A 227,624-nucleotide genomic window follows, 5' to 3' on the forward strand; every position below is an offset into this window, starting at 1 on the left:
AGTAACTGAATAGTCATTGATAACCGGGAACAAGATACTGCAAAAAGTCTCTGAAAAAAGAAAGCAAAATCACAACCATTCCAAAAAGCGGGAAAAAATATAACACAGGCTTTATATTTGCTTGAAGGAAGACGAACAGGCAGAAGTGGACTAAAAATTCCATTGAAAATATACTTGTCAATTTCTACAATCTATGCAGAACTTATATAAGAAGTCATAAAGAACATAAACTTAACGTTTATGTGAACTTTCTGTGTTATCAGTCACTGAATAAGGGTTTATTTATTTGTTTATTTATTTATTTTATTTATTTATTGATTTATTTATTTATTTATTTATTTATTACACAAACACCGCACGGCCATGCTTATGCCATATTGGAATTAGCGGAGTTGTTGCAGCACTGCATTGATGTCAAGTTCTGATTTTATTTTTTACATAGCGGATATAAAGCGACCGGATCAGAAGAAAAAAATAGGCTGCCACGCTTGGTGACTAAAATTACTTGACAAAAGAAATTCACAAAATAAACGGGATTAATTTTTCAAAATCCACAAATGAACAAATTCTCTACTTTATTTAAAACGATTTTTTTTTTCTTCTTCATCTTGCATGATTTATAAACCTAACGTCAATGGTTGGGCGCTGCGTATAACCAAAAGAAAAAGAAAAGTTACAAGAAAATTGTACAAACGACGATAACGTTGGGACTTTAATTAGTTCCCTTTCAATTCTTAAAAACCATGTGAGAAAAGCCCAATCTGAGAAAACGTTTGCATTCGTTATCACCATTTCAAACTAGAATTTACATAAGCCCGTTCCTCGAGCATGTAATGAGTGTAAATGAGCGATGATTTCATTAAAGGCCGCAAAGGAAAGGAGAAAAGCAAAAGTTAATGAAAAGTCATTACTCAATGCTTCATAATTGATGATATTAATAATTCACCAGATCATACATATTTTGTTTCAAACGTCGATTAATTTTAAGTGTTAATTATTAGTGTATGTGTGTTTGAATTTAAATTGCTCGCCTTTACGTATAACTGACATCTCACCTCTGTAAGCATACATTCGAGTCTCGTGCTTGGCCAACGTGGGTATGTAAGAAACCTTGCCAGTTAAGTTCGAGTGGATCGCATGTTTTTCCTGGGTTCTCCCGGGTTCATCCTACAGAAGTTATTCTGGCCGTCATGTGTAGTATATAATGTGCTGCAAAATGGCGTTAAACCCACAAAAACAACAACGACAACAACAACGGCAATAACCAGTTCTGTACAATACCAAATATCTATACTATCTATGGAAGAAATATGTTACTCTTGTTGTTGATCCAATTATACTGCACATAGTATGTGCGTGTTTTTAGAGACAGTTACAGCTCTGTATATGTGTCCCATTTGAAACTTGTTGCTAAGTAGTTAGAAGTTGTGTGAGTCTCTCTCTCTCTCTCTCTCTCTCTCTCTCTCTCTCTCTCTATATATATATATATATATATATATATATATATATATATATATATATATATATATTTGTTTATATATAGATATATACATATATGTATATGTATATATTTGTGATATATAGATATATGTATGTGTGTATATATATATATATATATATATATATATATATATATATATATATATATATATATAAGCAAATTAAGAAACGCGTTTATGGTATAAGACGGCAAAAGCCAAGTTATTGCAGACATCAAACGAAAACCCCTAATCGATTCAACATCCCTGAGGCAGATACCATTGCACTGCTCATTGTCACGTTCTTTTCGTGTGCTCCTTCTGGATACTTGCCATATAAATGCTGAAGGTTGGAATTTCTCAGAGTTTGAATTCAACAAACTCAAACCGCTCGTGACGGCTTTCAATGATACAGTAGCTATTCAAATAGAGCAATCCGAAGCTCTTAGAGAAAACACCAGGGCCTTGGAGGGGAAACCATTTAGACTGCATTTTAAATGAAATGTAATAAAACTCGTAGCTGTCGATGTGTACAACTAGTATGTGGTCACTATGCCATTCAAGCCCATTCTAATGTTCTGTTGTGTATTTATTTATTTGTTTATTTTGTATTTCTTTTGCTTTCTTTTTTGTGTAAGAAACAACATATCAACGCCATAGACGTTCAAGAAATTCCTGTTAGTCCTAGCATCGATTGAACGTCCCATGTGGCCGTTTTAAGTGTACTGCACTTTATCACGTGCAGTTCGGACGGCAATAAAACTGTTCTCATTGCCTTCATAGTAATTTATACTAGATTTGACAGATCGACTACGTACAACTGATAAAATAAACTTTACCCCTAGGACATTAACGGGAAGAAAACGTTATTATTATTTCCTGTCGCCAAGTTGGGTCTCGCGCAATGAATCTTTATCCGAGTATAACGTACAACTAACTGCTATGTAGACCAATATCCGCTGTATGATGTGGAACTGGCAGATCAATGTTGGTTTGAAATCAGATGTGTACCGAACAAAATTAGACCCTGATATGTACATTATGCTATGATCTCTGTCTGCACTGATCTAAGTCGAGGGCACGTTACACACGAATACTATGGTTTGTGTGTGTGATTTTAATTTTTAACGTAGCTTTAACAATTTTTCAGTCATATGTCTACGATGTCCGCAGTGTGGCAGTTTATAGTAATGTCTAGCACTGGGGCATCATGCCACAGACATTTAGCATGATGTCCCACCCAGTCACATTATCTTGAGACTAGGCCGATAAGTCCTAACATTAACCTCTTCATGCTGTGCGCCTAGCGAGGCGGCTGTTATTACCATTTTTGTAAGTCTTTAGTATTACTCGTTAGGGGTTCGAACCCGCGACCTCTCGCATCCGAGGCGGACGCTCTAACCTCTAGGCAACCGGAGCGGTCTACTAACCTCCTTATGCTGAGCGCCTAACGAGGCATATGGAACTCCAGAGCTGTCTTAAGATGACAATTGTTATTATATCATATGTAAACTTCTTCATATGATGTGCATTTGTACTTATATGCTGTGCATTTGTACTTATGTGATGTGCAAATTTCTTTATATGGTGTGCATTTATACTTATATGCTGTGCTTTTGTACTTATATGCTGTGCATTTGTACTTATGTGTTGTGCATTTGTACTTATATGATGTGCAAACTTCATTATATGATGTGCATTTGTACTTATATGATGTGCATTTGTACTTATATTATGTGCAAACTTCTTTATATGCTGTGCATTTGTACTTATATCATGTGCAAACTTCTTTATATGATGTGCTTTTGTACTTATATGATGTGCATTTGTACTTATATGATATGTAAACTTCTTTATATGCTGTGCATTTGTACTTATATGATGTGCTTTTGTTAGGACTTATCGGCCTAGTCTCAAGATAATGTGACTGGGTGGGACATCATGCTAAATGTCTGTGGCATGATGCCCCAGTGCTAGACATTACTATAAACTGCCACACTGCGGACATCGTAGACATATGACTGAAAAATTGTTAAAGCTACGTTAAAAATTAAAATCACACACACAAACCATAGTATTCGTGTGTAACGTGCCCTCGACTTAGATCAGTGCAGACAGAGATCATAGCATAATGTACATATCAGGGTCTAATTTTGTTCGGTACACATCTGATTTCAAACCAACATTGATCTGCCAGTTCCACATCATACAGCGGATATTGGTCTACATAGCAGTTAGTTGTACGTTATACGATGGGGGGCCCCGAGTGGCCGAGTGGTCTAAAGCGCTCACCGTTCTGGATCACTGCCATCTCATCTCTGTCTGCGTGGGTTCGAGTCCAAGGCTCGGCTAGCGTGGGTACGTGGAAAAACCTGCCAGTAGCTTCTCGTGGGTCGGTGGTTCTTCCCTGGGTTTTCCAGGGTTCTTCCTCCACCAGTTATACTGGCCGCCATGTATAGCCTATCTTGTGCTGAAAATGGCGTTAAACCCTAGAACGACAACAACAACAACTTGTATGATGTGCAAACCTCTTTATATGCTGTGCATTTGTACTTATATGGTGTGCATTTGTGCTTATATGATATGTAAACTTCTTTATATGCTGTGCATTTGTACTTATGTGATGTGCAAACTTCTTTATATGCTGTGCATTTGTACTTATATGCTGTGCATTTGTACGTATATGATGTGCATTTGTACTTATATGATATGTAAACTTCTTTATATGCTGTGCATTTGTACTTATATGATATGTAAACTTCTTTATATGCTGTGCATTTGTACTTATATGCTGTGCTTTTGTACTTATATGATGTGCAAACTTCTTTATATGCTGTTCATTTGTACTTCTTTGCTGTGTATTTGTATTTATATGATGTGCAAACTTCATTATATGATGTGCTTTTGTACTTATATGATGTGCATTTGTACTTATATGATGTGCGAACTTCTTTATATGCTGTGCTTTTGTACTTATATGATGTGCATTTGTACTTGTATTATGTGCAAACTTCTTTATATGCTGTGCATTTGTACTTATATGACGTGCATTTGTACTTATATGATGTGCATTTGTACTTGTATTATGTGCAAACTTCTTTACATGTTGTGCGTTTGTACTTACATGATGTGCATTTGTACTTATATGATGTGCAAACTTCATTATATGATGTTCGTTTGTACTTACATGATGTGGTTTCGTACTTATACGATGTGCATTCTTTGTCGAACTCGCGACCTGCCGCATCCGAAGCGTGAATAATATCGTTATATACTTAATAGTAACTTAAACAAAATATAACCCTCCTACAGTTTTATTGCTTATTTAGATGTTGCTTTCAGCCGACATAAATAATGTCTTTTTCTGCAGGAAAAATTACCTCTCTTCCAGTAATATATATATATATATATATATATATATATATATATATATATATATATATATATATATATATATATCATCATGCAGCATAATGTCCCACCCAGTCAAGTTATCCTGACTCCAGGCCGACAAGGCCTAACTAACCTCTTAATGTTGAGCGCCTAGCGAAGCAGCTGTTTGTATTATTTTTGTTAAGTCTTTGGTATGACTCGGCCGGGGTTAGAACACTCAACCTTCCGCATCCGAGGCGGACGCTCCAACCATTAGGTCACCGGAGCGGTCCGAGCACAAATGTAGATTAAACTTATCTCATGATGCAAAACTAGTGATTTATTTGACCAAACCCCAGAACAGTACAGTGAGATAACTTTGAAATAGATTCGGAGTTCTATGTCGTTACGCATATCATTTGCATCGTTTTTGCTGTCACGAGGATTTTTTATACGTGTTTTCCGTTTATACAAATTATGGTACGTGTATGTTAACTTTAAAGAAACCACAGTAGTCAAATCATTAATTAAAATTATATTACTACGTATTTACATTGAGCACTAAAATTACTGGATCAGTCCATCTCAGTAATAAAGTCTCAGAAATAAACAAAGATAACTGGGCCAATCAGACTACGGAGACAATTAGCGAACACAAAATAATAAACTAAAACAAATGACACGTTATAAGGGGGAAAGGGCCAGATTTTATGTACGATTTTAATGCCGCAATCAGCGACCTAGTATAAAAAAAAAACCATAAAAAATAAATACACAAGTGAGGTCAAAAAGGTCCATATTTTTGGATACCTATATTAAAACAAAGCATAAGAATATTATCCACTTGACCAAAGAAGTCAATGTCAGTTTATAACATAAGTTTATGCACCCCACACCGAAAATGCTACCTGAAATTTTCACGTCCTAAGGTCATTTTTGACACCATGTGATGCTCACAGGCACTCATAAGCCCTTTTCCTACATTACAATTGTGCAAAACAGTGTGTACTAAACAGGCTGATGCAACTGAAAACAGTTGTTATCCAAGCCGTTTTTGAGATATTCTACAAGCCACAAACTGATGTGTTTACTGCTATGGGAGGCTAGCTCTTCTTCCAAGCCGACTATTGGTATTTCACTATCAATATGCTGCAAAGTAACTATGGAAGATGCACATGCCTGGCATCATTTTCAAGAACAACACAAGCCTGAAACACCTAGTTCACAATTGTATCCATATCTTTAAGTAGTAAACAATAATAGCTGAAAAAGTAACACCATAGCCTTAAGTTAAGTAATTTGACACGGGGCCAATTTACGAAACCAGACCCTGCCACCAAAGCAATACCGTAGTACAGTGATTGAAATGGTAACTAAAGCACACCGCTTGCCATGTAGTCTGGTTCCCGGACCTCGTCTCCACTTGTTACTCTTCGTAACGGATAGAGGACACACGGTACTAATTATACTGAAGAACTGTGAACCAGTCTAGAAATGAAATAATAGAGTATTTACAGGTTTGGTGGTCCATAATTGGTTAATAATGAAAATTAAAATTTTAGGAAAAATATCTTTTGAGAGCTTGTCCTATATGTAATGTAAAAAAAATATTGACAAATTTCTACTGATGCAATTTTAGCATTTTTACAGGCTTGACTCAGGAGTACTCAATACTGAAAGTAGCACCTGATTCATTTGGTGCAGAATCAATAACACGTGTTTCATGCACATGTATGTAAACAAATTGCCGCGGGTCATATGGTGTTCTCCACACATAAGCTTGCACCAAGGTTAGATGTGCACGAAAAATTATAGGTGTCATTATCAGCACCCATAAATTTTAAGTTATTGAATTTTGAATATGACAGTGTTTCCATATGTTTACCATTGGAGTGGAATTAGTACCGTGAGTCCTATGAGAGGCCAGACGACTTGGCATGGTGACTATGCTACATTCGGAATGCCCTCGTCTTTCTCTAAATGTTAGTCGAATAACTTCGACTCGGAAACAATCGTAATGAGCCGAGTAACTTCGACTCGCAGAACAAAGCCCAACAGCAGTCGTAGTGATTTCATTTTTGGGATATGAACATCCGGCTAGGTTAGTAGATTATATCATAAAGAAAGAAAATAAAATGTTAGAACTTATCACAATTAATTAAAAATATAACGCCTTTCCAATAAATGTATAATTAAGTACAACAAACTTTTCTCAATTAGTTTCTTATACAGTTAACATCAAAATATTTACGTCTGATACAAATACTTCTGTCATATAAAAATGTTTTTCTTTTTTATAAAAATACTTCTGTCTCATAAAAAAGAAGAATGAAAGGTATTGATGCGTATATAATTTGTTCAGAAGAAATGCACAATGCGTGAATGAAACGTATTAAAATGAACAATGAAAAATAATAACGATGACATCGCTGTTTAAGGTAATCCTCATATTTAATAAACATTAACCACATCTTTGTTTGTACAGAATATGAATGTTATAAAACATATCGTTATCAAAACTGCATCTAAGCTTTGAGAATACAAAATGCATTAAGATTTACACATAAAATTCAAGACAATTGCAAGAAAGCTTAAATATGAAGACAAGAAAGACATGAATCAATAAGTTAAACTCCAGGAAAGGGCTCTTTTTGTGTGGGATTCATGGACGAAGCAACGATAAAAGTGTTGGCTAACGTCTATGCCAGTGAGAAACTTCCACTGTACATGGACAACACCTCACATCCTGCAGTCCGCTTGACTTCGAGACTTCAGTCTGGTTAGGTTCGTTGCCGGAGAATATGACAACAATTTCGGCATGGAGTGTCGAGTGGTCTTCAACAGATGTTGTAAACCACTCCCTCGTAACTGAGCCATCAGTCTTCCCTCCTGGCTTCAAACTTTAACGTCATCTGTGGACCACGCTAAACGGCTTTCGGAGAGGACAGAGTCGTTGTGCAGTCAAGCTCATTCGATTGGGCCAGGTCACTGACTCTTCCTGTTGCTGTGGAGCTCTATAAACCATGCCACACATTGTGTACACTGTCCATTAACAACGTTCCGCGGTAGACTGCAGGCTCTGCACGTTGCTGATGATGACGCTGTTAAATGGCTGAGTACGCACTGCACACGATAAATAAACAAATGGGTGAGAATCGACTGACACGACGGAAAAGAGATATGCTGAAGAAAGTGAAAAAAATGTTGTCGCGTGAACGTAGAAAGACTCCAGGGATGAACTAATATCATGCATGACTTATGCTCAGGTCCACGTGACACGATAGCAAGAAAACTAAATTTAAGGGTAAAAGATAATTCATAAATGGCCGAACGCAAATTCTGATCATAAAGTGCAGACAAAGTACGATCATAAAAATGTGTGTGTTTGATTTTTTTAACGTAGATTTAACATTTTTCAGTCATATCGCTACGATGTCTGCAGTGTTGGAGTTTACCATCCGACACAATCTTTTGTGTTTTATACATAATTGTTGAAAAGCCACGACTTCTATATACACAGTCTATATTAATATATATAAATACTCTCTCTCTCTCACACACACACACACACACACACACACACTGTCAGACAAGAAAAATATACATGTTTGCCAACGATCATCAACAAAAATATGATGTTAGTCACACTTAACAATGTTATGTAAAAGTATAGAACTCAATAGAAGATGCAATGTTTGAATGTTGTTGAAATTAAAAAAAGTGTATATTTTTTCTCAAACTGTACGCTTTAGTATACAGCTTCATCAAATAAAATGTCCAGTTTTGTTTGGATTTTTGTTGGGGGGGGGGGGTAAGCATAGCTAGACTCATAAACACCGGTCAGTAATGTGTTGGCCGGTCAACGTCCGCCTGCTCCTGTGGGTGCCTGGATCTCAGTATGTTGCTCAGCATGACAAGCAGACGGAAACTCCGCACCAGACAAAAGAAACAAGTAACCAACAAAAAAGATTCCAGCTGTTCGATTCGCAAGCTAGAACGTACGCACCATGCGCACAGGCTTTTCTGATGACCTCACGGAGGTGGACGACACCGAAAAGAGGCCATCATCGACAGAGAGCTCACCAGACTAAATGTCAGCAGAGCTGCCCTCCAGGAAACCAGGCTCGCCTCCAGCATCTCCCTTAGAGAGAAAACTGCAAATTCTTCTGGAAGGGTCGAGAACCCGAGGAGCCCCTCCAGCACAGAATTGGCTTCGCCATCAAAAATACCCTCCTGGCCTCTGCGGAGCCTCACTCAGGGGGGCATAGAGCGTCTCTTATCCATCCGCCTTGCTAATGTTGCAGGTTCTGTCAACATCATCAGTGTCTACGCCCCCATCCTCACATCTTCAGAAGACCAAAATGATCAGTTCCATGGGCAGCTGGACAAACAGATCAAACGATGCCCTAAAGATGAGCCACTATTTTTCCACGGCGACTTTAATGCCAGAGTAGGTGCGGACCAAGTGGCATGGCCTACCTGCCTAGGACATCATGTCACTGGAAATACCAACGAAAACCGTCAAAGACTGCTGGAGTTGTGCACATACCATGACATGTGCGTTACAAACACCTTCTTCAAGTGTAAGCAAGACACAAAGTGTCATGTAAACAACCCACGTCTCATCGCTGACACCAGTTTGACTTGGTCATCACCAGGCGCTCTGTCCTGAATAGAGTCCTCTGCACCAGAAGTTACCACAGTGCAGACTATGATTCCGACCATACCTTCGGGAACAGCACTGTGCGCCTACAGCCACACACACTGCACCTCTCCAAACCAAAAGGTCTTCCTCACATCAAAACTGCGCAGATGTCGGTCCCCTCCAAGGTGGAGAAGTACGCGTCAGGCCTGGACCAGACTCTCCAGGACAGGCAAGACCACGATGACACAGCCAAGTGGAACGCCTTGAAGGGTGCCATCTACAGCACAGTCATGTTCACGTGCCCGGAGTACCACCCAACGCATCGCTAGATAGTGCGCGAACGAGTACTGGCAACAACTGTGTGAAGGAATCCAGCCCAGTGCCGAATCTGGAAACATCCAACACATGACCAGTGGCATCAAGAAGACCAAAAGCCCTAGAGCGAAAGGGGTCGTCCCCCTGAAATCTCTGACGGGAGAGAAGATCACAGACCACGAGTAACATATGGCCAGATGGGTGGAGCACTACTCAGAGCTGTACTCCCGAGAAACGTCAATCACCAATACGGCCCGTAGCAGTATACATAAACTGACCACCATGGAGGAGGTCGACAAATGCCCACCTTAGAGGAGGTCAAGCAAAGCCATCGACTCCCTCACAAACAACAAAGCAACAGGTGGAGACAGCATTGTGACCCTTTGCAAAAACAAGGGCGACCGCAGTGATTGTAACAATTACAGAGGGATCTCGCTCGTGAGTATCGTTGGAAAAGTGTACGCCCTCACCATCCTCAACAGGCCTCAGCTGCTAGCGGACTATGTGTACCTGGAATCACAGTGCGGCTTCAGAGAAGGCAGGTCGACAACAGACATGATCTTCTCCCTTCGTCAACTCCAAGAAAATAGTAGAGAGCAAGGTTCATCGACCTCACCAAGGCCTTCGAACTGGTCAACAGAAAGAGCCTATTTGAACTTCTCAGGAGGATCGGCTGCCCCCAAAACTCCTCAGCATGATAATCTCTTTCCATGCCGACATGAATGGAACTGTCCTGTATGATGGATCCTTCTCAGACACCTTCCACAGCAACAGTGGCGTGAAGCAGGGCTGCGTGCTAGCGTCGACCCTTTTCGGGATTCTCTTCTGCATGCTCCTATCTTACGCCTTTGACTCGTCCATTGATGGCGTATATCTGCACAGCAGGTCCGGCGAGAGGCTGTTCAACCTGGCACGACTGCGCTCGAAGACCAAAGTGAGGTCGGTGGTCATCAGGGAGATGCTCTTTGCTGATGACGCGGCTCTTGTGACCCACACTGAGGATGCCCTCCAGAGACTTTGAGACTATATCGCTGATGCTCTCAAGCAGTTTGGCCTCACCATTAACCTGAAAAGACAAACTTCAACTCAAGATTCCGTCACTGCACCATCCATCAAAATCGACGGTGTCACAGTGGACGCAGTCAACAACTTTCCTTACCTCTTGTCAACCATCATCAACACTCTCTCGCTCGATGTGGAGCTGGACAGAAGGCTTAGAAAGGCAAACACGATCATGGCCTGTTCAACGAAGAAGGTGTGGGAAAACAACGCGCTGACAGGGCACACCAAGTCCCAAGTCTACCAGGCCTGCGTTCTCGGTACCAGCCTATATGGAAGTGAGACCTGGAACACCTGCATGAGGCAAGTGCGCTGGCTCAATTCGTTCCATATGCGGTGTATAAAACGCTTCCAAAAATCAGCTGGCAAAATAGCACTCCACACAGCGAGATCCTGCAGCGTGCAAGTATCGCCAGCATGTACTCTTTGCTAAGCAAACACCGCATTTGATGGCTGGAATACGTCCGCTGCATGGAGGCTGGCCACTGGCACTAGAAGAGTCGGCCGCCCCTCAATCCGTTTATAGGATGAGTGCAAGAGGGACATGAAGGCATGCAACATTCACCCAACGACTGGGAAGTGCAGGCAGAGGACCAAGGCACCTGGAGACTAACGGTCCGCAAGGGCACACCAATCGCTGATGTAAGGAGAGGCCAGCTGCCAGCAGAGAAACGTGACAGAAAGAAGAGTGTGTCAGCAACCTCAGCAACTCAGACTTCCCAATACGTCTGCACCAACTGCAATAGGGACTGTCACTCGCCAGAAAGACCTGCACAATCACAGCAGACGATGCCAAAACCTCAGAGATAGACGAAAGTCCAAGATCGCTACTCGCATGGTTTCACGAGACTTAGCTACCCGTGAATAATGAGACTCATAAATTATAAAATTTTGCAATCAAAATAGAAAAATTATTTATATAGCCAAACTTGTCATTTCCAAAGAAAACATCTCTTTCTGAAATCACACTATCTGGTATACAATTCTTAATTCGTATATTAGCGGCTTTCCAAAACTCTTCAATCACTGAACAAACATAAAATAGGTATTCGGTATTTTCAACTTCCTGTTTACAAAAAGAACATATATCAACATCAGTGAAATATATTTTGCTTTCAAACCTTTATTTCTTACAATAATTCCGTGCATGAATTTAAACTGATAGGCAATTCAGTTTATATATATATATATATATATATATATATATATATATATATATATATATATATATATATATAATCTTAAGTGATTATATGGTAGGCCTAAACGACTGTGGAGAGCCGTTCAATAGCAAAAAGGCATCATCATCATTCTGAGTTAGTTTAAAGACTCTCTGATTATAAGAGATACCAGTAATATTTCTGTCAGTCATGAGATCAATGGGGTGAAGTTATATTCTTATAACAAATAGGTGTGGGGCTAATGGGTCTCTTTGTCACTCTACCTCTACATTAAACGACAGATGACCATAGATAATCACAAATATAATCACCAAAGTTAAAAAAAATTTAAACAGGGAATCATTTTTATCACCCGAAGAATGATATTTTTCAGCAGTATTAGCAATACACTGTTTAACTGCATTCGTGTATTCATTTTGCCTTAGAAGTCTGGTATTTAATTACCAGTAGCTATGACCTATGGGAAGTGTATATGACTACAAAGTTAAATTTATAACAGAGTTCTTGAATCGATTTTGTACACTGGAACACTAAACGAATCTGTGAAATATAAAATATATCAACAGAGATCAGGCAATAATCTAATCTGGTGTTTGCAACTCGCCAACTCCATGAGAAATTTCAGGAACAGAGCTCCAACCTGTAAACGACATTCATCTACATGACAAAAGAGTCTGATACAGTAAGCGGTTGAGGTCTTTGGAAAATCATGGCAAAAAGGCCAGATAAATTCATCGTAATGGTTCAGAAATTACACGATGGCATACTCCATCATGTCGTGGAAGACGGGAAGTAATTTGTACCATTTCCAGCCACCAATGAAATCAGCAGGGCTATGTGATGGCCTACACCCATGTTCACTGCTGTGCTTACTGATGGTCTCCGTGACTATGAAAATGGGATTTAAACCAGATACTGGACTGACAGCAAGCCCTTTAAGTTCTACATGCGAAGATGAAGTTACAGGAACTGACTATTCGTGATATCCTATTTTCTGAAAACTGTTCTTTAAATGACAAATCTAAGTCTAACATATAACATATTACAGATAATTTCTCTTCAGCCTGTGATTATTTCAGTCACCCAATAGGATCTACGTCACCATGATGTCAGGTGAGAGACTACTAAAGATGATGTTCTATGGTAGCAGAATAAGGATATGGATGTCAAGGCGGTCAGAGGACATGCTTCCAAGATCCCATCAAGTCATCCTTGGAACACTTCAAATTTGACTCTCATTATTGGGAAGTTCTCACACAGGATCGCCTCACTTGGCAGAGTCTCGTCAATACTGAGCTACAGACTTTGAACGAAGAAGAACTGAAGAGGCATGCAACAGCGAACATTCTCACGACGTTCTACAATGTTTAAGCAAACACAAATAGCGTCTACTGTCAAGTGTGCCACATATAGGTCAGATCACAAATTGGCTTGATCAAACACTCATATACTCACCTGAACCTAACCAGTTAGTGATATCAATGTCATCTTCAAACTCGAAGAACAATTAACAAGATGTATTATATATGTATTATATATGATGTTATGTATACATATATATATATATATATATATATATATATATATATATATATATATATATATATATATATGTATATGTGTGTGTGTATATATATATATATATATATATATATATATATATATATATATATATATATATATATATATATATATATTGTAATATATATATTGTAACTCCTGGTACATCTTTAGTCAGATTTTGCCTACGTTGACTCAAGTCTATTAAGAGCGTAAATTACATAGGATAAATAGACGCTTACGTAAGTGTTGACAACTACTAAGAATAATATTCATGACGACTGTGGTTTTATTTCTCGCTGACTAATAGGGTTTAGACTGTTCTGTAAGAATTAGGTAATGTCCTACTAGTTGCGCTTGGTCACATGAATAGGCAGGTTCGAGGCAAAATGAGTAGTATGATCCATCACGTAGAATAAATTGTGCACAGAAAAACAAACAGACGTAATAGAAGGCGTATATTAATTGACTTAAATATATATTATTTATTCGTAATAATATGATAATCACCTAGACAGAGCAAACATTTTAAGATTTTATGTATTTGTTTTCTAGCATAGAATCTTTTATCTTTGCCTGCCTTTGTCTTCTAATTCCTTCTCTCAATCCCTATTCCACTTAAAAACATTGGTTAACTTACTATATCTCGCGAGAGAGAGAGAGAGAGAGAGAGAGACTGGAGATTATGCTGGAACTACTGATGCACGGTGAAGAGAGATGTCTTCCCAATTCTTCACCTGTAAAAAATATTAATTGAGAAAAACAGATAAGAAACACTCTGAAAAAAGAAAATATTCCAGATTAAACCTGTTTATTCCAGTTCAGGCAGGTTTATTCCGGATCAAACCAGTCTCTTTCAAATTAGACCGTTTATTCCTGATCACACCGGTTTTTTCCGGATCAGAATTAACCACAGCTTGGTATACTGAATAACATAAAAAGCAATAAAACACTCTTTGACACTACTCGTATTCATTAGTTAGTTACTACACCCATTTTTCGGTTAGATATTCATTCACCAAGACCAAGATTGCGTTGGCTAATGAAGATCCTTTCTTGAACAAAAAAAAAAAAAAAACAGATGTTAAAGCACTTCGTCTACGTAACATATGGATCTCATATAAATAAGGTGGTGCACGATAGAGGACACAACGAATTATATCAGCAAAGAAACAGATGAAACCACAAACATTTAAGACCTATTGGGATGTGTTGGAAGCAAAGCAGCATGGGCGTTGGTAAGTTAATAGATGCTTATCGTTACCTTAAAAACAATATCGAAAAGTTAAGTCAAAAGTGAGATAAAAACTATGATTTGGAGAAAGGTTAAACGATGTTTGCAGGAAATGGTGTGACAATAGCTATAATTGTTACAATATATGCATATACTACTGTTTAAACTCTTGTTCTGTTGAAAGCAAAAACGGGTTAAAAGTTCAATTTGAATTAGGAAAGTAGCAAGCTCTAACAGTAATAATAATGGATAAGGCATATTCGCTAGTCAAGGTTCCAATATGACAATCTTATTTACACCTTGGCGGATCGAACATATATTTTAGTGCTTTGTTCTAGCGACATCTATTGGATTCCATGAGTTGTCTCCCTTAGTATGTAATGCTAACTAACCAATAGCGTGTGGCAGCGGTGCATTGTACACCATTGAAATGCTGGAGGCAATTGACTTTAAAAAAGGAAGACACTTTGTAAGATTAACATCAAAAGTATGACTACGTAACAGAGGGAAACCGTTATAGGTGTATTTGAGTGAAACACGTTTGTACAAACATGGACCGGCAGTGGAAAAGTGATTATTTATCAGTCTATTTACGTTGTGTGCTCCCCTTGTCTCGATCACGTAGGAACAGTGTTAAGATTTGAACAAGTTAAATTCGATTGGATGCGGTGGCTTGCCGCCGCATCCAATGAAATTCACAGACCCGAAGCACAGAAATATCTGCTCAATACGCCAAGGTGTAGATAGGGTTATTATATCGAAACCTTGGCTAACGAAGATGTAGATAAGGCATGATAGCGTAATTCGTGGACATTTTGTCAATCACGGAATGACAAATATTGGCGACTATTTGTTCGAGTTTGTGGAGAGAAAAAAAAACAACAAAACAATAATATAACTATATGGAGCCATTGTCGGTGTTGTAAGATGACTTTTGAAGGCAGCTGGAACGATTGTTCCTTTCATGAGTTATCGAGTCATTGTGCTTGCTCTATCTTTAGTAGGCTTGTTATTTGCAATTTTGATAAGGGATGCAGACACTTCAACAAAAAGAATATAAAATTATCATTTTAACAAAAAGTAGTTGGAGCCAGCTGCTACAATTAATATCATGATTATTAATGCTTCTTTGTTTGCTTCGTGATCTTTGTTTTTTAAATCATGCATATTTCTTGTCTGCACGTTCTCTTCTTCAGTTCTCGTGTTTTTCGTTAAAAGAATTATTGCAGACTGTTTATTGGTTGCTGGAATCATATTTTTGTCATGTCAGTATTTATGGTAGTATTCAGTCCTATAAGAAATCTATCGGATGACAGTTCTCATCTTATGGTTGTAGACATAAATGTAATCCATTTGTATCAGCATATCACTCGATAATAAAAATGTATCATAACAACCAAAAGAGTAGTCAGGTCTAGCTTGTGGCGCGCGCGCGTGTGTGTGTGTCTTAATTTAACAGTGCAATCAGAATGCGCAAAAGATGATCTATTGTGAACTTGAGCACATGAAACACATATCACATAAGACCAGTTGAATTTGTACACGTGAAACACTTATCATATAAGACCTGTTAAACTTGAGCACAGGAGAAAATCACATAAGACCTGTGGAACTGGAGCACATGAAACACATATCACATAAGACCAGTTGAATCTGAGCACATGAAACATGTATCACATAAGGCCAGCTGAATGTGAGCACATGAAACAATTATCATATAAGACAGGGTGAGCTTGAACACCTAAATCACATATATATCACAAAACACCTGCTGCATTTGATCACTAAATTACGTATCCAATAAGACTTGTTGAACTTAAAAACATAAATCACATATCACATAAGACCTGTTGAATTCGAGCACCTAAATCGAATCTCACATAAGACCTGATACTGGGATTTAATATAGCTATTCTTTCTTTTTTCAAACGATCATTGTCCTGTAAAAAGAAGAATTTCCTCAACCGAATAATCATCTTGTTTAAATCATTTGACTTTTTCATCTCACATTGCGAAAGGAACGCAACTCAAACTCTTACCATAAATATGGTGTCTCGTATCACAATCAAATTTGATTTCTCCTTGGGAAATCACGTATAGCTCCTATTTGCGTTGCAAAATACAGCCACGAACGGGTCAAAGGTGCCTTTAAAACCATGAAAAACAAAACAAAACAAAATGAATCCATACTTTGCTGGAACCCAGTTAGATTTGTTTATGGTACAACACTGTTTCGTTTTTACCAATTATGTCATTCATGACTTTTGGAATATTTAACTTAAAGTTATTACCGATTATATTAAACTGATAAAGATTTATGCAACTAGAATTATAATTCTCCACCATGTAAAGTTATTACACATTCAGGCAGTACTTCCTCACCAGGTAAAGTTATTACACATTCAGGCTGTTATGTTTTTATACAGAAATTAGACATCAGATTTATCAACTAATTTCAATAGCTCTGGTATAGTTTATACGTTAAATGCAAATAAGGAATCTTCCATCCATGTCTATTATGTTTATTTTTACCATCTTTTTTACATCACTTTTGGGTTATAACGCTATTCGTAGAGTCATCACTGTCAAATCTTAAATTGTAGATATAAACAATGTTTAATGGCTTATAGGTTTAATGTTTTCAGTGTTGTATATATTTGATCTATTTACATATTTGTGTTATGTCTCGGTTTAACAAAAGTAATCAGCCGAGTTGCAGGGCATGAACATAGTGGATGCTTTCCTACGAAGTATTAAACCCTTCATCTAATTGTCATACATTATCAAAAATCGTATAAGAGATAAACTTTAACAAATTTACTCTCCTTTTTATTGTTGTTGTTGCTGTTGGGGGGTACTTATTATGTTCCTTTCTAATCGTTATCGTAATTTCTCATTGCTTTTATCATCCGATATACAAAAATACAGGACATCGAATATCCTCGATCTCTGTTACGTTTATAAACTTTATCTGTGGTCATCTCGAGGTTCTGTCCCCAGCGTATATAGCTAGTTAGAGATTTTATAGACGTCCCTTCATTTTATCCAATAGCAAAGGCTTGCATGTCTTATATTTCTTACCCATCTCTAAATGTACTTTTTCCCTAAAATAAAATAGAAAAAAGACTGGGGTTAAAAAATCGTTTGTTTGTTTCTGGCGTGATATTAACTTTCATTGCATCTAGTTATTCTAGAAGTTTTCTAGATTCGACCAGACCCCACCCCTCTGGCAAATAATCCTTTAAGGGCGAATTTCCTCATCCGTTTTTGAACCCAGGAGACGGGATTATAAAGATTGATTACTTGTAGTCGTTTTCAGTACCATTTAGAAAGGTTGTCTAACTACATTGTCTTCATGCTCAATGCTTGCGAGCGTATATATATATATATATATATATATATATATATATATATATATATATATATATAACATTATACATCGCAACACCTACCACTAAATCATTACCACTTTCGCAACACCTACCACTAAACCATTACCTCCGTCGCAACACATACCACTAAATGATCAGCACCGTCGCAATACATACCACTAAATAATGACCACCTTCGCAACACCTGGCACTAAATGATTAGGACCTTCGCAACACCTAACACTAAATGATCAGCACCGTCGCAATACATACCATTAAAAAATGGCCACCTTCTCAACACCTGGCACTAAATGATTAGGACCTTCGCAACACTTAACACTAAATGATTTGGACCTTCGCAACACCTGCCACTAAATGATCAGCACCGTCGCAATACATACCACTAAATAATCACCACCTTCGTGACACATGGCACTAAATGATTAGGACCTTCGCAACACCTAAGACTAAAAATCAGCACCGTCGTATCATCTGGCACTAAATGATTAGTACCGTCGCATCATCTGGCACTAATTATCAGCGCCGTCGCAACACCTACCACTAAAACATTACCACCGTCGCAACATCTAACACTAAATGATTCGTACCGTCGCAACACCTGCCATTAAAGCATTGCCATATTCGCAACACCTGCCATTAAAGCATTGCCATATTCGCAACACCTGGCATTAAATGATTAGTACCTTCTCAACATCTAACACTAAATGATCAGCACCGTCGCAACACCTAACACTAAACTATCAACATCGTTGCAACACCTGGCACTGATTGTTTACATTAAAGAGTGATTATCAGTAGCTGCTTCGCAATTTGTATCTTGATTTTTGTTCTTCTAGTCCAAGTTTTAGAGTATTAGCCGTGTTCTTTTGTATACATAGGCTGCATTTCTACACTCCTTAAAGAAAACTGTAAAACAAGTACTACTATCTGACAATCGATATGACCTTGGATTATTTTTTAATATTTCCCTTTCATCCCGTAGAAATGGTTGGAATTCATCGCATATTGACATATAACTCCCTCATTCCCATGTGTTTTAAAAGCAGTTTATTCTTAGATAAAATATATTGTTTCTTGTTGGCTAAAATGCCTCTCAAGTTATTATCTTGCTTGAAGAAAATACAAGTTTGGGTTTTTAGGGAAGATATCCTTTAGACACTCTAACCGATGGAGAGGTTTTAGGAGTTGCTTTGACATTTCACATACTGGTAAGGCATCAAAGGGTATAACGAGATGTGATACACGGTCACTTTTTTCCTGTCGACATGTTATTCAAAAGATGATTTTTATCAAACGTAAAAACATTTCGGTCTAACATATTAACCTTTCTACAGAACGTATCAGTCTTCCTATCTGTTAACGTATCAGTCTTCATATCTGTTAACGTATCAATCTTCCTTACTGTTAATGTTTCATTCTTCCTATATGTTAACGTATAACATTTTGCATGTGTTTTTGTATCAGTTGGAGAGGATGGTCGCTTTTGTAAATTAGATATTTGTGAGGGGGAAACTTTCTGTCGATCTATGAAGAATACATTAGCTTGAGACCAGATAACAATTAGATTTATTGAGACAGGCGCTTGTTAAATCGCTATATTGCAAGAATTTATAAATGTCTGGTCGGGGACGGTAGTGGGGCTAATTACATTTTTGTTTATATAGCAGCCATACGGACTATTTGGGACACGGTTAAACTTCGATTTCATAGTGAAACTATCAAAAATTGAAAATTTCCATAAACCGTTAGTCGCATTGTAGAAGGTCAAACTGACCCCGGATTTGGCGCCTAGTTATAAAAGGCGGTAAATACATTTAATCCTGATTGGTTACGCTAAATAAGGGGCGTGCCTCCCACACTAAATTTCCTAGTTTTAAATATCGCCACATCGAAAAAATAGAATTAGTCTAAGCTTTGCTGCAAGAGTAAACGTTCGAGGAATTTGAAAGATATTCTATCTCGTAAAACACTTGTCCAAGGGACCAGAGGTCGGAAGAATAAACGGACACAATTTGGCGGTAGTAGAGAAAAACGTTGAAAGCATGGGTATGTGCGTCAAAATTTCCTAAAATTCGTTTGTTCGAATTTGTCGTCTTGTTTGTATAGAAATTGGGTATTCTAAGAATTCATGTACAACCGTTATTGATATGAGTTACGGGAATCCGTTTGAATTCACCGATCCTAAATGATTTCATGTATGATAAAGACTTGAATGTGTGTATTTGCTAAAATAGCGTAATTGCGACCTGTAATGAACTTCATTCATTCATTTGTGAACTGAGACGAGAGTGGAACCGTTATAGCCATTAGGATGTACAATAATTTTGTGAAACTAAGATTGTTTTGGTCTGCCATGCTTGGCCCGACTAAATAGCCTTTGGTATCTGTTTGAATGCCGATAGTAAGATCTGATAACGAGAAGGGGAAGAATGATCTATTCCTAGCAGGATAGCCGACGTAAAATTTAGGTCGCTTTTTGTTTATTTTAAAAGGGGAACATAGCACTTCCGACGTATCGTCAGATGTATTTACGCACTGACGCAATCAATTAGCTGTGTATCTACATGCTTACATATCCACTTACTCACACAAAGAAAGAGGACCGCAGGGAGGCAAAGCAGTAGGACAGTTAGAAAAAAGAAAAAGGAAGGAAAGTAAGGGAGAAAAGACAGATAACGGCTACAGTGAAATTAGAGGGAACCAGAGCTAAGCAGGTTATGCAGTTGTACAAGGCAACGACTTAATAGTGTTCACTCTATCGTATGATGACTAATTCTATCAGTAAAACAGATCGGCTATTTTTTATAAATATATTTTTGTTTTGAAATTCGGTGAAAGATTTATTCCAAAAAGTATATCTTCCTAAGGTATTACATTATCTCCAGTTTTTATGTAATTGATTAAATTTTGATTCTTTTCGTACTGGGGCTCGTGTCGTTCTGTTATATGTATCTGCTCAGATCTCTATTTATTCTACCTATTCGTTTACTCGATCCAGGCAATAACACCGAGGGCGATCATCTCCTTGATAAAGAGATCCGAATAAAGCGGACACCTTGTGAAAAGGTGTAATCCGCCAATCAACCCACACCCCTTCCCACTGAGGGGCGTACCTTTACAGTAATGTTACCAATCGATGTTTGCCTACTCCCACAGTGGCTATACATGTCTCATCAAGATACAGTCATGTGATATCACAAACGATTGTTTATATGCGGTACTGTTGTGTGTTCTTTTGCAACACACGCAAAACAAATAGCTTGTTTGAGGCAAAGTACCGTGACCACAAGTCTTATTAAAGTGTGTGTGTGTGTGTGTGTGTGTGTGTGTGTGTAAAATACACACGCTTGGTAACTGGTTTGGTTGGACTGAGACCTCTCTCTCTCTCCTACTTTACCTGTTCTGTTATATATATATATATATATATATATATATATATATATATATATATATATATATATATATATATATATATATGTGTGTGTGTGTGTGTGTGTGTGTGTGTGTGTGCAATTTATTTCAATTACTGGGTTAGAGTTTCAGCAATTTCTTCTTTTTCTCTTTCTAACTGGGTTCTTGTCCTCTTTACTTATGGACTTGTGCTTTCCTCAACAATTTAGTTCTATGTTTTTGTATCCTCGTCTCTTCACTTCCTTCTATCGATTTTTCTTGCTGGTTTTCCGTTCATTTGTTTTGTATTTTTATACTCTTTTCTTCTAATGGTGATGCCGGTTAAAGTTTCGAATCATGTTATTAATTTTCCTTTCTTTTTAATTTTTGGGGGGTGGGGGTGATGGGTTGCTCGCCTGTCGTATTTCTCTTATCTTGCTTGATCACTTCATAATGGCAATTCTTTTCTGTGCGGGTGTGCAGCCGAGCGCGGGTTGTTCTCTTGTTTTACAGATGTATCAGGCTTTCTCTCCATTGTTATTTACTCCTAAACTGAATCCTTCCTCTCTTTTTCTTTAGGTTGGAGATTTTTTGGAATTGTTTTATGCCTTTTTGTTTGTTTCTGTTGTTGTTATTGTTGTTATTGTCGCTGTTGTTGCAGTTTGTTTCTCTCTAAGGTTACAATGTTCAGGGTCATGTCTCTTTATTCGTTGCAGTTTGTTTCGCTTTTAGAGTGCAATGTTTAGGGTCGTGTTTCTTTATTCCACATTCGTGACATATGCGGTCGTATATACATCATTCGTACTATGATTTGACAAGACATTGATGAACACAAAATATTTTTTTAGTTTCCTAGCTTTTTCCTTTTTATATCTGTATAGTCCTGGCTCCTGTCTGTGTTGTTTGATACATCATGTAGGTTACCATCTTGGAGTCTTTTATATTTAGATTGAATCTGTGATGAAATCTCTCCGCTGTGACTTCTATCGGGATTTCTGTGGAGATTCTTTTAAGAACACGTCTGCATATTTGGTTGTTGTCTCTCTGTTGGATACTAGACGGGTCCGTCACTAGGGGTGTTGTCCCCTTGATCTTTATAGCGCCCTTGTCTAGCAGTTATTGTTCTCCCTTCTGTTGTTATATGTAGATTCATTTTTCATTTTGGTTTTGGGCCTGTGTGTCTTCTGTGTATTTCCCTTTGCTACGAGTAATTTCGTATATCTCCACGTGTTGGTTTATTTTATCTTCATGGCCAATAGATATATTCCCCCTGTTCCGGCTCGTCTGCTTGCCACGAAAACTTTATGGGCGGCCGTTTCTAAATATTGTTGTTGTTGGTGTGGGGTTTAACGCCATTTTTCAGCACACGATAGGCTATAAATGGTGGCCAGTATTAATGGTGGAGGAGGAACCCGGAAAAAACCCGGAAAGAACCACCGACCCACGAGAAGCTACTGGCAAGCTTTCTCACATACCCACTTTGGCTGAATTCGAGACTCGAACCGACGCAGATAGAGGTCGTTTCTAAATATATTCATTAGAAGTCTCTGATTCATTTGGATACCTCTGTAAAGAAATAAGGAGGTCTGTGCTAAATTTAATGTAAAAGCGGCCTTTCATAGAACCTCGCTTTGTTTAGCGTCTGTAGTTGTTATGAAATAATGTTGTGCTGGAATTTTCTGGTTACAGCCGGTCAGGAAAACATTCAGGGGTGGTTTGTTATGTAGTTTTAAATTTGAATCTTTTTGTTCATGAATTGCACAAAAGCATCAAAATAAAGTTATATTAAAACATTCAATTGTTCAGATGTTTACTGTTTCTAATAAATAACCGTATTACATAAGATTCTTACACTGATTGTGTTCCTTCTGCTTAGCAATGTTGATATCTGAGAAAGCTTGCCAATAGATTCCCGTGGGACGGTGGTTGTTACCAGGGTTTTCCCGAGTTCTTCCTCCACCAGTTATATTACCGCCATGTATAGCCCATCCTGCGCTGAGAGATGGCGTAAAAAATCAAAATCTAGCAACCTTCTGCCTTACGCACCATCTTAGACATTAGACTTGCCAGCGGGTTGCTTTGTACTTATCATTCTCTGACAACTATGCGATTTCCGCTACTTTGCTTCTCAAGTATGAGTGTAAGCATATACATATATAGAGACTGTTTTTCGTTGACTCATCTGCGAAAAATGTTGTGCTTTTTCGAAATCCTCGACTGGTTGTATACCTTTTGCACCTGTCTGCCAAAAATGATTTGCCGCCAATAATGAAAAAGCTAAAGCATTAAGCTTCTTGATGATACCCATATGTGTTCAGTCAATCGTAAAACATGTATATCAATCGCTCTTAAAAAAAAAAAAAAAAAAAAAAACAAGCAGAAAAATTCAAACGCCTGAAACATTGACTTTATGTCATCCATTATCCCACACCAATCGTGTTATCTCCCTTAGAACGACATACTTACTGACCCGTTTAGTTCCCAAAGCCCCTCTGGATGAATGAAGGAACGAATATATATATATATATATATATATATATATATATATATATATATATATATATATATATATATATATATAATGAGCGTGCCTATTCAACAAAACAGTCAATGAATGGCTAAGCGACTGAACACGTACATTTAAAAAAAATGAAAGGTTGATTTATTATTTGATAACATTTCTTGTGAACATGGGGAAAATAAACATCAAACAATCAACGCACTGACTTAAAGAGTCATGTGCCGTCTAGAAAACCATCTTCCAATGCTTTCCTCCTGAATCGAAGAAACAAATAAATATCATATCTAATGAAATAATTAATTAATCAAACGATGAGGGGAAAGCATCACAACCTGTTCATTATAGGTGCATATTCATATACAGTTTGATAGTGAATTCTAAGAATGAAAGCAGCAAAGATAAGTTTATTCAACGGTTATCTATCCGTGTCACTAGATGAGTATGCTGATTCCCCTAGACAGACTCCATCTGACATCACCCATTCAGTACCAACGGTTCCTGAGTCATGACTAATCATCAATACATTTCTAACAGTCTTCCTAACAAAGCAATATTGATCACATATTTCTTACATCACAAAATAGGATGGGTCAACGCATAACGATAGACACAGAAGCAAATTACCTGGTGTATTTTCATATATTCGGTTTACTCCCACTAACAAGAAAAACAGATATGTTTAGTGTCGAGATGTTGTGATAACCTCTTATGAACTGTTGAACGAAATTAATGTAATTAACCGTGGTGGTTCACTTATTCAAAGACACAGCATGTGCAATTGTATTTTCTTCAGAGGGCGTTGGAAATTCAAATGTAGCAAATTTACAATTACGTTCACATGTCTGCATATTATTTACTTTCATATATTTTCTCATTCTGTTTTATTTATTTATTTATTTATTTATTTATTTACAGTTACGTAGTAGATTTCGGTATAATACCCCTGCAAAGGGTTAGGGCGAGTTTGATAATTAAAGGATCTGAATGGAACTCGGGCAAAATATAAACATAAAAGTCGTGGAGATGGCGATGGCAATGGCGATGGCGGGACAATGAAATTACTCTTGCTTCCTCATTTCTGTACTGGTTGGCCTTCGCGATAATGGACCCAATATCTTTCATCAACACGGAACTCCACTTGCTTGAATTAGAGACTTTAAAGGCAATATATATATATATATATATATATATATATATATATATATATATATATATATATATATATATATACACACACACACACACACATACATACATACATACATACATACATACAGAGAGAGGGGGTACACACACATACACATACATCAAGAATATATACATCTATATTTTTCAACTACTTTTAGGGTATCGACCTCTCCACAAAGACTAACCTGTACATAATGTTGCTTGAACACATGCAAAACGCGTGTATATAAAAGGTGTCCAACTTCAAACCGCAATGACCCAAATCCCTTACTGATTGGAGCCCCTAATAAATGCCCAGGAGTGAAGACCCTCGGAAGCTCCCGCATTTTAAACATATACCTGTACAGAAAACTTAAGCTGCGTATGATTGTTTCGAGCTCTTTTTCCTCGGACTTATTCTGAACAAGTACTTACATCAGGGGTCTCAAAATATGCTGCCTGCGAAGCTGTATCGTCTGTCCCGCAAATGATCGGCGTCACAAGGTGTCATGAAAAATAACAAAGGTGGTGCGGCCCTTGTGCCATCAAAAATGCCCCCATGCGGCCTTCAGGGTAGTTTGGGTCTGAGACCCCTGATTGACATGTACAATAGTTAACCAGAGTACATCATTACGATACATTGCAAAGAATCGATTAAACTTGTATATATTACAGACTGGTCAATCATTCATTTTCCCAAAAAGTATACCCTGCATAACTCCAAAAAGATCGACAATGCCAATGTATAAATGTTATTAATTATATATGCATCTGTATCATCCCAGGGTCAAAAAGGGGACATGCTTTCTGGAGGTAGGGCCGGATCCGGTCTTTGGGGGTGGGGTAGGGGTCGGAGTGGGTTCCAGAATTTCAAAAGGGCCCTGACTTTCCTCTAAAGGGCACCAAAGTAAAAGTCTTTGTGTCTGTTTACTCAAAGGGCACATAATACCCAATAAACGTGCGCAAGAATAAAACAATGGTCAAATTTAAAGTGACAAGTGACTGTTCTTTTGTGTGCGTTGGGTTTGGGGAATATTTTTTTTTTTTGGGGGGGGGGGAGGAAGCTCTTGAAACCCCATACTATCCGGCCCTGGGAGGGTAAATTACACTATGAAAACTTAAGCCTAAAATGTGATTATCCCCGAATACATGTATCTACAAATTAAATAAAAAATTTATATATATTAATTAAGTAGCATAATAGTAACAAGCACTTTCGATGACCCAAGTGACATTTTTAAAAAGCAAACGTAATGAAATATTCTAGCAAAATTCGGTATTCAGATTGCCCAAGCTTTTGAGAAGATGTCCCAGAAATTGGAGAGAAAAAGACAACGCAGGGGAACCAGCTATCGTAGAAGAGCCTTTAGTAGACGAGCCTTTAATAACCTCAACGCGAGCTGCCAACCCCATGACTGATCGAACTTAGAACGCAAAGAGGTAAGTCAAATGTTGACTACCACTCTATTCAGGTACTTATGAAAGCGATTGGTGATGTGAAGTCTATAATCAGAAAACGACAGCAACGGTATATTTTTTATATGATAGATTAGTCTTCTATATTTTTTACTCCCCCCACAAAGAAATAGACAACACCTTATGTAAAGAATATTTACGTTCCCTGTCTGCTAAAAGATATAAATGCATTCTCGAGAAAAAGAAGAGCGATCAAACTGCACGACTAAAGTAAATTCAAGTATGTATGTATGTATGTATATATATATATATATATATATATATATATATATATATATATATATATATATATATATATATATATATAGAGAGAGAGAGAGAGAGAGAGAGAGAGAGAGAGAGAGAGAGTACTTGGTACTCCTCGAATTATTACCTCAAGATTATTAATTGTTGAATCACCAATAAAAACAATAGCAACAAAATTGGGTAATATAACAGATTGTTTCGTATTATTTGGATTTTGAGATTGAAATTATTCATTTCGACGGACACACTTTTGTTGAGTATTATCACGAATTCAAAATAATTAATTCCGTTTTAATGTGTCAGACCTGCTTTTGGAGCGAATTCGGGTCTGTAATGGACATGCTCCATTAATTTTCCTTAATCTATTTAATTCTACAAATTACTATTTTGTAACATTTTACATGTTTTATACATTCCTTTGATTGGTGCAAAAATTTTACATGGTACAATTTCAGTCACCAAGAGTTATAAAACAGGTGGATTTTAGATCCGTTTTTATAGGTTTTGCTTTCATGAAAATAGTTTCCCATGACCGCTTTATGAAAAGAGTACTAAAACATCCCATGTTTACATCCGGGTCTCCGCCACATATACATTTAAATATTACAATATAGTCAATGGTGCTTCTGTCTTGCGCAATATGAGCATGTCGATACAAAATACTGACGATCAGACGATCTTCAGTTTTTAATATTTGTTGTTGTTGTGGGTTTTAACACCATTTTTCAGCACACGATAGGCTATGCATGGGGGCCAGTATAAATGGTGGAGGGAAAACCCGGGAAAAGACCGGGAAGAACCACCGACCCACGAGAAGCTACTGGCAAGTTTTCTCACCGAATCCTAGACTCGAACCCACGCAGACAGAGGTGAGATGGCAGTGATCAATAACGGAGAGCGCTTTAGACCTCTCGGCGAATCGGAGCCCCGTTTTTAATATTAATTGTGCGTGTGTGTGTGTTTGTGTGTGTGTGTGCGCGCGCGCGTGTGTGTGTGTGATTTAGATTTTTAACGTAGCTTTAACAATTTTTCAGTCATATCGCTACGATGTCTGCATTGTGACAGTTTATAGTGATGTCTAGCACTGGGACATCATGCCACAGACAAGTAGAATGATGTCCAACCCAGTCACATTATCCTGACACCAGACCGACCAATCCTAACACTAACCTCTTAATAATGAGCACCTACCATTTTTATAAGTCTTTGGTATATCTCGGCTCGGGTTCGAACCCTCGACCTCCCGCATCCGAGGCGGTCGCTCTAACCACTTGACCGCCTGAGCGGTCCAATATTCATATGAAAATATTGTTTTCTTCCTTAATCTCAACATAACAAAAGTCCATAAAAATTGTTGAATATTTTTTTTTTACAAATCCTAAAGAGAGTTCTTTTTTTTTACAATCTATTTGAGGGTGACATTGTTTTCTGCAAGAAACTGCGCACTCGGAAAATGAAATGGTAGGTCTCTTATATTACTGATTTTTTGCTTCAGTAACACCACTATGATGAGGATAATGATAATGACGATGATATTAATGGTTTATTGAAGCAAGATTAGTAAATGGGGTGAGATTAGCGACAATGGGAATTAGCATTACAGAGACCCCTGGGTCAGATTAGCGACAAGGGAAATTTAACATGGCGAAAAATCGTGGGTCAGATTAGCGACAAGGGAAATTAACATGGAGAAAAACGCTGGGCCACTTTAGGGACAATGGGAATTTTACATAGAGTTTGGGTCTGTCTAGGGACAAGGGAAATTAACATGGGGAATAGAGTTTGGGCTTTTGGGATTTTTTTTTTTAAAAAAGTTTTTTTTAAATTTAAATTTAAATTTAAATTTAAATTTAAAAAAAGGGGTAGGCAATGGAAAGGCTATCTCTTTTCGAGAAATATGGCTGGCCCTGAAAAGGGCCTTTGGGTTTTCTTCTGCTTCTAGTTTCTTCTTTTTCTCCACCAAGTTCTTATTTTATCTCCAACACTCTTTCTCTTCTTTTCTTTCTTTTTTTTCTCCTGCTCTTCTTTCTTCTTCTTCTCTTCCTCCTCTTCTTTCTTCCTCTTCTCATTTTCTTCTTCTTTTTCAATCTTTTCGTTCCATTTGCTTATTCTTATTCTTTCCTCTTCATCCTCCTTCTCCTCCTTTATCTCTTTCATGACACCACTAATCTTGTCCTTTACCTTTTTTAAGTTATTAATTTCCATCTTTACACGATGGGTACTATAGGAATAATGATCTTCAACCAGTCTTATCAACATCTGCTCCATCATTCCTAAGTTGTCTAAAACGTCTTGTAATGTTTGTATTTTGTCCATTTGGTTAGAAGCCATCTTCTTTTTTTATTCTTTGCAGAATGGTTTGAACGACGAATACTGTGGGTTCTTATACTTAAAGCGCGTACGTCAAGGAAAACATCCCCCTAAAACGTAAAATTGATCTTACCTAGATCATGACCAAACAACGCGCGGACGTGAAGGAAAACATCTCCTACTTTTTCATTTCATATAATAAAACCCAAACTATACTCTCCACATATGCTAAGAAACAATAAACAAATCCATAATCTACTATCCACACAATCGTACGTGAGCGGGTACAAACACAAACACACAAACACAAACACACAAACACATACGCTAAGAAACAATAAACAAAATCCATAATCTACTATCCTCACAATCGTACGTGAGCGCTTACAAAACCCAAACTATACTCTTCACATACGCTAAGAAACAATAAACAAATCCATAATCTACTATCCACACAATCGTACGTGAGCGCTTACAAAACCCAAACTATACTCTCCACATACGCTAAGAAACAATAAACAAAATCCATAATCTACTATCCACACAATCGTACGTGAGCGCTTACAAAACCCAAACTATACTCTCCACATACGCTAAGAAACAATAAACAAAATCCATAATCTACTATCCACACAATCGTACGTGAGCGGTTACAAAACCCAAACTATACTCTCCACATACGCTAAGAAACAATAAAGAAACCCATAATCTACTATTCACACAAACATACCTTAGCTCTTACAAGCACCAACACACAAACACATACCCTCACACTATCTTAGAAAAGAGTTAGTGTTTATATTCACACTACTCTACCTACACATTGGCAAATTGATGGTTATTTCTTTTCTAGAGTATTGGGTAGCCCTGAAAAGGGCTGTTTTTTTTGGAACTTCATGGACACCTGGTTAATGGTGGCACCTTCCAGGCCTGGCCCCACATACACATCTTATCCCCCAGTTACTTTTTACTTTTTTGGGGGAGAGAGCAGAGGCAGGATATGTCGCTTCAGAATCCCAATTTTCGCTCTCTGGGATTCTGAAATTTATTCTTCTTCTCTTCTTTTCCTTCTCCTCCTCCTCTTCTTTGTTTCTTCTGTCCTCCTCTTTGTATCTTCTTTCCTCTTCTTCTTCTTCTTTATATCTTCTCTCCTCCTCTTCTTTTTTTTTTCTTTCCTCCTCCTCTCTTATCCTTCCCTCCTCCACAATGGCTTCCGCGGCCAGTTCATTCAACAGGCGCCTGGCATATTCCAGATGCACATGAAGTTCCAACAGTTTAGACAGTCTCGTGTTCATTTTTGGTGTTGATCAATCAACAAAGGTAGCTAGACTGCCCAGCGAGTTTCAATTTATAGTGAAAGCGCGGACGTGAAGGAAAACATCCCCCTAAAAAACATAAAATTGATGTTACCTACATCATGACCAAAAACAACAACGCGCGGACCTAAAAGAAACACTCACTCACTTTTTTATGCTACCCATCACTATTTTAAAATTTTTTATAAATCACTTCATTAGACTATCCACATACGCAAAGCAATCCAATCTAACTCCAAATATACACCTCAAACACCAAAAAAAAACATGATTTTAATCTACTATTCATACCAACTTACTTAAGCACTTACTAACACACAAACACATACCCTCACATTTTTTAAAAAAGAGTTAGTGTTTATTTTCACACTACTCTACCTACACACATTGGCAAATCGATCGTTATTTCTTTTCTAGAGTATTGGGGTAGCCCTGAAAAGGGCTGTCTTTTTTTGTTTGCTATGGCATTCTTTTTTTTAGTTTCTAAGAATGCGATGTCCTCTGAGGATAGACTTTCTGGCGATAGGTCTGCTTCTTCGGAAAGAAAAGAAGAACTCTTTGGTGTCGATACGGCAATCGACAAAGCCTCTGTCAGGTTCAGGTTGCTGCTGCTGTTGCTCTTGTTGTTGTTGTTGCTGCTGTCTCTGAAGTCTGTACTTCTCTGTCCATTCTTCTTTTTCCCTGTTCATTTCTTCTCTGAAGAGCTCTTCTATCAGGTCTTCAGTGATTTTTAACATTCTCACATTCTCTATTTCTTCTGGCTTCGGTATCAGACTGTGTCTGACCCTATGCAAATTCACGTAGGCTTCGTTCAGTTTAGCTAGTTTGGAGCACATCTTCTTAGGAGGATGAGTCGACAATGGATGGTTAGACTGGAAACAACCCGGTTCTTAAAGTTAAAGCGCGGACGTGAAGGAAAACATCCCCCACACGGTTTTTGAGTCGCAACGTTTAGTGAGTGTCATGAGAGGGATAGTAAGAAATGAAAGAGCATCAATCCAACATTCTTATAGCTAAACAAAAGACAAAGGCATTTTTTTTCAAAACACAACATTTTTTATTCAAAAATCACTTAACACTAAACAACAACTCTAACATTTTTAACAATAATCCAACAATATAACATCAAACAATTTTTTTCAAAACACAACATTTTTTATTCAAAAATCACTTAACACTAAACAACAAGAACTCTAACATTTTTTAACAATAATCCAACACTAAAAGTTTCTCCACTAGATAAAGAGGGATAACAGTCTTCCATGGTTTCTAGTAATCTAGGATGACTTCTCTCAAACTGTTGATTTCTATGGTATTATCGAATTCTGCATACAGGATGACGTTCACCGTTTCATCAGGGTCTCGGTCTTTAAACTGAATTTCCACACGAATCTGGCCGGATTTTATAGGGTGGAAATGTCCCTCGTCGCTGCCTTGGTCTGGAGTGAAATCGAAAGCCCACAAAGCGTAGCCTCCTGCATAATCCTCGTACGTAATACCGTGACTGGTATTGGTTCCTAACTGTCCGGTGGCTTCGTACAGGGACAAGTACGATCTCAAGTAATTCTTCTTGGTAAAGTCAGGTTCGAAAGGTCGGGTACACAAGGTCTTGCCATCGCGACTGACTTCGATTTTGGACACGCCAAAGTGTTGAAAGTAGAAAGGATTTTTTTCGGCAGCTCCGTTGAAGGCTGTATTCTCGACGATACCAACGATCAAACGTTTGGGTAACTGTCCTTGGAACAGATGATCTTCGATCATGGATCGCTGTCCCTTGGGAATGGTGAAGGTTTTCACTTCCACGCGTCGTATGGGATACTTGGCGGTCGTTCTACTCAACGTCTGACTGATGTCGTTTCCCACTTTAGGTAACACTTCCACACGGCGTACGTAGAGTCTGGCTTCTAGGATTTTGGTTTTGTAACCGTCACTATCAGCCATCAAATGGAAAGCGGCACTGCTACGATTCAGTCTCAGGCGGACATCCACCCCGTTCAGCAAATACTTTTCTTGCAACCACATGTCCAAATGCAAACGATCCATCAGTTCTAAACTTGTGTCGGCTCCCGTGATTCTCTTTCTTCGTTCTACAAATCCATCATTGTTGTCTTTCTTTTCATCAGTTTCCAATATTTCAAACTTGGTAGGTTCGTCAGCTTCCCATACCACACAGGCATTGAGATGAGTGTTCTTGGCATCTATTCCGTACGTCAAGAGATTTTCCAGGTAGGCACGATAAGGGTAAGTATCCATGCTGCTACTGACCAGTTTGTTATTCAAGTACAAGTCCACTCCACTGAACAAGGAATGCATGAAATTGTTGACGGGAGCTACTGCTTCATCGTCTATAGCATCTCCAGTCTTATCTAGAATTTTGACTTTCAGGTACAAGTAACTGCTATTCAGATCGATGTAATCTTCGGGCTGTCCTTTGATTTCAAACTCTATGGGAGCGGAATCGGTCAGTGAGGAGACGGGGTGAAATTCCACCCACTGGGATTCTTGCATGGTCATCATGGTAGGGGGCATGGCAAACAGATCCAGTTCCGTCTTGGAACAAGCGCAAGATTCTCGGTGCATCATTTTTTTGTCTCTTTTCTCAATAATCGAAAACGTCTAAGTCTCGAACGGTTCTTCTTTTCTTGGCCTTTCTCGCTTGAAGTCTGGTGAAAGGGTGTTTTCTTCGTCGTCTCTTTCTGCCTTGTCCTTGCTGAATGCCTGACTCGGTAGTGTGCACGGCATTTATAGGTGTTTCTCGTTGGCCTAAAATGTCTTTGCCCGTTTGCAGCAAGACATTTTTGCCTGCCCTCATGAAGGCTTCTTTAGGGTTTTGTTTGTCGATGATGACATTTTGGAGAAATTCTTTGCCTTGCCTCAGTGCCGCATCTTTCAAGGCGTGCAATCCGCGTGTCACCATCGGTTTCAACACCGGGGCCACCGAACGAAAGGCCGATTTTAACATATCTCCTAAACCGTGTCCTCGCTGTCGAGCAACCCCTCGGTACACTGGATACATGACTTACTTACGAGTCGTGAGAGAACCGTTTTCGAAAATGGAGTTTCACCGTGACTTTTCCTTTGGTGAATGAAATATTTTGTCCCAGATCTCCTTTTATAGCAATGTTGACCGTGTCCAAATACGACTTACTGACAGGCAAATAGTGAGGATGTACAAATTCGCGGTGAACGTGGTAAGTGTTTCCACCTTCCTCGTCAGCGTTCGTGGCAGAATCTACTTTGAAAGGAATGACACGCAGTAACGGTACGGAGGTGTGTCCCACCACGTTGTACTCCACCACATCGGAATACACGAACATCAAATTCAGTCCTTGGTTCAGTTCTACCGGGGCACGAAATAACTTGCTAAAAGACTCGTTGTCGTAAACGATGGGTAATTCGTTTTTCTTGAGCATGGCCTTTCTCATGTCCATGTCTCCGCCCAACATGTCAAACAATTCAGGACAAAATAAAATGGACACGATTTTACTTCGTTCAAATTTCATCAAGAAGCGACGAGCTGTTTTGTGGTACTCCATGGTGACACTTTTGTTGACATGCTCCAAAGCTTTCAGAAACACGACATTAAACCTGGAGGCTATGGTGCTGACCAAATGTTGACCACTAAAATAATAGCCTGGGGGAATGAACAAGTGATAGGTGGTGTACTTTTGTGTACGGGTTTTCTTGTCATATTTGACATTGCTATCCATCCACTGTTGCATTTGCTCGTCATGAACTTCCACATCAAAAAAATTTTGATTGGGAAGGACATTGAGGACTTGGGTCGGGTGAATCATATCTACTAAAGCCACTTCCCAATGGGCTTCGTGATCTAACTGGATGGCTTGAGGTAATTTGGCCGTGTAACAGCACAACGTGTTCTTGGGAAACACCTCCATGGAACTGTCACTGGGTAAAGTTAAGTAAAATTGGTTTTGGTGACTCATAATTCCAGAGTTCTGTGGCTGTCCGAGGGGATATTAGTGGACGTCAGAGGCGTGTCTCCGTCTAAAATGGGGTTCTGATTGTGGTTGAAGTGGTGACTGGCACTGGCACTGGACACAAGGTTCCCGGGGTTCCCGTTCGAGGAGAATTTCAGGGAGGGATTAGGAAGCAGGTAACCGATGCAACTGCTCAATAAAATGGTCCACAATTGTTTGTCTCCTTGTTGCAAACTCAAATTGGCAATGGCTGCCCAGATGACACAATACACCACGAAGATTTGGCAGAAAAAGACGATTTGCGTTTTAGGCACACGTTCTCCACACCACACCCACAAGGGTTGTTTTTGTAAATCTTGCACAGAAGAACTAGGTGAAGGAGGAGTGGTCGACGTAGCTGCGTCTGCTGTGTGAAAGGGCATGATGGTCACTTCTTTTTATAGTCGATGACTTGCGAAGCGTCGATCCAAGAATCAAAACTGGGTGGATATCCCTTCCAACGTACTTTGACTTCTTTGACACGTCGTTTGCCCACTTTACGGGTTCTGCGTTCGAGAATGCTTTCGATGTCGTACACGTCGTCTTCTTTTTTGGTGACACGTTGTAACTCGGGCAAATAAAACGTTCCTTTGAGCACTTCTCCGTTCATGTCTTCCAATTTATAGACGGCAGGATGACGGCCATGCACTCGTCCAGTGACGCGAAACAATTCGGTCGTCCAGTTAGGTAAGTAACCCTTGTCGAAAGTGCGTTTGGTTTTGCCAATGCGCACCCAATCTCCTACGGCCAACATTCCACTTTTCTCGGGGACAGCCCTCGTCAGGGACGTACCAAACAGACGCTCAAACACCAACACTTCGTTGTCGGGAGTCACGTCTTGCGGGGCACGTCTGATGCTTCGATGGTAAGATTGGTTGTACGCTTGCACCAGGTGCGGTAAGATGTCGATGTACTTCAGAGTGTGGTGATGCGTAAAATATTTCCACATGCGTTCTTTCAAAGTGCGTTGAAAACGTTCCACGATGCTGGCTTTGGTTTCGGGATTCTCGGTGGTAAAAAAATGAATGTCACGTTTCTTTAATTCTTTTTGGAAAGCTTGGTTCAGAAATTCGGTGCCTTTGTCCGTTTGCCATCGAAGAGGGTGACGACCGCTTTGTTTCAACACCCGTTGCAGGGCTCGCACTAACTCGCTGCTCGATTTGGAAGTCAAGGGCACGACCCAGGCAAATTTGGAAAAGACGTCGATGACACAAAACAAATATTTGTAGCCACGATTGTAGCTGGCCAAATGAGAGACATCGGCTAAATCGGCTTGCCATTGATGATCGATGCCTTCCACTCGGGTGCGACTTCTGGCAAACTTGCGTCGAATGGGTTTGTGTAAAGTGTAGGTAGCTTGTTCTTGTAACCATCGTTGCACTTGAGGTAAACGGAGACTTTTCAGTCGCGTTTTGGCAGCACGATACAATTTTTGAACTCCTGCGTAACCTGCAGGATGGGAGGGATCGTAGTAAATGCTGGCTAAGACTTTTTCCATTTTTTTTGTGTTGGTGGGTGTGTTAATAAGACACCCACTCTTGGAGGATGCTACTCTTTTTCTCTTGGGGTATTTTCTTGGATTGCAATGCTTTGCGTGTGCGGCCAGCAATAGGTGTCGAAGAGGAGAAGGATGTCTGAGCGGGGGATATCGGTTCTTGTTTCACTTCTGTCTTCACTTCTGTCTTCACTTTCTTTTTCTCTTGTGAGGAAGAAGGGGTGGCCATCATCTTTTCAATCCATCCAATTCTGGAGGTAGGTGGTGTTGTTAACTTCCGTACTTTTTCTGGTGGAGTTTGAAACCCTTCCTCTTCTTCTCCTTTTTCTGTCTTGGTCACGGGTACTGGTGGTACTGGTACTGGTACTGGTGATGGTGCTGGACTTTTCATCAAGGTCTTAAAATCTTTCAGAGTGGGTAGAGCTGTTTCGTCTAAAGCTTTCTGGTGAAAGAGTTGCAGTCGTTGCAAGAGTTGACCGTACTTTTGCGATTTTTCTGTTTCGGACAAATCTTGGCGATCCATCAAGGACTGCAATTCGTGTTGTAACTGGGACATCTCGCTCAAATGGGGATTGGGAGGTAAATGCGGGGTGTGTTGTTCTTGCCACCGATGGTATTCCATCCATCGTTTGTAAGGCACTAAAGCTAGTTTTCGTCCTTCCATGGGGTTGTCAGGGGTCGATTCTGAGATCTTGGGACTTCCGAAGGCCTTTTTATCTTGCTCCCACCAGTCCTCCCAACATGGTTCCCAAGACTCCTTTCAGTATGGGGCCTAACAAGAGAGGTAAAATACCTCCACGTTGCACTAACATCTTCTTTTTTTGACGAATGGGAATTTTCTTTTGAACCATTTGGCGAAGAACGTGACGATGTTTGCTTAAGCATTCTTTCTGGTGTTTGGACAAAGGGATCGTGCCTTTCAAAACGTTCAAACAACATTCGCACACGGTATCGATGACCTCTTTGGAGGCCGTTTGAATGAGTTTTTTTCGTAGGGGTGGAGAAGCTTTGGACAGGACAGATAACATGTCCCCATGTTTGGCTAAACGTGGTGGCAGTCCTTTCCTTTTCTTTCCTTGGGGTTTTCTGGAGGGTGACATCTTTGAGTCTTCAGGAGCACCGAAAAAACACTGATACCCGACTTGGTCACAGGCCTTTTTTATACTGGAACGCGTCGCCACTGATTGTCTTTACGTCGTATGAGTTAGAGGAAAGGCATGACACGTCGTGCAGGGGTACGCAACGGACTAAATCGAGCCAGTTCTTGCTTGGACAAATCCAGTAAACTTTGTAACATGCCCGATCTTTCTTGAACTTTGATTTTGGGAGAAGGTACTTTGTGAGCAGCAGCCACTGCCACTAAATTGGAAGGTCCTGCCACTGGGGAAGTTCTTTTGGGGGTCATCAACGGAGAAGTTCTTGGTGTGATCAACGTCTCCAAGTACTCTTCAGTTCTGGGTGTCATTAACGGAGAAGTGGACAAACGTGAAGCTGCCGGAGACGCAGTCACCGCTGTGGCAGGTCGTAGTTTGCGAGTGTAAGGTTGCGTCCTGGCCGAGGTGCCTCTCCTGCGACTAGTTTTCTGTGGACTTTTCTTTTTATGGGGGCTTCTTTTCTTTTTCCGGGGTGGTGTCTGGTCAGAGGAGGGTCCTGCCACTGGAGAAGTTCTCCTTGGGGACCTGGTCTTTTTCTTCTTGGGGCTTCGTTGGACTTTTGTCTTGGGTATAACTTTGGGGGCATTAGGATCCCACCTTAAGAGTGAGCGAATGATGACCCCTCCTAGAGTACCGCTCCCTCCAGGTTTCAAAATGATTTGTTTTTTGGTTTGAGTGTCGATGCGGGGATCGGCCAGTTGGACCAAAGCGACTTTGTTTCGATCGAAAAAGCGTTTGGTTTGATGAGGAATCTGAATGATTCCTTGGAGTAATTGACGTGCCGTCACCGTGAACCATCGTAAGACTTCTTTGAGACTAGCTTCTAAGACACGAGCTCGTGTTTGTGGATCTTTTTCTCGACTGATGCCATACAAGGCACGAATCAATTTGACGGGAAGATGCGACTGAAGGGACGTCATGTTCGCACTGAGAGTGAGACAGACGAAAAAGGGTCTGAGGTTTTTATAGATTTTTTTTATGGGGAGTGAAATGAAGTCGAGGACGGAGACGTGTACAGGACAGGCCCTCCGTCTTGGCACCAGTGGTGAAACAAGTGGGTACGAAATCGCAAATCCTCGGGGGTCGTAGGTTTCAAATCGACGAGTAAATAGGTGTGAGGAGTTTGAGTGGCATCGTCGTACGCCTGAGTCAGCCAAGGCGTTCCTAACTGTTTGGCTAAGACTTGCACTTGCGATTTATCTCGAGGGCTTTTAAACAAGACCACGTAATGCGCATTGAGACTGATGGTGCGATGGGCTTTACTTTGTTGAAACAAATTTTGGGTGATGTAAACGACACTGGCATTACGGTGATGCCCTTTGCGCGTGAACCACAGTTTAATTTCTTCTTCGTCTTCTCCTAACATGTCGTCGAAAATGACCAAATGGGTTAGACGGGAGTCAGAGACGATGCCATCGTCTTCTTTAGGAATGCCTTCCACAAACACGATGGAATCGCCTTGACTTTCTCGCAAGAGGTTGTACGCCGATTGCCACTCTTTGTAACACCACACGATTCGTTGAGGGGGCCGATCGATCAAATGATGTTTATGTTCGATCAAACGTTTGACGAATTCGGTTTTGCCTGAACCGCTAGGTCCAGCAATGAGCATGTTAAAGGGATGGCGAAGATACAAAGCCTCCCAACTGGCACGATCTAAGTGTTCGTCGATGACTTTGACAGTAGAGGAAGAGGGAGCAGAGACAGCAGAGGTAGCCATGGTGTGAGAAATGTCACTTGTGACACGAAAAACAAACAAGACAAGAGTTTATATACTTTTTCAGAACACGTTTATTGAATGTTTCAAACATGAATACGAAAGACAAAAATGCATAAAAGCCAAAGACTTAAGTACAAGAATAAAAGGCACATGATAACCATGAACGTGGAATAAACACAAGTGTCTGTACAACATGTTTTGGGTAAAGTTCTAACCAGTTCTATAGTAGGGGTAAGGTCACACAAGTGTCCTCCCGAAAGGGTCTTTCAGGCCTGTCCACGACAGTCCTGTCCTGGGTGACGGGTTATTCTGGCACCGTCACTAACACAGGTTGAAAAGTAACTTTTTTCCTTGAATAACTCTCGTGCATACTGGGCCACCTCTTGTGTCCAAGCCTCAAAACCCTGGTCTCGGTGATGTCCAACATTTGACTCCTAACCAGTTTGGTTTCTTCTTCGTCAACGACATGGTAAGTTACTTCAATGAACAATGAACTATCGATCTTGCCTAGGGTTCCTTTTCATATACAGACCAATACCGACGTGACCGTACGGTAAGGTGAAGTGATTGGGAAGTCGCACTCGCTTCTGGTATACAATTTGATAGACTTTTTCAAAGGGTCGACTGACGATGTGGTGAGTGGGTAAACGTACAATCTTGTTCGGTTGATAGGTGGTCACTTTAAAGTTTCCATCCTCTCCCGATTGCAAGGCTTCTTTCAATACCCCAAAGTTGACCACTCGACTGGTACGATGATTCAGAGTCAGTCCTTTCACTTTGCACGTCGTGTGCACTTCTCCTTGTTTGTCCCGGTATTCGTAGCCGTAATTTTTGGGACCACCACTGACGAAACTTAGAATCTTGTCGTCGGGATGCTCGTCTGTCCAGGCTCCTAAACGGTCTCCTTCGATGTCAGGGTGCTGTTGAATCGGGTGATGGATGTAAATGCAACTGTCCGTGTCAAAGTACAGGACGCGTTCTTCTAACAGTTCTAAAGCTTCGTACAATTTTAAGCGAGCATGAGCTGTCACGTAAGCCGCAATGATGACATTTCCAAAAGGGTCGTCTTGTACAAAGTCCAGATCTTCTTCGTAATTGACCAAGATCAAATCCTCTCGCACGACGTCCACGTGTTTCATGTATTTGGTTTTGTCGTGAGTCATCTGGAAGTAGCGGGAAGGTTCTGTCAAATATTCCGTCTTGGGTAAACACGGTCGTTGTGCCATTTTACCCCACAAGCAATTTAACATCACTTTGGCAAACGATCGCCTGCCTTCGTTTTTTTCGATGTGGTCTAAAGAGATGCCTTCTTGTGCATAGTATTTCTCTTTGAATTGTATTTGGTCTTCGGGAGTGTGACACCAGGAAGGATAGCCGCTGGCTTCTTGTTTCAGTTTCAAAAAGGCATCCACGTAGTCGGCGAAAATGCCTTTCTGAGTAGGGTCACCCTTGTGGTACTGTTGTGTCTTGGGAAAGTGGCAAATTTCGTACACTTCTAACAGTTGGTATCCCATGTCCAGAGCTTTGAACAATTCCACGCTGACCCAGGTTCCCGTCAAGGCACGTTCTTCCTGGCTGTGATGGCAAGGTTGGTCCTGGTTGCACGGTTCGGCACAAGTACGGCACAAGGGAAACATCAGTTTGCCTTGACAATGGTGAGGTAAGACGGGATGGTATAGGTTCGTGGGAGGCAAAACTTTACACTTGATCAAGCCTTCGTATTGTCGAATGTTTTTCAGGTCGATGTGTTCCGTCAGCAATTGTGGGTGCCCTACAGGAAAGCGACAATATTTGCACACGTAGGGATACAGCGAACACACGTCCAAGTATTTGATTTCTTCTCCTTTCTCTTCGTCCGCTTGGTACAGCAAACAGGTGGCATTGGTCCTTCCTCCGTACAAACTATCCCTCGGGTTCAGCGGGTCCATGGACTGGTAACTTTCCACGAGGCGTTTAAGCTCGGGATCGGTTTTCAAACGGTGATCGTACTCGTGTTCCCACATTTCCACCACTTGGTATCCTTGCTGTTCCAACTTTAGGCGTCGCTGACAAGTGTCCTGGTACAAGTCTTCCATGGTTCGTTGCAAAAACTGATTTTTAGTGTCACGGTCAGGGTAGCAGACGGGACATCCGTGAAATAAGCAACCGTTAAACTCGTACACGATCTTGGGGTTTTCTAAGTCCCAGCCATCGACCGAATACGTTCCGATGGTCTTTTCGCCTCCTCCGTTGCGGGCATGCTGAATCCATTTGTCTTCCTTGTCGCACAAGTAATGTAACCAACGTAGGGCTTTGACCGAGTATTGACGCTTGACATAGTGGGTCGTTTGAGGACTGATGACAGCCACGGTGTTTTCAGGCATGAATCGTTGGCGGTACACTAAGGAACACGCTTTGGCAATGGTGCAAGCTTCTTTCAAAGGATCGACCCCTCCGTGTTCCATGAACAGTTCTCGAAATTTTCCACAGCAACGCCGTAAAATGTCCACGTCGGAACGACAATACTTTAACATTTCTTCCTGAAAGTCGAAAGGGTCCGAGGCGTGAGCCTGGTACCAAGCGTAGAAAGCTTCTCGTTGTTCGGTACGCATGTTGTCGGGGTCGTAATAGTGAGCCTCAGGCAAATGGGGTAGAACGGCATGTTGATTGGCTTCCGTATTGAAAAAGTGTGGAAAGTACCCTTTAGCCATTTCTGTCATTCCAAACGTTTTAGGCATTCGGCTCAAAGGCATGGCCAAGTAACTCATCGAATCTTTAAACTGTACTTGTCCCACTTGCATGAAAATGATTTTGGCTCCGTTCAAAGTCACTTTAGGACGTTCGGTGCCATGTTCCGTATAGTATCTGAGAAGAAACTGTCCATCGTATCCGGAGAAATTGTGAGCCATCACCGTGGCATGACGATGACAATCTCCGTAACGTTCGATGTCCTCTTGGCTCCACGTCTTGTCGATGGGGTCTAAGACCCATTGGGCAAAATCGGCTAACGTGTTTGGTCCCCGAAAGATTTTTTCACGTCCTCCAGGAATCTTGCTGCAGTGAGGGCAATGACTGAAGATAGGTTCTTGAATGCACTTCTCGCACGCTCGATGAGCCACGCAGAAATTAGGAATGTGAATGCCAGTCTCTTGCATGCATTCGAAATCGAAAAAGATGAAATTGCCTTTCTTCTTGTGACCGTCCTCTTTCTCTGGTGGGGCTTGGTATTTTTGCACGTAGCATTGGTGTTCCAAGTCCACGATGTGATGACAAATGTGACATTTTTTTTTCCCTGAACATACGTGTGCCTTGGTACTATTGGTACGTATGCCTTGTCTACACGTAGGGCACAATCTCAAGAGTTGACAAGCACATTTCTGCTGTGAACCTTGCGTCTTCAGATGTTGCTGGTAACAGGTAGGACTGACAAACGTGCGCAAACAAGTGGAACAAGGCACTGGTCCTTCGCTCAGACAGGGTGGAGAGGCCAAACATCCTGGGCATTTCATTCCACAATGCTTGTGTTGCTCTCGATTGTTATAACCATAGTCACATTTCTCACAATAATAACTGTATCCCAGGAATCCAGTGATACTGGTAATGGTATCGAAATGGTCATCGTGATGATAGACATGAATGTATTTTCCGTCCTTAAAATCTTGGCCTCGAAACAGCAGAGTTCCACGCATTTCTTGAGGGTGCACTTTCAAGGTGTAGCGTGGAGCTAGGGCATCTTGCAATTTTTGCATCTCAGGAATGCCACAGGGTGTGTCTTTGGACAGTCCGGCTTGTTGCAACAGGAGTTCTGCTTCATTTCGTTGTTTGGCTCGATCGCATCGTTGAATAGTTTTCCAGGTTCTTTTCCATTCTACCGTGTCGTTCTTGTTGGCATAGGTTCGTCCCACCACGATGGCACGGGCTAAACACATCTGGTCTTGAGGGTTGTTAATTCGGACGAGACTCTTTTTGGTGTTGCGAAGGTCGTCCACCAATAACATCTTTTTGCATCCAGTTCCTTGAGGAGGAGAGACGTGGGCCATTTTCAGTGTGGCTTTTCCATCGGTGATGTCAAACTGGTCATTAGATTGTTGCACCTGTTGTATCTTGTCCATGACTTTGGAAGGGGTCAGTTCTGCGGGTCTGCTAAACTCGATCCAAACAGGGGATTTCAAACCGTCGTGATCTATGGATAGTGTCAAGCGATCGTCTTCTTTGGGTTGACATTGTCGCTTGAGTGCGGTGAGCAAAGAATCCCACATCTCGGTGATAAACCCTTCTGCTTTCTCCAAGGGTACGTCGGCCTTGAAATCTTTAAACTTCACCGTGTAGGTGTAAGCCGTGGTTCTAAATTTTCTAGAGGAGCGCTTTTCCGTCTCTCGAATGGAATAGTACTTTTCAGGATTGACTAAGGGTGGTGAACTTGGTTTAGAGGGTTCGGATTCTGGTTCACTCATGTCCTCTTCAAAATCACTGGCATGAATTTGTGCCAAGATTTCGGCCCTGGTACGAGGCGATAGATCACGTTTCTGCCTCTTACTTTCTTCTTCTTCTTCTTTCTTCTCGAATGAATGAGATCGTTTCATCTTGAGTGCAAAACGTCAAAATGACTCAAGTTTAAACACCACAGACTAATTTATAGTCTTGGCAAACCAGCGTATATAAAAAGGGTGTGTCTTGTCCTTTCACTATTCATTTCACTCTCAAACCGAGGAGAATGATGGAAGAGACTACCCAGATGGAACGTTTCGTCAGAGCTTTGCGAGGGGTCATTAGAAAATTCTCTTCAGACCAGCCGACGGATTACTCTCCTTCCTTTCGAGATAAGAGTCAGGATACTTGCTATATCTGTCAGAAGAAAGGGCATTGGTCTTCAGAGTGTCCAGACCGTCAAAAAAGAAAAAAAAAACAGGGGCTAAAAAAGACAAAAGTCAAGATACCTGTTATTATTGTAAAGAAAAAGGACATTGGTCTCCAGATTGCCCAAAAAAGAAACAAGAGGAGTCAGAAGAAAAGAAGGATTCTTCAGAAGAAGAGAGGGATTCTTCGGAAGAAGAGAGGGATTCTTCGGAAGAAGAGAGGGATTCTTCGAAAGAAGAGAGGGATTCTTCAGAGGAAGAAGAGGAAGAAAGAAGACAATTCTATTTAAAAGAAGCAAAGAAACAGGAGACGAAAAGAAAAAGGGAAGAAAATGAGGAAAAAACGGTGAAGAAATTCAAAAAACAGAGAGACTAAACAAGGAGAAAGAAGAAGTCAATGAACTTTTAATTAAAGTGTTCTGTGGTGAATTGTGAATTGGATTGTAAAAAATGGATAAAAGAATACATGAATGATATAAGGTAAGTGTCTTTGAGTTTTGATTTTAAAATAAGAAGCTACACTCACGCACTCATACACAGACACGTACTATAAGGGTAAAATGGGTGGGGTTTATTTTTGAGTTATTGGCAAATTGAAATTGTATTTCTTTTCGAGAAATGTGGGTGGCCCTGAAAAGGGCCTTTTTATTTTGGTGTAGGGGTGAGTTTAACCAATCAACTTTAACTGCCTTAAGCCTTTGCCACGGCCAAGGCCTACTTCTGATGATTGGGTTGAAATCACTAAGGGTGGTACGATAGGCTTAGTCACAGGGTTGGCGTGTTTAGCTCGGGAAGGTCGTATTCTCTTCGGTCGTGATAAAGAGGTCTGATACATTTGTTTCAGACTTCTTAACTCCGCTAAAATGTCCAACAGTACCGTAGCCGCTTGATTTTCACCCTCTTGTTTCTTTGCTGCTACTTCTTCTTGCTGTTGTTGCTGTTGTTTTTTTTCTTACCTCTTCTTGTTGCTGTTGCTGTTGCTGTAGGAGAAAAGCTTGTTCCGCTTCCTTTTGTCGTTGCATAAATTTCTCCAATTCTTCTTTCTGTCTCTGTCTAAAATTCTCCACTTGCGGTAATGAAGAAGGTAACGAAGGTTCCGGAACAAATTCTTGCGAGGTAAGAAAATCCACAAAATCCCAATGTACCTCTTCTGAAAGTAAGTCCGGGTTCCCTTGGGCAGTCTCCCCTGCTGGTGCACCCCAATGGATCGTTTTCTGAGTTTCCGTCATGTTGAATCACTGTCGCATAGATTGACTGCACACAAGCGCTAGCGAATCTATATAGACCAACTGACGTCACAGACTACTTTCTTCGGATTGGATGCGGGCTGACTGAATTTTGTAACGCGTGTTTGGATTGGTGAATGAACTCAATCCGTTTGAATCCTGCCTCTACCTATAAATAAGCGCAGTTCAGTGCATTGATTCACTTGTTCTCGTCGCTTCAAGATGTGGACCGATGTGCAATCTTCTACGCTTGTGTCTTCCATGATGTTCCGGACGGACATACCCATGTATGTCCGATCCAAGTGGACCGTTGTCCACAGGACAAACACCAGCCTGTGGATACGTAGGATCTACGTAGAAAGACAAGGATGCCTGAAAAGAGTGCTGATTTACGGACCAACAGTGAGACGTAGCCTAAGGACAAGAAGAAGACCAATGCGGTACCATTTATGTTAATGAATACATTAACATAAACCCAAAGGCCCTTTTCAGGGCCAGCCATATTTCTCGAAAAGAGATAGCCTTTCCATTGCCTACCCCTTTTTTGTTAAATTTAAATTTAAATTTAAATTTAAAAAAACTTTTTAAAAAAAAAAAAAATCCCAAAAGCCCAAACTCTATTCCCCATGTTAATTTCCCTTGTCCCTAGACAGACCCAAACTCTATGTTAAATTCCCATTGTCCCTAAAGTGGCCCAGCGTTTTTCTCCATGTTAATTTCCCTTGTCGCTAATCTGACCCACGAATTTTCGCCATGTTAAATTTCCCTTGTCGCTAATCTGACCCAGGGGTCTCTGTAATGCTAATTCCCATTGTCGCTAATCTCACCCCATTTACTACTAGCAAGCATTAATGATTTTGCGCTAATTACTCTGTTGACTCGTCCTTCAATACTTTCACAACGTTGTGGTCAAGTTCACTGCCCGCTATATTGATTGTTGACCTGTACCTCTGGAGTGGGGGTGGGGATACCCGTGTGTAATGCGATATGGTCAAATCTTTTCCTAAACCGGCCATTGCTGCAAATGCCTGAAATATGTCAAATAAATGCCACAGTCACAGGGGCTCGTATCGTTGATAATAATGTAACTGTCAGTCATACAGTAATATTTTATACCGTTATATTGGCGAAATGTGCCTGGAAAGCATACATTGACTAGTCTAAGATGGTGGAGTTAATATAATTCACAGTTTTAGTGGATACTCGTATATTTTCTAAGGCGCGAACGGTTGGCGGTACGGAAACATGATGAAGACAAACCATGCAGATGTGCGGTTGGTATATATTTGGCGGGTTGTTTTATTTGTGGTCTTACATTACTTAGAGTAAACTTTAGGTATATAATGGACGCGTCGGGCTTTCTAATTTACAAGTGAAGTTGTATGGAAGTCTTTGGAAAGTTGAGATAAACATGACTTCTAGCGAGAATCGCGCCAGGGTTTGACAACCGCTCGGTCAATTAAGGACCCTTGGCTTGTAACAATACATTCATCTAGGAAAGGTGAAAAGGGTGTCACAACAATTCACTTGTTAATAATCTTGAGCCGTGTGGATTTTACTAACGGAGCAATGCATTGTATAGAATTTTAAACCAAATCAACCTCAAACGTGAAACCTGTTGCCCGTCGCCTATCTCAAATTAGCAATATCACAAAGATCCAGAGGCCAGTCACCGCTAGGTGTATGGTGACAGTGCGGAGTAAACAAAATTTCATCCAAAACAGGTTAGAACAAATATTATTCGTTTCAAGTAGGAATCGCCTAAACATATCTCTATAATAAAAGGTCTTTGCCAGTGAGAATGGTTAGTAAGTGGCCACACATACCTAGACTGGTAAACTCAAACTCACACACCCTCATCTTCCCGTTCGTCTTCGAATGTTTTCAACCAAATTCACCTCTCACATCAGTGAACCGTGGCATCATGGAAACTCACTAACACTTCACTCCGTGACATTTGCTCCTAATAATTGGCCAGTTATTTCGGGCTAGGGATATTTCCATTGCGTCGAATTCCATTAATCACACAAGTAATCACACAAATCTAAGAATTCCTTTAAACGGGGCGCAATAACCAAATGCGCATACTCCATATTTATTACATTTTATATTCCGGATCCTTCGACATAAAAGTTAACTTAACGCTTCAGAATAAAATGTTGCTCCAGACCTGGAATTATTTTTTCAAAAGGAATGGTGCAACCCAAACTATTGCAAAAATATTATCAGGTAATGATTCGAGTTGAGACAAATTTTTGATGGAGTTCAAGTTTTTCGCGGATAAAATAATTTAAATAATTTGATACCTTAGGTACGGCTAAAATATGTATGTATGTATGTATGTATGTATGTATGTATGTATGTATGTATGTATGTATGCATGCATGCATGCATGCATGCATGTATGTATGTCGATTCTACGGTCTGAAATTCAGGAACAAATAAGAGCGGGTGGGTTCATCGTGTACGAATGATGTTTCTCGGTTGTAGAATTTACACTTTCGATGTCGTTATAGATTTAATTTTTTCATATATATGAAAATCTTGAAACAAGTGCCCATATTCAAATAATAGCTGTTTTAGTTCACTCTTATCTCTATTACGTTAGAACGGTGTTCAAGTTTGAAGAAGTTAATTTTGATTGGATGTGTTGGCTTGCCGCCGCATCTAATGAAATTAACATACCCATGATATCTGCTCGATATGCCAAGGTGTACATAGGGTTACCGGAACCTTGGCTAGCGAAGAAACAGTATTTAATACAAACATCACTTTTAATTTTTAGACCCAAAAAATGATTAAAGATGTTGCGATAAATAGTATTGCCCCTAAATAACCAGCCACAGGAACTTCATGGGCTAGAATAAGAATTTCTTGTCTGTATGATTTAGGAACAACAATCTGGTATCTCACTGACCACTCGTAACCAGCGGTCTCCGTTTTCGCATAAGGACCACATTTTAACAAAATAACAAACATGTACTCTGTGGCTAAATTTTCGTTAATAACTCCCTGAAACAAACAGGAGATCTCATGAGTGAGTGTCACCCTGATAAGAATAAAGAGAATTAGTAAAAATGTGACCTCATCAAAGGCATAAGCATTTCTGTTGCTTTATTCAATCTTTAGCAATTATAAATAACGTGCCCTTTCTTCTGAAGAGATAAGGAGTTCTAATCAGTCTTATCTGAAACTTGATTCCTAAAAGTTGTGCCAGAATTGGATGTTCTCGTATGTCAATGAAATGATCTTTTAACAATACACTTCTGAGTGGAAGACTGAATGAAAAAAGTGACTCTGTGAGTCAAGGAATAATCGCAGCTGCATGAGCATCATTTTCTAAAATTTTGAACTTTTGATCTTCAAGATAGGTAGTTATGGCACTGTAGACGCAATTCTTGTACTCTTCAATTAATACGATTTGTCTGAGATTATCGCAGTCTTGACCAATATATTTGCCTTAGCAACACATATTAAATAATTGTTCTTCTTCTCTTGCAAATTTGACGTGGGTCTGACCAGTTTCCATTTTACAATTCCTAAACTCTTTGTCGATATGCCTCAGGTACCAACTCATAACCCTTCAATATAGTTTCCTTAACCATATCATAATCAGCACTTTGTTGTACTGACAGTGAATTTCATGAGTTTTGAAATAATAGAGTACAGTTCTGTATTGGCCATTTCAAATCGTCAGGAATTTTTTCAAAATGAGGAACATGTAAATCTGCTTCTTTTTCGTTAAACAAAAGGGGGGGGGGCGGTTTCGAATCTAATATTGGTACAATAGTTCTAAGCAAGGACTGTTCGTCGATGCAAGATTAAAGAGTAAAGAAAAACGGAGAGAATCTTCAGACTATATCAGGTTGCCATGGATGAAGGAACACTATGTATCACAAGCAGATTATACACTACAACATAAATCATACTGTAAGACGTGCTTTCGAATTAAAATACTATTTTTTCTTAGTTACCAGGTGAATAATGGATTCCACTGTTCATATATAAACATAAATCTTTCGTTCCTTTCAGATTTTACTGCAATATATTTTTCCAAATTATAATGGTCCTTAAGAAAAACTTTCAAGCCCTCTAATCCAGGCACAACCTTTTTCATTTTACATGAATAGATATAATATTTGGCCAGAATAAAGTAACAACAGAAATGTTGCTAATATATTCCATTTATATATATATCACTGTTTCCCTTTACCCTCATTTGCGCTTCAGAGACCCCCAAATTTTTAATGTAGCTTTAACAATTTTTCAGTGTATATATATATATATATATATATATATATATATATATATATATATATATATATATATATATATATAGAGAGAGAGAGAGAGAGAGAGAGAGAGAGAGAGAGAGAGAGATATGCAGTTAGTCACACAGCGCTGTTTACTCTCTTACACACAGAAGATACGACAATCCAACAAAAAACCCGGAGCATCCGATTTCTAAATTAACCGTAACAAAGTAATCAATAGAAAAATTATTCAATCGCACATTGTTCAATGTTCATTTGTGACTCATGGGTCATGACAGGCCGCAGTCAGCGCATGTACAATATTCTAGATCTTCTCATATTTAAGGTGAAAAGAAAGTGAGTCAGTTATTTGCCCAATCCCCTACTGCACACGGAAGATAAAAGGCAACAACAACCTGCGGAAACCGAACTGTGGATGTTGACCTTGGTATTGACCGCAACAAAGTAATCAGTAGAAAAATTATACAATCCAGCAAGGACCAAAGCCCATTTTTGACCCATAGGTCATTACAGGTCGGGGTCAACGAATATCACATTATATCAGTTCTGTTCGTTGTGATTCGTATTAGTCCGTCTTTGCCACAGTATTTAAAGAAATTATTTGAGGGGAAATTATATAGTTGGAGGGTGGACCAGGGTCCTCATCAGTGTCCTGAATAACTGTGTGTTGACGAGCAAAAGGACATTTCAAGAATTTAAGTCCTTCCATGGAATACACACACACACACACACACACACACACACACACACATATATATATATATATATATATATATATATATATATATATATATATATATATATATATATATATATATATATATATATAAGTTACATGAAATATGAAATTAATGGATGGAATAAGAGAGATCTGAGCAGAGATATGGAAGAGAGCAACATAAGCTGATCATTTACATCAGCAACAAGACATTGGAATGATTCACTTCCTCTTAGAAATAGAGTTACAAAATTTATGGGAAATTCAATTTGCCGTTCTGTTAGAGCGATAAATAAATTTCACCATAAAACAGAGTGACTGCTCGAATTCAAATTGCCGACATATTAACATCACCTGGTTAATTCCGGTGTTTTCCATATCACTGTAGGTGATTGTTCGGCGTTGCCGTATTTCTTCTTCCTCTGTATCTCTCTGTCTCTGTCTCTCTGTTTGTCTGTCTGTCTGTCTGTCTCTCTCTCGTCGTGAGGTCATCAACAATCTAGGTTGTAGACTGCGCTCTTCTTGGACTTATGTGTACCCCGACAAACATGTTCCTATGTAAATTTATAAATTGTTATTTGAATATAAAATTTGGACAATCTTTAGTGAATTGTGAACAGAAAACTCGTTATTGGTTAAAATAATAGTTTTCGTTTTCTATTGAGAGTTCCTCTATCGTATTTGTAAACTATAAAGTATTCACTTTTGAAGAAATTATGAGAACGTATGTGTTCACAATGGTGACAAGAATATCTAATAGTAAGAAATAGTAAGAAATGGTCTTGAAATCTCTGTGTACTTGTGACATTCATTTAAATTCTCGTATTATAGATAGATGGAACAAATTACTTTATAAATGTCTTACATGATTTCATTCTTAATAATGATGGACAAAGTCTATCATTGTAAATATGTCTGTATATTTGTGCATAAGATATATATATATATATATATATATATATATATATATATATATATATATATATATATATATATATATATATATATATATATAGCTTGTAGTAGTAAACCTCTCTTGTTTCGAGGCATAAATGAATTTTAATTAGAGTCCGCTTGAAAACGGTTGGACAGAGATGTTAACGTATAGTTTATGGCGGAAATAAAAAATTGCGTGGAATAATATAAGATCGATGGGAGCGTTAACATTTTGGCGGATAGAGAACGCAATCCTTGTTCGCTAAGCTAAACGAGAGGGGTTGTTGTTGTTGTTGTTGTTGTGAGGTTTAACGCCATTTTTCAGCACGAGATAGGCTATACATGGCGACCAGTATTAATGGTGGAGGAAGAACCCGGAAAAACTCCAGAAAGAACCACCGACCCACGAGAAGCTACTGGCAAGCTTTCTCACATACCCACATTGGGAGAGGGGTTGTTTCCCAAACGAAATTACAGGGTTTAAATATCACACATCGAAGTTTAATACAGCCTAAGGTGTTATACCGAAAGGGAAGTCTGAGGGACTAAGAAGAGAATAAGTAATTTCTCTCGTTAAATAAGTTGTCCAATGTGCACCGGGTTTGGAAATTTGAGAGACCGTGAACCAAAGAAGGAAAAGAGGAAATTATATGAGGGTTCGGGGAGGCAGAAAGGTATAGTATCAATCACATACAATATGCACTGATGTAAGTTTGTAATTATTTATTGACCTTTTTCTTGAGCTCCGTGTGTGTGTGTGTGTGTGTGTGTGTGTGTGTGTGTGTGTGTTGGATATTTAACGTAGCTTTAAGAATTTTTTAGTTATATCGCTACAATGTTTGCAGTGTGACAGTATATAGTGATATCTAACAATGAGGCATCACACCCAGTCACATTGTCCTAACACTAGCCTCTTAATGCTGAGCGCCAAGCCAGGCAAATGCTAGTACTGTACCATTTTTGTAAGTCTTTGGTATGACTCGGCCGGGGTTAGAACCCGTGACCTCCCGCATCCGACGCTGTAACCACTTAGGTCACCGGAGATGTCTTGAGTTCAGAAACTAATCATACATTCGTCGTTCTTGGATGTAATAGAAAAGACGCAGTGTAGGAATTTCTCGCATTACATTGATATGCATTGTGATAATTAGTTTATTTGTCTTTAATATTATAGGAATAATGTATCCTAAAGAGTTCATTAGTTTCTTCTGATATGGATTGCGAGAAGTAAATTATATGTCTTAAATGATTTATATCATGTATGCTGAGAATTGATTTTTATATGTCTGGAAGTGTATGTCAACGACATGCTAAATAGCAACGTAAGGTATTTAGGGCAATGTTCATAGGCTTATCGTCTGACCGATTGGATTTTAGAATATGACCCAAATATATATAACTGTTGACATATGTAAGAGCGTGTCCGTTAGTATGTACAATGAGATGAAATGGTTAATTTGAAAGAAGTTGACTGATAGACCAACATACCCGTCTTTGTATAGTATAGACTGTATCATTCTCAAATGGTTATTGTTCATATACGTTTAAAAATTTTCTTCAACATGCGATAGAAGGACTTATCAATGAAAGATCATTAAAACTAAATTTGTTAAGAAATGACACATTTTGTGTCAAATGTAATCTCATGTGACACTGACCAGGTTACTTTTTAACATTTCTATGAATATATTAAAAAACGAAAATAAAAGAACGCCTCCCTGCCTCACACTATTGGTTACATGGAAGGAGATGGATACTACATTTCTCCAATGATATAGTACAACTGTTTGCCATTCCAGTTAACTATAGGATGGGCTATGTAGACAGGTGTTTGAATATCAAGCAACTTTTACAGAGTGTCCAATTTTTGTTCCTTTCAAATGCCTTACAAAAAAAAAAAAAAGCAACAAAAAAAACACAAAAAAAACAAGCAAATATAGGAAAGCCATGTTCTACATAATAGATGACAGTCTCGTTAATGGCATAAAGGAAAACGTCTGTTTAATGCTGTTTTTTTTTAAAACCAAACTGGCTATCAGAGATTGTAACGTTACATCGCTGTTGTATAATATGTTGAAATGTGTTTTTATTTACGAATAATTGTTGTAAGATATATATATATATATATATATATATATATATATATATATATATATATATATATATATATATATATATAATTATCTTTGTCCGTCAGGTAAACAGTGTTACATTTTAGTAGCGGGATAGTTGTAACGTTTAGGAAATCATCTATAACAAAGGTGAGAGTCTCCTTAATGGCATAAATGCACAAGTCTGTTTAATGATGCTTTTTAAAACCAAACTGGCTATCAGAGATTGTGACTTCACATCGTGGTTGTATAACATGTTGAAATATTTTTTTATATAAAAATAATTCTTGTAAGAGCTATAATTATCTTTGTCCGTCAGGTTAACACTATTACCTTTCAGTATCGGGATAGTTTAACGTTTGGGAAATCATCTAGAACAAAGTTATGTCAAAAAATAAAATAATCAAACAGACATGAAATCCACTATATGAAAATTGACAATGTTCTAGATATAACTAATCTGATCTTGAACATTTACCCACATTTTGTTTAGCTTTGTCACGTTGGATCTCATATAATATTACTTCAATACTGCAGAAGTGGGCCTTAGATGCTGAATGATCATACCCCTTATTCGAATCGATATTAACATTAATAAGGAAGACTTAAAACATGATTTTTCCAAGTGTTGCATATGCTATTTTGATCATGGTTCCCATCAGTGCAAATTGATAGCCTACTTGAGTTGTCGTCGTATTTTGTTTAATTTGCTTCCAGAAATCACGTTCGTCTAAATTATCAAATATTGATCAAGCGTGTCTGCATAAGTTAATTCTCCCATCTTACATAATCTAAGAACATAATTAAACTGCGCTCTAATTTAGCGCATTTGGTTAATTATAGGTCCATGACAAGTTTTACCGTTATCACGCCACATAAAGTAAGCATTTCGTGCAAAGTCGTGCAGTTCTTTAACACCTGGTATAACCAGGTGGCCAAGTTTGGATTTACTAGCTACGTATCTACCAGAGTTGGACAAAGCACTTACTATATCTTTGTAGAATCCACTAATCTGTTTTACATGCACCTGATTAATGCAGCCGTGGGATCTGTAATAAGAATGCAGATGTTTCAGTATAATTCAGTTTTTCGTCGGCAGTGAGGACTGACCAATTTATGTTGTATTTCAAATTAAAGAGTTCACTGGGGCAAGAATCAAATCCAAAAAGGAGATCTGGTTTAAAGGTTATTAAAGTGGGACGACTGTCGGACCCTATTAGGTGTGTATTATTCTCATATCACTTATAGCGGAATTAACAAATTGTTTAGAGACACAATGATCCAGTCGTGAGACAGTATTGTGCGAGTCACTGACATATAAAAAGGTTATTGTGTGGTCTAAGTCCGATATGATGTAACCATATTCATCGGGCTAAATTCATCTCCAAAGTGTGTGGGTATTAGCATTCCAATCTCCTAGTACACAAACATTTGGAGTATTAGCGATGTCTACAATAGAATATTGTCTAAATAATCATCTAATTCCCCCAGCTTTTCAAAACGATCACAAAGTATATAGACGTTTACGTAAAGCAAAGATCAATTATCTCTCTTAATACTAATATCTATTAATGTGGGATCATATATGTCTTGTACTATATACATAATACCTATACAACTCCACCAGGTCTACTTGTGTGGATCTCTTTAGAAGATTCAATTGGCATAGCCCTGATTCATTAACCTCCTAATGGTGTGTGTGTGTGAAAGATTTGGATTTTTAATGTAGCTTGAAATTTGTTTCGGTCATATCAATACGATGTCTGCAGTGTGCACAGTTTATTATGATGTCTAGATGTATAGACATGTTGTATTATGGGCCACCCAGTAACATTATCCTGACACCAGAACGACCAGTCCTAACACTAGCCTATTAATGCTGAGTGCCTAGCGAGATAGCTGCTTGTACCATGTATATACGTCTTTGGTATGATTTGGCCGGGGTTCGAACCCGCATACCGGTGAGAGACAGTCTAACTCCATGTATATTTCAAGTCTCAGAACGAAAGTTTTATAAAGAAATGTGCAAAGTATCCATTATATATCCAGTCTTTAACCGATGTATCCCTTGGCCACGCATCCATATTCATGATCGCAATGTGATTAAAATGATCACAGGTGATTTTAAAGCTGGAATAGGTATTATATTTCGTATGTAGTTTCTCAATCTTGGTTAGCTGAACTCCAGAGTAATGCTCACTAAGATAGAAAATGTAATGTCCGATTCTTGCGTTTATGGGGCAAGTCTTGTCACCAATATGCATCTCTCTTGCACTGGACTGTGATATATTTTACTGAGGTGTTTTCCACGCATAATATCTTTACAAAAGCGCGGGGATGGGGCTTCATACCGTATGGCACACCACCTTATCGTCAAGGCCTGACTACACTATTCAGCAAATAATTTGGCCTATCTACTTCTTCTTCGTCGTCTTCTTCTTCCTTTGATGTAAAATAAAATACCGGTCTTTACGTAAACCTGTTCAGATACCTACTTACTGATATACATATTCAACAGCTTGCTTACTTGCAAATAATAGAAAAAATCAATCAGCCGATGAATCACCTCTCTCTCTTTATATATATATATATATATATATATATATATATATATATATATATATATATATATATATATATATATTTGTGTGTGTGTGTTTGTGTGTGTATAAAAGGACGTAAAGCCATCAATATATTTTATATAAATTCTATAAAATTTATTTTCGTTCTCCCTGTTATTTCCTACAATGTTCACACATTCCCTATAATATGGTTCTCTTTTCTTACAAGTTTTTTTTTCTTCTTCTGAGAATAAATGTATTTAAAAAACCCACATCTGCGTGGTCAATCAAAACGTTAACAGAACACGACAATCAACATATTTTGTAAGCCTTATAAAACCACTTTTTTTTAAAAGGAATGACTGAATCAATCAATCAATCAATCAAATTGGATCAATTCTTACAATCCTATATGTCTCATGTTACCGATTTCCTCTAACTCGTACGTGAGCCTCGAAAAACCATCGCTCACATCTCTTCTGGATGTGTGTATTTATTTATTCTTCTATATAGTCCGGAAAGAAAGAACACTCTAAACTATATCATCACATCCTTGGATCAAACAACACAATACATTAGAAGACTGCTCTCAAAATGTTTTGGTAGATTCAAGTAAATAAGGCGCAATTACACCCGTGTACTCCACTTGCATTCGGATGCAAATGCTGTCCAGCACATGTCTGTCCTTATTTAGTGCCAAATTTTCCATTTGGTCCTGAATGGATGATTAAGTTAGAATATTTAGCATATTTATTCCGGCCTACAGAATGTTATCGTGGGAAAATTCTTCATTGGCTGTCCAATTAAAAAACTCGCAATAATTACCTGCGAATACTATAAATAAAATCAGCATCTGTCTTACCCGCCTCCCCCCCCCCAAAAAAAAAAAAAACGGACAACAACTATTTTGGGATTACTATTGTATGATAAATATAAGATGGACAATGCTGCATCTCAATTTCTTATGCACGATATGAACGAGCTTGGAGTTACTACACCAGTAAGATCAATACCCTTGCTATTCTATCGGAGAAATAATAAACAGCCCTGGAGAAGCTGAGCTCGCTTTCTTCGTGATGACGTCATTTAAATCCACTGAATCAATTGGATAATGTGACATGAATATTTAATAACGTGCACATAGATAATGAGTCTGTAATCGATCGTAATATCGAACGTTATGGGAACATAATAGAGAGAGACGATGTACTGTTATAACGGGGTACTTTTACCCCACACTAACCATGAAAAAAACGCACAAAGCAGGATTTATAACTGAATATGCCTTAGCTTTGGAGAATAGTTTATATTTTACTGTGAAGGAATAATTTATTGAAAAGCAAGCTTGAAGTGAATATATGCCGGTTCTGCGCTGAAAGCCTGCATCCAGCTTAGTTAGAAAACAAAAATCAAAATTCTTCGAGAAAAGATGACTTCGCGTAGGCCCTCTCTTCCACCAATGCCGGATTTAAGTCATCTAACAGAAGAAGAGAGGAAAGTTATCGAGGATGTGCTCAGACGACAGAAAGAAGAGGAGGAAAAAGAGCAGGAAGTCATCAGGTATCAGCATTGTGTATTCTAGGAATTTACCAGTCCACTGTCCGCCATATTGGAGACAGTGAGGCATCCGTATGGGGTTTAGTACGATGCATTTTGCTGTCTTCATGAAATATCATAAATATTTTATTTGTTGTTTAACGTATTTGGTTGATTATATTATATCTAATATATTCGATAATTCAGAAGCTTTTAAAAAAAACGTAAAATGAATCATTTGCCGTGTGCTGCAATGCATATTTCCTGATAGAGCCCCTTTTACTTGGCAGCTGAGACGAAATGGGCCACCTGACGTTGGTATTGTTTTACAGGAGTCCCATGGGGTACCAAGTCGTGCATAAAGCTTGATTAAATATGTTAGATGGTAGAGCGATACAATACAGAAACAATTAAACAGGAACCTGTTATTCGAGTTCGTGTCATGTAGTCAAATTAGATAAATTCCGCACACGACAAATTCACATAAATGGTTTAATCTGACAAACAAGTAGAAAATAAATTGGTCCAAAATTGCGGGAGTACTGAGTTCGTGTCATATATGTATCAGACGTGCACATTATTTTTCCAATGAATCAAATTTGTTATTAATATGTATAGAAACCATGCTTTTCATTGTCGCCGAGGAGACAAATTAGATGTTGTTAATAAATGGTAATTGATGCGAAAAATATGGCACAGTGTAGTTTTAGCAAGTACTGGGACCTAGAAAAGTAAGCCTAGCACAGGTAAAATACAAAACAATTTGTTTGCTTGTTTGTTTGTAAGTTTGTTTTCAGTGACACACTTATCACATTTATTGGGTTTAATCTTGTACAGGAAGTGGGAGATAACTTTCTTTCCAAAGGATACAGATGTCCGCCCAGGGCTTTGTTTGGAATATATTTTATACATATGTGCATAGTATGTTTTATATTGTCTGCACTTGTCCTTGTATATTTAACGTCAACATTAACGTAAATGGTATGTTAAGGATATTATTGGCAAGCTGTTATTTTAACCACAATCTATTAAACACTGATTATCATATTTATGTAAATTGACTTCTCTGCATTCAATTTGTAATCAAAGATTATCAATTGAGGGAGGGGAATAGCTTCAGTATATTGGCCAGCAATGATGCATGTGCATTTTAACACTGTCTTAAAATAATACAAACATTTTTGAAGGAAAAAAAATACAAACAAAATAATGATTATAAGTACTATATGAATGATTGATGATGTAATTGATCTATTATTGTTCATAGACTCTAAAATATCTCCAGTGAGCTCATATTTTTTATTCTCTAATGCAAGTCTAACTTTAAATAAAATTGGTATGTCTGTCTACATTTTAGCTAGCCAAGGTTCTGATAACCCTATCTACACCTTGGCAAATCTAGCAGATATATCTGTGCTTTGAATCTGAATTTCATTGGATGCAGCGGCAAGCCACCACATCCAAACAAAATTAAGTTGTTCCCATTTTAACACTGTTCCGATGTGATTGAGACAATTGGAGCACACATCACAAACGGACTGATAAATAAACCCTTTTTCAAGTGCCGGTCCGTGTTTGCACAAATACTTTTCACTCAAATAGACCTGTAATGGCTTCCCACTGGTACACAGTCATACTTTCGATGTTAAACTTACAAGGTATCCTTTTTAGGTCAGTTGCCACCACAGTTTTCAGCCGATGCACAATGCACCATGCTGTTGGTTAGTTGGCATTACATATGAAGGGAGGCAACACATGAAATTCAATAGGTGTCGCTAGGACAAAGCACCGATATAGCTGTTCAGTCCACCAAGGTGTAGATAGGGTTATCAGAACCCTGGGTAGCGAAGATGGTCTGTCCGTATCTAGAACTGTAACCCTTGGTACTGGATTATGAATCTGCCAACTTGCTGCCAACTTGCTGCCAACTGAGTTTCAGCAACTCCTTAAAATTGTTTGCATTTTCACTGTCAAACATTTGTTATCTTCTGCATTATTGTTACCAACATTTGAATTTTGGGGTGGGGTGGGGGTGAGGGGAGAGCTAGTGTTATTGTATGTACAGTCAAGAGTTGAATGTCAAAGACCTGTGGAGGAAAAAAAGAATTAAGGGTGAGGGATTGATGGATGAAAAGGGTGTTTAAATTGAAGTAAACAACTGTCTCCTGTCAGGGGTTACACAGGTGGATAGACTGGGTATGCGGATTGTACAGAGAAAATGTTTGAACATAAAAGAAAAACTGAGTATCTTGGAGTACAAAACTGAGTGCCTGGGTTGTTGTTATTGCTGTCAAAGTTGTTTTGGGCTTAATGCCATCTTTCAGTACAAGATGGGCTATACATGGTGGCCATTATAACTGGTGGAGAAATAACCACCAGCCAAAGGGAATTAAGCTACTGGCAAGCTTTCTCACATACCTATATTGGCAGAGATAGAGAAAATATGGGTGTCAGTTCAGTGCTAAAACCTAAACACAGGTAGATACACTGAAGCATTTTGTGTGCCACAGCTGTCCAGATCTTCGTTTCATCCCAAATAACAATTGGTATGTCCTTCAAATGTATGTAAATATTGAGGTCATCATGGTTGTTAATGCCACAGTTAATTTTGGGTCATAAACAGCATTACACATAGGATCTTAAAGACGGGGAACACTGTGTCCACCATCCTTCAAATCTGGGGGGCACACTCCCCCTCCCACCAAATATGGAGGACCAACCATTGTAGAGGACCAGATGAAAATAATTGCATGTAATGCACTTATAGTGCATTAAAAACATTATAATCTTGTTTGCTTCAACAATTTTACCAACTTAACATTGTGGTCTATATGGTACTATTATATTTTCCTTGGACACGTACATTATTGCAACAAATAAGTATCTCATGAAAACTAGTGCTGTTCCGATTATCAATTATAATCGATCATCAGTTGGTTGAGCGGACCAATAAGATAATCGATTGTGAAACTCCTTAATTGATTACGTGTAAAGGGAGACTACTTTTTAGTTGTATGCAAAGCACAAAGGTTAGTAAAACTCCCAGCCACTAAAGTTGACCTGAAATTTATTAATTCCCTTCACAACTACAAATATAAAACCATATGATATTTCATAGGCGCAGAATTTCATAATTAGGAACATATAGCCATTATTACATGACCACGTTGTTAAATATATGAATGAAAGGATTTTGGGGGATTCTAGCAGAATTTCAGTTGCATGTGACTTATCAGCCATAAAAAGTTGCATTTATTTAACAAAGATGTAGAACAAAAATAACACATAACACAATAAACAAAAATGTAATATTATTATCAGGTTAAGGTATACATGTCTTTAAAAGAGATTACTCCTGTACATTTACTAACATCTTGAACTATTATTGATCAACGATATAACTGAATAACAAACAAAAATTAAAATTTGCTCTTAGTAATTGATTATAATTGATTATCAGTTGGTTAAGTGGAACCGATTATCGATTATGAATTTCTGACCGATTCCCATCACTAATGAAAACATTATCAGTCAGCTGGTAACCTAAAATAGGCCGTACAATGGAATTTCTTGATCTCTCATTTAATTTAGTGTGCATTCTTTATCTCCCAGCATTTATTATAATAAATATCTGTTTTCCAATTATATTTCTTTCCAAAGTAAAAAATTATTAATTAAATTACAGATTGTGTATTCATATGAGTTAAGGCTCTTTGGTTAATTACCTCAAAATAAATTAAATTGTCCTCACTAGGGGTGACCCTGACCTTGAAAATACATCACACTAATGGACAGCAAACACTTTATATTGCAACCTGGCAGACTGTCAAAAACTTGCATGTTTTCATTGCCAGATAGTGAGATATGATGTTTTATTTATTTGTTGTCATCTGACTGCTTTATCACCTTATCACCTTCTGTTGCTATGGATGTCCAGCAATGACATGGGTGGACATCCACTAATGAAGAGTTGTAGACATATTTTATGACTTTTTTTTCCTGAAAAAAAAAGTGCACCAAGGAGAAGGCACAGGGTCAAGATTTTGGGGACATGAGACAAACAAATGCATGGAAATCTGCAAGCTTCCTCCCACCATTTGTGGTGTCTGTGTGCTGATTATGAATATACAGTATCAGATTACATATTTCACACTCATGATCATCTGAACTGTTCTTGTGTCTTACAACAACATGTGATATTTTATAGTCATCAGAAACAAATTCTGAAATTGGACAAAAAAGCAAGAACAACCGGAAATCTTTGTGAAGCTACTCTTTTAATTTATGTATATAGTTCGGAAAAATCTGGAAATGAGGAAGTTCCAAAAGTAGATTTAAAATTTTTGTTTAATCATGGGTCTAATGTGAAAGAATTTTTTTTTTATATGAAATGAACGTATCTAAGCTTCCGCTTGACTTTTTAGAGTCGAAAGAAATGTAACTAGTTTTTTGTTGTGTATGGTTCACCTTCTCGTAATGAAAATGTTTTCCAGAAGTTATGATTTTTAAGAACAGTTGTGATGATCACAGAAAGTCTTTCATACGAGAACTGTCGATGCCCGATTTATGCTTAATAATTTGTGATGACATGGGACAAAGAATTGCAGGAAAACCCTCATGCCTGCGCTCTCCATGCAACATTGTACATTTATTTTCATTAGGTAATAGTGTATTGCTGTGGTGATTCTTTTCAAAATCTGCAATCGAAATAAAATGCTGGGATGATCCCAACAATATGTTTTGGGGACACCATTTCTAGACATGGGAAGTTCATTATCACAATATGAAAACTACTGGGAATATTTAACACAATTCCTCTTGCGCTTCCTACCATTTATCGTTATCACTCCTGCAATATTTGTTAGGTTTTTTTCACATTACAAGTCGATTGAAATTAATAATTTTTATAACAGTTTGTTTATATTGTAAACCAAAGTTCATGTTTTATAGAGAATTTTTTTCTTCAGTTTTAATAAAAGCAGTAGCTGTGTTCCTTTGCATTTAAACTGCTTTCAGAACAAATCTTTTATACAGGATTGAGATGTGCAACAATAAATCTTTCTGTTATTCCTGTAACATAATATAAATGTAGGTTTCATTACAATAATTATTTATGTACATGTGTTTTCGAATAATTATACTGTGTAATTGTATGATATCTTCAATTAATTTCACATTAGAATTAAAGTTATGTTTTCTTTTCAAAGGTAAGAATCGTGTACAGCAAACTAAATGTGGTGTTTGGTAGGGTTGGGGAGGGGTGCTCCCAATATATTATTTAAATTACCATAGAAGTCCCACCCCAGGCTCGATTTTGTAGGGAGTGAAATTAGTGATAGAGAGAGGTAAGGCTACGACCCCCAGTCAGCATTGCCAACAGTTAAATTATTGAGAACACAAAAGGTGAAATTCAAAAGAATAACAATTTAATACAATTCAGTATTCAGATGATAATAATTTCCCAATCACTCTTCTTCCTTGCGACCAAGTGATAGCCTGTTGCATCCTTTGATTTATAGTGTGAGATTGCTTTTCCACCTGTCCTTGTTTTCTACTCCTCTCCTGCCAATTTCTTCTCTCCTTCTGTCTTCCCTCCTAACTCCTTCTCCTAGACTGCTCCTTCTCAATTCCTCCTCCTCAACTCTATTCCTCCTCCTGTATGACTCTGCTCTCCGACTAGCCTTCGATTCACAATCGACTTCTCCACTAGTCTCTATTCCGTCTCTCTCCTAGAGACTCTGGACTAAACCATACCAGAAGTCTGTCCCCATAAAGCTTCCTGTGAAAACACAAGGACGTTAGCATATTTCCTTAGCCATCTTGTCTCACACTAAACCAACAATCAATCATCAGATAAAGGCTATTGCATTTTTTGATCATGCATTTGTGCACATTGAAATACCCATAAGCTCTTGTATGGTAAACAGCATCGTAATAAAAGCACGGTATCAACAACTTATCATACAGACAACAATAAATTGCATAACATCAGTATATATGTATTCTTAATCTCATTATACTGAACTATAGCTCAGCAGTCAGATGCATTTCTGTACATTACACTCCGACAGTTGTACACAAATATTCAGATATCCATATTAACTAATTTTACACCCTGCAACCATTTTTCAAAGTTACAATTCATCAGCTGCAAACTCTAGAATATCACATGAATAAATGCACTAGTTTACTACGAAGTAACCAAATAGCGAGCTAGCAATCAACATAATTCTTTATATAATCATAACTCATTTCTCAAATACGCATTTAAATTAAACACTACAAAGGTAATTCTACCCTACTAACAAATCTAGTAATGAAGTATTCATACTGCACATAATTACAATGCTGTAATATTCTGCAACAATCGAGCAAATAACTCACTGACCTTTACCAAGCTTTGTCTTTCCTTAGAATTTCCTAAGTTTTCCTGCCGATTTATGAGTGGCTTTCTTGGAGTCATTGTATTAACCTTCCAGCGCGATGTTTCACAATTACAGAAGTTTCTAGTCTAAATTACTCAGTTAGAATCGGATTGAAATGGTGACCACACCCTCTTTCAGTTCACATTGGATATTGATTCTACCCTCTTCTATTCAACTTAGCACACAGTGGTCCGGCCATCTATCAGCGTGGTGTTATTTATGACGCCAGTAAGGGTCCTTTGTTCTTGAACAAAGCTTTCAACATCCACATGTGATTTTTGACACCCAACAAAGCTGGCTCTCATAACAATTACGAACAGAATTACCATAGCCACGGGGTCTAACATATATACATGGTTTCTAACCAGTTCCTTTGTTCTTGATCGTGGGCAGGCAGTGTGACACTAAAATATTGAATAGTATTAGAAACTATGACCTCATTTTAATAAAAAGGCATGAAATAAAATTTTTGTTTTTCTGGGTTCAACACTATATTTCAGCATGTGATATGCTATACATGGCAATCAGTATATCTAGTGGAAGAAAAGCCTGCAAAACCCCCAGAAAGAGTTGGTGAAATAAAGAAAACTACTGGCAAGCTTTCTGTCATGCACACGTTGGTTGAACCTGTGACTCGATTCCATGTGGACAAAGGTGATATGTTATTGCAAGTGTGTTAGATCACTTGGCCACCCACATGAAATGAATGTCACAAAATACATGATTCATGTCATTAGAAATAATGTTGTCAAAAAAGTCAGTTAGCATTTCACTCTTGGGTACATGACTCCAAGCATATATTTGCAGGTAGAGAGTTCATTGTAAGCAGATCAAAGCATTATACATGTCACAGAAAATACAGGTATGGATGGAACTGGAGATTTTCAAAATTGTTCAGGATTATTGACCACAGAAGAGGGAGGATTTTTATTGACCTGAATTTTGGAATGAAAATTCACAAAAATTACAAGTATTAAACAAATTTTAATTTTTTACACATTAAATTATGCACATCATCTCTTGAGTCTTTTCACAATAACTTGTGACCATTCATACTCTCCTTATATGTACTACAGTCATTTTTAACATTGTTTTGGAGATCATTGCCTTGGTTATGTTGGTTGCAGTCCTCATCATTGTTGGTCTTAACACTTAGGAGATGATGTACTGTTACTTGATCCTGGTTTTTTCTGGAGTTGGCCTGCGTTTGTCTCGGAATAGAAGTGTCTGCATTGGAATGTGGTAGTGTTATTACAATGCTACTGAATCCTGGCCAAGAAGTTTAAATTGTTTCCTGTGTGTGGGTAGATTTAGATTGCTGAATGAATGCCAGAACTGCACATGATTCATACTGTCTGGGTTGAATATTATTTTAATGTCAGTAAGATTCTCCACATGAAGCGCAAATTCATACATTATATCACCCTTTGTAACTTGATGCCTAATTTGCGGGCGCCTTTGTTGGCACCATCATCATCACTGTCACCACTCATTAATAATAACAGTTCAGATCTGGAAAACTAAAATCACTTGCTAGTATTATGGATGAAGACAATGTCCTCATTCATCCCTGGCATTAATGGATTACGGTGGCAGTTAATGAAGTGTACTTTAGACTGGTTTATATTTATGTTTAAAAAAGAATAAATCAAGATCTGGTTTTTATATAAATTTTCATGATGTGATTGTTCATAGGAGTAGGTCAGACATTTTGCCTACAATTCAAAGTCGCTGGTCACATTCTGCAGGTGGTTGTTCATGAGGGAGATTTTATATAGTAAATTTTTCTTCTTCTTCTTCTTCTTGTTATTATTAATATTATTGTGCAATTAAGATTGTAATTTTGTATGAACAATAAATTCGTAAATTGGAGAGTAGTTTTTGTCTGTTTGAGTGAGAACTTTTGTGCATTTTCTGAGTGTGAACATTAGTCTGACTAGATCTGAAAAAAGATCTCCGACCTGAGACACAGACGATTATGTTTTTTTGTAAAGTTGACAATAAAGAATCATGGCATGAAGGATTTTCAAATTTCTTACCAATGATGCGGACCCACCATCCAATATGGCTGCCATTGCTAAATATAGTAAAACCATTGAACAACAATTTCTCAGGTACTGTTCAGCAGAAGTTGAACCTGTTCTTCCAATCTATTAACACATTAACCCCTGGAGCTTTTTGTCATTTTTGTCTGAAAATTGAGTAGGAAACACATTTTGAAAGCTGTTTCTGAATAGACTCGAAAACACCAAATCCCCGGTCATCTTTCAATAACATACTGCCTAGTTGTGTTAGAAACATCGTTTTTCGTTGGCTATTTGACTTGCGCATGAGGAGAAGGGTAAAAGTTGGCCTTTTTTTCTTTTCTTTTTTTCTAAATGGAGCCATTTTTTTTGTGTGGAGACCACTCTTTATTCCAAATGCCCATCTTATCCTACTTTTTGCAAAGGCTCATCTGTCTGTTTGCGGTTCATACTGGTTTGCCTTAGATATGAGACCAAAAAGTCTAAAATCCGGACACAAAATCGGATTCCGACAACAGGTGAATTTTGTGTTTAAAAAAGTTGGGTCCAAAAACTGAGGTTTTTCTATCTGTATTTTGTAGTGCAGCTACATACATATTCCAGATTTTTGGCATCATTGCAGAGCTACATCTGTCTACCTTTCTATAATACCACCCACTTTAGTGTATCATGCATGACCATGACGCTACAGAGCTCGGCAGTAGGCTACTACCTCCTGCCCCATAAAGTCGTCGCATGGGGTTAATGTGTTAACAAAGATTTTTATTATTTATTTATGTGTTAAATGATTTGGATCCACCATGTTTATTACTTGATCATTTTATGCCAAGAAAATAATCCTATATATTTCACTGTTGCATCTGCAGTCCAGGTCTCCTTAACTATTTATGTCCCCCAAATCGTGACCTTTGTGTGCCCACTGGTCATACATTTTTGTAAGGAGAAAAACTAAATGAACCTTTTATTTTATCTTGTGTATGCTTGTCTATGCAGTGGCCATTTGGCATGGGTGATTAAAACTCTAAAAATCACAGTTAACGTCCATTTTAAAAGAACATATTTGGCAATTAAAAAAAAACGTTAATGATTTGTGGTAGTCTGTCAAGATGTAGTGTAAAGTCTTTGTCCGCTTCTTGTGTAACGTAATTTCAATGTTTAATTCATGTCAACGGCAACAAAGAGTTTTTTGATTTTTGGGTTGAGTATATGACAAAAGGGACTAAAATTACTAAAATTATGTAATATACAATTAGTCATGTAATCAATAAACTTCTAATTTGGAAGCAAAAACAATTAAGGGAAAAAATGGAATTATAACAATAGATGCTGTTAGTAGTGAGTGGACATTAAGGTTAGACGAGATCAATATTTGGAATGGAAAATTATACGATGCAGCCAGCTCAGGTTAACGATATTCAGACATGTTAATATTTTCATAAGATAAAACTTTTGTTAGAATAATGTAAGTGTTGAAGGAAGACTTCTTGCAAAGTTTTGTTGGTCCTAAATGAAAGGGGCGCCAAGCTGACATCCAATATGTCCACCACATTGGTTAATTTGAAATTCTTGCTGTGACTAAAGCATACGTGCCATACACCCAGACAGTGTTGGTGGGTTTTTGGGACCAAAATATTGTGTTGGGCAGTGGGGTGTGTGTGTGTGCAGTGCGTGTGACCGAGAAAAAAGCAATATCGTTCATTTGAAAGTTAGCTAACTTTTCATGTAGGCCTATAGAAAATGATCTGAAATTCAAATCTAAATAAATAAACTGTTTCATTCAAAGCATTTAATACACTAACAGACAAACGAATAAAAAAGTAGCTGGTAGGCTTAGTATTGTCAAATATCATCACCATATACATACACAGTTATGTGCAAACACTCAATAATAATAATACTAATAATAATAATGTGGACTTTGTATAGCACCTAATATTTAGAAGCTCTAAGCACTTTACAACATTGGACAACACCTATAACATCAAAAAACATATGATGATATTATTACAAAAAGCAAACACCATGAAATTAAAAAACATTATTAAAAAAATTTAATAAATAAAAAAATGACATGGACATTAAATAAAAACGTACACCAAATTTCTGTCTTTAAAATCCATTGGATGGCAAATTATAGGCTTCATTAGAGGCAGTCATTGCTGGTCTCCATAGTTCAATAGGGGTTTGAAGATGGTGCAGGTGTCAGTGTTCATCCTTGTACTAACTAAAGACTGGATAATGCTAGTACTCAAAGTTTTCTGCTGGATTCTCAGAGTGAATCCTGGTAAAAACCGAGTTGTTTTGGACGACCATTATGTTAGCATTATCAAAACTGTACCTGATTCAGTCTGATGACAAGATATGCTTGTCTTATTAGAAAAATGAATTTACATAACATTTGGGATTTACCATTTTATCGGGGAAAAGGGGGTGGGGGGTGACATAATATTTTCGAGTTTAATGGGGGCTTTACAGGTATTACAGCAGTAATGAACACCTCTGTCTGGTTTCAGTGGTAATGCTTTATCAACAGAAACTGCAAACACATGCGGGTGTTATTATTGTCTTTTAATCGGTCTGTCTATATCATGGCTAAAATCACACTGAAAAGCATTGGTCAGTTAATAGTATTTAAACAAGATAAATAACAAATAATAATAAAGACGACTAATCTGAATGGCGTGTTGAATATAGTGCATACAGATGGTGCTCTTATTTCAACAGACACCGTACAAATAAAAACGAACTGATGTATGTCATATGTTGTTTGCAGTATGTGCAAAGAATTAAATGCCCCTCCCCCTCTGGTGGCATGTTTCACAAAGTAACACAGTAAAAACTCACTTCCAACAACTGAATCATGCTTTGTGTTTTATATACGATAAATGGAGTAAAATCAGCTTCAAAGAAACATTGCTGCTGTTGCCAATGTTCTTTATACAGTTGTCTTAAACATTCACATTCAAGGCAATTATATGTAATAACTTACCTCTAGCAGCTCTTTCATTTACCTGTATTGTTCAGCTTCATGATCTTTACCTATGCATATTAGCACAATGGGCTCACCCACTGCTGTCGTCTAACACATCACACTAGCTGTTGTCAGGCAGTAAAGTAGTATGTGAAATGGGGATTTATACCTGACTTCTTTGCCTTTTAATTGCCGTTTCATCTGTCCTAAGGATAATTTTACATTAGCACCATAAAAGAACTGTTATACCAAGTTATATATGTAATGGGCATACACTAAAGTGGTGTTTTATTTTTTTGTTTTGAAGATTACTGAAAATCCAGCATTGAAAACATGATCATGCGTTTTAATCGTGTTTTTAGCATTATGGCAAGTATGCGAATGAATATCAAAGATGTTTCAACACTCAGCAGTTAAATGGAAGAAATGGCCTTTTATTGAATTCTAGGAAATTCTTTTCGGCCATTAGCAATCTGTCCCTTTTAGGGATCCTTGTTTTATTAGTACATTATATAATACATTTTTTCAATGTCAATTTGAAGATGAAGCCCAGGCTTCCAGATAAAAAATGAAGCCCTGACTTCCAGGTAAGAAAACGTATAATTGTAGGCTGGAAAATATGGTACCTTTGTCAGACATTATTTTGAATTTTGTTCATTTCATTTGCTGACAGTACAATGGATAATGTAAAATTTTTTTTACTGACGCCTGCCTCGGTGATATTTTCATCAAGTAAAAGTATTCGATTACACTGAAACCAACCAGTTTTTCCAATAATCATACTCCATATAGCAGAGAATATAATGATTCATTCTTTTGTAAGGCATACATTTACAAAGGCAAAATGTCAACTGCACCATATGCAGCATGGGTGAGCAAGCAGCAAAGAAAAATTTCCAATCTTAAAATTATGGTTTCTTTGGTTTGATTGGTGTTTTACAGCACATCAACACAAGTAGGTTATTTAGAGCTACAACAGTGCTGTTGAAGAAAGGTGCCTTGCCCAAAGGCAGAACATAGTAGCTCACATGGGCAGATCAATGGAGGTATTCAGACTGGCATCTTTTCAGTTACATCGGCATGCCAGCTATTGGTCACATCATATAATATGTGCGAGGTTGCATTATATCTTTTCTACACTTCATGTTTGCATTGGGTTAAGACACATTATAATGAAACTAAACTTCATATCATAGAAATTGATTTTCAGTTCAGTTTTCAGCGCATTTAATTCCAAAATCAATATTCTAATGATCAGTGTCTAAAAAGTAGACAGACAGACAGACACAGAGGTAAATGAGCACATTGCGATTTGGCAAATTGCATGGTGCTGTAGATATCAGAATTTTACCATTTAGTTTTTTGTGATTTCATTATGTATTCACTCTGGATTACCCCACATACAAAACCAATTTTTCATCTTGTACTAATTATGGCACTGTCTAAACATTTTTTATATGAAACATTTGTGAACTGGTTACCAGTGATTAGACCAGGATTTTCACACAAGGGAATTCCCCCTCGATTTTTATAATGGGATTTTGTATTTTTAAAGGGGGTGGGGATCATATTTGAACATGTGATAGACACTTGATGGTACCATTTAACATGAAACCATCTCATTGCTCAAATTCAGAAGGTGTGTAGTGTTAATTAAAGTGGTTGATCTTGAAGTCAGATGTTTTTGTTATATGATTGACTTAAAATTAATGAATATTACAAGTTTTGGTACATTCCCAGCAGGAATTGTGGCATGATTTTGGCATGCATAGTTATTTTTCACAGGGGGTGTGAGTAGAGAGGAGTCGTATCATGCAGTTTAGTGGAAATTCATATAATCTGGTGCCCTGGAAGAACAAAGTACATGGCAGCCAGTATATCTGGTGGAAGAAGCACTCTGGGAAGAAACACTGACCCATGGAAAGCTAAAAATTGCCATTTTGTCGTAGGTCACATAGATCTTTTTCAGGTCCAGTCTCGGATTATTTTTTTTGGTACAGAGTAATTACCCCAAAATAATTATGATTATTTTTTTTAACTGAAATTTCCTGCATTTGGTGGTGATGTCTCTCCGTTACATTATATTTTCAGTGTTTGTTGGTAATATCCCCACTGTTACATGGAATTTTAATGCATGCAATGTAATGCCAGTTGTCATAATATGCCATTGTTGCAAAAGTGCTGATAACTAAGATAAACAAGTTTCATCTTTATTCATTACATTATTTGTTACACATATTTGTTCAAACGTGTTATAAGAGTCTGTTAATAGATGCTCTTCTCTTATATAATAGTGGGTCACTTTGGTGCCCCAAGTGGTTAGTGTCTGCCATGGATGTATGAGGTCATGGGTTTGAACCCAGGCCAAGTCATACCACTGAAATGACTTTTATAAATGGTACTAGCCAGCTGCCTTGGTTGGCTCTCAGCATCAAGTGTTTAGTGTTAGGACTGGTTGGAATGGTGTCAGGATAATGTGACCGGGTGGGACATGATGCTGTATGTCTGTGGCATGATGCCCCAGTGATAGACATCATTATAAACTGACATGCTGCAGACATCTTAGTGATAAGACTCAGAAATTGTTAAAGCTACATTAAAAATCTAAATCACACACACATATAAAATATGCTTTTCCTTAAAAACTAAAAATCCACCCATATGAAATTGTGTGAGGGTGGAATTTCCCCTTTTCTGTGAAAATCCTGGAGAAGTCACTGCATGCAAATACATGGTCGCACCATTTTGTTCACTCAAACCTCTAAGCATACCATCGATTATGGGGAATTTTCTTTTTGTTTGTAGACAAATGGAAATGGAGTTTGACACCTATAAAACTACCATCAAGAAGGTCAGCGAGGAGGCAAAGAAAGTCATAATTCCAGATGATGGAGCAGTGTGTGAGATTTGTCACAAAACAAAATTTGCTGATGGCATCGGACACAAATGCATATACTGTAATTTGAAGTCTTGTGCACGTTGTGGTGGAAGGATGTCCCTTAAACAAAACAAGGTTAGTAGCCGGATGAAAAATTAGGGTTGTAAAAATTCTTTGTCCAGTATTCCCCCAAATGTTGAATTTTTGCGTGGTAAGTAAAATTCTATGTAACCTGCCAGCAATATTACATGAAACATAGTTTGTTCAAGCTTGAAAAATAGTTGCCTTGAATTGTAAATGTGCTTGTTTTATCATTGAAAGGTACTTGAATTTGCTGAAAAACTCCTAGATTTTTGCCTGACCTCCTTGAACAAATCCGAGAAAATAGAGAATGTTAAGTCACTTGTTAAATTATAAAATAAAGAAATGAAATAGGATAAAATTGGGTAGGTCAAATGACACAAAACACTTGCAGTTAAGAAATTAATATATGGAAAATTTACATTTTCCTTTGACATGCTAAAGCCTTTAAATCTTTTGGGAGTCTTTGAAAACTCCTTGAATTGTCATTGAAACAATGTTCATGGCAGAATGAACATTGATGAAATACAAGAGGTAAAAGCTTGAATGTATATGATACTGTTGAATGTAGCAAGTAGAAAATAGCAACTTTTTACAATCCTCATAAAGCAAAGTTGATTATTGATTTCATTTGAAACATTGATTCAGAGCTAAAGTTTAAAAATGTAAGTACTTTCAGAGTTTCAAATGCAGAAGCAGTTAGCAAATTTGCAATTCAGAATTTCTTTTTGTCATTGGTACAGATAAAAAAAGATTGCACTTATCTCCTGCCAAAGAATTTGTGCACATTATTTCTGATGAATGGATGTTGGTTTTGGATAGTACGGCAAAATGTTTTGTTCTTATGGACAGGGACAAGAAACATGTGCCAGCTTACTGATATGGGTGATGGGTGGGTTCTGGCCAAGACATGTTTCTTAAGTTTCCTTGCTGGTAGCATAAACGGTTAATTTAAGTACTGTTTTGATTTGTGCTTTGTCATCACTGCAAAATAAACAAATACAAAAAGAACAAAGCAGACATTACTGTATCAAAAATACCCAGGGTGGACACAGCCTGTTTCATCAGCAACATGTCTCAGGTACAGAATTTGATGTCATAAATAAATAGTAAATCTGTAAAAACAAAAGCTAATCATTTCCTGAAATATTCCATAAAACATAAAACATAAGTCATTTCAATCAACAATGAAGAGATAACATTTATATCAGTTTAATTGATTATTAGTAAATTAAATGGAAGGTTTATATGATTAATTGTAGTCATGATGCCCAGCTGTTCATTAGGAGGTTATCGGCATTTATTTTACTGAGAAAACGTAACTATACACATTTGAAATCATCCAGAGATCCTCAAAAAATAAAATAAGTAATAAATTAACATACTGACAACGCCAACTGCTAATTGCACCGACCCATATTCTCTGTTTTATAATGTGCATGATCTCGATGTGTACAACTTGTTTTGGAGTAATCGGTAGAACAAACAACATTCATGTAATCTACAGGTACATCATGCTGTGGCAGATCACAATCCGTGTTGTTTGCAGTTTGACTTGACCTATGAGTACATACGGTAGTTACATGGTTATGATTCAGGGCATTGATTGATTACTCAAACATTCATAATGTTTTATGATGGAAAACTTTGAAAACAGTTTGGCCATGAATAGATACTAATTTGTTAAGTAACAAACAAGCACTTGTCAAACTACAGTATGAATACTCATCAGACAAAATGATAAACCAGTGATAGTTAAGGATAAATTGCTTCAGACAAAAATTACAATCACAGAAAATAAACCAATGATAGTTAAGGATAAAATATGTTGTTGTTGTTATTATTGGGTTTAACGCCATTTTTCAGTATACGATAGGCTATACATGGCAGTCAGTATTAATGGTGGAGGAAGAACCTGGGAAAACCCCAGAAAGAACCACCGACCCACAAGAAGCTACTGGCAAGCTTTCTCACATATCCACATTGGCTGAGCCCAAGACTCGAACCCACGCAGACAGGTGAGATCGCAGTGATCTGTGATGAGGAGCACTTTAGACCAGTCGGCCATTTGGGGCCCAAATAAAATATGTATGACTGGACATAAATGTAGATGCTGTATTTATGCCCATACCTGATCACCACCCCCTACCTCCCCCACCCCCCAGCTTTGGTTGATGATATTAGAGATATCTTTTTCTGATAATAAGCTCACAATCCTGCCTTTTTTATATGGAACATTTTGTATGTGATCCTGTTATTAAGTTTGATGGAAGAAATCCTCTTGTAGCATGTGAAATATATCACATTGTACACCCTGTATTCATTATTATAGTGTACCGCTCTGGTGGCATAATGACTAATAATTAGAGCCTCTTCCTCAGATGCGGGAGGTCATGGGTTCAAACCCTGGCTGAGTCATACCAAAGACTTCTATAAATGGTACTAACAGCTGCCTCACAAGGCACTCAACATTAAGAGGTTTGTGTTAGGATTGGTCAGCCTGGTGTCAGGATAACGTGACTGGGTGGGACATCAAGCTACATGTCTGCAGCATGATCCCCCAGTGCTAGACATTACTAGAAACTGTCACATTGCAGACATTGTAGCAGTATGACCAAAAATTGTTAAAGCTATGTTAAAAATCCAAATCACACACACACATTATTAAACTATAGCTCATGCAGTTTTTTTATTTCTCTGCTAATCATGGTGGAGCAGTTAATCCCATCCATGCATGCTTTGCACTGAAGCACTATGGTGGCAGGGGTAAATGCCTAGCAACTCATCAATTTAAGTCCATGGCGTATATTGATCACCTTCACCATGGATGGGTCCGCTCCGGTGGCCTAGTGGTTAGAGTGTCTGCCCTTAGATGCGGGAGGTCACCGGTTCTATTCCCAGCCAAGGCAGACCAAAGACTCGTAAAAATGGTACTAACAGCTGCCTCGCATGGCACTCAACATTAAGAGGTTAGAGTTAGCACTGGTCGGCCTGGTGTCAGAAATACAGAAAAAAAAGATGTGCGAGGTACACTAGAAATTGTTCTTCTGAAGATTTATCCAAGGACTAAAATAAATGACATTGATTATTTGAGAATTTAAAAAATGTTGATGTACCAGAGTTGCCTGCATGGTATTGAAGACTGGACTCTGTCATTGGCTATTCATGTGCCAGATTTTTTGGTTAGTCACTTTTGTTACAATTCTATCATCAAGCACAAGCCGTGGAGTGACATTCTTACTTTGAAGTTAGCTGCAACACTTGTTAACAAGAGTCCGTCAGAATGTATATATACTTACAGTTCCTAACAGGCAGAAAAAGTAGCTAGCTTCAGTGTTTTATTTAGCACATGTTTCAAAAGAACATTAGCGTCTATTGATCACCATAAACCGTAGCTTTATTTGTTAACTCAGAAAATGATAATGATCATTAGAGAGCACTAATTTTTTAAAATTTTTAGTAATTGTCTACTGACAAAATGTTTAAGTACAATTTGGATACTGTTATTTATTTAAAAGTTAAGTATTTTTCTGCTTAACAGTGCTTTTTGTGTAAAAAAAGAATTGATATAATTGTGTTATTAACTTCTTAAGTTATTGTGCTGTTCTTATTTTGTTATTATTTCTAGCTTGGTTCTGTATTGCAGTTGATAATTAGTCCATATGAACTAAAAGCTTCATACAGTTAACAGATTGAAAGTCAAATGAGCCATTATTCCTGCAATAATCAAAGTGAACAAAGTGTTAATATTTGCAACAACCCTAGAATGCTCACAATAAACAGGAAGTCTTTGAAGCCCAAACCTCTGATGCCTCCATTTTTACTAGGGATACAAGTTTAAAGCCATTCAAATATGAAGCTTAATAGCAATCTGTAGATTTAAGTTAGAGTTAGATTTAATTCTACTTGTCATAGACCATCTGTCATCTGTCTGTCAGCAAAAGTTTACTATCAGTACTCCTCCAAAACTACGTGAGGCTTCTCATGAAACTTTGCGTATCACATTTGTGCCATGGTCGCGTAAATGAAAATGGTGCTGCTTGGAAATCCATTATGGCAAACCATACTGTCTTCAAAACCTTGTTATCAAAACTTGTTAAGTGCTTTGTCATATCAGCATGGGGTTTTCATGGAAAGATTTATTGGAAATCTTATTGCAACTCCTCCAGAACAGAAAGTCATATTGACATATAGTTTGTACCAGAAGACTTTTTAATGAAAACAGTGTTGATCTGATGTCCAATATGGCTGCCCCACAATGGTCTCCAATATGGCTCCCCCACAATGGCCAGCTTAAAATATCTTGTTATGACAACTTCTTCTGAACGGATGGCCATATCAACATGAGGTTTTCACTTAAAGGCTTTTATGACATCCAATTGGTCCTTAACACATTAACCCCTGGATGTTTTTGTCATTTTCATCTGAAATTTGAGTAGGAAACACATTGTGAAAGCTATTTCTGAATACATCCTAAAACACCAACTTTCAGGTGATCTTCCAATAACATACTGCCTAGTTGTAAAAACTTGTAAATTGCAAGTATGAAAAATGGCAGCTACGGTTGGTCACGTGGCCTCACTGACATGATGAATGAGCTCTCTCAAGATTTTAAAGCACATAAAAAATTCTTCCGTGAATAATAATTACACAGCTATAACAATTGGACCTTAACTCATTAGGCCCCAGAGGTTTTTGTCGTTTTTGCCTGAAATGTGCATAGGAAAGACATTTGGGGGGCTATTTCAGAATACATCGTAATACATCGGCTTTCAACAGATTTTCCATGAGACTAATGCCTAGTTGTATTAGAAACATCATTTTCCATTGGTTATTTTGCTTGCGCATGAGCAGAAGGGTAAAAGTTGGAGTTTTTTTTTGTTTTTTTTTGCGTAATGGACCCTTCATTTTTGCATGGAGACCGCAATTTATTCCAAATGCCCACCTTATCGTAGTTTTTGCAAAGGTTCACCTGTCTGTGTGCAGTTAAGACCAGTATGCCTTACTTCTGAGGCCAAAAGGTCTAAAATTCGGACGCAAAATCGCATTTCGATCTTGAGTGAATTTTGGGTGAAAAAACCGGGTCCAAAAAATGAGGTTTTTCTCTCTGTATTTTGTAGTGCAACTAGAACTTCCAGATTATTTTATATCATTTTAGAGCTATATCTGTCTGCTCTTTTTTAATACCACCCACGTTGGTGTATCTTAAATGACCTTGATGCTGCGGAGCTTGGAAGTAGGGTACAGCCTCATCACACCTACAGACGGGATCGGGGCCGAATTGGTTAATCTTAAATTTTTCAAAACATAAAAAATGTGTACCAAAGATGTTAAATGGTTAAAATTGCAGTTAAACATAACAAACACTACATTGCTTAACAGTTAACAGGCAGGCCTATGTGTATGGAGTCAAATAGGTAACAGGTGTTCTATTTATAGCATGCTGCACTTTGTAACTGTGCTGTATGAAGTAAAGGGTTAACGTACCCATTATTTTCGTATGGACACCATTCTTTATTCCAATTGGCCATCTTATGCTACTATTCGCAAAGGTACATCTGTCTGTTTGCAGTTCATACCAGTCTGCCTTAGATCTGAGACCAAAAAGTCTAAAATCCAGACACAAAATCGGATTCCGACAATGAACAAATTTTGGGTTTAAAAAAATTGGGACCAAAAAGTTAGATTTTTCCCCTCTGTATTTTGTAGTGCTACTTGAAATTCCAGATTATTTGGTATCATTGTAGAGCTACATCTGTCTACCTTTCTATAATACCACCCACTTTAGTGTATCTTACATGACCTTGATGCTACATCGCTCGGCAGGAGGCTACTACCTCCTGCCATGTAAACTTGTCACCAGGGGCTAATGTGTTAACAAAAATAATGTCAACCTGTCACCCAGTCTTCAGAATCTTATTGGTACTTCTTCAGAATACAAAGTCATATTGACACGAGGTTTTCACCTAATGATGTCTAACTGGTCCGAAATGTAAATGGTGTGAATCTGAAATCCAAAAATGTTCCAGTATCAGCTATTTTGAAAATCTTGTTATTGCTACTCCTTCTGAACAGATGGTTGAGTCAGCTTGAAGTTTTCACTGAAATACTTCTTATAATGTCTGTTTGATACTGATGCCAAGCTGATGTCCAATATGGCTGCCACAGTGGCCTTCAGGAAAATCTGTTATCACTGTTCCATAAGAATGGAAGGTGTCATTGGACATTGTGTTTTTACCAGAAGACTTTTTATGTCTTGTTAGTCCTAAATAAAAATGGTACTCATCTGATGCTTAATATGGCCATTTGTAACTATTTACCCTAAATGAATGGTCATATCAGCAAGTGGTATTCCCCAATTGATCTTTTTAAATGTATTGTTGAGTCTAAATTAAAATTATGCTGATGTTATGTCCAGTTTGTGGCCATCTGGGCTCAGTTCAGATTGCAATGTCCATAATGTGGAGCTGGGTGTATGATAAGACCCGGCGATGCTAAAGAAACATTAAGCATCACGAGATACAATTGAAAAGCTTGCTTCCTTGCTCGGGATAATTCATGATCATTTGTAATTTCCCATACTTAGAGCATAAATATCTTCAGAAATCGGAAATTTTTGGCAATATCACACTGCCTTTATCAGCAGCTAATGTTGATCACTTGTCCTTATAACCTTTGTCCATCTGCATGGGTTTGAGTCTTGGGCTTAGTTAATGTGGGTACATGAGAAAGCTTGCCAGTAGCTTCTCGTGCATTGGTGGTTCTTTCCGGGTTTTTCTTGGGTTCTTCCTCCATCATTGATAATTAACCACCATGTATAGCCTATCTTGTGCTGAAAAATGGTGTTAAACCCTATAACAAGAATAACAACAACAACAACAAATCTTTAAATATCTCTACCCTGTAAGTGCTCAACAAAATTTGAAGAAAAAAAATTGACAATATTCTGATAAGATGTGTTTTAAAGATTGTCCAAATGAAGCTAATGCATTTCAGGTATGTCCATCAATTCCATAAAACAGAAAAAGCTTGAAATCACAGCTCAGTAGAACTTAATAAGTATTGACCAAAAGCATCCTTCGATGAAGGTATTTTTTGTGCTGTCTGCCATTAGATCTGGTAAATATTCCTAAAAGAAAAACAAATGAATTTCACAAACCACACAAAAGAATTCGAAGGAAAAAAGCAAGGTAGCATGATTTTGTTGTTGTTGTTGTTGTGGGGTTTAATGCCATTTTTCAGCACACGATAGGCTATGCATGGCGGCCAGTATTAATGTTGGAGGAAGAACCCAGGAAAACCCCAGGACGAACCACCGACCCACGAGAAGCTACTGGCAAGCTTTCTCACATATCCACATTGGCCGAATCCTAGACTCGAACCCACGCAGACAGAGGTGAGATGGCAGTGATCCATAATGGAGAGAGCTTTAGACCACTCGGCCACTCGGGGCCCCCCAAGGTAGCATGAAGGGCTTTTATGTTTTATGCATAGTGTGCCAATTTGCCATCAGTTGTGGTCATCAGTATTAAAAATAGAAAATCACAAAATGTTATCGTTAATGACAGAAATCGACCATGGCATAACAGGCTTTCAAAATTTGTACCATTGATGCCAGTGATAAATCTGTTAAATCTTTTAATTTTAGTAATAGCAGCCATATTGGCATATATCTCAAAATACCACATGATAGAATTCGACCAACTTTGACAGGAAGCATCATATAATGGACCACATAGTGACATACCATCAGGTATGGACGAAATGCACAAGATTGGAAATCTTTTAAACATTATTATTTTGTGAACATGTGCAATGAACAGCATTGGAAAGGTATACTAATCCTCCCCAAGAGTTGTTGTGTGATTGGTCTTACAATTTGGCTATTTAGGCAGAGGACTGCGAGGCGAGCAAACTCAGGCTCACTTTGTCCGCTTGTCTTATTATGCATGGATATAACTGTTGCGCCAAATTAATTTTTGGTGGCAATTTGAGCTTGTGAATAGTGTTTTGCTTGTACAGAGGGGCCTTGTTAAACCGGACACCGTCGTTCCCACTGAATATGTCCGGATTAAATAGTTTTCCAGATACTTGAATCATGCACATTTTTATTTTATGATGTCATTATGCCATATACATGTACGTGTGTATGCTAGCTCTATTCATCTGTGCTTGCTTGATGGTACTGCCATAAGACATGTAAAAAGTACAATGAATACAAACTAATATCTTGCACTTAAATGTGTTATGTTAAACTAATAAAATGCTGTCATTTTTATAAGTCGTATTTTACAGCTGTTTTAGCTGCTAATCAGCTGATAATTGACATCTCCATTTTATTCTGAAATGAAGTCCTATACCATCCACAGCTTAAATCAATCAACTGTATTTGTACAGCCATCGGGGCCCAGAGGGGCCGAGTGGTCTAAAGTGCTTACCATTAAGGATCACTGCCCTCTCACCTCTGTCTGCATGAGTTTGAGTCTCAGGCTCAGCTAATGTGGGCATGTGAGAATGCCTGCCAGTAGCTTCTTGTGGGTGGGTGCTTCTTTCTGGGGTTTTCCAGGGTTCTTCCTCCACCAATTATACTGGCTGCCATGTATAGCCTATCTTGTGCTGAAAAATGGTGTTAAACCATACAACAACAACAACAACAACAAAAATGTACAGCCATCAGTAAACTGTGATTGTTACATACAATTGGTAAACAACAAAGAAGCTTAATGACACTTAATTTATTAACCGTATGTTATGTCAAAAAGCATGGATGATTTGATCCCAGTGTGTTTATTCACCCCTGTTGGTGACTAGCTAAAATAGACATTGTTTATACAATCACTGGCTACAATATGGTCATGCTACTTAGTTTTTCCACACACATGATCATGTGATCAATTGATACCTTTAACATACCACTAGAAGTTGATCCTCAGAGAGTGATGCATTGACACACCTCCAAATTTGCGTAGGTGAATCAATGTTATCTGTATTTTAATGTATGATTTTTAGAATTTTCTTATTTTTGTACAGATTATTTCCAGATTATTGAGACAAGTTTTTTTAGTAATTTTACACGTTGGTCCCCGATTTTGATTTCCAGATAGAGAACGTGGATTTTGGATTAATGGAATAAATTAACATTTAGGAATTCGGTTCAGGTTGAATTATGTCTGAATAACGAGGTTTCTGGATAAAGGGAGTCCAGATTAATGAGTCTTCTCTGTATTTGTGATATTGTTGTGCAGACTATGGTGTTTCCAGTAAATTTGGACTATTTATGACAGATTTTCAATGTTTTTTATTACAGTATTATAATGCTTCTGGGTTACTTGCAGAATGGTTGTACAATTTAAGAGCAACTTTTATGTTATTTTCTCATTTTGTTGAACATCACTTTTTTTTTATTTTTGGCATGGATACATTTTTGATGTCTTTTCATCCATGACCAGTAAATGCACTTGTATTGTGGATGAAGCATGATGCATAACATTGAAGTGTGTTGATGGCAGCAGAGGCATCCATCTTGTCAATACTTATGCAAGATGGAGATTGATAGACAAGCTTTGCTTTGCTAGCACACATTACTACGATGCATATGACATTCAGTAACTTCAGTGCAAAATTTCCACTGAAAATCTGGATATTATTCATTCCAACACTTTATTGGAAAAATGATTTACTGTACTTGCGTCCTGCAATCTGCAAATGCAAGCAACACAGAAAAAAATAACCTCAAAAAATGGATGAAAAATGATTTCCTTTTGGATCAGTAACATGTATTAGTTTCATAAGTTACTGCATTACCAATTGTGTACAAGTGAAGGAAGAAATGGCATTCAGCAAGATCAATGAAATCTTGCCAGCAATTTCTGCACAGGGCTATGTGTGCTGTGCATGGTAACTCGGGAGTGGGACACTGTTTCTTCAATTGATTCCATTCAGCCATTGTTGACTGAGCTGGAATCAAATTGCCTGTCCCCACACACACATTTATCATATTGTATTAAGTGGTTTATGTGCTCTTACCAGGGAGACTACTTATCTGCGGATTTTAAGACTTACTGCAGCATTTTTCCTTTTAGGGGCCAGCCTAATTAATTTTTGTATAATATTTAGGGGCCAGCTTAATGAATTTTTCATAAAGTAAGACATGGACTTATTCAGAAAGATATCCTTAATAATATTTGACAAAATGTTGGGGAGAAAAAGGGTTACATACTGACAAGCATGGACTTTTAATTGGACAGATACGGTGGATATCATTGACAGGATAAACTGAAATTGTAATCTACTTTCCTTGTCAGAACATTATAACTTTTAGATTTAAAAGTTTATGCTGTATTGATGTTAGATATTGGATTTGTTTATGAATTTAAATGGATATCAAGGTTTCTTCTTTCAGCAGTTTTGGCTTAGCTGGTTGTAAGTCCAGATGAGCGTATGCAATATTGTCCTTCATTCATATCTGTTGTTCATTGTTCCATGTCTGTCCCAAATCTTTTCAACAATTTCATCTCAAAAATCACCAAACCAGTTTCATCCAAACTTGACATTGAGCATCCCATAAAGGACTTTCAGATTTATACAGATTTGCCATAAAATGTGACTGTTGTTAATTAAAGTAGAAACACTTAAACAACTTAGCAAAAACACCGAGGAGAATTTGAAAGTGTTCATACAGATGATGCCAATATGCCATCAAATATGGCTTCCGTTACTTAAAAAAGAAAAAACCTTACATGATTTTTTCTAAATAACTGTATGACAGAATTTGACCAAATTTGACAGAAAGTGTCCTAGCTTGAACACCTTTCAGATTTATACAAAGATGCCACTCTGCATTCAGATAGAATAACATTTACACAACCGTATACAAAATAAAAAACACTCAATTGAATTTGACTTTTATTCAATATTCTGGCTTAGCATCCTTTTAGTACTGAATGATGAAAAGATTGGATTAAATATGGAGTAAGATACAAAATCAAGGGAATGCATGAAATATTTGTTTTAATAATATATAAAAATTTGAGCAGGAAGCATCTTATTGACAAAGATTTCTTGGCCAATAATTCTTATACAAGGCTGATAGCTTGGTAAGCATTGTAGGGTCAACTTGGGCCTCTTCTTTTCATGGAAATTACTGTAGACCACCAAGTTTGAGTGAACATAAAATGTTTGCAGATTTAGTGGGGAAACCAAGAGTATGGAAAATATTCCTAAATCAATATACAATCTTATTGAAGTACATTCTTTATTTATCAAAATTTATATTGTAAACATTGTCAAATTTACAGTCTGTGAAAAATATTATGTATTACTGATTTTCAGTTACTTTTCTTTTTCTTGAATTAACAGTTTACAGTAACTTTCTGTTGTTTTGTTGGATTATTGTGGGATGTTTCTTTATCTGTCTTGTGCTGATAACTGAAAAAATTCCCCCAAACTCGTTATTTTTTAAGACCCAACTGGATCATGTGATGGCTGTTGAAAAGGAGATTAAACCAGAAAATCTGAAGCATGGGGTAAGTACTAAATAGCAGATTTAGGATTCATGGGAGACTTTATGATCCAGAGGTCTCTACTTCTGTATACTCTAAGCACCATTAGGAAAGGATTAACCTTCATAAATAAAAAAAATAAAACAAGCATCTAGCTAACTTTGGCCCCCACCAGTACTGATGTTGTGTAAGTATTCACCCCCCCCATTGCATTACACTTTTTATCAGCTATTGCCAGTCTTTTTTATGGCTTGCCTTACTATGCCACTCATTAGACTAACAACTCAGTTGACACTGATGAATTAAACTAGTTTTACAGACTCAGCAGTCCTACTTGACCCAAACAGATCCTATGCAAATTTCATATGGATGCATATTTTCACACTATTTACCTTATTGTGATTGTTAAAGGGACAAATGCAATACTGTACATATATTTGCATGTTGAAATTTTCATAAAACAATTTTTCATTTGCATTAGTAGCTATGTAATGATAAACAAATGTTGTTTTAAAAATGTTTTTATATTTTGCTAACCTTACATGAAATAGATCAGTGATTCTCAACTTCTTTTGGCTGCGACCCATGAAAATATTTTTTCTGAGACTCATAAACCTGTTTCAACATTTTGAAAAGTTTTGCCACTTGAAAAAACAGTTGACCCTCCAGAACATTATCACGACCATAATTTGGGTCACAACCCACTAAATTAGATCAAAACAACTCTTTTTTTCATTTGTGCCTAGAAGAGGAAATGGTAAAGTTTATATAAATGGGAAATAACTTTTGCTAAAGTGTTCTTGAGAACTGTAACTCTTGCAGTTGGCAAATTGTCTTGTGTCAGTAATTAACAAGACCACTATTGGACCACTAAAAGGGCAGATAACTAGCATTGATGTTACAAAGGACAGATGGTCTAACAGATGTGTAATCTTCCTTATCTTTCTTTTGCATTTCAGATACGTATACCATGTGGTATCCATTGCAAGATAATAGTCATTTGAGAAGAGTATTTGCAAGAATGCTCAAATTATACATGCCAATTAAGAAGATGTACTGTTACCATATATACTCGCTTATAAATTGAGCCCAACTGCAAACTGCACAGACCCAGCTCTGCCATTGCATAATGCACCAACAGCTCTGAGTCTGTGCAGTTTGTTAGGAGTAATCAGTATAAGAAACAAAATATACCCTGGTCTGCAGGTGCATTTTACTATGGTAGAGTAGGATCTTTATTGGTTGCAATTTGACTCAACGTATAATTGAGTATATATGTTAAATTAAATCCGGTCTGGAGACAGACTGAAATCATGCTGAGTTTTCAACACTCTTGGAGGAAGTAAAAAATTTAATTTTTTGTAAGAAAATGACATCGGAGATAACAATTTTCGTAGCATTGGTTTTATACATGTTTAATGACATTTTTGAAGTTCAGTTAGTCTGCTTTGCAAAATCAATATTTAGTTCAGAATGATGTGGTCATTACATTATTTTGTCATCAATAATATGAGACTTCATACCTAAGAGTATTGTAGTGGTTTGATGTCAGAGATTCAAAATGAATTGGTTCTTTGACTTCTCTCACCTGATGGATTAAATGATGAAAATATCTTGTTTTTTCTTCAGAGTTTTATTAATTGCAATAACAGTGTTTTGAAAGAAAATGATAAAGGCAATGAAACATTTAGAAGATCTTTAAAAAAAAAGGCAATGAGATAATTAGTAAACTTTTGGAAAAGGCAATACAATTTACAAAAAACTTAAGCAAAATTATAATTTTAAATTTTTTAAATTCATCAGCATTTCACAAGCATGTCATTATCATTAAAAATCAGAGCTGTAGTGTTAATTTGTTGCATGACATATGTATGATGGGACAGCGAATCTAATGATTCTTTTTACTATCCCAGTTCTATATGATAATAATAACATTAATAATAATAATAATAATAACAATAAATAATAATGTTTTTACTAAAACACCTTTTGCGATATCTAGCTGGCCTTAAATGAAAATGGTGCTGAGATAAATTTCAATATGGCTGCCACAGTGGCCATCTTGAAAATCTTGTTATCACTACTTCATGGATGGTCATGAGGTATTCACTAATAGACTTATAATGATGTCTGGTTGGTCTCAAATATAAATTGTGCTGATCCAATTCAAATACCATGTCAGCTGTCTTGAAAGTCTTGCTATTGCTAGTTCTTCTCAACAGAAAGTCATATTGACATGGGGTTTTCACCAAGGACATCACATGGTACTGACCTGACACTCATGGTGGCCATTTTGAAAGTTTTGTTATCTCTGGTCCTTCTGAATGGACAGTTATATTAACATGAAGTTTTCACTAAAAGACTTCTTACGATATCTAGTTGATACTAGATAAATATGGTGTCAGTTTTGATGTCTGATTTGGCTGCCGCCAATCTTGAAAATCTTGATATTGTTATAACTACGCCTACATGGATGGACATATCTGCACAAAGTTTTCACTATAAAACCTCCATGTCTTCTTGGCCCTTAATACAAATGGTGCTGCTCAGATGTCCTGTACAGCTGTTATAACTGCCATCATGAAAATCCTGGTTGAATTGAAAATGCTGCCAGTCTGATGTCCAACATGGCTGCCATACCAGCCATCTTGAAAATCGTGTTGCTGTTATCACTACTCGCCCTGAATGAATGGTTGTATCAACACGTGGTTTCACAATCTTCTTACGATGTCTAGGTGGTCATAAATGAAAAGGGTGCTGATCTTTTGCCCAATATGGCATCACACCAGCCATCATGACAATCTTGTAATGGCAATTACTCATGGATGGAAAGTCTTCCTAACACCAAGATGCTTCTTATGATGTCTAGGTGGTCCTGAATGAAATGGTGCTGATCTGAAGTCCAATATGGCTGCTGAATTGGCCGGCTCATAAATATTTTATCACCACTTCTCCTTAATAGAAGGTCATAATGACATGGTGTTTTCAGAAGGCTTTTTACAATGTACAGTAGGTCCAGAATTAAAGAGGTATTGATCTGGTGTCTTATATGGCTGCCTCAGTGGCTATCTTGAACATGGCTGAATGAACGGTCAATCACTGTAGGGTTTTTACCAAATGACTTCTTATAATGTTGAGCTTAATATAAAATGGTGCAGATTGAATGTCCACTATATCTTGAATATTTTGTTGTTAACTTCTCTTAAATTGAAAGTCATTTGGTATGGGAATTTTCATTAGAAGAGTTTTTATGGTGTCTAGTTGGCCCTAAATGAACATGATTAACCCTCAGTAGGGCCACCATTATGGTTATCTTGAAACTGTTATCTTGACTCCTGTTAAATGGATGACTATATCAGTCTGGGACTTTAACCAATAAACTTCATATGATACCTTGTTAGTCCTAAATTAAATGGTGCCAGTTTTAAATGAAAATCCTGTTGTCACCACACCACCTGAATGGATGATCATTATGACATGGGATTTTCACCCAAAAGATCTTGAATGATATCAACTTTGTCCTAAGGAAAATGGTACTGATGTGACATCCAGTATGCCCACCGCATCAGTTAATTTTGAAACTCTTGTTACCACTGTCTTGTATCTTGTCAACACTCAGCAGATACATGGAAGAAATGGCCTTCGCTTGAATTCTGGAAATTCTTTTCAGTCATTAAAGTGTCAACCCTTTGAGGGACTAATTTTTTCACTTTTTACAATAGTCTTCAATAGCATTTTTCTGTTTTGAAGTTAATGCTTGTTAGATACAAATTTTCCGTATAGATCTGTGATATAGTTTATTCTCATTTAGTTAATTTTAAATTTAAATAAATATGGGTGTCTTTCTTAAAATATTAATTCAGACATAAACAGTATCAGTAACTTTTTCTTCTCTTCCGTTTCATTTTGACCAAAAGGAGATCTGGGCAAGAAAGAAGGGAAAGTAGGTGTTTGCTTGGTCACTGATCAAGTGATATCACTCCTGTTATAGCAGAATTGGCACTAATGAGCAAGTAATTATGCACATTAAAGAAATCTTTGATTTGTAGAGGTTTGTAGATCTTGCCAATATTTCAACAATGGTGTACTGTATATCATTCAGTATAGAGAGTATTCACTCACAAGCAATAGAAAGTATCGTTAGACTGGGAGCCTCAATATCATTCTAAATACTATCAGTGGAATATAAATTATTCATCCTCTCAGCTGAGCATTGAGGCTTCTAATTGAGTTGCAGGGTGTAGCATGAGATGTCTCGGAAGATTGGATTGTTATAGTCTGCATCGTATAACAGCAGTATTTGCCTTGATATTGTGACAGTAGTGGGACAGCCTAACCAATTTAGTAGTTCTTGCTTTATATAGGGCAATGAAATTCTGACGTTTTTACACAAATGTTTACAGTTATTTACAGTTATATTTAAAAGAATTAAAGTATATGGAAATTAATGGAAAGCATAGTTAGGAGAACATATAAATTATGTCCTTTTTAACATGGTGTCCTGTATATCGATGGGTCTTCTTATGTCAGTATGTTTTTATGCAAACATTTTTTTTCCCCCACCGTAGGTCTTTTAAATGATTTTCAAATGAAAATATTACTTTTATGTACAAGCATAGTATACAATTTTACAGTTGAATTCCCTTTACACCCTGGAGGGTAAACAAGGAAAGAAAAATGTGATTTGTATGGGAGAGTTAACAATTGCAAACATTTGGACAAAGATGGTCCTGATGGACTTCGATCAGGGCATACATTATTATCCTCAGTTCAACCTCAAATCAAAGTCCACATGGTCAGTTCTGGTAAGGAATGATAATTACTTGTATGTAGCTGGTGCAAGTCGTAAAACGAGTACCCGATGGCCAAGTAGTCTAAGGTGCTCGCCTTTACAGGTCACAGACATGACACCTCTGTCCACCTGGGTTCAAATCTCAGCTCAGCCAATTTGGGTATGTGCGATAACTTGCAATAGTTCTGTCATTCCTCCGGGGGATTCCTTTCTACCATTTATATCGACCCATTATTTATAGTCTATTATGTGCACACAGTGAGTATTAAAACCACAAAACCGAACCATGTCATCAAATGTTAAGTACTATTTATTTCTCTGTCTCTCTCTATATATATTTGCTAAATTTTGTTAAAATGAGAAGTGGTTATGTCATTGGACAAATCGCAGTATTCATATTAGTGGGTATGCATATTTATGGGTGTAACTGTAATTTTTCTTGTTATTTAAATTCATGAATGTTCGTGGTGGGGTAGGAGTCTGTATCATCTTCACAGATGCATAATTGTTTCATTGTGTCATATTAGATTCATAAATGTTGCTGGTGGGGATGGTGTCTATACCATCTTCACATTTGGATCATTGTCATTAAATTCATATGTTTTGGCAGCATCAGAATTAACAAAACTTAGTACCTCCCAAAAAATAGTACAAAATATATTTTGGGAAGTCAGTCAAGAAAATTGTTATTGGGAAGGAAAAAAAACATCTCTCAGTATTGTATAAAAAGATAATTAAAAATTGTTATGTAATTTCTGAAGTGACAACCATAATTGTTCATTTAGGTATAAAGGCATTGAAATTGATTTAGCCTGAAAAGTCAATAAATCAATTTGCCAGTCTAGTGACTGTGAAGTGCATGCAATTCAGTCAAATGTTTATCTGTCGGCATAATCACTATTTCAAGTATTCTGTTATACCACATAAATTCCAGTGCTAATAAAATGGGGTTAAAGGGCTGAATTAATTTTAAGTTATGAATTTTAAATTTAATAGAATTTCAGTCTCTTGGCAAGCATTAGGGAAGAATGGAGAATTACTTTTAATTTGCAGATAACAATTTTCATAACTACGGCAGATATGAAAATGCTCTGCACTTTAGTAAGGTTATTGCCATGCAAAATTAAAGCTGGTTTTTAACTGAGCAATGTTGACATTGTTGTGAGGCAACAGATAGTGTCAAAAATAGGTACATATCATTCACCAAAAATTTCAAAGCTTCCTCAACCACTGTCCTTTGAATATTGTAGAAATTACCCTGATGTACCCTCAGCTATTAAATGAAGATGATTAACTATATGTTTTCAGCCAATGCTGTGGGACAAATACCTCAAATTTCAAATGCTTGATTTTCATATCAAATTTATTATGGATCAATAGTCTAATATCCCATCTTTTGTAAAATAACAATTGGAAAATAATTGTCAGTTTCCCTTTCCAAACGTTGCTCGCGAAAGTATTGCTGTCATTAGCTCGTAAGTCACGTAACAGGATGGAAGAATGAGATACTTGTCTGAAGATTTCTTTTATTATATGGATAATAATTAACATACATCTATTTTAACCACATAATGAATAAAAGCAGCATCAGAATCTGTATTGTTAAGATGTATATAAAGTGTCCATTTATCATGTACTCATAATCCATCAAGTAACAACTTCACAAATTTAATTAGGAACTTTTTAAATATTTTCATGTGAAACATTTTTAAAGTATTTTTTTAAGATGTTAGTGATCATTTGCAATTAGCACAACATAACAAAAGATACATCATTGTTTCATGTTTCATTAAATTGGTATTAAAACTTTATTAGGGTAGAAAATGTGACTCGTTTAACAAAGATGGGGAAAATGAAAATGAAATTCTCGTTTAAAATTCATAAAATATTTGTGAGCTTTGATTGACAAGTTTGATGCTAGAAGTAAGCTGCACCAGATCTGTTGATAAAACTTTGTATTCGTCTTCTTCATTGCCCCTTAGGTTGTCAATTTTCTTAAAAAAGTTTGCCACCAAAGGTAATTTTGATGTAATATAAAAACAATTATTTATGTATAACATATTAACTATTTATTATGTTAGGTCTATAATGTGTTTGTACATGTATGTACTTTCAAATATTGATATAGTCCTAGACTTTATTTTGTTGCATTATTTTCATTTGCAATATGTAATATTGATTCTTTATGCACCTCTTGGCTTTTATGTATGCTCTGTGGCATGCCAACTTGCTAAGGGAGACTTCTGAACTGATGTCAAAGGAAACTCTTTGGTTCTTATTGTTGATCTGAAGTTGTTGTTGCTATAGAGTCTCTTGATATTACTCAATCAATATAAATTCTTTCAAAATCTGATTTGAAGCAAAGCAGTGCTATATTGTGTAACTTTCCTAGACACAAGAATCACGTTACTACGACTGCCAGTTCTGTTCTATAAATGTTATGCAAGATGCACATATGTTAATTAGAAGAAATCAAATTATACACAATCACTAATTGGATTTGCGGTATTTATTTCAGTTTAATTAGGGGCATGTGAGTGCTGCTGTCCTCTTAAATTAACAATGCAAAAGAATCACTAAACAAAAATCAAGTTTTATGACTGCCATCTTTTTGTTCTGTCAGTGTCCCATGATTTTCACACAGGTTGGTCAGAAATAAAAAAAATTTGATTGTGCTGGAAAAAAGACCAAACATCAGCATTAACACTTCTTTCAGTCATGTTGATAGGATAAATTGGCATAGGATTTCAATTCAGTTTATTTGAATTATAGTTCTTAAGCATAACATGGACTATACACTTTTGGTCTGTAAATCTTACATGAGGCTGGTTACAGTGTCACTCATAAACGACCAGCGTGAGAGAGCCAAAGCAATACTGGTGTTTTCTTTCATTTTAATGGTCATCACATATTTGCTATTAAAGATGAACATTTTATTTTAAGCCTATTTGCTACCCATTGAAATAATTCTCCTATTTTGTCACATATCACATAACTAACCGGTTCACATAACAGTCACTTAACAGCCTAAGGACAAATTAGCAAGCATCCTGATAAACTGTAAACAACCTCTGATTGGTCAAACAATGGTCATGACAACTGATAGCAAGTTTGCAGCATGCAGACTGAATGTAATATGCAACTGTTTGGGTTTTTGGTTTTAAAAAAAAGAACCCAAAATTTTACTCGCATGATAGTGAAGGTGGATGGACAAGGACATTTTGTCTGTAAATTCATAAATTTGACAAATGTTGACTGTATAAAGGGAAAGGTATTTAATTTTTCCTTATTCAAACACAATATTAAGTTACTCTGCAATGTAATCTTTGTATTTAATTAACTGAAAGTATTATGACTGGGCAATTCATTGATCATCACATAACCAGTCGGACAGATGCATCACATGAAACAGTGGGGTGATAAAAAGTAAGTTTTTTGACATTATTTTTCCAACAAGCAAGACAACTTTTACAGGTTAGAAATCAGAACACACAAATTTGTACCAAATATCCATAGTTTTATGTACTTGCAATGAATAAAAAGAAAGCTATTTTAATTTTTTTTTATGTAGACGAGCAATGTCCTAATTTTTTCTGTGTGGAATGCAATGTTTTCAGAAATGACACTAAATTAATAATTAATAAGCACATGGTTTATGTAAAAACTGTCTTTATTATCACAGTAACACATGATCCTATATAAAAATTAATGTTTATGTCAAAACTCTTTATTATCACAGTAACACATGATCCTGTATAAAAAGTAATGTTTATGAGCAATTAAAGTCTGAAATTCTTTTCACAGCATATTTTCAGCAAACTAGCATCTGACAGTAGACCGTTCACACAGGAAGATATCAAAGCTTGGAAAACTTGGAAATTGTTTTTGTTTTGAACTCAACAGCAAAGGAACAGATTATTGAAAGGAATCTTCTGGTCCTGATTTCTTGGCCATTTGCTCTGTTTGGCTTTAGGCTAGTATTACCCCGATGAATATTATTCTTTGAGTCTTTTTTGCATTGTCTGTACAGGTGCGAAGTTCTGCATTAAAATGCCTATTATTTGGAAACATTTTGAAGCAAACATTTTATCTGGATGATTGGTTGTTTGGATATTTATACAAATTTATGATTTTTCTAAGCCCACTTTTTGGAGAGCGTATTATGCTTCTACCTTGTGTTTCTTTTTATCGGTTCGTCTGTTTAATTTTTTTCTCCATCATTGACAGCTATCAAACTATTTCATTGGCTTGCACTTGTAAGGAAGCCTATCATTCTGGGATCAGACAGTATAGCTTAAGGTCTTTTTGCCTTGAAGAAGGAGAACTAATTTTGCACAAAAATTGCATTTCTCAGCAATGTACCATTATCAAAAGTTTGTGGATGCTTTTGCACATTGGGTATGAAAGTTGCATATTAATTTTGGGCTTAGAAGGTCAGAAGTCAAGAAGAATAAAGGTTGAAAAAAATTGAAAACTAGCAGATTTTAGCAACTTCAAAGAAATAATCTGTCGACAACAAAACCAGTCCCAGGATTTTTGTTTTCCAAATGTGTTATCATATTGAATTTAATCACTATCTGAAAATGTTAATTGCCATTGGTGATTATGGCAATTGCTAGTGCCAGTATAGTAAAGAATATTGTATTTATGCAGTGCTATGTATGTTTCAGACTGTATGGGCATGCAGTTTGTGTCGCAAGAAACAAGAACTGCTTGCTAAGACAGGACAGTGGTATCATGGCGGCATGGCAAAGCCTGTCGGGCTTGATGTGGATACTGTGCCAGGCAGCAGTAGTCCAGATTCATCAAAACCAAGTACGAGCCCATCTAGTGAAAAGAGACCTAAATATGCAGAGAAGCAACAGGAAAGTAGCCATACCAGCTCAGAAAAAGAAAACATTGAAAAAGTTGAAGGAAAGCCTGGTATTGTACGGACTGGTAGTTTGCAAGGGAGAGAACTCAAAAGGCAATATTCTTTAGATGCTCAAAGGTCAAAAGGTGATGCGAGTAAAGATCATGGAGCGGATCGAGATAGTAAAAGTCAAGGGATAGATAATGTTAGTAAAGATAGGTTACGTGAACGAGGACAGTTACAACTGCAGGAAAGAGAAAGAGGTCGAAATCGGGAAAAATCACCTGCACGGGCACGTCATTATAGTGAAACTCGATTATCTGAGACAGATAGAAGATACATGGCTCAAGAACAGCGTGGAATTGATAAAGATAGGCATGTAAGTCATTCTCGGGAGGCTTTAAGTGAACGAGTATCAGAAAATCGTGATAGAGGTCGTCCTTACACGGAAGATGTTAAAAGAGTTCATGACAAAGATAAGAAAGACTTGTCTTCACAAGAAAGACCTCACCAAGATCATGGAGTTATTAAAAAGGAACTTGGTCGAGATAGAACAAGGTGAGTGTGAAATTTTTGAGTAGATTGTCATACCACAAGCTGTTTCCAGCATTGCCAAAAGAATAGACTTCTTCAGTCACTTTTATGGTTGCTATATGGCGTAAACAAGATTTGAATTGTAATGTAGACGAGTTTTGATGTAAAATCTATTATGCTGTTGTGATTGCTTGAACAAGTCTTTGATCTTTAAGCAGCTGTGACAAACATTTATCATGATATAATTACAATGAATTTACTCAGAATTCTTACACAGCTAGAGTATTTTACTAATATAACACATGTATTTTATTAGGTTCTACTCGTGGGCCATGAAAACAACTCAAGATAGACATGGCCATCTTTGATAGACATAGGTATCTGGCAACAATATTGTATTTCCCCACATGATATATATGTTGTCCCTCCTTAAATTCTGGAATTATATAACCTCCAATTTTATGCTACTATAGAGTTGGTAATATTAGTTAAAATATTTATGGCAACAAAAAAAATGATAGTCCAGGCATTCTGTTTTCTTACAAAATTGACTAACTAAATTCCCATCAAGCCAATCTCATTTCTACACCTTTGTCAAACTGTTATTCACACTTTTTGTGACCAGGTACCGCTTAATAATTTGAGATGCTATGCTTGTCAAGCATGCTCATTCCCATCAGTTTTTATTACGTGATGATTCATTGGGCAAGTACAGACTTTTTGACCAATCAGAATACTCTTTAAATCAATCATCTGTTAAAGAATATATGGAATGAATACTGTTATAGGGATCACAGACCTGCCAACTCTTATGATTTTGCCTAAGTCTTATGAAAATTACCCTTAACATATGGACTTACAGCATACTAGAAAAAACTATTGAAAAATGATAGTTCCTGAAAAACCCGGATAATTGGTTCATCATGATTTATTTGGATCTTGGTTTCATCTTAGGATTAGTGAAATTAGTCAGGGAACCAGACTGACTTCACAGCAGCACCCCAGACACTTTCAACTGCACCTGTTTGTTCATGTGAAGCATCTGCATGTCTTGATCAAACTGTTGATTATAGATGTTTTTAAAATGGCATCCAGAAAGATATACATGTTTAAGACGAAAGGGAAAATAAGCTTCTTGAAAAGTGTTAATGATCAACACAGAAGAATAAAAAGGAGTATTCAGATTCTTGTGAATAAAAGCTGGAAAGGACACAGTTACGTTTATTGGATATCACATGCCAATTTAAGTATGTCTCGTGGCAGGATATATGATTGCCATCGTCACAGGGGTTCATTACAGAAAACATTAGGAATCTAACCTGTAACAATATTAACAGTTTTCAAAACAGCTCAACACACTTCGTTCAGTTTATAACACATTGGAGAAAATGCAACATTTGTTCGCTGATTTTAAAGTCTAGACAAGAATTGGTCTGGCCAGTACCGTTTGCACTCAGATAGTCTTGGATTTCACCATTGATCGAAAGGTAAGATCAGAACTACCTTGAGTCTGTAGTTCAACACTAAATACAAGCAGACAATAGCAAGGAAACAAATGGATAATGTTATTGTGCCATGGTAAAATAAGCATAGTAGCGTATATAGTGCTAATTATCAAAATATTAAAATATGTTCAGTATCCAAATTTACCAATATCACAGTGTACATTAACGATATTTACTGCAGACTCAAGGTTGTTTCGATCTTTCCTTTCTGTCAGTGGTGAAATCCAAGACTGTTTGAATGCAAATGGCACTGCTTGACCGATTCTTGTCCATATGTCAAAATTGGCGAAGAACTGTTGCATTTTCACCAATGCATTACCTGAGTGGCCGAGTGGTCTAAAGCGCTCACCGTTCTGGATCACTGCCATCTCACCTCTGTCTGCATGTGTTCAAGTCCAAGGCTCGGCTAGCGTGGATACGTGGGAAAGCCTGCCAGTAGCTTCTCGTGGGTCAGTGTTTCTTCCCTGGGTTTTCCAGGGTTCTTCCTCCACCAGTTATACTGGCCACCATGTATAGCCTATCTTGTGCTGAAAAATGGCGTTAAACCCTAGAACAACAACAACCAATGCATTACAAACTCAACAAAGTGTGTAGAGCTGAAAGTTGAACTATTCTTGATTACAACTGGCTTAAGTTAGAAATTAGCAGACACAAGTAGGATAAACTAGCAGGGTTGGAACTGCCAAGGGGTGTGGACTCGTGTCTTCCCTTGTGTTATATTGTTACAGGCTAGACTCCTAATTTTCTTTGTAACAAACCCCTGTGGCCATCACCATGTGAAATGGAAAAGAATTTCCAAGAATTATGTAAAGTTGAGAGATAGCAACAAGCCATTGAGCTGCATAAGGTTTGGAACTAGAGTTTGTGCAACTGTACTAGTGGTAAATAAAGTCTGTGCATACTTTACAAACTTCTCTGTTGAATATAATGTTTATTGTTGATGCATTGAACGTTTTCCAGCTTTACAATAGCATTTATTAACATTTTGTTACACCTTACTGAAAACTGGTCAATCTTACGGGGGAAAAAATCAACTGCCTTACTGAGACTGACTTGTCAGGGTTGGCAGGTCTGGGATCATTGTGTAATGGACCAGGCCATTATTTGAAACCTGGATTGGAGACAATAGAATAAATGGAAAATCTGATTCACGTCAGGAGAAAAGTGAAAATTCTACTTTAAAATTGAAAATAATATTGTCTAAGGGTTGTTAAATCCAATTCAGGTTAAATAAAAATATGAAAGAACAAGAAGAATATGGAAGGACTGTATTGTTTCCAAAATGAACAGTAAAATTACAGGTATCATAAAGGGGAAATTAGCTTTTGCTGAAAATTATTCAAAACATGTAAAAAACTTAAAATAAATTATAATGTTAAAATGGAATAACAGTCAGTGAAGTAATGAAGTACTGTTTCTCATGGTTATTTTTTAAAATGAAATTTCAGATAAATTTGGTGAACTACCATAATTTTGGTGAAATAAGGTCATTGATATGAAGTTCAGGTCCTATCTTTTTTCGTTTCTCCACCTGAATGGAAATACATTAACACGGGGTTTTCATCAGAAGACTGATTACATTTATTTGAGGGGCCCTGAGTGGCCGAGTGGTCTAAAGTGCTCACTGTTCCGGATCACTGCCATCTCACCTCTGTCTGCGTGGGTTCGAGTCCAAGGCTTGGCTAGCTTGGGTACATGTGAAAGCCTGCCAGTAGCTTCTTGTGGGTTGGCAGTTCTTCCCTGGGTTTTCCGTGGTTCTTCCTCCACCAGTTATACTGGCTGCCATGTATAGCCTATCTTGTGCTGAAAAATGGCGTTAAACCCTAGAACAACAACATCAACATCTATTTGGTCATGAATGAAATTGTTGCAGATCTGACTTAAAATATGTCCACCACAAGGAATATATTTTAAAAAATTTCACTAATTCTCTTGAATGGATGGTCATATCAAGTTGGGATTTTCACCAAAAGTCTTCTAATGGTATCAGGTCTGTCCTGAATGAAAATCGTGCTGATATGATCTGTAATATGGCCACCAGTCAATGGCTAATTTGAAAATCTTGTCACTTAGGAGTACCAGAGAAGGGACTCTTGTAAGACAAACGTAACCCATCCATTTAAGTGGTAACAAGATATCAGACTTGGACAGATGTAAGTACCAAAAAAAGCGTGATTTTCTAGATGTATTTTACTTGCTTCTTTCCTTACACAAGGCATGGTAACTAAGCACGAGACGTGATTAAAAAATATTTTAATCAGAAAGAGGGGTGTACATTTATTAATGTTTGTAAGTATTACATAAAATCCATTATATTAGTGTCCTCATCTTGTGATACGTCAATAAGTAATGTATATGCTCAGTTACAAGTTGGATCCAATGGCAAACTGCACAGATCCAGATCTGCCATTGCATAATGCACTGACAGTTCTGGATCAATGCTCTTTGTTTGAACTAATTAATAGAAGAAGAAACATACACCTTGATCCACGATCACATACCATATATACCAGGGATGGGTATTGAAGTAAAAATCATATTGCAGTATATTAACAATATTAAGTGAAATATTGCAATATTATTGCAATATATTGATTTAAGAAAGAATTACATATTACTGTTAATATATTGAAATAAAATGAATGCAAACTGCAAAAAGTTACTTAAAATTATGTAATTACATAATTAAAATATATTTGAGAAAATGAATAAAATTCGGTACAGTAGTTGCAATCTAACACAGAAAAAAAGAGTTAAAATTTAAGTCTTTTGTCTGAACGGTTCAGTTTGTGGTTTACGTTTTGATAAACATAAAATGCATAAAACTTCGATATTATTGTGCACCCCTAATATATACTCACTTATAACACGAGTCCAACTGCAAATTGCACAGACCCAGATCTGCCGTCACATAATGTGCTGGTAGATCTGGATCTATGCATTTTCTAAAACTAATTAGTAGAATAACAACAGTATGCCTTGATCTGTGGTCGCATGCCATATATACTCACTTATAAGACAAGCCAGCTGCAAACTGCACAGACCCATATCTTTTTTTTGCATAATGTGCTGACAGATCAGGGTTTATACAGTTTGTTTGAACTAGTCATTATTGTGTCTTTAAAGCCTATGTGTTCAGAAGATAAAGAATATAATTATATAACTAATGCATTGCAGTGGTGTATGAAAATCATGCAGTATGTGATCAATCAATATATCCTTATTAATGACAAATCAATGTATCCTTAATATTGACAATTCTGAATATGGAAGTCTGACTCATAAGGTAGAGACTGCATTTTACAGACTTTAAACTGTTGAATTGGCAAATATGTATCCAGTCTGATTTGAGTGAATTCATGTATTTGATATATAGTACTTACATCCGTGGATTCAGCATGGCTGATTATAGTCGGAGCACCTTCTACACTACCAGATTTGGTGATATCTTTTTATATGCCTACCATTGTGGTAGAGTGTATTGTTATGGCTATAATGGTATGTCCATCTGTTACCAATTTATTTTCTGCATAATAACTCCAGTCTCCACTATCTGCACTTACTAGACTTTGTAGATGGTTTGCATTTGAGGTATTGAAGATTTGTCATCCAAAGGTCAAAGTCATTTGTGGCTTCTACACAGTAAAATTGCTTTTGTGGATGGCTTGCATTTGAAATAAGGAAAAAGCTATGTTTGATGGACAAATGTTGAATGGTTATGGTCACAGTGATGTATTTCAGAGTCAAAAGGTTAAAGGTCAAGGTCATTTGGCAGAAAGAAGGTCTGTGGTACCTTTATTGTCATTCCACATACATTTGTTATGGCTACTCCTAAGCTGTATGGAGGTATAACACGAAACTTAGTTGGTGCAAAATTAAAATGGTACTGCTCAGACATCCAATGTTAGAATGTCCTATTAACATGGGGTTACACCAGATAGTATGTTGGTCCTAAATGAAAATGGTGCTGACATGATGTCCAATATGACTGCCACAGTGGCCATCTTTGCTACTCTTCCTGAAGAGAAAGTCCTATTAACATGGGGTTACACCAGAAGTTTTTTTGTGATAGCCTGTTGGTCCTAAATGAAAATGGTGCTGATCTGATGTCCAGTATGACTTCCACAGCAGCCATTTTTAAGATCTTATTATTGCTGAATCTCCTGATTCTTCCAATCTGACATCCAACCAACCAGACAACCATTTTTCCTTTTTGTCTAAAATCATAAGGATAGGTGTAGTTCTTTTCGGTCTAATGCCATTTTTCAGCACATGATTGGCTAAAAAACCACTGACCAACTGTATCACAATATTACACCAAAAATATTGTATTTCATAATGTGAAAATATATTCTAATTGGCTCTCAGAGGATAAGATCTAAAATCCAGGAAACTTATTTACTGTTGTTGACCCAAATACACCACTCCCTCAGAAACATGTGTACAGATATGTCACAAACCTACATATAATGCAAGGACAGGCATAGACCTTTTTTTTTTTTTCACAAGAAAATGCCAAATAAATTTACCCTTTTTTCTTGAATGTAAAAAAAAATCCAGGTAAAAAATGTGTTAATTAGACCCTAATATTGTACATTTTATTGTTAAAAATGGCAGTTAGTGTCTGGAAATTTTAATCAGCATAAGAAATTCTCAACCTGTATTAAGAAATACATATCTTTATAAAACAAATAGGTAACAGGTGTTCTATTTATAGTGTGCTGCACGTTGTAACTATGCTCTGTGAGGTAAAGGGTTAAGAACTACATTTCTTTATAAAACAAAATTCTCATTACGCTGTAAAATAACGATCTTTAATAAAATTTTAATCAGTGAAAAGCTTACTATTACCTACAGGTGGAAACACTTTAAGAAATAAATAGCAATGAAATAAGTTAGTCCAGAGAAATGTTGTGTTTTAGTTGTATATTTTAATTTGGTTTCAGTGTAATCATCATAAAAATGATGCACCATCTTGCATTAAAATGTGGAAATGGTCAGTCTTCTCTAATAGCTATGTCTGTTGGCTTTTTTTTAAGAAGCTAATTAGCTGCCGACTGTTTAGATGTCCGATTTGCTGACATTTGTTTATTGCTATACTCAATAAAATGCAGTCCTGCTTTGTGTTATCATGCTGACTTGCTGACTATGTCTTTTGTATTAAATCAAATAAGGAGATGGAATGAAAAAAGTTGAAAGTCCTACCTCTTTAAGTACAACTTCTATATGCTCGTCAATAAAGACCACTTGCATGATAATGCTTCAATTTTCTTAGGAATGGCTTTATAATGATAGTTTGGATTAATTTGATGTTACATGGTATAAGAAAACAGGTAGTTTATTTAGTGCCAAGGCATTTGGAGTAAATTGCCCAAAGACGTATTACAGTAGCCAGTCCGATCTAATCATAGGATTCTAACCATTATGCTAACCGGAGATACCATGGCCCCTGTTATAGTGTGGATCCAATTTATCCCAATGATAGATTATCATGGGTTACTCATTGTTATAGTGCAGATCCAATGTATTCCAATGCAGGATTCTCATGGGTCACACATGGTACTGTTATAGTGCATATCCAATGTATCCCAATGCAGGATTATCATGGGTCACACATGGTACTGTTGCATTGTTTGAAGAGTAAAGTGTTACACAAGGTAAGTACTAGAAGTAGGTTTGATTTTCAAATGTAACAAATTAGTATTCTACTTTTGAATTTCAGGTCAGCACGAGAAACTCCAAGCCCAAGAACTACTCTTGATCAACATGATATAATTGTAGGTGATGAGAGAGAACGTCGGAAAGACGTCTCTGATCGCTACAGACAATCACCAATAGAACCTTATAATAAAACTCATGACTATGCAGAAAATAGACGGGAACGAAGAGGCTCCAGAGAAAAGGGCCATGGTGCAACAGAACCACCTAGTGGTGTTCCAGAAAATGCTCAATCTCGGTTAGACAGACAGGATAGGAGTAGACATCGTTCACCAACCCCACAAGACCGTCATGGTCGTGATGCAAGGGATGTTCAGTCGCCTTATAGTGATCTTTATATTAAATCTCTTGAAAGTAATAGGCATTATATTAACATAGAACATGCAAGTGAACCTAGTGCTGCAGAGGAAGCGCAAGAGGCTGATCCACGTCTTGATCGAAAACAGCATTTAGATCCGAATTCTGCAGCCATGAAAAGTTCTCGGAATAATCGTAGAAAATTAGATATGCTAAGAAATGACTCACTTAGTTCTGACCCCTCTGACTGTGCTCGACCACCCCCACCAAAACCACACAAACATAAACGTGGTAAAAAACAGCGCCAGCAGTCCCTCAGTAGTTCAGATGATGAAATCCGATCCACCCCAGAATGCTCAAGTTGTGAAGAACCAGATTTGGAAAGTGAAAGTGTGAGTGAAAAAGGTAAGTGATTAGTCCACTTTTATGTATTGATTATTTGATCGTCAGGGATTGAAACATAAAAATAACTTCAAAACATAAACATAAAAAATAAGCATAAACATTAAAGAAACATAAAAATACAGCCTCCTTTGCATACATTTTTTTGTGCTCTGATATGCAGATCAATCTGTCTGTTGAGTTGGTGTACACCTGTATTTTACATTGACAAGTAATTCACTAGAATTAAACCAGCTTTTACTTGAGAACATTTATGAAAAACCCACTTAGAAAAAACCCTGTTTATATTCACATTCATGATGAGCAATTTAACAAATTCTTGCAAAAGGTAGAATTATATCATGTTTTATGAGATAGAAATGTTAAAAAAACAAAACAATTTTCATCTTATACACAGAGTTCCCACCAACATTCCATATTAGGAGTACCTGATGGTTGATCTAATTGTGTCAAGTTATACAGTACATGATGGTTGATCTAATTGTGTCAAGTTATACAGTACATGATGGTTGATCTAATTGTGTCAAGTCATACAGTACATGATAGTTGATCTAATTGTGTCAAGTCATACAGTACCTAATGGTTGATCTAATTGTGTCAAGTTATACAGTACATGATAGTTGATCTAATTGTGTCAAGTCGTATCTTACTTGATGGTTGATCTGTGTCAAGTCATACAGTACCATGCTCCTAATTTGGTTAAACAAAAATGACTGCCAGCAATCAGATTAAATATAGATGCAGATCTGTTGGTGTACAATGCATTGCCAGTGGTTTATGCGGTTCACATCGAATCAGCAGAATAATAGAAACAGATGGATGCCATTATGTGCACAGCTCGTGATACCATGAGCTGATTTTACCAGGGAAATAAAGTATAAAACCGCGGCTTTCTCCAGTACCATCCAGAGGATTATGGCAGTTGTCTGAGAAGTCATACAGTGGGGTAGATTTGCTGAAAATACCATTGTCACATGGTGTATATTCATTACTTACCAAGGGTGATATTGACAACTGACCCACAGTAACACACAGGAGCATGGTAGTTAAAAATATTGTTAGTGTGTGGTGTTTGTTGAGTACTTGTCTAGAGGGATATTGGCGTTTGAAGACAGGAAGGTACAAATTTTGAAACTCGTTGCAGATATATATACCATGATTTGATTTCTACATCAATAATATGTACAACGAGAGCATATCATGCGTCATCAGTGTCAGCTCTTCATGATTTACATGATGTTTGAATAAATGGGAGCTCACTCTACATGTATGTTCAACAAAAATAGCTTTAGAATTATCGGTACCATATGTACTCGTGTATAAGTGGAATCCATGTCCAAGCAGCATAGACCCTGTGATGCCATTGTTAAATGTGCCAGCAGACCAGGGTGTTGTTTGTTTTACAGGTTACTAACAAACTGCATAGACAAAGATCTGCTGGCCCATTGACATTTGGGTCTGAGCACTTTGCAGTTTTCTTTGACCTGTAAAGTGAATATATATGATAAGACCTTTATAATGTGGACAGAAGTTCAAGTTTCTTTCAGAAATTAAAGTGTAGCACATTATTGTCTCAAATATTTTTGTGCCCTCTGATTTTTCATACACCATAACTCTAACGTATATAACTAATTTTGGCCATTCAGATTTTTGTACTCGATACTTGTTTCTTATTAATATTTTTAAGATTTATTTACATGTGCCTAATAAATTCATAATCAAATTTTCAATCTTAATTGTTTGCTTATCAGAACAAATCTTAAATTAAGCAATTGCTAGACATGTAATTTCCAGACCTGTTAGAGGGTCATAACGTAAAAGCTGGAAATTTGATAAATGGTAGGAAAAAAACTGTAGACAAGATTTGTCAGATTGAGGGAGATGTGCATGAGAGAATGGTGGATGGACAGGTAGGTTGAACCCTATTTGCTTCCAGTTTTGAAAAGAAAATGTGTTGCCTTCATCTATCATGAGCTGAAAACAGTACATTCTGGTATTATGGATTCAGATGCAACTTCACCAGAAACCCATGGTTTTTCTGCTTGGTTAGAACTGGCCAAACAAATATGTAACAAACTTTAAGAATTTGAATCCCAGCAAAAATGCCAGAAACATTAACAACCACAGGTTCTAATATACTTGTATGCTACACATTTAAAAAATGAATGCTGGAAGATTGTTTTGAAAACAATTGCAAAGATGTATGTCCTCTGTCTTATAAAATGAAATATAAAAAAAATGATCTCTTGAATGCCATTGTCTTGGAAAATAGAATCGTATTTATTTAAACCCAAGGTGAAGAAAATGTACAAAGGCATACAATGTACACAATGTGTGTTGACATTTCTACTGATGTGTGCGTAGTATCTACTTACATACACCCAATTACACAGTGAAATCTCCTGGAGTTGTCAATGGATTTGTGCCTAAGCCACTGTGCGATTGGGTAATAGACTACATTAATTCATAACCTAAGCTGTAAGCACTTTACAATATTAGACAACACCTAAAAAAAAACAAAACATATTTAATGATATGATTACAAAAACAAACAACATGAAATTAGAAAACATAAAACGTGCTGAAAATATTTAATGTCAGGAAACATTACTAGGTCTTTAAGTCTGTTCTATAGAAATTCTGTATTGCAACTGTATGGTGATGGCGAGTCAATTGAAATTCTGCTGTATAAAATATTTTTGATGTACTTCATTGTTGAGATCGGAATTGTTAGATGGTGTTTCTTCTATAGGAGAGTATTATCAGACACCAGTGGCTGAAGACCACTGGAAAAAGGATGAAATTCTGGCAGCCAAAATCAAAAAGTTTTTATCGGTGAGTTTATTGGACATTTCCATACACTGGACACATTGAGGATGTTGAATGACTTTGAGATGATCATGGTCATTGTTTGCCCTGGTCTTTGTTGCTTAGGAAGTGCAAATGTGTGGAAATGACCATGCTTTTTGTTGTCAAGGTTGCTCATATATAATCGTGCATGTTTTTTTTTGCAGGCATATATATATATGCATTGACGTCAGTGCCATTTTCTGTATAGTTTTGTTTAGGGTAAATTTTGCACATTGATTGAATAAATCAGCAATTATTGACGCTGAAAGTTGATTCTCTTTAATATAATATCATAATTTGCAATGTATTTTGGAAAGCAGATTGTTACATTCCTACATTGTTACCAATTGAGAATGTGAGACAGCTGAGATCAACTTGTTACAACTTTTTGTCATGAGAAAAATTAAATTGTACTGCCACATGGTACAGTAAACTCCATTTTGCTTTTAAAAAGGGCTAATTATTTTAACCTGAAGTTAAGGAGCATTAAAAATAGATCTATATAGAAAATGGTTCCTAATATATATATATATATATCTAGATTTAAGATGCTTATTTTGTTTTTCCTATAACATTGACACTTGAGAAAGGAGTTGGAAGAAAGTTGAATACTGTTGTCATATGTCTTTTGGTGGGTTGTTTTCTTGGAACATTTTGAAATTTCATTTATTGCTGCCAACCTGTGACATATACAAACACAGATGCAAAATAATTTTGAAAGAATTTATAGCTGGTACGAAGTGAACTCGCCTGCAGAAGTTCAATATATAGGAATAAATGGAATTAACTTGTTCCGATTTATACCCAACATTTTCATAGAAAAACTGAACTATCTACCATGTATTTACATGTATAAGTTGGTTTCAACTGCAAACAATGTAGACACTTATAATTTTGCTGCTGCATATTGCACTGGCCACTGTTGCAAATCGGATCACAATGACAGGGGACTCTGTGTCTCTCACCCTACAACATTGGTGGACACAAAATTTTAGAGGGAAAAATGAAAATAATGATATACACTAATATTGTTTTAAAAATCTGATAATGATAAATTTCATTTTCTTTCACATGTTTGTTACCTTAACATTGTGGTCTGCACTGGATTATTATATTTTCCTTGGACACTAGCATTGTTGCAATAAAAGTATTTTCATCTGGTCAGATAACTCATATAAACATTAGCATGTTTGAACTGCTTCAGTGGCCAAATGGTTAGAGCATCCACCTAGGATGTGGGAGGTTAGAGGTTTGAATCCCGGCTTTGTCATGTCACAAAGAGTACTAGCACTTGCCTCGCTTTGTGCTCAGCATTAAGAGGATATTGTTTGGATTGGTCGGCCTGGTGTCAGGATAATGTGACTGGGTGGGACATCATGCTACATATCTGTGGCATGATGCCCCAGTGCCAGACATCTCTATAAACTGCCACACTGCAGACATTATAGCAGTATGACTGAAAACTTGTTAAAGCTATGTTAAAAATCCAACTCACACACTCACACACACACATTAGCATGTTTAAATATCTGGTTAACCTGAAATGTGCCACCAGGAATTTTCTGCTTTGGATTATGCTGTCATTCAACTTTAGTATACACTTGTTATTTACCAGCATTTGTTATAATAACTATGTTTTCAGAATTAATTTTCATTCCAATCTAACAGATCATTATCTAACTGACTTTGCATAAATTTAGTCTCGTTGGTCATTATTTCATCTGCAAAATAAATGAAGTCTTTCTTGCCATATTGGTGACTTTGGCCTTGAAAATATCTTACACTAAGATTCATCAGACATTTCAATTTGCAAACTTGACCATCTGCTACAAACCTTAAATGTTTTCATTGCCAGATATGCTGTATTAACATAGATATTCATTATCATATTATAGTTTTATTACCTGTTGTGACTTTGGCCATTGTTAGCACCAGAAGAGACATGGATGGACATCCACTAATGAAAAGTTGCAGGTGTATGTTTTTTTTTTTTTGTTACACAAGAAAGCATATGGGTGTTGGGGTGTGGGGTCAAGATTGGGCACATACAGGACAGAAAGTTATGGGGAAAAAGTCTATGCTGATTGTGCAGTACTGGCTGGCAGATGTGGGTCTTTGTTGCTCTGCTAATTAATCCTGACAAAGTGCATTGACCCAGATCTGTGAGCACATTATGCAACAGCAGACATGGGTCTGTGCTGAATGCAGTTGGACCTGACTTATAAAATGAGTATACACTGCAATTGTTTCATCTCCAAAAAAACCGCAATGTAACGCAATGTTTTATTAGAATGTATTCAAAACCTATTCCAGCTCCTTGGATATAAATAATAATTCATTGTAAGGAGGAGTTAACCTTTGTGATCTTGGCAGGTTGATATGAATTTTGTTTATTCTTTGACTGTGTTTAGAGTTTCAGGAGTCCTCATTACCTGAAATGTACATGTACCATGAATTTATTTTCTTTATTGGGTAAAATTTGGTGTGGATTCCATTGTTGTGATATGCAATGAACTGAAGAAGAAAAATCCCATTGAAATCTGAGGACAGTTACCCAGTAGATCCCCGTACAAGATCAGAAGCTCCTCCACAGATTTGAATGCTGAGGACAATGTAGAGTTTCGATAAAACATAAAAATTGATACCCACACAAATAATATACTTGTGGTGTTGAATGTATCATATACTGTGACTATGTTTATTTTCATTGGTATTAGGTTTCATCAGTTGATTGATTTAGTCGCTGGCTCACAAGCGTGTGGCCTATGGATTTTGAGGAGGGTCACTTAGGACGGACAAGTGCAGGTCCACAGGGATGGTTAAAGTTTCAGCGGTTTAAAAACAATAAATTCGATTAAATCATTAAGTTTCATGCGGTTGCATTTTCTGATGCTAAGTCTGTTCAATTGTTTTGTTAAACATGCTTTCAGAATAATGCATTTTGACAGGTCAGTTTTATTTGATTGGGATGGCCAGTTGATTGGGATGGCCAGTTGATCTTCTGCACGGCTAGATGATTTCTATGAGCTGAACCTATTTGCTGATGGAAAATTCTTTGTTAAGTCAACCCATTTTACGAAACCAACCATGTGTATCAAAACTTAAATGTGTGGATTAAGGAAGATGTCCCATTGTTTCTGATACCATTACAGATACATTGTTGATTTGCTCTTTAAATTTGTGGTAGGGGCCCCGAGTGGTCTAAAGCGCTTTCCATTACGGATCACTGCCATCTCACCTCTGTCTGCGTGGGTTCGAGTCTCAGATTCGGTTAATGTGGGTATGTGAGAAAACTTATAAGTAGCTTCTCATGAGTCGGTGGTTTTTTCTGGGGTTTTCTCAGGTTCTTCCTCCACCATTAATACTGGCCGCCATGTATAGCCTATCGTGTGCTGAAAAATGGCATTAAACCCTACAACAACAGCAATAAATTTGTGGTTATTGCAGCCATGATATTCCCAAACATTGGTACCCCACAAAAAATATGAACACAGTGTTTCAGGAGGCATATTTATCGAGCCTGTATTTGGAAGAGGGAAATACATCGCTGTTACTCTCCTGGCAGCAGTGACAGTAGCATCAATGTTTAGATTTTTTCAAAAGCTTTAAATGAAATTTTAAAAAAAAAATTCAGTGATCTCTCACTTTAAGGTACCTCAAAATAACACAATCCCTTTTATAAGGCAGGTAATTGGCAATGGATTCTGTTATATTTTGCAGTATTAATAGTATGTGTAATTTACCCCAGAATAAGGTACCTAATTATAACACATTACAATTGTATAAGGTAGGTATGGCAATGCATTCTGTTAAATTATGCAATAGTAATACTATGAGTAATTTACCCCAGAATAAGGTACCTAATTATAACACATTACAATTGCTTAAGGCAGGTATGGCAATGGATTCTGTTACATTATGCAATAGTAATACTATGAGTAATGTACTTAAGTATGAGGTCCCTCAGTATAAAACTTCACATTTATAGCTCCTTTCATGATTATAGTGAGGGTATATTTATCAATTTGATGATAATGGCATGGTTCACAGATTAGACAGTGGTCAATGAATCTTTTATTGATGTTTTGTTGATTCAGAGTTATAGATAAAAATGGAAGCAGTTTGCTATTTTGCTATCTGGTTTGGGAGTAATTACAGTTTAAAGAATTCAGTAGGGTATTTTGTGAAGACTGCAAAACACAAATTTACAAATCTATACACTGATTCATCATGGCTTTTGGAATGCATCAGACAACTTAGTGACTATAACTAATTTGTGTTTGATTGTAAGGATCTGCTTGAATGAGTGTGCTGAAAGTTATCAAGTACTATCATTAAAAAAACATGAACAACACATATGGACTATCAACTAGTTTTCATTGATCAAATGTACCATTAGCTAGCAGACTGTGCCTACAGCAGAGACAACATAATGTACAACTTTGGATTGAAGTGTTAATGTTAGTTGATTCTGTTTGTGTAAGATATGCAGAGGTTCTTGTGTAATATTTATTTCAGTTACATGATATTGTACATTGTGAGCTGGCAGTTTTCAACAGTTCTATGCAAAGAAAGAAAAACCCTCATAACACTTCAGCTTGAAAACAGCAGAAATTACTATTTAGTTAATGTAGCACTTGAGTTCAATACAATTATTACACAGCAGTATACATGTTCCTACATTGTTATTTAACATTGACCCAGACGTATAATTGTTCCAACCTTGTTACATAACCTTGTGATTTGATTTGAGTTTTTTTACGTAGCTTTAACAATTTTTCAGTCATATCGCTATGATGTCTGCATTGTGGCAGTTTATAGTGATGTCTAGCACTGGGGCATCATGCCACAGACATAACCTTGACTTTGGCCATATCTGCTAGTCTGTAACATAACACCGACCCAGCAGTGTACTTGTTCCTACATTGTTACTTAACATTGACCCATCAGTATACTTGTTCCTACATTGTTACTTAACATTGACCTAGCAGTGTACTTGTTCCTACATTGCTACTTAACACTGACCCAGCAGTGTACTTGTTCCTACATTGTTACTTAACATTGACCCAGCAGTATACTTGTCCTATATTGTTACTTAACATTGACCCAGCAGTATACTTGTTCCTACATTGTTACTTAACATTGACCTAGCAGTATACTTGTTCCTACATTGCTACTTAATACTGACCTAGCAGTATACTTGTTCCTACATTGCTACTTAACATTGACCTAGCAGTATACTTGTTCCTACATTGTTACTTAACATTGACCCAGCAGTATACTTGTTCCTACATTGCTACTTAACATTGACCTAGCAGTATACTTGTTCCTACATTGTTGCTTAACACTGACCTAGCAGTATACTTGTCCTACATTGTTACTTAATACTGACCTAGCAGTATACTTGTCCTACATTGTTGCTTAACATTGACCTAGCAGTATACTTGTCCTACATTGTTACTTAACATTGACCTAGCAGTATACTTGTTCCTGCATTGTTACTTAACATTGACCTAGCAGTATACTTGTTCCTACATTGGTACTTAACATTGACCTAGCAGTATACATGTTCCTACATTGTTACTTAATACTGACCCAGCAGTATACTTGTTCCTACATTGCTACTTAACATTGACCTAGCAGTATACTTGTTCCTACATTGCTACTTAATACTGACCTAGCAGTATACTTGTTCATACATTGCTACTTAATACTGACCTAGCAGTATACTTGTTCCTACATTGCTACTTAACATTGACCTAGCAGTATACATGTTCCTACATTGTTACTTAACATTGACCCAGTAGTATACTTGTTCCTACATTGCTACTTAACATTGACCCAGCAGTATACTTGTTCCTACATTGCTACTTAACATTGACCCAGCAGTATACTTGTTCCTACATTGCTACTTAACATTGACCTAGCAGTATACATGTTCCTACATTGTTACTTAACATTGACCAAGTAGTATACTTGTTCCTACATTGCTACTTAACATTGACCCAGCAGTATACTTGTTCCTACATTGCTACTTAATACTGACCTAGCAGTATACTTGTTCCTACATTGCTACTTAATACTGACCTAGCAGTATACTTGTTCCTACATTGCTACTTAACATTGACCTAGCAGTATACATGTTCCTACATTGCTACTTAACATTGACCCAGTAGTATACTTGTTCCTACATTGCTACTTAACATTGACCCAGCAGTATACTTGTTCCTACATTGCTACTTAACATTGACCCAGCAGTATACTTGTTCCTACATTGTTACTTAACATTGACCTAGCAGTATACTTGTTCCTACATTGTTACTTAACATTGACCCAGCAGTATACTTGTTCCTACATTGTTACTTAACATTGACCCAGTAGTATACTTGTTCCTACATTGGTACTTAACATTGACCTAGCAGTATACTTGTTCCTACATTGTTGCTTAACACTGACCTAGCAGTATACTTGTCCTACATTGTTACTTAACATTGACCTAGCAGTGTACTTGTTCCTACATTGCTACTTAACATTGACCCAGCAGTATACTTGTTCCTACATTGCTACTTAATACTGACCTAGCAGTATACTTGTTCCTACATTGCTACTTAATACTGACCTAGCAGTATACTTGTTCCTACATTGCTACTTAACATTGACCTAGCAGTATACTTGTTCCTACATTGGTACTTAACATTGACCCAGCAGTATACTTGTTCCTACATTGTTACTTAACATTGACCCAGCAGTATACTTGTTCCTACATTGGTACTTAACATTGACCTAGCAGTATACTTGTTCCTACATTGTTGCTTAACACTGACCTAGCAGTATACTTGTCCTACATTGTTACTTAACATTGACCTAGCAGTGTACTTGTTCCTACATTGCTACTTAACATTGACCCAGCAGTATACTTGTTCCTACATTGCTACTTAATACTGACCTAGCAGTATACTTGTTCCTACATTGCTACTTAATACTGACCTAGCAGTATACTTGTTCCTACATTGGTACTTAACATTGACCCAGCAGTATACATGTTCCTACATTGTTACTTAACATTGACCCAGTAGTATACTTGTTCCTACATTGTTACTTAACATTGACCTAGCAGTATACTTGTTCCTACATTGTTACTTAACATTGACCTAGCAGTATTCTTGTTCCTACATTGCTACTTAACATTGACCCAGTAGTATACTTGTTCCTACATTGGTACTTAACATTGACCTAGCAGTATACTTGTTCCTACATTGTTACTTAACATTGACCCAGTAGTATACTTGTTCCTACATTGGTACTTAACATTGACCTAGCAGTATACTTGTTCCTACATTGTTGCTTAACACTGACCTAGCAGTATACTTGTCCTACATTGTTACTTAACATTGACCTAGCAGTGTACTTGTTCCTACATTGCTACTTAATACTGACCCATCAGTATACTTGTTCCTACATTGCTACTTAACATTGACCCAGCAGTATACTTGTTCCTACATTGCTACTTAATACTGACCTAGCAGTATACTTGTTCCTACATTGCTACTTAACATTGACCTAGCAGTATACTTGTTCCTACATTGCTACTTAACATTGACCCAGCAGTATACTTGTTCCTACATTGCTACTTAACATTGACCCAGCAGTATACTTGTTCCTACATTGCTACTTAATACTGACCTAGCAGTATACTTGTTCCTACATTGCTACTTAACATTGACCTAGCAGTATACTTGTTCCTACATTGTTACTTAACATTGACCCAGCAGTATACTTGTTCCTACATTGCTACTTAACATTGACCTAGCAGTATACTTGTTCCTACATTGTTACTTAACAATGACCCAGCAGTATACTTGTTCCTACATTGCTACTTAACATTGACCTAGCAGTATACTTGTTCCTACATTGTTACTTAACATTGACCCAGTAGTATACTTGTTCCTACATTGTTACTTAACATTGACCCAGCAGTATACTTGTTCCTACATTGTTACTTAACATTGACCCAGCAGTATACTTGTTCCTACATTGTTACTTTACATTGGGGGCCCCGAGTGGCTGAGTGGTCTAAAGCGCTCTTCGTTACGGATCACTGCCATCTCATCTCTGTCTGCGGCGGTTCGAGTCTAAGATTCAGCCAATGTGGGCATGTGAGAAAGCTTGCCAGTTGCTTCTCGTGGGTCGGTGGTTCTTTCCGGGGTTTTCTGGGTTCTTCCTCCACCATTAATACTGGCCGCCATGTATAGCCTATCGTGTGCTGAAAAATGGCGTTAAACCCCACAACAATAACAACAACAACAACAACTTTACATTGACCTAGCAGTGTACTTGTTCCTACATTGCTACTTAACACTGACCCAGCAGTATACTTGTTCCTACATTGCTACTTTACATTGACCCAGCAGTATACTTGTTCCTACATTGCTACTTTACATTGACCGAGCAGTATACTTGTTCCTACATTGTTGCTTAACATTGACCTAGCAGTATACTTGTTCCTACATTGTTACTTAACACTGACCCAGCAGTATACTTGTTCCTACATTGTTGCTTAACATTGACCCAGCAGTATACTTGTTCCTACATTGTTGCTTAACATTGACCCAGCAGTATACTTGTTCCTACATTGTTACTTAACATTGACCCAGCAGTATACATGTTCCTACATTGTTACTTAACACTGACCCAGCAGTATACTTGTTCCTACATTGCTACTTTACATTGACCCAGCAGTATACTTGTTCCTACATTGTTGCTTAACATTGACCCAGCAGTATACTTGTTCCTACATTGTTACTTAACATTGACCTAGCAGTATACTTGTTCCTACATTGTTACTTAACATTGACCTAGCAGTATACTTGTTCCTACATTGCTACTTAACATTGACCCAGCAGTATACTTGTTCCTACATTGTTACTTAACATTGACCCAGTAGTATACTTGTTCCTACATTGTTGCTTAACATTGACCTAGCAGTATACTTGTTCCTACATTGTTAGTTAACATTGACCTAGCAGTATACTTGTTCCTACATTGCTACTTAACACTGACCCAGCAGTATACTTGTTCCTACATTGCTACTTTACATTGACCCAGCAGTATACTTGTTCCTACATTGTTGCTTAACATTGACCCAGCAGTATACTTGTTCCTACATTGGTACTTAACATTGACCCAGCAGTATACATGTTCCTACATTGTTACTTAACATTGACCCAGCAGTATACTTGTTCCTACATTGCTACTTAACATTGACCTAGCAGTATACTTGTTCCTACATTGCTACTTAATACTGACCTAGCAGTATACTTGTCCTACATTGTTACTTAACATTGACCCAGCAGTATACTTGTTCCTACATTGCTACTTAACATTGACCCAGTAGTATACTTGTTCCTACATTGTTACTTAACATTGACCTAGCAGTATACTTGTTCCTACATTGCTACTTAACATTGACCCAGCAGTATACTTGTTCCTACATTGTTACTTAACATTGACCCAGTAGTATACTTGTTCCTACATTGGTACTTAACATTGACCTAGCAGTATACTTGTTCCTACATTGTTGCTTAACATTGACCCAGCAGTATACTTGTTCCTACATTGTTACTTTACATTGACCTAGCAGTATACTTGTTCCTACATTGTTACTTAACATTGACCCAGCAGTATACTTGTTCCTACATTGCTACTTAATACTGACCTAGCAGTATACTTGTTCCTACATTGTTGCTTAACACTGACCTAGCAGTATACTTGTCCTACATTGCTACTTAATACTGACCTAGCAGTGTACTTGTTCCTACATTGTTACTTAACATTGACCCAGCAGTATACTTGTCCTACATTGTTACTTAACATTGACCCAGCAGTATACTTGTTCCTACATTGCTACTTAATACTGACCTAGCAGTATACTTGTTCCTACATTGTTGCTTAACATTGACCTAGCAGTATACTTGTCCTACATTGTTACTTAACATTGACCTAGCAGTGTACTTGTTCCTACATTGTTACTTAACATTGACCCAGCAGTATACTTGTTCCTACATTGTTACTTAACATTGACCCAACAGTATACTTGTTCCTACATTGTTACTTAACATTGACCCAGCAGTATACTTGTTCCTACATTGCTACTTAACATTGACCCAGCAGTATACTTGTTCCTACATTGTTACTTAACATTGACCCAGCAGTATACTTGTTCCTACATTGCTACTTAATACTGACCTAGCAGTATACTTGTTCCTACATTGTTGCTTAACGTTGACCTAGCAGTATACTTGTCCTACATTGTTACTTAACATTGACCTAGCAGTGTACTTGTTCCTACATTGTTACTTAACATTGACCCAGCAGTATACTTGTCCTACATTGTTACTTAACATTGACCCAGCAGTATACTTGTTCCTACATTGCTACTTAACACTGACCTAGCCATGCACACATGGTCATGATATGATCACAAAAAATATAACAAATTCATTTATTTGTGTGGGTTTCATCAGTTTTTGCGGTTTTGCAGTTGTTGTTGTGATTTGTAATTTGGTATTATAGCTAATGGATTAGAGGAAAGTTTCTTTTGTTTCCACAACAAATTGTGTTTTTTGCTGGTTTTTAACTTATTGTTTTTGTTGAAACCACAAAATCCACAAACATTTGCACCTAATGACACAAATTAAATTCAAAGAAGAACGAAGACAGTGTACTGTGTACTTATGTGCTATACAACGTTTTTCAGAATAGTGTATAGTTTGTACACTACCATGCTGTCCCAGAGTAGAGTATAATTATGCACTGTGTATTCACTTCTTTTGGTTGTGTTTTCATTGATTTTGTGAGTACTCTGAACCAAATTTATTGCATTTAAATACCAAACAGCAGATATAGACTACATGTAATACTAAAATCCCCTACCAGTCGTCGTCTTTTGATGTATTGATAGTGATGAGAACAGCCCAGCTGTTTGTTAATTGAACTTGATTATTGTTAGAAAATAACACCTTTAGCATGTGTTTGTTTTATTTTAACCTGATTAAAAAACAAACATAATTATTCCCATTTTATATTGTTTCATAAATGTGTGGTTCCACACACTGGTTAGATCAAAGCTTTGTGAGATTAGTAAGGAGTGAGGAGAGAGAAAGCATGAAGTATTTAAATACTAGTATCACTGAGAATGAAGGAGCAAATAAATACATGATCTTTTAAATTTTTTTATAGATTTAATGCTTATTTATGTTGTTTAATTAGCTGCAGCTGCTTTTGAAAATACTTGTGTGAAATAATTGTACTTTATTCTCTTTGATTCTCCTTTGATATAGAATTTAATTACTGAGACAAGATCCATGTGAATTATCTACATAAAGCACAGAAAATTTCAAACATTTATGCAATTCTGCTTGCACGTAGCTAACGTTCTTATTAGAATTTGATTCCACCTGAAAGTATGTCGCAGTTTAATTTTCTCCACATTTGATCCTGAAGCACAAATGCTAATAGATAACTGGCGAACCCAGTTATAATGCGGGGGCAGGCATGGATGCCATTCTTCTCGCCAGAAAATGCCCAAATAATCGATCTTTATTTGACAGATGTGAAGGAAATCTGGGTCAAAATTGGGAAAGAAAAATGTGACGTATTGCTGTGATCAGAAATAGGAGTCGGTGTCTGTCAATAAGAACTCCTGTACATTTTGTTACATTTTCTGTACAGAAAATTCTCAGTTCACTCAAATAATTTTTTTTTATAAATGTTATAAAGTGAAAATGTCTGGTAGTGGCAACATTTGAGGAAATAAATAACAATGAAATAAGTGAATTTGTTTTAGTCATTTTTTGATTTGCTTTCAGTGTAACCATCAAAAATGTGATATGCCCTCTTGTATTAAAATGTGAAAAATGTAAATCCACTGTCACACAGATAACTACAGGCATTTTTTTGAGAACCTAATTCGCTTCGGTGTTTTGATCTCTTTGATTTGCAAATGTATTTGTTCTATGGTTAATCTCAATTAAAGATGGACCTGATTTGTATTTTTGTGTCTTTGGTATCAGATAAAATAAAGGGAGTGGAATAAATAAAAAAGTTCCAGGGTATGCAAATCCTGCTTGTATGAGAGCTAGCACTCAGGATTTTGTGTTGAGTCAACTCATTTCAGTTGACCACTTGTACCCTTGTTTAAAATAATATTGTGTAGGCAGTGCTATACAGTTCAGTAGTTTGGATTGGATTAGATTTTCAAAGAAAAAGAATTTCCTGGTTTTCCTCACTGGTTATCATGACTCTTTTAAAGAGACCTTGCATGTCTTAGTTATTGTTATAAAAAAACTTAATTATCATTAATTTAGTGCATGTTTGATGGGTGTGCATCTGGCTATAGAGTATTCAGCTTGGCTTTACTTCAGATGTACATATATAAAAATACTGCTAGCTCTGCTTGGTCATTTTTACTTCCTGGACTTCAAAGGTGAAAATAAAAGCCAATAACTTTTTTTAAATTCGACAAATTTTGTAATTTGTTTATTGCACGTTCAAAAGCTGGTATTATCTAGTCTGGCATTTTTTTTAATGCTGCTAACTATATTCTACTATAGACTAATTCAGGCTGATTTTTTTTTTGAGTATGTGGGAGCAGCCATTTTAGTTAGCTGTGTGATTAGAACATGTACGATTTCTATAAGTATAATATAGAAAAAGGCAACATACAGGTCTGTGTGTTTGATTAGGATTTTAACATAACTTTAATAATTTTTCAGTCATATCACTACAATGTCTGTAATGTGGCAGATTATAGTGATGTCTAGCACTGTGGCATGATGTCCCACCCAGTCACATTATCCTGACACTAGGCCGACCAGTACTAACACTAACCTCTTAATGCTGAGTGTCAAGCGAGGCAGCTGTTAGTACCATTTTTTAAAAGTCTTTGGTATGACTCGGCCGGTGTTCAAACCCGCGACCTCCCATTTCCGAGGCGCATGCTCTAACCACTAGTCCACTGGAGCAGTCTCAACATTCTCCTGATTGTGCATGTTGCAAATGCAAACAGCTTCACCTTACACCTGTCACTCTCAGAAGTACATGATGTTTTTGTAGAACCCCATTACATAGCAAATAAAGAAACTACCTTTAATTATCCTAGTCATTCACAAATGTGATCAGAGATTACTAGGCGTCCAAGCAAAATGAGTACCTGATGCATTCAAGCTTTGTTTGATAGACCAGGTTCATCATGGAGAAGTGAGTTCCAAAGCTTATAATTGAGCTTCAACATACATGGTGTTTACATGAAACAATTGTCCTTACTTGTGAACAAAGGAATCTTGTTTTGTTTTGCAGAAAGCAGTTTTGTAATACACACTATTTTGCAGGTATACATTAAGGTACATGTGTACATGATGTATCAAAACCTCTTGGAGTTGTTTTTGTCATCATCTTTCAGATGTTGGTTATCTTGAAAATAAATGTAATTTATGCTGAAAAGTGAAAAATTTAATTAGCAAAAGCTATTTATTGACAATGTGATTATAAAACAAGTATGCCTCCCACTCTTTGGTCAACTAGATGTCTAGCCAGGATGACACTCCCTTCTTCATTTTTCAGAGGTCCCATGGTAACTTGTGCCCTTGCTTACAGTGTGGTGAATGCTTTTATATATAAGCTAAGCGCTAAGACTTCACTGATTTTTTTTAAAAAAGTCACTGAATAAACATCTGTTATCAAGTCAGTCATGTCTCATGGTACACACAAATATTTGTCATGCTAACTATCTTGATATTGAAGAACACTCAGTCCAGATTTCCCAAAGCCATGGATTATTTGGTCTGATCTCTTAGGCATGTTCTTATGAGCCATGATTATCCATTTAATGTGAAACAATTTAAGTGTTAATGTTTGACAGCCCATCAAAGATGTCATCCTTTCCCCTCATGGTATCTGACTTGTTCCACATGTTAGTCCTGGAAATGTTATTACAGTTCTTTTTGGTCAGTCTGTTTTAATGGCAAAGTGTAATTTGGAGTTTAAATGTTCAATAAATTCAGCAAAACATTATGGACTTGTGCAGATATGGTGCAGACTAATTAAGATATGGTGCAAACTAATTAAGATATGGTGAAGACAAGTATAGATTCACGTATGTCACTTGCTGCTTGGCTTGGTGTTGTTCACCTTCAATGTTGACCACTTTGATATAAACATTGTGACTGGTGATCATGGCGGGTGTTTGATTTGTTTTCATTGCCACCCATTTGTTGTCAGCATAATTCTTTTTATTTTTATTCTTTAGTTTGGTTGTTGTTGTTGTTGTAGGGTTTAATGTCATTTTTGAGCACAAGTTAGGCTATACATGGCAGCCAGTAAAAATGGTGGCAGAAGTACCTGGGAAAACCCCGGAAAGAACCATTGACCCACAGTAAGCTATTGGCAAACTTTGTCATGTACCCACATTGGCAAAGCCTAAGACTTGAAACCATGCAGACATTCTTTAGTTTGGGAATTGTGGCTAAATATGCCATATTTGACAGATGGTCTTTTTTTGGACAAAACAATGAAAATTGATACCCACAAAAATAAATGATGCCACTAGAATTTCTTCTTTGAGCAATCTGCAGACACAGAATTATAAGCCAATAAGCTCTCATACAATACTTGCCCACATTTTGTAACATGTTAATGAATTAGCGGTATGACTGGATAACAGTTATATTAAACTACCAGTAGTTGTTGATGATAGATTCAGTTTCTGGGACTGGAAGCTGCTTGATAAGTAGTGTGTGGTGGACATCAGGCAATCATCTGGTTGATCAGGCCGAGGATTAAAAATTGCATTTACTGATGCAGTGACTTTTGTAAATTTGTGTGGAAAAAAGCTTATATGTGTACTGACAGATTGATTTGTACTGAATTTACCTGACGTACATTCCCATTGATTTGTTTCTTTACATGCATTTAGCCATTCTACAGAAACATGCACAGTAGCGTTTTTGTACTTGAAAGAGTCTGTAGAGTGAGAATGGGAATGCTGGGTAGGGTTTGATCCCAAGATTGCTGTTTGCAAAGGTTTTAGGTCACCTATCCATGGTTGGCTCAGTCGAGGTTCTGGTTTCTGCCATCTCCAAGAGCACATTAATTATCATATCATTATGGCTGCTCAGAGTGGTTTATATTGGTATTAGATCTTGTACAATTATCTGAAATGATTTATTCTCCATTTTAATTCTTGGAATATTAAAATTAAAAACAAAAACAACCAGTCAATTGGTCCAATGTCACAAAGGAAACTACTCTGTGGATTTTAGTTTTTATTTAAACTGTATGTTCAGCCTTTCACTGTTGATTTCTTATCTTTTGTTTCCAGGAGAGCTAGAAAGCACAGCTAGCGAAGCCTCACATATAATACATCGTCCCTCAAAGCCCTCAGACATTTCTTGGCATGATTCCAAACCTAACACCTCCCCCAGCAAGGGCCATAGCTTAAAAGAAAAGGGCCGTGGAAAGTGGGCTGAACCCCAGATAAAGGACTCTGGGATTGATACATGCCTTTCAAGTAGTAGTCAAACTTTGAGCGAGGATAGTGTCAAATCTAAGGTGCATTTTATTCACTGTCATGGTAGCAGAAGAGTCTTTTGGGGTTATCTGATCCTAGATGTTGAGATTGTTGTCATGGGGATGATTGTGGTTGTAGTTGTCATGCAGTTAATGTTGTAATGGCAGTTATAGTTAGGATAAAGGGGCATCATCTGCTGGAATTATTTAATGCATGTTGCTTTTGGAACAAAAATGACCTAATTGAGACTGTATGAACATTTAATATGATTGTTTGATATTTAATATACAGTTTTCAGGGTTTAAATATTTTTTCTGTGAGCTATCACTATGAAAGGGAAGGTAATGTGTGTCTGATGAAAAGTTAAATAGATCATCATTCAACTAAAATTTAAGAAAATTTAAAAAGACAGCCAAATATTTTATTTGCGTCCAGCACCATTTTGAAATAAATATCATGCACTATAAATAAAAGAAAGTCATTTTTTACCATCTTTTTCCAACTTCATTGATGGCTTTGTTCAGTAATCTATTAAGATTTTTTTAAGCCGTGATGAAAAAGTTTCTCTCTGTTTTGAATTGGAGCTTAGTTTAAAACATTTATTTATAAAAAATTAATATAATATGAAGAATGTAACTGCATTGAGTCATTACAGTAGTCAGTTTTATTTCTGGTAGCTGCTTTAGCAAGTATTCTCTCAGTGTACTCATTGTTTTACTAATTCTGTAGATAATTGGATTTTCTAATGTACACCTGGTTGATGATTCTGAAATCAAGAAATGCTTTTCTGAGCAAAAAAATAGCAAATTTAAATTAATCAGCAGAAATTAACATCAATATAAAAATGGATTGACCATACGAAGACTCTTCTGAACTAATTTTTGAATTTTTTTTATTCTATGCATTGATTTTATGACGAGTGCAAATCAGTCTGAGAAGTTAATGGGCATTGGAAAAGTAATGACAAAGGGGCATAGAAATTTGATTTACTTAAGTATTTTTGTGCATGAAACATCACTTAATTAAATACATGTTGTCATTTTTTTGGGCAGGAAAACAATACTGTAATAGATACTCTGAAGATAATAAAAATAGAATCGACAGACATGGAATATTTGACAATTTGACAATTTCAGTCACTGAAAAGTTTTGAATTAGCATATCTCAGGAATAAAAATGTTGAAGCTGTTATGAAAACTGATTTCTTTGTGTGGCCAGACATTAAGGAAGAATCATGTTGATGGGAATTGTGGCAATGTTTTGGCAGCTGTCAGTCTGTATATTTGTGACTTGGACAAAACAAAAGTGGGTCATCTTTGGTCACATCAGTTTCCATGTAGAGGCATTCATAATAAAAACTCAGACTGGTTTGCAGGTTGTTACACCCATTTACAACTCTTCTAATTGTTCGTCATGTTGATGCACCATTCCTGTTCTCCATAGAGATGACCTTTTGACCTTTTGCTTGCTATCCCCTCCTTCCTTTATGCAAATTACACAGATAAACTACAGCTGATGCTTTCTAGTTCCCAGGGAAATTATATATTGTGGTATGTTTGTCTCTGTATTTTTTGGTTGTGAATATTTATCCCTGAGCTTAATGGGGAGGGCGATATTATGATGCCCTCCATCCGTCCATTACCACATCTATTGTGAAACCATTAGGTGGAATTTCATAATACTTTGTAGTTATTGTGCTCATGTGGCAGCTGTATAAAAAAGGTTGCCATTCTAATCTCCTGCCCCAGGGGTCACAGATGGTGGGTGTGGGTGGGTCAAAAGTCAGAGATACAAAAATTGCAGTTGCTTTGACATTTTCAAGTATTTTCTCACCAATATATACATTATATGCATGCGATTATTACAATACATTTTGTATTATGACCCTTGGGTCACTCAGAGATGGGGGTGAGTATATAATATTATTTTGAGTTTTTGTTTATCACCATGGAAGTTTTGCATGATATTTTGACTATTCATTCTGCACGAGTTTGTAATTGATGTTGTGTGCTACCCAGATATAATACATTTATTTACATTTCCTGAGGTGAATATGAAAGCATATGAACCTATAAACCTTGTATTGACCGCCATGAAGCAGAGGTCAATATAATAGGTTTGCTGGTTCTGTAATGGTTTTTATTGTTCATGAAATATTATAATCATTGAATCAAAGGGCTGTAATCATGTACATTTGTTTTATTGTGTGATTTAGTGCAAAACTTTGAAATCAAATGTGTTTCAGTATAGTGCAAATGTCATGGATGACACCATGGAAAGGGTCTTTGTGTGAAATAAGTCTTTGACATCACAAGTGTGCAGTATCATAAATTGTAAAAAATATTTATCATGTTATACTGTGAAAATAACTTTCACATAAAAATATGTGATTTAGTACAAAGTGGAAATGCAGTTTCATTTGCAAGATGTCAGTGAAAAAGGTTATGATGTCAAAGTCTTTTTTGTCGTAGCAGTATAGTATGATGACATGATGTCCAGTGGAGAAAAAAAAATCCATCTCTCGTAAATCATGTAATAATGTTTAATAAAACTAATGTGAAATATTGTCTAGTGAAAAAAAAAACCAGCTCATAAATCATATATCCATAATACTGCTTGATACAGTAAAACCTGTCTTGAGAGACCACCTGTTTTAAGAGACCAGGATCTCCATGCACAGATTTATTGATTATATTGTGTTATTACCTGTTATGAGAGACCACCTGTCTTGAGAGACCAGTATTTTTGGCAGAAGAGGTAGTCTTTCAAGACAGGTTCTACTTTGCAACAATAATGACATGTTGTTCTTTGAAAAAACATCTTTCGTAATTCATGTTATAAGATGATGTGTCCAATAGAAAAACTTCTCAGAGATCATGTACCATAAATTAGCGAATATAACTCCTGGCTTATACAAGTTTTTACCTACCATGTACACCACACCACCTGCTGGTGTACACGTCCACATGTTATACATTTTGATTTTTACTCATTTTGCCAAGTTGTAGTAATATTTTAAACGACTCATTTCCTAGTTCAAACAATGCACCAAGTTCGAAATGGTAAACAGGTCTAATGTTGACTATATAGTTGTTTCACATTTCAGCCAATGTTGACTGTATAGTTATGTTTCACATTTGAGCTAATGTTGACTATATAGTTGTTTCACATTTCAGCTAATGTTGACTGTATAGTTATGTTTAACATTTCAGCCAATGTTGACTGTATATTTATGTTTCACATTTCAGCTAATGTTGACTATATAGTTGTTTCACATTTCAGCTAATGTTGACTGTATAGTTATGTTTAACATTTCAGCTAATGTTGACTGTATAGTTATGTTTCACATTTCAGCTAATGTTGACTGTATAGTTGTTCCACATTTCAGCTAATGTTGACTATAGTTATGTTTCACTTTCAGTTAATGTTGACCTTATAGTTTCACATTTCAGCTAATGTTGACTATATAGTTATGTTTCACATTTCAGCTAAATTTTCTGAAGTTTAAAGATGATATAATAATGAGAAGGCAACATAACAAAATCAGCATCTTCAATAATCATGTAATAATATGTATATAATACATGTAATAACTTACTAATTTATGAAGAGTTGAAATGTTGTTCTGTTTACTCAAATCTCAATCTGCCATAAATAGGCCTTATTCACTGTCATCAGGTTCAGGGCTACATTACCATAGATGAGTTGACTTCCAGAAGAATTTCACATTTCTGGAATCCTTTGTGAATAGTAGGCAGAGTTATCATTGTTTATTGTAAAATTGGAAGGTGGGTAGTTCATGCCATCTAGTGATTATTTACAGGTAAGTGACTATTTCATTAATTTTGAATTACTGGTAATGGATAGGAGTGGCTTTGGTACTGTATTTAACAAGAGAGCATATGGTGTCATTGTGGAATGTTTGAAATGGCTCAAGGTGAGGAAATTATAAATTGACCCGGTTTGGTTGAAATGGCTCTGTTGCAGTTTAGTGGTAAACAGAAAGAGTGATTCTCCATACCCTGGTATTTTATAGTGTGTTCATAATAAAAATAAGCCATAACAGATTTTGGTAATTTTTTTTATTCCTTACGAAAACCTGTGGGTTATATACATCTGCAGGTAATCTGTTCTATTTTTTTTAACACACAATACAAAATCTGCAGGTAATACATGAGTTATACTTGGAAATGTGTTATATTCGCTAATTTATGGTAATAATGCTTGATGCAACTCAGTTGATATTATGTCCAATGAAACAGTATGTCATGAATTATGTTATAAAATGGTGTCCAGTGAAACAGTATGTCATGAATTATGTTATAAAATGATGTCCAATGAAACAGTATGTCATGAATTATGTTATAAAATGGTGTCCAATGAAACAGTATATCATGAATTATGTTATAAAATGATGTCCAATGAAACAGTATATCATGAATTATGTTATAAAAGGATGTCCAGTGAAACAGTATGTCATGAATTATGTTATAAAATGATGTTCAATGAAACAGTATGTCATGAATTATGTTATAAAATGATGTCCAATGAAACAGTATATCATGAATTGTTATAAAATGATGTCCAGTGAAACAGTATATCATGAATTATGTTATAAAATGATGTCCAGTGAAACAGTATATCATGAATTATGTTATAAAAGGATGTCCAATGAAACAGTATGTCATGAATTATGTTATAAAATGGTGTCCAATGAAACAGTATGTCATGAATTATGTTATAAAATGATGTCCAATGAAACAGTATATCATGAATTATGTTATAAAACGATGTCCAATGAAACAGTATATCATGAATTATGTTATAAAATGATGTCCAGTTAAACAGTATGTCATGAATTATGTTATAAAATGATGTCCAGTTAAAAAACATCATAAATGATGTTATAAATTTTGATACAGCTGAGTTTTTTATGAGTCAAAATTTTCTGTATTATAAATTGTTGTTTACATACTTCAACTGCAGTTGGAGGAGGTAAGGTTGTATTAGAAATAATTTATTCAGATTCGTCTGACATGGCTTAGTTTTAAGAAAAATAATTTACATATGTTATCATAATAAATACCAGATAAATTATTGATAAACGGAAAATTTGATTGAGACTTATTGATAACACAGTTCTTACCACAATTCACATGTGTGGTCATCCAATAACATGACTAGAATATAAAATATCTGTAACCTCTTCCTGGGAAATTTGGCATAGATTATTCTTCAAAGGAATTTCAAGTTTAAACAAATAATGATAGATTTGTTGTTAGATTTTTTTTTACCATCACTACTGATCACAGAAAAATTCCAAAGAATCATTTAGCTTAAGAGTTACAGCCATAATTGGGAAAAAGGAAGTAAAGTAAGATGTACATTATAGTCAAGTCAAATAATTTAGTAAAGCACTATCATTTTTTAAATTATATTTTGATTGCAAAAATGTTGTTGTGTGGTACTTATCTAAAGACAAAAATAACTGTTTAGCTGTAGTTATCATTTTGGAATATTTTGTACCAAAATGTTTGTCATTTGTTCAGTGTAACAATATACATATATCGTGTAATATTTACTTGTTAACTTGTTTCATTTTAGTGCTGTTTCAAAATTACACCACGAGTTTAGTGATTTATGTAATTTCTTGCTTTATGGTTGCTTCTGTATTCCTGTAGCACCCTGTCACATGGCAACGCTCATCAGATGCACTGCGTTGGATTGGCCACATGATCCTGAAGAAGGCGGTGGTGGAGGGGTCTGGCCCGGGAGACTCAAGTGCCATTTTGGGTAAATAAGTCCTTTATGTAAGGGAGTGAATAATGAAGGATTTTTTTTGTTGACATTTCTGAACACAAAATGATGGTTGAAGTCAAATTTGCATATACATTTAATTGTTGTTACTAATGTAACTTTGAAAAAGAACAAAACATTGAATGGCAGTATCCTTCTTGCATAAGGAATTTGAAAAGTAAGGTTTACACTGAACAATTTCATATAAACTTCTAAATAATACTTAATTTCAAACTTTTAAAAAGTGGTGGTAGGACTGTAGTAGTAGGCGTTGTCTTCTAGAGATCAGGTTTGGTATGGGTGAAGGGTAGAACAGTTCTACAATAAATAGGGGTTATTTATGACATGGCTTTTGAAGTAAAGTGCTTTTCCCAGGGACACATACTGTATACATCTTTGGCTGATCCAGTGGTAAAATTTGAATCCATACCTTTTAGTCACATGTCCAGTACACCAATCACATTGAGTCACTGCAGCTCCTTGTGCACAGGATGAGGCTGACACAATTATATATATTTATAATACAGAAATAATCCTCTCTTATTATGGCCTGTGTTATTAAATGTCAATTTTCATGCTGTCCCCCTGACCACTAATCTTACCATCCAATTGTTTGTTCATCATCTGTCCATCATACTTGCTTGAAAACAAGAGAACTAGAAAACCTACTGAAACAAACATGTAATGTTTGATATCTGTGTTGGTGAGTAGGATATGTTAGTAGGTCATAAGACCTGATTAAATTCTATACTTTGGATTTGTGACTGGGTGACAAGACCTGATTAATTGCTATACGTAGGATATGTAAGTGGGTCACAAGACATGTTTAGTTTCTTTTCTTTGGATATGTGAGTGGGTCATAAGATGTATTGAATTTCTGTATTTTGGAAATGTGAGGTGGTCATACGACCTAATTAAGTTCTGTACTTTGCATATGTGAGGTGGTCACACGACCTAATTAAGTTCTTTACTTTGGATATGTGAGTGGTTCACAAGACCTTATGTGCTTTGAATATGATAGTGGGTCACAAGACCTGATTAATTTCTATACTTTGTATATGTGAGTGGGTCACAAGATCTGATTAATCTATACTTTGTATATGTGAGTGGGTCACAAGACCGGATTAATTTATGTACTTTTGGATATGTGAGTGGGTCACAAGACCAGATTAATTTATGTACTTTGGCTATGTGAGTGGGTCACAAGACCGGATTAATTATGTACTTTGGACATGTGAGTGGGTCATGAGATCTGATTAATTTATGTACTTTGGATATGTGAGTGGGTCACAAGACTGGATTAATATATATACTTTGGATATGTGAGTGGGTCACAAGACCGGATTTATGTACTTTGGATATGTGAGTGGGTCACAAGACCGGATTAATTTATGTACTTTGGATATGTGAGTGGGTCACAAGACCGGATTAATTTATGTCCTTTGGATATGTGAGTGGGTCACAAGACCGGATTAATTTATGTCCTTTGGATATGTGGGTGGGTCATGAGATCTGATTAATTCCTGTACTCATGGGTATGTGAGTGGGTCACGAGATCTGATTAATTCCTGTACTTTGGATATGTGAGTGGGTCATGAGATATGTTAAAATTCTATACTTTGGATTTTTGAGTGAGTCATGAGACCTCATTATAAATTGTGATGACTACCCAATAATATTATTTAATTTTTTAAAAACACATTTATGTTCTTTTGTGGGCATGAACTTTCCCTGTATACAAAACCTTGTCAGCAGATTTTGGAAAAATAACTTGAGATAGACAGCTGGTATTTGGGGTTTGTATTAATATATTGATAAACCTGTAGAATTTCAGGTAATTTTATTTCAATTTTTTAAAATTGAGAAACATTTTAGACATAAACTTTTTTTTGCCAAAACATTTTCGCACAAATTAGCAAAAGCCACTTGAAGTGGACAAATGAAATCTTTGTGTATGCTTATGTTGATGACTTCTTTAGATTTTCTTTGTAGTGCATGTAGCAATTTTATTTAATTTTTATGCACTTGTTATTTGTTTTACTTGAACTTTCATTTTGATCTGCAGTGGTTTTCCTTTTTTCCTGCTTTTTAGAGACACAAATCTAGTGGGTTTTTTGCCAGACTGCAGAATCATTCTAGTTTAAGGATTAATTATATCTGTCTGGCCATCTGTCTGTTATCAACATTTACTTTAGACTCTTTAGGCCATTTTCTCAGATACTTGCATGTGGAGTCTTAGAAGTTGATATTTAGATATGCCTACATATTTCAGTGAAAATTCTGTCCATGTGATATATAATTCATAATCCAGTAATGAGTGTTAGCATGTGTGTGTAGTTCATTTGTATTATGGGGGCGGGGCACTATTGACTGAGAGGTAAATTAACATAGTGTGTTTGGTTTGATGTGTTATGGCACACCAACACAAGTTGGTTATTTAGTGCTAAAGCAATTGGAGTGAAGTGCCTTGCCCGAGGACATGTTACAGTAGCCGAGCCAGGTCGGTCTGATAGTGGGATTCAAACCCACACCCTTTCAGTCATGAGTCTGGCATGCTAACCAATGATTCACCATGGCTTTCTTGCCATGTAAATGCATCATGACGAGTACTGCCTTCAATTAAAACTAGGTCATTGTGACATTTGTTTAATATTTAGTTGATTTTGGCTTACCTTTTCACTGAGGTTATTTTTTGCAGGTTGGAGTTGTTTTCTTTCTAAATATGGAAACATTTACTGTATATTTTGTCCTTTTATGATTTATCTGTACCAACTGTTGGTTCCATTTTGTGAATAGCCCATGTTTTGTAATTGGGAGGATGAGACAGATAATTCTTCATTATATATATTTGTGCTTGATATGAAAATTAAATGCCCAGATTCATCAGACCTGAGGCTTGGTTGTGTGTCTGGCCAAAAGCCTGACACTTGGGTTAAATTTTCCTTTTCTCCCCAGATATATAATAAAATGGATATATTAATTCTCAGTTTGTTTTATGATGGATAACATGATCATACACATTTAGGAATATGAGAGCAGATACATGTCTCCTCAGAAACAAGAGCATTTAGAAATACATTTGAAATGGAAAATCAAATTAGAGTGATTGGAGTTTATGGGACTGATGTCAAATAGTATCATACATTACTAGAATCACATCAATATTTTTACTAAGTGTTCTTAATTCATAAATATCATTAAAATCGATGCATTTTTTTTACAGGTCTTAAAATAGTAGGAGGGCGTGTGACAGATAAGGGAACATTTGGGGCTTTCATCACAAAGGTTAAGAAAGGAAGCATTGCTGACACAGTTGGTCACCTTCGGCCAGGTAACCACTCCAGACATGAAACTTGTCTGCAGTAAACTTGAATTCATGATGCACCAATTTAGTTCATATGTAAGATAAAGTGAGTTGGATACTTGATGCTTTAATATCAGCCACATCAGCTGTGTATTTTTGATTAATTGAATAAAGTGCTTTTGTTTTACAGCAGAATCCAAATATACCATATACACTGGCTTATAAATGAAGTCCAACTGTGACAGAGCTGAGTCCCTGATCTACCATCACATTGTGTGACAGCAGATCATGGTCTTTGTTGTTTGATTTATTGATTACTCCTAACTGCATAGATGAAGATCTGTCAGCACATCGTGTGACAGCAGATCATGGTCTGTGTTGTTTGATCTATTGATTACTCTTAACTGCATAGACCCAGATGTGTCAGCACATCGTGTGACAACAGATCATGGTCTGTGTTGTTTGATCTATTGATTACTCCTAACTGCATAGACAAAGATCTGTCAGCAGATCGTGTGACAGCAGATCAGGGTCTGTGTTGTTTGATCTGTTGATTACTCCTAACTGCGTAGACCCAGATTTGTCAGCACATTATGTGACAGCTGATCTGGGTCTGTGCAATTGGCAGTTAGTCTCATTTTAAAAGTAAGTTTATTTGTGGTTACCTTTACTCATATTAAAAGTACAGAGTAAGTCAAAAGAGGATGACTTGTCATAATTCAAAATATAAGACATTCACATTGGATTTATACTATAATTAATAAAGTATTTCCCAATTCCCTTATGAAAGAGAATATGTCATACAACCTTGCCATAAGAAAAGAAACAAAATATATTTTGAAATTATGAGTTAATTCTTTTAAAAACTGTTCCATACAATTGTTTTTGTTCCTAAATAGAATTTTTTGTTAAATCAACTCTGCTATACTTTCCTAATAGGGGATGAGGTTGTTGAGTGGAATGGCCGTTCCCTTCAAGGAGCCACATTTGAAGAAGTATGTGACATCATATTGGAATCCAAACAGGAACCACAAGTGGAACTCATTGTGCATAGAAACTGCAGGTACAAATGTTTGATTATTTTCTATAAATTGTTGATGGGTCTTTTTTATTGTTACAAAAATGGTCATCTATTATTAAAAATTTTTTTAGAAACTGATGGTGTGAATTTTTTATATTTTGCTGAAACTGTTGTCAGAATCATTGTAAAGTTACAGTTGGAATCATTTTATATCCACACTTGAAATGATTTTAAATTCACAGTTGAAATTATTTAAAATTCACATGTAGAATCATTTTTTATGTTCACAGATTTATCAGAAATAAACAGTTATCGTTTTGCTTCACCATTATCAAATCTTAAATTCCTCACATGTACTTTGTCAGTGTAAAGTTCAATCTTTGCAGCACAAACTGCACAATATAGGGACTTATTTAATCTCTTAAGATTCAGTGAAAACACCTGAATATGGGGACTTTTTCATGTCTTAAGATTCAGTGAACACATCCCAATGTGGGGACTTTTTTCATCTCTTAAGATGGTGTGAAAACAGTCCAGAATGGAGACTTTTTCATCTCTTAAGATTCATTGAAAACAGACCAGAAGCTAGTAGGACTTTCTTCAGCTCTTAAGATTGAAAATAGGATACTGTTTATCTAACTAATGGTTTTATCGTATTAAGTCTGTACTATTCTGCACCCATTTAAGTCCATCTTTTGAAGTACCAAAATGATTCAGGCATTTCAAGCAAGTCGGAATTTGGTATTTTTGCTTTGTTCCTGTTCCGACAAATTATCCTACAACCATACTGATAAACTATGAAGTACCTGACTTTTTGTAGACAAAATTTAAAGAAAATGTGACTGTCTACACTTTTTTACTTTTAAATCTGAGTGCATAATTTCTTCGTTAAAACCAGTGGTAATGATACTGAACAAAATATCTGCAGCATACTCAATGAAACAGATTCATTAAATACTCAATAAAACATATTAATTAAATACTCAATAAAACATATTAATTAAATACTCAATATATTAATTAAATACTCAATAAAACATATTAATTAAATACTCAATAGCACTTCCACTTCCACCCTGTGATCCAGAAGTTTTCCGTTATTAATATGAATTCAATTAAGGAATTTGGTGATAATGCAGCTCTAGAAAATGAATGTACTTTTTTGAGGAAATGTGGTTTAAAAAACATGTCAACCCATATTTTAAAGATTTGATATTATTAACCTCTGTCTTTCAATTCATTTATCTTTTACATAATTTTGACATCTTATATTTGATCTTGTAATATTTTAATTTTATGTTTATTTTGAAGGGATTATTTTCGAAAAGTATGTTGCAATTCTTTATATTTACATTTTTAAACTTTAATTCAGTTAATTAATTTAATTGTGTATACTATTAAACTGATGTGCCATTTAACACTTGTACATACTTGATATGTATCAAATGATTTATTTTATTTTATTCCCTTAGCTCTGGCGAGGTACCACCTGGAGTTCAGCCTGCTTGTGATATCCAAAGAGGTGTGCAGTTGATTTTAGTTTTTATACCTTGTAAATTGTTGTGCTTTGGCAAATTTCGTGTTGTAAGGATTGTCCCTATTTATCAGACATTTATTAATATTTTTGTTTCTTTATTTATCGGTAAATTTACTATACACATTACCCTTGTCTTGAATCAGTTACTTCATTTACTGTATATACTTGGTCACAAGTCAAGTTCAACTGCAAACTGCACAGACCAAGATCTGCCATTGCATAATGTGCCAGCAGATCTGGATCAATGGGTGTGTGTCAGGAATAATCAGTAAACTCATACACCCTAATCTGCCTGAGCATTATATTGTCTGCTGTTGAACTCAACTTATAAATTAATATATACCTTATTTTATTTGTTAAGATTTTCATCAATAATTGACAATAAACTTGTTTTTGCTTATTTGGAAAGATTCATCTTTTAATGTTTTTTCTGCAGCTCTTTATATGTGCAGTTTTAGGATGTTACCTTAATCAGCGCCATACATTCATTATTGTGCTCTTTCACTGTTAAACCCTAATAACACATTTGTTTTAAAAGAAGAACAATTTATTTTTTAATACCAGAAAATGTTTTGGCTCTTTTTGTTTCCATAGAGTTTATTAATTGTCTGGTAAGTTGTAATATTAGTTTCTTTGTTTGCTGTTCTGTTTATTAACAGTTCATGAAATAATATTTTAATCAGCTCAGTAACTCTTGTACTCTTACACTTTTATATCTCTGTTATAATCCAAGCATGTTTCTTTCTATTTTAATGCCTGAGTCACTTTAACTTTACTCTGTAAGCACAATATGAATATTACTAACAATAAAAACTACATTCGGATAAATTGGTGTCTTTGGTGCCTCTTGGATTTTTAAGTAATTCATCATTTGTAATTCATCATTTTAGTTTCTTGTGTTGTGGGGCATGGTTGTGTCCCATCAGCACTGATCCATTTCCTGACAATACACCTAGAAAGCTGACACAAGGGTCTGGGTATCTTTCAGTCCCAGAATTCCTAGATTATTAGAATTCATCCAGCTGAGTTACCATAGCTCCCCATTTGAAAGTGAAGCATATCAGTTTCTCTAACTAAACAAACTGACTAAAATACTAATACTAGCAGTGAAGAGTGGTTTTCCTTTACTAGTTGTTATATATTAACTACATTTGTTTTCTTCCTTACTGTCCTTCACACTGCTTTTTTACAGCCTTTTTCCACAGGCTGTCATGTTTAGAAAAGGTGTACATGTTTCTGTGTCTCTTAAAAAACCCAATGTAATATTTAAACTGGGTCAGTCTCACTATCATTGATTCCAAACTATAATTAAATGTTTTCTAATGTGTACAGGTGTCAAGTTTGTTACATTACACTGATAAGGTTGAAGGACATGTTTCTTTGTCTATTCAAAAAGAACAATGTAAAATTTAAAAACAATCTTAACATTTTCATGCTAGACCCTAATGTACCTTTCTCTATACAAAATATTTAAACTGGGTCAGTCTCACTATCATTGATAACAAACTGTAAGTAAATGTTTTCTAATGTGTACAGGTGTCAAGTTTGTTACATTACACTCATAAAGTTGAAGGACATCCACTGCATGCAGATCCAGCTTAATGATTTTAGTCGTATATACATTACTGCACTAGTTGTCAATTAGCACCTGGGTAAATTCCAGTTAGGCAGTTCATCAGTGGGATTATTTGTGCAAAATTTATCTTTTATCCTAATCACTGGTTTAGATTTTAAATGTAGTAATTCACGTTGACATGCATATATTCATACAGCATGGCACCAGCATTCTCATTGCAGGTTAATTTGAGAATAGTAGCAGTGTTCTTTCATTAGGTGGTGACTGTGAGCAAGCTTGTTAGCAAAAAAAGTACATGAAGATTACACAATGTAGCATTGAATATAGATGAAACTGGCATCAGATAAAGTTTTATCCTAATTCACTGAGTATCAACATGAAACAATTCCAAACGAGAATTATTAATAGAAACTATCTAATGGGTTTAGCTCAGAACAGAAACATTTTGAACCTTCTTTCACTATGCTAGCAGGTCTTGGATCATGTGCACACAATGTGGCTAGTTTTTATAACACTTTTGCCAGTGTTTGAAATAATCTCGAACCCAGGCCAAGGCATACCAAAGACCTCTAATAATGGTACTGACAGCTGCCTCACTTGGTGCTCAGCATTAAGAGGTTAGTGTTGGGACTGGTTGGCCTTGTGTCAGGTTAATGTGACTGGGTAGGACATCATGCTATGTGTCTGCGGCATGATGCCCCAGTGCTAAATATCACTATAAACTGCCACACTGCAGATATCTTTGCTATATGACAGAAAAATTGTTAAAACTACATTAAAAATCCAAATCACACACACACACACACACACGCACACACACACTTTTGTCTTGTTACTTTTGACACTGAAGAATGTATTGAAGTTTTGAATGGTGTAATTAGCTGCTGTGCATTATCATTGATTTCTGTTTTGTAATTATCATTATTATTGATTAGTGTTTCTGAGTTGGATGATTTGACATTGTAATGGTACTAATGTCAGAGTGAACTAACAATGTTGCATACCTCTGTGAAATATTTGAAACTTAAGACTGGTTGCTTTTGTTGGCCATTTGGTTTTACCAGATTTCCAAACTTTCCGAACGTCATAGGTCATGTGGTTTTTTTATTTAAATGGAATATTGATTTTGTGCATGTTGAATTTAAAACACAAAAGGATGTCGTTTACATATGTGTAAATGGTGGTGTTAAAGGCACACAGTTCCTTGTAATTCTGATTGATGTTTAATAAAATATTTGAAAATTAAAACTTAATTTACTATCACTCTTGGGCTTAATTTGCTGAAATATTATGCACAGTGTTGCATTCCCTTGCAAGCATATTTACATAGTCATGTCTTCCCTACTTTCTCAGCTGTTTTGGACAGTTAATAAATACTGAATTTTGTTCACAAAATATTTTTTATGCTATGTAATTTTTGAACATCATTTCAAAATAACTTTCTTTTTCAGACATAATTGATATGATAAAAGGGACAGACTAATAACATCTTTTTGAAATGTGGAGGAATGGCTTACTTATTGTCGAAGTAGTCTCCACAAGTTAAATGTGGGGTTCAGACTTGGGTAAAACTGATGTAACACATAACAGATTTTAAAATGGTATTACTTATCTGTAGACAAAATATGTAAGTTGTAAAAATGTTAGAAGAATAGTTTGTTAAAGACACAAACTGTTAAAGTCAAAGCCTTCATCTAGAACATTTTGTAAAACAATTCCATTGCTGACAATACTAGAGCCTGCACCTGTCACATATATAGAATTTAGTTTCAGCAGAATAGAATTTTAAAGAAATAATGTTTCAAAAAGAGATCTTTAATTCATGTGGGTTTTTTTTTAAATTTTATTTTATGATTTTATAAGTATTGAAATATAACTTTGTATGCTGTTAGTCTTGTACAAGTTTTGGCATCCGACTAGGACTGTCAGAAATATTATGTCTCGTCTTCTACTCTGCCACTCACTAGTACCATAATACACAGATTGGGATTGGTTTATTTGCTATGTTAGCAATAATAAGAATAATTTTCTACTCTCTCACTTTATGGTACCAGACTGAACAGACTGAGGATGGTTTATTGGTTATGTTAGCAGTAATAAGACTGATCTTCTCTCCCACTTCCTGGTACCAGACTGCACAGACTGGGTTATTGGCTGTCTTAGCAATAGTGAAACTGAAACTAGCCCACTGATGAAACATACTACAGCCTTATATATCTGAAAAATTTAACTCAAGAGTTATTGGATAGTCAGATATTGTCCAGGTTTGGTTGTTTCAGACTGTATTTTCTATTTGTTCCCTTTTTTTATAGACAGGGAATTTTAAAAAAAATTATGTTTTGGAGCTGAATAAAGTAAGCTTTTGATGTCTGCAAGCAGGCAGATAATATGTAACCATTGTATAGTTTTTCCTGACCAATTCCTAAACGGGTTACTAATGCATTTGTACTAACGGGAAACTTGTAATTAGTGACATGTAGGCAATTATGCCAAGCAAAATATACCATTTAGATTAATTTGTTAGTCCCTCTTTTGCAGTATATATGCATTTTTGTGTCCCTTTTGAAGCAAGATTTTTTTGTCTCTTTTCAAGTAAAAAGTATAGATGGTTTGGCATCCCTTTTAGAGCAAACAGTACAGATATTTAAAATTCATATTTAAGCAAGGAGACAACACAGTTTTGAGCCCTATATAAACAAGGAGTTGTTGTTGTTGTTATAAGGTTTAATGCCATTTTCAGCACAAGATAGGCTATACATGGCGGCCAGTATTAATGGTGGAGGAAGAACCCGGGAAAACCCCTGAAAGAACCACCCACACACGAGAAGCTACCGGCAAGCTTTCTCACATATCCACATTGGCCGAGCCTGAGACTCGAACCGGCACAGACAGAGGTGAGATGGCAGTGATCCATGACGGAGAGCGCTTTAGACCACTCGGCCACTTGGGTGTGAGGAAGCTTTTGAGTCCCACTTTTAAGCAACAGGAGGAGGTGTTTTGGGAACCTGTTTAAACAAGAATTATATGCTTTATTTAGGCTTGATTTAAGCAAGGATTACACATCTTTTAATCCCTATTTCAGCAAAGATAACAATCATTTTTGAGTTCCTTTTTAAGCAAGAAGTACTTATATTTTGGGGTTGCTGTTTTAGCAAGGAGTATGGATGTTTTGCATTCCAGAAGCAAGGTGTTCAGATGTTTCTGAGTTCCAGTTTAAGCAAGGTGTCCTGATGTTTCTGAGTCCCTATTTGAGCAAGGTGTCCAGATATTTCTGAGTCCCTATAGGTGCAAGGTGTCCAGATGTTTCTGAGTCCCTATAGGAGCAAGGTGTCCAGACTATTCTGAGTCCCTGTTTAAGCAAGGTGTCCAGATGTTTCTGACTCCCTGTTTAAGCAAGGAATACAGATGTGTTTTAGTATCCACTTAAGCAGTGAGTACAGATGTTTCACTGAGTATAGAAAATACAGGTCTTAATTTCATTAATGGAGTTCTTTTATTTTAGATTGTATGGTGTGTCAGTCTGCACATTGGTTTTCAGAGTTATTGAGTAATAAAAATGTCTGGGCTGTTGTACTTTGAAGTAAATAGCAGGATAGTCTTGTAAAACCTGAATTTTATGAATGTTTCTAGTACTGTGTCTTAAGTACTGTTAGTTACACAGTTCTTTGGCAGAATATAAGGGCTGATATTTTGAGCTAATGAAACTAATATTTCCTGAAAAAAGAATAGGTGAACAGAAACATTATTTACACAATGCAAGAAATCTGTCTGCTGAAACTATTACCCTGACTGCTTATTATTTTACAGATTTTACCATTTTCATAAAGTTAGGCTTACTTTCTATTGTTTACATTCATGTTTTAATGCATTTGCATTTCAGTTTTGTTTTAATATTCAGATCCTAATTAAAAACTAATCACATACAAAATTCATTATTGTTAATATTACAAATAAGTCTTGAATAATTACTGGCTGTACTTGCTTACAAGTTAAGTCCAACTGAACACTGCAATGACCCAGATCTGATTTCAATAATTCCTCAGCAGATCTGGGCCTTTGGCATTTGTTTATTCAGAACAAGTAACATAGATCCATATCTGCTGGTGCATTATGCAGAGGTAGATCAGGTTATGTTGTTTGCAGTTGGACTCTATTTAATAAGCGGGTATATATCGTTGTTGTAAGTGATTAAGCTTGTGAAATGGCATTATCCACCATTTTGAAATTCTCATTAGAATAACACTGGTAATAACACCCCTGAAAGTGTCATCCAATTTTTCATACACTCCATCAGTGTTTTGAAAACGTTAGTCCATTCTGTTTGAAGCTGAAGTGTTTAAAACAAAATGAGTTAGGTACACATTGAATTAGATGGTGTCATGCATTCAACTTTACTTTCCAGATTTTGGACACAAAGATGTGGTTGGTACCACCAGGCTGAATCCACCAGGTGTTACAGTGACAACACATGGTTCACCTGGCAATCCTCAAAGGCTTCACTCGCCAATGATCACAGGCAGAATACAGGTATGATTGCGATTGCAAATCATGACATTTCATGGAGCAATAAGCTTACATTAATTTATGACGAGGAGTAAATTTCAGGCTCTTTGACATGTATGATATGCTTTATATGAACATAATAAGAGATATTTATGATGAGTTATTTATAACAATTATTAAAACTTACAGTAAAAGAGTATCAAGCTGTTCATTATTTCTTGGATTTTGTTTTCGCTCACCTGGCTCTATGACCAGGTGAGTTTATGATGGGACCGTCTTTTAATAGTTGCTATTATAAATTCTTAAAATAAAAAGTCCATGAATTCAGTTTCAAGCTTTTGCAGACAGTATCCTGGCAGGAAGGGCTTTCAGGTTTATCGGTGATACTGATCCAGTAAATAATGTTACTAATTACTAATTAAAGAAGAATGTTTAACTGATGTCTTGTCAAGACTTTGTCAACAGAATTGTCTAAATTTGACGGCACTCTGGTATGAAGAGCTTTCGAACTTGTATGAATTAATGACAGTTTATCAGCAAATATGGCCATCAGTAACAAAATTAGTGAAAATTTTCAATAAATTCTTTAAAACTTCTCTACAGATTTTGACCATACTTGATGGAAAGCATTCATACATGAAGGGTGTAGCGGTTACTACTGGTGGTGTTATTATGAGGTTGTACCTTCTTACAAGGTGTCCGCTTTATTTGGCTATTGTTATCTAGAGGGTGATTGCCCTTGGTATTGTTGCCGGATCGAGTAAATATTAAAATAAAGTGTGAAATTATAGATGGAATAAACAGAGATCTGAGCAGATATATAAAATTTCAAATCTGACAGTTCTGATATAAAATCGAAGTTATCTGTCCCCTTTCTAGTCATGTAACAGCTATGTAAACGAAGGCTTAATTAAGAATAACTTCCTCTCCCGACACAGACATTAGAAATCATTGCAGTATAGCGATTTAACAAGCACCTGTCCCCATAAATCTAATTAATTGTTCTCTGGCCCAAATTAATGTGCTCGTTATAGATCGACAGAAATTTGCATCCTTACAAAGGGCTTTCCAGCTTGTGCATGTGATACTGAACAGCCATGAAATATGATCACTATTTCTAGAAAATAAAAAACTAAAACTTTAAATGCCTTGTTCTAAAAATGTCTGAACAGAATTTGACCAGATTTGAAGAAAAAAGTGTTCTGGCATGAAAGTCTTTTTCATTTTTGTGCCAGATGTTGCTAATTTGCCTTTAAATATGGCCACTTTTACTATATAAAAAAGACAAAAAACATTTAAACAATGACTTTTGGCCCGTTCGTCAGAGTTGGACAAAATTTGGCCAAAACTGACAGAAAGGATCTTGAATATAGACCTTTTCATTTTGTGCAAATGATGATTCATCGTCCGACATGACCATCATTACTGAAAATATAATTTTTAATGGTCTACATAAGAACCACTCAAAAGTATTTTGACTAAAATTGAAGCAGTGCTGCCATGCCGTAAGAGCTTTCATGTTTCAACAAGCTATGTTGATCTGCTTTGAAATGTGGCTGCCATTACAACAACAACAACAACAACAACAACAAAATGATTTCTCAGAAATCCCTGAATAGATTTTGACAAAACATTCTGGCTTGAAGAGTTTTCAAGTTTGTACAAATAATGATGATTCTGAACTATAGCTGTCACTGCTAAAAGTGGAAACACCTTTAAATAATGTATTTTCGAAACCCAGTCTAGAAAATCTGACAGATTTAACATATTCTAAGGTGTAATAAGTCCTTATTGAAAATGGTGCCACTTGGATAATGTGTAGCTGCTAATATTGTCCAGCTTAAAATCACATTGCTTTCCTAAACAGCATGAAAAGTTCTTCTTTGTTATAATAGAAAGTTCTCTTCTGGCCTTGTGATCTTGAAGGACTTTTGGTACAAAAGAATGAGAACGAGTCTAAAAATGGGTGAAGATTAGATAGAGTAGTGTATATGGGTTTGCCTGGCCAGGATTGGTTGTAATGAAAGTATAATTTTAGTAATAAGAATCTTTTAGAGCTTGTCCTAGTTGCAACCGACAAAAATTAAAGGATATTTCACGGACTTGAGTTTGGAACACTTGTTACTGAAATTAGCATCTTACTCTTCAGGGTTGAAAACACATGTAGATCAAAAAATAAATGCAGAGGCCCATATGACTTTCTCTATGTGGACACTTGCATTAAAGGATGTGTCTGTACTGATAAATATAGATTTCATCACGAGCATTCATAAATTTAGAGTTATTTTAATGTCACGATGTTTCATAGGTTTGCTATGAGAGCTTAATTGATAACACAAGGCCTGATAAGCCAGTCTTGATATGCTAAGGGATATAACTCAAATTTTGATTCTGGTAAGAACTGATTAGTCGCACTGGTTATCTCCCTTATGGTTGACATCTTTTGTCATTTCAAAAAAAATTACTCATCAAAGATAATTTCTTACATATTTTCTTAAAATATTGTTACAATTTTTAAATTTATTCTTTTAAGATATAAAACTGAGAAAAGACGTACTGAAAATATTTATACATAAGATTTCATGTTTTTAGACTTTTTTTGCTTTTGATGATAAAATATTAATATGTTAATACCTTTGACATTATTTAATGTAGCATTACCTGATTCCTCCAAATACCAAACTTTCAGGTAAAATTGTGGTATAACAAGAGAAGCTGTGAGCTGATAATTACATTAATAAATGCCATAGATCTACCCATAACAGAGGCAGGCAAGTTCCGTAACCCATACTGCAAAATTTATTTGCTACCAGATAGAAGGTAAGTGAATGAAGATATCATCTTTTTATCATTGGCATAGTTATTTTCTTCAAAATCAGCAATATTGAGGAGTGAAATTTATTTTTCAGAATCATTGTCATGTAATTATGGAATGACAGGATTATTACAGAAAAATTATATTGAATCTTTCCTAAAATTTTTATATGTATACTAAGGCAGTGCTTGAGAAACATCGGATGTATTGAGGCGGAATTTGAACCTGGAGTTACAGAGCTTATAATTGAGTGCATCACTTATACATATAGGGCCCAATTGACATGTGCATTATGATTTTTAAATTGCAGACATAATGTAAATTAGACTTAAGCGAATAATATTGATAATCACTATACAATACGTCACAAAAATCTTACATGCAATCACATGTTTGACTCAGATTGTTGAATGTGAGTACTTATGAGAAAAATGCATATTAAAAAGTATTAGACCATTGAAAAATCTAGGAGTTTGTGTTTTTAGTTGAACCAGTTGATGTGCTTAATGATGTGCAATATATAGTGATGATGTTCCATATTTTTTTAAGTGAGAAAAGCAAAAGAAGAACCAAGACCTGTATGAATACAAATGAGCCGATCTGGAATCAGACCTTTATTTACTATGAAGTGAAGGAGTCTGACTTTGGAGATAGAATGATTGAGATTACTGTGTGGGATTATGACAGAATAGGTGCCAGTGAATTTCTAGGAGAGGTATGAACAAAGATAAACATTTCTGTGGATCGATATTACTGTATTGGATTGTGATATCATAAGGACTTGTTATTTCTAGGATTTCTATAGATCGATATTACTGTATTATATTTTAATATTATAAGGACTTGTTATTTCTAGGATTGGTATGTTCAAAGACAATTATTTTTACAGATTGATATTACTGTATTTGATTGTAATATCATAAGGACTTTTTATTTCTAGGATTTCTGTAGATCAATATTACTGTATTGAATTGTAATATCATAAGGACTTGTTATTTCTAGGATTTCTATAGATTGATATTACTATTATGTTTTAATATTATAAGGACTTGTTATTTCTAGGATTGGTATGTTCAAAGACAATTATTTTTACAGATTGATATTACTGTATTTGATTGTAATATCATAAGGACTTTTTATTTCTAGGATTTCTGTAGATCAATATTACTGTATTGAATTGTAATATCATAAGGACTTGTTATTTCTAGGATTTCTATAGATCGATATTACTATTATGTTTTAATATTATAAGGACTTGTTATTTCTAGGATTGGTATGTTCAAAGACAATTATTTTTACAGATTGATATTACTGTATTGGATTGTAATATCTTAAGGACTTTTTATTTCTAGGATTTCTATAGATTGATATTACTGTATTATATTATAATATTATAAGGACTTGTTATTTCTAGGATTGGTATGTTCAAAGACAATTATTTTTACAGATTGATATTACTGTATTGGATTGTAATTTCATAAGGACTTTTTATTTCTAGGATTGGAATGACAACAAGGCATGGCAGTTCTTTTTATCAATGATTTTATGCTAGTGCTTATTTCAAAATTTTAAATGAAATTTATTCAACCACTTTAATAAAATTATATCTGCAGATTCTAAAACAGGTGGCCATTTAGGGCAAAGTGTACTTTATGAACTTGTTTAGTGAACATAATGATGCCTTCACATGTTTTTTCAATTTGACAATAGCAGTACATACTGTTTGGTTGCATTTTATGAAAGAAAAATTGGTTTAACTTAAGGAAAAATATTGGTGCATTACTGAGGACTTGTTGGAAGAAAGATTGAAATTGTTCCGTAAGAGCATTTATGAAGGATTACATTGATCATATCCAAAAAATAGATTTTATTTTGAAGAAAGTTCAGAATAGTGTAACTGAATGACTTTGAAATATGTTTGGATGCCTTGGTTTCAATGCCTTTTGCCTTACATGATATCATGACATTTATCATGTCATGTGGTGTTATTATATATGATATTTACCAATAAATTTTATATGGACACAATAATTTAAATAACACAGCATTCATGTGATTAAATTAAAAAATTTCTATATGGGATTAAAATTGTATAGGAACTGATACATTTTGTTTTGCAGCACTTTCTTTTGATTTTAAGATTTATATAACAGATCATAGAATGGATAGGAACTTATTAATATCTGGAAAAGATGTGTTTAAGACAAACATTTCCACTGGTTAATTGAAATTTATGTAGTAGGAATGTCCAGGGTAGATACTTTCAAGGTATATAATTTTGCTACATCTAATTCGTACAAAGTACATGAAAATTTATTTTTGAAGATGAGTATGCATGGCAGTTAGATTATGAATGAATATGTCAAACAGCAAGGATAGAAACATTGCAAAATATTTAATGAAAGTCTCCATAGTAGACAGAATTCTTTTTAAGCAAATTTTACTGAATGCGTAACCAACAAAACTTGGTGACTTTTTTAGGTAATGAAATCATGCTTTCAACATAAATTTCAAGAAAAGTTACTTTGGATTTAAATTTCAAGAAGTCAGAGTGATAAGAGAAAAGCACTAGCTGAAACTGTCACCATTTTGATCAATCAGTCAGTGAGGAGCATATACATGCTTCATTTAGAATATGTACAGTAGACCTGTAAAGTTTGACAGTTATTTCACTGTTCAGTAGGTCAGTGGGGAGCATATATGTGCTTCATTTAGAATATGTACAGTAGACCTGTAAAGTTTGACAGATAGTTATTTCACTGTTCAGTAGGTCGGTGAGGAGCATATACATGCTTCATTTAGAATATGTACAGTAGACCTGTAAAGTTTGACAGATAGTTATTTCACTGTTCAATAGGTCGGTGAGGAGCATATATGTGCTTCATTTAGAATATGTACAGTAAACCTGTAAAGTTTGACAGATAGTTATTTCACTGTTCAATAGGTCAGTGAGGAGCATATATGTGCTTCATTTAGAATATGTACAGTAAACCTGTAAAGTTTGACAGATAGTTATTTCACTGTTCAATAGGTCAGTGAGGAGCATATATGTGCTTCATTTAGAATATGTACAGTAAACCTGTAAAGTTTGACAGATAGTTATTTCACTGTTCAATAGGTCGGTGAGGAGCATATATGTGCTTCATTTAGAATATGTACAGTAGACCTGTAAAGTTTGACAGATAGTTATTTCACTGTTCAATAGGTCGGTGAGGAGCATATATGTGCTTCATTTAGAATATGTACAGTAAACCTGTAAAGTTTGACAGATCGTTATTTCACTGTTCAATAGGTCAGTGAGGAGCATATATGTGCTTCATTTAGAATATGTACAGTAAACCTGTAAAGTTTGACAGATAGTTATTTCACTGTTCAATAGGTCAGTGAGCAGCATATATGTGCTTCATTTAGAATATGTACAGTAAACCTGTAAAGTTTGACAGATAGTTATTTCACTGTTCAATAGGTCAGTGAGGAGCATATATGTGCTTCATTTAGAATATGTACAGTAAACTTGTTAAGTTGGACAGATAGCTATTTCACTGTTGAATGAGTTAACTAATGGTTAAAGGAAAGCTTTCATGATATTGTTTTTAATTTCTTATAGGTACTAATTGATCTTACAACAGCCAGTTTGACAGATGAGCCTTACTGGTACCAGCTAAGTCATCATGATAACACCAATCTTCCCTTGCCTACTTCCTCGCCAAGAACAGTAAGTTCACAAAGTTGAATGTTCTGGAAATTACACATAATTTTAATTTTTGAATATTGTATGTTTACTTATGCCTGTGCTGTAATCAGTGAAAGTGGAATGTGTTACTATCTCCCACCTCCACCAGGTGATAATTTTTAGTCAGCAATGATTTGATTTATAGGATGGATTAAAGTTAGTGGGATACAATATTCTGTGTGGAACACAAATTTGGGAGAGAACAAGTTTTATGCATATTAGATTATTTTGTTGTGGATTTAAAACATTAGTAATAATGATAATAATAATAATTGTTAATAATAATTATTATTTTAATATGATGATATTTGAAGTATAGCACTTTTTCAACAACCAATTTTCAAAAGTGTAGCCATGTACAGATTACACATGTATACAGAAGGCAACTTTTGCCATTTGCCATTTGTGGCCATTGATGGGTTTGACAGTACTTTGTGGTATCGTTTCACTTATTTTCCTCACAATCTGAGGAAGATCTGACTTTTGGTAAATTTACATGTTTGCCCTTGCATAGCGAAGGCAGAATTTTTAGGAATAAGATTCCCTTACCTCTTTAGCAAAATTCAGAATTGGATCCATTTTGGAAACTGGGGGTAGTTTTCAAGGATCTCGAAGTGTTACGTTTCAGTAATGACCATCACTACAGATAGGCATTAGAAAGTAGGAAGGTTCAGCAGATACCAGGAGATTTATTGTTAATTGTTATTTACAGTTGAATATACAGTGGTACCTGACTTCAAAGCTGTTCAGAGAATTTATAAAACTATACAACCTTATACTGAGGTAGGGTCAGTATCTAACCTACATTCAGCCAAAAATGGCTTTCATTACTGATGGCATTATAGTGAGGGACTACACAATACTGATGGGAATTATAGTAAGGGACCACAAAATACTGATTGGAATTGGAGTGAGGTAACACATTACTGATGGGAATTACAGTGATTTAACACAATACTGATAGAAATTATAGTGAGGGACCACACAGTACTGATGGCATTAAAGTGAGGGACTACACAATGCTGATGGGAAATAGAATGAGGTAACACAATGCTGATGGGAATTATAGTGATTTAACACACTACTGATAGAAATTATATTGAGAGACCACACAATACTGAACCGCTCCGGTGGCCTAGTGGTTAGAGTGTCCACCCCGGATGTGGCAGGTTGTGGGTTCAATCCCCAGCCAAGTCATACCAAAGACTTGTAAAAATGGTACTAACAGCTGCCTCGCTTGGTGCTCAGCATTAAGAGGGTTAGTGTTAGGACTGGTTGGCCTGGTGTCAGGATAATGTAACTGGGCGGGACATCATGCAACATGTCTGAGGCATGGTACCCAGTGCTAGACATCAATATAAACTGCCACACTGCAGACATCGTAGCGATATGACTAAAAAGTTGTTAAAGCTACTTTAAAAACCCATGTCACACACACACACACACAATATTGATGGGAATTAATGTGAACTAACTAAATACTGATGTGAACTATAGTGAGAGACCACTAAATACTGATGGTAATTACAGCGATTTAGCACAGTACTGTTGGTAATTACAGGGATTTAGCACATTACTGATGGTAATTACAGTGATTTAGCACAGTACTGATGGTAATTACAGTGATTTAGCACAGTACTGATGGTAATTAAAGTGATTTAGCACCGTACTGATGGGAATTATAGTGATTTAGCACAGTACTGATGGGAATTATAGTGATTTAGTACAGTACTGATGGGAATTATAGTGATTTAGCACAGTACTGATGGGAATTATAGCGATTTAGTACAGTACTGATGGGAATTATAGTGATTTAGCACAGTACTGATGGGAATTATAGTGATTTAGCATAGTGCTGATGGTGATTACAGTGATTTAGCACAGTACTGATAGGAATTATAGTGATTTAGCACAGTACTGATGGTAATTACAGTGATTTAGCACAGTACTGATGGGAATTATAGTGATTTAACACAGTACTGATGGTAATTACAGCGATTTAGCACAGTACTGATGGGAATTACAGTGATTTAACACAGTACTGATGGTAATTACAGTGATTTAGCACAGTACTGATGGGAATTACAGTGATTTAACACAGTACTGATGGTAATTACAGTGATTTAGATGGGAAATATAGTGAAGGGCCACATGATAAAGATGCATTTTATTAAGGACCACACGTTACTGATGGCATATAATATGGGACCACACAATACTGAAGTGTATTGTATTGAGGGAACAAATAATAATGATGTACATTATAACGAGGGAACACACTACTGATGTGCATTACAGTGAGCAACTACTAGAATTATCATGAAAACTATATACAATATTACTGATCTTAAAATGTTTGCAAAGACTAATACAGTAAGACAAGCCAAATATTTTGATCCTTAAAATGACCAACTTTCTCACACAGCCTGAATATTTGATCCCATCAATGTGTAGTTTGTTAGGTTTCACTGTGCAGGAAAAATTACATGAAGTGTTTCAAATTGTATTTTCTTTAATTGGGCATCATATCATTTTGCACCAGTCCGTTTGCTTCAGGGGCCCAGGATGGCCGAGTGATCTAAAGCACTCACCTTCTTGATCACTGCTATTTCACCTCTGTCAGCATCAGTTCGAGTCTCAGGCAAGGCGAATTATGGTAGGTGAGAGAGTGTGTCAATAGTTTCCCTTGAGTTGGTGGTTCTTATTGGCATTTTCCCAGGTTCCACCTCCACACCAGCTGCCACATATGGCCTCTCAGGTATCAAAAAATGAATTTAAACTCAAAACAAAAACATCTTTTGCCTTGAGGATAACCATTTCAATACATTTAATCAATTATTTCAAAATAATTTCTTTTTTCTTTCTGCAGAAGACAAGTCAAGATCCTCATGATATAAGAAGATCTGATAGCACTGAGCGGAGAGAACGCCCACCGTCTGTAAAGTCTACTCGAAGTAGAAGTGACCGTGAACCAGAAAGAGATCGAGACCTGGGTGAGGCGGAGTACTATCGTGATGACAGTATTGGAGCTGCATCTGGTTTGTTTGGATTGTTTCCTGTCTGCATCCTTTTTTTACAGTTCATGTTTTGGATTTGTCCACTTCATGGCAAAAAGCACTGCACTTATCTCATATAATTTGACCATGAATGGTGGAGCTGGCTAAAATAGGGCTCAGTTCTAATGATACTAGTCTTCCATGACATTTGGTATAATTACCTTCTCAATCTTTCACACTTGATCTGGCATTCTGTACAGATATTCGTTAAATATTTCTGTATCAGATTTAAGCTAATCAGGTATCTTCTTTGAAACCTGTGTGATATATTTTTTAGTGCAGTGCATGAAACTTCTAAAATTACCAATTCATTTTGAATTTCATTCATATAATAAAGCTAAAGTTATTTAACAAGCATACAAATGGGGTCTGTAATAAATAAAAAGCTAATTTATTTTCTGAGTTGGGGAAAGAACTCGTTTAATGTGGCATATTCATGATTTGGGTTCTCCAACTTTATATTTTCCTGGCAAGAAGTAATGCACTAGTCCCATTTAATTTGACCATGAAATGATAGAATTTGCTAATTGAGAGTATAATTCTGATGAGACTAAATACTAAATAGTAAGAAATAGTAATGATGTGTACATATGGTAGCCACTGACTTGGAGTCTAATAAACCAGCTGCATAGCTGCCAACCCTCACGAATTTGGTGTGAATTTCACGACTTTTTCAGCGATTCACGGATTCATGCCGCAAGCCAAAAATTCACGAATTCTCCAATCCTCAATTATTTTGAATTTTTAATAAAATAACCGATTTCCCGTTAAGCGCTAGTCATGATATTCGCAGTTGCTGAAACGGTCTGGTACTGCTGGTCGCAATATTAGTAGATCTACAGCCGATTAGTACAGTTGGCCCTGTAGCAAGCATTTTAGCCTATTTTAATCTATATGTATAAGAGTAGTTTTACAAATGCTTTTGAGAGAATCTGGGGCCTAACCGGAATTTTGCTCTGCGCATGCGTCACCAACACTGATTTGAGGTACTTTTCAGCATCGCATGTAAGATCTTGAAAATGTCTTCACCACCAAGGAAAAAGAAATGTATTGCTCAAAAAGTGAAGTTTTGGAATATATCAAAAATTGGCCATGCATTCAGACATTAAACATTGATATTCATCATGCTTTTTGCACTCATTGTGCCATCGCAGAGACGATGTGAGGAAGCACATCAGTTGCAAAAAACACATAGAAGTTGGGAAAATTAAGAATTCGCAGATTTCAGCTCTGGAATATTTTAAACAATTGCCGGAAGAAATGCAGGCTACCAACACTGAAGCATTATTTGTGAGTTTTCTAGTCGAACACAATCTACCTTTATCAGCTGGAGACCATGCTAAACATTTGTTCTGACAAATGTTGGCGGATTCTAAAATCGCTTCCAAATTTTCCTGTGAAAGAACCAAAAGTGCTGCAGCTCCTGTGCATTCCTCACAGCAACAGTGCAAGTGAAGTGTATTTTCTCTAGTGAGGAAAAATAAGACTTTAGGGCCTCCTTAGCTGCAGAAAATTTGTCAGTAATTTTAGTCACCAAGATCAACCAGCAGGCAAGAAGTCTGAACTGTTTAGAAAACTAATTTACGATCAAGCAGTTGAGGAAGTTCAAATCTACCACAGTATCATGTCTTGATAAATAAATATTTCTGCATATATGTAGTGTTTTAGTTTTATATTGCGAACTTGATATAGTGAATATTTGATGGTCAGAGCGGATGGAGTGGTCAGATTGGATGGAGTTATTGTCTTGGTATTTTTCACTAATTCATGTCCAAATTCATGACTTTTTAACCCTATTTTCACTAATTGTGAGCCTGGAAGGTTGGCAGCTATGCAGCTGTCCCTCATATTGGGTTCTTACTAATCGCTTAAACTATGTTAAAAATTTTAAATTTTGTCAATAATCACAGCACGATAAGGAAAGAAGATACAGTAGACATACAGTATGTTTCACAATATTTAAGAGCCATGGGAAGATTGGTTGGGTGGATTTCATGCTTTATTGCACAGCAAGACAAGTAAATTATTTAGTGCTGAGACAATTGGGATTAAGTGCCTTGGCCAAAAACACACCACGGTGGATGACCCAGGCTGTTTTTATGGTAGGATGCAAACCTGCACCCTTTTGGTCACGAGTCAGACATACTAGCCACTGAGCCAATGCAACTCCTGGGACTTGCCACTGGCTACTTTGGCTGCTACTAAATGGAACATAACTTGAGGAATCATACAGGTGCCCATTACTTCAAAGTTAAAAAGGAATGTGCAAATAAAAAGTGACCTTATGAGCAGACAAATATTTGTCTACCCTGACTTGGGCTCAACTAAAAAATTCAGGTCCTGTAGTCTTGTCAGAGCACAAAATTTGAACTTGCATTCCTAATGCCAGTTGAAAATTCATGCGTAGAATATGTCAGTATCATTGAAAATTGGCATGCATGTATGTATATATTTAATTATTAATATCATACCAACGTTTTCTTCACTAGAACTCCACTCAGAGATATGTCTTAGAAAAATAAGATCTTGAAATTTGAGTACGAGATTAATTTTTGTGCTTGGTATTGTGAATATGGGTTCCCATGTCTGATCGACCAGATATCTATTCACAGGTTAGTCTGAGTCTCAGTATGAAAATGCTTATATAATCTAAGAACCAGGTGACCATGATATGGAGATATTTGCTAATGCAGGTCAAACTGGATATTGATTTCACACACTTGTTTTGATTTTTTAATAAATGGGGTACAAAATGAGATATATTTACCTCTTAGATGTTGTATAGAAAAAAATAGTGTACAAAATAAATATGAAATACCCTTTTGACAAAGAGGGATGCTGTGGAAAACTAAAGTATTCTAGTTTTTTATTTCTATAAGGAAGAGTCAAATTTGCCATATGAGACACTTCCCGTGAAAGCTACTTCTTCAGAAAGACAACATTAATAAACCCCTTTTTAGAAATTCAGGCCATATTCAATTTGTACGTAAAATACAGCTATATGGATTCACTTTCATGGTATAATAATATGGACATAGGATCTTATAGAGTCTGCAGATGTTTGATTTGTTGATCATTTTAGCATCCATCCATCCATCTGTCCATCCATACTTTAGCTTCAGGGCAGAGTGAAATGTGTTTAGAATAATCTTAGCCTTAATTTTATAAACTTTGTTACTTAATAAATGTTTGGCTCAATGGGAAAGGGATTTCTTATATGTTAGTTGCATGTTATCTTCTATACTGAGATATTTTTCAGCTAACTACATCCATGTACACACACATCTGCTGTAACACTGTGCACCAATAAATCGGGGTCTAATTTTTTCTCTTTTTGATTTCAAGCAGCGATAAATTCTGATTTGGCTGACATGGGGAATGTCTTATAAAAATGGCCATGGTCATGAGTTGGATGAGTTTTACAAATATACATAACATAATTTTCTGCATTTTTTTATTTCAGTGCCTGGTGCAATAGATGGGCGACGGAGACTTCCAAGTTCAGAGGCAGTGGTCGACAACCAACTTTCCATACCAGATACTTCCGGTCAGAGGTCAAGGTCACCAGCACCTGATACCCGGACAAGGCTACGCTCACCAGTCCCCCACCATCGGTTATCAGACTCAGCTGCTGTTTCACGCTCACTTTCCCCACCAGATCATAGGTTGGTATACTGCAAAGACATGCACTATTTGGTTGTTACAAAGTTTTGATACAGGGAAGAAATTATTGCAGTTTGACGGAGGCTTGAACCCAGTACCTTCCAAACTTAATTTGAGTGGACTGCTGCATAAGCTGATTGCCTAAGCTCTCCCTAATAGGTTATTACCGTGTATATTCACTCTGCTTGCCGTATATATTTTTTTCCTAGCATCTTTGTTAATTCCCCAATTATGGATCCTTTAAGACAATCACCCAGTTGCGGTTTTGAATATAGAGCTAATGAGCTCACCTTTCATGGGAGAGAAATTATTGGCATTATGTGAGATAAAAACTTTGATCTTCCTGATTTTAGTCAGTATGTCTTAAGTAAGTTCTCTAGATTTAATCCCACATATTTCTCCGAAAATGATGTCATTGTGTTTGAAATAAATCCACCATATATCTCCATTATCATAAATATCAAGACGCTTCCATTTCCGGACACCATATTTTCGAACTTTTTTAAATGATTTTTGATCATAAATGACATTTCAACAGATCTTGTAATTTTCTTTGAAGCTGATGAAAAATTAAAAGTTCAGGTTGTCTGAATCATACTTAAAAACAAGAGATGGAATAGATGACTGTCAGACAATGAAAAGGCTTCAATAAGCCTTCTTACTTCATGGATTAACTGAAAGTTCTGTGATTGGTCCCTAATAAAAACATTTAACTTATTCCACGACTTGTGTTTTGCATTTCAACAGTGACATGCAGATTTAGCCAGTTATCATTTCAGTTTCATTCAGTGAGATTTCCTCACGATAACTTATTTCTGGTTTTCACATCACTATATTCAATTAATAAATTCCTGAACCAATTTGTTTTAGCTTTTTATTGGAATCTTTGGGGAAATCCTCACCATATGTGGGTTTGTAGCACTAGGAGCATTTTAAGCAGTTTTGGATTTGAAAAAAAACATTTCTTACTCTTCTTAATTGATATAGACATATATCATTTTGGTGGTACAGTCTGTTGTCATTATTGTCACAAGAGTGAAATATTTCCTTCTATGTAATCAAACAATTTTGTATTTATTTTTAATTATATTATAATTTGTAATGAAGAGACCATCAACTTGCTAGGACCTTTTTTCTCATTATGTGTCAATGCAGTTTATGTCTGTATTAGTGTATTACTCAGTTGATAAGTAAAGGTTCTCAAGATTTTATGATTTGTTATGAATTTATTGCCTACATATAATGCTTCATTTAATGTTTTATCACATTATTACTGTTTTCATATAAACAAGATATTTATGTTTCATTAATATGTTTCTTGTGCGACTTGATGCAGTCAAGTCTGTTGGGGTGGGTGTAAAGTGGTCACTGTGGTCGGATCCAGTTGCCTAGTGGTTAGAACGTCCATCTTGGATGTGGAAAGTCGTGGTTTTGAACCATGGCCAAGTCATACCAAAGACTTATAAAAATGGTACTAACAGCTGCCTTGCTAGGCGCTCGTCATTAAGAGGTTAGCGCTAGGACTGGCCAGCCTAGTGCCAGGAGGATGTGACTGGGTGGAACATCATGCTACATGTCTGCAGCATGATGCCCCAGTGCTAGACATCACTATAATCTGCCACACTGCAGACATCATAGCAAAAGTACCATTTTTTGTTTAAGGCTAAGTTAAGAATCCAAATCACACACACACACACACACACTCTTTCTGCAGAACATAAGATTGTTAAGCTAAAGGATTTAATGTCTTTAATGATTATAAGTTTACCTACATGTTGATTAATTACCCTTTTTGTATTATAGCATAATGCAGTGTATGACATAAACCTCATTAGCACAGCTAGTCCTACAGTATTTTATAGATTGCCATCAGACTTGGTACATGTGTACTTAATTATGTATCTATTGGCAAATTACTCATGTTTTATAAGAGTTATTGCCCTTTATTTACATGCAGTAGAATGCAATGTATGACAGTATTTTGAACGCAACTAGTGACATGATGTCAATTGACTGACAAAATCACTGCTTCTGTGCTTTTTTCCTCCATATATGACCATTACTATCTTTGGAACATGTTGTAGTGTATTATGTTATATTGTTGTGAAAATGACTAATTTCACAATTTCCACTGGATCACCATGAAACTGTGTATATGTTGTGGTCATCATTTACCAGAAGACTTTGTATGTCCAGTTGATACTGAATGAAGATGGTATTCATCTGATGTCCAGTAGTGCCACAATGGAATATCTTGTTGTTTCTACTCCGACTAAATAGTTTTTTTGCCAGTTTACAGAAATTAATAATAATTGTTATGGTTTGTTGCTAGGAATATTGAAGTAGTTAACATGCATGAAAGCTGACTGACATTATTTTATGAATTATAAAAGTAAACAACACCAGAAGTGCAACCAGAATTCTTTGTTTATACTGAAAAGTACTGAATTATTGTCATATATAGTGGCAGAGAAGATATTATGCAAACTAGCTTAACATGCTCATTTCCAACTGGTATTGAAATTGCCAGGTGCATCAATACACATCCCTGGCAATAGAGATAGAAATATTCTAGTCTAAAACACAATATTCAAGAAAAAATAAGTTTTATTAACATATAAATTATCTGAATGAGTAGAAAATTGATTGTGTTGAGTGCCAGGATATCTATATTAATGACTATAGACGAGAAGAAAAGTAATTGTTTCATGCCCAGATATGTACATTAATGGTTTTTGACAGGGAGAAAAGTAATTGTTTCATGCCCAGATATGTACATTAATGGTTCTTGACAGGGAGAAAAGTAATTGTGTTTAATGCCTGGACATATACATTAAAGTCTGTAGACATGGAGAAAAGTGACAGTGTTTAATGCCTTAATGCCAGGATATATATGCATATGACTTTAGACAGAAAAAAGTAATTTGGTTTAATGCCCAGATAAACATATTAATGGCTCTAGGCAGGGAGAAAAGTAAATTTGCTTAATGAGTGATATGTACGTATGGATGGATGGATGGATGGATGCATGGATGTGTACATGCATGTATATATGTATGTGTATTAATGACGATAGATAGGGGAAAAGTAATTGTCTTTAATGCCCAGATATATGTACATTAATGACTAATACAGCAAGAAACGTGATTCTGTTTAGAACCCAGATATTTACATTAATGACTAATACTGCAAGAAACGTGATTGTGTTTAGAACCTGATATTTACATTAGTGGCTATAGACCCTGTAATGTTTTATTACTTTCTTTGGTTTTTGGGTCAAAACCTGGCTTCACAGTGCATACCAAATGCCATGAGAGATAAATGAGCAATCAAACCAGACCTAGAGAATCTGGCCTTTTGTAGACATCTTTGTTATCATTTAAAGAAATAAAAGCATTGTATTCACTAGATGGCTAATTAAGCAACACATGCACATTCTTGGTTAAAATTACAACAAACATTCTGAACAGTCAAAACCATGTCATTCATGGTAATTTTTTCTTTAGATAGATTTTTCTAAATCTGGGAACTGGCTAAAGCTAGCTTAGTAAAAAACCTCACATCGAGTAGGCACATAATAATTTTGGCCTGCAAGGGAAAAAAGCAAAATTACAAAAAGCACGTAGAAAATGATGTATTCTCAAAAGCTTGGATAAAGCCTTGAAAATGTAAATAGAACCATTCCATGCTGATATTAGAGACACTGAACTGAATTATTAAGAACAGTATCCTATAATTCCCCTTTCAGGACAGGTAGCCAACTGAATTAGAGTGTGTGATGTTTTTTTTTAAATGTAGCTTTAAAAAAAAAATCAGTCATATGGCTACGATATCTGCAGTGTGGCAGTTTATTGTGATGTCTAGCACTGGGGCATCATGCCACAGACATGTAGTATCAGATTCCACCTAGTCACATTATCCTGACAGCACTAACCTCTTAATGCTGAGCACAAGTGAGGCAGCTGTTAGTACCATTTGATAAGTCTTTGGTTTGACTAAACCTGGGTTTGAACCAACAACCTTCTGCATCTGAGACGGGTGCTCTAAACACTAGGCCACTGCATCAGTATAGCTGAATTAGTAATTAATAATAAGAGTTTTATTAGCAATTTACTGCAAGTCAGCATAGCTTAAGCTGATTTCCACACTATACTGCCTCATTTCTATATCTGGTTTGATTCTCTAGGTAAACCCAGTACAGCACCCTATCTCATTCAGTATTCCTGGCTAGTTTCCTTGACAAGCCTATGAGGTTATATTCAGTCAGGTTTTTACAGTTTCTTGAAATGTCCTAAAAACTTAACAAAATGGTGGCTCTTTTTGGTTGATTTTGATTATTGTTAGGATTTGAATACCTTATGATGTCAAATAATGCATTTGTTTATGATAGCTGTAAGAGTAAATACTTGGAACTGCAACTGTGCCTAGATGCATTGGTACTGCCTCAGTAGGCGTAATTACTGTGTGTAGGCATATTCATGTTACATGTTTCTTGGCATTTATGATCATACAGTACGGGTACAATTGAAGAGCTACTTTTATACTTGATTTGCAATAATCTTTTTTGCAGATCTTCCCTGCCTAGCAGTCAAGCCAGGATTCCTAGTGGAACCCCCACCAGCACACCTTCTCCAAAGAAAAGACAACTTCCAGCCATTCCTTTAGAGGCACAGAGAGCCAGTAGAGATAGAGGTGAGTTACCTCCCTTGCTCAAGTATGCTAATCTAGGTTCACTTTTGTAAAGTACACAGATTTTCCATTGATTGATATTTTATATAGCTTTAAAATAGTAAGTTTTTTTTGTCACTAAAATTATTCATCAAAGGGATGAAGATCAATTGTATTTGGAGACTTGCAGTCTTTAACAGATAATTGATAAATGATTGGAGAAGTTCACAAATTAGGTCTTAGGATCACTGGAAACCATTGGGCCATTAGGTTGAAGATTGTGGATTTTAGATGACTTTCTTATATACTGCATTTCTTTGATTTGCTAATTCTCTTTTGCAAGTGGACAACATTTCTTTTTCAGTCACACAAGAATTAGAGGAAAGGGCACGGCAGATGAAACAAAGAATAATAAGGCAGGCTGAAGGTGGTGGTCACCTCCCATACTCAGATAGTGAGAGCTACCATAGACATGGTCATAGAGAACGGTCACATGAGCGGGGAATCTCACATGAAAGGGAGAGGGAGAGAGGGATGTCACGAGAGAGAACAGAACGTGAATATGATAGGAGAGGTAGAGATATAGATAGAATACATCCACCAAGAAGAAGGAAAGGTACAGTTTAGACAAAAAGATGTGTTTCATTGTTTTATGCTAAGTAAATAATAGTTATAATTAATTTCTGTGGATAAATGAAACAAGTTTTACCATACATTCTTGCTTTCAAGTCAAGTCCCACTGCAGACTACACAGACCAAGATCTGCCATCACATAATATGCTGGTAGATCTGGGGTTAAATTTGTGGCTTACTTTGTCGCCCACAACTAGCAGTTTTAAGACCAAACTTAGTTAAGCAACCTTTTTAAGAATCATGTGCTATTTGTTTCAATACCTACTTGCCTGAAGTCCAGCAGGTTCTAAAGATCTTTATAAAAAATCTTCAAGTTTTTTGAGTTTGTTATAGAGACAGTCTGTTAAAATGGGAAACACGGAGAGATTTTAATTGTAATAGGAAACACAGTATACAGAACACCCATTTCTTATTTCACCCTTTTTGTGCATCACCAATTCATTATTCAAGATTTTGTGAATAGATGGGTGGGTATATTTTGTATCAAATTGAATTCAGTGTATATTTATAAGGTTTTTGAGTTTGTTATAGAGACATTCCGTTAAAATGGGAAACACAGAGAGATTTTAAATGAAAGACAGTGTCACATTGTAATAGGAAACACAGTATACAGAACACCCATTTGTTATTTCACCCTTTTTTGTGCATCACCAATTCATTATTCAAGATCTTGAGTATAGAGGGGTGGGTATGTTTTGTATCAAAGTGAATTCCACTCCACTGCTGAGAAAATGGATGAAGCAGGTCAACCACTAATTTCTGCAGTCTTGGATAGAATTCAGTGTATATTTATGCTGCTTATTTTAATCTTTGGATTCATTATTCTTGAAGTATAAATCATGTCATTTCTTGTCCCAGTTAGCTAATGGATCATTACTTGGAAACATCTGAGATTCTATAACCTTATATAAACATTTTCAACATGAACAGATGACAAGGCCAAGTTATTTTTGCAACCAACATTGGCCTCATGGTCTGTGAGTGTGTATACATATATACGATTGTGTGTGTGTGTGGAACTCATGTTCTCTACACTTTGTTTTGGCACCTCTTGAATTAATAATGGATTGACCGTGTACAGCTTCATATGCCACCGTGAGCTCATTTCCAGTTTTGTTGTTTTGAAACCAGGTGCATGATGAACAGTGTACTCAGAAAATCTCACCTTATTTAAAGTTTACATTTTGAATATTACACCCCTTGTTTTAAGGTCTTTGTTCAGACTCCATTTTTATCTTCTGCTTTTTTTGGTACATTTGTTTGAAATATTTAAAACACTTTTTGTAAAATTATGTCATGCCATATGTCAAGCTTTGGATATTCTTTGTGAGGGTATACAGCTTTAAGTTCATCTTCTCTCCTATTACTGATTATCTGTTCAGAGCTGAGTCCCGATGGATCCGACGATGTCGTAAGTGATGCATCAGAAACCAGTGATATGTCCGAGGTGTCAAAAATCAGCACCATCAGTGTTCGCTCCACACAGTCTGAAAGGCCACATCGGAGATTTAGGTTTGTATATGTAAATGTCTGTAAAGAAACTTGTAACCTCATCTGGTCATAAGGCATGTAAGCTTATGGTATGACCCTTTGTCCATCAACCATTGTGGTTACCAAACTTGAAGCTATATAATTGTACAGGCTATGTTGAGCTTAGCATTAAAGCTTTTCTCATCAAGCTCTCAGGTGAGTTCAATTGTAAATGCATTTGTGCATATTATATGATCTGGCTTCTTTTGATTCTTTAGTTTAAGGCTACGTTTATTGCTTTATGATTATCTTTCCCATACTTTCAGATACACAACGGTAGCTTGTTATCATTCCAGAGGCTGTATTATTTATCAGGTTTTGATCAGACCTGGTGTGTATGTGTAATGAGTTCAGATAGACTGTAAAGTTCTGATGGTAATTTTTATATGTCACCATTATATGGAGCATATCAGGTTATGATATCAGTCCATCAGTCTATCCCTAATTGCATCTCTGTAAACTGTTATATCAGTCCATTAGTCTGTCCCCATTTTCATCTCTGCAAACTATGATGTCAGTCCATCAGCCTGTCCCCATTATCATTTCTGTAAACTATTATATCAGTCCATTAGTCTGTCCCCATTTTCATCTCTGTAAACTATTATATCAGTCCATCAGTCGGTCCCCAATTTCATCATTACATCTCTGTACTCTTTGATGTCAGTCTGTCAGTCTGTCCTCAGTTTCACCTCTGTACAGTATGATATTCCATCAGCCTGTCCCCAATTTCATCTCTATACACTATGATGTCAGACCATTAGCCTGTCCCCAATTTTATCTCTGTACACTATGATGTCAGTCCATCAGCCTGTCTCCAATTTCATATCTCCATAAGTCTGTCCAATTTCATTTCAGTACATTATGATATCAACCCATCAGTCTGTCCAATTTCATCTCTGTACTGGGGCCCCAGGTGGCCAAATGGTCTAAGGCGCTTACTGTTCCAGATCACTGCCGTGTCACCTCTGTATGTGTGGGTTCAAGTCTCTTGCTCAGCTAACATGGGTACATGAGAAAACCTGCCATTAACTTCTCGTGGGTTGGTGGTTGTTCCCGGATCCTTCCTCCACCATTTATACTGGCCACCATGTAATACCTATCTTGTGCTGAAAATGGCATTAAGCCCTACAACAACAACACTCATCTCTGTACTATATGGTGTCAGTCAGTCAGTCTGTCCCCAATTTCATCTCTGTATGTACACTGTGATGTCAGTCCATCAGTCTGTCCCCAATTTCATCTCTGTACACTATGGTGTCATTCCATAAGTCTGTCCCTAATTTCATATCTGTACACTATGATGGCCATCCATCAATCTGTCCAGTTTCATCTCTGTACACTATGGTGTCATTCCATAAGTCTGTCCCCAATTTCATCTCTGTACACTATGATGTCAGTCCATCAGTCTGTCCCCAATTTCATATCTGTACTCTATGGTGGCATTCCATAAGTCTGTCCAATTTCATTTCTGTACATTATGATGTCAGCCCATCAGTCTGTCCAGTTTCATCTCTGTACTCTATGGTGTCATTCTATAAGTCTGTCCCTGATTTCATCTCTGTACACTATTATGTCCGTCCATCAGTCTGTCCCCAATTTCATCTCTGCACACTATGATATCAGTCTGTCCAGTATCATCTCTGTACTCTATGGTGTCATTCCATAAGTCTGTCCCTAATTTCATCTCTGTTCACTATGATCTCATTCCATCAGCCTGTCCCCAATTTCATCTCTGTACACTATATCAGTCTCTCCAGTTTCATCTCTCTACACTATGATGTCATTCCACAAGTCTGTCCCCAATTTCATCTCTGTACACTATGATCTCATTCCATCAGCCTGTCCCCAATTTGATCTCTGTACACTATGATCTCATTCCATCAGCCTGTCCCCAATTTCGTCTCTGTACACTATGATCTCATTCCATCAGCCTGTACCCAATTTGATCTCTGTACACTATGATCTCATTCCATCAGCCTGTCTCCAATTTCATCTCTGTACACTATGATCTCATTCTATCAGCCTGTCCCCAATAATATAATTCCATAAGTCTGTCCCCAATTTCATTTCTGTACATTATGATGTCAGCCCATCAGTCTGTCCAGTTTCATCTCTGTACTCTATGGTGTCATTCTATAAGTCTGTCCCTGATTTCATCTCTGTACACTATTATGTCCGTCCATCAGTCTGTCCCCAATTTCATCTCTGCACACTATGATATCAGTCTGTCCAGTATCATCTCTGTACTCTATGGTGTCATTCCATAAGTCTGTCCCTAATTTCATCTCTGTTCACTATGATCTCATTCCATCAGCCTGTCCCCAATTTCATCTCTGTACACTATATCAGTCTCTCCAGTTTCATCTCTCTACACTATGATGTCATTCCACAAGTCTGTCCCCAATTTCATCTCTGTACACTATGATCTCATTCCATCAGCCTGTCCCCAATTTGATCTCTGTACACTATGATCTCATTCCATCAGCCTGTCCCCAATTTCGTCTCTGTACACTATGATCTCATTCCATCAGCCTGTACCCAATTTGATCTCTGTACACTATGATCTCATTCCATCAGCCTGTCTCCAATTTCATCTCTGTACACTATGATCTCATTCTATCAGCCTGTCCCCAATAATATAATTCCATAAGTCTGTCCCCAATTTCATTTCTGTACATTATGATGTCAGTCCATCAGCCTGTCCCCAATTTCATCTCTGTACTATAACTCCACTACCAAGCATTGTAGATATCTTCCATTTTTTGTAAGGAAGAATCTGAATCATTTAGGGGTCATCTAAACGTAAAATATCGAGGTCGCTGTAACTGAAAGAAGACAGTAAAAGAGATAAATTCTGGACAATAACGTTCATTCTTCATCACAGACCTGGACCAAACTTTGTGGATGGCTTGAGTTACAAATGGTACCTGCAAAGTAACAATACTGATGGATATCAGACATAGGCTGATTTTAGGGTCAAAGATAAAGGTCAATGCTGTGAGAGAAAAAATAAATAAATGGTCTCTGCTGAGCAAAGATTTTTTCTTTACCAAAGTTCTTAGATGGCTTCACTTTGAGAAGAATGGTGCCTCTTAATTTTTGCATCAGAGGTCAAGATTGTTAAGCAAAAAATGGATTTTAATTATATTTCTAGACCAGGTATCTTGTGCTGCATTTGTGTAGGAAATGTACTTGTGGTAAGGAAGATGCCTATTGATTTTCAGGTCAAAGGTAATTCATTTTCAGGTAAAAAATAATTCATTTTCAGGTCAAAGGTAATTCATTTTCAAGTCAAAGGTAATTGTGACTCATAGCACAGTATCATTTGTTCTTGAGCATGAACCTTGATCAAATTTTGTGGATGGTTTGCACTTAGGTAAGAAAGAAAACTATAGAATTTGTAGATTAAAGATCAGAGAGTGCATCATAGTATTTTTTAATAAGAAAATAATGTTTTTTATGCAATAATTTTATTTCAGATGTCAGAGTCATTGAGACCTGTAGGTCATTAATTTTTTGACTAGTGCCAAGGTAGAGGACATTTAACACTGGGAGTGTGCATAATGTATTGTTCATGGTGATCATGTTGCAAAAGTATATATGTATCGGGTTTCATTTTAGGCTGCACCATTGAACCAGTTGCCCATATTTTTCATTCTTTGCACAAGTTTGTTCCCTCCATGACACCAGTAAGGGTGTTTAAAAAAACAGAAGAAACAAAAGATAAAGATCATTATGAATGAATTTAGAATGAATTGAGCACGTACCCGGTTTGCTGAATAGAGTTTGATCATTTCCCCAAAAAGTGCAGGACTTCATTGGCTGATAAATGTCATGCTGATTTTATTAGCAGGGGGAGCCAATTCATGATTCATGATCATTGGTAGCAAATGTAAACAAAAAAGCATTGAAACCTTAATACATATGTATGCTTGTATGCATTTGTATGTGTATGTGTTACCAACCTTTTTTGGCTGTGACCTAAAAATAGTTTTCTTTGAGCCTGACAACCTCATTTTTACCTTTTTACCTCCCTAAAAGAAATCCTGCTGACCCTCTGCAACACCAAAGAATGGCCTTGTGACCTTGGTGCCAATTAAAAAAGTAAACTTTTGAAACCTGTCCAAATAACTGAAACATGAAATACAAGGTAAAAGATCAAAGGTAACGATGTTATAATTCTTTCAGATATATATCAAACAAAATATAAAGGTAATAAATATAAAATCATTTAAAATAAAGGATCCTTTTTTTGCAAAAATGCAATGGTTGACAATTGCTGTCATCTGTAGTTTGCTTCTAACATGTTTCCAGTGAATTCACATCAAAAATGGAGAGCCGTAGCACCCCAATGCCAAGTGCCAAACGCAGTGTGCCAATAAGTTCCAGTACTGAAAGCCAGAGCTTTGAGAAGACAGATGGTGCCCAGTCAGATTCTGCGGTTTCTGGCAGCATCACTGAAGGAAGAAGTAAGCGAAGGCCAAGTCTAAGTCATAAAATAGGCTCTTTTGTTGGGTTGCGGCGGCGAAGTAATAGTGCCACTCAGATAGCAGGTATATATATATATATTTTAAGCGTATTTTTCCACAGTCCACTGCCTGACCAACAAATATCCTATGCACAGCTAGTAATATCTGTCCTGATCAGAAAAGCGTGAGCAGGACATTTCAGTTACATGTGAGTAGATTTAGAATGCAGATTGAACAGTTAGTTATTCAACCAAAACAAACATCTTTACATGATCAAATCTCCAAACTGTAAGATAAAATGTGGCTTGACCATTCACCACATTTCTTTGTCTTGTTAAACAAATATGCCCTTTTAATTCTTATCAACTTTATTTATCTCTTAAATTCAGGCACGTATGAATATAGTGGGGGTTGGGGTGGATAATGTTATGATGTAAAGCATTTTCATTGTCACCGTGTCATCATTGTGCATGTTGGTTGTCAGCATGCCGGCTTTGCACATGTAGATTTCCAAAATATGAGACAGTCAATAGAACTGTTTGCTTCTTATAATATATTTTTTTTCTGCCATTGTTGTTAATCTTATTTCAAGTTTGATTAAATCTTCATTCTATTAAATCAGTGTGTGGGATGAAACAAAATCACTAGTTCGTCAGAATGTTCAGTGCCACTTAGCTACTTGGAATTGTGTTGGGTATTTGTGTGTGTGTGTGTTTGCTGCTTTAAAATCTTCAGTTTTGTGCCTGAAATCCTCGAAAATATTTTTTTTTTTAAAGCAAAAGGAAACACACACAAAAACAAAATATGGATCTTATTTACTTACCCAGTTCCAAATCAAATAAATAAATTATGGAAACCCAACTTTTCATCTTAAACACATGAGTTACATGAGTGATGCTTTTTTTATATCTTTTGAGTGTCAAAATGTGATTAATTATATTACTGATAATTGGGAAGAAGTTATTTGAAGTGAAATCTAATCAAATTTTGTAAATTTTCTTTAACCTTTTTGGACCGTTACATATATTAAGACAAGATTGTATACACAGTTACCATATATAATCTCGTATAAGTCAAATCTAACAGCAAACCATATAAACCTTGATCTTCCATCACATAATGTACTAACAGATCAGAAATTGTGTTGTTTATTCAACTGAATACTCCTAACAAGCTGCATCAACTCAGATGAGCTAGTGAATTATGTTATGGCAGATCAGGGATGGTACAGTTTGCAGTTGAACTCAACCTTTAAGTGAGTATATATGGTTGTTGTTGTTGTTGTAGGGTTTAACGCCATTTTTCAGCACACGATAGGCTATACATGGCGGCCAGTATTATTGGTGGAGGAAGAACCCAGGAAATCCCCGGAAAGAACCACCGACCCTCGAGAAGCTGCTGGCAAGCTTTCTCACATACCCACATTGGCCGAATCCGAGACTCAAACCTACGCAGACAGAGGTGAGATGGCAGTGATCCGTAAAGGAGAGCGCTTTAGACCACTCGGCCACTCGGGGCCCCAAGTATATATGGTAGTTGTTTATCAGTTGCTAGAGAAGTTTTAGAATGTCCTGCCAGAATGGTTTTGTATTCTTAAGAATGACGCTTATATTTTAGGATTGTACTTTATCTTTTTTCTGAATGGAGTCCTTGTTTACCTTTCGAGGAAGTATATATATATATATATATATATATATATCCTGATTTCTCCTTTCTCATGTTGGTTTCACAGCTGCAATATACTCCGATGTTTTGTACTATCAGATACCTGGTAATTTTGCAACTGTACCCACATTGCTATTCATTTTATTATGTTTATAAGGTAGTTCTACTAAATCTTTAGAATCATGTGACTACAGTGCATGATGGACTCACTTCACAATGCCATAATTAGCAGGAATTATATGTATGTAATCCCTGTTAATAAAGAGTTTGATCAGATTTTGGACATCATATTTGACTTTTTTTTTCTTAGGTCTCAACTAGAAATGCTTATATATACAACTGGTAACTTTATATTTCCTGTAATTTTCATAGCTTTGATGGAAATATTAAGTTACTAGTCATATGTACAAGACTCAAAACAAAATGCTACACAGTAATGAAAAGAGAAATTAGTTATTATTAACATAAAATAATCAAAGAACAACAGGTTTGTAAGCATTAATTAATTCTTTAGTAAGGCTAGCTATCAGTTGCTGGGTATGTGTCATTTATTTTCTGAGGGCAAACTTTTGACTGAAGTTTTTGAGAATTTTTAAAATACAGATTAACATTTACCTTATATACTCAAATAGAAGTCACACCCAACTGCAAACAACCTAATTCACTAGCAGATCTGTGTGTGTTGTTGGTTCTATTAATTGCTCTTAAAACTGCGTTGACCCTGATCTGCCAGTGCATTAAGCAATGGCAGATATGGGTACGTGCAGTTTGCAGTTGGACTTGTGAGAATTTATTTGGTACACCCTTCTTTTAATCTAGTTTTTACAGATTAAGGATTATCCATTTCATGAAGTTAAACAGTCTCCTTTTGATAGGGATTATGATATGAGCTGCCTCATCTTGCTGTGTGTATAGGTTTACATTTTGTATATCCTCTATTTTTCCTGTGAATTTTTTAAGGATAATAGATTTTAATCCCCAATGACCTTGTGACCTGATACAAAGGGACATAACTCTTAACCATACCTTGAGAATATATAGTTAATTCTATTCATGTATTGTCATCAAATTTGCTTCTAGATATATGAAGTAATTATTTGGAACAAGAAGGCCAAAGGTCAAGGTTGCCATTGGGGTCACGGACAGGTTTGACTATGAATTTTATATTTTCTTCTCCCAGAGAACAAGAAGAGTTCATTCCAACGATGTGAGGAGGTGATACCTGGCCCAGGCTTGGCTGCTCAGATATGCAAGCAGGGCAGCAGAGAATCTACAGATGGCAGCATCAGCAGCGACTCGGGCAGTGTGTAAGTAATAGTTCCTATGGGCATCAGAATTTTCAGATTTGTTATGGATTTGCAGAATCACAATTGTATCATATTTAGCCAAAAGTAAGGCCCTAATTCTAAAAATTCAGCTAGTCTTCTGTTCATTGATCGTAGTCCTTTCTTGATCAGTTTTTAATCTCCATCACATCTTGTCCTTACAAGCAGCATAGCTCAGTAAACATTGAATAATTATGATACAGTTTGGTGTGTACATTGTCCTAGATGTGTTTTATGACTTTTTTTCTTGTCAGGTTGGAAAGAGTTCTGGCCCTTGTCTTCATAACAGGATATTGCTTGTAATCGGTATAGCTCAAGTACTCACATTCTTATGCAATTTGTTATGAACATTGTTGCATAGTTGTACATATGCATTTTATGGGTTTATTTCTGTGTAACTTTGGTCAGAGTTTTAAACCTACAGGATAGCCTGTTGTCTCTCATGTATGGACATGACAATAGAGGTTCTTGTTTGTGTTTTGTTTACATGTTGGGTTGTATGTGACTTTCTCACTCTTTCTCATACATGCCAAGTCTCCTGGATTGTCAGGTGGTCTTTAGTTTTGGCCACAATCCTCCTGGAAATCACAAATCTGCTGAGCAGATGTATTTCAAGCTTAGCATAGGTATTGCCAGCTGAAACATCTGTCAAGCACATGTAAAAATGTTGTTACACTAATCTTCCTGATTTGGACACAATCTCCCAGATTGTGAACACTGGTCTCTCTGATTTGGTCCCAGAAAACTTGTCATGTATGCTTTCTGGTTTTAAAACATTTATCCATTGACCTATTTAAAGTCTTTGAATTTATTTTTACTTTCTAGGAAGTTGAATATTGCGGGATCTTTTATATGATTTCTAAATAGAGAGTTAAAAATAAGAGCCAACAAATTTTAAAGGTAAAGTTGCCGTAGTCCACCATTTTAAAAAGCTATGAACACGTCAGCAGTTTTCGTTAAGTTGTTTTGCTTTTCATTTCAGCTGCATGACCGCATTTTAAATTTATTCTTGCTTGCATTTTGTGCCTTTTTCTTGTTCTTTTATATTTGTATCTGTGTTTATATGCTTACATTACCCCCTAGATGACTGTAAAGAAAATAATTAAAATAATTAGGGCAGTGTGTGTGTAAAAAATGTTCTTGCTTCATAATTTGATCATTCTGGATTATGTAGAAGATGTTAAGTGATAATTATGATATAAATAATACTGCATTAAAAATGTTGATTTCTATTTGTTTAACTGATAGGGTCAGTTTTACTACCTGTGGGTCCTGCTTGTTATTTCATTATTTAGTTGTTGCTGTGATATTATATCCATTAACATAACTGTTGTTTTTAGTTTTTATTTATTTAAACATTATTTATGTTTAATGTGATATTTGGTGGATTTTTTATATTTCTTTACATCGGGGGAAATGCTAGTGTTGGTAATGAGGAACAGGGATGGTTCTTTGACTGAAAACATATTTTGAGGGGCCTTGTTTGTCTTGTATTTCTTGTCATTCCATACATGATTTTTCAGTTTTACTGTCTGGATTTGATATTCTTGCAATTTATTTTTGAGGCCCTGCTATATCCAACTTTAGATTTCATTATGGGGCAGCCAGATATAGGGGTATAAGGGTGATCATCATGTAGACAATTTATCTAATTAATTTAACTATGTACCAACTTATCTACATTGAAATATTGTTTACAAAATGTTCAAAGCTCACTGTTTTAGACGTTTTACTATAAAAAAAAATATTTAATGTGTGCCAAATGGGTGGTCAGTTAAGGGGTAAACATTACTTTTGTCCTTTCATTTTGTGTTGTTAATTTGTATTTTGTTCCATTATCTGTATATGTCCCCTTGCTTGTCCCATGTTATTAAATGTTTCTTTGGATGTTCAGTGTAGTCCAGTCTTATTCATGCTTTTATTTGTCTCTGACTTTTTATCAGTCTTCTAACATGAATAGGGGTATTTAATGTTTTTCACGTTTAATATGTGCAGAAATGCCAACCATTTCGGATTTTGCAGAATTAATGTGAATTTGTACTTAAATTTCTGTGTTGCAAATTATATTGAAAGATAATGCATAATAAAACATTTTGTGGGAAATTTTTTGAACAGGATTTGTTTATGTGGATGCAAATAATGAGAAAAATACTTTAATATCAGTATGATAGACTGGTACATGCAATCCATAAAACATAATCTTCCTAACAAGATGCGTCACACAGTCATAGACTGGAAATGGGTGAAACATTATGTTAGAGATGAAAAGAAAACAAAGATTAATTTTGGATGTCTGGGAAATTTCAGATCAGTTACAAAAGAGATAGAATCAGTATCTGTTAGTGTACTGTTAGCAGTCCTGCAAGTCTTACATTCATCCTGAGTAGTTACAGACTAGAAGTATATGGTTGGTCAGTATTGTGACTAATCATTCAGAAAATTGGGGTTAACTTGGCACTTCCCAGCCTCGTAAGTGGCATATATACTCGCTTAGAAGTCAAGTCAGACTGTGAACTGCACAGACCCAGATCTGCCATCCCTTAAGTTGCTGGCATATCTAGGTCTGTACAGTGTGTTAGAAATAATCTGTAGATTAAACCGCTTAGACTCTGATCTGTCAGTACATTATGTGATGGCAGATCCAAATCTATGTTGACTTATAGGTTATTTTATACAGTAATTAGTTCAACATTTTTCAGTCATGATTGCAATTTTTTTACAGTCTGCTGTCCCACATGCTTATTGCTTTAATGGCTTTTGCTTGTTGCATCTATGAAGACCATTTCCTGTGAGGAGATACTCAAATATTATGACTAATAATCATATGAGATTATTTTAAAATATATTAAAAACTGCCATAGCTGTAGTGAAATCTAAGTATGTTTAATGGTAGCATGTCTTGTTTGTGTTAATCATGCCACATCTGTGGTTTGTGTTGACAATACAATGTCTGGTCTGTGTTGATGGTACCACATTTGTGGTCTGTGTTGATGGGACCATGTCTGCGGTTTGTGTTGACCATACCAAATCACATGTATGTATAATGAAGGAGGTGAATGCTGTAATTAGCTTATGATCTTGGTAGCAATTAATGCAATGATTTTGATAAGCATGCTCATGGGTTGGCATCTCTTCATGCATCAAACTAAGTGGCATTGACCCAAATCTGCTGGTTCATAATGTTTAGACAGATCAGGGTCTTTGTCATTCATTATACTCCTATTCATAACTATAACACTGTTCAGGGGAGACATGAAATGATTGTTCAGTAATCGTTTCCATGATGATTCCCATGTGATATGAAGAACTGAATTACATTGAGGTACCTTATATTGAGTGATTACTGTACTTTTGATGTTAAATAAGCATCACTGGCTAGGATCTGTTGTCACATTATGTACTGGTGGATCTGGGTCTTTGTTATTCATACTTGGGGTCTATTATAGTTGGGTATTATTGGTTAATGGAGAACAGTTAGAATATATACATTAGTTACAATAAATTAATCTGATGGTGGAATTCATCTAACTGTACACTAATGGTAATGGTTTGTCTCATGCTAACAGGTATAAATCAGTCATTCAGTTCACATTACTTCAACTTAAGATTGCGCAAATAATGTTCTACTTTGATGCCAATAGTAAAAATAAAATGTTGTTTTGTTTTAAAAAAATCTTATGTTTACATTTTTTTAATTCTTTGAATTTTAATTTTCTTGGACTTTTTAATTAGCTTTAAGTTTAAAGAAGTAAAATTGAAAGCCCTGTTAGGACAAGCAGAAAGCTCTAACCATTTTACCATGACTTGATGTAACAGGATGGGAATGAGTCATTTTAATTTTTTCTGTGTACATCTGGTATGTCATTTCAAACATAACTTTTAAGAATTAAAAGAAGAAATATTAAACATAGCAAACATTTTTTTATGTAACAAAATATTTATTCTGTATTTATTATAATGTCATATTCACAAAGTTTTTTTTTAGTCATTACAAAACAAAACTTTTCAGATTGTTCCTCTCTGTGACATACATGCTTTAGTTTAATCCTTCTGAAATCTAGTGCAATAATTGGGGAGTGAAGGGATGGAGGGATTTACATGCAGTACAGAATACTTCTGTTTATTTAACTTGGAGTGATAACAAGTATTTTCTCTACACTTACCATGGTACTGTTCATTGTGTCCTTTCCACATTTTTCAGTGTGTGGCCACCCCCTGGAGTGAGAATTGGCACTGAGACTCATTTTGGAGACTTTATTGAGGGGCTGGGGCCAGCTCAGCTTGTGGGGAGACAGGTCTTAGGGTCCCCATGTCTTGGTGAAGTCCAGCTTGGGTTGTATGACAGAAAGGGGCACCTTGAGGTTGAAGTTATACGTGCACGAGGATTGCTAGCAAAACATGGAGCTAAAATATTACCAGGTTGGTAGAATACTGGTCCAGGACTAAGATTCATTGATATAAAGGTTAATCCTAATCATCATGATTAGCATTAGATTGACAGCTGGATTAAGGATTTGGAGCAATAATTAGTTTCTTATCTTTTCCATCTCGTACCATCCATTGCAGAAATTTTGTTTCAGCTCCTCATCTTTTGTATTATTAGAGATACCGGTTTACCTTGTTAGGTAATATTTAGCTGTACTGGTTGTAGACCAGAAGAGGTTATTGGTTGTTTTTATCATTCATCTGTCTGTTCACACAAGTTTTATTATCACTATTTCTCCTAAACTACTGGTAGAGTTGCCATTAAAATGTACACACACACACACACACATGCATCCACTGATCCATCTAAAAAAATATATCACCATTCCTCTTGAATCCATGTCCATATCAACATGGGATTTTCACTTCAAAGACTTATATTGTCTAGTTGGTCCTGAACGAAAATGATACCAGTCTAATTTCCAATATGTTCATCATGGAAGCCATCTTGAAAATATTGTTATTGTTGTTGTTACTCAGTGGAAAATTATATTGACATGTGTTTTTACCAGAAGACTTTTTATGACATCTAGTTGGTTGTGAATGAAAATGCTACCAATCTAATATCTGTTATGGTTGGCACAGTGGCCATTTTGAAAATCTTTGTTTCACTGCTCCCTGGAATAGATGGTTCTGTCAACATGGGGTTTTCATTGAAATATAAGTTATGATGTCTAGTTGGTCCTAAATAGAGATGGTGCAGATATGATGTCTAATATGGACACCATGGTGGCCATCTTGAAATTCTTGTTTTTGTTACTCCTGATTGGAAAGTCATAATGTCTAGTTTATAGTGCTAATCTGATATCTGATATGGTCTATGTTAAAAATCATGTTGCTTTTAATCAGTAATGGATGCTCATATCAACGGCAGGTTTTTTTGAGAGATTTGTGATGTTGTTGGTCCAAAATGAAAATGGTGCCAATGTGATGTCCAATATGGCTGCCACAACAGCCATCTTGAAAATGTTGCCAATCTGAACTTAAATATTGCCGCCCTCTAGAAAATATTATCATCACTATTTATTTGAGGTGGCTGTTCATTTTGACATTGTGCTTTCACTAGAAGATTTCATAAGACGTCTAGTTGGTCCTAAATTGAAATGGGGTGCATATAATATCTTGTTTCTTGTACTTCTCCATAATGGAAAACCATATCAACTTGTGGTTTTCACCAGAAGATTTGTTAAGATGCCTTTTTGGTTTTGTATTCAAACCATATTGATATATGTCATCCATTATAGCCACCTAGGTGGTCATCTTGAAAATCTTGTTATTGCTACTTAAATGGAAAGTCATTTTGAGATGTGGCTTTCATGAAGAGAGTTATTATTAAACAGAAATTATATGAAGTGACTCGCAACATATTGTATTGAAAGTGTTGTTATCTCTACTCCTCCCAGATGGCTGTCTGTATCATGGGTTTTAAATAAAACACATCTTGTTATACCTAAATGAAAATGGTGTCAAGCATACATCTAGTATGGCTATCATTGTGGGAGTCTTGGAAATCTTGCTGTTGCTAATGGATGGTCATACTGACATTGGGTTGTCACTAAGACTTCTAATGATGCCTTCTTTGTTCTAAGTTAAATTGGTGCCAATCCCAAAGACAGTATTTCAACAAAAGTACCTAATTTGAAAACCTTGTTATCAGTGAATAATATGAGATGATTACCAATACAGCAGTTTTAAAGAAGACATTGCCTTATTTTGATTTCCTGTAAATTCTTTTCATCCAGGAGAGTATAATCTCCATTGAAGGGCTCTTGTTTAATGCTGCCTCACTTTAGTTCCTTGTATGTATAGATGTAACAATTCTTTTTTCAAATTCAAGTCAGTTTCATAAGCTTCAGACAGTACATGACCTATCTGGTAGTGATCAAACAAGACTGTCAATAAAAGTTTGAAAAATACATGGAGGTGTATATTAGCTTTCTGTAACAATTGTCTTTATTTATATATTGGAATGATTTGGGCTGATTTGGGTTTGAGAGTACAAAACTGGGCCTTACCTTTGATGTCTGTCTTTCAGAAGATTGCTTGCTGTGCTATTTTCACTTTCTCAACCTCAGAGGTGAATTACTGAAACAAAGAAATGAGCTGACATCTTTGTTGGTTTTTTTAATTTTAAAATTGTATAGATTGATAGATTGGTATTGTTTAACATCTAATGAAAATGGTCCCTGTGATGTTCATCATGGCTTCCAGGGTGGTCATCTTTTGTTAATCTTCCAGATCAAACGGTAATTTTTGCATGGGGTTTTCATATATATATTTGATCCGAAGAAAATGGTGCTACTGTATCTTTGAAAATCTAGTATTTGCTTATATTTGACAGATGGTTAACTGTGTTTTATCCGTATCCTTGAACACCTACAGAGGATATGTTAATTAGTTGAGTGCAAGTCCCATTGTGGGACTCTTGTTTAGATTTGTTGTACATGTTTAATGAAAGAACTCCTTACTTGATTAGCACTAATATGTTAGGACATTATTAAAGTCAATTGTATGGTCTAAAATTCAAAGGTTATTTGAAAGTCAGGATCATAAACCTGTTGTGATAACTTAATATATTTTTTAAAATTATGTAGCCAAGTTATTATTATTATTATTATTATTTGGCAGCTCCTTATGTGAAGGTGTATTTAGTAGAGGGAAAGCACTGTGTTGAGAAGCAAAAGACAACAGTGGCAAGGAGGACCTTGGACCCTCTGTATCAGCAGCAGTTGGTCTTCAACGAGTCTTACCAAGGCAAAATATTACAAGTAGGCTTCATTATTTTCAGTCTTGTATTTGTCTCTTCATCTTTGTTTCCATCTCCCTCTCTATTTCTGTTATGAGCACCACAAATGCACCTCAGTTTACCTCTCCCTCTTTTATTTTGTCTGTATCTCTGAAATAGTCTCTTTAGTGCAGATCAGAGATGTACATTATAAATTATCTCTCAAATTTATTATTATTATTATTATAGGATTTTGCTCTTAACTAAAAGAAAGGATGAAAGCTTGCTCTCTTTTACTATTTCCATATTATGTGTGCACTTCTACAGGAGTTATACAATTTAATATTCCTGAACACTGGCATATTTCTAGAAAAAAATCTTGGAAACAAAACCAGCAACTTGATAAAGAAACATTTATATTTGTTTCAACATTTATGATTCTATACCACTCTGATATCTTAGTGGTTAGAGTGTCTGCCTCGAATGCAGATTCAAACCCTGGCTGAATCATACCAAAGACTTACAGCTAGATGCTAAATATTAAGAGGTTAGTGTTAGGTCTGGTAGGCTTGCTTCAGGATAATGTGACTTTGTGGGACATGATACTTCATGTCTGTGGTGTGATGCCCAGATCTAGACATCACTATAGACTACCACACTGCAGACATTGTAGTGATATGACTGAAAACTTAAAGCTACGTTAAAAATCCAAATTGCACACACTCAGTCCTGATAATGAAGATAACAGCAAACAAATTTTATCCATTATGCAAGGGCTGCTGATGGCAACGATGTTGGTATTTCTGGAAATAAATGGAAAAAGTATTTCTGACTTAAAGCCTGTTGCTGATGTCTTTATTTGATTCTTTTTTGAAATGATGGAAAATTGTGCTAAAAGTATTCCAAAATTTATAAAATCTCCACAGTCATTTGCATAAATTCTTACAAAGATAGGGTAAGAAAGTCGCCATGCAGGCTGTATCTTCATTAGATATTTATAACATAGTTGGCATGTACATGGAATTTTCTGTCTCTTTAGCTCTGCTAGTCATATAACTATGGAATGGTCTGTTGTCTTTTGTCCATCATCCATCCATTGTCCGTCCATCTGTGTGTTACAGCTATACCTCCTAAACCGCTTGGAGGATTGCCCTGAAGCTTTACACACACATTCATCAATGGTATAGTTGGTCTCAAATGAAAATGGGCCAACTTGGACAGCCGGTAAGGCCACCATGGCAGATATCTTGAAATTCGTGTTATTGCTACTCATCCTAACAAATGGTCATATCAACATGGAATATTTGCTAAAAGACTTCTGATGATGTCTAGTTGGTCATGAATGAAATGGTGCTGATCTGATGTCCATTATGGTGGCCACAGTGAAGATCATGAAAATATTAATATTGTTATTCCTCTTGAATGAATGGATGAACATTGGGTTTTCACATTTTCAATAAAAAGACTCTTTACGATGTCTAGTTGGTCTTGAATGATTATTGTGCCTTCTGACATTCAGTCTGGCCATGACGTAGAGGCTGTTGAGAAGAACTCGTTTTTCACTACTCATGCTCCTTCTGATTGTATGTTTGTAGCAGCATAAGGTTTTCACTAAACAATTTGTGATGTCTAGTTGGTCTTAAATGAAAATGGTGCCAATCTCACATCCATTATGGCCACAACCACAGCCATCTTGAAAATCTTGTTATTGCTACTCCTGAATGGAGAGTCATATCTTAAAAATACTGTCAGCTCTACTTCTCCCAAATGAATGGCTAACTTAGGGGTTTTCAGGAAAAGTCTTATTATGATACGTAGTGGTCTTAAATGAAAATGGTACCAGTCACACATCCAATGTGGTTGCCACAATGACTGTTTTAAAAATTTTGATATCGCTTACTACCCTTGACAGTGTTTTTGCCGAAACACTCCTAATAATGTCTACTTTGGCCAGAATGAAAATGGTGCCAAGCTGACATCCATTATTTGCACCTCATCACCAAATTTGAAAATTGTGTAGAATATCAGAGATGATTTCAGTATTTTGATATCGCTTACTACCCTTGACAGTGTTTTTGCCGAAACACTCCTAATAATGTCTACTTTGGCCAGAATGAAGATGGTGCCAAGCTGACATCCATTATTTGCACCTCAGCACCAAATTTGAAAATTGTGTAGAATATCAGAGATGATTTCAGTATTTTGCAGTTAATAGGAAGAAATTGTCTTACCATGAATTCCTGGAAATTCTTTTTGCCCAGTAAACCATCATTCCTTTATAGAGGGACTCTTGTTAAACTATACTTATTTAAATTGACAAATAAACATTACTTTCCCTCGGGAAATGTCTGCTTTTATCTGTATCATAGAGTAAATAGGTCTTTAATATATGTCAGGTATACGACATTCAACTTAATATAACTCATTATCTAGATTCTTCCATGAGTGATACAAGCTTTCTATTAACAGCCCATGCGGAAGCATTGGTAGCCTATCACTAACAGTTTGCCCTCTAACACTAGCCTTATTGAATGCATTCTTGGTTTCATACATTTTTTGTAAAATGAGCACGCCTATGAAATCCTCTGTATCAGAATATATTTTGTAAATGTCCTTTTTGTGGCTGGGATTTATATTCCTCCACGATCATGGCATAGTTTTGATTATCATTAATTATAACATAATTAATGGTTTTCCTAAAATTAGTAATACATTATATGTAATGACCATTCAGGTCAGTTATATTTCCCTTGGATATCCCCCCCTATACACACTTTTTGATGGTAGTACTTGAAATTGTATTAGACAATGCTTTTGAGAGCAAATTATTACAAAGAATGAGAAAATCCTAAAATGATATTTCAGCTGGTAATATAATTTTTTTAGTAACCTATAAGGAAAAGAAAATTAAGAAATATTACATGATTTGAATGCATATTATGTTTATGATAGTAACAAGGTCCATGAATAGCACTATATCCAGAGTTTGCTTTAGCCTTCCAATAAATAGTATTTTCTACACATTGATATAAAATTTTCTTGGTATTTTTTCCATTTAAAGTTTGGATTTATTTACCATAATAATCTGTAAAATACACAGCTAATAGTGAATAGTGTAGACACAGCAACAGTCCCATAAAGTGTGGACACCATGTTGTTCTATTTAGTGTAGATGTATTTATGTTGCCTCATAGATTGCTGACCTGCTATTCCCTAAAGTGTAGACAGGTCATGTTTGGTTGCTTTAAATTGCAAAGAAATCACAAAACATTTGTTCCCTCATCACATTATAAAATGGAAGGACTGATCCAGTGGCTTAGTGGTTAGAGTTTCTGCCTCAGATGCGAGAGGTCATGGGTTCAAACCTTAGCCAAGTCATACCAAAAACTTATAAAAATGGTACTGACAGCAGCCTTGATAATGTGACTGGGTGAGACATGATGCTACATGTCTGTGTCATGTGGACCCAGTGCATGACATCACTATAAACTGATGTGGTAGTGATATGACTGAAAAATTGTTATAGCTACATTAAAAATCCAGAACACACACACATAAAATGGAAGAGCTGAGTTAACCCTTTACCGCACCTTTGGATGCCTCTACTTCATTCGCATACAAGCACCTTTGGACGCCTCTACTCCATTTGCGTACAAGCACCTTTGGACTCCTCTACTCCATTTTTTGTATACAAGTACCTTTGGACTCCTCTACTCCATTCATATACAAGTGCCTTTGCCTCTACTCCATTCGCATACAAGCGTCTTTGGATGCCTCTACTCCATTTACATACAAGTGCCTTTGGACACCTTTACCCGATTTGCATACAAGCATCTTTGGACACCTCTACCCGATTCACATGCAAGCACCTTTTGATGTCTGCTGTAAACATCAGCCATTTTTAGCAGGTTTTCATAACGCCACCTTGGGGAAAAACCCCTATTAAATACTAGATTCATTGGTCTGAATGACCATTACATCAGATCACGTGGTCACTGTTAATGCTCTGGTTGAAATCTGCTATTTAAGGTAACTGGGTCATATTCTGCACTCTCCAAAATGGAGGTCAGATTTTGTTCAGTAGTTACGTAGTTTTCACGATTAGAATCACAACTATGAAAGCTTCAGTAACTTAGGTAAAGGCTCTGATATTGATTTAGGCAGCAATTAGTTTTTATAAATTACCAAATTCAGATGACTTAGTGATGTAGACGCATACAAAGAACTTGTAAATTTTGAGTATGAAAAATGGCAGCTACAGTTAGTCACACAGCTTTATTGATTTGACGGTGAACGAATTCTTGCAAGATTTTAAAGCACATAAAAAATTCTTCCATGAAAAATTACACAGCTATAACGATCGGACTTTACTCTTAAATTTTTCCATACTTAATAGATGTGTACCAAAAATGTAAAATGGTTAAAATTGCTGTTAAACGTAACATACACTACACTGCTTAACAGTGAACAGGAAGGCCTATGTGTATGGAGTCGAATAGGTAACAGGTGTTCTGTTTATAGCACACTGCACTGGGTAATTTTGCTACATATGTATTGAAGGGCTAAAAGCCATACACACTTTGAGGTAAAGGGATAACAACATTTAACTACGTGTGCTATCTTCAATACATAATAGTAAATTTGCTTTTATTCTTTTTCAGGTTACTGTATGGGGTGACTATGGTCGAATGGACAGAAAAGTTTTTATGGGTGTGGCTCAGATTCTACTGGACCAGTTAGATTTATCCAATATTGTAATAGGATGGTATAAATTATTTACGTCATCCTCATTGGTTAGTCATAATTCCTCCACTGGAACCCTTGCTCATAGTCGTAAAGGCTCAAGCACTTCATTGGACAGCGGTTACAACAACAGTAGTATTGCTAAAACATAGTGAAGATTTCTACTTAGGATGCATTTTTCATTTTTCAATCTTCTCTTATGGCAAAGCAGAACATTGTACTATTGTTTTTGCAAGTGTGAGTACATAATTGAAGTTTTTGTGGTGTTGGACCTAATTGCAAAGTAGTGTATGGCAGAAACAAAGCTGTAATTGAGATTTGTTTGAAACGTTTTTATACAAGATAGGTATGAAATGACTTAGAGTTCTGCATTCTGCATGTTGGATTTGAGAATAGTTTAAAATTGTACTGCTAGACAAACATGATTTATAAAAAGATAGTGAAGAAAATTTTACTTAAATTAACGTGTTCATAAGTCATACATAATCAGTAGATTTGTGGCCTGGACTGCTGCTTATCTTTGAACATTTAGATACCATAATATCCATACATTCCAAACTAGAATGTAAGACATTGTACCAGTCATTTGTCAGACTGGTTAAAGGTGCACAATTAGATTTCTATGAATAGGAATCTAAGAACAAGATATTATTCCATTTTTTGGAAGGTAGAGATAGATGAAAATGATGAAGGATTCCAGATAAATTCCAGTCTGAGGTTGGAATTGTTAGTATATATTAATTACCGATCCTGTTAGTATATATCTTAAATATTGATCCATATATCATTATCTTGGTTTTCAAGGAGAACCTCTTTCAGTACATAATTATTGTATCACGTTTGACCAAATTTCCATAATTTCCAATACTTGTATATGTGTTGTCAATGCCATATTTACATATTTTTAATAGGCACACAAATTTACCACTGTATCATTCAGTGACTACAATTTGTGCTGTTTGCTTCAAATCTGGTCTCATTTCAACCCAACTCTTGCTTGGCTCAGTGTGGTCTCTACCATGTAAGGGTCTGTAAAAATAGTAGTTTTTCTTGTAACAACAGAACGAGCCTTTTGGAAAGGTGATTTGATTGGCTGTTGAAATGAGGTGATGTAATTGATTGTTGGGATGAAGAGATGACATCCTTTTCTGTGTAAACATAGACAACTTCATGGACTGATTAAACACACATCCTGTAACTCTGCATCTGTTTACAAATTGAGGTTGAAATGTATGTTTCGAAGCAAATTCTGGTTTACATGATTGCAGAAATAATGTGTAGATAGATTCAGAATTAGCCAGAAGAAATGTCTTTTTAATTTCAGTTTTGCTCCCTTGAACTTTGTCCATGACAGTGGTTTTGTTGTTGCAGGGTTTATCGCCATTTTTCAGCACAAGATAGGCTATACATGGCAGCCAGTATAAATGGTGGAGGACGAATCCGGGAAAACCCCGGAAAGAACCATCCACCCACAAGAAGCTACTGGCAAGCTTTCTTACATACCCACATTGGCTGAACCCGAGACTCGAACCCATGGAGACAGAGGTGAGATGGCACTGATCCGTAATGGAGAGCGCTTTAGACCACTTGGCCACACAGGCCTCCCATGACAGTGGTAAAGGAAGCATCCTGACAGTCCTCTGTACGGACAAGGTTGCAAAATGGGCTTCAGTTTTTGGTGCTTACCTCAAGGAGTGCTTCTATTTGTGGTCACCTCCAAAAAATACTAGAAAAGTGGTTGAAAATGCTCTGGAGTCTTTGAAAAGTACTTGAATTTCAAAAGAAATATATTTTATTGAAGACAATAATTTATGATATAAATATCGAGAATTTTAAAAAAAGATTGGTTAAAAAAGCAAGAAACCTAATCATCCTGAATTTTTAATTCAGTGTTGGATTGATTAATTCATTAGGACTTACAGCTGGGTCATTGGTACTAAGTCTTATTTGAGGTAAATGTCTGGATGTTGCATTGAATGGGCTGTACATGCAGATAAAAAGTCAGTCACATGTCTTCCGATGAGAAGATTTATTTTACCGAAAAGCACCATAAGCACTGATACACGCTGTATGTCAACTTCTAATCAGTACTAACTGTGGCTGCCTTTTGTAATACTGATGGTAGGAACATTGCAATCAGTTTCTGTACCAGTCACAATAATCAGAAATGAAAGTCTCAAGATGTTTCTGGCCCTGTTGCACACAGAATCATGTAGACTTGTAGCGATGAAGTATGTAGAGCCAACTTGTAAAAGTAACCTCATTCACTTCAATGAGTCAGAAATTTTTTAATTCACAAGGGACATGTGAAATGATTACAGAAATAAAATAATGACTGTTTGAATGGATTTAGAATATATTTTGCTTAAACATGAAAAAGTCACAAAGGATTGATAAGCACTGGAAAATAAATTTGATAACTTTCAAACTATTTCAGCCTATGCTCTTATGCCCAATGGCGCTTGAGGTAAAACGTTGTTACCTAGTTGCAGTTTACGCCCCAAAAATGTTTTTTTTAGCTCTTGTTAAAAAATGAAATGCTTTTTTCTAATATTTATTGATAGTACAACATAAAATTTCTGCTTAAGTTTATATAGACTTAAGTATAGGACTTGAAAGTTAGGTTTCTCTCTTTGAAAGGTGTTTGAACTTCTTGATGAAATATATGTATAAACCAGGACGGAGGTCGTACAGATTCACACAAGAGTCGAGTTGAATGAGACTAGTTAAGATTATAAGAAGAAACATTTCACAAGAACAAAACTTTCATGTGCTTTTATAAAAAAGTATATACAGTATTCTCTCCTTTATTCCACTGCATATGTTGAAGCTCAGAAAAGTTTAGGCATGATTTACGTCTTTTTTCCTGAGTAATAAAACAAAAATATACATGATAGATCAGAAATCAGGTACATGTACTAAAAATACAGTGATCATTTGTAAACAGGTTTTCCAGCTTTGATGCATTCTTTACCATAGCTGTTTACCTTATGATGCAGTTGCAGCTGCCTTGAATGTAGTTCTTTGAAACCTAAGAAATAATGCTTTAGTCATGTGACTGGCTATGTTGATGACCCAGAATGAGCTGACATATAGATATATTTACAAGTAGAATGTCACATAAGGATGCAAAAATTAAATTTTCTTTTGATGTAACACATGAAAGTCATATGATGTGCCAAGATAGCCATGGTAAGTGTCAGATGCTACATTTTTTATTTTTTTTCTTCAGATTTGTTGGTTACTTGCATGTTATGTAATAGAACAGTGCCTCATCTGGCCGTCAGGGAAAAGTTAGCTAATGGTATGACCTTGCTTCCATCATCTGTTTGTTAAAAGTTGATTGCTAACACACCAGAAGTCAGATTTCTGAGTCATTTTGATAGTAGGCAAAATCCATGCATATCAATGAGGGGATATTGCATCTGATTAGCTGAGCATATTACCACAATGGTGGCCATGTTTCAGACCCAGTTTGATCAAGCTTGGGATGTGGGCTTGCAACCTCAAAGCTCAAATGAATTCAGTGATGAGTGAGATCTATGCATGCTAATATGGTGAGCTTGGGTGTATTCTCTTAGCTTATTGTCTCTTTAAAAACTATATTTAAACAGGTTTATATTGTCATGATCTTGACTTGGGTTATGAGCAAGACCTATGCATATTAGTGTTCCAGCTAGGTAGATGCAATTAGGTGTTGTGCTATGCCTCAGCCTTATTTTGTATCTTAGATTCACACCCAGCTCTATATTAATTTCTTAGATTACCATCCCACCTTTGCTAAAACCATTTCGCTTCTGGATTAGCATGCATTCTGTCTACCATATTGTGAAATTGTGAGTTCAGATGATGCATTTTGGTATGTACCAATATGCCATACTAAGTTTGTGACTTCCCAAACATCAATAAAAGAAACGATTGCAGATAGAAATCGGTTTCTGTGTATCAAGACTAAAATATATATAGTGCTGTTTAAGGTTAGATAAGTCATCCAATAAGTAATATATGATGGAGTTTGAACTTTTTTTTTACAGCTTAAAGCAGGTTGTCATAGAAATGGTTGACATTCAGCTTGTTTTAGCCATATTGCAATGTACAGTGCTACCTCATATTATTGCACCAGGATAACATGCAGACATGCTTTTATTGCAGGAGCATGTGTTGATCCCACTTTTTCTTATAAAAAGATACACAAAAATTAAGCCTCTATTTGTTTAACAGGAATAAATGATGATGAAAATTGGTAAATTAAAACTTATTATACGACTTGATATATGGTAAAAGATGACAGCTAGTGCCTGGAAATTTAAATTGGCATTATGAAATTCTTCATGTTTAGTAAGAAATCCTATTGAATTTCTTTTAGAAAAAATTCTAAATACACCATAAATAATGATATAATCACTGAAATATTGATAAATAATAATGTTCAAAGCACCTTCTGTTGGCATCATTTTTTGAAATACATACCAATTCAATAATTTTTGTCAAGTAAACTATGTGTTTCAGAATAATCAACATAAATGTGATATATCCTCTTGTATTCAAACTCTAAAAGAGGCCATCAGTCATCACAGCAATGCTGATGAACATTTCCTTGTGAACCCAATTAATTGCTGACAGTGTTTTGACCTTAAACTTGCAGAAAGATTTGTTACATACAGTCAGTTAAAAGTAGACCTGCTTTACATTATCTCATTAATCACAGATTTGATATGAATTTAAGTAAAGTAGGTGGAATAAAAGAGTTAAATGGCATACAAATCCTATCTTTGTAAGAGCTTGCGGTCATATTCATGTGTCAAGTCAACTTATTTCAGTTAACATTTAAGTAATGTTTAAATATTATGTAAGTGACATAATTAAAGTATATAATGTTAATCAGTATTATATCCTTCTCAATTGCAAATGTGATGAAAATAACCAAGAGAACCAAGTGAAAAAGTGTACTTTTCGCATGGAAAGCACAGATACAATTCATGGAAAGTACAGATATGATGCATAGAAAACACAGATACGATTCATGGAAAGCACAGATACGATTCATGGAAAGCATGGATACGATTCATGGAAAGCATAGATGCAATACATTATTGAGATATGCCAGAATTTTGTTTTTATTTACAGTGAAATTACATCCTCAGTATCTTACTATTAGAACAATAAAATTAAACTTACTTTTAATGTAGATTTTATGAAAAAAAGATTGTTCATGGGAAAAAAATTATATGAACAATCACAATAGAATGTATCCACATTCACATGCAAAATGCAGGGACATATTACTCAAGGTTTTCACTGGTGCATATGCACTTTGTCATGAAACCGTTTCTAATGATCTGATCATCCTTCAGAGATTCGTTATCTCGAAATAAATGTAATTTATGCAGTGAAGTGAGCAGGATCATTAGAATTTTTTTTTTGTTGACAATTATTTCCAGTTTGATTATATACCAAAGATTCAGATATTTAATAATTATATCCTCCTCCACCTCATCTCCATCTTGAGGTCCATCTGGTTCTTTTACGGATATCACTCGATTACTTATGCTGATGCTTATGATGCTTATTTGTGGACCCCATTGTGATGAGGGAGAGATGCAGCATGAGACACTGGCCGTAGAAATATCTATATAAAGTCAGAATTGAAAAAATTCTTGAATCTATTCATTACTCATGTTAGATTATTTTTAGGGATTTTGTAAAGTTGAGAGAGGATGTGTTGTGTACTGATGATGGAAGAAAAGGTGAAACCCTAAAAGTGCAACCCTGTTATATCCAGTGTCAGAAAATGTAAACAAGTTCAGAAATTATTTTTGACATTAATTATGTAAAGTGATTTTAAAAAAAGCTGTATTATACAGTTTTTAATTGTTAAATTTGTGTAGTTGGATATGTGTTGTGTTCATGCTGTAATACATGCCCTTTTATAAGTATTTCATAAACTATGTACACAATTGTGCCCTGCTATTTATAGATACTAGCTGGAACACTGTATGTTAGTTATATTTGGAAAAGACCAGATTATTGTTAACTATCCAATGGTTAAAACTGACATGATATAAAGGCTGGGGAAAGCTTATATAGGATTGTATTCTTACAATGCTACATAATTGTGGTTAATGAAATGTTAACTGTTATGTATGTCAGTTGAGTGATGTCAGGCACATTTGAGGTCATGGAAGGGATTGGCTGCTTGGACCTTATTCAATTTTGATCTAATGAATTCTCATTGCTAGGTACATGACAGATGAGTTTGAAAATAAGCGAGGTTCACATATAATAGTACTTAACACCAGTAGTCATTCATTTATTTGACTGACTGTGCTTCTTATTGTGGAAGCCATTTTTGATTGGACTTTCAATATATGCTCATATCATTAAGGTCTCAGATGAATTTGATAATGTGTGTCATCCATGTATAGTAATGAGTGAGATCCATGCATATTAATGGGTGAGGACCATGCATATTAATAAGGGAGATCAATGCATATTAATGAGTGAGGACCATGCATATTAATGAGGGAGATCCATGCATATTAATGAGTGAGGACCATGCATATTAATGAGGGAAATCAATGCATATTAATGAGTGAGGACCATGCATATTAATGAGTTGATCTTGTATTTCATTTACTGAGTTTGTTACAGTCTCTGGAATGGGTTGTGTTACCAATGAAACAAAAATGCTCATTGCAGGCAAATGAAGAAGAATCCAAATGAAATGTTTAATGGATGCAAAGAAAATAATAAACTTTTTTTAAATAAAGAAAACCGAATGATGAATAATAAATGAAAATATAGTGGTATGAAAATGCATTTCATGAATTGATTTGAAATCATTTTTATGCCACTGCTTAATTTCCACAGTTGCATGATAATCCATGAGGACACTGACAGATGATTTTTCACTCCTCACAATCCACAATGTTGTTTTCTTGAGGCAAACATAAACTGTACAAGTGACAGTACTGTGATTATACCATCATCAGAGTTTGTATCTTTATAATATATACTTTAACACAATGAATTAAGAAATAAATTGCTGACACTGTACAATTATCTTTTTTACATGTATTGCCTTTGCTCTTACGTTTTTATCTGATGTAATTTCAGTGATGTCATTTGCATTTCATGCAAGTCCTATTTTATTAAGGCCTTCTTTTAAAGTTAAAGTTAAAACAGTAATAAGACAAATAAAAAGAGAACAACTTTAACATGTGTCAAAAATTGAAATTCCAGATTCAGTAAATGCATTGCCTGTTCATCCCAAATGAACTGAGTAATAAACACAAATGTTAATGCATTTCCGAGAGTATAAACACAAAATGTGAATGAATGCTTGAGATCATAAACAAAATGTGAGTACATTCTCAGATCATAATCCCAAAAATGTGAATGCATTTCTAAGCTCAAAAACACAAAATGTGAACGCATTTCTAAGCTCAAAAACACAAAATGTGAATGTATTTTTGAGATCGTAAACACTAAATGTGAATGCATTTCTAAGATCATAAATGAAAAATGATAATATGATACCTGAAATAAAAACATGTTGGGTAAATACTGAATGCATTTCAAATTCAGACAAAATGCAGATTAGGTAAAATTACCTTTCTTGTGGTCTGTTATGCTGTGTGAGACAGCGGTGTCGCTAGGATTGGTGTCACCCAGTGCAGTAAACTCATGGTGTCACCCCTCCAGACTTCCACCATGGATTTCTTCTTCTTAAAATAAGTCCACAGTATAAAAATGACAAGAACAAAAACAAATTAATTGAAGGTCAGAAGGTAAACGTATTTAAGAACTGTAACAACATTAAGTTATAGTTACTTTATATGTGTGCTCTGTAAAATTTGCAATTTTTCATTTTGGTGTCACCCCTCTGAGATGGTGTCACCCGGTGCGGTCCGCACCCCCCTAGCGACGCCACTGGTGTGAGATCCATGCATGGTAATGTGTCACTGTATTTTGACATGTATAATGTATGTACCCATATGCAGATCAGGGTCTCTGCTGTTCACTTGAGGAACAAGAAAGAAAACCATTGACCCTGATCTGTCTGTGCTTCATAATATGGCAGGTCAGGGTATGTGCTGGTCATAGTTAGTCCGAGTCTCTAATCGTTCCCAGAAGATGTTTAAACTTATTGTGACAGCTGAAATCGATGCCAATCACCAAAAGCCAATTTCATAATTAGTTGCCCCAAAGACTGAATGGATTTTGCAGGCCTGCATTATATAATTAACTACCCAAGGAAATGTGTGTCATTGTCATTGGATGAAGAGTTTTATTTTGATACGTTAATTATTGTATACAGCTTCACTCGTTTAGTCTTTCTTCTGCAATTTGCTGCCCACACTGCCATCTCTAATGTCAAAACTTACATTGAATGGGCAGTGACAGTGGTGTGGGAACAGACAATATTGCTGAACATGGGGACATAATAAGTGAGGCTAGATGACAAATAGGTTGACATGAAGTGAAGTAATGAGGCTTTTGACATTTACAAGCCATGCATTTCCTTGCTTGCATTCTAGGTTATGAAATATAGGCCGCCATGTGTTTCTGTGGCAAAATTTAGACTTTTAAGCAGACAGTTGGCCATGATGTGACCTGTCAGCCAGGTGACATTAGATATTTTGATGAAGTGCCAATGTACATGATTGATTAAATACAGACGTTCTAGAACGAAATTCAGCAGCAATGGTCAAAGAAGGCCATATCAAGTTATATTAATCTTTTTTATTTAAGTCGAGTATAGTGTTTGAATTCTTTATTTATCTTTTTTTTAAAGTAGAGTATAGTGTTTGAATTCTTTATTTACTTCTGAATGTATTAGCAACATGACAGTTGTTATTTTTTAGCAGTAGTGTCATTGAATGCTCAAAGGAAAGATGTATTTGTATGTTTACATCAACAGAAATATATTCATATGTAAAATTATTCATACATTTGTAATCATAAATACATACTCTAACCTTAAATTTTCAATATTTATTTATAGTTGATCTGACTACAAGTCATTTGCTGTATGAAATAATATGGAGTTGATATGACTCGTTAATTTTAATGAAGTGTTCATAGAAGCATAGTGTTTTAATATTTTTATGCATGTTTTCGTTGATTCTAGGATCATGTATATATTTGCATATTGCACTTGCACAAATATGAACAGCATAGAACCTGGTCTGGAAATTCATGAGGTTGAGTTATAACTTGAAATTTTGTTTTGGCCAGTCAGATAGGGTTATATTTGAATGGTTGCTTTTGATTGGCTGATAACAAAATCTAAAATTCAAGCATTTAATTGTATGATATCCAGGCTTGAGATTTTGCTTTGACCAATCAAGAATGAGATAATATTGGAAAGGTCATTTCTGATTGGGTGATAGTAGAAAATAACTCAGACTTCGAATCAACTTCAGATGTTTATGATATCCAGGCCATAACAGCTACTGTGTTATGCTCGAACAGATCAGGGTGTGCTGTTTATGTGACCTGTATTAAGGAACAAAGTAAAACCTGTTGTTTGCTATTGAGTGTATGTGACTTGTGTGTAAAAACAGTACAACCTTGCAATGGTAATATAGTATATGCTTGCTTACAAGTAGCATCTTACTGCTAAAACACAGACTCTGATCTGCAGTCACCTAATGTACTGGCAAATCAGGGTCTGTCTGTTGCTTAATCCTTACAAACTGCATAGACACAGACCAAGATTTTTGAATTTGCAGTTTGATATAACTTGTACATGAGTATGTGCAATAGCATGGGACGATTCTTTGCAAGGAACCACTGTTATGTGTAGCATTAATAACTGAGCGTTTGAATGTTCACACTGTGTGTCACTAACAATGATTATCCAACTGTGATTTTAGCAATTTGTTGTTCTATGTAGAAATATCATGCGTACTTTTACTATTTGCTTTTTTCCTTTTTCCTTTTTTTTTAATTAGTAGTAGGAGAAATTTGCTCTACTGGTCATAGTCCAAAAGAATTTATGGGATGGTCTGTTGTCCATTTGTCCATCTGTCCATCTGTTGTCCTTCTGTCCATTAGCACAAGATATCACTACTTCTCCTAAACTACTTTGAGGATTGCCATGAAACTTTACACATATACACACACATTCATCCTAAGATCTAAATGAAAATGGTGGTGCTTTGATGTCCAATATGGCCACCAGAGTGCCCATCTTAAAAATATTGTTATTGATAATCCTTATGAATAAAAAGTGATATTGCCATCACATTTTCACTAGAAGACTTCTTATTTATGTATAGCTGGCTCAGAATGATGTCCAGTATGGCCACAACAGCTGCCATCTTAAAACTGTTATTATCACTACTCCTGAATGGATGGATGTGTCAACTTGGGAATTTTTTAAAACAGCTTCTTTTGATGGTGCCATTCAGACATTCAGTTTGTCTGTCACTGTCACATGATGGTGCCATTCAGACATTCAGTTTGTATGTCACTGTCACATGATGGTACCATTCAGACATTCAGTTTGTATGTCACTGTCACATGATGGTGCCATTCAGCCATTCAGTTTGTCTGTCACTGTCACATGATGGTGCCATTCAGACATTCAGTTTGTCTGTCACTGTCACATGATGGTGCCATTCAGACATTCAGTTTGTATGTCACTGTCACATGATGGTGCCATTCAGCCATTCAGTTTGTCTGTCACTGTCACAGTGGTCATCTTGAAAAAACATGCTATAACTGTGTCTCCTTAGCATATGGTAAAATCAACATGGTGTTTTTGCTGAAAGAGTTCTTATGATGTGTTGGTCATAAATGAAAATGGTACCAATCTGATTTCAAATAAGACTGCCACAATGACCATTTTGAAAATCTCATTGCTTCTCTAAGGTAGCTAGTCATATCAACATCATGCTTTCATCAAAAGACTTCTGATGATGACTAGTTGGTACTTGGTAGAACATTGCCGGTCTGATATTGAATATGGCCACCATGGCAGCCATCTTAAAGATGTTGTCATCATTGCCTATCTGAAATGGGAAGTCATAATATCAACATGTTGTGTCCACCAGAAAACATAATGTGATTCCTTGTTAGTCCTACATGAAAATGCATCCAATATGCCTACCACAGTAGCTAATTTCAAAATCATTTTATTCCAGAATAATATCACAGATAATTTCAACACTCCACAGTTAAAAGGAAGAAATGTTCTTACCTTGAATTCCAGGAAATTCTTTTCAGCCAGCATAGCGTCAGTCCTTTTGAGGGACTCTTGTTTGAACGTAATACATTTTCAATAGACAGGACTTTAGACAAATTTTGTTTGATGTTAACTTGAAAAACAAGGTACTCACATTCAAAATTTGATAGGTACTAAGATAAAAAAGATTGAGTGCAATAGTTTTAAAATCTGGAATTGAGACTCATTTTAAAAGAGTTATTCACTTGCAGTTGAATTAAGTTTAAGTGAGACGGTTTTTTTTAACAGAGTCAGTGGTAATATTTTGCAATAGTATCTCTTTTTGTACCAGAAATAACACTGTCACAATGTTAATAATCATTACTGACAAATAACATAATACAAGCAGGAACCCAAATATTGTTTATGAGTCAAGGGCTATAATTTATTTTTTGAAATGCAAACATGACTCTAGATAAGTGCAAAGACACGTATAACTTGTATCCCATCAGATTAAGGGTGTGAAAATAGAGATCAAGAAAAAACTGGCTGTGAAAATTATATCAAGACTTAGTCCTGAAATAAGAAAGGATTCATTTACCCAGCATCCCAGCAGATTAAGTGTGTGGAAATAATCATAAAGAAAAACAAAATCTGTGAAAATTGTATCAGGATTTAGTCCTAAAATGGAAAAAGATATGTTTAACTTGCATCTCACATAGCAAAAATAACAAGGTCATCAGTCAGTATTATAAAAAGAAATTAGGGTGTCTTTCTACAGTACAGAAGAGACTGAATCAATCTTTGTAGTTAGCAAGTATTTCATACTTTGCTTCTATAACATATCAGTACATCTTGGTATTTTTACTGGCCAACACTACAACTGGAATAATGACTGATGATAGATGCAGATCATAAAAAGAGCGAGGCCATGTTTCACAATCAAACCAATTGTATGCATTGAAGTTATATGGATAAAGGATGATAAAATTGCACAATTGTTTGAAAACAAAAAGTCAAGGGTATCTTCCATTAGTGAAATGGAGGCAGATACACAAAAATATGTACATCAGAGGGCATCTTTCTTATGGCCATTTAAGGATTATTACTAATAGGTTTTTCTTACAAAAAAATATTCAGAATTTTACTGGCAGAGGACCAGATGGCACCCTGTACTATTTGTTGCCATATTGTTGATATCTCATAAACAGATATGAAATTTTACTTGTCATGTGTACCTTTAAAAATGCCTTGGAAATTATATATATATATTTAAGGTGTGTGTGATAAGATCAAATTTGCATCCATTTCCAAGATATTAGTTTTACACTAGCAGTTTTTTTTATAATTATTGGCAACTTAATATTACATTTAAACATTGCATCCCTGATCAGAGTGGACAGAAAAGTAATTTTTAAAATCAAGATTAAAAGCAAATTGTTGGAGTCTATAGGAGGATGCTTGATTATAGTAGGCAAAATTAATATTTAATACAAATAATACTATCATACAGGTTAGAGAATTTTCAATTCATACTCTACTTAGATTGGAACCCAGGTCCATGGGTAAATGGCACACATCGCCTTGCCTCACATACAAGTCCATATTCCATCATGACTAAACACACATCGCCAAAACATGATGCAACTAGGTCAGTGTTATATGCACTCGTGTAGCAGACACTTGTATAAGGACCTGATAATTAATTGTCATCTATCTACATAGTCATTCCAGATTCCTATATATATATGTCTCAAACAATGACCATTTTGCAATACCATGGATCTTTGCAAATAAGGTGCTGACATTAATTCTAGTTCGAGTATCTCTTATAAGTGACACGGCCTCTTGGATTCAGATTCATTTACTGTGGTGGAGTTTATGACAAAGTGTATGTAGAAGGACATTAGCTCCAACAAGGTTCCAAGTCCATCATTGGTTACAATTCTTTGATAGTCAGAAGCTCTGTCATTCCTTAATTTACAAATGACAACATGACATTGCATTATAGTGTAATGACATAGTTTATTCCCTAGATGTTTAGATCATAAACTTGTGCTGTAAGCAAACAGAATGATGTTCAGTAGCTTTTTTTTTTGATATTCAGCCATAAACCTTTCTGGAGTTTCAAAACCTTTGGTTCCTCGGCTAGAATACTATATTTGATGTTCCTGAATTTACTTGAAGTTTTACCATAATTTATTGTGTGTACCAGGTGATGAGTTTTTACCAAGGGAGAGATGATGGCAGGTATGGGTATGTGCTGACTGTAATTGTGCATGGATTGGGCATGTGTAAATATGGTATATTTTGATTGGGGAATTTTGTTCTATCCTGAACGGGAAATTAATTAGGAAATCGTTAATTGAAGACTTTCCTGTTGGATCATATATGAAAGTGAACAAGCTCTGATAAACTGTTTATCTGCCTATATCGTGTACTTGACTATAACCAGCATAGACCCAGATCTGCCATTTTATAATGCCCTGGAGGATCAGGGTCAAAGTTGTTACTTGAAATGACAGACTGAGCAGCACATTGTAAATACTCGCTGTAAGCCATCTTCAACTGTAAGAGACATAGACCCTGATGTACCATTACATGATGCACCAGCCTTTCAGGGTTTATAGTTTTATACTCATTAATTCTAACCAGCTGCACAGGTCCAGATCTGTAATTACATACTGTGATAGCAAATCAGGGTCTGGGCAGTTTGTAACTATATCGGACTTGTACATGAGTATATGCAGTTAGATCTGATTGGATGGTTCAGTATGTAATGGAGAACAGAGACAATTGCTTTTAGAAATCAGTTGTGTACTATACATGGTTACATAGGGATATATTGTATGTGTGCTGTGTTAGATGGTTGCTGTTAAATGGAGAAAATTTTATCTGCTGATATATACTTTAAATAAGTTCTTGGATTTGAAATCGTGATCTTGTTGTTAGTAATATATACCATTATTATTTATTTCATTTTGTGCAATACCTCTTTAACTTGGCACTGTTACAATCAAATAAAACCATTACTAAATGCTTTGGTCTCGTTTCACTGCTTTCTTTGTCCAACCATGACAGTGGTAGTACATATCATATTACCCTTGAACCTTCATATGTACTTGCAGTGTACAGTATTTTTTCTGATTCCGATCATAATGGTCTCCTTGGTCACCAAAGATTTTACTGTCACATAGTGAGACAGCCTTCTAATGAAGTAAATGATATATAAAATATTACTGTTAAGTAAGAGATACATCAAAACCAACAATTTATTTCTCTAGAATACAAAGTGAACATTTTAAAGGAACTTACAGAATTGTGAATCCCAAATAATTCTTAAAATTTTATCACAAGTCCAAAGGTCTAGAGTGTTCCTTAAAATGCAGTCCAGAATGTCTTTGAATGAATTCACAATAATCTTGTAATAGTGTTCTAATCCAAACAGCCAATGAGCACTTTGTAATTGCAATGAATAATTTAAATAAACAGTTCCTCTCAAATTAAAGCTGAACACAACTAAAAGTCAGATATTAAGATAGGAATGAATAATCTTGCTGGTCTCAAACTTGTATGCAGTACATTTCCACTTGCACTTGACCTATATGACAATATATTACAATTAATACTGATGAATCTTCTAATAAATTAAATGATGTGTATAATTTTACCAGTGATTATTTTGGATTCAAGACCATACAGTGTAACAAAATAATATTATAATGAACAACCTTAAAGTGAGAGAGTTCTGTGCCTTGGTTAGGTTTTATGTTTACTTGTGATCATTTTTCAGGCATTTCGTAGGGCATCCTTATTGCAGCAACACATTTAAAACCATTCTGCCTCTGTTCAGTCGGAGACATCTGTGGTATATATATATATATATATATATATATATATATATATATATATATATATATATATATATATATATAGAACATTTGCTGTATACTTCTCTCTACAGGGAATAATCATAATAAAACTGAATTGTGGGTCGTTGGTAGTGTGGAGGGGGCAGGCTAGTGTGGATGAAATTCATTCAAAATGTAGACAAATTTGAGCTCACCTGGAAAAAGGCCAAGGAGGCTCATGGCACTCACTACTAATTGCATTTATGATTTAGCTTGTTATATAGGTTTCTATGGTCACGACCTCAGTTGATTTTCAAGATGAGCAGTATATTTTCATAGTAACGACGTGGTCTTGCATCTGATTAACTAACGCTGTTTGGACCGCTCCGGTGGCCTAAGTGGTCAGAGCGTCCGCCTCGGATACGGGAGATCGCTGGTTCGAACCCCAGCCGAGTCATAATACAGACTTATAAAAAAAGGTACTTGCAGCTGCATCGCTTGGCGCTCAACAATAAGAGTTAATGTTATGACTGGTCTTCCTGGCGTCAAGATAATGTGATGTAACTGGGTGGGACATAATGCTACATATCTGCGGCATGATGCCCAAGTGCTTGACATTACTATACACAGCCACACGGTAGTAACATGACTGGAAAGATTTTAAAGCTACATTAAAAATCCAAATCAAACACACACACACACACACACACACACACACACACACCTATCTATCTATGTTGTTGTTATGGGGTTTAACGCCATTTTTCAGCACAAGATATATATGGCGGCCGGTATTAATAGTGGAGGAAGAACCAGGGAAAACCCCGGAAAGAACCACCGACCAACGAGAAGCTACCAGCAAGCTTTCTCACATATCCACATTGGCCGAGCGCGAGAGTCGAACCCACGCAGACAGAGGTGAGATGGCAGTGATCCGTGACGTAGAGCGCTTTAGGCCACTCGGGGCCACTCTCTCTCTCTCTCTCTCTCTCTCTCTCTCTCTCTCTCTCTATATATATATATATATATATATATATATATATATATATATATATATATATATATAGATATATATATATATATATATATATATATATATATATATATATATATATATATATATATATATATATATATATATATACGTACGCACACACACGCTGTTACGTTTCAAAAGATTGTACTTCTCAACAGATTATGATCAAACTTGATACAGGCTTATATTTTACATCATAAAATCTATCAAGAAGATCCTGAACGAGCTCGAATGCAAATGATAATTACTCATATTGCAGAGGCTATTTGGCATATTTGGCATCGCACTGGCTGAACTTGTTTGCACTGCAGGCAGTGTATTTGTCAAAATGATTAAATTTGATATAGAGGCACATGCCATCAAGATTTTGGACGAGTTTAATTTTGAGCGACAATGGATAATGTAGAATGTAACAGGTGATCTGACGTCTGATTAGTCAAGCGTGTACCCACATTAGATCCTGTAGTATCACTTAATAGGACTTCGTCACATTTATATTTATATGGTGTCATTTAAAAGCAAAGACAACATTAGAGACCGCTCATGAGTAGTATCGAATGAGATTTGATACGTGTAACTAATAACAGGATTCGGACGATTTTGACAGTAAGTTACGCATAGGCGTAATAACTGGGTGATCGTTAATCTTGTTGATGTTAGTAGTAAGGTGGGGCACTATACGTACAATGGAAATTAGCATTACGGAGACCCCTGGGCGAATATACGTACAATGGAAATTTAACATGGCGAAAAATCGTGGGTTAATATACGTACAAGGGGAATTAACATGGGAAAAAATTGTGGGCCGATATACGTACAAGGGGAATTTAACATGGGAATAGAGTTTGGGGGTTGTTTAGGGACAAAGGGGAATTGAATATGGGATTTTTTTTTTTTTAATTTTTTTTTAAAAAAGGGGTAGGCAATGGAAAGGCTATCTCTTTTCGAGAAATATGGCTGGCCCTGAAAAGGGCCTTTGGGTTTTCTTCTTCTTCTGCTTCTAGTTTCTTCTTTTTCTCCACCAAGTTCTTATTTTATCTCCAACACTCTTTCTCTTCTTTTCTTTCTTTTTTTTTCTCCTGCTCTTCTTTCTTCTTCTCTTCCTCCTCTTCTTTCTTCCTCTTTTCATTTTCTTCTTCTTTTTCAATTTTTTCATTCCATGCTCTCATCCTTATCCTTTCCTCTTCATCCTCCTTCTCCTCCTTTATTTCTTTCAACAGATCACTGATGATTACCTTCATTTTTCGTAAATTGTTTATCTCCATCTTCACTCGATGGGGACTATAAGAATAGTGATCCTCGTTTAGGTTAACCAACATTTGCTCTATCATTCCTAAATTGTCGAGGACGTTTTGCAATTTTTCCATTTTGTCCATTTGGTTAGAAGCCATCTTCTTTTTTTATTCTTTGCAGAATGGTTTGAACGACGAATACTGTGGGTTCTTATACGAAAAGCGCGGACGTGAAGGAAAACATCCCCCTACTTTTTCATTTCATATAATAAAACCCTAACTATACTCTCCACATACGCTAAGAAACAATTAACAAAATCCATAATCTACTATCCACACAATCGTACGTGAGCGCTTACAAAACCCAAACTATACTCTCCACATACGCTAAGAAACAATAAACAAAATCCATAATCTACTATCCACACAATCGTACGTGAGCGCTTACAAAACCCAAACTATACTCTCCACATACGCTAAGAAACAATAAACAAAATCCATAATCTACTATCCACACAATCGTACGTGAGCAGTTACAAACACAAACACACAAACACATACCCTCGCGCTATGAAAAAAGAGTTAGTGTTTGTAATCACACTACTCTACACCCCCCCCCCCCACACACACATTGGCAAATCGATAGTTATTTCTTTTCTAGAGTATTGGGTAGCCCTTAAAAGGGCTTTTTTTTTTTTTTTGAACTCCAGATGCACCTATCTAATGGTTGCACCTTCCTGGCCTGGCGCCACACACGCATCTTCTTCCCCAGTCTCCTTTCACCTTTCTTCTGGGGAGCGCAGAGGGAGGATGATTCGCTTCAACACCCCAATCCTCTGTCTCGGGAATATTGTACGACATCCTCTCTTCTAGTTTCTTTTCCTCCTCTTCCCTCTGTCTTCTCTCCTCCTCTTCGTTCTTCATTCTTTCCTCTTCTACTATAGCCTCCGCGGCCAGTTCATTTAACAGGCGCTTGACATATTCCAGATGTATCTGGAGTTCAAGAAGTTTGCTTATTCTGCTATTCATTCTTGTGTTGATCTATCAACAAGGGTAGCTAGACTGCCCAGCGAGTTTCAATTTATAGTGAAAGCGCGGACGTGATGGAAAACATCCCCCTAAAACATAAAATTGATCTTACCTAGATCATAACCAAAAAACAACAACGCGCCGACCTAAAAGAAACACTCACTCACTTTTTTATGCTACCCATCACTATTTTAAATTTTTTTTTATAAATCACTTCAATAGACTATCCACATACGCAAAGCAATCCAATCTAACCCCAAATTCACACCTCAAACACCAAAAAAAAAAAAGACATCATTTTAATCTAATATCCATACCAACTTACTTAACCACTTACAAACACAAACACACAAACACATACCCTCACATTTTTTTTAAAAAAGAGTTAGTGTTTATATTCACACTACTCTACCTACACACATTGGCAAATGGATTGTTATTTCTTTTCTAGAGTATTGGGTAGCCCTGAAAAGGGCTGTTTTTTTGTTTGCTATGGCATTCTTTTTTAGTTTCTAAGAATGCGATGTCCTCTGAGGATAGACTCTCTGGCGATAGGTCTGCTTCTTCGAAAAGAGAAGAAGAACTCTTTGGTGTCGATACGACAATCGACAAAGCCTCTGTCAGCTTCAGGTTGCTGCTGCTGTTGTTGTTGTTGCTGCTGTTGCTGCTGTCTCTGAAGTCTGTACTTCTCTGTCCATTCTTCTTGTTCCCTGTTCATTTCTTCTCTGAAGAGCTCTTCTATCAGGTCTTCAGTGATTTTTAACATTTTCACATTCTCTATTTCTTCTGGCTTCGGTATCAGACTGTGTCTGACCCTATGCAAATTCACGTAGGCTTCGTTGAGCTTAGCTAGTTTGGAGCACATCTTCGTAGGAGGATGAGTCGACAATGGATGGTTAGACTGGAAACAACTCCGGTTCTTAAAGTCAAAGCGCGGACGTGAAGGAAAACATCCCCACGGTTTTCGAGTCACAACGTTCAATGAGTGTCATGAGAGGGATAGTAAGAAATGAAAGAGCATCAATCCAACATTCTTATAGCTAAACAAAAGACAAAGGCATTTTTTTCAAAACACAACATTTTTTATTCAAAAATCACTTAACACTAAACAACAACTCTAACATTTTAACAATAATCCAACAATATAACATCAAACAATTTTTTCAAAACACAACATTTTTTATTCAAAAATCACTTAACACTAAACAACAACAACTCTAACATTTTTTTAACAATAATCCAACACTAAAAGTTTCTCCACTAGGTAAAGAGGGATAACAGTCTTCCATGGTTTCTAGTAATCTAGGATGACTTCTCTCAAACTGTTGATTTCTATGGTATTATCGAATTCTGCATACAGGATGACGTTCACCGTTTCATCAGGGTCTCGGTCTTTAAACTGAATTTCCACCCGAATCTGGCCGGATTTTATAGGGTGGAAATGTCCCTCGTCGCTGCCTTGGTCTGGAGTGAAATCGAAAGCCCACAAAGCGTAGCCTCCTGCATAATCCTCGTACGTAATACCGTGACTGGTATTGGTTCCTAACTGTCCGGTGGCTTCGTACAGGGACAAGTACGATCTCAAGTAATTCTTCTTGGTAAAGTCAGGTTCGAAAGGTCTGGTACACAAGGTCTTGCCATCGCGACTGACTTCGATTTTAGACACGCCAAAGTGTTGAAAGTAGAAAGGATTTTTTTCGGCAGCTCCGTTGAAGGCTGTATTCTCGACGATACCAACGGTCAAACGTTTGGGTAACTGTCCTTGGAACAGATGATCTTCGATCATGGATCGCTGTCCCTTGGGAATGGTGAAGGTTTTCACTTCCACGCGTCGTATGGGATACTTGGCGGTCGTTCTGCTCAACGTCTGACTGATGTCGTTTCCCACTTTAGGTAACACTTCCACACGGCGTACGTAGAGTCTGGCTTCTAGGATTTTGGTTTTGTAACCGTCACTATCAGCCATCAAATGGAAAGCGGCACTGCTACGATTCAGTCTAAGGCGGACATCCACCCCGTTCAGCAAATACTTTTCTTGCAACCACATGTCCAAATGCAAACGATCCATCAGTTCTAAACTTGTGTCGGCTCCCGTGATTCTCTTTCTTCGTTCTACAAATCCATCATTGTTGTCTTTCTTTTCATCAGTTTCCAATATTTCAAACTTGGTAGGTTCGTCAGCTTCCCATACCACACAGGCATTGAGATGAGTGTTCTTGGCATCTTGGAACAAGCGCAAGATTCTCGGTGCATCATTTTTTTTGTCTCTTTTCTCAATAATCGAAAACGTCTAAGTCTCGAACGGTTCTTCTTTTCTTGGCCTTTCTCGCTTGAAGTCTGGTGAAAGGGTGTTTTCTTCGTCGTCTCTTTCTGCCTTGTCCTTGCTGAATGCCTGACTCAGTAGCGTGCAGGGCATTTATAGGTGTTTCTCGTTGGCCTAAAATGTCTTTGCCCGTTTGCAGCAAGACATTTTTGCCTGCCCTCATGAAGGCTTCTTTAGGGTTTTGTTTGTCGATGATGACATTTTGGAGAAATTCTTTGCCTTGCGTCAGTGCCGCATCTTTCAAGGCGTGCAATCCGCGTGTCACCATCGGTTTCAACACCGGGGCCACCGAACGAAAGGCCGATTTTAACATATCTCCTAAGCCGTGTCCTCGCTGTCGAGCAACCCCTCGGTACACTGGATACATGACTTACTTACGAGTCGTGAGAGAACCGTTTTCGAAAATGGAGTTTCACCGTGACTTTTCCTTTGGTGAATGGAATATTTTGTCCCAAATCTCCTTTTATAGCAATGTTGACCGTGTCCAAATACGACTTACTGACAGGCAAATAGTGAGGATGGACAAATTCGCGGTGGACGTGGTAAGTGTTTCCACCCACCTCGTCAGTGTTCGTGGCAGAATCCACTTTGAAAGGAATGACACGCAGTAACGGTACGGAGGTGTGTCCCACCACGTTGTACTCCACCACATCGGAGTACACAAACATCAAATTCAGTCCTTGGTTCAGTTCTACCGGAGCACGAAATAACTTGCTAAAAGACTCGTTGTCGTAAACGATGGGTAATTCGTTTTTCTTGAGCATGGTCTTTCTCATGTCCATGTCTCCGCCCAACATGTCAAACAATTCAGGACAAAATAAAATGGACATGATTTTACTTCGTTCAAATTTCATCAAGAAGCGACGAGCTGCTTTGTGGTACTCCATGGTGACACTTTTGTTGACATGCTCCAAAGCTTTCAGAAACACGACATTAAACCTGGAGGCTATGGTGCTGACCAAATGTTGACCACTAAAATAATAGCCTGGGGGAATGAACAAGTGATAGGTGGTGTACTTTTGATTTTGTGTACGGGTTTTCTTGTCATATTTGACATTGCTATCCATCCACTGTTGCATTTGCTCGTCATGAACTTCCACATCAAAAAAATTTTGATTGGGAAGGACATTGAGGACTTGGGTCGGGTGAATGATTTCTACTAAAGCCACTTCCCAATGGGCTTCGTGATCTAACTGGATGGCCTGAGGTAATTTGGCCGTGTTACAGCACAACGTGTTCTTGGGAAACACCTCCATGGAACTGTCACTGGGTAAAGTTAAGTAAAATTGGCTTTGGTGACTCATAATTCCAGAGTTCTGTGGCTGTCCGAGGGGATAGTGGACGTCAGAGGCGTGTCTCCGTCTAAAATGGGGTTCTGATTGTGGTTGAAGTGGTGACTGGCACTGGCACTGGACACAAGGTTCCCGGGGGTTCCCGTTCGAGGAGAATTTCAGGGAGGGATTGGGAAGCAGGTGACCGATGCAACTGCTCAATAAAATGGTCCACAATTGTTTGTCTCCTTGTTGCAAACTCAAATTGGCGATGGCTGCCCCGATGACACAATACACCACGAAGATTTGGCAGAAAAAGACGATTTGCGTTTTAGGCACACGTTCTCCACACCACACCCACAAGGGTTGTTTTTGTAAATCTTGCACAGAAGAACTAGGTGAAGAAGGAGTGGTCGACGTAGCTGCGTCTGCTGTGTGAAAGGGCATGATGGTCACTTCTTTTTATAGTCGATGACTTGCGAAGCGTCGATCCAAGAATCAAAAGTGGGTGGATATCCTTTCCAACGTACTTTGACTTCTTTGACACGTCGTTTGCCCACTTTACGGGTTCTGCGTTCGAGAATGCTTTCGATGTCGTACACGTCGTCTTCTTTTTTGGTGACACGTTGTAACTCGGGCAAATAAAACGTTCCTTTGAGCACTTCTCCGTTCATGTCTTCCAATTTATAGACGGCAGGATGACGGCCATGCACTCGTCCAGTGACACGAAACAATTCGGTCGTCCAGTTAGATAAGTAACCTTTGTCGAAAGTGCGTTTGGTTTTGCCAATGCGCACCCAATCTCCTACGGCCAACATTCCACTTTTCTCGGGGACAGCCCTCGTCGGGGACGTACCAAACAGACGCTCAAACACCAACACTTCGTTGTCGGGAGTCACGTCTTGCGGGGCACGTCCGATGCTTCGATGGTAAGATTGGTTGTACGCTTGCACCAGGTGCGGTAAGATGTCGATGTACTTCAGAGTGTGGTGATGCGTAAAATATTTCCACATGCGTTCTTTCAAAGTGCGTTGAAAACGTTCCACGATGCTGGCTTTGGTTTCGGGATTCTCGGTGGTAAAAAAATGAATGTCACGTTTCTTTAATTCTTTTTGGAAAGCTTGGTTCAGAAATTCGGTGCCTTTGTCCGTTTGCCATCGAAGAGGGTGACGACCGCTTTGTTTCAACACCCGTTGCAGGGCTCGCACTAACTCGCTGCTCGATTTGGAAGTCAAGGGCACGACCCAGGCAAATTTGGAAAAGACGTCGATGACACAAAACAAATATTTGTAGCCACGATTGTAGCTGGCCAAATGAGAGACATCGGCTAAATCGGCTTGCCATTGATGATCGATGCCTTCCACTCGGGTGCGACTTCTGGCAAACTTGCGTCGAATGGGTTTGTGTAAAGTGTAGGTAGCTTGTTCTTGTAACCATCGTTGCACTTGAGGTAAACGGAGACTTTTCAGTTGCGTTTTGGCAGCACGATACAATTTTTGAACTCCTGCGTAACCTGCAGGATGGGAGGGATCGTAGTAAATGCTGGCTAAGACTTTTTCCATTTTTTGTGTTGGTTGGTGTGTTAATAAGACACCCACTCATGGAGGATGCTACTCGTTTTCAGTTGGGGTATTTTCTTGGATTGCAATGCTTTGCGTGTGTGGCCAGCAATAGGTGTCGAAGAGGAGAAGGATGTCTGAGCGGGGGATATCGGTTCTTGTTTCACTTCTGTCTTCACTTCTGTCTTCACTTTCTTTTTCTCTTGTGAGGAAGAAGGGGTGGCCATCATCTTTTTAATCCATCCAATTCTGGAGGTAGGTGGTGTTGTTAACTTGCGTACTTTTTCTGGTGGAGTTTGAAACCCTTCCTCTTCTTCTCCTTTTTCTGTCTTGGTCACGGGTACTGGTGGTACTGGTACTGGTGCTGGACTTTTCATCAAGGTCTTAAAATCTTTCAGAGTGGGTAGAGCTGTTTCGTCTAAAGCTTTCTGGTGAAAGAGTTGCAGTCGTTGCAAGAGTTGACCGTACTTTTGCGATTTTTCTGTTTCGGACAAATCTTGGCGATCCATCAAGGACTGCAATTCGTGTTGTAACTGGGACATCTCGCTCAAATTGGGATTGGGAGGTAAATGCGGGTGTGTTGTTCTTGCCAACGATGGTATTCCATCCATCGTTTGTAAGGCAGTAAAGCTAGTTTTCGTCCTTCCATGGGGTTGTCAGGGGTCGATTCTGAGATCTTGGAACTTCCGAGGCCTTTTTATCTTGCTCCCACCAGTCCTCCCAACATGGTTCCCAAGACTCCTTTCAGTATGGGGCCTAACAAGAGAGGTAAAATACCTCCACGTTGCACTAACATCTTCTTTTTTTGACGAATGGGAATTTTCTTTTGAACCATTTAGCGAAGAACGTGACGATGTTTGCCTAAGCATTGTTTCTGGTGTTTGGACAAAGGGATCGTGCCTTTCAAAACGTTCAAACAACATTCGCACACGGTATCGATGACCTCTTTGGAGGCTGTTTGAATGAGTTTTTTTCGTAGGGGTGGAGAAGCTTTGGACAGGACAGATAACATGTCCCCATGTTTGGCTAAACGTGGTGGCAGTCCTTTCCTTTTCTTTCCTTGGGGTTTTCTGGAGGGTGACATCTTTGAGTCTTCAGGAGCACCAAAAAACACTGATACCCGACTTGGTCACAGGCCTTTTTTATACTGGAACGCGTCGCCACTGATTGTCTTTACGTCGTATTAGTTTGAGGACAGGCATGACACGTCGTGCAGGGGTACGTAACGGACTAAATCGAGCCAGTTCTTGCTTGGACAAATCCAGTAAACTTTGTAACATGCCCGATCTTTCTTGAACTTTGATTTTGGGAGAAGGTACTTTGTGAGCAGCAGCCACTGCCACTAAATTGGAAGGTCCTGCCACTGGGGAAGTTCTTTTGGGGGTCATCAACGGAGAAGTTCTTGGTGTGATCAACGTCTCCAAGTACTCTTCAGTTCTGGGTGTCATTAACGGAGAAGTGGACAAACGTGAAGCTGCCGGAGACGCAGTCACCGCCGTGGCAGGTCGTGGTTTGCGAGTGTAAGGTTGCGTCCTGGCCGAAGTGCCTCTCTTGCGACGAGTTTTCTGTGGACTTTTCTTTTTCTGGGGGCTTCTTTTCTTTTTCCGGGGTGGTGGTGGTGGTGTCTGGTCAGAGGAGGGTCCTGCCACTGGAGAAGTTCTCCTTGGGGACCTGGTCTTTTTCTTCTTGGGGCTTCGTTGGACTTTTGTCTTGGGTATAACTTTGGGGGCATTAGGATCCCATCTTAAGAGTGAGCGAATGATGACCCCTCCTAGAGTACCGCTCCCTCCAGGTTTCAAAATGATTTGTTTTTTGGTTTGAGTGTCGATGCGGGGATCGGCCAGTTGGACCAAAGCGACTTTGTTTCGATCGAAAAAGCGTTTGGTTTCATGAGGAATCTGAATGATTCCTTGGAGTAATTGACGTGCCGTCACCGTGAACCATCGTAAGACTTCTTTGAGACTAGCTTCTAAGACACGAGCTCGTGTTTGTGGATCTTTTTCTCGACTGATGCCATACAAGGCACGAATCAATTTGACGGGAAGATGCGACTGAAGGGACGTCATGTTCGCACTGAGAGTGAGACAGACGAAAAAGGGTCTGATGTTTTTATAGATTTTTTATGGGGAGTGAAATGAAGTCGAGGACGGAGACGTGTACAGGACAGGCCCTCCGTCTTGGCACCAGTGGTGAAACAAGTGGGTACGAAATCGCAAATCCTCGGGAGTGGTAGGTTTCAAATCGACGAGTAAATAGGCGTGTGGAGTTTGAGTGGCATCGTCGTACGCCTGAGTCAGCCAAGGCGTTCCTAACTGTTTGGCTAAGACTTGCACTTGCGATTTATCTCGAGGGCTTTTAAACAAGACCACGTAATGCGCATTGAGACTGATGGTGCGATGGGCTTTACTTTGTTGAAACAAATTTTGGGTGATGTAAACGACACTGGCATTACGGTGATGCCCTTTGCGCGTGAACCACAGTTTAATTTCTTCTTCGTCTTCTCCTAACATGTCGTCGAAAATGACCAAATGGGTTAGACGGGAGTCAGAGACGATGCCATCGTCTTCTTTAGGAATGCCTTCCACAAACACGATGGAATCGCCTTGACTTTCTCGCAAGAGGCTGTACGCCGATTGCCACTCTTTGTAACACCACACGATTCGTTGAGGGGGTCGATCGATCAAATGATGTTTATGTTCGATCAAACGTTTGACGAATTCGGTTTTGCCTGAACCGCTAGGTCCAGCAATGAGCATGTTAAAGGGATGGCGAAGATACAAAGCCTCCCAACTGGCACGATCTAAGTGTTCGTCGATGACTTTGACAGTAGAGGAAGAGGGAGCAGAGACAGCAGAGGTAGCCATAGTGTCAGGAATGTCACTTGTGACACGAAAACAGACAAGACAAAAGTTTATATACTTTTTTCAGGACACGTTTATTGAATGTTTTAAACATGAATACGAAAGACAAAAATACATAAAAGCCAAAGGCTTAAGTACAAGAATAAAAGGCACATGATAACCATGAACGTGGAATAAACACAAGTGTCTGTACAACATGTTTTGGGTAAAGTTCTAACCAGTTCTATAGTAGGGGTAAGGTCACACAAGTGTCCTCCCGAAAGGGTCTTTCAGGCCTGTCCACGACAGTCCTGTCCTGGGTGACGGGTTCTTCTGGCACCGTCACTAACACAGGTTGAAAAGTAACTTTTTTCCTTGAATAACTCTCGTGCATACTGGGCCACCTCTTGTGTCCAAGCCTCAAAACCCTGGTCTCGGTGATGTCCAACATTTGACTCCTAACCAATCTGGTTTCTTCTTCGTCAACGACATGGTAAGTTACTTCAATGAACAATGAACTATCGATCTTGCCTAGGGTTCCATTTTATATACAGACCAATACCGACGTGACCGTACGGCAACGTAAAGTGATTGGGAAGTCGCACTCGCTTCTGGTATACAATTTGATAGACTTTTTCCAAGGGTCGACTGACGATGTGGTGAGTGGGTAAACGTACAATCTTGTTCGGTTGATAGGTGGTCACTTTAAAGTTTCCATCCTCTCACGATTGCAAGGCTTCTTTTAATACCCCAAAGTTGACCACTCGACTGGTACGATGATTCATGGTCAGTCCTTTCACTTTGCACGTCGTGTGCACTTCTCCTTGTTTGTCCCGGTATTCGTAGCCGTAATTTTTGGGACCACCACTGACGAAACTTAGAATCTTGTCGTCGGGATGCTCGTCTGTCCAGGCTCCTAAACGGTCTCCTTCGATGTCAGGGTGCTGTTGAATCGGGTGATGGATGTAAATGCAACTGTCCGTGTCAAAGTACAGGACGCGTTCTTCTAACAGTTCTAAAGCTTCGTACAATTTTAAGCGAGCATGAGCTGTCACGTAAGCCGCAATGATGACATTTCCAAAAGGGTCGTCTTGTACAAAGTCCAGATCTTCTTCGTAATTGACCAAGATCAAATCCTCTCGAACGACGTCCACGTGTTTCATGTAATTGGTTTTGTCGTGAATCATCTGGAAGTAGCGGGAAGGTTCTGTCAAATATTCCGTCTTGGGTAAACACGGTCGTTGTGCCATTTTACCCCACAAGCAATTTAACATCACTTTGGCAAACGATCGCCTGCCTTCGTTTTTTTCGATGTGGTCTAAAGAGATGCCTTCTTGTTCGTAGTATTTCTCTTTGAATTGTATTTGGTCTTCGGGAGTGTGACACCAGGAAGGATAGCCGCTGGCTTCTTGTTTCAGTTTCAAAAAGGCATCCACGTAGTCGGCGAAAATGCCTTTCTGAGTAGGGTCACCCTTGTGGTACTGTTGTGTCTTGGGAAAGTGGCAAATTTCGTACACTTCTAACAGTTGGTATCCCATGTCCAGAGCTTTGAACAATTCCACGCTGACCCAGATTCCCGTCAAGGCACGTTCTTCCTGGCTGTGATGGCAAGGTTGGTCCTGGTTGCACGTTTCGGCACAAGTACGGCACAAGGGAAACTTCAGTTTGCCTTGACAATTGTGAGGTAAGACGGGATGGTATAGGTTCGTGGGAGACAAAACTTTACACTTGATCAAGCCTTCGTACTGTCGAATGTTTTTCAGGTCGATGTGTTCCGTCAACAATTGCGGGTGCCCTACGGGAAAGCGACAATATTTGCACACGTAGGGATACAGCGAACACACGTCCAAGTATTTGATTTCTTCTCCTTTCTCTTCGTCGGCTTGGTACAGCAAACAGGTGGCATTGGTCCTTCCTCCGTACAAACTATCCCTCGGGTTCAGCGGGTCCATGAACTGGTAACTTTCCACGAGGCGTTTAAACTCGGGATCGGTTTTCAAACGGTGATCGTACTCGTGTTCCCACATTTCCACCACTTGGTATCCTTGCTGTTCTAACTTTAGGCGCCGCTGACAAGTGTCCTGGTGCAAGTCTTCCATGGTTCGTTGCAAAAACTGATTTTTAGTGTCACGGTCAGGGTAACAGACGGGACATCCGTGAAATAAGCAACCGTTAAACTCGTACACGATCTTGGGGTTTTCTAAGTCTCAGCCATCTACCGAATACGTTCCGATGGTCTTTTCGCCTCCTCCGTTGCGGGCATGCTGAATCCATTTGTCTTCCTTGTCGCACAAGTAATGTAACCAACGTAGGGCTTTGACCGAGTATTGACGCTTGACATAGTGAGTCGTTTGAGGACTGATGACAGCCACGGTGTTTTCAGGCATGAATCGTTGGCGGTACACTAAGGAACACGCTTTGGCAATGGTGCAAGCTTCTTTCAAAGGATCGACCCCTCCGTGTTCCATGAACAGTTCTCGAAATTTTCCACAGCAACGTCGTAAAATGTCCACGTCGGAACGACAATACTTTAACATTTCTTCCTGAAAGTCGAAGGGGTCAGAGGCATGAGCCTGGTACCAAGCGTAGAAAGCTTCTCGTTGTTCGGTACGCATGTTGTCGGGGTCGTAATAGTGAGCCTCAGGTAAATGGGGTAGAACGGCATGTTGATTGGCTTCCGTATTGAAAAAGTGTGGAAAGTACCCTTTAGCAATTTCTGTCATTCCAAACGTTTTAGGCATTCGACTCAAAGGCATGGCCAAGTAACTCATCGAATCTTTAAACTGTACTTGTCCCACTTGCATGAAAATGATTTTGGCTCCGTTCAAAGTGACTTTAGGACGTTCGGTTCCTTGTTCCGTATAGTATCTGAGAAGAAACTGTCCATCGTATCCGGAGAAATTGTGAGCGATCACCGTGGCATGACGATGACAATCTCCGTAACGTTCGATGTCCTCTTGGCTCCACGTCTTGTCGATGGGGTCTAAGACCCATTGGGCAAAATCGGCTAACGTGTTTGGTCCCCGAAAGATTTTTTCACGTCCTCCAGGAATCTTGCTGCAGTGAGGGCAATGACTGATGATAGGTTCTTGAATGCACTTCTCGCACGCTCGATGAGCCACGCAGAAATTAGGGATGTGAATGCCAGTCTGTTGCATGCATTCGAAATCGAAAAAGATGAAATTGCCTTTCTTCTTGTGACCGTCCTCTTTCTCTGGTGGGGGTTGGTATTTTTGCACGTAACATTCGTGTTCCAAGTCCACGATGTGGTGACAAATGTGACATTTTTTCTTTCCTCGACATACGTGTGCCTTGGCATTGTTGGTAAGTATGCCTTGTCCACACGTAGGGCACAATCTCAGGAGTTGACAAGCACATTTCTTCTGTGAACCTTGTGTTTTCAAATGTTGCTGGTAACAGGCAGGGCTGACAAACGTGCGCAGACAAGTTGAACAAGGCACTGGTTCTTCGCTCAGACAGGGTGGAGAGGCCAAACATCCTGGGCATTTCAATCCACAATGCTTGTGTTGCTCTCGATTGTTATAACCATAATCACATTTCTCACAATAATAACTGTATCCCAGGAATCCGGTGATACTGGTAATGGTATCGAAATGGTCATCGTGATAATAAAGGTGAATGTATTTTCCGTCCTTAAAATCTTGGCCTCGAAACAACAGAGACCCGCGCATTTCTTGAGGGTGCACTTTCAAGGTGTAGCGTGGAGCTAGGGCATCTTGCAATTTTTGCATCTCAGGAATGCCACAGGGTGTGTCTTTGGACAGGCCAGCTTGTTGCAACAGGAGTTCTGCTTCGTTTCGTTGTTTGGCTCGATCGGATCGTTGAATAGTGTTCCAGGTTCTTTTCCATTCTGTCGTGTCGTTCTTGTTGGCATAGGTTCGTCCCACCACGAAGGCACGGGCTAAACACATCTGGTCATGAGGATTGTGAATTTGGACAAGACTACGCTTAATGCTTCTTTTTGCGTCCTGTCCCTTGAGGAAGAGAGACGTGGGCCATTTTCAGTGTGGCTTTACCATCGGTGATGTCAAACTGGTCATTAGATTGTTGTACGTGTTGAATCTTGTCCATGATTTTGGAAGGGGTTAGTTCTGCAGGTCTGCTAAACTCGATCCAAACAGGGGATTTCAAACCGTCGTGATCTATGGATAGTGTCAAGCGATCGTCTTCTTTGGGTTGACATTGTCGCTTGAGTGCGGTGAGCAAAGAATCCCACATCTCGGTGATGAACCCTTCTGCTTTCTCCAAGGGTACGTCGGCCTTGAAATCTTTAAACTTCACCGTGTAGGTGTAAGCCGTGGTTCTAAATTTTCTAGAGGAGCGCTTTTCCGTCCCTCGAATGGAATAGTATTTTTCAGGGTTGACTAAGGGTGACGAACTTGGTTTAGAGGTTTCAAATTCTGGTTCACTCATGTCCTCTTCAAAATCACTGGCATGAATTTGTGCCAAGATTTCAGCCCTGGTACGAGGCGATAGATCACGTTTCTGCCTCTTACTTTCTTCTTCTTCTTCTTTCTTCTCGAATGAATGGGATCGTTTCATCTTGAGTGCAAAACGTCAAATGACTCAAGTTTAAACACCATAGACTAATTTATAGTCTTGGCAAACCAGCGTATATAAAAAGGGTGTGTGTCTTGTCCTTTCACTATTCATTTCACTCACAAGCCGAGCACAACGATGGAAGAGACTACCCAGATGGAACGTTTCGTCAGAGCTTTGCGAGGGGTCATTAGAAAATTCTCTTCAGACCAACCGACGGACTACTCTCCTTCCTTTCGAGATAAAAGTCAAGATACTTGCTATATCTGTCAGAAGAAAGGGCATTGGTCTTCAGAGTGTCCAGACCGTCAAAAAAGAACAAAAACAGGGGCTAAAAAAGACAAAAGTCAAGATACCTGTTATTATTGTAAAGAAAAAGGACATTGGTCTCCAGATTGCCCAAAAAAGAAACAAGAGGAGTCAGAAGAAAAGAAGGATTCTTCAGAAGAAGAGAGGGATTCTTCGGAAGAAGAGAGGGATTCTTCAGAGGATTAAGAGGAAGAAAGAAGACAATTCTATTTAAAAGAGGCAAAGAAACAGGAGAAGAAAAGAAGAAGGGAAGAAAATGAGGAAAAAACGGTGAAGAAATTCAAAAAACAGAGAGACTAAATAATGAGAAAGAAGAAGTGTACGAACTTTTTAAAGTGTTCTGTGGTGAATTGTGAATTGGATTGTAAAAATGGATAAAAGAATACATCAATGATATAAGGTAAGTGTCTTTGAGTTTTGATTTTAAAATAAGAAGCTAAACTCAAGCACTCATACACAGACACGTACTATAAGGGTAAAATGGGTGGGGTTTATTTTTGAGTTATTGGCAAATTGAAATTGTATTTCTTTTCGAGAAATGTGGGTGGCCCTGAAAAGGGCCTTTTTTCTTTATGGTGTAGGAGTGAGTTTAACCAATCAACTTTAACTGCCTTAAGCCTTTGCCACGGCCAAGGCCTACTTCTGATGATTGGGTTGAAATCACTAAGGGTGGTAGGACAGGCTTAGTCACAGGGTTGGCGTGTTTAGCTCGGGAAGGTCGTATTCTCTTCGGTCGTGATAAAGAAGTCTGATACATTTGTTTCAGACTTCTTAACTCCGCTAAAATGTCCAACAGTACCATAGCCGTTTGATTTTCACCCTCTTGTTTCTTTGCTGCTACTTCTTCTTGCTGTTGTTGCTGTTGTTTTTTTCTTACCTCTTCTTGTTGCTGTTGCTGTAGGAGAAAAGCTTGTTCCGCTTCCTTTTGTCGTTGCATAAATTTCTCCAATTCTTCTTTCTGTCTCTGTCTAAAATTCTCCACTTGCGGTAATGAAGAAGGTAACGAAGGTTCCGGAACAAATTCTTGCGAGGTAAGAAAATCCACAAAATCCCAATGTACCTCTTCTGAAAGTAAGTCCGGATTCCCTTGGGCAGTCTCCCCTGCTGGTGCACCCCAATGGATCGTTTTCTGAGTTTCCGTCATGTTGAATTACTGTCGCATAGATTGACTGCACACAAGCGCTAACGAATCTATATAGACCACGTGACGTCACAGACTGCTCTCTTCGGATTGGATGCGAGCTGACTGAATTTTGTAACGCGTGTTCGGATTGGTGAATGAATTCAATCCGTTTCAATCCTTCCTGTACCTATAAATAAGCGCAGTTCACTGCATTGATTCACCTATTCTCGTCGCTTCAAGATGTGGACCACAGTTGAGTCATCCACCATTGTGTCTTCCATGATGTTTAGGACGGACATGCTCATGTATGTCAGGTCCAAGTGGACTGTTGTTGATAGGACAGATACTAGTCAATGGATGAGGAGAGTTTACATAGAAAGACAAGGATGTCTCAAGAGGGTACTTGTGTATGGACCGGCAGTTAGAAGGAGTTTAAGAAGAAGAAGAAGATGTGACAGATGCCATCTATGTTAATATTAATATTAACATAAACCCAAAGGCCCTTTTCAGAGCCAGCCATATTTCTCGAAAAGAGATAGCCTTTCCATTGCCTACCCCTTTTTTAAACAAAAATAAAAAAAAAAAAAAATCCCATATTCAATTCCCTTTTGTCCCTAAACAACCCCCAAACTCTATTCCCATGTTAAATTCCCCTTGTACGTATATCGGCCCACAATTTTTTCCCATGTTAATTCCCCTTGTACGTATATTAACCCACGATTTTTCGCCATGTTAAATTTCCATTGTACGTATATTCACCCAGGGGTCTCCGTAATGCTAATTTCCATTGTGCGTATAGTGCCCCACATTACTACTGATGTTGCATATTACCTTCCAAGCACCTGTAATTTGTCATAGATGTTTTTATTATACTTGGTATGTGCGTGTATGTAATTAAGATCCCATGCAGAAAAAAATACACATAGAGTGAAACAATTTAAAGTTATGGAGATTTGAATTTGTAAGCTAATGAAGAGTTGAAGCTGTATGTTCTAGTTTCTGCAGTTACATGAAATGCTACATGTATTTAATATGTTAGGTTTCCTTGGCAACAACAAGAACAATTACTTGCCACCGTCAGCTGTTAAGTGATAAGTAAATATACTTTAATCTCATCATAAAGATGCAAACATCCTATAAAAATACCAGTGAAGTAGAAATTACACATCTGAAAAATTGTGTTTTATTGGGAAAAATTGTAATTAGACTTTCTTTGTGCTTGCCATGGCAACCAGAAATAAGCATACTTCTTGGGAAATGTTGGCCCTTCTGATCGAAGGTCAATTACAATTTGTTATAATCAAAACAGCAACAATTGCTGGAAAGCTCAAGCACTTTCGGAGGCAAGATGTAACACGGTGCAACAGTTGAAAAAATGGCATAGCGAAGGAATTTTGTTTAAGCAATAATAGGCGCATAAATTTTAATTAAAAATACACATGCTTAAGTTGTATTACATAATTAGATCTCACTTATATTAATTTCCCCATCATATTTGTCCTGTACAATTATTTTTTGTTTCAGTCACAGATTTTTCATCTGCAAAAAAACAAACAAACCGATAATCAGTCACCCCCTTCAATTTTTTAAATAAAAAAAGAAACGTTCCTTTGAACTTGTTTATTGGTGGCAAGAGTTTAAACAAAAACTTTATACAAATCGATAACTTTTCGTAAATTATTTTTATCCAACCATATTAGACTTTTTCATAACCATGTCACTAGGTAGTATAAGGATTCTCTTACCCGCAAAGTTGTGAGCTTCTTACTGTGTTATGCATTGATCAAATTTGATAATGATGTCTTTTCTGTGCCGCAAACTTACTCATCTAAAAGTTATACTTGTATTAACTTTTTAACATCGGCTGATATTGTCTAATCAGACTGTGTAATAGATGTTGTTTGTAATAGGCAAACTACCTATGATATGATACCACCAGTGCTTTAACTTTGAAATATCTTCTCAAGTTGGTCAGTTGCTATCTTGGAAAATGACGTTCAGTCAGCAGGTTCATCTGTGTCTGCCACTGAGTTAATCTTTGCCACATAGTTATTATTTTCTTGCACATTCTAGTCTTTACGGTTTTGTTATACCTCTAAACAATTGATACATTTTTGTTTACGTAAGTTTTAAAATCTTTAATGGTTTGGCCTTCTAACACATCGTTGTCGTTTGTTCAAAACTCTTTTTCTCTCGTGAATTTCATTAGGCATCTTGTATGACAGATCATTTTATTCATCATCTCAACCCAGAGCTATTCTGATAAGACATCACAGTTAAAATGTGTTTGGATCCAGTGATTGCACTTTAAATATGCATGCATATCAAAGATGTCTGATTGCCACTGATAATCCACGTGATTAATATTTATCCTTCTGTATGGCGATTTTGTTATTTCTTATGTAACATGTGGGTGGACCGTTCAGTGAATCACGTGCATTCTGTTTTATTGTTTGGTCTACTCCCCCGCCCCCACAACTGAACAATGTTTGTATTAGCAACTGGACTTTCAATATTCAAGTATAAATGTCTACTACTGATGGAGTGCTTTTGGTACATAATTTAAAGGAATACTTAAACATACATATAAATCTGCATGTTTAATGAATTTTCCTGAGGTTGTATCAAGAAGCCAAGAGATGATCGATCTATAACAGAGTAGTTTACAAAATATATTAGTGGTCCTGACATTTTATCGTATGAAAAAACACAAATAAAAAGTGTTACTTCCCACCATCCCAAGCAAAACAACACAAAAACGAGCAAGCAAACATATTTATGCCAGGTTTAATCCGGATCTTCATATAAATTTTGCAAGACAACAATAATGCATACAATCCAGGAATATGTGGTGAGGGATATTTTAAACACAAAAGGAATTATTCAAGACTTGAGACTTAAATCATATTAACATCGTTCTTTAATCACACATTTGACACGTGTCAAGTATGTCAACGCTGTGGCCAAATCGAATGTTGTAAAACATATTGAAACCAAATTTACATTTCGGGGAAAAAAAATCGGATTACAAATTTAACGAACAAATCACCAACAAAAAAAGCCCCCCCCCCCCCCCAACCGAACCCCGCCATGTATATGATATTTACTGGAGTATATAAATTTGTTAAGCATATGCATTCCTTTGAAATGCTGCGAATTATCCTCCGCTTTTCAGGAGCATTCTTGTTTACTGTCTGAACATTACGCAATTTTCGGAGTCTAATAAATATTTTCTCGTTTGTTGCGTAAGTGCGTTTTATATTTCCTGCTTTCTTCCTATTATATTAATAGTGTTAGTGTTGGCTTCATTATCAACACTTGAGATTTTTGTCAATAGGCTCTCAAATGTCAGCACCATGTTTTGGACAGAGTATCAGCTACACTGTAAGCTGAATCATCCCACTTTAGTTACAGCTTTTATATGGTATAACGGTACCAATTGCGCAAGTCCAGGTGGGCGGAGCTTAAGGTGTATGGAACATTGTATTCAGAATTAAAGAACAAAACTAGCTGTGATTGGTGCATTATGTAAGACTTGTACTTTCTGTTTGGCTTAAAAAAAAGTTGAGCCTCTTGGCAACATGTGAGTTTGTGTTAATTTCTATCTAGATCATATTTTGTATTTTTTATGATTTTTTTAAAATATGGTACACATGACTGAAAATGTGCTTGTTGTGACTAGATAACTCTTACCCCTGTCTAGTTCCAGTAGAGTTATCTCTCTTAAATGCAATGGAGTACCTGGTTATGTCATTGTCAAATTGACAATCTAGCATTGTTCTATATGACAGCATGTGACATGCATGCCAAAGTAGGACAGAAAGTATATTTATTTCACAAAACATTAGCATTGAGGTATATGGAAAAACAATTGGTACCGTGATACCTAAAGGAAAGAATAGCCTCACAGTGTTTCCATAGAAACGCATACATGTGGGCGGCATTTATGAACTATACTAGTTTGATGTAGGAAAACAAATGTATGCTGAACACTTTTGGTCAAATATTGAAAGTTCTTTAAGAATAAAATGTATGAAATCTTTAGAAAATAGCACAAGATGGCTTTGGATGGGGACTTTTGATAACTATAGCTATGATAGATATAGATTTGTGTTACCTGATGCCTTTATGTATGTGCTGTTACCTCCTAGATTGGAATGCATGCAACAAAATAAGTTATGTAAACATAATATAGTTGATTTTGGCCAAATATTGGCTATTGTACCTGCAAAAGATGAAAAATCATGTGTACAAAAACAACTATCTTGTTCTTGTAAGGCATGCCATAAACCAGGATAGAGAACATTCTAAGTACACTTGTAGATAGATCACTTGTACCATGTGGGATGTTCTGGCATGAGTAATTTTTAGGTAATTTATTAAGGATTTGGTATTCCTTCCCATTTTGATTTGAATTGTCCTGCTCTAATTGTCCCTTTTTTTTTTACACTCTCCTGCTTTGAAATTGTTCATGTAGTTAGTTCAGTTCTCTTGCATTCCCTTTTGTTGAAGTAGCAGTGAATACCAACAAACAAGAACAGTTTCCTTAAGTCAGCATTTCCCATTGGCACTTGTATAAGCCCAATTATAATCTACTATTGACTTTCAGTTAATCCTATTTCTTTCTGTCAAGCTGCTCCTGTGGAATTTCCATGTTTGGTCCAACATTACAGAATGATAACCATTTTAGTCACACAGTGCGTATTCATTCCATTCAAATCCACACTGTTCTTGAAACTTTGCATCCCATCGCAAGAATCCAAATTGGCATGAGATGATATCTGCATGGTTATGGAAGGCTGCACTCTACATGCCGGCATTGTAGAAAATATGAACTATGTGATATGAAAGAGCTGCGTCATCTTAGAAATTAAAATTACATGACTCTTGAGGTCTCCACTAAACATAGGAGTCTAAATGTTAGGTTCTCACTTTGTCAGTAATGTATTTTGAGATAATTTAATTGCAATGAAGTTAATACAGGTTGTTGATGAACTCATCTATATTACATGGATAATGTATTCAAGGTTACCACACCTTATGTATATCATTCAGTTATCTCCCTTACACCAGTCATAACATTTCAAGGAAATAAAATCTCACATTTTCAGTGACTGATTATGAAAATAAAGAGAAGATTTGTGAAGTATTATATTAGCCCTCAATCTTGATGCAAATGTAAGTAGAAGCAATTTGGTAATTTCTCACAGTAAAGTTTACAAGTTTAAAAACTGATAAGGTATGTTCTGCTTGGCTCTGAGATAAGTTTCTCTCTATCTTATGCCAATTATTATTAAATTCTTATGTAGAAGAAATATACTTTCTATGTATCTATATTATCTAAATTATTCACCCTTTTATATTAGATGGAAATGAACACAACTTCACTTGAAATTTGGGTCCTGTAAGGGATGTTATAGCACAGTTGCCTTTGGGCTGTCCTTGGACCTGTTGGGCCCTGCCCCATATATTTGTCCAAGGTAAGGTCATCAAACTTTCACTTCTCATTTTTCGCATTGCTGATTTTGCCACCTTTAATTCCTTTATCATAAGCTACCTCTCCCTTTTAGATAAACACTTTCCTCCTGTTTTTAACTCCATTTGATGTGCTATACTTAGTGTTTATATTTGGCATTTTTCTGTACTTTATTCCCCTAATTTCACCTCCCAATCCAAACATAACCACTTAGAAGCTGCGATTTACTATATTTGGTGACTGACTGGCTTATTGAAACAATTTTATTCACATTACAAAGGAGGAAAGCTTACTATTTGTGTTACAAAGAGGATGGGTAGGTGGACCTTTGTGTGAGGACTGGTGGTTAGTGACCTCTTGTATCTGTAGATAGTGTAAAGTGGTCAAAGCTTATACTTTATAATAAGATTGGGTCATGTCCACCTGTCTCTGATGTTAAGTTCTGCACCTACCAAACAAATATAAATTCCTTTCTTTTAGGTGAATTGTACATTTTGAAGTAGGACAGGTGCATACTATTTGGTACATTGACCTTTGACCTAGTTATTACATAATATGATATAATGTGATTTATCCCATATCACCTATGTGAAGTTCAATAATTGCTGATATGAATAAGATACAACTCATAGTTGAAAGAATTCATTTTTTTTTCAAAAGATGATTTTGATGGTGAAGCAAAAGTATGAAAACAATAGTTAAACAGCTCAATGACATTTCTATACACATTCATATAAGACATAGGTTAGTACCTCATCAAATTGTTTTTCACAAGTGAGACTAAGTATATTTGTTACTTATACAGTCCCAAACTATTTCACAGATTATTGGAAAAATTAAGGTTTGCTATAGGTATAACGGTACCAATTGCGCAAGTCCAGGTGGGCGGAGCTTAAGGTGTATGGAACATTGTATTCAGAATTAAAGAACAAAACTAGCTGTGATTGGTGCATTATGTAAGACTTGTACTTTCTGTTTGGCTTAAAAAAAAGTTGAGCCTCTTGGCAACATGTGAGTTTGTGTTAATTTCTATCTAGATCATATTTTGTATTTTTTATGATTTTTTTAAAATATGGTACACATGACTGAAAATGTGCTTGTTGTGACTAGATAACTCTTACCCCTGTCTAGTTCCAGTAGAGTTATCTCTCTTAAATGCAATGGAGTACCTGGTTATGTCATTGTCAAATTGACAATCTAGCATTGTTCTATATGACAGCATGTGACATGCATGCCAAAGTAGGACAGAAAGTATATTTATTTCACAAAACATTAGCATTGAGGTATATGGAAAAACAATTGGTACCGTGATACCTAAAGGAAAGAATAGCCTCACAGTGTTTCCATAGAAACGCATACATGTGGGCGGCATTTATGAACTATACTAGTTTGATGTAGGAAAACAAATGTATGCTGAACACTTTTGGTCAAATATTGAAAGTTCTTTAAGAATAAAATGTATGAAATCTTTAGAAAATAGCACAAGATGGCTTTGGATGGGGACTTTTGATAACTATAGCTATGATAGATATAGACTTGTGTTACCTGATGCCTTTATGTATGTGCTGTTACCTCCTAGATTGGAATGCATGCAACAAAATAAGTTATGTAAACATAATATAGTTGATTTTGGCCAAATATTGGCTATTGTACCTGCAAAAGATGAAAAATCATGTGTACAAAAACAACTATCTTGTTCTTGTAAGGCATGCCATAAACCAGGATAGAGAACATTCTAAGTACACTTGTAGATAGATCACTTGTACCATGTGGGATGTTCTGGCATGAGTAATTTTTAGGTAATTTATTAAGGATTTGGTATTCCTTCCCATTTTGATTTGAATTGTCCTGCTCTAATTGTCCCTTTTTTTTTTACACTCTCCTGCTTTGAAATTGTTCATGTAGTTAGTTCAGTTCTCTTGCATTCCCTTTTGTTGAAGTAGCAGTGAATACCAACAAACAAGAACAGTTTCCTTAAGTCAGCATTTCCCATTGGCACTTGTATAAGCCCAATTATAATCTACTATTGACTTTCAGTTAATCCTATTTCTTTCTGTCAAGCTGCTCCTGTGGAATTTCCATGTTTGGTCCAACATTACAGAATGATAACCATTTTAGTCACACAGTGCGTATTCATTCCATTCAAATCCACACTGTTCTTGAAACTTTGCATCCCATCGCAAGAATCCAAATTGGCATGAGATGATATCTGCATGGTTATGGAAGGCTGCACTCTACATGCCGGCATTGTAGAAAATATGAACTATGTGATATGAAAGAGCTGCGTCATCTTAGAAATTAAAATTACATGACTCTTGAGGTCTCCACTAAACATAGGAGTCTAAATGTTAGGTTCTCACTTTGTCAGTAATGTATTTTGAGATAATTTAATTGCAATGAAGTTAATACAGGTTGTTGATGAACTCATCTATATTACATGGATAATGTATTCAAGGTTACCACACCTTATGTATATCATTCAGTTATCTCCCTTACACCAGTCATAACATTTCAAGGAAATAAAATCTCACATTTTCAGTGACTGATTATGAAAATAAAGAGAAGATTTGTGAAGTATTATATTAGCCCTCAATCTTGATGCAAATGTAAGTAGAAGCAATTTGGTAATTTCTCACAGTAAAGTTTACAAGTTTAAAAACTGATAAGGTATGTTCTGCTTGGCTCTGAGATAAGTTTCTCTCTATCTTATGCCAATTATTATTAAATTCTTATGTAGAAGAAATATACTTTCTATGTATCTATATTATCTAAATTATTCACCCTTTTATATTAGATGGAAATGAACACAACTTCACTTGAAATTTGGGTCCTGTAAGGGATGTTATAGCACAGTTGCCTTTGGGCTGTCCTTGGACCTGTTGGGCCCTGCCCCATATATTTGTCCAAGGTAAGGTCATCAAACTTTCACTTCTCATTTTTCGCATTGCTGATTTTGCCACCTTTAATTCCTTTATCATAAGCTACCTCTCCCTTTTAGATAAACACTTTCCTCCTGTTTTTAACTCCATTTGATGTGCTATACTTAGTATTTATATTTGGCATTTTTCTGTACTTTATTCCCCTAATTTCACCTCCCAATCCAAACATAACCACTTAGAAGCTGCGATTTACTATATTTGGTGACTGACTGGCTTATTGAAACAATTTTATTCACATTACAAAGGAGGAAAGCTTACTATTTGTGTTACAAAGAGGATGGGTAGGTGGACCTTTGTGTGAGGACTGGTGGTTAGTGACCTCTTGTATCTGTAGATAGTGTAAAGTGGTCAAAGCTTATACTTTATAATAAGATTGGGTCATGTCCACCTGTCTCTGATGTTAAGTTCTGCACCTACCAAACAAATATAAATTCCTTTCTTTTAGGTGAATTGTACATTTTGAAGTAGGACAGGTGCATACTATTTGGTACATTGACCTTTGACCTAGTTATTACATAATATGATATAATGTGATTTATCCCATATCACCTATGTGAAGTTCAATAATTGCTGATATGAATAAGATACAACTCATAGTTGAAAGAATTCATTTTTTTTTCAAAAGATGATTTTGATGGTGAAGCAAAAGTATGAAAACAATAGTTAAACAGCTCAATGACATTTCTATACACATTCATATAAGACATAGGTTAGTACCTCATCAAATTGTTTTTCACAAGTGAGACTAAGTATATTTGTTACTTATACAGTCCCAAACTATTTCACAGATTATTGGAAAAATTAAGGTTTGCTATAGGTATAACGGTACCAATTGCGCAAGTCCAGGTGGGCGGAGCTTAAGGTGTATGGAACATTGTATTCAGAATTAAAGAACAAAACTAGCTGTGATTGGTGCATTATGTAAGACTTGTACTTTCTGTTTGGCTTAAAAAAAAGTTGAGCCTCTTGGCAACATGTGAGTTTGTGTTAATTTCTATCTAGATCATATTTTGTATTTTTTATGATTTTTTTAAAATATGGTACACATGACTGAAAATGTGCTTGTTGTGACTAGATAACTCTTACCCCTGTCTAGTTCCAGTAGAGTTATCTCTCTTAAATGCAATGGAGTACCTGGTTATGTCATTGTCAAATTGACAATCTAGCATTGTTCTATATGACAGCATGTGACATGCATGCCAAAGTAGGACAGAAAGTATATTTATTTCACAAAACATTAGCATTGAGGTATATGGAAAAACAATTGGTACCGTGATACCTAAAGGAAAGAATAGCCTCACAGTGTTTCCATAGAAACGCATACATGTGGGCGGCATTTATGAACTATACTAGTTTGATGTAGGAAAACAAATGTATGCTGAACACTTTTGGTCAAATATTGAAAGTTCTTTAAGAATAAAATGTATGAAATCTTTAGAAAATAGCACAAGATGGCTTTGGATGGGGACTTTTGATAACTATAGCTATGATAGATATAGACTTGTGTTACCTGATGCCTTTATGTATGTGCTGTTACCTCCTAGATTGGAATGCATGCAACAAAATAAGTTATGTAAACATAATATAGTTGATTTTGGCCAAATATTGGCTATTGTACCTGCAAAAGATGAAAAATCATGTGTACAAAAACAACTATCTTGTTCTTGTAAGGCATGCCATAAACCAGGATAGAGAACATTCTAAGTACACTTGTAGATAGATCACTTGTACCATGTGGGATGTTCTGGCATGAGTAATTTTTAGGTAATTTATTAAGGATTTGGTATTCCTTCCCATTTTGATTTGAATTGTCCTGCTCTAATTGTCCCTTTTTTTTTTACACTCTCCTGCTTTGAAATTGTTCATGTAGTTAGTTCAGTTCTCTTGCATTCCCTTTTGTTGAAGTAGCAGTGAATACCAACAAACAAGAACAGTTTCCTTAAGTCAGCATTTCCCATTGGCACTTGTATAAGCCCAATTATAATCTACTATTGACTTTCAGTTAATCCTATTTCTTTCTGTCAAGCTGCTCCTGTGGAATTTCCATGTTTGGTCCAACATTACAGAATGATAACCATTTTAGTCACACAGTGCGTATTCATTCCATTCAAATCCACACTGTTCTTGAAACTTTGCATCCCATCGCAAGAATCCAAATTGGCATGAGATGATATCTGCATGGTTATGGAAGGCTGCACTCTACATGCCGGCATTGTAGAAAATATGAACTATGTGATATGAAAGAGCTGCGTCATCTTAGAAATTAAAATTACATGACTCTTGAGGTCTCCACTAAACATAGGAGTCTAAATGTTAGGTTCTCACTTTGTCAGTAATGTATTTTGAGATAATTTAATTGCAATGAAGTTAATACAGGTTGTTGATGAACTCATCTATATTACATGGATAATGTATTCAAGGTTACCACACCTTATGTATATCATTCAGTTATCTCCCTTACACCAGTCATAACATTTCAAGGAAATAAAATCTCACATTTTCAGTGACTGATTATGAAAATAAAGAGAAGATTTGTGAAGTATTATATTAGCCCTCAATCTTGATGCAAATGTAAGTAGAAGCAATTTGGTAATTTCTCACAGTAAAGTTTACAAGTTTAAAAACTGATAAGGTATGTTCTGCTTGGCTCTGAGATAAGTTTCTCTCTATCTTATGCCAATTATTATTAAATTCTTATGTAGAAGAAATATACTTTCTATGTATCTATATTATCTAAATTATTCACCCTTTTATATTAGATGGAAATGAACACAACTTCACTTGAAATTTGGGTCCTGTAAGGGATGTTATAGCACAGTTGCCTTTGGGCTGTCCTTGGACCTGTTGGGCCCTGCCCCATATATTTGTCCAAGGTAAGGTCATCAAACTTTCACTTCTCATTTTTCGCATTGCTGATTTTGCCACCTTTAATTCCTTTATCATAAGCTACCTCTCCCTTTTAGATAAACACTTTCCTCCTGTTTTTAACTCCATTTGATGTGCTATACTTAGTATTTATATTTGGCATTTTTCTGTACTTTATTCCCCTAATTTCACCTCCCAATCCAAACATAACCACTTAGAAGCTGCGATTTACTATATTTGGTGACTGACTGGCTTATTGAAACAATTTTATTCACATTACAAAGGAGGAAAGCTTACTATTTGTGTTACAAAGAGGATGGGTAGGTGGACCTTTGTGTGAGGACTGGTGGTTAGTGACCTCTTGTATCTGTAGATAGTGTAAAGTGGTCAAAGCTTATACTTTATAATAAGATTGGGTCATGTCCACCTGTCTCTGATGTTAAGTTCTGCACCTACCAAACAAATATAAATTCCTTTCTTTTAGGTGAATTGTACATTTTGAAGTAGGACAGGTGCATACTATTTGGTACATTGACCTTTGACCTAGTTATTACATAATATGATATAATGTGATTTATCCCATATCACCTATGTGAAGTTCAATAATTGCTGATATGAATAAGATACAACTCATAGTTGAAAGAATTCATTTTTTTTCAAAAGATGATTTTGATGGTGAAGCAAAAGTATGAAAACAATAGTTAAACAGCTCAATGACATTTCTATACACATTCATATAAGACATAGGTTAGTACCTCATCAAATTGTTTTTCACAAGTGAGACTAAGTATATTTGTTACTTATACAGTCCCAAACTATTTCACAGATTATTGGAAAAATTAAGGTTTGCTATAGGTATAACGGTACCAATTGCGCAAGTCCAGGTGGGCGGAGCTTAAGGTGTATGGAACATTGTATTCAGAATTAAAGAACAAAACTAGCTGTGATTGGTGCATTATGTAAGACTTGTACTTTCTGTTTGGCTTAAAAAAAAGTTGAGCCTCTTGGCAACATGTGAGTTTGTGTTAATTTCTATCTAGATCATATTTTGTATTTTTTATGATTTTTTTAAAATATGGTACACATGACTGAAAATGTGCTTGTTGTGACTAGATAACTCTTACCCCTGTCTAGTTCCAGTAGAGTTATCTCTCTTAAATGCAATGGAGTACCTGGTTATGTCATTGTCAAATTGACAATCTAGCATTGTTCTATATGACAGCATGTGACATGCATGCCAAAGTAGGACAGAAAGTATATTTATTTCACAAAACATTAGCATTGAGGTATATGGAAAAACAATTGGTACCGTGATACCATATTGCAACGTATAACCCGTTAACATAGCACATAGCAAATTCATCTACAATACGGTGTTGGCTATTTAATTGTCGGAGTGGCGGTGGTGAGACCGTGATTTTCTTTGGAGCTGAAATAGTCTTTTTTCTTTTATCTCTTATTATTATTATTATTATTATTATTATTATTATTATTATTTATCCAAAATAATATCATAAATATAATACGGTGTCATTTTTGTATAAATCACAATATTTTCCCAACTATTGACAGACATAAATTAAACCAAAAAGTGTCATTTCCCTGCCCACTATCGCTCCGGTGGCCTAGTGGTTACAGCGTCCGTCTCGGATGCGGGAGGTCGTGGGTTCGGTCCCCGGCCGAGTCATACCAAAGACTTAATAAAATGGTACTAACAGCTTCCTCGCTTGGCGCTCATCATTGCGAAGGACTGGTCGGCCTGGTGTCCGGATAATGTGATTGGGTGGGACATCATGCTACATGATACCCCAGTGCTAGATATCACTATAAACTGCCATACTGCAGACATCGTAACGATATGACTGAAAAATTGTTAAAGCTACGTTAAAAATCCAAAATCTCTTACACACACACACACACACACACACACACACACACGCACACACACACACGTCCCTGCCCCAGAACATGTAATTTTTGGTCCCTAATATAACTGCGGTATAATGTGGTACGTATCGTGGTACGTTCTGAAATACCAAGGTATACCGCGGGAAACTAGATTTTTCTGTACTCACCCCTAATACCTATGTAGGCACGAAAAGAACATTCAATTTTAAATTCTTCTGTACTACATCATTATCACAAAAATAGGTAAATGTGACGCATATCTCGCGTTTTGCTGACTCTGGTTGAATTTGTGTAATTCTTCATTGACTTGGATTGATGTTCGTAATGTATGTCTGTTCATTGTGACCTACATTTAACATTTTTTTGGCACAGGATATTATGCTGACGTGCCTTTAATCGCTAAAACCAGCGTGTACATGCATGCATGCATACATGCATGCATGCATGCATGCATACATACATACATACATACATACACACGTACGTACGTGCGTGCGTACATGCATGCATTACATTACATTACTTTGCATACATAAATAGGTTAAATGTTTGCATGCAGCTCACAAATTGGATTTCCGTAATCTGCCTGTGCTATACGTAGAAATATGAAATGTGGTAATGATATGCTACTTGATGAGTTTTACACCCTCCACACCAATTCAAAACTAGGTCACCGTGTTCTTTATTGCTCACTTCCCTCCTTCGGATTCAATTATATGTATAACCTTTATTTCTGAATCGGTGTTCATACTAGAATTATCAAATGTATGCCTCGTATACATCGACGTGACTATCACAACCTTACGATAAAAGAAGGTCACTGTGACCTAACATTTCATGTTACTCCCTAGGTCAGGTTTTTGCATTTAGCTCATGGCCACTTGTGTCTTTTGCACACTGTGTACCCGAATCATAAAATGTGCATCTTTATCATTACTACACCCTTACCTGCAAGGAAGGTCACTGTGACTCAGACTTTGATTAGATGGTGTGTTTTAACTATTCATTATAGAATATGATTGTATAAATCTCTATTAGTACCACACCGTTAGAAAACAGAAGGTCATTGTGACCTACATTTCACAATTTACTTGCTAGGTTACGTGTTTGAATTTGGTTCAGAATAGGTATGTTTTGTGTGTGTGTGTGTGTGTGTGTGTGTGTGTGTGTGTTATAAACAGACTGTCCTATTTTGATCAAGAAAATTGATGAGAAGACGGATTTTAGTGAGCATCCATCCCGTAAAAGAGCCTAGAGTCCATAATGTATGCTTCATGGACTTGAGTTGTATTATGTAACTGATGTTTATTTCATAGACACTGTTCATTGATTTGGGCTATAATTTTCATTTCTTATGCATTATTCATGCTAGAATCACGAAACTGACGATGATATACGTCTATAATACCACCGCGCCCTCACAACCGTAGAGATTTATCTTTACCCATACTTCGTCGTGTATTGGCTGCAATTAAGCTTTTGCGTTTGGCTCACGACCACTGCACTTTATCACATGTTATACACATACTCTCCTATATAGAATCAAGACCCTTGTTGCGGTAGTGCATCTTGATATGTACTACACACTTCTTGCAGAACGAGGTCTCTGGGACCTATATTTCACGCTTCAGTGAATTTGTTGACATTTTTAATGTCTTTTTGGGAGATGTTTATGATGGAGTTTGAAATTTGAGAATTTTATGCATATCTATTAATTCTACAATCTTTCAACCAAATAAGGTTACTAACATTTTAACTATTTGCATTTAGCTCGTGAATACATTAATGTTTGAATACTCTATGCATTAACCTTCAGTCAATACCCTTTTTGATCTCTGCCGCTGTGGAAGTAAGAATAAGTATGTTTATTGAACGGTAACTCTACCATATTAATGAACATACATTGTATAATGTGAAAGGTTACTCTGGACAGGTTAAGTGTGTACTGTACAGGCGAATGCTTATATAAATTAGACGAGTAGACTGAATGTGAAGGTTCAGCTATGGTGGTCAATTACCTAAAATAAATTACAGGTCTAACAGCAAACATCGAAAGAAAAAAAGAAGTTGCCGTTCTCCATTCTTCGCAGCTAATGAAGGGACTGTTCATTGTATGGAAATTATTCATTGAATCTAGTGTATTCTATTTATCATACATAAACGTTTCTTTAGCATCCGAAGCAATAATTATATACCTAAGTAGAAACCCCGAATGGTCCTATTTTGTTCCGCGATATAGGAAAAACTTCCTTCGCAATTTTTCTTTGACCTATTCACACGGACCATGTTCATGTCTTACTAAGCAAGAACAAAAACTATTTAAAGTGAAGTAATGATTTAGAACTGATATTCTTGTCAACGAGATATATATGCTCAGCTGGAAAAAGAATCTACTATTTGTGTTGGGAAGAAAATTGATTGTTTTTTAGTTCCAGCTGTTGTCTCATGTGTATACCGGATGATTCTAATTCGCAGATAAAAACAGTTGATGAGATCATTTTGATACTTGCCCAGTGTAAAGTATGGTAATTATTATAATCAGTTCGGGATGATTCCAGTTTGTTATTTTGTAATAAATTAACATTTTCTTGTAACATATATACAAGAAAAGAAATAAAAGCATGGGATATATGGAGGGAGAGAGAGAATTAATAAAGTCCTTGAAAAATACCGAAGTTTATTTTCTAATCAGCAAAACAAATGATTTACTCATTCACATCCATCCACACACACACACACACACACACACACGCATGCATACATGCATACATACATACATACATACATACATACATCATGTGTTGCTTTAGGGAGTACGGAGCAGTAGCACCATCAATAATGACTGTAAATAATAATGACAAAAATAACAACAACAAAAAAGTCTGCAAGCCCAGGATATTTAATCGAGTGCTTTTTTCGTAAGAAATTTATAACATTCACTGATTCAAAACAACAATTTCTTTCTTGAACTTTAGCAGACAAAACATGAACATTATGCAAGTGTTGTTCTAACGTTTAATAACATGAACACAGATATAAGATTATTTACAATGTAACAAATGTATGTAATTTTTCTTTATTACACGATTGAAAAGTTAAATTAATCAATAGAGCTTAATAGTAATTTTACCCCAACACATTAAACTGCATAACATAAAAATTGTGAAATTTAATTGTGCAAAATCGCATTATTAGATCAATAAAACAGAATCAGTTTACTTGTTTGCTTATGTACACGCATTGCAGAAATGAGATATATTTTAATCGGAGATTAAAGATTTAATTTTAAAATTTTTGATCAGCGATTAACCAGAACCATCTTATTATCTCTAAATCTACAAGATGAAAGTTAGCACCTGGTAGACCATCTACATATCGCGATTTGTCTGAATTAAATATGCATAAAGAAATGAAGGAAAGATATATTCAGTGATCCGATTTTCAAACTTCAAAATGTGATAAACACGCAAACACCTCAGATACATTTTATATCTAACACAAGTTTTACTGCATGCAGATCAAATGTGCACACGTTTTTGGTACACGCCCATATTTGACAGAGTCTGGTCAACAGCGGAATCAGGAAGGATTTGTACATCTCAGCGCAATGTTACGTCGCGTTTTCTGTTCTTCAGGTCAATTGAAGCAATGGTGAGGGTTCTCCGGTCGCATCTACACACGTCATGGACGTTGATACAGACCCCCTTCCTAGCCGAACAGCTCCGGACCCCAGTGGTACTAACACATTGCCCTGCGCTCTTCATACATTGTCCGAAAACTTGAGTTTTCACGGCAAACTGGCATAATATGAGACCCAACAAGAAAGGACGCACGAGATTATGCTGCATATCACGTGATACCTGTACCAAGAAAGGGAGCTAACAGTCATTTTGAAACATATTCATCTATTCACACAAGAATAACAAGGCATTCTCCATTTCTTTTCTTTGGTTTATGTTTGTTTGTTGTTGATTTTAATTTCTTCCAAACATAAATCTCGAGATAATTTCCAAAGTTGTAAAATCTGACATAGTTCTAAGAATATCTATATCAAAAATGTAATATACAAATAGATAAACCGAAGTTAAGAAAATTTTAGGATCAGAATTTTCTGATTATAATCTTATTATAATTTAAGAGAATGACTGATGATTTTGAGTATCATGATTATAATGTATTGAACCAGGTCGCAGAAGCACTGTCGATTTTATTGTAAAAAATTCAGATTTTCTTGGAGCTAATGAATACAAAATTGGACAGGGAAAAGTTGTAAATTGACAATGAAAATATGTAACATACTGAGTCTATTCTAGTATGCTTTTTTGGATGATATATGAGATCAGACAACGTAACATATTTGGTTGGACTGCATTTCACCGATCGAACTTTAGTCTTGACATAAAATTAAGTCCATAGTCCACTGCCTTGATTGGCTGCAATTTATGTCTGACTCAAACTGACCAATCATAAGTCGAGACGTAAGACTTATGCAGGTAACATCAGTGCTTAAGTTTGTTTGAAATAACTCTGTATAATAAGATTTGTAGCATATCCCACTCTCTTTTTTTTTTCTTCATATACAGTCATAATATGTGAGTTGGTGGTGGCAGTGGTCGTTGATGTTGTTGCGGTGATGGTGATGTTGGTTTAAGTGTGATGTTGGTTTAAGTGTATCATTTTATATTCTTTAATGTGACGATTATGATTATAAAAACTCACAACTTGGTCAGCCCCAATACCATTAAGAGCTTTATGCAAAGAAAGCAATTATCTATCTATCTACGAACCTACCTACATATCTATCTACATAACATATTAAGTCTATTCTAGTATGCCCTTTACCTATATATATATATATATATATATATATATATATATATATATATATATATATATATATATATATATATAGTGTAAGCATATGTGTGTGTCTTTGTGCAATGAGAGAGAGAGAGAGAGGGAGAGAGAGAGAGAGAGATCTTTGCTTACGGTTGAAGTTCTCTTGCTTGCAAATGCCTGCGAATTGTAAAATAAGAGACTAACAGTACTGAATGATCATTGTTACGTGAAAATGTCAACAAAAATATTAAAAGAAATATCCAGGTGAATGTTATGCATTTAGCTGACTTTACCTCTAATACGGTGTTTCCTTTTCCTGCGTCTTGTAAACACACATATGTCCATAAAGAAATGAAAGATGACTGAATATTTGACGTCTCAACGGCTTTGACTTGAAAGTCATATAATTAGAAGCGGTTAAACATACATATTCATGAACGT

The 227,624-nt window shown here is 36.6% G+C and overlaps 1 protein-coding gene and 2 long non-coding RNA genes across 4 annotated transcripts in view; 1 reads left to right on the forward strand and 2 right to left on the reverse strand.

Annotated features, from left to right (window-relative positions):
- Nucleotides 1-56,850: 56,850 nt before the first annotated feature.
- On the forward strand, nt 56,851-191,062 carry LOC149784037 (regulating synaptic membrane exocytosis protein 2-like). Its single transcript, XM_089932133.1, has 23 exons — nt 56,851-57,232; nt 71,434-71,641; nt 92,551-93,290; nt 100,494-101,191; nt 103,941-104,023; nt 125,285-125,396; nt 128,623-128,730; nt 129,643-129,766; nt 131,197-131,246; nt 137,240-137,364; nt 140,030-140,160; nt 140,705-140,870; nt 143,763-143,870; nt 146,758-146,926; nt 150,408-150,609; nt 155,178-155,299; nt 155,640-155,891; nt 157,291-157,420; nt 161,753-161,991; nt 164,753-164,879; nt 169,099-169,316; nt 172,011-172,150; nt 176,769-191,062. The coding sequence occupies exons 1-23, from the start codon at nt 57,102-57,104 to the stop codon at nt 177,000-177,002; spliced, it is 4,617 nt and encodes a 1,538-aa protein (XP_089788259.1). The 5' UTR covers nt 56,851-57,101; the 3' UTR covers nt 177,003-191,062.
- LOC149784038 (uncharacterized) lies at nt 150,538-184,577 on the reverse strand. Its single transcript, XR_016413729.1, has 3 exons — nt 184,464-184,577; nt 171,398-171,467; nt 150,538-150,618 (listed from the first exon to the last, which is right to left on the reverse strand). It is a non-coding gene; the product is annotated as an uncharacterized LOC149784038 (long non-coding RNA).
- Nucleotides 191,063-225,225: 34,163 nt separating the features above from the next.
- LOC149784039 (uncharacterized) overlaps nt 225,226-227,624 on the reverse strand; it is a 10,160-nt gene continuing 7,761 nt past the window's right edge. For both annotated transcript variants that reach the window (XR_016413733.1, XR_016413734.1), the window contains 2 exons: nt 227,334-227,360; nt 225,226-226,204 (listed from right to left, as the gene is read on the reverse strand). This is a non-coding gene — a long non-coding RNA (uncharacterized LOC149784039). The remainder of the gene's footprint in view (nt 226,205-227,333; nt 227,361-227,624) is intronic.

The sequence above is a fragment of the Sinohyriopsis cumingii genome, chromosome 14, assembly GCF_028554795.1.
Source record: "Sinohyriopsis cumingii isolate HCF-2022 chromosome 14, ASM2855479v2, whole genome shotgun sequence".
Taxonomy (NCBI): domain Eukaryota; kingdom Metazoa; phylum Mollusca; class Bivalvia; order Unionida; family Unionidae; genus Sinohyriopsis; species Sinohyriopsis cumingii.

Bases quoted from the DNA above. Each gene is read 5' to 3' on its own strand.
- LOC149784037 (XM_089932133.1), top strand. From the start codon at position 57,102: ATGACTTCGCGTAGGCCCTCTCTTCCACCAATGCCGGATTTAAGTCAT. The intron at 155,892-157,290 runs GTACAGTTTAGA...TTATCTGTTCAG, and splicing joins TCCACCAAGAAGAAGGAAAG to AGCTGAGTCCCGATGGATCC. The intron at 172,151-176,768 runs GTAGGCTTCATT...ATTCTTTTTCAG, and splicing joins ACCAAGGCAAAATATTACAA to GTTACTGTATGGGGTGACTA.